The sequence below is a fragment of the Scyliorhinus torazame genome, chromosome 9 (genome assembly GCF_047496885.1).
Source record: "Scyliorhinus torazame isolate Kashiwa2021f chromosome 9, sScyTor2.1, whole genome shotgun sequence".
Classification (NCBI taxonomy): Eukaryota; Metazoa; Chordata; class Chondrichthyes; order Carcharhiniformes; family Scyliorhinidae; genus Scyliorhinus; species Scyliorhinus torazame.
Genome location: NC_092715.1, coordinates 181,907,527 through 182,171,437, shown reverse-complemented (window position 1 = coordinate 182,171,437; position 263,911 = coordinate 181,907,527). Strand labels below are relative to the sequence as shown.

Sequence of the window (263,911 nt, the reverse complement as noted above, 5' to 3'; positions counted from 1 at the left end):
CAGGCAATCCCAGGCTCACACCATCGGAGTATTCAGTTTCTCATTGAATGTTTTTGGTTTATTAACTATAAAAATATCTTGGGGAACAAGGTTGAACAATTATCCAATTGGGTAATGAATGTATTTCGAATGGCTGTGGGAAGGTGGTGCACTGAAAGTATTGGTGTTTTAGGCAACCAATAGTGCAGTTCAAGGGCCGGGGGGGGGGGGGGGGGGGGCGGAGAGGTGATGTGATATCTTCAGGAAAATGTACAATCGGAGTTGGCATCCAATGCAGCACATGTTTTCCCCAAGAACAGAGACAATTTCCCACTCCTGAGCCAAGAGGTACTGAGTTTAATCCTCAAAGGAGCCCCATTAAATAGATTCCAGCCCCGGGGTCCAGAACTCCAGCCATGTGCATCAGCCCAAATCTCAAGCAGCCTATATACCACCGTGACGTTTCGTTTTCATTTCCAACATCGGCCATCCCGTGGACTTCGACTGAAGTTGAATCTAGACTGTTTTATTTTGCGCCGTAGTGTACTGGGATTGTTTGGACTTATTTTACGGAAGGCTATTATAGCCAGTAAGCACTAGATTTCCGTGCTGGGCCAGTTTGTCCATTTTTTGCCAATGTTTTCCCCAAAAGATGGTCACTGACTTTCTGAAATACAGTTCCATGACTCTTTCAACCTCCCATAGGTGGCCATCATTCATTTACAAGAGCCCTGATGCTGGATTTGTGGGCTGTTTGACCACAGAAAGCAGGATTTTGGCTAATCTTCAGCCCCTAAACCCAGTGACACTGTGGCCAATCACAGCACAGCACAAATCGCAGCACAGTCCTGAGATCTGAGTTTGTACTCTGATTGCGGTTTCTAACCCTATTGAATTAAACAATAAGTGTAGGAATAAAATTACAAATGCATTGTTTTATCGGGATCCTGAGCTAAATCCGGAGATTTAACAAAGAATTATTTTGTAGGCCATGTGCTAGTTATAGCATTTAAAAACAAAATGCTGGAAAGGCTCAGCAGATGTTGCAGCAGTTGTGGAGAGAGACGAAGTTAATGTTTCAACCTGAATATGACTTCACAACTGATTCTCTGCTACATCATTGAACATAGGTGTGGGAATTGCTGAGATACTGGAAGCTTTAGTTTATTTCTGCAAGCTGCTGGTCCAAGTACTCAACTTCCTATAAAATGGATTCCCTCGGTGCTTCACTCCCGCAGAACTGTTTTACTGTGTTGTTTGGCCTGAATACTGTTGAGTGTATTTCTGCAAGGCTGGATGGTGTTTGACTTAGTGGTCAAGGGAAGAATTTTAAATTTTACAAGGGTTTACAGGCTGAGGGAAGCTGTACAATTCCCTGGTGGTCTTCCCACATGTCCTTGAGCTGTCTGCTTTTTATAAAGTGGGCCAGACAATGCCAAGGGCTACCCTCAGCCCAATTGAGGCCCTTGGCCAAGACCCACTTCCCGCCCAACAGCAGTTTTGAGACTAACGGGGGTTGGGGTAGGGGAAGAGTTCAGCAGGTCACCCTGCTCCAGCCCGGGTGGGAAGTGAAAGAGTTGACTCCCTCAGTGGCTCCTTTTCCACATCAGGAAACTACTCACCTCCCTGCTTGTTCTCGCTCCCCTCCTGGCCTCCCTATCCACGGCATCAGATTGGCCAGCAGCTCTCTGAGACAAATTTGCGCCTTCATCGAATGGCTGTGGGGCTGCTGATAGCGGCATGACTCATTCCCTGCTGACTCTTCGGATGGTGGGGGCAGAAAACCTCACCATCTGAAAAATCCTGTCCCAAGTGACATTCTGTTCTGAGCGAAGTCTTGATCTTCAGGCGTCAGTGGCGTTTGAGAATCACGAATGTGCTGAACGGTTTAATTCGATGTTTTCTGCGCAGTTTGACCACAATGTAGGTGAGACTATGTAAAGTTCTCCAAGATTTTGTTTTTTTGTGCTGTATAATTACCGTAGCGATTTTATTTGTATATATCAATGTTGAAATTAGACAGCTAAACTCAATTATAAAGAGACGAAAGTTAATTGAAATATTAAAGAGTGATGTTTTGGCACTCCCAGCATGTGTTTCTGACATGTACTGGGAGTTTCAAGGTCTCCTTAGCTTCCTACCATGTTGGTACTTCAGACAGGTTTGAGTACTTATCTTCCAACCAGTACATTGAGACTAAGAATCTAGAGCACTGCCAGTCACTTAGTTTCTGATCGCTAACTGACTGCGAGATGAAAGCAAGTGGTTTGGAATTAAGGTGAGTACATTCCCTATCCATTCTTCCACCAGTGTACATGCTCTCGGACACTTACCAATGCATCTCTACAACCAGTTATATGAATTACACATAAGCAGTCACGTGTCATAGACTGTGACTAATATGCCAGATACTGGCAAACTGCTTGGGACATATTTGTGCCTGCAAGTTTCTATAGGGATGCTTTGGATTTCTTTGCTTTTTTCATTGTAGAAAAGTGCCCCTCGACGATAGCTTGTGAAATGAAATGATGATCAGAGATGAGAATGAAAAGTATTTCAAATAGTATTGGAAGATTGCTGCTTCTAAACAATAGCACTGTTATTTATTCATGCCCTTTTGTGTTGGTGTTCTCAAATGCCTATTAAAAGCGGAAATGAGGTTTCATGTCTTTATTGAATGCAGCAGAGTAATTCATGCAGAATTTCAACTGAAGTAATGACCTTTCACTTCAGACAGGTTGAGTCCCAGGTTCAATTCCCGGCTAGGTCACTGTCTGTGCGGAGTCTACACGTTCTCCCCGTGTCTGGGTTTCCTCCCACTAACCCCGAAAGACGTGCTGTTAAGCAATTTGGACATTCTGAATTCTCCCTCTGTATACCCCATGTGGCGACTAGCGGCTTTTCACATTGCAATGTAAGCCTACTTGTGACAATAAAGATTATTATTATTATTAGTTGATTTCCAATTGGAAAGTTGAATCCAAGTCTGGAACACTGCCTGCCACTTAGATTTAAAACTTTTTTTTACCAGTCATGATCCGCATTGCCCATCGAGGTGTCTAAAAATTAGCTTTATTTGCATCACACTCCACTTATCTAAACCATTAATTGCATAACTCCGATAGAAAGCATGAAAAAATTCTTACAACTCCACGCTAAAAAAATTCCAGTAGGCTTCCTAAGTAACTTAAATCTTTAATGTTACCTTTCAATGCACCTTGTAAGGATGGGTGAAATGAAAAGATTGGTACTGTTGGTTGGATGTAGCTTTGCTGGTTGCAACTCTATAGAAGAGAGCACATACTAAGCTTCCTGACAACATAATGGGTAAACACACTTGCACCCACCAAAAGCTGCTAGGTTAGTTGCCTGTTGACACATTTTGAAATACTATTCTAGAATGCTTTGTGCTATGTAATCTTTGCTCTCCATAACATTTTTTTGCCCCTGCCTACATAATGTAAATACATGATGACAAAATCTAAAACATACAAGTTAGCCTTAGAATATCAAATTAATCTACAATTACTTTGCTTCATGTACATAAATACATTATGTGGAATGTTTAATTTGTTGGGTTAAAAGTGAATTGCAGAGGGCAGCACATTGGCGCAGTGGGTTAGCACTGCGGCCTCACGACGCCGAGGTCCCAGGTTCGATCCCGGCTCTGGGTCACTGTCCGTGTGGAGCTTGCACATTCTCTCTATGTTTGTGTGGGTTTCGTCCCTACAACTCAAAAGATGTGCAAGCTAGGTGGATTGGCCATGCTAAATTGGCCCTTAATTGGAAAAAAAATGAATTGGGTCCTTTAATTTTTTTTTTTTAAACATGAATTGCCAAGAAACATACAGCTTGCAATCAAAAAATTTCAAGAATGCCATCCAATGGGCGGCAGTGGTGCAGTGGATAGCGCTGCTACCTCAGGGCACCGAGGACCTGGGTTCGATCCCAGCTCAGGGCCACTGTCCGTATGGAGTTTGCATATTCTCCTCTTGTCTGCGTGGAACTCACCCCCACAACCCAAAGATGTGCAGGGTAGATGGATTGGCCATGCTAAATTGCCCCTTAATTGGAATTTCTATTTTTAAAGAATGTCATCCAACAATTTGTATCTTGCTTCAAAATTGAACCTCCGTTCTCTCATACAAAAGCAAAATGCTACAGACTCTGGAAATCTGGAATGAAATCAAAAATACTGGAAATGCTCATCAGATCAGCTTGCATCTGTCGAGAGAAACAGTTCACTTTTTTTTTAATTTAGTGTACCCAATTCATTTTTTCCAATTAAGGGACAATTTAGTGTGGCCAATCCACCTACCCTGCACAACTTTGGGTTGTGGGAGCGAAACCCACGCAAACACCAGAGCCGGGATCGAACCTGGGACCTTGGCGCCGTGAGGCAGCAATGCTAACCACTGTGTGCCACCGTGATGCCCAGAGTTCACTTTTTAAAAATAAATTTAAGAGTCCCCAATTAATTTTTTTCCAATCAAGGGACAATTTAGCATGGCCAATCCACCTAACCTGCACATCGTTGGGTTGTGGGAGTGAAACCCACGCAGACACGGGGAGAATGTCCAAACTCCACACGGACAGTGACCCAGGGCCGGGATTCGAACCCGGGTCCTCAGTGCCTTGGGCAGCAAAACTAACCACTGTGCCACGTGCCGCCACAGAGTTCACTGTTCTGATGAAAAGGCATATCGATATGAAACTCTAACCCTTGCCAAACCAGCTGAGGTTATTCATGAAGGTCCTGCTTTCTCAACCTTGCCCCTTGCCTGAGGTGTGATGATCCTCAGGTTAAATCATCACCAATCAGCTCTGCCCCTCAAAGGGGAAAGCAGCCGATGGTCATCTGGGACTATGGCGACTTTACCTTTACCAAAACAAATAATCTGTTGAATGGAAGTTAATTCTGTAGTTCACCTTTCGTGCACGCAGTTCACTTATTTTCATGTCAGCTTTTTTATAACCACATTTTGAATTATAATAGTTGTTATGGTGGCACAGTGGTTAGCACTGCTGGCTACGATGCTGAGGACCTGGGTTTGGTCCCCGCCCCAGGTCGCTGTCTGTGTGTAGTTTGCACATTCTCCCCATCTCTGCTTGAGTTTCAACCCAACAACCCAAAGATGTGCAGGGTAGGTGGATTGGCCACGTTAAATTGCACCTTAATTGGAAAAAAATAATTGGGTACTCTAAATTTATATTAAAAAAGAGAAAAAAATTGTCAAGACTTTTCACAATATTGATGTCTTGTCGGACCACAAGTAGAATTTCCAACCCAGATTCTACCCATCACCAAGATCACCTACATTCAACTGCATACTTTCATTGCCCCTTCTATTTCTAGGTTCACTAATGTCTCTCCCTCTTCAAGAACCTCAACACATCTTAGGCGAAGCTTTGATCACCATTATTAATAATTCCTCTGACCCACAACATTTTATTTGTCTTATTGCCTCTTGTGAAGTGGTACCTCTCTGGGATGTGTTCTACATTAAAGGTGCTATATAAATGCAAGTTATTTCTCAGCTGCATAGCCTTACCTGAGTTTTTATTTAGCAATCACACAGTCTCCGTCTCGCAGATAGCTGCCCACCCACCCCCCTGAAGATCAGAAATCGTACATTCACCAGATAAACACGTGGGAATGAAACAGTGCCATAGTTATGTATGGATTTAGAGTGCAGTGATTAAGGTGAAAGGAAATCCACATTTTTTTTGTGGACATATTAACAAAATAAAAGGGTTGTTCGAGGAATAGCGGGGACAATTAGAGGTTTAAATGGTAAACCAATGGTGGAAACAGGAGACATGACTGAGGCACTTTGTAAATGGAGACATCGAGTAGAAAAGCGAAATGTGCTCAATATATGAACACTAAATTTGGAGTATAATGTTCAATTCCGGGTACCAAGTTTTCGGAAGTATATTAAGACTTTGGTAAATGGAAAGGACATAGAATGGTTTAGGGATGAAGGATTACAGTTACACGGGCAGGAGAAACTGGGATTATTTTCCCTCGAGCAGAGAAGGCTAGGCAGAGGTCTGGTAGAGGTGTTTAAAACCTTGAATGGTTTAGACAGAGTAAATGCAGATAAAACTGTTCCCAAGAGTTGCTAACAAAACACCGCAGATTTATGAGGAAAGACTTTTAACACGAGGAGTAGTTAGGATTTGGAATGCTGAATCCGGTGGTGAACACTGACTCAATAGTACCTTGCAAAAGGGAATTCGGTAAGTACTTAGAAAGAGTAACGATTGCAGCAATATAGGGAAAGAATGGGGAGTGGGACGAACTGGAATTACCCTCTCGTAGACTTCAAGGGCCGATTCGCCTCCCCCTCTACCGTAGCATTTTGTGATGTTTAGAAGTTTATTTAATCCTGGAGACAGATGAAAGTAAGGAAGGTCTTCAGATTACCCGAGTCTGCACTGAGGGGAAACTTTTCATCGCAATGTTGTTCAGTGTGCATATATATATGCTTTCTCCATTTAGTTTGAAGGCAAGTGATTAAATAAGAATAACCAATACAATCTTATGAGATGTTGGAAAAATAATGCTCTTGGTATGGACAATGTGTGTTCTCTGATACCTTATCCAATTTAACTTGGTTGTAAAACTGGATGTCCCATCGTAGATTCCTGTGCGTTATTCCACGAGTGCAATGTCATGACATTATTGTGAATCATGGACATCCTCTATGGTAGGGATTGACTGGTGGTACATCTTACTTACAGAATGCATCCGATATTGGAAACAAATATGAGTGCAGGACACCGACTCTCTGAAGTATAGAAGCGGCGGTGTTTTGCCATTTCGTTGCAGATCTATCTTGCAAAAGAAATACTTGAAAGTCGGAGCTGAGGCTAATTATTTGATGTCTCGCGTCATCTGACTCACTCCAAATAAACCTCGTTATTAAGATGCACGACCACTGAATTTGAATCTAAATGAATCTGGTTTGAGTGCATAGATCTGCAAATATGCGCAGCTTTTAAACCTGTTCTCTGCGAGTTAGGACGTCTTCACGTTTGAGATGAGACTGTCTTGATCCGCTCTATTTCTAATATGTACTTGTAAAAAAGGGGTTTTCGTTTGTTCTGTCAGGGTAAGGTCCGGGGTAATTACGGCAGTACTGTTGGCACATTTAGTACACTGACATTAATTTTGAACGGTGCAGAACAGTCAACCTCGTTAAATATAATTATTATAATTTACATGTATTATTCTGTAGGTTAGATACCTATCTTCCTCGGTAAGTTATTAACCAGGTATTTCACATCACGATGGTTGCTTTGAATAACATCCTTGCAACGCTTGAACCAAATCAAGCTCTTGTGTGCAGTATTTTGCGATTGCAGTTATTATAGCTCCTGGGCCTCTTAATACGTTTGGCTAAGCCAATAAAGTTCATTTTTCAAAGCAGTCTGTTTTAATGTGCGAAGCGCTAATTTGCGGGCAGTATATTATTCCACAACAACAATTTAATCACCGGTTTTTCGAGGTCAGGACAAGGGGTGAACTCTCCCGATCTTCCAAGAGCGCCAGCGGATCGTTCACTTCTGGTTGAGTATACTTCAGGCTGAGCTAGGTTTTTAGATCGCTCACGGAATCAAGGGATTATACATGAGGGGCTAGTGAGAAAGAGGAATCGAGGCGAGGTCAGCCAATCACAGAATTGTTATGGCGCTGGAGACCATTTGGCCCCTTGTGTCTGCACCAGCTCTCCCCAAACTAGCAGTTCTACCTTATTCCCCGTACCCCTGAACATCGTTTCTATTCAAATAATCACCTAATGCCCTCTTGAATGCCTCGATTGCATCTGCCTCCACCACAATTTCAGGCAGTGCATTCCAGATCCCAGTCACTCCATTAGTGAAAAAGTTTCCTCCCATCACATGTGTTACTCTTGCAAATCACTAAATCTATGCCCTCTGGTTCTGGATCATTTTATGAGTGGGGTGCTTCTCCCTTTCTGTATAGGCCCCTCATGATGGTGAACGCCTCTATCTAATCGTTTCACTTCTCTACAAGGAGAACACTCCCAACCTCTCCATAACTGAAGTTTCTCATCTCTGGAACAATTCTTCATCTGCACTCTCTCCAATGCATTCACTAAATCCAAATCTAGGAGTTGAGTGGCGTCTCTCTGCCCCCATTTCTAAAGTTATGTTAGTTTTGGGAGCAGATGGGACCTTGGCTTAACATCCCTTCCCAAAGATGGTGCAGTGTTCGCTCAGTTCTGGACTTGTGCTCAAGTCTATGGAGTGCGTCTTTATCCCACAACCTAATGGCTCAAACGCGAGAGAGTGCACCAGATTAAGCGGAAGCTGAGAGACTCGTACAGAAATAATATATTCCTTTATTTACTTTAAAACGCACGGGCAGTATGGATACAATATAGAATCGTGGGTCGAAATTGGATAATTTTGACTAAAAATGCTACCAAGGTAAAATCAGCTGATACTGCATCATCAACGGTTAAATTGTTTTCAGGGTTGAAGTTGCAATAAAACCCCACCGATTTCAGAAAGGATGTCATAAAACACCAACCTAGAATTACATGAAACTGCAACACAAGCCTTTTGACCTATTGCACAGGAATAAGTTATTTCTGCAGTCGATTCTTAACAATCGTCAAATACATGAGCTGGAATTTTAAAAAATAAATAGTTCACCATAAACCACATTCTATTTACACGTACGCTATAGGTCACCGCGCCCACGGGAGTTCACGTTGAGGAAAGGGTGTCGAACCAGAAAGACATCTGTCTCTCCGTGTATAGGACTGAGGGATAGATGCCCCACTCCAAGATCTCCATTGGAAACCGTAACCCGTTTGGTGGCCCCGTAACTTAAAATTAAATAGTGTTGAAACATATTTCGGCTGCTGATCATTGAACGTGAGAAGAAGAGCCATCCCCACATAACCATTGTGAGGTTCCAGAGCATTATTAGACTGTCTGTCTATTCGAAGCTAATCATAACGATGACTTATTGTAAATGTGCACCATTGAGTTCTGTCCCCCACTGAATTGTGAAATGAAGACAGAAGCATTTTGAAAACACTCGGCAGGCCAGGAAGAAACGGTAAAAACATTTCAGACACTGCATTAGAAACGTTAACTCGGTTTCTCTCTCCACAGATGTTTCCGAAACCTGCTGCATTTTTCTGTTTTTATTTCCGACTTCCAGCATCCGCAGTATTTGACCAAAGACTCCTTCCTGTGAGTCTCATTGGGCAGCTCCTGTCCATCTCTCTGTCTCTCTCTCTATCTCACCCCTGCTCTGTGCACTTGTTCAGCTCGAGTGGAAATGAATCAACTCATTCGTTGTTAATGTGAAAGAAGATCAACAAGTCTGGGAAGGACGGATTGGCAATGATTCCAGTGCAACTTGAAGTTAGTGCCATGCCCAAGTCGGGACTCGATGTGTGTTTTAACAATGGGGAGCTGGAAGAGGGAGGTGGACACCAGGGCAGTGCAGATTTCCCATTTAGGGCGGGTAGCAGAGAGGGAGCTGCTGCCTGTTTGAGAGTGCCCCGGTCAAAGGGCTGTTCCCGGAGCTGTAGACGGTTCTTGTGGACATGTTTAACACGGTGGACAGCAGGCAAGGGGCTGAGTGGAGAAGGCGGCAGTAATCAGACTGGATGTGGGAGTTTGAACAGGCGGGGAACGCCCCCGAAGCCGCGCTCGAACTTCCGATGATGTTTTCGATGCTGAACGAAGTGCGGTTGAAGGCAGCGGCGCCGGGCTTGGGAGCGATGGTTTGGAGGTGGAGCTGCAGAGCTGTGCTGCCGGGCGGCGGGGGGTGAAGCTTCCTGCTGAGGCGCTGGTACGGCAGGCTGCGAGCTGGGCTGGGCAGCAGAGTGCCCTCGGGGATGGGCAGGTAGCTGAAGGCAGGCTGCGGCTGCAGCAGGTAGGGGCGGCTGTAACAGGTAAAGTTGTGGCACAGCAGGAAGCCCGCTGGCTCTTTGGCCGAGTCCGCCTCTCGCAGGGGCTGCCTCTTGAAGCGCTTTCTCCTGCGGAGGAAGCTGCCGTTGTCGAACATGTCCTGAGAGGCGGGGTCCAAGGACCAGTAGTTGCCCTTCCCCGGGTTGCCAGGTTCCCGCGGGATCTTGATGAAACAGTCGTTGAGGGACAGGTTGTGCCTGATGGAGTTCTGCCAGGCGGGGAATTTCTCTCGGTAATACGGGAAGCGGCCGCTGATGAACTCACAGATGCCGCTGAGGGTGAGCTTCTTGCGGGGACTCTGCAGGATGGCCATGGTGATCAGGGCGATGTAGGAATAAGGAGGCTTCACCAGGCCCACCTTGGCCTCGCCGCTTTCCCACTCCATGGAGGAGTCTGCCTCACATTGCTCAGCTTCCTGAGGGCCTAGGCTCCCCCCATCCCCTGTGGCACTGAGGAAATACAGCCCGGGCCTCTGCTTGGCCCCCTCCTCCTCCTGGCCACCCTCATCCCCAACAATGTCAATCTCTGCCTCCTCGGGCCCCACCATCCTCCGCTGGTCCCCAAGGCTCGGATCCTCACACAGAGTCCAGAGGATAACAATGTCCCAGCTCTTGCACCCCAGCCCAGCCTGATGCTTGTGGGCTCCAGATGTAGAGAGAGAGGGAAAGGGTTGAGCTTTCACACCTGTCCTCTGTTAGCTACTCCTGAGGATTCACTGACAACAGCAAAGCTTCACTTTAACCTGAGCAGAAGAGTTTTTCCATCTTCTCCTTATAACTGATGCGGATCTGCAAAGAACAAGAATGTGGGAAGCATTTATAGGATAGCTTGGCGCATGCGCCATGGCTTTGCAGAGGCAGCCCCCAGGTAACTGAGATCAGGAATTGGATGTGAGGGATCAGGCGATGCAGGGAACAGGACATTTAGGAGCTTGGGGAGAATGGGGGAGATTGAAAGATCTGGGGAATGGAGATGTTTTATATGGAGGAAGAAGGGGGACGTTATAAAATCTTTTGAAGATAGTCCAGGCAATGCACGATAACTAATGTTAATATGACTGATTGCCAAATAAATGCAATTGGAGTGTTTTGCAATTCATTTGTTGAGATTACAATAAAAGAAATAAGGTTACCTGCTGTTACCACACATGACATTGAACAAGGCCGCAAAGTAATGTTGGAAAGATTATTTGGCCCCATTTACAAACCCTCCTCCCCACAATTGGGTTTTGCTGCCAACGAATCGATGAAAATCGCAACCTGTTTGTGTCGCCTCACCATCCCGTGAATTCATTCCCGCCAATCTGAGCAATCTAAACCACAGAGCTGAACAGAAAGACAACCATCAGCGGTCACTCTGCGCGGACAGACATTCGTCCGGAGTCTTTAGCGGCAAAGGGATCGAGAAGAGAAGTTACAAAGTTCCTTCTGCTGGAAGGCTGCGGGATATCAGAGCAATAGAGTGTGTAACATTGTGTGTTCCGCATCTTCCATTCTGTGTCCAGGAGGGATAGCCAGAATTACTGTTCACAAGTGAGAGAATGTAAAGTATTGGAACTACCCGAGTCTAATCTTTCTACAAAGTCAGCGCCAGGTGATAGAAACAGTGACATGGAGGACTCATTTCTCTTTAGTTCCAGGACAATCTTGATGTTTTTGGTACATGTGGATGTAAATAAACACGGGGTCGCGGGTTGCAAAATGCGAGCATTGTGTGCTGTGTATAAAATCTCAGCAGGGCGCACTTACCCAAACGAAAAGCCTATTGTCTGCAGTGTGTCTGCAGTTTTGGAGGAGCCCAGCCGATGTCATTGTTAAAAGGTGTTTCTCTGGGGGAGGTGAGGTGAGTTTAGTCTGACGGCTGCCTGGGGGGTAGCAGAGGTGTTAAACCAGCCTCTAATCCCACCATTCCGCATATGAATCGGATTTAGGAAATGGCACAGTAGCAACCGCCTCATAGGATGTGCTTGCAATCATTGGGGGGGGAGGCAATGAAAGTCCTTATTTAACTTTGTTTAAACACCATTTTACTTTGACCTCGTGGAGAAACGAGGGATGGGAACTCACATGATATCTGTGAAGATGGGAATGCGGGGTACTAAATCTATTCTTGTGTTTGTATCACTTCTCCTCATTTATCTGAATGAGCGTTGTTTCCAAATCTGCAGTCTGAATCGCGCTCTCAATGGCATCAATATAGCCGCTCCAGTTATCCACACCGACCACAGCATTGGAATAACTGCTGAGCACTCCCGGGGCAGCTTGTGCACGGCCACATATTAGTGCTGCCACCTCGAAAATCACAATTGTTCAATTGTCTTAGGTTAGAAACCTAACGGGCAGCGGGTACAGCCCAATGATTGATGTCAACACATCTTCCAACTGCAACAGCAGATGTGAAGCAGCCAGCACACAATGTCACATGAGCAGACGGTGAAATCCTGTCCCCCTTTCAGAATGTGACAGGAAGGCAAGGTCTTCGGTGCAGATCGAACCAACGACACAAGAATTCGTTTCATGTGAGAGGTTTCTGGGAGTTTTCGATACATCAAGAAATGCAACCGGGTAATTCCCAACAATTCGATGTTATTTAAGCATCATTTCAAATGCGCCCTCACATTTGTGAGCCTCACTCACAAAGGTAACGCAAAGAGCAATTAAAATTGCACGCCTGTTGGCTATACCTATCAGAGGACAAGATGCATTGGACTGGCGCAGTGCCAGTTTGATGAGTTTGTGTTAGAGACATCGGAACTGTTTAATTTAAACCGCGCCCGCTTCTCTGATAAATATTAGCGGGATATCATTCAAATTTAAATGCTGGTATCTCTTATTGTCCACGAAGTAATTGTAACGCCAAACGGGCTTTAGTCGTCGGTTTAGATTATACTCTTCAAGCAAACGTTTGCAAGGATTGTGTGTTTTGATTGGGACACTGAGCAATGCTAACTCTAATTGAACAATTCAGCTCAACCAAGCTTGAGGTAAAGGTCAGGTAAAGTCACCATAGTCTCAGGTGACCATAGGCTGCTTTCCCCTTTGAGGGGACGAGCTGACTGGGATGATGTAACCTGCCCAGTTCCTGTATCATACCGACACTTTCTATGCTCAGGCATGAGTTTAATTCATGTTATTTCGTTTCCGGTTGTTTCATACTAGTATCACTCCTGCCAATTAAGCATCTCCTATTTTTCACTCAAGCGTTTCACTGGTCACCACACCTCAGGCGAAGGGCAAGATTCAGAAGGAGAACCTTCATGAATAACCTCCGCTTTGTACATTATTGCTTTCGATTAAACATTCGCGGTTCTCTGGTTTTAATGTTTAATTTTAATAACTGCGGACCTTCATTATAGCTTTCACGTATTTTGCCAGAATGAGTCAAAGGTTTGAAAGGGGGGAGGAGCTTGTATTTATATAGGGCCTTTCACGATTTCGCAACCGCCCATGGCGTTTTAGTCAATGGGTTATGGTTGGGAAAAGTGCCTTTGCTGAAGTTCTGTGGGACAACCTTTGATGGACAAGACAGGTTGAAATTGGGGACCCTTCATTGGCACACCACCCGGGTAGGCCAAATCCATCCTTGTGCCCCCATTTTATTTCTTATTCTAAGGCCTGCTTCTCGTCAGTTTTAGTCTCTTTCAATTTTTCTAGTCACATGCCCAGTTCCTGTATCATTCCTACATGATCTATGCTCAGGCATGTGTTTAATTCATTTTATTACGCTTCTGGATGTTTCACATTAGTATCACTCCTGCCAACTATTTTCACTCAAGCATTTCACTGGTCATCCTGTTCCCTCCGTGTGTATATATTTTACATTGATGCATGTAGTGTACTTTCCCCCACGTTTCTCTTATTCTGTTCCTTTTAAAATGCTGACCATCTAGTTCAGATGAACTGTCTTCATCTCAAATGTCAGCTTGCCTATTCTCTTTGCTGATAGGACTGAGTGTTACCAGCATTCTTTGTTTCAGCTGTCCATGATTTTCAGGTTTTTTTTAATGATTGAACTGTGTGAAGCAAGCTTGCTAGTGAAGTACAAATTAATCTTCATCCTGCCCACTTTGTCTTTATAGTTTCATAGTAACCTATAAGGCCATCCCATCTTCTCTGGTACTTACAACAACAAAATACCACACTGAACATGTTTTACATCAGGTGCCACATGAGGCATGTGCAATCCAGCAATATTTATGTTTTATTTCATGGAGGAAAACTATTAGCATTACTCAGTCACAAAACATTTATCTTGCCCACCTTAACAAGTAGAATTTTAGAATGATGCAGCTCAGCAGGTCATAGCCCAAAAGCTCTTGTTTTTTTTGGTAGAAATGTCTAACCAGTTCCTTTCCCCTGTTATTGCCCCATTTCTTACAAATGTTTACCCTTCAAGTATTTATCCCACATGAAAGTGCATTCCAGAAGACATCTGATTATGGGAAAGAAACGTTTCCTCGTGTTGCCTCTAGTTCTTTTGCCGATTACCTTAAATCTGGTTCCTCGGGCTACTGACTCGTCTGTCTCAGGAAGTAGTTTCTCTTTATCTTCTTTATCAAAAGCATTTATGAACCTGAATGCGTTTGCCAAATTTCCTCTACCATCTCTCTTCCAAGGAGACTAACCCAACCCTCTATACATAATGAAAGTCCCTCATCCCTTGTCATTCTGGTAAATCTCTTCTGCACTCTCTCTAAGTCCTTGACATTCTTCCTAAACCGTGGTGTTCAGGATTGAACATTATTCTCTAGCTAAGGTCTAACTCATACTCCATAACAGTTAAACATAATTTCCCTGTACTTTATGCTTCTACTAATAAAGCTGAGGACCCCAAAAACAAAAGCAGAAATTGAAACCCGAGATAAAAACAGGGAAAAAAAACAAGCACAAAAACAGGAAAGTTATGTAAAACCTTTATTGAAGACTGCTTAGGCACTGCTGTCTCACGGCGCTGAGGACTTGGGTTTATGTGGCGTTTGCACATTCTCCCCATGTCTGTGTGGGTCTCACCCCCACAACCCAAAACGATGTGCAGGGTAGGTGGATTGGCCACGTTAAATTGCCCCTTAATTGGAAAAAATAATTAGGTACTCTAAATTTATTTTAAAAAATAGAAGGTTGTTTAGGTCTTAGCTCGAGTATCAAGAGATCAAAAACTGAGAATGCCGGAAAACTTCAGCAGGTCTGGCAGCATCTGTAGAGTGAGGTTTCAATCAGACCGGCCACGATCTTATTAAATGGTGGAATAGGCTCAAGGGGCTGAATGGCCTGCTGCTCTTTGTTCGCATGTTTGTATGTAAAAAGTTAACATTTTAGGATGACAATCTGATTCAAGATCATTGACTGAAGATGGTCACTCTCTGTCTTGCTCCACAGATTGGCTGCCAGACTTTCAGAGCATTTCCAGCAGTTCTGTTTTTATTTCAAGTTCGCTTGTACTTTTTTGAACAGCCTCCTCAACTGCTTCTGCCACCATTTTAAGCATAAAATATAAACCTCTAGGTCTTTCTTTCTTGCACCCTTTTTAAAATTGTACCCTTAAGTTTATATTGACTCTCCTCATTCTGCCTTCCAAAATGAATTTAAATTTAATCTGCCATGTGTCTGGCCATTTCACCAGTCTGTCTTTGTCCCTCTGAAGTCTGTTACTATCTTGCTCATTGCGTAGACCATTTCCAAGTTCTGTGTCATTTGTGAACTTTGATATTATGCCATGGACAGTCCATTAATATATTTCAAAAATAGACATGATCTCAATACCCACCCAAGAGAAACACCACGGTACAAGTCCCACCAGTCTGAAAAACAACCAATCACCACTACTCTCTATTTTTTGTCACTTAGCCAACCTCATATCTATATTGTCACAGCCTCCTTAGTCATCTTGGCTTTACCTTTGTGAACAAGGCTGTTGTAGACTATTGTAATTCTTTGTAAATACTTTGAAATATAAAGATCAGGCATTGCATCTTCTTTATCTTATGAAATGCTTTTTTATTGTATTTTTATTCTATCATTAAAGAAGCTAAAACATTTGAAAGGTACTTGAGACTTCAAGTTGCTACTCTTTTCTCCATCCACAACCCCTTAATATGCATCAATGAAATATCTAGGTATTGCAAGACTTGCCAAAAAGAATAGGAAAATCTCAGCTGAGCCATCAAGTGAAGTTCTCGGAATTTTCAGTGCACTTGTTCACCAAATAATAAAATGGATTGGTACCAAATACCTCTTTTTTCTTTAATAAATTTAGAGTAGCCAATTCATTTTTTTTCCAATTAAGGGGCAATTTAGCATGGCCAATCCACCTAGACTGCACATCTTTGGGCTGTGGGGGCGAAACCCACACAAACACAGGAAGAATGTGCAAACTGGTACCAAATACTTTATGGTACTGTGACCTTGAACTGGAATTGTTGGCAATAGCTGCCAACAGTAATTTTGTTTTTGTCTTTTTATACAAATTTAGAGTACCCAATTCATTTTTTCTGATTAAGGGGCAATTTAGCGTGTTCAATCTACTTACCTTGCATTTTATCCTTGGTTTCTGCTTGTGGAGCAGTGTCAGGATCAGCTTACTGACAGACTGTCTCTGTGCTGTTCATGATTTGCTTTTACAGTGCAGTTCTTCAGGGTTCCAAAGCTACCATTGGCTTTTTTTATATTGTGCTTAACCCCACCCTACAAAGCAGCATACCACTTTTCAAGAGGTAAGTTCACACTAATCATATAAATAATTGCCGCATTCAAACAACTGAATAGTTTATTCAACAAAGAGTCATCCAGACTCAAATCGTTAGTCCCCTTTTCTCTCCACAGATGCTGTCAGACCTGCTGAGATTGTCCAGTATTTTCTGTTTTTGTTTGAGATTCCAGCATCTGCACTAATTTGCTTTTATCTTCGTGAATAGTTTATTATTTTTTTTCTCCAGCCAACTTTGCATAAAATACATAACGGCAGCTATGTATATGGACAGACATGAACTCCAAATCTGGATACTTTTCGTAATTTTATCACTGTGAGACAATAAGATGATAGTGTTTGGTTCCCTTTATGGGCAGTCCTATCGTGTCAATCAGAAGAAATTGGATGCTGCTGGACGGTGTTCTGCTCTGAGGGAGATAACAGTGGTCACTCAATTACAAAATTGTTACGGTGCATAAGGAGTCCATTTGGCCCATTGTGTCTGCAACAGCTCTGCAGATGAGCATCATGACTTAGTGCCATTCTCCTGCACATTCTTTCTATTCAAATTATCATTGAATGCTATCTTGAATGCCAAGTTGGAACCTACTTCTGCCATACTTCCAGGCAGTGCATTCCAGACCCAGACCACTCATTGTGTAATTTTTTTTCTGACATCACATTCTTTTCCATATCACTTTAAATCTTGTCCCCACTTGTTCTCGATCCTTTTAAGAATGGGAGCAGTTTCTCCCTCTGTACTCTGTCCAGCCCCCTTATGATTTTGAACACCACTATTAAATACCCTCTTCATCTTCTCTCCAAGGATAACAGTCCCAACCTCTCCAATTTATCTTCCTAACTGAAGTCTCTCATTCCTGGAACCATTCTTGGGAACCTCTACTGCTCTCTCTCCAATGTGTTCACATCATTCATGTAGTGTGGTGCCCAGAACTGTACACAATATTCCAGCTGTGATCTAATTTGTGTTTTGTATAAGTTCAGTATAACCTCCCTACTCTTGTATTCTATGCTCCTATTAATAAAGCCTAGGATACTGTCTGCCTTTTAACTGCTCTCTCTACTTGTCCTGCCACCTTTCATGATTTATGCACACAAACACCTAGGTTCCTGTTCTTGCATGCCCTTTAGAGTTGTTCCCCTTATTCCATATAATCTCTTTATGTTCTTACTACTGAAATGAATCACCTCACACTTCTCTGCATTGGACATTATCTGCTTACTCCACCAACTTATCTATGTGCTTTTGAAGTTCCACACTATCCTCCTCATAGTTTACAACTTCAAAGTTTTGTACCATCTGCAAACCTTGAAATTGTTCTTTTTCATCCTTTTTCATCCAGGGAGCTCTGGATTTGTATGCACTTCCTCTCCCTTTTGGCAGAATACACTGTGCCTGAACCTTTTCTTCTTTGAAGATAGCCCATTGTTCATCTACAATTTTTCCTGCCAACCTTTGGTTCCAGTCTATATCCAGCCTAGGCTGGTTTAGCTCAGTGGCTAGACAGCTGGTTTGTGATGCAGAACAAGGCCAGCAGCGCGGGTTCATTTCCCATAACAGGTGCCGGAATGTGGCGGCTAGGGGCTTTTCACAGTAACTTCATACTTGTGACAATCAAAGCTTATTATAGGGCTGGTTTAGCACAGTGGGCTAAACAGCTGGCTTGTAATGCAGAACAAGACCAGCAACGTAGGTTCAATTCCCCTACCGGCCTCCCCGAACAGGCGTTGAATGTGGCGACTAGGGCTTTTCACTAACTGCATTGAAGCCTACTTGTGACAATAAGCGATTATTATTATTATTATAGCCCAGTTCCTTCTTGCCCCATTGAAGTCGGCTCTCCCCCAATTAATTATTGTTACTCTGGATTGTCATTTCCCATTGTCATCCTAAACCTTATGATACAATAATCATGGCCTCCTAAACATTCCCCCACTGACACTTGATCTACTTGGCCCACTTCCTTTCCAGGAACCAGGTCTAGCAGTGCCTCCTTTCTTGTTGGATTCAACACGCACTGCTGCAGAAAATTGACCAGAACACACATTAGTAACTCTTGCCCCTCTCTGCCCTTAACACTACCATTATCCAAGTCTATATTTGGGTGATTGAAGTCCCCCATTATAGGTACCAGCCTTCCCGAACAGGCGCCGGAATGTGGCGACTAGGGGCTTTTCACAGTAACTTCATTGAAGCCTACTTGTGACAATAAGCGATTATTATTATGAACTACTCTGTAAGTTTGCACCTCTCTGTAATTTCCCTGAAGATTTGTTCCTCTACATCCTTTCCACTAGTTGGCTGTCTATAGACTATACTGAGCAGTGCAATTGCACTCTTTTTGTTCCTTAACTTTAACCAAATTGATTCTATCCTTGAACCCTCTGGGACATCCTCTTTATTCAGCACAGCATGTTTTCCTTAATACTGCCACCATTCCTCGTTTTCTTCCTGTTCTATCTTTTCCGAACAACATGAACCCAGGAATATTTTTTCAAATAAATTTAGAGTACCGTCTGAGGCCTGATATTTCTTTGGACTTGTGGTACCCAATACTCTTTTTTTTATAAATTTAGAGTATCCAATTTTTTTTTTTCCAATTATGGGGCAATCTACCTAACCTGCACATCTTTGGGTTGTGGGGGTGAAACCCACACAGACATGGGGAGAATGTGCCAACTCCACACGGACAGTGACCCAGGGCCAGGATTCGAACCTGGATCCTCAGCGCCGCAGTCCCAGTGCTAACCACTGCACCACATGGCGCCAAACCCAGGAATACTTAACACCCAGTCCTGCCCTACCTTGAGCCAGGTCACCTTGGTATTACACCCTACATCTTTGTTCCCACGCCCCTACCAAGTTCATTAAAAAAAAAATGTACTGCGGGATTCTCCGTCGGCGGGATCCTTCACTTCGCCAGCTGCGCACCCATGCCCACGGGTTTCCAGAGGGCTTAGGATGACCACAATGGGAAACCCCATTGGCCGGCTGCTGGAACGGACAATCCCACTGCTGGCGGGGGTGTGCCTCACCGGAAAACGGGGCTGGCGGTACAGAGAATCCAGCTCATATTTCTATTGAAGTTTTCAAGTTTTTTATTGTAATTGCATCAAACCAAAAGAGGAAGAGAAACAAAGCCATAGGTATCAATACAAAAAACAGCTACAGTACATAACATGACAACATAGGAACAAATAAGACCGAAGGACAAAATCCCCAAAACGTTCCTCCACGAACACAAGATCCGTCTACACCAAGCAGGATACAGTCAACAACACAGAGTTACGTCATACCCATAGCTTCAAAACAAAAATAACAGGAATAAAAAACCCAGAGAACCCCAGAGCTGTGAGGTAATTACACTGACACCCATAACACAATCAAACTTCCTTCCAGGCCCAGGACAGAGCAGGCAATCATCATATAACTGCAAGACGAGGATTGGGAGGGCAGCATGGTGGCACAGTGGGTTAGCACTGCAGCCTCACGATGCTGAGGTCCCAGGTTTGATCCTGGCTCTGGATCACTGTCTGTGTGGAATTTGCACATTCTCCCCATGTTTGCGTGGGTTTCGACTCCACAACCCAAAAGATGTGCAGGCTAGGTGGATTGGCCCTGCTAAATTGCCCCTTAATTGGAAAAATGAATTGGGTAGATAGATAGATAGTTAGATAGATACTCTAAATGTTTTTTAAAAAGAGGACTGGGTAAATAGATAGATAGACAGATAGATAGATACTCTAAATGTTTTTTTAAAAGAGGGCTGGGTAACACAAGCCCAAAGAAATCTCAGGCCTCAGACATCAAACCTTAAACCCTGAGTCTCTCAGAGAAAATTAAGAAAGAATAAAGAGTCAGAAAAAGCAGCATCGAGCAAACAGGACCTTAGTTACTAAACCCCATCTGCCGGGTCTCAGATCCAAGGGAGGAACAGGCCGTCGAACCATCAAACAACGACACGTCCCCTCGGGGGGCACCAAAGTAGCCATGAAGCATGTGGGAAAGAAGGGTATCAACAGATCCCAACTGCCCCAGGAAGGGGCACCCCCTGAAGGGGACAACCTGAGAGAGAGCGGGAGGGTCTGCCCAGCACCCCAGCACCAAAACACCCACCCCGACAATCAGGACCACTCAGGAAAAAGGGATAGGACTTCCACAAGACCACTTATCAAAAAACCCGCACATTTTTAAAAATAATATAAATTTGGAGTACCCAATTAATTTTTTCCACTTAAGGGGCAATTTAGCGTGGCAAATCCACCTACTCTGCACATCTTTGGGTTGTGGGGGTGAAACCCACGCAAACATGGGGAGAATGTGCAAACTCCACACGGACAGTGACCCAGAGCCGGGATCGAACCTGGGACCTTGGCGCCGTGAGGCAGTAAGGCTAACCCACTGTGCCACCGTGCTGCCCAAAGCCTGCTCATTTAACAATAACACCGGACCCTGCACCGTTAGCAGTACGAGGACCTCCGGGATACCATGGATATTAACGGCTGGCATATCATCTCAATGGTGGTCCGTGAAGTGGTGGACGGCATCCAGTAAACGTTCATCCATTTTGAGTGGGCGTCAACGAGTAATAAAAACATTAACCCTATGAAAGGCATTGCGAAGCTGGCGTGTAACCCCACCCCGGGCCCGCATGGTCACTCCCAGGGGTGAAGTGAGGATAATGGCGGGAGCTTTTGATGCTCTTGACATGTCGTAAACTGCTTTACCAACCTCTGTATGTCCCACCGAGGCCCTACCACCACATGTAACCTTTGGCGAATATCTTCATTTTGGACATCCCTGGATGTCCATTGTGCAGGTCCTGTAGTATGGCTTTCCCGCCTTGCCTCAGGACCCGTACACGGGCTTCCCACTGAAGAATGCTGTCTTCGACACTAAGCTCCTGTTGCTTAGTTGTGAAAACACGCAGTTCTTAAGGAAGTTTTCCCTGTACTCCCCCATGTAGGATGATGTGGCGCAACTTTGCCAATGTAGGATCTTGCTGCGACCACAGGCGAATTAGCTAGGCTGAGACTGGCAAGGTGTCCATAACGTTTTAGGTCAACATAACTTTGTCCGCTACTGGTTGGGATGGGGGGGCATGTTGGCAATGGTAGTTGGCTCAGGGCATCCATGTGTACAATCTGTGCGCCAACATCGCTGGATTCTGGCCGACTCCTCGGTGGTACTGCCTTGACTTCTTTGAAAAGGCCAAGTCTGTGATTATTGCCAAGTGCCGCCGATAAACATTTTGATGGAGCGTTTTGACCCTGAAGATCACAGCCAGTCCTTCCTTCTCAATCTGAGCATACCTGCGCTCCGCGTCGGCCAAGGTTTTTGGCACAAAGGCTATTGGCCTCTTCGTCCTGTTGACCATCTGATGGGACAACTCCGCCCCGATGCCATATGGAGAGGCATGATTAGATGTGGTCTGGAAGGGTCATAATGTGATAGCTGCTTACAGGACGACAGTTTTAGTTTTACATTGGCAAATGCCAATTTTTGTGGAGCCCTCCATGCCCATTTCTGATGTTTCTTTCAGAGTAGCGGTGCCAATATGGTTGCTAGATTCGGAATTAATTTTCTGTAATAGTTTATGAGCCCTCGGAATGACAGTATTCTCTGCGGTGGGGCCTGCTTGATAGCTCAAACTTTCTCCTCCACTGGGGACAAACCGCCCTTGTTTACCTGGTACACCAGGTATGTGACCTCCTCCACCCGGAAGACACATCTGCCCCATTTTCTGGCAGATGTCAGCCTCAAAGAAACGGCAGAGGACTTGCTCTAAATTATCTGGATGTTCTTTCTCAGTGTCTCCCGTAATCAAGACGTGCCCTAAGTAGACTGCCACCCTTGGGAGCCTTTGGAGGGTGTTCTCCATACCCCGCTGGAAGATCATGCAGGTGGACGAATATCTAAATGGAAACCTGGTGTATTCATACAGTGCCTTGTGGGTATTGATGGTCACATCTTTTCTGGAGATATGTGTGACTCATGTCCAACTTGGAGAAAGAATGACCCCCAGCGAACTTTGTATAAATAATAATGTTTATTAGTGTCATAAGTAGGCTTACATTAACACTGCAATGAAGTTACTGTGAAAATTCCCTTGTACACCGATGGAGAATTCAGAATGTCCAATTCACCTATCAAGCAGGTCTTTGAGGACTTGTGGGAAGAAACCAGAGAAAACCCCCGCAGACATGAGGAGAACATGCAGACTCTGCACAGCCAGTGATCCAAGCCAGGAATCGAACCAGGGTCCCTGGTGCTGTGAAGCAACAATGCTAACCACTGTGCCACACATACAGCATTGGGTACCCATCCAACCGGAAGCTTTGTTCACCGTGATTTTATAATCGCCACTCGGGTGGAAGGTCTTGTCTGGTTTCAGCACTGGGACTACAAGTGCTGCCCACTCAGTGAACTGAACTGGGCGAGTAATCCCTGTCATGTTATTCATCCTGGGGTAACACTGACTGCAACACGATGCAGATAAACTGTAAAGCATACGTCAAACGCAGGTGTTGGTTCAATACGATTTATTGAACTTCTATAACAATGCACACAGCTGGCTGTGGGTTGACTCTCTACTACTCTAAGTAAACTAACTCTAACTAACTAGACCAGGCTAGCTCTGATCCACGTGTAGAAGGTGCTGACTGATATATACACCCTGACTGTCCCTACAGTTGTCACCAGTCGAAAGAGGCGGAGTGCTGATGCCTCGTGTGTTTTATAGTTGGAAGCCCCCCTCTGGTGTTCTGTCTGGTGATTGGTTGTGTTCTGTCCTGTATGTTGATTGGCTCACCTGGGTGTCTGTCGCTGCCTGTTTTTACCTCATGATGTGCATGGGTGCATATTATGACAATCGCCAAGTAGGTGGCCATTTATCTGGATGGTGATCTTGATGGGGGCTACTTTTGTTGCCATAATGCAATTTAGTCGCATGCATCCATCCTCCTCGTGTTGTGCTAAGTGTAAAGCCCTGGCTCTGGGTAGACCTACCCCTGACCAAGGCGACGCACTCGCTGACAGTTCTGGCATCCTTGGCCCCCATGGTTCCTGTGAACACAGGTGCAACATCATTGTGAGTCGTGCTCCTGGAGCTCAGGAGAGATGTCTCACCGGGCTACACTGGCTCTTGGCTGATGGGTCTGACCATGACTTGCTCATGTGGCGATTGGGTACCATAGGCTCTACTCTTGGGTTACTCGTTGGAATGGGGGGTGCCCAATGCTATTTACTTCCATATCAAAAGAACCCTGGATGTTCCTGGTCTCCCGTTTCCATGTTTTCACGGGAGAGGGATAATTTCATGGCTTGAAACAACTCTGCCAACAACTTAGGAAGGGTCGTCCTGTTGTTTAGGCCATACACAAGGCAGTCCCGCAGCATCTCTGGAAGAGATGGCCCAAAGTAACAATGTTCGGCCATCTTGCGTAGGCACATCAGGACTTCCATGACTGTCTCCCAAAGGGTTCCCCCAGCCATGTTGAACTTGTACCTCTGTACTATCACTGACGTTTTGGGGTTGGAATGGTCTGCCACAAGCACTACCAGCTCATCAAAGGTGTTTGAATCTGGGGCTGCTGGGGTAGGTAAGTTTTTTGATCACATTAAGTCTGGGAATCCACAGGCAGTCAGGAGTATTACCTTTTGTTGGTCATCTCCTGTAATTTAAAGATACCACATCCTTTCAGCATACTGGGCCCATTTTCTATGCCTGCATCAAAAGCCTTCCCGGATGGACAGTGGCACAGTGGTTAGCACTGCTGCCTCAGAGCTCCAGGGTCCCGGGTTCAATTCCGGCCTCGGGTGACTGTGTGGAGTTGGCACTTTCTCCCCGTGTCTGCCTGGGTTTCCTTCGGGTGCTCTGGTTTCCTCCCACAGTCTGAAGATGTGCAGGAGAGGTGGATTGGCCATGCTAAATTGCCCTTAGTGTCCAAAAAGGTTAGATGGGGTTACTGGGTTACGGGGATAGGGTGGAGGTGTGGGCTTAAGTAGGGTGCTCTTTCCAAGGGCCGGTGCAAACACAATGGGCCAAATGGCCTCCTTCTGCACTGTAAATTCTATGAAAAGCTTAAAGTTTCCCCAAAAAACAACATTTTAAAACTTGCTCTGACCTTGCTCTTGTGCTGAGGAATTCAAACACAGTGCGGACGTCCAGAATCGCAGCTATGGTTTTTCATTGTCGCCAGTATAACCTTTTCAGGTGTCCCGAGAAGGTTAAGCAACAAAGGTTTATTTAGTCAAACACAGGTAAAGGCCATAACGTGACATACAGTACACAAGTCCCAGCCGGGACTACCGATCATGCCGATCCCAATCCTGGAGGCTTTTAAGCACCTGTTTCCCTAGCCCCAGCTGCTAGGCCTCCGTCCCTCAGCGGAGGAGCTCATATTCCATGAGCCCCATGGGGAGATCAATTGGGTCATCCCCGTGGGTCTCACGAGGGTTATTACAGGATGAAAGACAGCAACCATGTCCAATGACTGCACTGACACTGGGCCTTTTAACTTACACCTTCAATGTAGGCAGCAGAGTGAGGGCCCCATCCCCTCTCCTGGTGGAGCTGTTGACCTGACATCACCGTAGGTCTTGTTGGGCCGATAGTGGTAACTAAATAGTGAATGGGATGGGAGGGGCATAGGTGGTGTTAACAGGAGGCGAGATTAGGAAAGTTAAAAAGAAAGTCATGGCAATAGTGCAGGGTAAGATAGTGATGTGGGTACTGATAACCAGAGTGTGACAGCAGGGGATAGAGAGTACAAACATAAGAGGGACCTTCGTTCCAACATAAGGTAGATATGGGGATGTTCACTGATGACTGCATAATATTCAGCATAATTTGCGACTCCTCAGACACTGAAGTAGTCCATGTGCAAATGCAGCAAGACCTGGACAATATCCAGGGTTGGGCTGACAAGTGGCAAGTAACATTCGTGTCACACAATGCCAGGCAATGACCATCTCTAATAAGAGAGAATCAAACCATTGCCCATTGACATTCCATGGTGTTACAATCACCAAATCCTGCACAATCTACAAAATTATGAGGGGCATAGACAGAGTAAGAGGCTTTTCCCCAGGGCAGAGTGGTCAATTACTAGGGGGCATAGGTTTAAGGTGTGAGGGGCAATGTTTAGAGGAGATGTACAAGGCAAGTTTTTTTACACAGAGGGTAGTGGGTGCCTGGAACTCGCTTCCGGAGGAGTTGGTGGAAACAGGGACGATAGTGACATTTAAGGGGCATCTTGACAAATACATGAATAGGATGGGAATAGAGGGATACGGACCAGGAAGTGTAGAAGATTTTATTTTAGACGGGCAGCTTGGTCGGCACAGGCTTGGAGGGCCGAAGGGCCTGTTCCTGTGCTATACTTTTCTTTGTTCTTTGTTCCTCCACAATCAACATCCTGGGGGTTACCATTGACCAGATACTGAAGTGGATGAGCCATAGAAATACTATGGCTACAAGAGCAAATCAGAAGTAGGAATCCTGTGGCGACTAGGTTCGATTCCTGCTTGGGTCACTGTCTGTGCGGAGCCTGCACGTTCTCCCGGTGTCTGCATGGGTTTCCTCCGGGTGCTCCGGTTTCCTCCCACAAGTCCTGAAAGACGTGCTTGTTAGGTAAATTGGACATTCTGAATTGTCCCCCTGTATACCCGAACCGGCGATGGAGTGTGGCGACGAGGGGATTTTCACAGTAACTTCATTGCAGTGTTAATGTAAACCTACTGGGGCTAGGGAACCAGATGCATAAAAACCTCCAGGATTGGGATTGGCATGATTGATAGTCCCTGCTGGGACTTCGGTGCTGTATGTCATGTTGTGGCCTTTGCTTTTGTTTACCTAAATAAACCTTTGTTGTTTAATCTTCTCAGGACTCCCCAAAGCCTGTCCAGCAACTACAAGACTCCCCAAAGTCTGTCCACCAACTACAAGGCTCAAGTCAGGAATATGATGGAATACCCCCCCACTTTCCTGGATGAGTGCAGCTCCAAAAATACTCAAGAAGCTCAACACCATCCAGGACAAAGCAGCCTATTTGATTGCTACCCCTTCCACAAACATTCAGTCATTCACTACTGACAAGCAGTGACAGCCACGTGGACCATCTACAAGATGCACTGCAGGCACTTTGAAAGGCTCCTAATGCAGCATCTTCCAAACCCACTGTGGTAAACCACTGTATTGCATTGTGTTGTGTTGTGTTGTTACATGCCTGGGCGTGACCCGGCTGGCTCCGCCTGTGGCTCCTCCCCTCGGGATCATGTATAAAGATGGCTAGTCTCCACCTCTGACCCACTTCGGGACCAGAGGCCAGGAGGCTTGCTGTTTAGTGTATTAAAGTCTCAGGTACGTTCATCACTCATCGTGTGTTTATTGATGGCATATCATACACTAAACTTCTAAAATGAACTCATCACTCAAGCCTGATCGCCTGGAGCTGGACCCACAGGCAGCCGACGCCACGGAAACATTTGAGCACTGGCTAAGCTGCTTCGAAGAGTACCTCGGATCCTTCACCAAAGACTTCACAGACCTCCAGAAGAAGCAGATCCTCCACGCACGGGTGAGTCCAAGAGTCTTTCTTCTGATCAGGGATGCCCCCTCGTATGCAGAGGCAATAATGCTGCTGAAGGGACAATATGTGAAGTCCGTTAACGAGGTGTACGGTAAGCACCTCCTTGCCATGAGACGGCAACGCCCTGGGGAATCACTTGCAGAATTCCTGCGTGCTTTGCGTGTACTCTACCGGAACTGTGATTGCCGGGCAATATCGGCTACTCAGCACGCGGAGCTGCTGATCAAGGACGCTTATGTCGTGGGCATGAAATCAAACTATATCTGCCAGCGTTTACTAGAAGGGGGTAAACTCGGCCTCCCAGAGACAGTGCACCTCTCCAACTCGCTGGAGGTGGCCTCCCAGAACATGGAGGCCTACACCTCCGACCGCGTGGCACCCTCGTGGACCTCGTGGGCGCAGCCATCATCCGACCTGGGTGCGATGCAAGCCTGTGCCGCGCAGCGGCCCGCCAATGCCAGAGGCCCGAGGTGCTACTTTTCCGGCCAGGATAATCACCCGAGACAACGCTGCCCTGCATGGAACGCAACTTGCAATGGCTGTGGGAAGAAGGGCCACTTTGCAAAAGCCTGCCAGGCCCGATTTCACCCTAAAACTTCTAGGCCGAGCAGCCTGTTGGGGCTGCCCCCAGGCCGCGCCACCAGCCATGTGCGACTCATGGGCGACGGCATCTTCAATTTCGGCCGTCACGTGCGACCTATGGAGGCCGCCATCTTGGACACCATCGCCGCTGCCACCCGCCACGCACGACCCAGGGGGGCTGCCATCATGGACGCCATCACCGATGCCTCCCGCCACGCACGACTCATGGGGGCCGCCATCTTGGGACCACTCCGCAGCCTCCCAGGAGCCCAGCTCACCCGACTTTACGCTGGCCGCCGCTACATCTGACCGGCCTACCAACCGCCTTCCGAGCTCGCCTCCATCACGCTCGACCAGTCCCGGCCGCACCACCTCGCGAAGTCTACGATGACCGTCCGGATCAATGGGCACGAGACGGCCTGCCTCTTCGACTCTGGGAGCACAGACAACTTCATTCACGCAGATACGGTAAGGCGCTGCTCCCTCCCAATCTTTCCTGCGACCCAGAAAATCTCTCTGGCTTTCGGATCCCATGCAGTAGAAATCCAGGGGTACTGTGTTGTGACCCTTACTGTACAAGGCGTAGAGTACGCTAACTTCAAACTCTACGGCCTTCCCCATCTCTGCGCTGCCCTATTACTGGGGCTCGACTTCTCCAAAGCCTTACTTTAAAGTTTGGTGGACCCCTGCCCCCCCTCACCGTCTGTAGCCTCGCGACCCTTAAGGTCGCCCCACCCTCGCTCTTCGCAAATCTCACCCCGGACTGTAAGCCCGTCGCTAACAGGAGCAGACGATACAGTGCCCGGGACAGGGCCTTTATCAGGTCGGAGGTCCAGCGACTCCTGTGAGAGGGGGGTCATTGAGGCTCGTACCAGCCCCTGGAGATCCCAAGTGGTGGTCGTCAAGACTGGGGAGAAGCACCGGATGGTCATTGATTACAGTCAGACCATCAACAGGTACACGCAGCTCGATGAGTACCCACCCCCGCATATCTGACATGGTCAACCAGATTGCGCAGCATCGAGTCTTCTCCACAGTTGACTTGAAGTCAACTCCCTATCAGCCCGGAGGACCACCAATACACTACCTTCGAGGCAGATGGCCACCTCTACCACTTCCTCAAGGTCCCCTTCGGCGTCACCAATGGGTCTCGGTCTTCCAAAGTGAAATGGACCGGATGGTTGACCAGTACGGGCTGCGGGCCACGTTCCCGTACTTAGACAATGTCACCATCTGCGGCCATGACCAGCAGGACCATGACGAGAACCTCCGGCACTTACTACACACTGCTAAACTCCTGAACTTCACCTATAATAAACAAAAATACGTTTTCCGCACAACCCGCCAAGCCATTCTTGGCTACGTCGTGGAACACGATGTCCTAGGGCCCGACCCGGACCGCATGCGCCCCCTCCTGGAACTCCCCCTCCCCCACTGCCCCAAGACCCTGAAGAGATACCTGGGGTTCTTCTCATACTATGCCCAGTGGGTCCCCAATTATGCGGACAAGGCCCGTCCACTTATCAAATCCACAACTTTTACCCTGACGGCTGAGGCCCGACTGGCCTTCAATCGCATCAAGGCAGATATTGCCAAAGCCACTGTGGACGAGTTCATCCCATTCCAGGTGGAGAGTGATGTGTCGGACTTTGCTCTGGCTGCTACCCTCAACCAGACGGGCAGGCCCATGGCTTTCTTCTCCCGTACCCTCCATGCCTCCGAAATTCGACACTCCTCCGTCGAAAAGGAAGCCCAAGCCATCGTAGAAGCTGTGCGACATTAGAGGCATTACCTGGCCGGCAGGCGATTCACTCTCCTCACTGACCAACGGTCAGTTGCCTTCATGTTCAATAACACACAGCGGGGCAAGATCAAGAATGACAAGATTCTGAGGTGGAGGAGCGAGCTCTCCACCTACAACTACGATACCTTGTATCAACCTGGGAAGCTCAATGAGCCCCCAGATGCCCTATCCCGCGGTACATGTGCCAGCGCACAAGTAGACCGACTCCGGGCCCTCCACAATGACCTCGGTCACCCGGGGGTCACCCGTTTTTTTCACTTCATCAAGGCTCGCAACCTGCCTTACTCCATCGAGGAGGTAAGGACCGTGACCAGGGGCTGCCAGGTCTGCGCGGAGTGCAAGCCGCACTTCTATCGGCCAGACAGAGCACACCTGGTAAAGGCCTCTCGCCCCTTTGAGCGCCTCAGCATCCATTTCAAAGGGCCCCTCCCCTCAACTGACCGTAACGTGTACTTCCTCAACATTGTTGACGAGTACTCAAGTCATGACCTCTGCCACCGTCTTCAAGGCCCTGCACAGTCTTTTCACCCTGTTCGGGTTCCCCACCTACATCCATCGTGATCGGGGTTCCTCCTTCATGAGCGACGAGTTGCGTCAGTTCCTGCTCAGCAAGGGCATCGCCTCCAGCAGGACGACCAGCTACAACCCCCGGGGAAACGGACAGGTGGAGAGGGAGAACACGACGGTCTGGAAGGCCATCTTCCTGGCCCTACGGTCTAAACGTCCCCCAGTCTCCCGCTGGCAGGAGGTCCTCTCCGATGCACTCCACTCCATCTGATCACTCCTGTGTACAGCCGTCAATGAAACTCCTCACGAGCGTATGTTTGGCTTCCCCAGGAAATCCACCTCCGGGGTCTTGTTCCCGTCCTGGCTGGCAATCCCAGGGCCCGTCCTCCTCCGGAAGCATGCGACTAGCCATAAATCCGACCCCCTCGTCGAGAAGGTCCTGCTCCTCCATGCCAATCCACAATATGCCTACATGGCACATCAGGACGGGCGACAGGACACAGTCTCCCTTCGGGATTTGGCACCTGCAGGTTCCCCAGCGACCATCACCACCACCCCGACCCTACACCGTCTTCCCCCACTTCTACCCACCTACCTAAAGAACTGGCATCCACAGGCCCACCGGCGACAATCACCATCACATCCACCCATACACCACCCCCCCCCTTCACCGACTCAACAACTGGGTGAAGACGAGGACGACACACTCCCGGACGCGCAGGTCTCGACACCGGTGCCCACACCACAGCCGGGACTGAGGCGATAACGGCGGAAGGTCAAGGACCCTGACAGACTTGACCTTTAAGACCACTTCACCCCCGCCGGACTCTTTTTTTAAAACAGGGGGTGAATGTGGTAAACCACTGTATTGCATTGTGTTGTTTGTGTTGTGTTGTTACATGTCTGGGCTTGTCCCGGCTGGCTCCGCCTGTGGCTCCTCCCCTCGGGCACATGTATAAAGGTGGCTAGTCTCCGCCTCTGACCCAGTTCGGGACCAGAGGCCAGGAGGCTTCCTGTTTAGTGTATTAAAGTCTCAGTTACGTTCATCACTCGTCTTGTGTTTATTGATGGCATATCATCCACAACCACGACCATCTAGAAAGACAAGGGCAGCAGATACATGGGAACACCACCAGCACATCTTTCACATCTGTCCAGATTTTGAGACCTGTCTGACTTTCTTCCGGATGGAGAAAGAGGGCTCAAAATCACCCTCTATAGGTGGCCTCATGGCGCCGAGGTCCCAGGTTCGATCCCAGCTCTGGATCACTGTCTGTGTGGAGTTTGCACATTCTCCCCGTGTTTGCGTGGGTCTCGCCCCCACAACCCAAAGATGTGCATGCTAGGTGGATTGAACACACTAAATTGCTCCTTAATTGGAAAAAATGAATTGGGTACTCTAAATTTATTTATTTTTAAATCACCCTCTATATTAATGACTCGGATGAAGGGACCAACTGAATTATAGCCAAATTTGTTGATGATAAAAAATAGGTAGGAAAGCAAGTTCTAGGGTGATACAAAGAGTTTGCAAAGATTAAGGAAAGGGAACATATTTAGCAAATTGAGTTTTATATGGGAAAATGTGAGGTTGTCCATTTTGACAGGAAGAATAGAAAATCAGAATATCATATAAATGGAGAGAGATGGCAGAATTCTGAGACACAGAAGGATCTGGGTGTCCCTCTAATAATAATAATAACCTTTATTATTGTCACAAGTAGGCTTACGTTAACACTGCGATGAAGTTACACTTGGGAGAGGGATGCGTGGCAATCAAAGACCTTTGAGCACCACATTTGGTCTGGGTTATAACCATAGGAAAGCTGCATGAGTAAACAAAGCTTCATATTTCCTGTTAGAAATTAAATAAGCTGCTGTTGAGGCTTGTAAACCAACTAGTTGTCAATCTATACTGGTTGATGTTCACAAAATAGAAACTCAAGATTTATATACAAAATGTCTTCATTTTTAACAGCTTGTCTCCAGATTTATGAGGTGGTAGAATTGACATTACTGCATGGACAACATGATCTCAGAGAATGCATGAGGGGGGTGATAGGACAGAAAGAAAAGAAAATATAATGATTATTCTTCATTCATGAAAAAGTACCATTTATTTTACAGACTAGTGATTCTAGTCATTCGCAATATTGCTACTACGAACATAATTTAAGGATTGCAATCCCTTAATTGAGGTCTGCAATAATATCCCAGAAGAATACATTCTCAGTGTTAGGGCCTCAAGCAATAGGAAAGACTGGAAGAACCTGGGTTAATCAGCCTGGAAAGGAGATAACCAATCTTATGCAGGTATTTAAAATTGCTAATGGAAGGTTAATGACAAACATCGCTTTAAATGCCAGTATAGAGCGACAGTTCACCGGTTCAAACTTCATTGGGGATTGTATCAGAGAATTCTTCTTCAAAGTGAAATCAGTGTTCTGAATAAGTTTCCAGACAGAGTGCACAAAAACCTTGCATGAATTTAAGAAACAATAAATGCAACTGCAGGGAAGGAATACAGGGGGTGGGGGAGGTGCTTATGATTTGCTTGGATGTCTTTATAACGATGGTCTGAATGTTAATTTTTTCCCTGCAACGTGCCATGTCTGTGCATTGGTGCGAATGTGACAATGTAATAAACATGATAGGTTGTAAATTATGTTGATCCTAACGCTCTTGCGATTCTAGGTTTGCTAGAATCAGAATGATTCCTCACAGAAAATGAACAAATTGTTTATTTTATTCAAAAAAAACCACAGTTGAAATGCATAAAATAACAAGCAAAGTAAATAAATTCAAATACTTGTCATTGCCATTCTGAACATCCTGGCCACAAATATTTACTCATCGAGGCTGTCCATTCAAAGCCATTTGCTGTGTTTTTTAAATGTAACTTCCTTGCACTCTTTTGCGCTAACAAATGACTTTTTCCAACAAAAGTGATCTACATATCTATTCACCATACTTCATTTAAGTTAAAAGGTGTTATCAACTATTCACCCGTCCTGGGGCATCCATTAACATCTCCATCAACAATTACCTAAATGCTAAACTTCCCATCTCAAGGACTTCCATGACTTCCTGAATAAGAATGCAAGCCAATCTGCTTGTTTTAACATCAACAAGGCGGCACTGTGTTGCATTTTAATGTCTGATGTTGCAACAGAATAAACTTGGGATCACTTGCAGGTCTGAAACTGGCAGGACACAATAAAGCTCTAAATGTTACTAAAATTAATGTTTTAAACTACCGTTCCAAACAGGGTAAATTCATCGACTAAATGTTAAGCTGCATGTATTTTAAAACTAGCTATAGTTTAATATGGAGTTGATACAATCCAAGGGCACTAAGATGATACAGCACATTAGAGTAGACCTGTACACTGGCAGCACGGTGGCGCAGTAGTTAACAGTTGCAGAGTGTTGCAGACTGGCACATTCCAAGGTCCAGGACTACGTGCTGAGGGACGCACTCAAGCTTGGGGCAGTGGCCGCCAAGGCGCAATGGGGAAAGACCACTGTGTAAGCTCTTTCCAGCAAATGTACACCGAGGGACGGGTAACAGTGTAAACCCCCCTCGGTCTGGGCCACCAACACTCCAATGTATAAAACAAACATGACAATGTAAATATTTAAGAAGGAATTGTAATGTAAAGAGTGATATGTGTATAATATTATCAAAATTGAATGGAAGAAAGTCAAGGCAATGTGTAACTCTGACGGAAATGTACAGTCAAGACAATTCGAAATGCTCTGTAATGCTTATGATAAATTTTATGAATAAAGTATATTTTTTGAATAAAAAAAATAGTAGTTAACACTGCTACCTCACAGTGTCGAGGCCCTGAGTTCAATCCCGGCCCCGGGTCACTGTCTGTCTGGAGTTTGCACCTTCTCCCCGTGTTGTCATGGGTCTCACCCCCACAACCCAAAAAGATAAGCAGAGTAGGTGAATTGGCCACACTAAATTGTCCCTTAATTGGAAAAACAAATTTGGTACTCTAAATAAAAAAGCATAGACTTGTACTATCGTGATCTTATCTTAATGATTCATTCTTCTGAATCAAATTAAATGAAATGAAAGTTGGCATAGTCCCAGAGGACCATAGGCTGCTCTCCCCTTTGAGACAAAGCTGGTCGGTGAACAAAATTTCAAGATATTCAAGGAGCCACCCGAACAAGACAGTGTTTTTTCAAAATTGTAGCTTTTAACAAAGTGTGTTGAACTGAGCAACCAACTTTAGTGGCCCTCTCCTTCATCATCACTTGAATTTTTTTGTTGTTGCCCAAATGTACTTTATTCTTAAGATGTCCGAAAGAACATTACAAACATTCCAAAATGGCCATCACTAAAGTGCAATACTGTTCAGGTTTTCTACATACACCATGAGCGCAGTTCAGCAGACTGACGGTAAAGTCCGCTGAATGGCATGTTTAGCGGGGTGTTTCTGGGCAGCTGCAGCACCGAGAAATATCCCTTTATCCACTGGCCTTTGTTGTTTTTTTTGGCTTCGGGGAGCTTCTCTCCACCGAGGCTGCTTTCTCCCCACCAAGGCTGAACTTAGAGGGATTTCCTACTTGCGAGTTTGAAAGGCTCCTCACAGATCAGGGTGCCATTTTCTCTGGCAGACCTGGGGCGAAATTCTCCCCCAACGGCGGGATGCCCGCCGACTGGCGGCAAAGCCGGCGCCAATCAGACGGGCATCGCGCCGGCAAAAAGGTGCGGAAGTCTCCGCATCTTTGGCGGCCTAGCCCCAACATTGAGGGGCTAGGCCGACGCCGGAGGGATTTCCGCCCCGCCAGCTGGCGGAAATGGCGTTTGTTGCCCCGCCAGCTGGCGCGGAAATGCGGCGCATGCGCGGGAGCGTCAGCGGCCGCTGTCAGTTTCCCGCGCATGCGCAGTGGGGAGAGTCTCTTCCGCCTCCGCCATGGTGGAGGCCGTAGCGGAGGCGGAAGGGAAAGAGTGCCCCCACGGCACAGGCCCGCCCGCGGATCGGTGGGCCCCGATCGCGGGCCAGGCCACCGTGGGGGCACCCCCCGGGGTCAGATCACCCCGCGCCCCCCCCCCAGGACCCCGGAGCCCGCCCACGCCGCCTGGTCCCGCCGGTAAATACCAGGTTTGATTTACGTCGGCGGGACAGGCAATTCCTGGGCGGGACTTCGGCCCATCCGGGCCGGAGAATCCAGCGGGGGGTCCCGCCAACCGGCGCGGCCGGATTCCCGCCCCCGCCCAATCTCCGGGAGCGGAGACTTCGGCGGGGGCGGGATTCACGGCGGCCAACGGCCATTCTCCGACCCGGCGGGGGGTCGGAGAATGACGCCCCTGATCTTCCACCCCCTCCTTTCAAAGTAGGCTCCTAGGAACCTCCCCCCCCCACAGGACCCCCCCCCCTCCCCCCTTACAAGTGGCAAGGCCTCCTGGACGCAACCCCTGGCAGTGACAACCTGGCACCTGGGCACAATGGCACTGCCAGCTTGACACCCAGGCAATGCCAGAATGCCTGGGTGGCACTGTCAGGGTGCCAGGGTGACTGTGCTAAAGTGCCTGGGGGAGTGCCAGGGTGTCACCGTGCCCTGTCCCCAAACATCCGGTGGTTTCCAATGGCCTCAGAGACGCCCCAGGTGCCGTTACACCTGGTCCACGGTTGTGTGGACCAGTACTGAACGGCGCCCTGGAGAGGTCTCCCAGGTGTGGCCGATGAGTCCCACTGAAGGCAAGATTCAGATCTGGGCCATTTTATTTTTGCCAGATCTGGTCATCTGGTGTGTTCATCAGGGTGTAGATTAAAAAATCATCAGGTGGTTGGGATTTTAAACCCAACGGCCAAGACACAGTCAATGACTGTATCATTGTTTTTCAATATTCAAGTATATTAGATTAACAGTCACCATTCAGCACCCTCTTAAATAATCTTAATGTGACAATCTGCAGCAAAACAATTTCACAATGGAATAGTATTTGCCGCATGTACAAATCTTTATTACACAAATGGCAGAAAGATTGAAATTCTGTGTGATCAAAATATAAATGGTGCCAGTCTCAAATCAGAACCGAATGCAAAAGCAGGTCCATCAGCTCGGTAAAGGGGAAAAACAAGGTCAAGCGTCAGGGGTTGACACTTTTGGAAAAATTGAGGCAGCTTCAGCACTTTTATTTTTAATTCCTGTTACACAAAATAATGTTCTAAGTTTGAATACTAATTGCTGAATATTGGTGAAGTGTACCGCTGGAAGGTTTATATTAAGTAGCAGGAGTGAAGCATAAAGAACAATGCGGATCGGTTGAGCTGAGTGGCACACTTCTGTGCTGTAAACTCCGTGTCATTCCAAACAAATGGTCTATTAAAAGCACACTACTTGAAGAGAAAGAGGAGAGGGTGTGAGGGAATATGACATCAGGGGCTAAATTGAACAGATTATAAAACAGGTACTGTGACCACGCTACGTAATTTATCCATGTTCGTTCAGAATAATGCAGTCAGCACAGCAACTTTCAAATTATCCATTCATTTGAGTGAATACTGGGTGCCCCAGTAAGAATCATAACTTCCTACCACTAGTTGAAGCTAGTCTGAACTTCTTAACAGGGTGGTATATTATGGCTGGAGCAAGTGCTGGTAGACCTGGGAAATACTGAAGAGTAGCAGAACATGGGCGTGAGTGGACTCCAAAGCTTTTGGACTGGAGACCTGGTGGAGGAGCTGGGAAGCAGGAGAGATTTCCTGTATCCACTGGGACCCAGAGGCTCCCAAGATGCAAAATCACAAGATAGTGGGAGAAGATAGACATGGAGGCCAATGCCAGAAGTCAAATCCTGAGGATCTGGCTGCAGTTCTGGCAGCAATTTAGTGACCTCACATGAATGTTCAAGGCCAATGATTGCCAGATCCTACCAACTTTATTCAAGGGCAGGAGGTGGCATAGTGGTATTATCACTGGACTAGTAAACCAGAGACCCAGAGAAATGCTCTGGGGGATCCATGTTCAAGTCCTACCACTGCAGATGGTGAAATTTGAATTCAATAAAAATCTGGAATTATCAAAAAAAAAAAACATCTGGTTCACTGATGCCTTTTACGGATGGAAAACTGGCATCTTTACCTTGCCTACATGTGACTGCAGATCCACAGCTTAACTGCCTCCTCAAGGGCAATTAAGTATGGGCTATAAATACTGGCCCAGCCTGTGATGCCTATGTCCCATGAACGAATAGAAAAAAACTGCACTACTAACCTTAACTGCTGCCACCTGCGAACAATCTCTATCAACAAGGAATCATATTTCTCATTCATATCCTTCATTTCACCATCACACATTTAGACCTGCTGCAAGATAGACACCCTTGTATGCACTACCAGCTGTTCAACAATAACAGCACGGTAGCATAGTGGTTAGTGCAATTGCTTCACAGCTCCAGGGTCCCAGGTTCGATTCCTGGCTTGGGTCACTGTCTGTGTGGAGTCTGCATGTCCTCCCCATGTGTGCGTGGGTTTCCTCCGGGTGCTCTGGTTTCTTCCCACAGTCCAAAGATGTGCAGGTTAGGTGGATTGGCCATGCTAAATTGCCCTTATTGTCCTTAGTGTTGGGTGGAGGGTTACTGGGTTATGGGGATAGGGTGGAGGCTTGGGTAGGGTGCTCTTTCAAAGAGCCCGTACAGACTCGATGGGCCGAATGGCCTCCTTCTGCACTGTAAATTCTATGAAATCTATGAAACAGCTACTTAGCCAATCAAGTTGCACAACACTCACTGAAACATCTCCCCGTCTTTTTCAAGATAAGGTGGCACACAAGCAGGGCAGCAGGAGCTAACTGCAGGGGGACTGCCATATGTTTGCAAATCATAGCCCCTATGGAGAAGGTTGGCATTATTGAGACACCCATTGAGGCTGGGCTCAATGGGTTGGGGTGGGGCTAAATCCATAGAAGATTCCTTGGCTGCAATTTGGCGGCCACACTAGTCACGAGTACAAATCCTGTAATGGCCGCGAAATCGTGCAAGGTGCCAACAACAGGATTTGTGCCGGTGGGATTTCTGAATGCGATGTTCCCAGCTCTGCCTCCGATGACACAATCAGGTTCACACTCAGGAGGGGCGTGAGCCTGATTAGCATATACTACAATGCATTTTAATATCATTAGTGGGCTTAACAACCCAACTGCCATTATGTCACGCCTATGCGATTCACTACTGGTTTTCAAAAATGGAAATCAGTTGTGATAAACACACTGGGGGTGTACAGGTAATTTAGCCCCCAGGTGATGAGGGATATGTGCACTAGCCCCGGCACTGCTAACCTGGCATTATAAACCTCCAAGGATGGGCCCCTCGGGGAGTCCCATTGGGGAGATTCCCCTTGGAGGGGGGGGCATGCCTTGATGCCTGTGAGGGGGTGGGGTGCCCGAATGGGGGGACAGGGTGTGGGGCGCCCCGATGCTTGCGGAGTGAGGGGGGATGCCCCAATGCTTATATGGTGGGGGAACCCCAATACTTGTGGAGGGGGGCTACCCCATGTCTGTGGGGGCTGGGGAAAGTTTATTCTCAACATGGATCAGGTTGCCCTTTAAAGATGTCTGTACAGGAGCCAACCTTGCCAGCTCTATCAGGCCCCACCAGAGTGACGGCACAAATCAAGCCCCCCCCGATTCTCTGTGCACAGAGTGTCAGAAAATCTGGAGAGAATCCCGGCTGTTCAGCTGGAGGGACACATGCTGGTTTTCAGTCTGAACTGGACACTTTGACAAATGTTGAGTTTTTCACACATGTCTCATCCCACAATCTTTGAGAAGCTACACATGGTATATAATTGCACCCCTTACTTTCCTCCTCAAGATATCACAATCTAATCCTCTTTTACCATTCAGGTGCCTAAGAGGTCATACTTGGCCAAGCAGTGGAAGAACACATGAATACAATGATTTTTTAAAAATGTATTTTTATTAGAAGTTTCCAATTTTAACAATTTAACAGTTAGACATATAAAACATAATATTTACAGAATAAGATGTTCTTCTGTACAATTTACACGTACCGCTTTCATCGGCCCTCCTCCTTCCCTTGCTCCCTCTTCCCCCCCATTTCCCCCCTCCTCCCCCTGTTGTTAATCGGGCTCCATCTTGACCCCTTGACCCCTTCTTCTGTCCTGGGTGTTGTAATCTTTCTTTTGCCCGTATGGCTTTGCTGGCGGGAGCTTTCTGCCCCCCCTCACTCTTTTCCCATGTCCCTTCCCTGGGTTCCTTCCTTGCCCCCCTTGTCCCCCTTGATCTTATCTGTTCTGTGTGATCCGATGTGCCCTCTTTGGCCCACCCCTCCCCCGCCCCCCTTCCTATTCGCTATTGGCTTTGAACAGGTCTTGGAACAGGCTGATGAATTGCCTGGAATCCCTCGTCTGACCCTCAGATGGTGTATTTGATCTCCTCCAGGTGGAGAAATTCCGAACGGTCCGCCAGCCTGTCCGCAGGTGTGGGCGGTGCTGCTGATCGTCAGCCGAGCAGAATTTTCTGGCGTCGGATTAAGGAAGCAAAAGCAAGGGCATCGGCCCTCTTCCCCATATGTAGTTCTGGCTGGTGGGAACCCCGAAGACTCTCACTCTCGGGCCCGGTCCACCCTCACCCCCACAACCTTGAACCCTCGAAGAAGGCTGTCTTCTGGACAAGAATACAATGATAATGAAGGCACAGTGGTCATTGATTTCACACACAGCCGTCAGCTCGGATATTGACACACTTCACCTCCCTTGGAGGTCAGATTAGAGGCACATAGTGAGACACTGCACATGAATGGGCTTCTCTCAGGCAAGGGGGACAAGGATAGTGCAGGTGTCAGCTTGCTCAGGGGTGAACACACACATGGGGTCTGCTTCAGAGATTTCAGCTGAGCACTTTGATAGCCTTGAGTTGCCATTGAGGCCTACTCTCAAGGGATTCGCTCTTTATAATTGACCACCGTTCTGCTGCCTCACTCACCCTGACCTCTCAGATTTGTGCTTCCGCACACCAATGTTCTTAGGTATTGACCACTGAGATATGAAAATAGTAAAATGTTAACTAAAGGTAAATTATCCATCCATTTGGTGGATATGACTTTTCTCGCCACATTTAGCAGCCCTCTGTGCATCAGGCTGGTGGGATAGGGCCTAACAGAGTCACCTTTGCCAGCTCTGCAGAGATCACGGCGCCCTTTTTAAAGGATGCGATTTTAAAAATACATTCCCTCCCCATGGATAAGAGAAACCACCCCTCCCCCAAACATGCAAAAGGGCAACCCCCCCTCCTAACTATAGACCAGTGAGCCTTACTTCTGTTGTGAGCAAAATCTTGGAAAGGTTTATAAGAGATAGGGTGTATAATCATCTGGAAAGGAATAATTTGATTAGACAGAGTCAACACAGTTTTGTGAAGGGTAGGTCGTGCCTCACAAACCTTATAGAGTTCTTTGAGAAGGTGACCAAACAGGTGGATGAGGGTAAAGCAGTTGATGTGGTGTATATGGATTTCAGTAAAGCGTTTGATAAGGTTTCCCATGGTAGGCTACTGCAGAAAATACGGAAGCATGGGATTCAGGGAGATTTAGCAGTTTGGATCAGAAATTGGCTAGCTGGAAGAAGACAATGGGTGGTGGTTGATGGGAAGTGTTCAGACTGGAGTCCAGTTACTAGTGGTGTACCACAAGGATCTGTTTTGGGGCCACTGGTGTTTGTCATTTTTATAAATGACCTGGAGGAGGGCGTAGAAGGATGGGTGAGTAAATTTGCAGATGACACTAAAGTCGGTGGAGTTGTGGACAGTGCGGAAGGAAGTTACAAGTTACAGAGGGACATAGATAAGCTGCAGCGCTGGGCTGAGAGGTGGCAAATGGAGTTTAATGCAGAAAAGTGTGAGGTGATTCATTTTGGAAGGAATAACAGGAAGACAGACTACTGGGCTAATGGTAAGATTCTTGGCAGTGTGGATGAGCAGAGAGATCTCGGTGTCCATGTACATAGATCCCTGAAAGTTGCCACTCAGGTTGAGAGGGTTGTTAAGAAGGCGTACGGTGTGTTAGCTTTTATTGGTAGAGGGATTGAGTTTCGGAGCCATGAGGTCATGTTGCAGCTGTACAAAACTCTGGTGCGGCCGCATTTGGAGTATTGCGTGCAATTCTGGTCGCCGCATTATAGGAAGGATGTGGAAGCATTGGAAAGAGTGCAGAGGAGATTTACCAGAATGTTGCCTGGTATGGAGGGAAGATCTTATGAGGAAAGGCTGAGGGACTTGAGGCTGTTTTCGTTAGAGAGAAGAAGGTTAAGAGGTGACTTAATTGAGGCATACAAGGTGATCAGAGGATTGGATAGGGTGGACAGTGAGAGCCTTTTTCCTCGGATGGTGATGTCTAACATGAGGGGACATAGCTTTAAATTGAGGGGAGCTAGATATAACACAGATGTCAGAGGTAGGTTCTTTACTCAGAGAGTAGTAAGGGCGTGGAATGCCCTGCCTGCAACAGTAGTGGACTCGCCAACACTAAGGGTATTCAAATGGTCATTGGATAGACATATGGACGACAAGGGAATAGTGTAGATGGGCTTTAGAGTGGTTTCACAGGTCGGCGCAACATCGAGGGCCGCAGGGCCTGTACTGCGCTGTAATGTTCTATGTTCTATTCCCCCCCCCACCATGTGCCGGAGCAGTGCCAGGATGCCAGGGGACCCTGGCATATCCATCTCCCCCGGGGAAATACTTACATGTGCACCCCGCAGCAGGTTCCCTTTGCCTGGTCCACATTTTGCAAAAGCAGTTGTAAACCTAGCCAATGTGACGTCATGCTGGAAAGGGGAGAATTTCAAATGTAGGGGAAATATAAGGCAGGGAAGCCCTTTAATTATATATCAATTTATTGAAATGAGGTTCCCAACCTTTCTGGGCAGGAACCTCGTTATATTACTGGCGAGGGATGGGAAAAATTTGAAAACAAGTTCCTTGTTTTCTGAGTGTCACGATGTTTTGCACCCATGTCGCCATTTGCACTCAAGGTGTAAAATTGTGCCTATGTTTTGAGCTTGGCAAGCACAGGCTGGTTGGGTACAGCCTGTACTTTGCCCATTGCAAACAGCAGCTGTGAAATACGATTTGATCCGATCTGCCAGTTTTTGGGACGGATGCCGTACATGCCTAGCATCACACTGGCACAGAAATTCATATACCATATTTCACATTTGTGTGATAGACGTTACGTCTTTTTGACTTGACAGCAGCATCCTGTTAGTGGTGAATACCACTCTGTGTAGTTACTGTATAGTGGCAGTGTGAAGCAGCTGGCTTCACCTGTTCAAACTTTTGAGGTACCTTGCACTTCCAGGGTAACCTGAGGTAATCTGGCATTTTTCAGGGACAAAAGTGATGGCCTTAGGCTGATTCATGAGTTTGCATAACGTGCTTCATTAAATGATCCGAGGGTAGCCATTATCTCGCAGGATGTCTTTGATGCGCTCTACTTCAGGACCAAGATTGGCTTGTGAGTGAACGGCTTGGGCCCTATTTAAAAGGTTGCTGAGAAGAACAAGCTTACAATGTGTGGGACAGTAACAGTTCAAATTCACCTTTGAATGGAGAAGTCCAATGAACACCCCAGCCTTGACATAATAGTGGAGAAATCTGCCTGGGGGTTCTCGACCATGGTCTACTACAAGCCTACCTTCACTGGTCAATAGACGGGTTGGAATTCTTATAGTTCATTCTTTCATTCTTTACATCACTGATGTGACGCATTTGTGTGCAGCAGACTTCAACGGCGGGATTCTCCGCGAACAGGCAGGGTGGGCCACTCCTGCGCCGAGGAGTGGCGTGAACTACTCCGGCGTTGGGCCGCCCCGAAGGTGCGGAACCCTCTGCACCTTCAGGGGCTAGGCCGGCGCCGGAGTATTTGGCATTGCGCCAGCCGGCGCGGAAGGGCTTGGCGCCACAGCAACCGGCGCCGAAGGGCCTCCGCCAGCCGGCGCAAGTTGGCTCATGCGTGGGAGCGCCAGTGTGTGCTGGCGTCATCCCAGCGCATGCGCAGGGGGGTTCTTCTCCGCACTGGCCATGGTGGACTGTTACAGCGGCTGGCGCGGAGGAATAGAGTGCCCCCACGGAACAAGCCCGCCCGTGGATCGTTGGGCCCCGATCACGGGCCAGGCCACCGTGGGGACATCCCCTGGGGCCAGATCCCCCCGCACCCACCCGAGGACTCTGCATGCCGCTCGTGGAGCCAGGTCCCGCCGGTAAGGACCTGTTGTGATTTACGCCGGCAGGACAAACAAAGAACAACAAAGAACAAAGAAATGTACAGCACAGAAGCAGGCCCTTCGGCCCTCCAAGCCCGTGCCGACCATGCTGCCCGACTAAACTACAATCTTCTACACTTCCTGGGTCCGCATCCCTCTATTCCCATCCTATTCATGTATTTGTCAAGATGCCCCTTAAATGTCACTATCGTCCCTGCTTCCACCACCTCCTCCGGTAGCGAGTTCCAGGCACCCACTACCCTCTGCGTAAAAAACTTGCCTCCTACATCTACTCTAAACCTTGCCCCTCTCACCTTAAACCTATGCCCCCTAGTAATTGACCCCTCTACCCCGGGGAAAAGCCTCTGACTATCCAATGAAAATTCATTGTTATCTTGCCTTGCTTTCACCTTTTAGTCCGAGGGAACCTAGAAAACCCATGCATCACAGTTAAATTTGGAAATCACAGTGAAAATATTCGGCAGGACCTGCCGAAAATGGGCGGCCACTCGGCCCATCGCATGCCAGAGAATTGCCAGCAGCCGCCGACCGCGATTCCTGCCCCCACCAAACCCTGGAGCCGGAGAATTTTGCAGTCGGCGTGGGCGGGATTCACGCCGCCCCCCCCCCGGCGATTCTCCGACCCGCCGGGGGAACGGAGAAACCCGCCCCAGGATTCTGCAAATATCACCTCAGGCCCTTTGATGAAGAGGCAGCACAGTAGCACAGTGGTTAGCACAGTTGCTTCACAGCTCCAGGGTCCCAGGTTCGATTCCCGGCTTGGGTCACTGTCTGCGCGGAGTCTGCATGTTCTCCCTGTGTCTGCGTGGGTTTCCTCCGTGTGCCAAGGTTTCTTCCCACAGTCCAAAGATGTGTGGGTTAGGTGGATTGGCCATGCTAAATTGCTCTTAGTGTCCAAAAAGGTTAAGTGGGAGTTACTGGGTTATGGTGATAGGGTAGAGATGTGGGCTTGAGCTGATATTTGACAGAAGCGAAGTGTAAATCAGCTACTGAAAACTCTAAAGAGGTAGAAACCATCTCCAAAGTAGTGAAAATAATCTATAAGAACCAGTCCTGCAAGCAAAAGCCTTTCACTTAGGCAAGGAAGCAGGTGTGAGGTCTCACTACTTATGGGATTTTTTTGCCTGTCGTTTGCTCAGGCCCCTGAAAATTCATTGTTATCTTGCCTTGCTTTCACTTTTTAGTCCGAGGGAACCTAGAAGACCTATGCATCACAGTTAAATTTGGAAATCACAGTGAAAATAGATTTTTTAAAATGTAAATTTAGAATACCCAATTCTTTTTTCCAATTAAGGGGCAATTTAGCGTGGCCAATCCACCTACCCTGCATATCTTTGGGTTTTGGGGGTGAGACCTACGCAGACACGGCGAGAATGTGCAAACTCCACACGGATAGTGACCCGGGGCCGGGATTGAACCGTGAGACAACAGTGCTAACCACTCAGCCACCATGCAGCCCAAAAATAGATGTTAATGACCTCATAATATATTTGAATTGATAATCAACCTCTCCTGAGAGGGTTTCTCAAATGCAGTGTGATGCTCACGTGGTTATGCCTGAAAGCGTATGAAAAAGGGTGGACATTATCTTGCAAAAAGCAGAATGGGGAAAGGGCAATTTACCCTGATAGAAATTGGAGTCTAGGGAGCAAGGTGACTTTCCTCTTTTTCTGCAACTATACATGAAACTCTCCAAGGCTGGAAGTAGCCTGCCTGCCTGCTCGGGACATTAAAATGTAAAAAAAACTTTTTGGGATATTCGGTTGAAGAGCAATCAGAATGCAACCAATCTCTCTTGTGGATTTAACACTCACTATTGACTAAACAACTACAGAAACTGAGGTACAATGGGAATGCAAATTTAATGCTTGCAAATTGAAATTCAGCACAATGGATGTGAAGAAAAACCATTCGATCACAATGAGATGCAAATGGTTGAGATTCAAACTCCACTCCAGTGTATGCCCATGCTTACATCATCATTAACCAATTGTGCTGACAATGGGAACACCAATATTATGGTCACACGACAGAAACTGGCTTCCGGTAAGAAACTCCTTATTACTCACATATTGAGCAGCCCAGATCAGTCAGTATGGGAAACAGATACCAGAGAGGGAAGGAATTCCAACCAGTTAAAGAAAGGTCTCTGCCTAGCATAATATTACTGGAAGAGACAGTGGGGCTCCCCTTTATTCTGCTGAATTGCAGAACCAAACCAGAAACCGACTGTTTTCAGGAGTCAGCCATTGTGAATTAATTGCCAGAATTCTCCAACCTCCTTTTTCTTCAGCGAACGAAGAGAGAATCCTCATGCCTGCAGTGATTCTAGCTATTATCTTCAAAACTAAGAGTAAAAGTGACTTCATGGGCTCTTGAGAAAATCTAAGTGCATGATTTGTTATTGTTGGGGTTGTCTCGGAAGGCATTGGGTGTTTGACTCTCATAACAGATCTGGCTAAAGGCAAAGATCTTTCCTTAAAAATACTTTTATTTGCATAACTAATTATTTACAAGATTATAGAACATCAGAACAGAACTGCTGTTCCTCTCTTAGGTTCATCGTACTCCTCTCTGATATCTTTATGATGTGGAGATGCCGGCGTTGGACTAGGGTGAGCACAGTAAGAAGTCTTACAACACCAGGTTAAAGTCCAACAGGTTTGTTTCGATGTCACTAGCTTTTGGAGCGCTGCTCCTTCCTCAGGTGAATGAAGAGGTCTGTTCCAGAAACACATATATAGACAGATTCAAAGATGCCAGACAATGCTTGGAATGCGAGCATTAGCAGGTGATTAAATCTTTACAGATCCAGAGATGGGGTAACCCCAGGTTAAAGAGGTGTGAATTGTGACAAGCTAGGACAGTTGGTAGGATTTTGCAGGCCAGATGGTGGGGGACGAATGTAATGCGACATGAATCCCAGGTCCAGGTTGAGGCCGCACTCATGTGTGCGGAACTTGGCTATAAGTTTCTGCTCGGCGATTCTGCGTTGTTGCGCGTCCTGAAGGCCGCCTTGGAGAACGCTTACCCGGAGATCAGAGGCTGAATGCCCTTGACTGCTGAAGTGTTCCCCGACTGGAAGGGAACATTCCTGCCTGGTGATTGTCGCGCAATGTCCGTTCATTCATTGTCGCAGCGTCTGCATGGTCTCGCCAATGTACCACGCTTCGGGATATCCTTTCCTGCAGCGTATGAGGTAGACAACGTTGGCCGAGTCGCACGAGTATGTACCGCGTACCTGGTGGGTGATGTTCTCACGAGTAATGGTGGTATCCATGTCGATGATCTGGCACGTCTTGCAGAGATTGCCATGGCAGGGTTGGTGGTGTCGTGGTCACTGTTCTGAAGGCAATGGTGCTGCAAACAATGGTTTGTTTGAGGTTGCGTGGTTGTTTGAAGGCAAGTAGAGGGGGTGTGGGGATGACCTTGGCGAAATCCTACCAACTGTCCTGGCTTGACACAATTCACACCTCTTTAACCTGGGGTTACCCCATCTCTGGATCTTTAAAGACTTAGTCACCTGCTAATGCTCGCATTCCAAGCATTGTCTGGCATCTTTGAATCTGTCTATATTTTTGTTTCTGGAACATACCTCTTCATTCACCTGAGGAAGGAGCAGCGCTCCGAAAGCTAGTGACATCGAAACAAACTTGTTGGACTTTAACCTGATATCTTTATGACATAGTTCCTTACAAACATGCTCAGAAGCTATTAATAGAGTAGTGTTAGGGTTAACCCTTTCCTCTAAATCTCCCAAGTTTATATCCCCACATACTCTGTACACATGCTACTATGAAATGTAAATGTAAATGTTGCCACATACCCAGAGGACCATAAGCTGTTCTCCCATTTTGGGGGCTGACTGGTGGTGGTTTAACCTGAGGGTCACGTCACCTGAGGGGCAAAGTTGGGAGAGCGGGGCCTTCATGAATAATTGGAGGATCCTGACGGCAGTTTCACCGGTGGTTTCACCAATTTCGCTGGATGTGTGTGAAGTTCCTTGTGTGGATCTGTTCGCTCTGAGCTCATTCCCTGAGAGTTGACACTGCTTGTTTCCCTCATTAGTGGTTCTGAAGGCATAACGTCCTCCTGAGGATCAGGGGATGCAGCCCATCCTGCTAATGGTTTTCCAGTATGTGTGAATCTACATAAATTCTTTATTGCAACTTTGAGCCTCTCAACATCTTTGCAACGTCCATTCTGTTGCTGGCAAGTTTTGAGTGGTTAAGGTTGTGACGATCTGACTTCCTGAATGAAAGCTTCATCTGCTTGTTCTGGGTAATTAGTGGGTATCCATGACAGAGTATCAGTTGTATTTACCTGCACATAGTTTGTGGTAGTGTCTCATCGCATGAATCTCAATCTGAATCTTTGTATTCAGGGTGGCATCTTTACAATTTCCTTATTCAACAAAGTTACCGGTGGTTTATGATCAGTTTTGATCTTGAACTTTAGGCCCAAGACTTAATAGGAACATTTTCACTTACCTAAGTTGCTGTGAGGGCTTCTTTCTCTTTGACGGCATAACGATTTCAGTCTCATTTAAGGACCTTGATGCATAATAGTCAGATTTTCTTGTTCCATTCCTCTGGACCTGCAATAACACGCCTCCCAGTCCTGATGCTGGTGCACCTGCTGCTACAATGGATGGAAGTTTGGGGATCATCGTGAGGTGGGATCTCAAAAGATATCAGCATGGTTTTGATACATTCAACGGATTACTGTTGATGCTCAGTCCAGCACCACACTGGTCTTGTTGCAAAAGATGTCTTAGAGATGGGGCGGCATGGTGGCGCAGTGATTAGCACTATTGCCTCAGCAATGAGGACCAGGGTTCGATCCCGGACCCGGGTCACTCTCCGCGTGGAGTTTACACATTCTCCCCGTGTTTGCATGGGTCTCACTCCCACAACCCAAAGATGTGCAGAGTGGGTGAATTGGCCACGCTAAAGTGCCCCTTATTTGGAAAAAAATAATAATTGAATACTCTAAATTTAAAAAAAATACCTCGGAAATTAATTTACTTGTGTTAGCTGGTAGGAATTTTACCTATACCCATACCCATAAACTGTTGTAATTTACTAATATTGTTGGGTGGTTGGAATTCTCTTATGACTTTTGTCTTGTGCAGATCTGCGGAAGCCTCCTGTTGCCTGTATAATATAGCTCAGGGATTTTCTTGTGGGTTTGGAAAACTCATACTTCTTGTTTGGTGTTAAGTCAACATCTTGCAGTCTTTTAAATACTTCTCTTACTTTTCTGTTGTGTTCTTCCTTTGTTGAGCCATTGATGAAAATGTTGCCCATGTGGCATTTGACGCCTTGTGTACATTCTCATCTGCTGGACACAATGTAGTGCAATGCCAAAAGGCAGGCGGTTAAAATAGCAACATCCAAGTTAGGGAGGTTTTGGGTCCTGATCCAGCAGTAATTACCAGAATCCGCTGTTTGCGTTGATCTTGGCTAGATTCTCGTTTACCGATGTGGATGTGTTTCTCGCTCCACCGCCTTGTTCTGTTGCGTCAGGTCAATACAGTCTCAGATGGAATTATTTGGTTTTAAAAGTGAAGTATCGCCTCAATCTTACTCCTTACCCATTGTGTAAGTGGGTGTGGGACCTTCCCGGGTGTAAATAAACAAAAGGGTTTTGTATCTGTCTTGAGAGTGATGTGCTGCAGTTTTCAATTTTCAAAGCTCTCTGAAGAGTTTTGAAAATTTTCTTTTAAATTTGTTGTCTTGTTCTTATTTGTTGCCTTCACCGATTTTAAGGAATAGGTTCAGATCTATACAGATTTGTTTGCCCCACAAGAAAAATCCCTGGTTCTGAAGGACCTATAGTGTCTCAGAGATCTTTCTAGTTTGCATTTTAATGTTCTCTCAAGCTGACCTTTGACATTTAGCTTGATTCTTCCTGGACATTGGAGTTGCTCTGATGAATGTTGCAGAGTATTTTTTTGCAGCCACTGAACCACATCAGATAAAACTGAGAGCCCAGCTCATGTGTCCAATTATAATTCTGTTTGGTATCCTCCGCTAGTGCTCCAGTATTGGCTTTTGTTTTCTTTTATTTCACCTAGGAAGGTGAGTTCCTGGTAATCTTCTCTTTGTACAGAACTTTTTAGAAAAAATTTACTTTTGTTTTCCAAACACAGGCTTTTTTGAACCACATACGGTATTTAAACAAACAATTTTGCAACCTTGCCACACACATGTAATTGTGAGGTTAGGGTGGGATATTCTTTGTATCTGTGGAGACATCGGAAAATAGTGGTGGTTGCCCTCTCAGCACACTTCCCCGATTGTTACCGCTATGTACTTTGTGAAGGCTTCATCGGGCTATTCCTGTGGGACCTCTCTCTAACCCTTAAAAAGACTCAATTTTGCCTTCACTCTTCAATCCACTTATCCAGTTTTATAGCTTTACTTCGTGTCACATCTTCATGAGATTGTAGAAAGACTGAGCGGGTTTCTTCTAAAATATTGACCAATATTCTTTCTCTTTCAAGTCATCTTTTAATGTTCCATATTCACAATTGTCAGCCAAACGGTAGAAATCATTTCTGAAACAATTGATCCCTTCACCTGGTCTTTGGCTTTGTCGATTAAATTTTCCCCTCTCTGTTGTGATGTTTCGATGGAGACTAATGTATGAGACAAATAATGGATGACAATGGAGACAAATAAACTTTTAGGATGCTGTCTTCTCATTTACCCTCTTGCCCAGCCTGCGATGCTAGCAACAGGGCAACAAGGTTCTGATCTGGTCCTTGACACCGATTGAAGCATTTCCTCAGATTGATATTGATATCTGGGGCCCTCTCCATTCTGGAATAAATCTGGGAGAGGTAGGGTGGAAGTTATTGCTCACCTTAAATTGAGGTTCCTGTTTCCCACGCTGCTTTGGATTTTAATCACTGGATTGCCCTCATGGTCTCCCTCTCTGCTCTGACTACCAGGCTGGCCTTGAAATGCTTCACCTGTTGCTCTTTGCTGCTGCTGGGCTTCTCTCCTGGCTGTTTACCTGTTTTTTCATTGTTTCCCTTTGGCCTGCTACCCCCTATTATTTTTGACTTGACTTGGAAGTCATTGGGTGTCTTACTTTACTGAGCATGGAGGCAAAGATCTTTCCTTAAAAATACTTTTCTTTTGGAGCAGCATGGTGGCGCAGTGGTTAGCACTGCTGCTTCATGGCACTGAGGACCCGGGTTTGATCCCGGCCCCAGGCCACTGTCCATCTGGAGTTTGCACATTCTCCTCGTGCCTGCGTGGGTGTCACCCCACAACCCAAAGATTTAAAAAAATAAATTTAGAGCACCCAATTCTTTTTCTTTCCAATTACGGGACAATTACAGGGGCCTACCCTGCACATCTTTGGGTTGTGGGAGTGAGACCCACGCAAACATGGGGAAATTGTGCAAACTCCACATGGACAGTGATCTGGGGCCGGGGTTGAACCCCAGTCCTATCCATGACGCAGCAGTGCTAACCACTGCACCACCATGGTATCCCCCCATAGCCCAAAGATGTGTAGGTTCGGTGGATTGGCCGTGCTAAATTGCCCCTTAATTGAAAAAAAAGAATTTAAAAAGGAATTAATAAAAACTACTTTTCTTTACATAACTAGCTATATACAAGATTACAGAACATCAGGACATAACCGCTGATCCAACTTTGGTATTGTTCACTCCTCTCTATCTGAGTGATATCGTTATGACATAGTTCCTTACGCACATGGTCAAAAGATATTATTAGAGTGTCATTAGAATTAACCCTTTACATATGCTATCTCATTTTTGATCACCTTTACTTGTATTGGTGTGTGTATTGTGTGAATGAGTGAGTCGGTGCTGTTGCAATTACATTTCAGGTGCTGAGAAAAATGCATGTTTACTCTTTAAATTTAAACTTACAGGAAAGCATGTCCTGTGTTGATTCTTAAAAGTCAGAGCAGTTAAGGGGTTAAAATATGTCTTCTTTAAAAAAACACATCTTGTTGTGGTGAGTTCCGAGGTGGGGTAAATACACTCAGGTTAAAATTCACTCTCTCACTCCACAAAGCGCTCCTTGTCCTAAAGCTGGAACATTGGATCTTATATCTATGTCTTTTTGTTCTCGGTGAAAAGAAGAAACAGGTCAATTCTTCTAGTTGACTATGATGATGAGGAAGAGGATGATCCATGAACCTGAGCATGCTCCTGCCATATCTCCCTCTGTGTCAACCCCTTCTAACTCATTCACTGTGGGGCATACTTACTCTCAAGCACCAACTCAGATACTTTCATCTGGGGGTAAATAAATGTTGCTAGTGAAGAAGCTGCAGACGACGAGCGAACCAGAGGCCTGACAATGGGTGAAAATGTGCTGTCTGATGAGATGGTTTCTAATTACTTTGAAGTTGTGGAATTCAGAACTCAGGAGCAATCGCCTGAAGAGAATAATGTTTGAAGGCCTACCTATAGACTCTGAGCTAAATCTCTGATGACTTTTGGCAACAAACAGGAACAATTCTCGGTCATGGGCTCTCCTTTTTGGAACCATCTCAGAAGCTTTATTTTTTTGCATGCATGAATTGTATAAGGTTCATTGGATACTATATCAGATTTTCTGCTGAAAAGCAGTCAGGGGCCAGTCGGTGCCTCCAACTCCACAGAAGCACAGAGAGCAGCATTGCTGTTAATGCAAGAGAGAATAGTTGGCAGCCAGCCGAGAAGCTTCCAGGCCTCAATGTTTCAGGGCTTTAAGGATCTTATAACTGCTATTAGATCATTCATCCCGCTGATCATCGGGACTACAGATCCAGGGCCCAGGAGAGTGGTGACGGCTGAAGTTCAACTGCTTGGCTCTGTCTTCTTGTAGAACAGTGGCACATTGTCAAGTCTCTGTCTTTTTCTGCCCATGCAAAATGACAGTGGATCGTGGCAGGTGGCTGCCCAGGAGTGAGCTGCAGAGATGCAACCAGCAGCAGCTCCCTACTAGGAACAAACAACCGTGTTATGAGAGCCACTTCAGACCCATATGCTTCATGTAGTGCCAGAGGAGATACCCATTTGCCATAATCCTGGTGTTCAGTTGGCACTTTAAAGTAGCATAAAAGTAGATAAAACGAAAGACACGTGAAGGTGCCTGGGGTGGATGAGTGGGGGGAATGGTGTGGTGGGGAGGGGGGGGTCGGTTGAAGGGGGTGGGGGGGGGATCAAGTCATTCAGGAAAATATGCACGACTTTGGTCTGGATATCTTCATCCAATTAAGATCATTTCAATGATCATGTGGAGGCAAGGAGGGGTAATATATTGTCATGTTTCAAGATGGGTGGCGGATTGAGCGAATGTTCCTTTATTTAGTTTTGAGTTAGATGGAGGTAAGGTTGTGTTGTCATGTGAGAGTGCCTTTAAGAAATGGATGTTTACACAATGTACCTTTAAGAAATGCAGTGATGTCAGAGTGTGGGTGGAGCTGGGCTTTAGATCAGCCATTTTGCAGTTTTTTAGTTCGAGTTTGAAAAGAGCTGGGACGTGTCTGTGTTTGCAGTGAGCTGGATCTGCTGTGATCTCTGCCATGAAAGACTATCTCTAGATCATTTGGGTGATTTAAACTCATAAAAGTAATGCCTTTATCCTGATGTGTTTCTGTTTAAAGGTGTTAATCTCTTGGATGTTGAAAGGAATAACTGAAGGATTATTTAGTGTTGTATTATTTTCTGAGTTATCTTTGAAGTAAGGGGTGTTGAGTGATCCAATGTTTATTTAAAAGATTAAGTTGAGTTCAAGGAATAAACATTGTTTTGTGTTTAAAAACCCACGTGGCCATAATTGTAATCCCACTCCTGGAGAACAAGCCGTGTGCTCGGAAAAGCAACAATACATTAAAGGGGGAGGTTGGTTGAACTCCATGATACATTTTGGGGTTCTGAAAATGCCTGGCCCATAACAGTGTTGCCAAATGCCGACTACGTTACTGAGGTGCGTTCCTCGGGAATAAGATGTACTATGTCTCTTGCTGTAAATGTTGTCAGAATTTCTTTTACTCCAGCCGGTGCTTCTCCTCTTCCTCCTCCTCTTAATAATGGGAATGCTGCACATGTTATTGTCAAGCTCTCACCAGAGGGGAAGAAAATCTGTTGCTGGTTTGATTCTGTGAGAAGCAGCCAAAGCAAGGTCAGGTGTCTGTAGACCAAATGACAACAACACAATTTAAAAAGTGCTTCAGAGCTGCAAATGATTCAATATCTCACTTTTTCCGTTCCAGGAACTTTGATCAGCTGACCCTGGCAGCTACCGTGACTTACAAGGCTGAGCTTGTCCGCTCGTGTAAAACCTAGGGGTGAGCTGACCGATGAGGCTGGTTTAGCACAGTGGGCTAAACAGCTGGCTTGTAATGCAGAACAATAGCAGCAGCGAGGGTTCAATTCCCGTACTGGCCTCCCCGAACAGGCGCCGGAATGTGGCGACTAGGGGCTTTTCACAGTAACTTCATTGAAGCCTATTTGTGACAATAAGCGATTATATTATTATCTTAAACTTTTAAAAATTACTGTGGGGAAAAATGCGACATTAATTGCAGATAACAAACAATTGAAGGAAAACAATTTAACACAGAAAATCAACTTTTACGTATGAAAGAGGACTGTGCAAATGAAAAAAGAGAAATGATGAGAGCAACTGAGAATCAGTGAGAAAAAGTGGAACATTTAACTGAGGATTTGAACTGTCTGAAAGATTATCTTGATGAAGCAAACTTGGCAAATATCAAGCATCAGAAGTATTTTTGAAGTATCATGGAAAATGCCTTGGACAAGTGTTATGGGCCAGGGATTAGAGAACCCCAACGTGTATCATGGAGTTCACCTGACCCACAACTTTTAACAGATTGTGGTATGGGGACCACACGGCCCACTCCACAGGTGTGGTACAGCAGAAATGTAAAAGTATTTTTTTAAAGCAAAACAATGTTTATTCTATGAACTCAAGTTAACCTTTTTAAAACATACAGTGAACATCTTAGCAACCATCAATTCAAATATAACCCCCAAAGAATACAATACTAAGCAACCCTTTAAGCTTTCCTTTTAACATCAACAAGACTTTAAAAAAAAACTTTAAAACACAAAGATCAGGTCTAAATTCACTATTGAGAGCAGTTATTAGTTTTAAATCACCAAAGGATCGATTTACAGTCTTTAGATTACAAAGAGAGAGACTAATACACCTTCTGGCTGTGACTGCAGCTATCCAGATCTGAAAATGAAACTAAAACACACCCAGCAGCAAACAGCCTAAAACGTAAGTAAAAAGCCGACGGACAGCCCAACTCCACCCACACTCTGACATCACTGATAAACACCCATTTCTTAAAGGTACATTTCTTAAACACCCATTTCTTAAAGTTACTCTCACATGACACCGCCCCCCAAGAAAAAATAAATAAACCATCAACTTCAAGATGGTTTCATTTTTAACCTTTTCACTATCCTTTAAGAAATGCACACAGTAAATATACATTTTTGTTTCAAAAAACAACACACGTAAACAGGTATAATAATATAGTCAATTTTTGTTCTTCTTCCTCCAACCGGAATCCTTCTCACTTGACATCTCTTTGAACAAGAAGGCCTTTGCATGATCCATCCATTTCTCTACGCCTCGGCATGTCTCTTTAAAGTCAGATACTTTAGTTCAATCTGATCACAGAGTCCCTTGTAATTCTCCAACCCAAGAGCATTGGCTATCGCAGCTTTCAGGCAGTCAAGTGCCTGTTGAAAGTCTACTGTCCACTGAAATTTTTGACGTTTCTTCAGCATGTCCATCAGTGGAGCAACCATGCTGCAAAACATTTGCACAAATATTCGATCAAATCCACTCATGCCAAGAAATCGCATTATTTCCTTTCGTGTCGAGGGTATTGAAAACTCCTCAACTGTTGGTTTCACATCCTGGGCGAAATTCTCCTCCAACGGCGCGATGTCCGCCGACTGGCGCCAAAAATGGCGCCAATCAGACGGGCATCGCACCGGCCCAAAGGTGCGGAATGCTCCGCATCTTTGGGGGCCGAGCCCCAACATTGAGGGGCTAGGCCGGCGCCGGCGGGATTTCCGCACCGCCAGCTGGCGGAAATGGAGTTTGTTGCCCCGCCAGCTGGCGGAAATGGCGTTTGTTGCCCCGCCAGCTGGCGCGGAAATGCGGCGCATGCGCAGGAGCGTCAGTGGCCGCCGACAGTTTAACGCGCATGCGCAGTGGGGAGAGTCTCTTCCGCCTCCGCCATGGTGGAGGCCGTGGCGGAGGCGGAAGGGAAAGAGTGCCCCCACGGCACAGGCCCGCCCGCGGATCGGTGGGCCCCGATCGCGGGCCAGGCCACCATGGGGGCACGCCCCGGGGTCAGATCTCCCCGCGCCCCCCCCAGGACCCCGGAGCCTGCCTACACCGCCTGGTCCCACCGGTAAAAACCAGCTTTGATTTACGCCGGCGAGACAGGCAATTTCTGGGCGGGACTTCGGCCCATCCCGGCCGGAGAATTGAGCGGGGGGTCCCGCCAACCGGCGCGGCCCGATTCCCGCCCCCGCCCAATCTCCGGTACCGGAGACTTCGGCGGGGGCGGGGGCGGGATTCACGGCGGCCAACGGCCATTCTCCGACCCGGCGGGGGGGTCGGAGAATGACGCCCCCTGTGTGACCATTCAACCCTGTCTGATTGTATGGCCAAGGAAAGTGACTTGGGCTTTTCCAAATTCACTTTTGTCTAGGTTTATCACCAAACCCACCTCCTGAAGTCAATCAAATAACTCCATCAGATGTTTTAAATGTTCTTTCCATGTCTGGCTGAAAATGACCAGATTGTCGATGTATACCGCACAATTGGGTAATCCAGAAACAACTTTATTAGTTAACCGTTGAAATGTAGCTGGGGCGTTTTTCATGCCAAATGGCATAACTTTGAATTGGTATGTACCATCTGGAGTCACAAAAGCTGAAATCGCCTTCGCCCTTTCGGGTAAAGGTACCTACCAGTAACCTTTAAGTAAATCCAATTTTGAAATAAAAGCTGATTGTCCCACTTTCTCAATGCAATCCTCCAAACGTGGGATAAGATAAGAGTCCGTTCTTGTAACTGCATTAACCTTTCTATAGTCCACACACAACCGTAGGGTACCGTCTGGTTTTGGTACCATCACTATGGGTGAGCTCCATTGGCTGCAACCCACTTCAATTATGCCATTTTTAAGCATACTCTCAATCTCTTTGTTAACCTGTGCCAATTTTAAGGGGTTAAGTCTGTATGGATGTTGTTTGATTGGAACAGCATTTCCCACATCTACGTCACGTATGGCCATTTTAGTACTTCCCAATTTATCTCCACAAACTTGCCCATGTGATATCAATAACTCTTTCAGGACAGTTTGATTTTCCTCTGGAAGGTAAGTCAACAATTTATCCCAATTTTTAAGAACATCCTCGTTTTCCAATTTAATTTGAGGTATGTCAAATTCACAGTCATCTGGATTTGGTTCATCACTTTGAGTTAGAATCATTAAAACCTCCTATTTTTTCTCTCCTTCCCTTTCAAAGTACCTTTTAAGCATATTCACATGACACACTCGGTGAGTCTTCCTTCTAACTGGTGTTTTACCACATAATTCACCTCACTTAATTTCCTTTCAATCTGATAAGGTCCACAAAACTGAGCTTTTAAAGGTTCACCTACCATTGGTAACAACACTAAAACTCTATCTCCACTGGCAAAACTACGAACTTTGGATTTCTTGTCCGCTACCCATTTCATCACATTTTGGGCAACTTTTAAATGTTGTCTAGCCAATTCACCTGCTCTATTTAATTATTCCCTAAAATGTGACACGCAATCCAATAATATAATTTCCGATTTCTCACTCACCAATTTTTCCTTAATCAATTTAAGTGGTACTCTTACCTCATGACCAAAAATTAGTTCAAAAGGACTGAATTTGGTTGACTCATTTGGTGCATCCCTAATTGCAAACAGTTCAAATGGAATTCCTTTTTCCCAATCCTCTGGATAATCATGACAATAAGCCCTCAACATTGTCTTTAATGTCTGATGCCATCTTTCTAACGCTCCCTGCGATTCTGGATGGTACGCAGTTGATTTAAATTGTTTTATTCCTAAGCTATCCATAACTTCTTTGAATAACCTTTAAGTAAAATTTGATCCTTGATCTGATTGTATTTCTGTGGGTAGTCCAAATCTAGTAAAGAATTTAAGTAACTCCTCCACAATCTTTTTAGCTGTAATATTACGTACTGGAATGGCCTCTGGAAACCTAGTAGACACATCTATTATCGACAAAAGATATTGATTCCCACTTTTTGTTTTAGGAAGCGGTCCTACGCAATCAATTAGGACCCTTGTAAATGGTTCCTCAAATGCTGGAATGGGTATTAAGGGCACTGGTTTTATCACTGCTTGAGGTTTCCCTATCACTTGACATGAATGACATGATTGGCAAAATTTAACTACATCTTTATCTAGTCCAGGCCAATAAAAATGTTTCTGGATTTTAGCTTGAGTTTTCCTTATTCCCAAGTGACTTCCCACTGGTACCTCATGTGCAACTCGCAACACCTCCTTTCTATACCCTACCGGCAATACCACTTGATGAACTTCTGCCCACTTTTCATCCGCCTGCATATGTAAATGTCTCCATTTTCTCATCAAGACATTACTTTTACGAAAATAACACTCTGGTATACACGCAGATTCCTCTTCCGTGTATGCTTTCTGAAACATCTATTTTATTTCTATATCGTTTGGTTGTAACTCCACCAATTTTCCTGAACTAAAAATATCCGCCTCGTCCTCCACCTGTTCTTGTTCGTTTTCAACCATCTGATCAAAAATCTTTTCAGATAATTGCACTTCAACTTCATCTTCACTCTTTGATTTCTCCTCTTGTCTTAACCTGTGACTTTGTGACCTTGTTACTACACAATCCGGAAAAATCCCAGGATATTCGTCATTCAACACTTCAGTTGTCTGATTTTCCATTGGCTTATCAACCACAGTAGGCTTGACTCCCACCTGCGATCCAGCCATATCATTACCCAAGATAAACTGTATTCTTGGACAAGATAGTTTCTCTATTACTCCTACTACCACTTCACAACTCTTCACTGGACTTTCCAACCTTAACTTATATAATGGAACACTACTCCTCTCACCCTGAATTCCACATATGACCACCTTTTCTGGCAATATTCTTCCCAAATTACACAACTCCTCATCTCTTACCATTAAAGATTGACAAGCTCCCGTATCTCTTCAAATTGTGACTTCTTTACCTGGTCCTCCTGATACACATGAGTAAATTTTACCCACACAAGTAAATTCTTCAAAGACATCTGGCACCTTCTTATCAATCACCTCTTGATCAGGCTGTACAATCTTTTGCCCCTCTTTTGCTTCACTTGGGTTTTCCTTTACCACTTTAACAAACCCCACTGTCTTATCCTGTTTTACCACATCATCCTCCCCAGTGCTTTTCTTCAACCACCAACACTGTGCCTTTACATGGCCTAGTTTGTTACAGTGAAAACATTGGAAACTTTTCATGTCTCTTCCACCCTCCTGGATTTTTTTTTAAATCTGAGGTACACTCTCCTTATTATCTCCCATCAGATCACCTTCACCTTTACCACGTGAGTATTTCTCATGTCCCCAGTTTCTATCACGCACAGGCTGAAACTGATGTCGGAAACCAAGCTTTGATTTATGAACTAATTCATAATCATCTGCCATTTCTGCTGCTGATCTCGCAGTTTTAACCCTCTGCTCTTCCACATGAGTTCTCACTGCATCAGGAATTGAATTTTTAAACTCCTCCAAAAGCATAAATTCACTGAGGGCTTCATACGTTTGGTCTATTTGCAAAGCCCTTATCCGCCTATCAAAATTACTCTGTTTGATCCTTTCAATCTTCATGTATGTTTGACTAAATTCTTTCCTTACCTTTCTAAACCTTTGTCTGTGGGCTTCAGGCACTAGTTCATATGCACCTAAGATGGATTTTTTCACCTCCTCATACGTCCCAGATACCTCCTCCGGTAGTGATGCAAACACTTCACCAGCCCTAACTATCAGCTTTGTTTGAATCAGTAATACCCACATGTCCTGTGGCCATTTCATTTGTCTAGCTACCTTCTCAAATGAAATGACAAAGGCTTCCACCTCCTTCTTGTCAAACCTTGGCAATGCTTGGACATATTTAAATAGATCCCCACTAAGCCTTCTACTATGACACTCTTTCTCACTATCCCCATCACTATCCTCCAACTGTACGTTTCCCTTTACGTCTGCCAATTTTAACTGAATATTATGTTTCATAGCCATTTTCTGAAGTTCAAACTCTCTCTCTTTTTCCCTTTCATCTCTATCTCTTTCCTTTTGTTCTGCTAGGGCTATTCTTTCTTTGTTTCTTTCTTCTCTCTCCTTTTCTTTTTTCCCGATCTGTACCTCCCTTTCTCTTTCTTTTTATCTCATTGCACACTCAAGCTGCTTTAATTCTTTTTCATGTTCAAGCTGTTTAATCTGCAACTGGATCTTTGCCATTTCGGAGTCAAATTGTATCTCAGGCAACTTTAAATGCTCAGCTGTATAGAACCTTAGTTAGGCCACACTTGGAGTATAGTGTTCAATTCTGGTCGCCACACTACCAGAAGGATGTGGAGGCTTTAGAGAGGGTGCAGAAGAGATTTACCAGAATGTTGCCTGGTATGGAGGGCATAAGCTATGAGGAGCGATTGAATAAACTCGATTTGTTCTCACTGGAACGAAGGAGGTTGAGGGGCGACCTGATAGAGGTATACAAAATTATGAGGGGCATAGACAAAGTGGATAGTCAGAGGCTTTTCCCCAGGGTAGAGGGGTCAATTACTAGGGGGCATAGGTTTAAGGTGAGAGGGGCAAGGTTTAGAGTAGATGTACGAGGCAAGTTTTTTACGCAGAGGGTAGTGGGTGCCTGGAACTCACTACCGGAGGAGGTAGTGGAAGCAGGGACGATAGGGACATTTAAGGGGCATCTTGACAAATATATGAATAGGATGGGAATAGAAGGATACGGACCCAGGAAGTGCAGAAGATTGTAGTTTAGTCGGGCAGTATGGTCGGCACGGGCTTGGAGGGCCGAAGGGCCTGTTCCTGTGCTGTACATTTCTTTGTTCTTTGTTCGTTGTACCACGGTAAGTATCTCATCTTTTAGCATTTTGTCAGGTAATGTTAATTGCAATGTTTTTGCCAAATCTAAAATCTGTTTTTAGTCTCGGTCCATAAGGTACTGCGTGTGACCGTCTCCACCCCAAAAAATATCAGAGCCTCTGAAAGAGCCATTGTCCACAACACACTCCCCGCTTAAACTGAAATACCACACCTGAAAAGCACTCAGAATATGCTCACCCCTCACTGTCTTTAAGTTCACTAAGCCAATCCAATAGATAGATTTTTATCCCCCTCGAGCCCCAATTTGTTTTTGGCCAGGGATTAGAGAACCCCAAAGTGTTTCATGGAGTTCACCTTACCCACAACTTTTAATAGATTGTGGTATGGGAAGCACACGGCCCACTCTACAGGTGTGGTACAGCAGAAATGTAAAATTATTTTTTTAAAGCAAAACAATGTTTATTCTATGGACTCAAGTTAACCTTTTTAAAACATACAGTGAACATCTTAGCAACCATCAATTCAAATATGACTCCCAAAGAATACAACACTAAGTAATCCTTGAAGCTTTCCTTTTAACACCCATAAGTGTAAAAAAATCTTTCAAACACAAATATCAGGTTTAAATTCGCTATTGAGAGCAGTTATTAGTTTTAAATCACCAAAGGATCGATTTACAGACCATGCTGCCCAACTAAACTACAATTTTCTACACTTCCTGGGTCTGTATCCCTCTATTCCAATCCTATTCATGTATTTGTCAAGATGCCCCTTAAATGTCACTATCGTCCCTGCTTCCACCACCTCCTCCGGTAGCGAGTTCCAGGCACCCACTACACTCTGTGTAAAAAACTTGCCTTGTACATCTACTCTAAACCTTTCCCCTCTCACCTTAAACCTATGCCCCCTAGTAATTGACCCCTCTATCCTGGGGAAAAGCCTCTGACTATCCACTCTGTCAATGCCCCTCATAATTTTGTAGACCTCTATCAGGTCGCCCCTCAACCTCCGTCGTTCCAGTGAGAACAAACCGAGTTTATTCAACCGCTCCTCATAGCTAATGCCCTCCATACTAGGCAACATTCTGGTAAATCTCTTCTGCACCCTCTCTCAAGCCTCCACATCCTTCTGGTAGTGTGGCGACCAGAATTGAACACTATACTCCAAGTGTGGCCTAACTAAGGTTCTATGCAGCTGCAACATGACTTGCCAATTTTTATACTCAATGCCCCGGCCAATGAAGGCAAGCATGCCGTATGCCTTCTTGACTACCTTCTCCACCTGTGTTGCCCCTTTCAGTGACCTGTGGACCTGTACACCTAGCTCTCTCTGACTTTCAATACTCTTGAGGATTCTACCATTCACTGTATATTCCCTACCTGCATTAGACCTTCGAAAATGCATTACCTCACATTTGTCCGGATTAAACTCCATCTGCCATCTCTCCGCCCAAGTCTCCAAACAATCTAAATCCTGCTGTATCCTCTGACAGTCCTCATCGCTATCCGCAATTCCACTAACCTTTGTGTCGTCTGCAAACTTACTAATCAGACCAGTTACATTTTCCTCCAAATCATTTATATATACTACAAACAGCAAAGGTCCCAGCACTGATCCCTGCGGAACACCACTAGTCACACCCCTCAAATTAAAAAAGCATCGTTCCATTGCTACTCTCTGCCTTCTATGACCTAGCCAGTTCTGTATCCACCTTGCCAGCTCACCCCTGATCCCGTGTGACTTCACCTTTTGTACTAGTCTACCATGAGGGACCTTGTCAAAGGCCTTACTTAAGTCCATACAGACAACATCCACTGCCCTACCTGCATCAATCATCTTTGTGACCTCCTCGAAAAACTCTATCAAGTTAGTGAGACACGACCTCCCCTTCACAAAACCATGCTGCCTCTCACTAATGCGTCCATTTGCTTCCAAATTGGAGTAGATCCTGTCTCGAAGAATTCTCTCCAGTAATTCCCCTACCACTGAAGTAAGTCTCACCGGCCTGTAGTTCCCTGGATTATCCTTGCTACCCTTTTTAAACAGAGGAACAACATTGGCTATTCTCCAGTCCTCCGGGACATCAACTGAAGACAGTGAGGATCCAAAGATTTCTGTCAAGGCCTGAGCAATTTCCTCTCCAGCCTCCTTCAGTATTCTGGGGTAGATCCCATCAGGCCCTGGGGACTTACCTACCTTAATATTTTTTAAGACGCCCAACACCTCGTGTTTTTGGATCTCAATGTGACCCAGGCTATCTCCACACCCTTCTCCAGACTCAACATCTACCAATTCCTTCTCTTTGGTGAATACTGATGCAAAGTATTCATTTAGTACCTCGCCCCTTTCCTCTGGCTCCACACATAGATTCCCTTGCCTATCCTTCAGTGGGCCAACCCTTTCCCTGGCTACCCTCTTGCTTTTTATGTACATGTAAAAAGCCTTGGGATTTTCCTTAACCCTATTTGCCAATGACTTTTCGTGACCCCCTTCTAGCCCTCCTGACTCCTTGCTTAAGTTCCTTCCTACTTTCCTTATATTCCACGCAGGCTTCGTCTGTTCCCAGCCTTTTAGCCCTGACAAATGCCTCCTTTTTCTTTTTGACAAGGCCAACAATATCTCTCGTTAGCCAAGGTTCCCGAAAATTGCCGTATTTATCCTTCTTCCTCACAGGAACATGCCGGTCCTGAATTACTTTCAACTGACACTTGAAAGCCTCCCACATGTCAGATGTTGATTTGCCCTCAAACATCCGCCCCCAATCTAGGCCTTCCCCCAATTTAGCACATTCACCCTAGCACCACTCTTATCCTTGTCCACCAGCACTTTAAAACTTACTGAATTGTGGTCACTGTTCCCGAAATGCTCCCCTACTGAAACTTCTACCACCTGGCCGGGCTCATTCCCCAATACCAGGTCCAGTACCGCCCCTTCCCTAGTTGGACTGTCTACATATTGTTTTAAGAAGCCCTCCTGGATGCTCCTTACATACTCTGCCCTGTCTATGCCCCTGGCACTAAGTGAGTCCCAGTCAATATTGGGGAAGTTGAAGTCTCCCATCACCACAACCCTGTTGTTTTTACTCTTTTCCAAAATCTGTCTACCTATCTGCTCCTCTATCTCCCGCTGGCTGTTGGGAGGCCTGTAGTAAACCCCCAACATTGTGACTGCATCCTTCTTATTCCTGATCTCTACCCATATAGCCTCACTGCCCTCTGAGGTGTCCTCCCGTAGTACAGCTGTGATATCCTCCCTAACCAGTAGCGCAACTCCGCCACCCCTTTTACATCCCCCTCTATCCTGCCTGAAACATCTAAATCCTGGAACGTTTAGCTGCCAATCCCGCCCTTCCCTCAACCAGGTCTCTGTAATGGCAACAACATCATAGTTCCAAGTACTAATCCAAGCTCTAAGTTCATCTGCCTTACCCGTAATACTTCTTGCATTAAAACATATGCACTTCAGGCCACCAGACCCGCTGTGTTCAGCAACTCCTCCCTGTCTGCTCTGCCTCAGAGACACAATGTCCCTATTCCCTAGTTCTCCCTCAATGCTCTCAACTTCTGACCTATTGCTCCCGTGCCCACCCCCCTGCCATACTAGTTTAAACCCTCCCATGTGACACTAGCAAACCTCGCGGCCAGGATATTTATGCCTCTCCAGTTTAGATGCAACCCGTCCTTCTTATATAGGTCACACCTGCCCCGGAAGAGCTCCCAGTGGTCCAGATAACGGAAACCCTCCCTCCTATACCAGCTGTTTAGCCACATGTTTAGCTGCTCTATCTTCCTATTTCTAGCCTCACTGCCAAGTGGCACAGGGAGTAATCCCGAGATTACAACCCTAGAGGTCCTGCCTTTTAACTTTCTGCGTAGCTCCCTGAACTCCTGCTGCAGGACCTCATGCCCCTTCCTGCCAATATGTACATCGACCTCTGCCTGTTTGCCCTCCTCCTTCAGGATGCCCTCTACCTGTTCGGAGACATCCTGGACCCTGGCACCAGGGAGGCAACATACCATCCTGGAGTCTCTTTCACATCCACAGAAGCGCCTATCTGTGCCCCTGAATATAGAGTCCCCTATTACTATTGCTCATCTGCGCTTTGACCCACCCTTCAGAACATCAGAGCCAGCCGTGGTGCCACTGCTCTGGCTGCTGCTGTTTTCCCCTGATAGGCTATCCCCCCCCGACAGTATCCAAAGGGGTATACCTGTTCGAGAGGGGGACAACCACAGGGGATTCATGCACTGACTGCCTGCCCTTTCTGGTGGTCACCCATTTCTCTGCCTGCACCTTGGGTGTGACCACATTTATATAACTGCTATCTATGATGCTTTCCGCCACCTGCATGCTCCTAACTGCATCCAATTGCTGCTCCAACCGAACCATGCGGTCTGTGAGGAGATCCAGTTGGGTGCACTTTCTGCAGATGAAGCCATCCGGGACGCTGGAAGCCTCCCGGACCTGCCACATCTCACAGTCAGAGCACTGCACCCCACTAACTGACATAGCGTCAATTAATTAGTAAATTAAAGTTAACAGTTAAAATTTAAAAAAAAAAGTTACTGTTAACTATCTGTTACCTAGCACTAGATTTCTACTATAAATGTGAAAGCTAAATATAGTACTCTCCGATCTCTGGCTTAGATACCCCTCTAAATTATAATTAAGTAATTATGTTTAATTAGTTACCAATGCTTAATTTTTTAAATTTAGTGCTGATTCCCACCCAGCCACTCAGGTCACAGCTTTTCTGTGATGTCACTTCAGTTCCCCCCCCCCCCCCCCCCCCCCCGCGCGCCCCCCCCCCCCCCCCCCCACACACACACTCAATTTGAAAAGGAAATAAAAGTAAAAATGAGTAAAAATCACTTACTTACCCTCTGAGGGTCTCAGATGTTCTCAGGTTCTCTCCCCGTTGATGCGGGGGAGGGGGTTACGCATCGAGCTGCGTGTATCGGTTGATGGTCTGACTGTAGTCGATGACCATCCGGTGTTTCTCCCCAGTCTTTACTACCACCACTTGAGCTCTCCAGGGGCTGTTACTGGCCTCAATGACCCCCTCCCGCAGAAGCCGTTGGACTTCCGACCTGATAAAGGTCCTGTCCTGTGCACTGTACCGTCTGTTCCTCGTGGCGACGGGCTTACAGTCCGGGGTGAGGTTTACAAAAAGTGAGGGCAGATCGACCTTAAGGGTCGTGAGGCCACAGACGGTGAGGGGGGGCAGGCGTCCGCCGAACTTCAGAGTAAGGCTTTGGAGGTGGCACTGAAAATCGAGACCCAGTAACAGGGCAGCGCAGAGGTGGGGGAGGGCGTTGAGTCTGAAGTTGCTGTACGCCCTGTACGGAGAGGGTCGCGACGCAGTACCCCCGGATTTGTACGGAATGGGATCCGGAGGCCAGGGAGATCTTCTGGGTGACAGGGAGGACCGGGAGGGAGCAGCGCCTTACCGTAGCAGGATGGATGAAACTCTCTGTGCTCCCGGAGTCGAAGAAGCAGGTCGTCTCATGCCCGTTGATCCTTACAGGCGTCGTAGCGGTCGCGAGGTTGCGGAGCCGAGACTGATTGAGGGTGATGGAGGCGAGCTGCGGAAGATGTTGGGAGTTGTTGGGCTGATCGGCGGTGGCGGAGGTATCGGCGGGCCACGAACGGCCAGGTGAGCAAGGATCCTGAGGCGTGGTCCAAGATGGTGCCGAAGATGACGGACATGGCGGACGACATCCAAGATGGCCGTGCAGACGGGCCTCACGTGGCGGGCTGCGGCGAAGATGGCGGCGCCCCTGGATCGCACATGGGGGGTGTAGCGATGCTGGGCCTGGAAACGGCAGCGAGCGGTCGGGCCTGGCAAACGGAGACGAAGTGGCCCTTCTTGCCACACCCGTTGCAGGTCGCGCTCCGTGCTGGGCAGCGTTGTCTGGGGTGCTTGTTCTGGCCACAAAAATAGCATTTCGGGCCTCCGGAGTTGGCTGGCTGCCACGCGGCGCAGGCTTGCGGCGTACCCGGGTCGGAAGGTGGTGGGGCCCATGATGCCCACGAGGGTGCCGCACGGTCGCAGGTGTAGGACTCTATATTGCGGGAGGCCATTTCCAGGGAGTTAGCGTGCTGCACAGTCTCTGTAAGTTCGAGCGTACCCCCTTCCAAAAACCGCTGGCGAACGTAATTGGACTTAATGCCCGTAACATAGGCGTCTCTGATCAGCAGTTCTGTGTGTTGGACTGCCAACACTGCCTGGCAATTACAGTTTCTACCAAGTATCCGCAGAGCACGCAAGAAATTGTCTTGAGACTCCCCCGGGAGTTGCCGTCTCGTGGCCAGGAGGTGCCTGGCGAACACCTGATTCACTGTCCTGATGTACTGTCCTTTTAGTAGCGCCATCGCTTCCGTGTAGGTGGGCGTGTCCCGAATGAGGGGGAAAACTTGTGGGCTCACCCGTGAGTAGAGGATCTGGAGCTTCTGCGGGTCTGAGAGGGCTTCTGTGGATGCTCCAAGGTATCCTTCAAAGCAGGCTAGCCAGTGCTCGAAGGTAGATGTGGCATTGGCTGCATGAGGGTTCAGCTCCAGGCGATCAGGCTTGATTAAGACGTTCATCTCTAAAATTCTAGTGCAATAAATTGATGCACCATCAATGACCACGAGACGAAATGGTGAAACGATTGAGGCTTTATTGCACTAGATGTTGAGCCTCCTGCAGCTGGAACCAGAATGGAAGCAGTGCAGGAGAGCATACACTTTTATACAGCGCCTACTGGGAGGAGCCAGCAGTCTGGGATTTACTGTATTAACTGTAGTACAGTGGCAGTACCGTAATACACGTAGTGTGTGACCAATGGTGTTTACCACACAAACAAAGCAAGAGTATGATACTATTTTGAGTGAACAGAAGATGCATCTTAACAACATTCTTGAAACAACTAAATGAGATTTTGACAGGAGAATAAAAGAGATGTTAATGCACAAGAATGAAATTTTTTTAAAAATTAAAAATTTGAGTACTCAATTCATTTTTTCCAATTAAGGTGCAATTTAGCCTGATAAATCCACCTAACCGGCACATCTTCGGGTTGTAGGGGCAAAACCACGCAAACACGGGGAGAATATGCAAACCCCACACGAACAATGACCCAGAGCTGGGATCGAACCTGGGACCTCAGCGCCGTGAGGCAGCAGTGCTACTCACTGCGCCACCGTGCTGCCCTCAAGAATGGAATTTTGACTGTGTTAGGTTGAAATGCTAATTTACCACATGTGAATTTGGAAAGTAGGCTTGAGAATGGAACTGTGCGTACAAGTGAGGAAAAGGACAATTGCACTGTTGACTTTTAACAAAAATTCCAATTAAAGGGACATTTAGAGTGGCCAATCTACCTATCCTGCAGATCTTTGGATTGTGGGGGTGAGATCCATGCAGACATGGGTAGAATGTGCAAACGCCACATGGACAGTGAGCTGGGGTCGGGATCGAACCTCGGTCCTCTGTGCCGTGAGGGAACAGTACTAATCATTGTGCCATTCTGCCCGCTCCTGCACTGTAGACTTAAATGAAACATTCTTTTCTGAGTTGGTAGTAGGGATGTTGCTGGAGTTCGCATGGATTTACAAATCTGCCAGAATTCTTTGAAGATGTAACTAGCAGAGTTGACCAGGGAGAACTGATGGACGTGATGAGATTTATTTAGACTTTCAGAAGGCTTTCGACAAGGTCTCACATAGCAGATTAATATCATAAAATATAGAATGTACAGTGCAGAAGGAGACCATTCGGCCGCTCGAATCTGCACTGGCCTTTGGCAGACACGGGGAGGGAGTACAAACTCCACACAGATGGTCACCTGAGGCCAGAATTGAACCCGAGACCCTGGAGTTGTGAGATAGCTGTGCTCACCACTGTGCCACCGTGCCGTCCTATGTAAAGTTAAAGCACATGGGATTACAGGTGGTGTCTTGAGATGGATAAAAAGCTGGTTAGCAGATAGGAAGCAAAGAGTTGGAATAAATGGGTCTTTGTCTGACTGACAGGCAGTGACTAGTGGGGTACCACATGGACCTGTGCTAGGATCCCAACTGTTCACATTATATATTAATGATTTGGACGAGGGAACTAAATCTCCAGTTTTACAGTGATACAAAGTTGGTTGGGAGGGTGAGCTGTGAGGAGGGGCTTCTGCACTGTAAATTCGCCTGATTTGCGCCTCAGCTTCTTGCTGCTAACAAGGGGGGGCTGCTTTTAAACCTTCCCTCACCATTCACTCCCAGTCAACACACAAGCACAGCAGCGCGCAGACCTGCTCTTTGCTTTGGGGTGCCGACCTGGACAAACGTCTTGACGCTGTGAATGAGAGACGGGACTTCCTGTTCCGGCAAGGGTGTCGGACGAACAGCAGGAAGGTCACCAATACTGCCTGGGGCTGTGGCAGCAGCTGTCAGTGCGGGCAGCATGACAAGGGTGATCGGCGTCCAATGTAGGAAGTAGACCAACGACCTTCAGCGAGCTGCAAGGCTGCAGTTCTTTCTGCTGCCACCTTGGGCAACATTGCCTGGGTGGCAACTGCAGTGGAGGCCTTGGGGGCCAAGGTATCGGCCATGAGACAGGATGTCCAAGGCCTGGGCATTCTGGGCAGGCAGTGGCCGAGGCACAGGACGGGGCTGCCCTCTCACAGGCAGCCATGTACCAGGGCCACCTGGACATTGTAGTGGCACTCCAGAACTTGGCCCAGTCACAGCGGTTCACGGCTGGGGGAGTCGGCAGTATTGCCTGGGCACTGGCTGACCTGAGCAAGGCACAGAGGAAGGTGGCACAGTCACTGGGTGATGTGGCATAGTCCCAGAGGGAGGCGATCCACTCCCTGTGCTTCCTGGTCATGAGCATTGAGACCCTGGTTGAGATGGGAGAGGGTCTCCAGGACTGGCAGTGCCAGGTGGCGGGGGAGCCTCAGGGGTTAGCAAGCTCCCCGTCCCCCCATACCATGGAGTAGCGGGCCATCCGGCATTCCAAGTGAGGAGGAGATGATGAGGCCCGTGCCAGTGACTCCCACAGGGGTGGTGCCTGTCATGATATGCAGACATAATGATATACAGACAAGCAGCAAATGGACACAGAGAACAGCACATGACCAATAAACAGGCAGGACACTCAGGGGTGGGATCTGACTATAAAAGACACGAGGCACTCACACTCCGCCTCTTTCCACTGATGAACATCTAGAGAGTCAGTCAAGGGTGTTGTTACAATCTCAGACCTCCACCACGTGGCTAAGAGCTAGTCTGGTTCAGTCAGACAGAGTAACCACACTTAAGTTAGCAGAGAGTCGAACTCATAGAGAACTGTGCTAACTGTGTTATTAGTTCAATAAACCTGATTGAACTAACTTCAAGGTCTGGGGTATCTTTCTGATCTAAGCTGCATCCAGTTGCAGCCAGTGTTAGACCAGTGGACCGACAAAAACAGGGCTATGATGCTCATGCCACTGATTTGCCCGTTTTATCCCTGTCAGACTCTGTTCGGGTCAAGATCCCTGATGGAGGCTGGTCAGCTCCAGCTGTCGTTGTTCGACAGGCAGCCCCCCGCTCGTATGTTGTGCTTCTGGCTGATGGTTCTGTTGTGCGATGAAACAGACGGGCACCGCGCAAAGTTGCCTGCCCACAACCACATTCTTCTCCGATTCCTTCTGTTGTTTTGCCACCTCCTGATACCTCGACTCACGAGGCCACCAGTCAGGCTTCAGTCCCATCCATCAAGGCACTGTCGTCCCCACCACCACCTCTCCGGCGGTCGACCAGAATCAGATGCAAGTCAAAGAGACTGGACTTATGAACATTTGTCCTGTTTGCTATGTTCTGTGTTCTTGCATTAGACAGCTATTTTCACATGTACATATGTTCACATCCACTGCATGTGTGTATGTTAATATTGGCCTATTCTTGCTGTTGCAGTGTTTCCTTGGGCTGAGCTGGTTGAAATTTCTGGCATGTTGTGCAGTCGAGGATCGTGTTGGCACTGTCCTGGCTGATGCCAGGCCAGTAGACTGCCTGCCGAGCTCTGCGTCGACATTATTCGACCCCAAGGTGACCCTCATGGATCTGTCCGAGCACAGTGGCTTGCATGCTTTGGGGAATGACGATTCTATCTAGTTTAAGAAGGATCCCCTCGACAACCGTTAACTCATCCTTAACATTGAAGAACTGGGGGCACTGCCCCTTTTGCCAGCCATGGGCAAGGTGTTGCATCACGCGCTGCAGTAGAGGACCTTTGACAGTTTCTTCGCGTATCTGGACAACTTGTTCATCAGTGGGTGGGAGGTTGCTGGCATACAACTGCACCTGTGCCTCGATGTGGTGAATGAAGTCGCCCGGTTCACATGGCATGGTGATGGATCGGGATAGGGCATCCGCGATGATCAGCTCCTTGACCGGTGTGTAGACGAGTTCGAAGTCATATCGGCGGAGACAAAGAAGAATTTGCTGCAGCCGAGGTGTTATGTCATTTAAATCCTTCTGGATTATGTGGACTAAAGGCCTGTGGTCTGTTTCCACCGTGAACTTCGGCAGACTGTATACGTAGTCATGAAACTTGGCTATTCCTGTCAGGAGACCCAGACACTCCTTTATGATCTGGGCATACCGTTGTTCGGTCGGAGTCATGGCCCTGGAGGCATATGCCACTGGAGCCCAGGACGAGGAATCTTCTCGCTGGAGGAGCACCGCCCCAATGCCATCCTGGCTTGCGTCTGTGGATATCTTGGTATCCTTGGTTGGGTCAAAGAACGCCAGTACTGGGGCTGTGGTGAGCTTTGCCTTCAGCTCAAGCCACTCCGCTTGATGTGCGGGAAGCCACTGGAACACTGTCGACTTTTTAACAAATGCCGGAGGGCTGTGGTGTGGGATACCATGTTGGGAATGAATTTTCCGAGAATATTTACCATCCCGAGGAAGCGGAGGACCGCCTCTTTGTCCTCTGGTGTCTTCATCGCATTGATTGCCAGCACCTTGTCGGTGTCAGGTTGCACACCTTGCTGTGAAATGTGGTCACCCAAAAACTTGATAGCGGACCAACCAAATGAGCATTTGGCCCTGTTGAGCTGGAGGCCGTTTTCATGAATCCTCTGGAAAACCTGTTTAAGGCGAGCAATGTGATCCTCGGGTGTCGTGGACCAGATGATTACGTCGTCCACATAGACTCGCATCTCCTCGATGCTCCATCATTTGCTCTATTATGCGATGAAATACTTCGGGAGCTGAGATGATACCAAAAGGCATGCGGTTGTAGCAGTACCTGCCGAACGGAGTGTTACAAGTGCACAGCTTCCGACTGGACTCGTCCAGCTGAATTTGCCAGAAGCCACGGGAGGCGTCCAGCTTGGTAAAGAATTTGGCGTGAGCCATCTCACAGGTCATTTTTTAAGACTTCAGGATCGGGTAATGATCTTGCATGATGTTGCGATTCAGGTCTTTGGGATCAATGCAAATGCGGAGGTCGCCAGAGGGTTTCTTGATGCAGACCATGGAGCTGACCCAGTCTGTGGGTTCCGTGATCTTTGAGATGACGCCCTGGTCTTGGAGCTCTCGTAGCTGCGTTTTCAGACGATCCTTGAGAGGAGCCGGCACCCGGCGTGGTGCATGGTTGACTGGGGTGGCATTCGGCTTGAGCAATATCTTGTAGCGATATGGGAGCATGCCCATCCCATCAAACACACTGTGGTATTGTGTGAGAATGTCGTCTATCCCAGCCTGGAGATTCGCATTGGGCGAGGCCGTCGCCGGTGTTGAGGACATGGCATGAACATGCTGCATCAGATTTAGGAGTTTGCATGCACGAGCACCGAGCAGGGATGCCTTGTCAGGCCGGAAAATCTCGCATCTCAACGTCGCCTTGTTTGCCTTGTGAGAGACACCTAGCTGACAGCTGGCAGCTATGGCATTACCATTGTAGTCAAGGAGCTGGCAGGCTGGTGGAAGAATGCTAGGTTGGTGTCAGATTCTGTCGAGGTCCGACTGTGATATGAGGTTTGCAGAGGCGCCAGTGTCCAATTTAAATCGGATGCGAGACTGGTTGACCGTGATGACGGCGCACCACTCGTCATAAGGATCCACACTGAGGACCGAAAGGCGGTTGGCAGGCCCGGTAGAGACCAACTCGTGTGTGGTGATGATGCCCACCCAATACGGAGACTCGAGGCAGTCAGCATCGGGGTCCATTGGGCTGTCTGGATCAGAATCCTGCATACCTTGTTGTAAGCAGCGGACACGTCTGCGCTGCAGCTGGGATCGCTGGCTGTTGTTCGGTGGAGCGGACCTGCACAAGGCCGCGTAGTGGCCAGGCTTTCCACACTGTGGACATCGCCTGCCTTTGGCTGGACATTGCCACTTTAAATGGGCGGAGCCATAATTCAGACACGTCATGACGCGGATGTCAGCACGTTCTGTGCGTCATCGTGCATGCGCAGTGCAGTCGGCCGACGTTCGCGCATGCGCCTCAGGGTCTTCGGCCTCATCGTCCACCCGGTCGTGGCGCGCATGCGTGGGGACCCGAGAAAAGTGCGCAAAATGGCCATTCTCCTCGATGCTCAGGTCTTGCATTCTCGCTATGGCCTGCACCCTTTCTGCCTCGTGGGAGGCCAGTTTTGCAGTTTCTAACGCCCTGATGCGGGAGTAGCGATTTCTGGCATGCTCAGGGACAACGCACGTTTCAATGGCAACGGAGAGGGTCAACTGTTTGATTTTGAGGAGCTGCTCCCGCAGGGAGTCGGACTGGACCCCGATAATGATCTGATCCCGGATCATGGAATCAGTCGTCGAGTCATAATTACATGACTGCGCTAGGATGCGGAGATGGGTCAAGAAGGACTGAAAAGGTTCATCCTTACCCTGAAGCCTCTGTTGGAAGATGTACCATTCAAAGCTCTCATTCACCTCAATGTTGGAGTGGCTGTCAAATTTCAGCAGAACTGTCTTGAACTTTGTCTTGTCCCGCCATCGGCAAACGTAAGCGAGTTATAGATGTGGATGATGTGATCCCCCGCAATCGACAGGAACAGCGGGATCTTTCTGGCATCCGATGCTGCCTCGAGGTCGGAGGCCTTGATGTACAGGAGGAACTTTTGTTTGAAGACTTTCCAGTTGGCGCCGAGGTTGCCGGAGATCCGGAGTTGTGAAGGAGGCTGGGTCTTCTCCATGTCGCTGGATGGCTGCTTGCTGGTCGTTGCAGATGCACTCGAGGTCGGTTCATTAGGATTAATAGCACTCTGGTACCATGATGTGTTAAGTAAGTTGGTTCAATGTTGACTGCAACTGGACGCAGTGAAACTAGAAACAGGCTTCTGACACAGGAGATGGTCTAACACTGTTTTATGGAACTTCCTGATTGCTGTACATAGTCTGCTGTGAGTTGACACTCTATCAATCTAACTGATAACCTCCTACTGGCTTGACCAGACTAACTCTCTACCTCATGGTGATAGTGCTCACTGGCTTGTGCACTCTTACTATCTCAGTAGCTGTGTCCTGTAGAGAGAGAGAGAGTCTTAATGCCCTGTGTGCTTTATAGTGGTGGTGTCCTGTCTGGTGATTGGTTGTTATGTGTCGTGTGTGTTCATTGGTTATCCTGTGTGTCAATCATTGCCTGTCTGCATCTCACCATATACATGAGTGGATATTATGACATATATGTTCACTCTTTCACAATAAACAGCTGTTCACAATGTTTCAACCTGGCTCGGTGCTCTTCCAGAACAGTGCGAGGGATGGGCTGGGCTGGTTGCAGAAGGGGCACTGGGGGGAGGGGGACAGATGGGCAGATGTTGGGGGTGGGTTTGGGCCAGGGATCCCAGTTCAGTCAGTGCTTGCCGCTCCTATGTCCCACCCCATCCCTCTTCAACCCATGCCCGCAGGGAGGGTGTTCATGGGAAGAGGTGGGTGTGGGGGTGGGACCGGGTGTCGTGCCGCTGGCCAGGCCCCCTAGTCAGTGAACCTGGAGGTGATTAGAGTGTCCATTGCATGTCGGCCCTGGCTGCATCCTGTGCCTTCCCGAGTCCCATGTCCTGCCCATCCTTGTCCTGCCCCGCATCCTTTTCATCGGATGAGGCCTCCTCCTCCAGCACATTGTCACTCTGCTGCATGATGTTCTGGAGGATAATTCCTGTCGCCCAGGAGCCAACGTCTGAGCAGGGGGTGCGTCTCGAAGATGGTAGGAACCGCCGAGTGTGTCAGGATGAAGGCGACGTGCACACTGTCCTGGTATCGGATGCAGTCGTGCAGGATGCGCATCTCATGGCCACACACCAACTGCATGTTCAACGAGTGGAATCCCTTTCAGCTTGTGAAGTCCGGCCAGTCATGGGCCTGTGCTCGTAGGGCGAAATGCATCCCGCCGATCACCCCCTGGACCTGGGGCACCTTGCCGATAATAGCGAACCCCGCTATCTGGGCATTCTGGTGGGCTCAGTCCACAGTAAATTCTCCTTTTTCACATTTTCTCCCAAATTCACACCCAACAATAAATAATAATCAGTAACGAATGTAATGTCAATCCCCATATCAATAACAACAATCTCATCCTCCCACCAACCCTCCAAACATTAACCTGCCTGTTAACATAAACAAATGACAAAAAGGAATCAGGAATCACCCATAGTCACCATTAACACATACAGTCCCCCTCCCCCCAACTCTCCCAGCCCCCAACCCCCCTAATGTTCGATGTGATCCAATTCTCGAAAGTGGATAATGAATAACACCCATGAATTGTAGAATCCCTCCATCCTTCCCCTCAGCTCAAATTTGACCTTTTCAAGCATCTGGACTTCCAGCAGGTCCCCCCGCCACGCCAGGGCACAGGGTGGAGAGGTTGATCTCCACCCTAACAGGATCCGACTTCGGGCGATCAACGAGGCTACAACATCTGCTCCGCACCTGTTTCCAACCCCGGCTGGTCCGACACCCCGAATATGGCCTCCCGAGGGCCTGGGTCCAGTTTCACGTGCACCACTTTAGAGATTACCCTAAAAACCTCCTTCCAGTAATCCTCCAGCTTTGGACAGGACCAAAACATATGAACGTGGTTTGCGCCGCCCCCCCCCCCCCCCTCCAACGTTCACACACATCTTCTGCCCCCTCAAAGAACCGGCTCATCCTCACCCTTGTAAGGCGCGCTCTATACACCACCTTCAGCTGTATCAGCCCCAACCTCGCACACGAGGTGGAGGCATTCACCCTCCGAAGCACCTCACACCAGAACCCCTCCTCCATACCCTCTCCCACCTCTTCCTTCCATTTTGCCTTGATTCCTTCTAGCGGCGCCTTCTCCTCCAAAATAGCCCCGTAAACCGCCAATACTACCCCCTTCTCGAGTCCCCCTCTCGCCTGCACCTCCTCCAGCAATGTGGAAGACGGCTCTCCTGGGAAGCTCTGTATCTCCTTTCTGGCAAAGTGTCGAACTGCATATATCTAAATATTTACCCCTGCTCCAGCCCATACTTCGCTCCCAGCTCTTTCAATGCCGCAAAACGACCCCCAAGAAACAAATCTTTTTGTGTCCGAATTCCTTTCTCCTCTCATCTCCAGAAATCTCCATCCCACTTCCCTGGCTCAAATCTATGGTTCCCCCAAATTGGCATTTTCCTTGACCCTGCCCCCAACACGAAGTGCTGGCGAAACTGCCTCCAAATTCTGAACGAAGCTATTACTACCGGGCTCCCTGAGTGTTTCCCCGGGGCCATCGGGCGTGGCGCTGTCGCTCGCGCCTTCAATCCCAACCTCCTACACAAACTCTCCACCATTCTGACCACCCAAACTGTCCTCTATTCTGACCAGTCCACAGTAATTTTGATGTATTGTGCCGACTGGGTATATCGGGCCTGCATGAAGCACCTGCACACTGAGGCCTGTGAGATTCCGGACAGGTCCCCACTCAGTGCCTGGAACGATCCTGTGCTGTAAAGATTCAGGGCGACTGCCACCTTGACGGCCACCGGGAGTGGTGTCTTCCCCGTGGTGCCAGGTGCGCCATGATCCGGCAGATTTGCTGTATGGCCCCCCTGCTCAGCTGGAGTCTTCGACGGCATGCCTGGTCCAGCAGATCCTCGTCTGACAGGCGTGGCTGGTACACACGAGGCCTCCTCGGCCTGTTGGGCGGCATGCTCTTCGTCCTCACCGACTGGCTCCTCTTCCTCTGGGACAGGCTCTGCTCCTTCCCGAGCAGCTCTAGCTCTTCCTGCCTCATGCGCGATTTTCCGTCCAATCGCCTTTCCTGATTACGGCATTGGATTGGCCGATGGAGAATCTCGCCCAGGATGTTTCGAGGGAATTTGAGGAAAAGATTTTTCATCCAGAGGATGGTGGGAATCTGGAATGCACTGCCTGGGAGGGTAGTTGAAGCAGGAAAACCTCACAAGAACAATCAAGAAGTCCTTGGACGAGCACTTGAAATGCCATAATATTCAATGCTATGGGCCAACTGCTGGGAAGTGGGGTTAGTATAGATTAGTGTTTTTTATCAGTGTCGACTTGATGGACCAAAGGGCCTCTTCTGTACTGTATGATTCTATGATTCTATGAGATTTGCAAGCATGGCTCTGGTGGAGGAGTGGGACAGTTACCATGCTTTTGGCCCCTTTAGGGGATGTATATCTAAAAGAATGTCTTGTGGATAGGGCCTTGCAAGTAATCTCTCTGACTATTGCGTTATTCTTGGTATCATGAGCCACGGGCAGGACATATAAAGTAAGTCAATGTTACTGATTTCCAAAAATAAATTCTCTAATTTTTTTGAGTTGGTGAATCGGTAAAACCTGATTCCAGGATCTGTGATTTGCAAACTGCTCAATCACAAGATCCACTGTGCTGGGTGAAAGGCTGTGAATTGTGTCAGATCACCACTAGGTGGTAGAATATTACTGCTTTATTTTGTGATATCCTTCTGCAGATGTCAGGAATTGTGAATTTAACCACATCTCACATAGTAAAGTAAAGCATCTCCCAATCTCACGACAGATTAATGCAGTGGAATCTCATCCTGCTTTCTTCAATTTATATATATTTTTTTCTCATTTTATCTGATAACGAAACATTAGACTTAAGTTTACAAAGTGACCCGAGGGGTTACTCAATTCCAGCTATGTGAACATATGCTAATAATTTTAGACCTTGCGGTTAATTAGTAAAATGCCGACACAAATTTATTGAGTATGGTGAAATTTCAAAATATTTGAACTATACCTTTCTAGTTATTAGTTGAACTAATATTCTGATTTCTAAAACACTTGTGTGGCCTTTGCACAACCATTGGAGTTCTTTGAAATGTATTCATTGAAGCAATATTTTAAATCTGGCAAAGGTCCAGAGAACAATAAAATCACAGAACTTTGCAGCACCGGCCTAGGCTCTTCGACCCATTGTATCAGTGTCAATTCTCTGAAAGAGCTACCGAATTAGTTCCACTTCTCTGCTCTTTCCCCACAGCCCTACAATTCTCTCCCCTTCAAATATTTATCCAATTTTCTTTTGCAAATTATTCCTGTATGTACATTCATCGCCTTTTCAGGCACTGGTCGCCATGGGAGCGTTGTACAGACGTTTCACCCATGCGGTGAACCCTGCTCTAAGCCCAAACTGCTCCAGTATCCCCATGAGGTACTTCCAATCAACTCTGTTGAAGGCCTTTTCCTCGTCCAATGAGATGATCACTTCAGGTGTTCTCTCCCCGGATGGGGTCATTATCATATTCAGCAGGTGCCTGATGTTTGATGTTAGCTGCCTACCCTTAACAAAGCCTCTCTGGTACTCTGCGACCACCTCTGGTATGCAGTCGCCTAGCCAAGATCCTGGCCAGTATTTTTGTGTCTACATTGAGCAGCGAGATGGGTCTGTAGGACCCTCATTCGGTTGGGTCTTTGGCTTTCTTGGGTATCAGAGAGATTGAGGCTTGTGCTAGAGTTGTAGGCAGATTGTCCCTTGCTAGCAAGTCTGCGAACATCTCCCGCAAGTGCGGGGCCAGTGCCGCCGCAGATTTTTTGTCGACGTCCGCCGAGAATGGAATCCATCTGGTCCCGACTCTGTCCCTGCCTGCATGGAGTTCATGCTCTCCATGACTTCTCCCAGTTCTAATGATGCTTCCAGGCACTGTCTCCGATCTTCCCCCATGACTGGCATGACCAGTCCGTCATAGAACTGCTTCTTCCTCAATTCCCCCTTGGGGGCTCGGAGGTGTACAACCCCCGGGAGAAGACCTCAAAGGCTTTGTTGACCTTTTCTGGCTGGGCTACCAGTCTGCTGTTGTTGTCCCGATCTGTGCTATTTCCCTCGTGGTTGCCTGCTTTCTCAGCTGGAGAGCAACCAGGCGGCTGGCTTTATCTCTGTGTTCCTAAAGGGTCCCCCGTGCCTGACCGAGTTGATGCTCTGCCTTCCTAGTGGAGAGCGGATCACAGTCAATTTGTAGCTTTTTCCTCTCCGCCAAAAGCTCTATGATCGGAACCTCAGAGTATCTCCCATCCACCTCCAGTATGGAGTCGATGAATTGTTGCCTAGCCACTCTCTCCTGCCGGTCTCTGCATTCTTTCTAAGCGATAATCCCGTCCCTGGTCATATCCAGAGAGGACTGGGAAATCTTTAGGGGGCAACAGAAAGCTACTAAAAATGCTATAAAGAAGAGTAAGATAGATTATGAGAGTAAACTTGCTCAGAATATAAAAACAGATAGTAAAAGTTTCTACAAATACATAAAACAAAAAACAGTTTCTAAGGTAAATATTGGTCCTTTAGAGGATGAGAGGGGAGATTTAATAATGGGAGATGAGGAAATGGCTGAGGAACTGAACAGGTTTTTTGGGTCGGTCTTCACAGTGCAAGACACAAATAACATGCCAGTGACTGATGGAAATGAGGCTATGACAGGTGAGGACCTTGAGAGGATTGTTATCACCAAGGAGGTAGTGATGGGCAAGCTAATGGGGCTAAAGGTAGACAAGTTTCCTGGACCTGATGGAATGCATCCCAAAGTGCTAAAAGTGATGGCTAGGGAAATTGCAAATGCACTAGTGATAATTTACCAAAATTCACTAGACTCTGGGGTGGCCCCGGCGGATTGGAAATTAGCAAAGGTGACACCACTGTTTAAAAAAGGAGGTAGGCAGAAAGCGGGTAATTATAGGCCAGTGAGCTTAACTTCGGTAGTAGGGAAGATGCTGGAATCTATCATCAAGGAAGAAATAGCGAGGCATCTGGATGGAAATTGTCCCATTGGGCAGACGCAGCATGGGTTCATAAAGGGCAGGTCATGCATAACTAATTTAGTGGAATTTTTTGAGGACATTAACAGTGCGGTAGATAACGGGGAACCAATGGATGTGGTATATCTGGATTTCCAGAAAGCCTTTGACAAAAGGTTGCTGCATAAGATAAAGATGCATGGCATTAAGGGGAAAGTAGTAGCATGGATAGAGGATTGGTTAATTAATAGAAAGCAAAGAGTGGGGATTAATGGGTGTTTCTCTGGTTGGCAATCAGTAGCTAGTGGTGTCCCTCAGGGATCAGTGTTGGGCCCACAACTGTTCACAATTTACATAGATGATTTGGAGTTGGGGACCAAGGGCAATGTGTCCAAGTTTGCAGACGACACTAAGATAAGTGGTAAAGCAAAAAGTGCAGAGGATACTGGAAGTCTGCAGAGGGATTTGGATAGGCTAAGTGAATGGGCTAGGGTCTGGCAGATGGAATACAATGTTGACAAATGTGAGGTTATCCATTTTGGTAGGAATAACAGCAAAAGGGATTATTATTTAAATGATAAAATATTAAAACATGCTGCTGTGCAGAGAGACCTGGGTGTGCTCGTGCATGAGTCACAAAAAGTTGGTTTACAGGTGCAACAGGTGATTAAGAAGGCAAATGAAATTTTGTCCTTCCTTGCTAGAGGGATGGAGTTTAAGACTAGGGAGGTTCTGCTGCAATTGTATAAGGTGTTAGTGAGGCCACACCTGGAGTATTGTGTTCAGTTTTGATTTCCTTACTTGAGAAAGGACGTACTGGCACTGGAGGGTGTGCAGAGGAGGTTCACTAGGTTAATCCCAGAGCTGAAGGGGTTGGATTACGAGGAGTGGTTGAGTAGACTGGGACTGTACTCGTTGGGATTTAGAAGGATGAGGGGGGATCTTATAGATACATATAAGATTATGAAGGGAATAGACAGGATAGATGCGGGCAGGTTGTTTCCACTGGTGGGTGAAAGCAGAACTAGGGGGCATAGCCTCAAAATAAGGGGAAGTAGATTTAGGACTGAGTTTAGGAGAAACCTCTTCACCCAAAGGGTTGTGAATCGATGGAATTCCTTGCCCAGTGAAGCAGTAGAGGCTCGTTCATTAAATGTTTTTAAGATAAAGATAGATAGTTTTTTGAGGAATAAAGGGATTAAGGGTTATGGTGTTCGGGCGGGAAAATGGAGCTGAGTCCACAAAAGATCAGCCATGATCTCATTGAATGGTGGAGCAGGCTCGACGGGCCAGATGGCCTACTCCTGCTTCTACTTCTTATGTTATGTTCTTATGTTCCCAAATTGGGGTTTGATCTGTCCGTCAGTGGGTCCTGTACACCGTTAACGTTCTCCCACATGATCAGTCGGTGCATGTCTATGTCGGGGATTTCCGTGATGGTCCTCTATATGGATTCAGTGTTGTCCCAGTTGGGAGTGTTATGGGCCAGGGTTTAGGGAATCCCAAAGGGTATCATGGAGTTCGCCTGACCCATAACTTTGAATAGATTGTGGTTATGGGGAGCACACGGGCCTACCTTATAGGTGTGATGCAACAGAGATCTACAGTACTTTTAAATTAAAACAATGTTTATTTATGAAACCAGTTAACACTTTATCAACCCACAGTAAACATCTTAACAACTATCAACACCAATAAATCCCCCAAAGAATAGTGTACTCTATAAGTAACTCTTAATCTTTCCTTGCAACATCCATTAGACAGAAAAGAACCCTTTTTACAGAAATACATCAGGTTTAACTTCTCTACTGAGAGCAGTTACCACTTTGAAATCCCCAAATGAACATTCTTTAGCTTGCAGAGGTTCATACACATCTTGCTGTGACTGCAGCTTCTCCAAATCTAAAACGAAACTAAACAACCCTGTAGCAGACAGCCCAAAGCGAAAGTAAAAGCAGACAGACAGCCCAGCTCCACCCACACTTTGACATCACTGATAAACACCCATCTCTGAAAGGTACATCCACTACAGCTATTTTATAAGCACCCATTTCTTAAAGCTACTCTCACATGACAACACATGAACAAGGACCATTGGTGCCTCTTCCAGTACACTGCTGACCATGACGTACCATCCCCCTGGTGTGTAACCATCCTCCTCGCGGTAAATGTTGTCCTCTTATTCAGTGGTATGACAACCCTCTGGTTCTCGTCCCATAGTGAGTTTGGTACATCATTCCCACCCAGCACTTCCTTACCAGCAGTCAGTCCTTCTCCCTCAGGTGTGTCTCTTGGAGGAAGAATATGTCGACCTGCATACTTTTCAGGTGGGTGAGGACTCTGGATCTTTTCACTGGGCCGTTCCAGGTAACTATCCTGATGGGGGTTTCTGGACCCCGCACTCCTGCGGACTCAACCATACTTACCTGGTGGACGCGCCCCTGCACTCCGGGGTTTCCCTTTGTTAGGGGGCCGTCCAAAGTGGCCACGGTCACCGTTCTCACAATGAAGCCAGGCGCCTGCGCTCCGAGGTTTCTTTTTGTCTAGGAGCCACCCAACATGGCCACCAACTATGTGTATTCATGTGGGTAAGCCCCTGCATTCCGGGATTTCCATTTGTTCGGGAATCCACCAAAGTGGCTGACTGTGGTGCCATTTTGTTTCTTGCTGCCATGTGCGGCCTGTTGTAGACAGCTTAGAGCCCTTCCCCTCCTTGTCCCTTTGTTCCCCCTATGGCCTTTCTTCTCCCCCTCCCTGTTGTTGTCTCCCCCTGTTCTCTCCCCCCACTGTTTACCCCCACAACTATCCCCCCATTGGTGACATATACTGCCCCTGTCGCCAGGAGCTCCTTCCTGGTGGGTGATGCGCTGCGGTCCCCGCTCACCGTACCTCCTGGCACTAGCTTTCCCGCTAGAGTGGTGTCCCCTTCCTGGGGTCAGCCTAAGCCTACCTTTCGCCCACTACTTTTCTTCCTCCTCTTCCACCTCCTCACCCTGTCTACCCTCGCCCCTTCCTTTCTGTGTTTTAGCTCCCAGGTTCAGAGCGAGGAGGTACAGTCCAGCACTAATTATCTTTTTTAAAATAAATTGAGAGTACCCAATTATTTTTCTTTTCCAATTAAGGGGCAATTTAGCGTGGCCAATCCACCTAACCAGCACACCTTTGGGTTGTGGGGGTGAAACCCACGCAGACACGGGGAGAATGTGCAAACTCCACACGGACAGTGACCCAGGATCGGGATTTGAACCCGGGTCCTCAATGCCGTAATCCCAGTGCTAACCACTGCACCATGTGCCGCCCCCCCAGCACTAATTATCTTTTAGTGTTTTAGCCTCTCCAGGTGACCTTTTCACCGTTGCCTCTGTTGCTGCCTTCCCAGCCCGTTCACGTCCACAAGGGCCATGAATTTGTGCTCCCTGTCCTTGAAAGTGACCCATAATTTGCCTGGGTACAGCATCCCAAACTGCACCCCACTTTTGTACAGGACCGCCTTTCCTCTGCTGAACCCTGCCCAACACTTGACCAGGTCTGCCCCAATGTCCTGATATGTCCGAAACTGGTGTCCCTCCCAGTTGCAGGTCTGTGGGCTTTCTGCCTTCGGTTCCCTCCCGCAGGCTACTATTCTCAGATCTTGGTGTGTCTGTCCACAGGTCCCTGAAGATAGTCGGGCAGCTTCCAAAAAAAAATCATTTTTATTTATTCGTGGGATGTGGGTGTCACTGGTTGGGCAAGAATATACTGCCCTTCCCTCATTGCCCTTGAACTAAATTCCATTTCAGAGGGCACTTAAGAGTCAACCACATTGCTATGGATGTGGAATCACAGGTAGGCCAGACCAGGTAAGGACAGCAGATTTCTTTTCCTAAAGGACATTAGTGACCCAAATGGGCTTTTCTGACAATCAACAATGATTTTATGGTCATCTGCACTTGAAATTCCAGATTTTTATTGAATTCAAATTTCACCATTAACCATGGTGGGATTGGAACCCGGGTCCCCAAAGCATTACCTGGATTACTAGTCCAGTGACAATACCACTATGCCACCACCTCCCCAATAAGGCAGTGAAGAAGGCATAAGGTATTCCTTCCTTTATTGGCAAGGCAGGGACAGTAAGTGCTGGGAGGTTATGTTGAATCTGTATAAAACACTTGTTAAGCCACAGCTGGAGTACTGTGTACAGCTCTGGCTCCCATATTGAGTATGTGATTGCACTAGAGACAAAGCAGAGGAGATTTCCGGGGATGCTGTGAGGAATGAAAAATGTTAGCAATGACGAAAGATTGCACAGTCAGGGGTTGTTTACTTTTGAACAGAGAAATCTGAGGGGAGATTTAATTGAGATGTATAAAATTATGAAGATCCTAGACAGCACAAAGATGAAAAAGCACCCATTTCTTTTAGCTGAGCCATCAATAACCAGCAGGGAACAGATTTAAACGAATTAGTACAGTGGAAGAATTAGAGGAGAAACCTTTTTCACCCAGATGACGGAGGTCTCGAACTCATTGCCTGAAAGGGGTGGTAGAGGCAGAAACCCTCATCACACTGAAAAAGTAGTTGGATAGGCACTTGAAAGGCCATAATCACCATGGCAACAGATTAAGTGTTGGAAAGTGAGAATTCGCTGAATAGTCCTTGCTCAGCCATCATGGACAAGAGAGACTGAATGACCTCTCTCTGTGCTTTAAATTTCTATGATTCCATGATTCTATGAAATCCAGCCACAACTACTGGGTTTCCATGGTGAGCTATACACATGTGGATTCTGGAAACAGTGTCAGATTTACTCCATAATAATGGTGAACACTGATTGACTTCATCAATATTCTGAACACAAAATCCGGGCCAATGATGAGGCCAAACCAAAAATTTATAAAATTCTAGTGGGAAAAACATGTTACATTGGATGAGCTAAATAATTATTGATAAACACTCATTCGTTTTTGTGTACCACACAAGATAATCCTCATGCGACACACTAGTAACGAACAAATTCCCCTCATTAATATTTTGTATCAAGTCAATGAGGTTGGACAGCAAACTCAGTTCAAAATAACTGGCTTCATATCATTAGCACATCTCAGTAAGGTGAAACTTATGCTACATGTGCTTTGAGTACCAAGCAGTAGGAAGTTTCATAGCTCAGGGGTTTAATGCATTCAATATCAGTCAAACCCCCACAAGGATCACAGGGAAGCCACAATTGATCTCCCCGTGTGACCTGTGGAGTACGGGCTTCCCAGTAGGGGATGCAGGCCAACCACCTGGGGCTCATCATGAGCTAACATAAAAGCAGGACCAAAACATGGCCTGGTGTGTTTAATCCTCCCAGCGAAGATTGTACTGGGAGTGATGTGCTGTATTATGCAGACATTGTAAATAATTTAAATAAATCTATGTTCAGTTACCACCAGCCTCCTCTGAGTCATTAAACTGGCGATGAGGATTAAGGGAAACTCTTGACGCACTCAGAGATTTGCTTCCCCAGCAGAAGTTTGCTGTTTCGGGACGTCACGCCGTATCGGTTACGATGCTGTTATTCGGAAAGTTGGAAGCCTTCGACACAGGTCTGGAAGATTGGAACCAACATGCAGCAAGCCTTCCACAATTATGCAACGGTATTGGTTTAATATGGAGGTGCGCTCCCCTGGTGAATCTGTCACGGACTTCTTGACCCGCCTGCGGCACCTGGCTGAACAAAGTGCTTTTGGGCCATCCCTCCCTGAGATGTTGAGGGACTGGCTCATGTGTGGTATTATTAATGCAGTCACACAGAGGAAGCTTTGGCGGAAACCACTTAGATTTGAAACGGGTAGTTAACCTTTCCCTCTCTTGTGAACATGCAGAGCTGCAGGGTTCCATGGACTATGATATTCACAGTTTGGGATGCTTTCCAGAAAGGGACCCTTTCAAACTCTCTCTAGGTCATGCTGCTGATCTGGCCAGATATCCTCCGTAAATCAGTCCTTGAGGCACTTACGTAGTAAAGTTCGGATCTTGGGTGCTGCCATACCCGGTGGGATACTTCGCTCGAGGATGAAAGAGAGAGCTGGCTGTTTTGCCAGCTGTGTGGTCGAAGGACTCGTGAGGGTAAGGGTCGCCCTGTTTGACGCAGGAGGCGCCATCCTCAACAATCACTGAGGTCACCACGAACCAGGGCCTTGCACCTTTTAAAAAAAATAAATGTTTTATTAAAGTTTTTCCAATGAGCGTTTTTACATAACAAAAATAGAAATACAGATGGTAATAAAAAATAACAATAAACATATCCCAAAGCTTACAGCGAAACTACTTACACAACAGAATTTTTCTTTTTAAACAGAACAAGGTGGGTTTTGTCTCCATGCCCAACTCACATTGTATCAACAGTACCCCCACCTGACCCCCCCCCTCCCCCCGAGGATGCTGCTGCTGCTGACACTTACTGCTCCCCTAGAAAGTCAAGGAAAGGTTGCCACCGCCGGGAGAACCCCATCAAGGACCCTCTCAAGGCGAACTTTATTCGCTCCAGGCTGAGGAAGCCTGCCATATCGCTAACCTAGGTCTCCACACCCGGGGGTTTCGAGACCCTCCACATTAGCAAGATCTGTCTCCGGGTTACCAGGGAGGCAAAGGCCAGTACCTCGGCCTCTTTCGCTTCCTGCACTCCCGGATCCTCCGACACCCCAAATATCACTACTGTTGGACTCGCCTTCACCCGAGTGTCCAAATTCCTAGACATCACCCTCGCAAAACCCTGCCATAATTCTTTAAGCGCCGGGCATGCCCAAAACATTTGGCATGGTTAGGGGCCTTGCACCTTGACGCTAGAATGAGGACATTTGTTTAATGCAATTGAACTGTGTCTCAGCTCTGAGTTGCACTGATCCAGATCACCTTGCAGGTCAATGACCATCTAGTGCCAATGGAAATGGACATGCGGCCGCCATCTTCATTGTCGACCTCTGCACCTTTCGGCAGCTGCAGACAAGATCATACCTCCAGTATTGCATGACATCAAAGCGAGGTTGGTGAACTACATGGAGGAGCCCTTGAAGATCATGATGACAACAGTGACTCCGGTATCGTATGGGCAGCAGTTGGTCCACCATCCTTTGGTTGTGGTGCAGGGAGCATGTCCAAACTTGTTGGGGCAAGACTGGTTAAAACTCCTCCATTTCAACAGGCCTACTGGATGGGCACCGGGTATCTCTATGATGTGCTGAGTAAATATTCCGGTGTTTCAGGAGTGTCTGGGCAGGATAAAGGGGGGCCAAGGCCCATATCTACGTGGATCCTGCTGCTCAGCAGGGTGAGGCCTGTCCCTTATGCACTCCTTCCAAAAAGTCGACATGGAACTATGGTGCCTGCAGGATCTAGGGGTTGTACTCCCTGTTCAGTTTGTGGAATGGGCTGTGCCTGTGGTGTCGTTGATGAAGTTTGATAAAATTGTCCAACTCCTATGAGGGCGCCAGGCTGAAGTGCAGTAAGTGTGTCTTCCATGCTAGAGCAGTAACCTACCTTGGTTACAGGGTTGATCAGGATGTTCTGCTCTTAGTGGAGGATAAGGTTCGTGCTATAAAGGGGGCCCCAACCCCAAAGAATGCCGTCGAACTCTGGTCATTTTTGGGCCTAGTCAACTATATGGGAGGTTCATTGCCAACCTGGTCAGTCTGCTAGCTTTGCTCCATGTGCTCTTGAGGAAGGACGAGGAGCTTCTCAAGACAAGGCGTTTATTTCTGTTAAGGATTGGCCATCTTCAAAGCAGCTTCTTACGCATTTTGATCCGGTGAGTGCTCTAATTTTAACATGTGATGCCCCTATGGAATCGGGGCAGTGCTATCCCATGGCTAGGACAATGGCCCGGACTGCCTCATACGTTCGCTTCAAGCACCCTGGCGGATGTAGTGTGTCATTATGTGCAGATAGAGAAGGAGGGCTTGGCTGTGAATTTTGGAATAAAGGAATTCCATCAATATGTTTATGGGTGACATTTTTTTATTATAACGGACCACAAGCCTCTGCTCGGTCTCTTCAGGGAGGATAAAGGCATCCCGCCAATATTATCGGCTACGATCCAGCATTGGGCGCTCTTGTTCGCTGCGTATGAATATTCTTTCCAGCACCGCCTGGGTGAGAAGATTGTCGATGTGGGCACCCTCATGCCTGTCCGCACCACGCAAGACCGTACCGTGCATGCACGGTGGCGCAACAAACGCACTGACGTCATGACGTGTGGCAACTATGGCTCCGCCCACTTAAAGCGGCAATGTCCTGCAAAATCGCGACAGTGCCTATACTGCCTTTGCCTGTGAGTGCCCCGTCCCCACCAGTGGCAGATGAGGTGATTGCGACATTCAACTTCACGGACACCTTGCCGGTGACAGCTGCCCGGGTGTATGCGTGAACATAACGGGGCCGGATTTTGGTGAAGCCATGCCTCATAGAGGCAGGAAACAGGAGGCCCTTCTGGTGACACTTCGGTCTTTCGCCCAGTAGTTCTCTGAACTCAGTTTAGAGGATGGCTTTATATTGTGGGGAGCCCGTGTGGTCATCCCCCCACAAGGCCAGGAAGCCCTTCTGCAGGGCCTGCAGTGCCCATTCCGGGGCTTCTAAAATTAAAATGTTAGCCCGCAGTTATGTCTGGTGCCCCGGTATCGATGGCGACATCGAGAAGGTTGTGCAAAGCTGCCCGACGTGCCAGGAACTTCAGAGTGCCTCCTTTTACCCTTGGGAATGGCTGGGATGCATATGGGTTCGCCTCCATGTGGATTCTGCGGGACCGTTCATGGGGTCCATGTTCCTTGTGATCGTGGACACCCACTCCAAGTGGTTGGTGGTAGGCAAGGTGCCCTCCACAACATCCAGGGTCACGATTGAAAAGTTCCGGGGTACTTTCAGCACCCATGGGATCCCGGAGGTCCTAGTGACAGATAATGGGTCGCCGCTCACTAGCGAGGAATTTGCTGTGTTTACGTAACAAACAGCATTCGGCATCATTGAACTGTCCCGTATTATCTCTCCTCCAATGGACTAGCGGAAAGTGCAGTTCAAACCTTTGCGAGGGGCTTGAAAAAGCAATCGACGGGGTCCATGGAGACATAGTTGCACGGTTCCTTTTTTGTTATCGCACAATGCCGCATGTGACGACGAGAGTTGCCCCTATGGAGCTATTGATGGGCTGAAGGATAAGGACCCGGCTGAGTCTGAGTCTCAGCAACAGAGTAGCAAGGCAGCAGGAGATGCAGAAGAGACAACATGGCCTGGCGGGTGCTGGAGCAAGCATTTCAAGCCGGGAATGTTGTCTATGTTCACAGTTTTGGTGATGGAGCATTGTGACCCCTGGGTGTGATACTGGAACGTATGGGCCCAGTTTTGTATAAAGTCTGGGTTCAGGGAAGGGTTCAGAGAATGCACTTGGTCCACTTGACGAAGTATGAACCCGTGCTTCGGGGCATCTGGCAGCAGTGGTAGTGCCTTCACCACACCAGGAACCGCCTCTTTTTCTGAGGACTCAGCCGCCTGGGTCACCTCGCCCGGTCCAAAATAGGAGCATGAATCTGGATTTGAGATGGACGCAGAGGGGACCATGTAGGTAGGTGAGGGCATGTCTGGGGCCCGAGGTCCCACAGTAACTCTTCAGCGGTCAGCCAAGAAATGGCGATCGGCTAATTGAAACACGCCACCCGACCCATAGCCGCCTCAGGCAGAAACGCAGCTGCGGGAGAAATGATGCAGAAGTCTCCACCAGTGGCAGCTGCAGGAGGACTTTGGAATTTTGATGGGGAGGGATGTCATAACCTCCATGAGGTGGGTTAGCCATGCTGCCTCACGGCGCCGAGGTCCCAGGTTCGATCCCGGCTCTGGATCACTCTCCGTGTGGAGTTTGCACATTCTCCCCGTGTTTGCATGGGTTTCGCCCCCACAACTCAATAAGATGTGCAGGCAAGGTGGATTGGCCACGCTAAATTGCCCCTTAATTGGAAAAAATTAATTGGGTACTCTAAATTTAAAAAAACCCTCCATGAGGATCATGGGGAAGCCGTCATTAACTCCCTGTGGGATTCGCGGTGTACGAGCTTTCCACGTAGGATGCAGAGGCCAACCCCCCGTTATGAGCTAACATAAAATGGGTCTATCAGGGCTTGATGTGTTTAGTCTTCTCAGCTACGATTGTACAGGGAGCAATATGCTGTGTTATGCAGACATTGCAAATAATGTAAATAAATCTATGTTCGGTTACCACTCGCCCCCTCTGAGTCATTAAGGTACCGTTTTGAGTAATACTGACATTTGTTCCCTGATGCACGCCTAAAACTACTTTGTCTGTTGATCAAAGTAATAATACAAATGTACAGCCTTCATCATATTCAATACATATGTTATGGGTGAGGCGTTTTCAGAACCCCAAAATGTATCATGGAGTTCAACCAACCTCCCCTTTAATGGAGTTTTTGCTTTTCCTAGCACTCGGCTTGTTCCCTAGGTGTGGGATTACAATTATGGACACGTGGGTTTTTAAACACAAAACACTGTTTATTCCATGAACTCAACTTAACATCTTAAATAAACATTGGATCTCTTAACACCTCTTACTTCAAAGATAACTCAGAAAATATTGCAACAGTAAATAATTCCTCAAAATGTCCCTTCAAACTTCCAAGAGACTTAACACCTTTAAACAGAATCACAGCAGGTTAAAGGCTTTACTATTATGAGTTTAAATCACCCAAATGATCCAGAGATAGTCTTTCATGGCAGAGATCCAGCTCACTGCAAACACAGGCACTCCCCAAGCTCTTTTCCTCCAAACTGCAGCTCTCTGGAAACACACAGACACACACAAGCTCTTTTTCAAAACTGAAACTAAAAACTGCAAAATGGCTGATCTGAGCTCAGCCCCACCCACTCTCTGACATCACTGTTTTCTTAAAGGTACATTGCTTAAACATCCATGTCTTAAAGGTACTCTCATGACAAAGTGAATTGGGAGCCAATCAGGTCATCTAATATCTTGGCTAATAACCTATCACTACTCTGCAGCATTTGTAGCTGTGGTGTCACTGATCCAAAGATGTTAATAAGGAAAACTGACCCATTTTCACATCCCAGATGTGCCAGACCATTTGAGGTTTTATTTTTACAGGTAGTGGTAAACAACTAAAATGAACTCATATGCCTGAGGATTTTTTGTTACTCAACTAATACTAGATGGGGGCCCAGTAAGTTTGTCTCATTGTTTGAATTATTATAGATTGTGATGGTTTAATTGGAAATGATGCACTAGGCCACAATCATACATCTATTCCAGTGTGAGTGCTCATATTGATTTGTAATAAATGAGATCTGAAGTGATCAGCCTCTGGTCAATGTGATTTAGGTAACAGTTGTAGTGCATTATTGCAAATCAATTTTGGCTGCATGTCAATGTGAAAGTTGCAGGTTAACTTTGGTGTAAGGCTTTTATCTGAATCCAGAATGCCAAGCAGTGTGTGTCTCCTTCGAGAAGGACATCTGATTATGTTTAGGTTTGACCCTTTGTGGAGCATAAAATGCGTTTTCATATGGGTTTAGAAAGCAAAAACCCTGTCCATTACTTAACCGCACAGTCTTCTCTATGTACTGAGGAAGCAGATGTTCATATCTGGGGCGTGAATCCCGCTCCCGCTGGCCGCCGAATTCTCCGGCACCGGAGATTCGGCGGGGGGCGGGAATCGCGCCGTGCTGGTCGGTGGGCCCACCCCCGGCGATTCTCCGGCCTGCGATGGCCCGAAATCCCGCTGCTGTAATGCCGGTCCTGCCAGCATGAATTAAACCACCTCCCTTACCGGCGGGACCAGGTGGCGCGAGTGGGCTCCGGTGTCCTGGGGTGGGCGCGGGGCAATCTGGCCCCGGGAGATGCCCCCACGGTGGCATGGCCCATGATCGGGGCCCACCGATCTGCGGGCGGGCCTGTGCCATGAGGGCACTCTTTCACTACGCGTCGGCCGTGTAGGTTTCCGCGTGTAGGTGCCCCCCCTTGCACATGTGCGGGGACGACGTCAGCAGCCGCCGACGCTCCTGCACATGCGCAGACTCCCGCCGGCCAGCGGAGTCCCTTCGGCCCCGGCTGGCATGGCGCCAAAGGCCTTCCACGTCAGCCGGCGGGGCGCCAACCACTCCGGGGCGCGCCTGGCCCCTAAAGGTGCGGGCTTGGCCCCTAAAGGTGCGGAGGAATCCGCACCTTTGGGGCGACCCGTTGCCGGAGTGGTTCATGCCACTCCATCCCGCCGGGACCCCCCGCCCCGCCGGGTAGGGGAAAATCCTGCCCCAGAGCTCTCAAAAGTTAAACATTAGAAATAAGGGAAGTATTTTTCCTTTGTGTGATAGCGTAAATCAGGGATTAACTGCGTATGGTACTGTCGTGTTGGGTGTTCTGGTTCACAAACAAGCCAACAATGCTGGAAGTGGTGTAACGCTATTTTATTAACTGTTCAACTATCTAACATACTGTAAACGTGGGTATAAGCAACACCAGCTTAACTGTGGACCCTTTCCTATCACTAGCTTTGGTGAGACACTCAGCACATGGTGAATGTCTGTGATGCAGGCTGAGAGCTCTGTGCTCTGAGCTGGCTGCTGCTAGAATGAGCGGGAACTCTCCTGTCCCCTGTCTTTATAGTGCTTGTGCTCTCACTGGTGATTGGCTGCGGTGTTATGTATGCTGATTGGTCCTACTGCATGTCCATCAGTGTGTGTATGTGATTGCACCATAATGTACTGATGTATATTATGACATCCCCCTTTTTAAAAAAGAACATGTGCCTATGTGAGAATAAATAACGTGTAATAAGTGTATCTGACCATGTGTGTGCAGTATTTACATAACTATGTACATGAGGCTAGTCTATGTACACGGGATGGTGCCTAGTGCAGAGAAAAGAAAAATAAGGTGTTACACTAACAACAAAACTAATAACGAATGCTATAAACAAACTAGTGAAATGCTGAAACAGGATGAAAGAACAAAGGATTGAGTCCAACATTGTAAGGCTCATAAATCAAGTCTCTGAGGTGGGCGACGAATTCGGGTTGACCGCCTCAAGGGTGGGTCAGGAGCCACCGGCTGAGGATCGGGCCGGGCCACGGCCAAGTGAGGAGGATGCAGAGTATCCGGAAGCTCTACAAAGTCCAGGTCGGGGACAACAGGGGGCGTGGCACCGGTGGAGGATCGCGTAGCGTGCGTGGAACCAGATGAAGGGCACGCCGATTGCAACGGCGAATGGAGCCATCAGGCAGACGAACCAGGAATGAGCGGGGAGCCACCAGCCGAAGAACCACAGCAGTCGCAGACCAGCCACCCTCCGGAAGATGGATTTCGACATTGTCACCTGGCGCCAGAGCAGGAAGATCAGTCGCTCGAGCGTCATGCGCCGCCTTGTGCTGCACGCGAGACTGTTGCATCCGCTGAAGGACCGGAGCATGGTCGAGGTCTGGGACGTGAATGGACGGGACAGTGGTCCTGAGGGTGCGACCCATCAGCAGCTGGGCTGGTGACAGGCCCGTGGACAGTGGAGCCGAGCGATAGGCTAGCAAGGCGAGGCAGAAGTCGGATCCTGCATCAGCAGCCTTGCAGAGGAGCCACTTACGATGTGGACGCCCTTTTCTGCTTCGCCATTTGACTGGGGGTGCAGAGGACTGGATGTCATGTGTACAAAGTTGTGCCTACTGGCGAAGTCAGACCATTCCTGGCTCGCGAAGCAGGGGCCATTGTCCGATATCACAGTGAGTGGAATGCCATGACGAGCAAAGGTCTCTTTGCAGGCACGGATAACAGCCAATGACGTGATGGCGTGCAGGCGTACAACCTCGGGCTAGCTGGAAAAATAATCAGCTATGAGAACATAGTCCCTGCCGAGCGCATGGAACAGGTCCACGCCTACCTTAGACCAAGGGGACGCGACCAACTCATGGGGCTGAGGGGTCTCCCGTGGTTGGGCCGGCTGGAACCGCTGACAGGTGGGGCAATTGAGCACAGTGTTGGCAATGTCCTCATTTATGCCAGGCTAGTAGACAGCCTCTCGAGCCCTCCACGGCACTTCTCTACGCCGAGATGGCCCTCGTGCAGCTGCTCTAAAACCCGGTGATGCATGCTGTGTGGGATCACGATGCGGTCCAGCTTCAGGAGGATGCCATCAACGACTGCCAGATTGTCTCGAATATTATAGAACTGCGGGCATTGTCCCTTGAGCCATCCGTCAGTCATGTGGCGCATCACACGTTGTAGCAGGGGGTCAGCCGCAGTCTCACGGCGAATGTGGGTTAGGCGTTCATCCGTGGCCGGCAGATTGACAGCCGTGAAGGCCACATGGGCGCCAACTTGGCAAACAAACCCCTCTGGGTCGGATGGAGTGGTGACTGCCCTGGACAGAGCGTCGGCTATGATCAGGTCCTTACCTGGTGTGTACACGAGCTGGAAATTGTACCTCCGGAGCTTGAGCAGAATGCGTTGTAGGCCAGGGGTCACGTCATTGAAGTCTTTTTGAATAATGCCGACCAGCGGGCGATGGTCGGTCTCCACAGTGAACTGGTGAAGGCCATACACGTAGTCATGGAACTTGTCGACACCGGTCAACAGGCCTAGGCACTCCTTCTCGATTTGCGCATAGCGTTGCTCTGTGGGGGGTCATGGCCTGTGATGCATAGGCAACAGGGGCCCATAACGAGGCGTCATCTCGTGGCAGGAGCACCGCCCCTATGCCAGATTGGCTAGCGTCCGTTGATATTTTCGTCTCCCTTGCAGGATCGAAAAACGCCAATACCGGGGCGGTGGTCAGCTTGACCTTGAGCTCCTCCCATTCACGCTGGTGGGCGGGAAACCACTGGAAGTCCGTCGTCTTCCTAACTAAGTTGCAGAGAGCCGTGGTGTGGGAAGCGAGGTTAGGGATGAACTTTCCTAGGAAGTTGACCATTCCTAAGAACCGGAGCACCGCCTTCTTATCCGCCGGCTTCTGCATGGCCGTGATGGCTGCCACCTTGTCCGCATCCAGCCGCACACACAACCGGGAGATGTGGTCTCCTAAAAACTTGAGTTCGCTCTGGCCGAAAGAACATTTGGCTCTGTTAAGGTGCAGGCCTTGGTCCCGTATTCGCTTAAAAACACGTTGGAGGCGACTGATATGCTTCTGCGGGGTGGTGGACCAGATGATGATGTCGTCCACATAGACGCGCACACCCTCGATGCCCTCCATCATCTGCTCCATGATGCGGTGGAACACTTCAGATGCTGATATGATTCCAAATGGCATTCTATTGTAGCAGTACCTGCCAAATGGGGTGTTGAAAGTACACAGCTTTCTGCTGGACTTGTCCAATTGAGTCTGCCAGAAGCCCTTTGATGCATCCAGCTTGGTGAATATGTTGGCTCGAGCCATGTCGCACGTGATCTCCTCACGCTTGGGGATAGGAAATGCTCCCACATGATGTTACGATTTAAATCCTTCGGGTCGATACAGAGCCGGAGCTCGCCGGAAGGCTTCTTGACGCACACCATGGAACTGACCCAGTCGGTTGGTTCCGTCACTCTGGAAAGCACTCCTTGGTCCTGGAGGCCCAGTCGCTGCTGCTTGAGGCGGTCCTTGAGGGTTGCTGGGACTCTGCGAGGTGCGTGAACCACAGGCGTGGCATCCTGTTTCAGCAGGATTTTGTATGTGTAGGGAAGTGTGCCCATGCCTTCAAAGATATCTCGGAGTTGAGTGATGATGGCACTTAGTTGCGCCCTGAAATCCCCATCTTGGAAGTCAGACGTGTCCTCTGGAGAGACGGAATGTACACGCTGCACGAGGTTGAGGAGCTTGCACGCCTGTGCGCCTAGCAGGGAGTCCTTTGAGGAGCCCACAATCTCGAAGGGTAGGGTGACTTTTCGCGAGTTGTGCGTCACCTTGAGTTGGCATGACCCGGTGGCGGGGATGACGTTACCATTATAGTCAACCAGTTGGCAATTGGATGGAAGAATTGTTGGTTTGACCCCCAGGGTTTGAAATGCTGGCCATGCGAGGAGATTGGCGGAAGCGCCAGTGTCCAGACGGAATCTGATCTGGGATTGGTTGACCGTCAGGATGGCACGTCACTCGTTGTCCGGATCAATGCTGTGTACCAACAGCGGCTGTGCTTTTGATTCGGGGACAGCCTGTTCTTGGTTACGACAGCGACTCGAAAAGGCTCCCTGTCCTCGGTGTCACTGGTCTGCATGAAGTCAGGATCGGACTCGGTGAAGGTGGGTTGGATTGCCCGAACATTCCTGCGAGGCTGGTTAAATCGTTACGTGTTGGCAGGCTGGGCTGCTCGACAGCAGGCAGCCTAGTAGCCAAGCCTGCCACAGCGTAGGCATTGTCGCGATTTTGCAGGACATTGCCGCTTTAAGTGGGCGGAGCCACAGTTGCCACAAGTCGTAACGTCAGTGTGTTCGTTCCGCCACCATGCATGCACGGTACGGTCTTGCGTGGTGCGGACCTGCGCATCGCGTTCCTCCACGTCACCGTCCCCTCATTTGGCGCGTACAACAGCGGGAGGCCTCGGAAAGCGCGCAAAATGGCCGCCCTCCACCAGAGGCGGCCCGGGAGGTGTTCGATCGTTTGGGCCCGTTCCACCTCATGGGGCCCTTGTCGCGCCGTTTCAGCTGCCTGTATGTAGGAGTACCGGCTGGTGGCATTCTCATGCAGGACACAGGTCTCGATGGCAGTCGCTAGGGTTAGTTGCTTAACTTTAAGGAGCTGTTGATGCAGGGTGTCCGACATGATCCCCAAAACAATCTGGTCGCGTATCATGGAGTCGGAGGTGGGCCCGTAGTCGCAGGATTGCGCGAGGATGCGGAGGTGTGTTCAATAGGATTGGAAAGGCTCGTCCTTACCCTGCAAGCGCTGCTGGAACAGGTATCTTTCGAAGCTTTCATTGACTTCAACACTGAACTGTGTGTCGAATTTGAGGAACACCGTCTTGTACTTGGTCTTGTCCTCGTCGTCCGCGAATATCAGGGAGTTATAGATGTGGATGGCATGTTGCCCAGCCGTGGAGAGAAGAAGGGCTAACTTCCTGGTGTCCGATGCATTCTCCTTGTCCGTGGCCTTGAGGAAGAGTTGGGAGTTTTTTATAGGCCTCCTAATAGTTCTAGGGATGTAGAGGAAAGGATAGCGAAGATGATTCTGGATATGAGCGAAAGTAACAGGGTAGTTATTATGGGAGACTTTAACTTTCCAAATATTGACTGGAAAAGATATAGTTCGAGTACAATAGATGGGTCGTTTTTTGTACAGTGTGTGCAGGAGGGTTTCCTGAAACAATATGTTGACAGGCCAACAAGAGGCGAGGCCACGTTGGATTTGGTTTTGGGTAATGAACCAGGCCAGGTGTTGGATTTGGAGGTAGGAGAGCACTTTGGGGACAGTGACCACAATTCGGTGACGTTTACGTTAATGATGGAAAGGGATAAGTATACACCGCAGGGCAAGAGTTATAGCTGGGGGAAGGGCAATTATGATGCCATTAGACGTGACTTGGGGGGGGATAAGGTGGAGAAGTAGGCTGCAAGTGTTGGGCACACTGGATAAGTGGGGCTTGTTCAAGGATCAGCTACTGCGTGTTCTTGATAAGTATGTACCGGTCAGACAGGGAGGAAGGCGTCGAGCGAGGGAACCGTGGTTTACCAAGGAAGTGGAATCTCTTGTTAAGAGGAAGAAGGAGGCCTATGTGAAGATGAAGTGTGAAGTTTCGGTTGGGGCGATGGATAGTTACAAGGTAGCGAGGAAGGATCTAAAGAGAGAGCTAAGACGAGCAAGGAGGGGACATGAGAAGTATTTGGCAGGAAGGATCAAGGAAAACCCAAAAGCTTTCTATAGGTATGTCAGGAATAAGCGAATGACTAGGGAAAGAGTAGGACCAGTCAAGGACAGGGATGGGAAATTGTGTGTGGAGTCTGAAGAGATAGGCAAGATACTAAATGAATATTTTTCGTCAGTATTCACTCAGGAAAAAGATAATGTTGTGGAGGAGAATGCTGAGCCCCAGGCTAATAGAATAGATGGCATTGAGGTACGTAGGGAAGAGGTGTTGGCAATTCTGGACAGGCTGAAAATAGATAAGTCCCCGGGACCTGATGGGATTTATCCTAGGATTCTCTGGGAGGCCAGGGAAGAGATTGCTGGACCTTTGGCTTTGATTTTTATGTCATCATTGGCTACAGGAATAGTGCCAGAGGACTGGAGGACAGCAAATGTGGTCCCTTTGTTCAAAAAGGGGAGCAGAGACAACCCCGGCAACTATAGACCGGTGAGCCTCACGTCTGTAGTGGGTAAAGTCTTGGAGGGGATTATAAGAGACAAGATTTATAATCATCTAGATAGGAATAATATGATCAGGGATAGTCAGCATGGCTTTGTGAAGGGTAGGTCATGCCTCACAACCCTTATTGAGTTCTTTGAGAAGGTGACTGAACAGGTAGACGAGGGTAGAGCAGTTGATGTGGTGTATATGGATTTCAGCAAAGCGTTTGATAAGGTTCCCCACGGTAGGCTATTGCAAAAAATACGGAGGTTGGGGATTGAGGGTGATTTAGAGATGTGGATCAGAAATTGGCTAGCTGAAAGAAGACAGAGGGTGGTGGTTGATGGGAAATGTTCAGAATGGAGTACAGTCACAAGTGGAGTACCACAAGGATCTGTTCTGGGGCCGTTGCTGTTTGTCATTTTTATCAATGACCTAGAGGAAGGCGCAGAAGGGTGGGTGAGTAAATTTGCAGACGATACTAAAGTCGGTGGTGTTGTCGATAGTGTGGAAGGATGTAGCAAGTTACAGAGGGATATAGATAAGCTGCAGAGCTGGGCTGAGAGGTGGCAAATGGAGTTTAATGTAGAGAAGTGTGAGGTGATTCACTTTGGAAGGAATAACAGGAATGCGGAATATTTGGCTAATGGTAAAGTTCTTGAAAGTGTGGATGAGCAGAGGGATCTAGGTGTCCATGTACATAGATCCCTGAAAGTTGCCACCCAGGTTGATAGGGTTGTGAAGAAGGCCTATGGAGTGTTGGCCTTTATTGGTAGAGGGATTGAGTTCCGGAGTCAGGAGGTCATGTTGCAGCTGTACAGAACTCTGGTCCGGCCGCATTTGGAGTATTGCGTACAGTTCTGGTCACCGCATTATAGGAAGGACGTGGAGGCTTTGGAGCGGGTGCAGAGGAGATTTACCAGGATGTTGCCTGGTATGGAGGGAAAATCTTATGAGGAAAGGCTGATGGACTTGAGGTTGTTTTCGTTGGAGAGAAGGTTAAGAGGAGACTTAATAGAGGCATACAAAATGATCAGGGGGTTGGATAGGGTGGACAGTGAGAGCCTTCTCCCGCGGATGGATATGGCTGGCACGAGGGGACATAACTTTAAACTGAGGGGTAATAGATATAGGACAGAGGTCAGAGGTAGGTTCTTTACGCAAAGAGTAGTGAGGCCGTGGAATGCCCTACCTGCTACAGTAGTGAACTCGCCAACATTGAGGGCATTTAAAAGTTTATTGGATAAACATATGGATGATAATGGCATAGTGTAGGTTAGATGGCTTTTGTTTCGGTGCAACATCGTGGGCCGAAGGGCCTGTACTGTGCTGTATTGTTCTATGTTCTATGTTCTAAGAGCTGGAAGCGCTGTTTAAATATCTTCCAATTTACCCCGAGATTGCCAGCGATGCAGAGCGGCGGCGGCGGGTTGATGCTCTCCATGCTGTAGGATGCCGGAATGCTGAGAAGTTGCAGGTAGGTCTCACAAGTGCTAGATTGCGGCCACTCCTTGTACCATGTTGTGTTGGGTGTTCTGGTTCACAAACAAGCCAACAATGCTGGAAGTGGTGTACCGCTATTTTATTAACTGTTCAACTCTGCTAACATACTGTAAACGTGGGTATAAGCAATACCAGCTTAACTGTGGACCCTTTCCTATCACTAGCTTTCGTGAGGCACTCAGCACATGGTGAATGTCTGTGATGCAGGCTGTGAGCTCTGTGCTCTGAGCTGGCTGCTGCTAGAATGAGCGGGAACTCTCCTGTCCCCTGTCTTTATAGTGCTTGTGCTCTCACTGGTGATTGGCTGCGGTGCTATGTATGCTGGTTGGTCCTACTGCATGTCCATCAGTGTGTGTATGTGATTGCACCATAATGTACTGATGTATATTCTGACAGGTACTAATAATCTTTATTAATGTCACAAGTAGGCTTACATTAACACTGCAATGAAGTTACTATGAAAATTCCCCAGTTGCCACACTCAGGCGCCTGTTCAGGTACACAGAGGGAGAATTCCGAATGTCCAATTCACCTAACAAACACATCTTTCTGGACCTGTGGGAGGAAGCCAGAGCACCTGGAGGAAACCCACACAGACACGGGGAGAACGTGCAGACTCTGCACGGACAGTGACCCAGCGGGAATCGAACCTGGGACCCTGGCGCTGTGAAACAACAGTGCTAATATTTGTGTGTTTTAACATAATCCCTTGCTCTCTCTATATATATATACATGTATTAAAACATGTAAATGCACCTAAGAACACATTATAGCAAAGATTGTAACCTAGTTACGGTTTTTATGAATGAATATAGCCACAGAATTTCAATCTTTAAAACGGTGCTACTTATTCCATTTTGGTAAATTAATGGTCTTTCATTGGTTAACGCCACTATTTTAGAAAACAGCTTATCCTCCAACTCATCATGGGAGATCTGCTGGTCTTTAGAAAAAACTGTATTGCAACATGAAAACGTTCTATTGTCTGAAAAATGAATAAATTCCCCTTTTACTTAATTAAGGGTATTGAACGGAATATCTATGAAATCCTATGACAGCCATGTGGGGTGTGGGTTGGCTTTGCTGGCCGGTTCCACTTTAACTACTCCTCTTGAGTCACATTGTCTACAATGAGTATCTTACATCAGGCCTCTATGAGGGACTGACTGGCTTCATGGAGATTGAGAAGTGGGAAGAATCACGGAATTCGGGAAAGGGAGGGACTTATTGTAATCAATTTATGGGCATGTTAGTGACTATCATGTATCTGATGTCTTAAATTTAATTTTGGTGGTGTTTGGTAGGATGTGGGAGCATATGCCATGGTGATGGATCTCAAACAATTGTTTTTTGCTGGGATGTGAATGAAGAGGAAAGACACGGTAGCACAGTGGTTAGCACTGTTGCTTCATAGCTCCAGGGTCCCAGGTTCGATTCCCGGCTTGGGTCACTGTGCGGAGTTTGCACGTTCTCCCCGTGTCTGCGTGGCATTCCTCCGGGTGCTCTGGTTTCCTTCTGCTCTGTAAATTCTATGATTCTATGTTTAAAACAGAGGCTCAATCACTTAAACCAGACTGAACCCGAAGCAATAAAGAAGACAATTAATCAACCTTGTCTGGCAGCTAGCAGACTAAACAGATTTGACATACACACAAGACTCAAGAAATGTTATTAGCAACATTAAGAAAATTTCCTGATGAATTGAGAAAAGCACTAACTATAATGAAGTAAGATGTATTAAAAATGGAAAGTGAAAATATAAGAGGAATGCCTGAAAATAAATAAACCTGAGAAAATGAAATGTTTCCAGAATTAAAAGACAGCAGCAACTTTCCTCCCCAGAGATTGAACTGCAGTTCAACTTGATTAGTTCTATTAACAAATGCCAAACCACTTGAGCCACCAGAGGGTAGCACAAGTAAGTGTTGAGGCCAAAGTACCTTCATTCATCGTGATAAGGATTCCTGACATTCAAAATATATGTACTTCTTATGATCCAACCAGAATGTCCCTAATAACCAGGAATTATGTGCATCTTCTGAAAGAGGCACCACTGATAAATTGTAACAAAAAAACAAATCCTTTAAGGAAATATAGTTGATACTATATTTAGATTGAAGTGTAATTCGCAGGGGTGCATTCCAGGCCCCCAGTGCCCACAATCCCTGAAGCCCTGAAGTGTACCAGTGAACACTGCATGATCCCTCTCCAGAAACACCTGGACATGGACATAGCCATGGGAGAGAGACAGGCTGTTGGCCCAATAACTCCCTCGACTGCCCGCTGTCTGGACCTGTGGATGGCTACTGTGGCCAGGCCCATGAGGAGATCCACTGATCCATTCACTCCCGTCTATAGCATGTGGTCAAAGATCAGGAACGAGAGACTGAATTCACCAGAAATTGAGGAGCAGCAATGATTAGGGATGATGGGGCTGCAATCACTCGTACACATCGATGTGAAACATGGACTCCTCCAGGCAGTCAAGTATATAGGCGGTATAGGAGTCTGGGAATTGAATTAACAATTGATTGCACAAGATTGCTGTGTGCATGACCTCCACAAAAATCACTGGTGGACAAAGTAAGGACTGCCGCACAGAGAACCTTCCATCAGGGCCACCCTTCCTTCAGATGGCAAGATGGAATGCTACAGCATATCAGGATGGCTGTCGAGGATGAGCAAACTGAGAGCATACAAGAGCAGCCTGTACCAGAAACCTCTCCATGCAGAGTGAAAATTAAATGAAAGGAATGGAGAAAGCTTCCGAGGGATGGCTCAGATTGTGGTGCTGTGGCTCTCGATGGACGTTTCGGGTCCTGGCATCGCTGAGAACTAGATCCGAACTGTGTTCCGTAAAAAAAAATATAAAAGGAAGCACGCATATGATCTAGGCAACTAAAAACAGAAGCAGTTTTTGAAGAATACAGGGGAAGTAGGAGCAAACTCAAATGGGGAGTTAGGAGGGCTAAAAGAGATCATGAAATGTCATTGGCAGGCAAGGCCAAGGACATTCCCAGGGCCTTTTATACATATATAAGTGGCAAGAGGATAGCTAAGAAAGAGTAGGCCCACTGAAGGACAAAGGAAGGAAGTTATGTGTGGAGTCAGAGGAAGTGGGTGAGATGCTTAATGAGTACTTTGCATCGGTATTCACCAAGGAGAGAGACATGATGGATGTTGAGGTTAGGGACGGGTGTGTGAATATTCTCGGTAGTCAGCATAATGAAGGAGGAAGTGTTGGATGTCTTAAAATGCATTAAGGTAGTCATGTCTCCTGGGACGGATGGGATGTATCCCAGGTTGCTGTGGAAGGCAAGAGAGGAAATAGCTGGGGCCTTAACAGATATCTTTGCATTATCCTTTGACCATAGGTGATGTTCCAGAGGGCTGGAGACTAGCCAATGTTGTCCCTTGGTTAAAGAAGGGAAGCAGGGATTATCCAGGTAATTATAGGCCGGTGAGCCTGAGGTCAGTGGTGGGGAAGCTGTTGGAGAATGTACTGAGGGGCAGGATTTATTTACATTTGGAAGTGAATGGGCTTGTTAGTGACAGGCAACATGGTTTTGTGTGGGGAAGGCCATGATTTTTTAGAGTGTTTTAGGAGGTGACAACATTAGTTGATGAAGGAAAGGCTGTGGATGTCGTCTACATGGACTCTAGTAAGGCGTTTGACAAGGTTCCTCATGGCAGACTGGTACAAAAGGTAATTTTGCATGGGATTCTGGTGTGCTATCTAGATGGATAAAAAACTGGCTTGGCAACAAAAGACAGACTAACAGTGGAAGGGAGTTTTTCAGAATGGAGATCTGTAACTAGTGGTGTTCCAAAGGGATCAATGCTGGGACCACTGTTGTTTGTAACATATATAAATGATCTGGAGGAAAATGTAGATGGTCTGATTAGCAAGACACTAAGGTGGAGTTGCAGATCGTGAAGGGGACTGTCAGAGAATACAGCAGAATATAGATAGATTGGAAAGTAGGGCAGAGAAATGACAGATGGCGTTCAATCCGGGCAAACACGAGGTGATGCATTTTGGAAGATCAAATTCAGGTGTGAATTATACAGTAAATGGCAGAACCCTTAGGAGCATTGATACAGAGGGATCTGGGCATTCAGGTCCATAGTTCCATGAAAGTGGCAATGCAGGTGGATAAGGTGGTCAAGAAGGCATACAGCATTCTTGATTCATCGGCCGAGGCATTGAGTACAAGAGTTGGCAGGTCATGATACAGTTGTATAAAACTTTAGTAAGGCTGTATTTGGAATATTGCGTGCAGTTCTGAGGCTGGAATCTCCGTTTTTGGGACTATGTCCCCTCGCCGTCGTGAAAACTGTGGTCTTTTATGCCAGGAAAACTGGCGTCAAAAGGCCATAGATTCGCCGTCTTGCAGGGGGCTAGCAGGCAGCTGTCATGGAGCTCGCAACTCCAGATGCTGATATGGCCCTCTGCACTTCCGGGTAAGAGGCCGCGCATGCGCACGGCGGCAGCCTCCAGCGGCTGTGCCATGCTCCATGGCTTGGACCGGCCAAATAGTGCCCCGCATTGGCCGCTCGCCCGACCCGGACCGCCCCCAGCCTTGAATGAAGCCCACCCCGCCCTCTGATCGGCCATCCCCAGACTGTGCCGGCCGGGAACTGAGTCCGCAGACGCCCTGCGAGTCTCCCGAATGGCAAGACCAGTTTAGAACTGGAGAATCCAGCCCCTTGTCACCACACTACCAGAAGGACGTGGATGCTTTGCATGAGAGTGCAAAGAAGGTTTACCAGATTGTTGCCTGGTCTGGAGGGTGTTAGCTATGAAGAGAGGTTGAATAAACTCGTATTGTGTTCGTTGGAAAGATGGAGGCTGAGGGGAGTCCTGATTGAGGTCTAAAAAATTATGAGATGTATAGTCAGGGTGTATAGTCAGAAGCTTTTTCTCAGGGTGGAAGACTCAATTACAAGGGGGCACAGGTTCAAGGTGAGAGGGGAGATGTTTAGGGGAGATGTGTGGGGAAAGTTGTTTACGCAGAGGTTGGTGGGTGCCTTGGATGCATTGCCAGTGGAGATGGTGGAGGCAGACACGATAGTTTTAGATGTATCTTGATAGACACATGAATGGGGGGGAATGGAGGGTGCAGATCGTTTGGGCAATAAGTAGTAGGTCTAAATAAGGAATCTGGATCGACGCAGGCTTGGTGGGCCGGAGAGCCTGTTCCTGTGGTGTAATATTCTTTGTTCTTTGCTTGATCCCTGTTCAGACAGGAGTGCTCCACTCACCTGAGCTCCCTTGACACCTTGAGGCACTCGGGGGCCTAGCACCGCTTTCTTATAATTCTTCATGGCTTTGGCCGTGAGCTGGATACAATGCAAGGACACATGTTGTGCTCGCTCTCCTGAGAAATGTAGGCAACTTCCTGCCATGTAGTATGTCCGTGACTTTGGTCACTTTGGCAGCCAGAATCTTCTCCACCACCAACTATATGGACCCGCACTGATGGAGGAGCGGATTTCTGAGCAGCGACTCTGGGAGTACAGCCACCACACCTGATGGGCTAGAATGCAAATATATGAATGATATTCAGATCATGCTTCTGTTGAGAAGACTGTGACACCAGTAATGCGTACTGGAAATTTGGGTGTGTGCAGAGTAGTTTTCCAAATGTTTCTCTGAATGGCCGGTATCCACACAGAGCACCATGCTCATATTTCTCATAGTTGTTGCTGGAAGGAAAGGTGTCTGATCGGCAGTGTGAAATTAGTAAGTACTCCATATATCTAAACTGAGATGAGACAAAACTTGATAAAGCTTGAAAAATACATCCCCAGTTTTATTTGCTGCAGCATTGATTTGTTGCTGCACCTGTTTAGGCCGTAAGCTGTGAAATCCCCTCCCTAACCATCCCCCCACCACTCTATTTATTTTTACTTCCTTAATATCCCCCTGAAAACCCACTCCTTTGACCATTTACCCTGATATCCTCAAATGTGACTCGGTGAAGGGTTTGCTTTATAGCATTCCTGTGAAGCTCCTTGGGACATTTAATTACGTTAAAGATGTTATACCAATTATTATTAGCTGTTGTTGTTGCTGACGTTGTTTGGAGGGCCTTCATCGCCTAACAGGAAAGTAGAGGCCTGAATACTTGTCCCCGGGTCATGAGTACAAAGTTGGGACAATGCCAGGCTCCGCAAACCTGGGAAAAATAAGTTCAGCTTTTCAGCCTGGAGATTGGGGGTGGGTGGAAATGGATGATCCTGGAAAGCATTTGGAGGATGCCGGTGACAGAGATTGGCTGGGCGAAAGCCAACCTTGGTGCTTAGCACTTTCGCGAAGATATGAAAAAACAAATAAAACAACAAACAGCCCTCCAACCTTCATATCTTTGAACACTCCCAGACTCCCCAGGTTCCTCCATGCCATCCCATGCCACTCACTGACTCCCCATCGTCCCTCATACTCTTAATGCCAAGCTATGCCCCTCGACGTGTCCCAGCTCTTTATAGCTTTTTTGGCAAACTAGTGCAAACTCATGTCATCCCATACCCCCACCTACCACTCTTTTCCCTGACGTCTACCATGCCAACTTACTCAGTGTCTACCATGAGTGGACCTCAGGAACCATGCGGTTAAATATGTTTCTTAGGTGTCTATTCATGAATTCACTTAAAAAAAGCACTCATTGACTTTTAAATAAAACATTCACTATATTTAACTTATTTTCACCTCTTACAAAAACAAGCTTTCGTTTTCATTGTCACACTTCAACGACTTTATGAACGGTTGGCGCTGTAAATCAACGTGAGAACCTATAGGCCCCCCACTATGATAATGAATCGTTGTGAAATCAGTCATGCAGCACTAATCCTGTAATGGCAAACCTCAGGCTTATGTCAACAGGCAGAGTGAAATAGCAAGCACTGATATTTTTAAACAATGCAGACAGTTTTTTCAAAGGGCAGGAGATTAAATCCCCCAACAGCCTGACAGTTCTCTTGACATTTATCTTGACAACTCTCCTGAAAACTCTCTTGATAGTTGCAATGACCTTGATAGTTCAAATGAATTCATGCACTTTTTATACGAGTGCAAGTCTACTTCTTTAAAATAATTTTAGAGTGCCCAATTCTTTTTTTGTTCCAAATAAGGGGCAATTTAGCGTGGCCAATCCACCTACTGTGCCACCGTGCCACCCTAAGTTCAAGCCTACTTTTAACTATCTGAAAGGGCACATTACCTTTCCAAGAGGGCACTTAACCTCTCCCAAACTCAAAGGCCATTTCCAAAAGGATATCCTACCTCTCCATAAGAGTACCCGACCTCTCCAAAGAACTCCTGCAGCTTTAGGCCTTCTTGAAAATGCACAAGTGATGTTTTGGATATCTGGGGCGAAATTCTCCATCCCGCCGTGCCACATTTCTGCACTGACCGGCCGGCGGGAGTCTCCGTAACACCGGCCGGTCAATGGGGTTTCCCATTGTGGGGCAGCCCCACGCCGTCGGGAAACCCCCGGGCGCCGGCAAAACGGAGACTCCCGCCGGCGGCGAATGACGCCCCTGGTTAGCCAAAATTAGGGCCGGGGTTCTCCGGCTGTTGAGCTTTTCTGTTTCCGCCGGCAGGTTTCCTGGCTGCGTGGGATGGCTTCAATGGGAAATCCCATTGACAAGCAGTAGGCGTAGTGAATCCTGCTGCCAGTGAATGGTGTACTGCCGAGAAACACTCGACTGAGGGGCTGGAGAATCTAGCCCTAGATCTCACTGAGATAGTTGCTGTTTAACATATGCAATTGCCTCCGTGAACCAGCGATTTAGAAATTAGAACCCCTTGTCCACCCCAACTACCCCCCTGTGAAAAAGGCAGGGATGGAGTTGGGGGGCACGACTTCTGGATTTGTTCCTGTGCCACCATTGTTGCTAAGGTGGAGGGCCTTTCCATCTGACTGAAAATGAAGGCCAGAATCCCCATCCTCCTGTAAGCCTGGACCATAGCTTCCAGTGCTACGTCAGAGAACCTGGATGCTCTCTCTGGACCTCCTGCAGCTGTTTTCCTCCCTGGCATTTCCTACTGTCCACAGCCAGAATTCACATCCCATTTGAGGAGTTGATTTAACCTTAAGTCATGTCAGTGTGGGCAGCATGGTGGCACAGTGGTTAGCATTGCTGCCTCACGGCGCCGAGTCCCAGGTTCGATCCCGGCTCTGGGTCACTGTCCGTGTGGAGTTTGCATATTCTCCCTGTGTTTGCGTGGGTTTCGCCCCCACAACCCAAAGATGCGCAGGGTAGGTGGATTGGCCACACTAAATTGCTCCTTAATTGGAAAAAATAAATTGGGTACTCTAAATTTATTGTGTCAGTGAAGCCTCACTTCCTGCACCTTCAAGGGAATGCACAGCCAATGAAAGGCTCGAGCTGCATGCTTGACCTAAGATAATGAGCTGGCAGCTCTATTTGAATGTGGCCCCTATGACGTCATGAGCTTGTGGAGTACAGGCTCTATTCCTTGGGCGTGGTTGAATACCTGCGCTTTTATCATTCCTGCACATGTGCTTCTCTGGACTGCATGACAAATGTTGAATTCTTTACCCGTCAGTCTGGCCTCAATAAAACTCGAGATGGATTTGTAGGCATAGTATTATTTATTTTTAACCAACTTGCAAGTCTGACTCGCTTCACAAAAACCCAGAACACAAGCTGCCTCCTGGGGTCTTCCGAACTGAGTGCTATTGGAGACAAAGGAATCTCTACAAATACATTCAAATGGCATCAAGTTTCACATACACGATTCCCATAGGTCATCCTATACCCCTCCTGACCTGGCCATACATCCTAATTGGCTCACTTCTCATTCCTTAACCCTGGGCCTCTTGTTACCCAGCATCCTTTTCCCATCCTCTACCAGACACCCCTCCCCCCTTCCTTGCCATGCATTCTGAAATCCTTTGTGCTTTGTCTTTTGTGAACTCACTAGAATTAAACTGGCCTACATCTACATTACTGTAACTAATATTTAAACTAACTATTTTATATCACATTCGTCATGCACGCCTACATATAATGTGCTACATTTCCTTTTCAGTTCTTTTACTCCTGCACTTATACTGGAGCTAGTGTGAAATAGCCTCCTTGGTTCCATGTACTGCATGAAAATGTATTCCTTCTTCTTTAAAGCTTGTCATTTCACAGCCAAAATTTTAGAAATTTATGCTCCTGCATGGTGCTAAAATATAGATGGACCTTTTCCTCATCTGCAGCAACAACTGACAGTTGCTATTTCGGTCACTCAGCCATATCTTCACAGCATGTGGATTCTATCAATGATTGCAAAGAACGGTGGAAAGTATTGAATTCAAAGATTTATTATAAAATCCAAGAAGGATGAAGCAGCATGATCTGTCATGCCTAAAACCACTGAACACTCAAAGTCACGAATCCTCTTCCAGCTGCCATTTCCACAAGGAAAATTACTCCAAGCGCCTTGGACAATGATTTACGTCAGATTCCAGTCTAGAGGGTTCCAACTTCAGTTCCTGACACACACTGACTTAACTGGGTGGCAGTTTTAAAATAGCTTCAGTGTCCCTGTTTTAGGGGGAGGTAAAAAACAGGCAAAGATTTTAGTTCAGTTTGTTATCTGAGAACATTGCTTGAAAGTGGATGCAAGTTGAGGGCAAGGTTTATGGTATCTGCTATCATCAAACAGCCTCCTGACACACATTTCATAGACTTACCTGTGGATAATGGGGGCTGGGGCCAGAACTGGAACCCCCCTGTCCATACTCCCCGGGGAAACCGGTGATTATCACAGATTGGGGCCCAGACGATGAACCCACTGCTCCCACATGCCGCCTCCACTGGCCCCAAACTCTCAGGGCCGCCACCATCACTGGACTGGTGGAGTACCGTGCCGGCAGGAATAGCAGAGACGCAGTTACCAACGCCCCCAAACTGGTACCCTTACATGAAGCCGCCTCCATACACACCCATGCCGACCCCTCCCCCGCCACCCACTTCCTGATCATGGCTATATTAGCCGCCCAGTAATAGTTGCTAAAATATGGCAGCGTCAGCCCGCCCTCTCCCTGACTCCGCTCAAGCATTGTCTTCCTTACTCGCGGGGTCTTGCCCGCCCAGACAAAGCCCTTGATCACTCTGTTGACCCGCTTAAAAAAGGACCTCAGAATAAACATGGGGAGACACTGAAATATAAATAGGAATCTCAGGAGTACCGTCATCTTCACCGTTTGCACCCTCCCAGCCAGAGACAACGGAAGCGCGTCCCATCTCCGAAAATCGTCCTTCATTTGGTCCACCAGCCGGGCCAGATTCAATTTATGCAGCCGGTTCCATTCCCGCACCACTAGGATGCCTAAGTACCTAAAGCTTCCCTCTACTAACCTAAACGGCAGCTCTCCCAGTCGCCTCTCCTGTTCCCTCGCCTGGACCACAAACATCTCACTTTTCCCATATTAAGCTTATACCCGGAAACCGGCCAAATTCCCCAAGAGTCCTCATGATTTCTTCCATCCCCTCTATTGGGTCCGAAACGTACAGAAACAGGTCATCCGCATAGAGCGAAACCCTGTGCTTGCTCCACCCCCACCCAGACCAGTCCTCTCCAGCCCCTCGAGGCTCTCAGAGTATTTGCCAACGGCTCTATAGCGAGTGCAAACAACAGTGGGGAGACGGGGCATCCCTGTCTCATCCCCCGGTGCAGTCTAAAATAGTCTGCCCCCAAATTTTCAGAGTCGCCGCTACCACCGGACCCGTGGTGTACCTTGTCGGCCGGAGCGGCAGCTGTGCCGTCACCAGCGCTCTCAGACTCGTGCCCACACAGGACGCCATCTCCAGCCTCTTCCACGCCGCTCCTTCCCCCTCCATTATCCACTTACGGATCATCGCCACATTGGCAGCCCAGTAGTACCCACAAGATTGGGCAACGCTAGCCCTCCTCTGGCCCTGCTACGCTCCAGAAACACCCTTTTTACCCTCGGGGCCTTATTCGCCCACACAAATCCCATGATGCTCCTGCTGACCCGTTTATAAAAGGCCTTCGGGATCAGGATGGGAAGGCACTATAACACAAAGAGGAACCTCGGAAGGACCGTCATTTTCACCGAATGCACCCTACCCGCCAACGACAGTGGCAACATATCCCACCTTTTAAACTCCTCCTCCATCTGCTCCACCAGCCGCGTCAAAATGAGCTTGTGCAGGGCTCTTAGCCACCTGGATCCCCAGGTACCGAAAGCTCCTTTCCGCCCTCTTCAGCGGAAGCCCGTCTATCTCCCTTCCCTGGTCCCTTTGGGTGTATCACAAAGAGCTCAATCTTCCCTACGTTAAGCTTATGTCCGGAAAGTCCCTGGACACCCTGAGCATCCGCATAACCTCCGGCATCCCCTCCACTGGGTTCGCCACATACAATAACAGGTCATCGGCATACAGCGACACCCAGTGTTCCTCTCCCCCCCGAACCAGTCCCCTCCAGTTCCTGGACTCCCTCAGTGCCATGGCCAAAGACTCAATTGCCAATGTGAACAATAAGGGGGATAGGGGACATCCCTGCCTCGTCCCCCGGTACAGCGGAACGTATTCCGACCTCCGCCGGTTCGTGGCCACACTCGCCACCGCAGCTTCATAAAGTAGCCTAACCCAACTGATGAACCCTTCCCCAAACCCAAACCTCCTCAGCACTCCCCAAAGATACTCCCACTCCATCCTATCGAAGGCCTTCTCCGCGTCCATAGCCGCCACTACCTCCGCTTCCCCCTCCACTGCAGGCATCATAATTACGTTGAGGAGCCTCCGCACATTGGTGTTCAACAGCCTACCCTTCACAAATCCTGTCTGGTCCTCGTGAATCACCCCCGGGACACAATCCTCAATTCTGGTAGCCAGCACCTTCGCCAACAACTTCGCGTCGACGGTGAGGAGCGAGATCGGCCTGTACGACCCACACTATAATGGGTCCTTGTCCCGCTTCAGGATCAGCGAGACCAGTGCCCTGGACATTGTCGGGGGCAGGGCCACCCCTCCCTCACCTCATTGAAAGGATAAACTGGAACTGTAGATGTTACTCTGCCACCTACGGCATATTTCCGTAACATTTCATCGCCTGGGACTAAGGTACAGCACTGAGTCTTCACTATGCCATTGTTTGGTCGATTGGATGCAGGTGACCCCCACGGCTAAGTTGTGAAACAAGTACGCAGAACCTTTTTCGTGTCAACAACATAATCGAAAATTAGCGCCAGACTGTGATATTGTTAACGGCCTGTGGTGCGCACACTTTCGGCATAATTAGAGGACTCATACGTCTGGAACATCAGGTAGGGTAGCCTTTGACCAGCTCATCGTACTGGTGGGAAATGATTTCAACCCGACAGCATCTATCATTGTGCAATGGTACAGATTTCATACGGCGGAAAGGTTGAAAGGGGAATCATGCCAAATATGTTTCCTGGCTGTGGGAAATCGCAGAATATTGTAAATATAGGGCTGCGTTGGCGGATATACTGCGTGACCGCTTGGTTTGCAGTATTAACATTCCCGATATACAAGAAAGGCTTCTCGGATAAGCTTCCCCAACATTCCAGCAGGCATCGCAGATTTCTCTTTTGCAGGTGAGTGCCACTCAGGATGTATAGTAGCTCCAAGGTATGGAGTTCAATGCCATTCGTCACTTTCCCGCTCACCACCTTTCTCCAGCAAGACCGGATCGCCGTGATGCAGCTGGTCTGAGGTCTCGAGGACCTAGGCTGTGTTGCGTGCCCTCTCCATATTCGGGAGGGACCGACTCTGCCTCCTGTGAGAAATGCGATGTCAGGGTCGTCGAAGCCGCAGGCTGCATGATGGACTGTGCGCAGACAGCGGGCCTGGTCCATGGGATAAAGCATAATGACAACCCCCTCTGCAATGAGCACCATACCACTTGGCAATGCCTGCCTCCTGCCCACAGTGCCACTTTCCACCGTGCAGCTAGGTGATCCCTGCATGTGAGCTGGCCACTTCATCACACGGTCCCACTGAACCCTTGGGATGGAGGAGGTGGGGACGGGATGTGGGCGGAGGGGGGAAAGAGAGGGAAGGGGGTAGGAAACTTGAGTGGTGAGCGCTGGTTCAACTGGGGCCCCTGGGCCAAGCCCACCCCCAACATCCACCCTTCCTCCCCCCGCCCCCAGCAGCTGCCCTACGGCCAGCCCAGCCCAGCTCAGCCCATCCCTCACATCTTCAGACAGAGCACCGAGGCAGGTTGTAATGTCATGAATGTGTGTTTATTGTGAACAAGTGAACATATATATATAGATTTGTGCCCTAGCCCCTAACTATCCTATATGCTGCACCCATGCCAACTTAACTGGTGTCTACCTTTCTGGCCTTACGAGCCCTAACACTACGCATAGGTGGATCCCCAGGTCGTAGATCAGGAGTAGACCACTACTGGACTACCCGAATATTTCCTTGGGCAAATGGAAGCAGCGCCGTTGCCAGCACCCGCAACCCCAACCCTCTTCACAAACCTGCCTCCATCCTCACCCGCATTGCCTCCGGTTACCTATCCCACCCCCACACCTTCTCGATGTTCATCGCCCAATAATAATGCATCAAATTTAGCAGAATCAAACCCCCTGACTGTCTCCCTCTCTGAAGCACCATTTTCCCAATCTTCGCTACCTGACCTGCCCAGACAAAACAACAAAATCAATCATTCCACCCCGATAAAAAATGCTTTTAGCAAAAAGACCGGAAAACACTGGTATAAAAATAAAAACTGTGGCAAAACATTTATCTTTACCGCCTGCACCCGGCCTGCCAATGACAGGGCAAGGCTGTCCCACCTCAACAGAACCGCCTTGACATTGCTCACCAGGCTTGTAAAATTAAATTTTCGGAGCTAGGCCCAACCCTTAGCCACCTGCATGTCCAGATACCTGAAGTGAGTAGTCGCCACATGCTACGGCAATCTCCCCATCTGTGGGGAGACCAGAAAGCACTCTCTCTTTTCCAATTTCAATTTGTATCCTGAAAAAGTCCTAAATCTCTTACGCAGTCCCATTATATCCTTCACTGTGGGACCTGCATTAGAAATGTACAACACAGGCATTCAGCATACTGGGACACCCTATGCTCCCTACCCCCCACTCACTATCCTCCTCCACTTAGCAAGCTCCTCAATGCTATATCCAAGGTCTCTATTGCCAGCGCAAACGAAAGGGGAGACATGAGGCACCCCTGCTTCGTTCTCTTTACAGCTGAAAATATCCCGGGTTCACGTCATTCATACGAACGCTCACCTTCGATTCCTTATTCAACAATTTGACCCATGCCACAAACTTAGGCCCAATCCCAAACCACTCCAACACCGCAAACAAATAACTCCACTCAAATCGATCAAACGTCTTCTCCTCATCCAGCGCCAGCCACCTCCTGCCTACCGCCCCCTTCTGACAGGGAGATCACTATTTTTAACATTCGAGAACAACTGACTACCCTTAACAAACCCCGTATGATCCTCCCCAACCAGCTGCGGAAGGCACTCCTCCAACCTAAGTGGTAACACTTTAGCAAGAATCTCCACATGTAGCAGGGATATTGGCCGATACGACCCACGCTCCACCGGGTCCTTATTCTTTTTTAAAAACAGAGAAATAGGTACCTGTCCCAGCATCTCTGGAATGCCCCACTAGCTACCGCATCCTCAAACATCGGGCGGGATTCTCCCAGCCCTGGGCCAGTCCGGAGAAGACCCACGTCCGGGCCACGCCGACCCGTCGCCGGCACGCCATTCTCTGCAGAGCAGAGAATCGGCGCTATTGGCGTTGGCGTAGTTGGCGCGCCGCCGGCCGTGGGCCGCTGGATGCGGCCGGCCCGCCGATTCTCCAGCTCAGATGAGCCGAGTGGCTGTAAGAAAAAAAACGAGTCCCGCCGGTGCCGTTGTAACCTGCTCTGAGCCGGCGGGACCTCAGTGTTGAAGAGTCAGTGGGGGGTGGAGGGGGGCGCCGACCCCGAGGGGGGCCTCCGATGTGGCCTGGAACCTCGATTGGGGCCCATCGATCGGTGGGCCGGCCTCTCTGGCTGGGGGCCTCCTTTCCTACGTGCCGGCCCCTGTACCCCTGCGCCATGTTGCGTCGGGGCCAGCACGTTGAAGGAGGCCGTGTTGCGGCCGCTGCACATGTGCGGATCCCACGGCGCATAGTTCGCGCCGGGATCGGCAGCTGGAGCGGCGCGAACCGCTACAGCGCCGTGCTGGCCCCCTGTGAGATATCGGCGGCCAGCGGACGGCCAGGCGAGCAGGGGTCCTGGGGTGCGTTCCAAGATGGCGCCGAAGTTGGCGGCGCCCACGGGGCGCACATGGCGGACGACATCCAAGATGTTGTTGCCCACGGGTCGCACGTGGCGGGCTGCAGCGAAGATGGCGGCGCCCCTGGATCATCCATGTGGGGTGTAGCGATGCTGGGCCTGGAAACGACAGCGACCGATCGGGCTTGACAAATGGAGACAAAGTGGCCCTTCTTGCCACACTCGTTGGAGGTCGTGGTCCGTGCTGGGCAGCCTTGTCTGGGGTGCTTGTTGTGGCTACAAAAGTAGCATTTGGGGTCTCCGGAGTTAGCTGGCTGCCGCGCGACGCAGGCTTACGGTGCACCCGGGTCGGATGATGGTGGGGCCCATGACACCCACGAGGGTGTGGCGCGGTCGGAGGTGTAGGACTCCAGATTGCGGGAGGCCACTTCTAAGGAGTTAGCGAGCTGTACAGTCTCTGTAAGGCCGAGTGTACCCCCCTCTAATAATTGCTGGCGGACATAATTGGACTAGGGCCCGTAATCAGGGCCCACCGATTTGTGGACAGGCTTGTTCTGTGGGGGTACTTCTTCCTTCTGTGCCGGGCTAGGACCCTGTAGGGCTAGGCCATGACCGGCGCGGAGAAGAGAACCCCCCGCGCATGTGCCAAAATATGGCGGCCGGTCTGCGCATGCATGGAACCATGCCGGACATTCCACGCATGAGCGAGATCATGATGACCCTTCGGCTCATGCGCGGATTCGTTCCGGCCCTTTGGCGCCGGCTGGAGTGGCGCCAACCCCTCCGCCGTCCACCTAGCCCCCAGACAGGTGAGAATTCCTCATCTTGGGGGTCCGTTGATGCCGGAGTCATTGGCGCCGGTTTTCCCGTTGGCGTGGGCACTTATTCCCCAGAAGAGAGAATCCCGGCCCGCGTATGTAGAATGCATACATTAATTCATCCTTTGATGTGTAAATTCATCCATAAAACGTCAAACTTCAAAAAATATTATGGTTTTAATTTATTTTGGAAAATAAGGGCACAATAAGAGCATGAGAACTAGGAGCAGGAGTAGGCCACCTGGCCCTTCGAGCCTGCTCTGCCATTCAATGAGAACATGGCTGATCTTTTGTGGACTCAGCCCTTTATTCCTTTATTCCTCAAAAAACTATCTTTCTTTATCTTGATAACATTTAATGAAGGAGCCTCAACTGTTTCACTGGGCAGGGAATTCCATAGATTTTACAATCCTTTGGGTGAAGAAGTTCCTCCTGAGCTCAGTCCTAAATCTACACCCCTTTATTTTGAGGCTATGCCCCCTAGTTCTGCTTTCACCCGCCGGTGGAAACAACTTGCCCGCATCTATCCTATTATTCCCTTCATAATTTTATATGTTTCTATAAGATCCCCCGCATCCTTCTAAATTCCAATGAGTACAGTCCCAGTCTACTCAATCTCTCCTCATAATCCAACTCCCTCAACTCTGGGATTAACCGAGTGAATCTTCTCTGAACACCCTCCAGTGCCAGTACGTCCTTTCTCAGGAAAGGAGACCAAAACTGAACACAATACTCCAGGTGTGGCCTCACTAACAACTTATACAATTGCAGCATAACCCCCCTTGTCTTCAACTCCACCCCTCCAACAATGAAGGACAAAACTCCATTTGCCTTCTTAATCACCTGTTGCACCTGTAAACCAATGTCTTGCGACTCATGCACTAGCACACCCAGGTCCCTCTGCCCAGCAGCATGTTTTAAGGGATTTTTTTCATTTAGATAAAATCCCTTTTGCTGTTATTCCTACCAAAATGGATAACCTCACATTTGTCAACATTGCATTCCATCTGCCAGACCCTAGCCCATTCACTTAAACTATCCAAATCCCTCTGCAGACTTCCAGTATCCTCTGCACTTTTTGCTTTACCACTTATCTTAGTGTCGTCTGCAAACTTGGACACATTACCCTTGGTCCCCAACTCTAAATCATCTACGTAAATTATGAACAATTGTGGGCCCAACATTGATCCCGGAGGGTCACCACTAGCTACTGATTGCCAACCAGAGAAACACCCATTAATCCCCACTCTTTGCTTTCTATTGATTAACCAATCCTCTGTCCATGCTACTACTTTACCCTTAACACCATGCATCTTTATTTTATGCAGCAATCTTTTGTGTGGCACCTTGTCAAAAGCTTTCTGGAAATCCAGATATACCACATCCATTGACTCCCCATTGTCTACTGCACTTGTAATGTCCTCAAAAGATTCCACTCAGTTAGTTAGGCACGACCTGCCCTTTATGAACCCATGCTGCGTCTGCCCAATGGGACAATTTTCATCCAGATGCCTCACTATTTCTTCCTTGATGATAGATTCCAGCATCTTGCCCAGTAAAGCTAACTGGCCTATAATTACCCACTTTCTGCCTATTTCCTTTTTTAAACAGTGGTGTCACGTTTGTTAATTTCCAATCCGCCGGGACCATCCCAGTGTCTAGCGAATTTTGGTGAATTATCCGAGTGCATTTGAAATTTCCCGAGCCATCACTTTGAGCACTCTGGGATGCATTCCATCAGGGCCAGGAGACTTGTCTACCTTTAGCTCCATTAGCTTGCCTATCACTACCTCCTTAGTGATAACAATCGTCAATGGTTAGTACTGTTGCTTCACAGCTGCAGGGTCCAAGGTTCGATTCTCGACTTGGGTCATTGTCTGTGCGGAGTCTGCAAGTTGTCCCCATGTATCCGTGGGTTTCCTCTGGGTGCTCCAGTTTCTTCCCACAGTCCAAAGATGTGCAGGTTAGATGGATTGGCCATTCTAAATTGCAAAAACAAAGGTTAGGTGGGGTTTCTGCGTTACGGGGATAGGGTGGAGGTGTGGGCTTGAGTAGTGTGCTCTTTCCGAGGGCCAGTGCCAACGCGATGGGCCGAATGGCCTCCTTCTGCACTGTAAATATTATGATCTATGTAAGCTTGATCAAATTACAGGCCCAAAATATCTACACTAGCTGAAGGTGCTCAATAGGAACCTTGAAAGAATGTTGTATTACTAGGATATTTGAGGTAAAATGTGGGTTTTAGATTTGAACATGCTGAATGGTTAACATTGCCATTGGTTTTAAATAATGGACCATTAAATTGCAATACATTCAACTATATTAAAATGTAACAGGAAATGAGTACAAAATAATGATAGGTAAATAGCTCAGAAATTAAAAATGTACATATTAAATGCCTTTAACAACTAAAAGGATATGCAAAAGCTATTGATCATAAAATTTTGCAGCTTGGAAGAAGGCCATTTGGCCCATTCTCACGAGTGCAAAAGCTTTTAGCTTAGGCTATAACTTAATTTCTGAGCACTTGACAAGTACCAGGAATGCATAGTGCAAAACCTGAAAACCCAGCCTGAAACCTTCCAAACTAGTTTGCAATATGTGGTCCAGGTATATGCCAGGAGTGTAAATGAAAAAGATTCTGGGCGGGATTCTGTGTCTCGCCAGCCTTGCTTTCCGGCGCACCCCCGCCGGCAGCGAGATCCTTTGTTTCCACAGCCGGCCAATGGGGTTTCCATGTGCCGTTGGGAACCCCACGAGGTTGGCCACACTGCCGGCGAAGTGGAGCATCCTGCCAACGGAGAATCCTGCAGTCTAACCTTCGTCCCATTACCCTCCCTTATTCACTTACCACAGGAACTTCTTACAGATGCTTGCATTCACCTCCATGCCTTGATGCAGACTTTGCTGTTTTTCTTACTCCTCCTGCTTGTTCTTCATTAAAAAAAATTTTTTTTTAGAGTTCCTGATTATTTTTTTTCCAATTAAGGGGCAATTTAGCATGGCCAATCCACTGAACCTGCACATCTATGCGTTGTGGGGGCGAAACCCACACAGACACGAGGAGAATGTGCAAACTCCACACAGACAGTGACCCGGGGCCGGGATCGAACCCGGGTCCTCAGCGCCGAAGGCAGCAGTGCTAATCACTGTGCCACCGTGTTGCCTGTTTTTCATTTCTTGCACTAATCCCATTCTTCACTTGCTCTAAATTCCCTACTTTCAATGTAATTACTATATGGTTTAATTATGGCTGGAATTCTCTGTTTGCGAGACTATGGGTGTGATTCAGCAGCCGTGTCACTCCCAGCTTGGTGTCGGGACAAGGCTGATGAATCTCACGATTGGTCTCAAAAGTCTCACAGGATTCAACAGAATCTCGCGAGGCCTCGCAATCTGGATCTCGGCCACACTGGCCGTGATCCAGATCTCCATATTTAAATGAGCCACAGGGGTGCAAGGTCAGCACCAGCAGGAGTCAACCCCAAGGGGTTCATACCAGGTAGAGGGGAGGTGAGGAAGGGTTTCCGGAGGCCTGCACAAGGTTGGGGAGTTGGGGGGGGCGCGGTCAAAAATTCGGAAGGGAGGCGAAAGGGAGGAGGAGAAAGATCTCAGCAGCCACATAAAATGGTGAGCTGATCTGTCAGGATTCTTTCTTGCTGAATCAGGCCCTAAATATTTCCAGTGGGACTTAATAGACTGGGGCGCTATTTGGTAAGGGAGTCAGGACATGCAAATGAGCCAGCACTCCGCTGGTGCGAATTGGAAGCAATTCCCGGCCTAGCAGGCATTGTAATGTCTGGGGCTGGAATTAGCATCAAAGAGGCTGTCAGCTGGAGCTGTTTTTAAGTTCTCCACTTGCCACACACTCACTGCAGCCATGAAGATGGCTCAGAGGCGACTTGCCACCCGTGCCCTACTCGAGTTCAGTAGTCCGAGGTGGACCCACGGCTCCATGCCAGTGAGGAGAGGAGGGATACCATCTTCCCCAGGGTGGGCTACAGACGCAAGCCCACCTGCCTGAACAGTGGCTGGGAGGTGGTGGCAGAAACAGTCCGTGTTGCCAGCCTCACCAGGAGGAGACAGCTGGTGATTTTGAGGGGTGGGGGTCACTTGTGAGGCCTGGTTTGCCTGGTCCCGGTCCAAGCTGATACATGTGGGCCTTCGCAAATAGCACACCCGTGACCTCCCTTCTGTACTTGTGTGGGGCAGACTAGGAGATGCCGCATATGTCACCTGTGGACCGACTGTCATAGAAGTCAGAGCGGCATTGACTTTCAGGGCCACAGTCAATGGGTGACCGTCCAGACCATGTGGTGGCCTTCTGTGGCACTGAACCTCTGACAATTGGAGATAGGAAGTTCTGCAGCGGTAGACCCATGACCGTTAGTGTCGACTCTGAGGCTCCGCCATCTGTGGTGCTTCACCCGGTAGATCTGCGGACTCTGCCTCTCCCTCCCTTGCAGGGCGCTGGTCCTGGCCATGAGCAGCCACACATTGATGTCAGTGCTGATTTCATAGAATTTGCAGTGCAGAAGGAGGCCATTCGGCCCATCGAGTCTGCACCGGCTCTTGGAAAGAGCACCCTACCCAAGGTCCACACCGCCACGCTATCCCCATAACCCAGTACCCCCACCCAACACTAAAGGCAATTTTGGACACGAAGGGCAATTTATCGTGGCCAATCCACCTAACCTGCACATCTTTGGATTGTGGGAGGAAACCGGAGTACCCGGAGGAAACCCACGCACACACGGGGAGGATGTGCAGACTCCGCACAAACAGTGACCCAAGCCGGAATCGAACCTGGGACCCTGGAGCTGTGAAGCAATTGTGCTATCCACAATGCTACCGTGCTGCCCCCATGGAGCACTGGTGATGCTCAGCAGCTGTCAAAAGAACTGCCAATCGACTGGCTCCATGATTTTCTCAAATCAATAACTGAAAGGAAGCGAACATAAAAGCGAGTGATGAGGAGTCCTGACAATGCCCTGACCCACAGCCCTCTTAGGACCTGGGGCATCCACCCCCTATGTGAGTGCCTTTCCAATGAGCCTCATTCACCCCCCTCTCACACAGTAACCCATTTCCCACAGTAACCCCTCGCAACTCCCCCTGACAGAAGCACCTCAATCCTTGAGAGCTTCAGTGGCCCACCCCTTCCCTAAGAGGACTGAGGATGCTGCAAACTCACTGGAGAACGAGATGCTGCCACCCGCCATGTCCTGAACGGGGTGACTGAGGAGCGCTGCTACCATCGCACCCTGCATCTCTGTTATGGAGAGGTGAGTGTAAGCCTTGATGTTCAATGCTTGGGGGCTCAGCTCCCAAAGAGTTAGCCCCTGGGCATCAATAGGTGGCACACCCAAGCATTGCGGGACTGACTAAATTGGCACAAATGACTCGCCAAGGAAGGGTCAGGGAGCTGATTAGACAATGGGCGTCCCCTGTAGCAGGTGAGGCATACCTGAATAATATCAAGACAGAAATTTGCAGTCACCTACTTCCTCAGATGGCACCCCTACTGCCCCAGTAGGGTCTGCGGATTAAACAAGCCTCCCACCTTGAACAGCCAGGCATCCAGACTTTATTCCCTGATAGCCTGGCCTCCAAAACCAGTGACTTTCCCCTTCTAGACAGCTCATGCCCTGAGGATGCACTTTGCATCCTGAGGCTGGGTTCATTCTGACTGCACTCGTCCTCCCTCCCTGTGATGGTCTTCTGCCCTTATGTAGCTGGTCAGCACCCCATGTCAGAGTCCCCCACTGTGTGTGTATGTGAAGTTGCATACATTACTCCCTCTGCCCCCGCCCCCATCAGTCGGGTTTGAATGTGAAATAATTTTAATAAATGTTTTTTATTGGGTTTTTGAACAAAATATATTTACTGTTATGTACACAGAATAAGATATATATATATATACAGAAGAGAAGAGCACACACAAACATACCAAAAATAAATAAATAAAATAAAATAAAATAACTGGTAGGGTATTATGCACTAGCTCAACAGCAGCAACTCTGTGCAATTGGCAATATTATTTTTAGCACACAAGTAGGCATCTGTTTGTGGGTGGGGGGGAAACTGGGAGGTACATATATATTTGGGTGCCGGAGAAACAATTACAGAGGGCAATACGTGAATGGGTCTGGTGTTGGTGTTGTAACTTGCTTCTCCCGGACAGATTTCGCTGCGGTTGTCGTCTCGCGTTCACCTCCGCTTCAGCCGTTCTTTCGCCTGGATTTTCCTTGCTCTCTGTTCCCGTAGATGCCAAGTTTGTTATTGTTTCCCGTGCCCTCCTCCTGGCTATCATTCCCCTGCCTACCCCCCACCTCTCTGGTTCCCCTCTATTGTTCCCTGTCTCCTCACTCGCCGCCCCCCCCCCACCCCTTCTGCCCCCTTCCCCCTCCTGTGGTTCGCCTTTCCTTTCTCTTAGGTTTAGCTGTCCCCCCCCCCCCCCCCCCCCACCCCACCCCCCCGCTCCCACCCCCGGTCTATCTCTCCCTCTCATGCTTTGGCTCCTTTCCCCTGATTCTTGGCTGCCTGGCTATTCTTCTGCTTGTTCGTTGGCCACAAACAGGTCCGGAACAATTGGGTGAATGGCTCCCACGTTCTGTGGAAGCCGTCGTCTGACCCTCGGATGGCGAATTTGATTTTCTCCATTTGGACAGATTCCGAGAGGTCGGACAGCCAGTCTGCAGCTTTGGGTGGTGCTGCTGACCGCCAGCCGAACAGGATTCTATGGCGGGCGATCAGGGAGGCAAAGGCAAGGGCGTCCGCCCTCCTCCCCAGGAATAGATCTGGCTGGTCTGATGCCCCGAAGACCGCCACTTTCAGGCATGGCTCCACCCTCATCCCCACCACTTTGGATATTGCCTCGGAGAAGGATGTCCAGTACCCTGCAAGTCTGGGGCAAGACCAGAACATGTGGGCGTGTTTGGCCGGGCCACCTTGGCACCGGAATGTGAAATAAATTAACCTTCTGAATTAATCATAGAATTTGCTGCTCATCACTTATAAAATTAGACCAAGGCAGCACAGTGGCACAAGGTTAGCACTACTGCCTCACGGCACCGAAGTCCCAGGTTCAATCCCGGCTCTGGATCACTGTCTGTGTGCAGTTGTTAATTTTAAACCTGAGCTAGATCATTTTTTGTTAAGCAAAGGTATTAAGGGGTATGGGTCAAAGGCAGGTTATTGGAATTAGGCCACAGAACAGCCATGATCTAATTGAATGGTAGAGCAGGCTCGAGGGGCTGAATGGCCTACTTCTGTTCCTGTGTTCCTGTGATATTTTGCAGGTCTGCTTTGCTGTACCAACATTATACAGACATGCCAATCAAGACTTCAGAATACTTGAGTATTGATGAACAAGGACACTTTCTCAAAGCTTTTCATCATGGACTCATCAGGACAATCAAAGGATTACCAATGTCAGAGGAAACAATAACATTATACTGTATGAGAAGAGGGTGCTGATTGGTTGGCCAATGGACTCTGGTTTATAGAAGCATTGCTATGGAGAACACATTAATTGACAGTGACTGACAATTAACTGCCAAGCATTGTTTGAAATTGATATCAGGTAGCTTGACTCTGATTGTTCAAAGCATTGCCCTGTGAAATGAGCTGGCAAATGGTTGTCACTTATTTTGCTTAACTGAAACAGGCGCAATATATGAACAAGTTCTTTCTGTCTGTAAAGAACAGAGTTCTGTGTCCTTATCATTGGCACATCTGACCAGGACCACTTAAAATAACATGGACAAGGTACTCCATAGCCTGCAACGACAGGAGTTATACTCCTATCCGGAGTTTCTTGAAAGTGCCCCCTCAGCTGAGACCAATTCCATCAGTAATGCGTGGCCATTGACATGAGCCATGACATTAATGGGGGTGCCTTTGGATGCTGAGGTGAGGTTCAGTTGTAGACAATCGTCCGTGGGCTCCGGCACAAAGAAAATGTGGGAGCGGGGGGTGGGGTGTTAGGGTGCGGACAGGCCTGGTGGGGCGACGGTTGGTCAGACCATCCCACGGATGTCGCTCCCTGTGGCCATGCTGACCACACATCCCACAGTACCTGGGTCTGCCTCATTTGGATGGGGGAGAGGTCCATCCCGGTCATTATGGTCTGAGGACGCTGGTTTGAATTCCGGCAGGTTCCTGCCCAGGGCCGAGGACCTGAGTTGCCTGGTTGAGGGGGTGCTACTCTTTGGCGCGGGGTGCAACTTAAAACGAGGACCTCCATTCCCTGTAATTCTTGCATGCCTTGTTCTGCGCTTTCCTGTGATAAGGCGATTTCTACGGCTTGCTTGATGTCCAGCTGGGTTTCAGCGAGTAACCACCGCTGGGTTGCTGCGTTATGGACACTGCAAACCAATCTGTCCCACAATATCTTGGAGAGAGCGCCGCCATGTTCGCAGAACTCTCCGAGTTTCCAGAGGCGCACCAAAAATTCCGTTCTGGATTCCCCAGGGTCTGTTTAGCCATATTGAAACGGTAACGCTGGACTATGACCGATGGCTTAGGATTGAAAGTGACAAGGTGAAGGAATCTTGTAATTTATAGGATCTTAACCTGTCGAACTACACCAAGTTTGGGGGAAGCTTAGTTGATGAATCAAGTCCTGGCGCAATACGACAAGTTGTAAGATTTGTACTATTTGTAGACTGTGTTAAGTTGTTCGACTCCTTGTATTATTCGACTGTGTATAGTTGAAGGAATTTATATCATCTCTGCTATTCGGTTATCAGTAGCACTTTGCGAATACTGGAACTCAGCAGAAATTTGCAGTATAAACTCCTCAGGTGCCAAAAAGAATTGTTTTATTTGTAGTTGCTTGATTACAATTTGAAAGTCATTTAAAAGGCAATTCGTAGACAATTCGAAGCTTTCAGAGAATTACAGACATTATCTTTCTTTGCTTAGGCAGACAGCTCGAAAGTAACTTTTAAAAGGTCAAAGTCTGGCAATGAAACATGAAGAGAGAGAGAAAGCTAATCTTCAGCTAAACTCAAACTCAAAGTCAAAAGTGGACTAACATCACTGACACAGACTGTTAGGCTGACAGAACCCCCAAAGACAATTACCTAAAAACTAAACACTAAAACCAAAAAACAACTGGAGACTAGAATCAAAGGCAAAAACTGACTAAACTAACAGAAAGACAACACAAAGACATCTCCTCAACACACACCCCCAAAGACAATACACCTAAAAACTAAACTAAAATGGCGGGCAGAAACTTTTCAGTTATACACTTTCATATCTGTCTTAAGTCGTCTAATTACACCCCAATATAATCCTAATTGGTTTGTGTTAGACTCAAACACATTTGATTTGATGGCAAGCCGTCCATCTTCAATGTGCAACATTAGCTTTTTTTGACCTAGCTGTTATCTGCATTGTGAACAATGGTGCCTTCATGTTGCTATGTATTCAATCCCTTGGCCTTGACAATTAGCACAAGCAGTGTCAAATTATCTTGCAACTGTGCTGTTTTAATGTCACACTGACTCTGAAAATATGCATTTGCCAGAACAACGGACCTCAGTAAAAGTGAATTATGCTGTATAAATGGGTATTTAACTCAACATTTATGCTTAAACAGCTATCTTTTACCTATACTAGTTGTATTCGAAATACCTGGCTTCTACAGTCGGCCCTTTGATAAATCGAAAAATTGAGATATATCAGGAAAGATTAAAATACATCATTAATGCGATAGGATAGGTAAAAGCGCAAAGAATCATTGCAGTTTTAAACAATAAAATGGAATTAACATTGCAACAGGCATTTCAAAATAATTATTATAATTAATAAATTAATCAAATTTGATCACATTGGTAATTAATAATAACTTCATGTAAAATTATTATACAATAAAAGTTGAACATATGATCTAGTAATAAATGGTAAAATGATTATCAAAATGGACATCCTCTGGATTATGCACAAAAGCTTGTTGAAAGGGTTAATTTTCTTACAGAGACAAAAAGAGGCGTATAGCTTGGAATGATGCCATTCGCATCTTTAAACTTTTTTTTTGTCACTCAAATGGACTGGGAGTAAAAGTTGGATTGCTGCCAAATTCCCGTTATCAAATTTCTTTGAACAACCTGTTCTTTTGGCTTTTAATCAAAGATTGTTGTTTTTTTTTTTAAACCAGCTTCCACATTGTTTGAAGTTTTAATTTCCGGGCTAATTTTAAACATTTATTTTAAAATATCAAATACAATAACTTATTAAATATATAACTGAACCAATCTTGTGCTTTATCTTGATTTTCTGTAGATGAATTTGTCGATTCTGTTAAAGGAAACACAGCTAACAAGATATGTTAATTTCTTTAAATTAATAAAGCAACGTTCAGAATAATGACAGTTTTCTTAAGTTGACAGTTCTTGGCAACTTTTTAGCGATACATTGAGGTTTCTTTAGCTGCTTTGATGGCAGCCATTCTCTTCTGAGTAAGTTCCCTTTCTCGTTTGGAAATTTTCTGTCCCAAGTAAACATCTTTCTGGGCAGTTTGTGCTTTGTGAAAGCTAGCTTTGTGACTGTTAGTACTGAGGTGGTTCAAGAACACCCGTAAGTCTTTGTCATGATCATCTTTATTGATGGAGGTTATCAGAACATCATCTTCATATTGGATAATGGTGGAAGGCCGAACAGGCAGTTGCCTGAGATGATTCTGTAAAGCCATGTGGTAAACAGTTGGGCTATTATGATACTGTTGTTGATTAACTGTAAAAGCAAACCATGGTTGTAGTTGCTTAGCCAGTGTTGCTGACCAGAAGCCATACTGGGTGTGTCTTGTTGGTACGTGTTACATGGTTGACCACGAGGTGGAGATGTATTGTAGTGAACATTGTCTACTTCATTATCAACTCTTGAATCTATCCGTTGTTTTTGATAGCATTTTGCCATCCAGTGTCCTACTCTACCACAGGAAAGACATTGTGGTATTTTCTTACGTGATTTTAACGGAGCAAGGGTACATGTTTGTTCTAGCGCTGGTGGTGAAATTGTAGTTACTGTTGATATTCCTGCAGGTGCTGCAACAGCCGCCGCTGGGGCAGCAGGTAACATGGGCTGGATTTGAACATTTAACTGAACATTTAACTGCTGGAGTTCAGAGGTTTTATTTTGCAAATCTGTTCTAATTTCATCATAATGCTCAAGTTTGGATTTTGCATCTTGCAAATCTTCAAGAACTGCACTTAGTTGGTCTTTAGTGGACTGAAGCTGATGATCACTTTTATTTTTAACAATGATCTCTTGCTGACTGTGTATCTGTCCCGTAATTACCAGGGACCATTTTACATGTTCTGCACCGTGTAATCGTGTGCATTTTCCCCATGCTCTCTTGATATTATTGAAGGACCACTGTCCTCTGGGGATATCATACTTTGATTCAATTTTTTTTGAGGTTTCACATAGGTTAAAATGTCTACGAGTGAAAGATCTACAATCCCCCAACATATCTTCAACAGAAACATCTGGTATTCCAGCACCCCCCTTGGATGTAGTGGGGAGTAATTTTCTGTCTGCTAAAGGCTCTGAATCTACACTTTGATTTGGATCAGCCATAACTTTTCTTGATCGCTGACTGCCGTTTTATTTTAGTTACTGCAGTGACTAATCTTCCAGTCACGTCTGATAGTCTGAACGACTGGCACTTGATTTATTTAACACAGTCTATAAAAAATGTTCTTTTCAAGGGTCGAAGTACTGATTGATGCGGCTTTAAGACTTTTAATGGGTGAAAAGGATATTTCTTACCCCAGACTAGCCGTGGGTTCCGGCTGTCTTCTGGGCCTCCTCCGATTATCTCCGAAGCTTCCCGAAGGTTCCCGACCTCCTCCGATTATCTTCGAAGCTTTCCGTCGTCACCTGGGCCTCCGAAGGTCGTTCAGTACTCCCCCCTCCTGCCTGATTCGCCAAAATGAAGGAATCTTGTAATTTATAGGATCTTAACCTGTCGAACTACACCAAGTTTGGGGGAAGCTTAGTTGATGAATCAAGTCCTGGCGCAATACGACAAGTTGTAAGATTTGTACTATTTGTAGACTGTGTTAAGTTGTTCGACTCCTTGTATTATTCGACTGTGTATAGTTGAAGGAATTTATATCATCTCTGCTATTCGGTTATCAGTAGCACTTTGCGAATACTGGAACTCAGCAGAAATTTGCAGTATAAACTCCTCAGGTGCCAAAAAGAATTGTTTTATTTGTAGTTGCTTGATTACAATTTGAAAGTCATTTAAAAGGCAATTCGTAGACAATTCGAAGCTTTCAGAGAATTACAGACATTATCTTTCTTTGCTTAGGCAGACAGCTCGAAAGTAACTTTTAAAAGGTCAAAGTCTGGCAATGAAACATGAAGAGAGAGAGAAAGCTAATCTTCAGCTAAACTCAAACTCAAAGTCAAAAGTGGACTAACATCACTGACACCGACTGTTAGGCTGACAGAACCCCCAAAGACAATTACCTAAAAACTAAACACTAAAACCAAAAAACAACTGGAGACTAGAATCAAAGGCAAAAACTGACTAAACTAACAGAAAGACAACACAAAGACATCTCCTCAACACACACCCCCAAAGACAATACACCTAAAAACTAAACTAAAATGGCGGGCAGAAACTTTTCAGTTATACACTTTCATATCTGTCTTAAGTCGTCTAATTACACCCCAATATAATCCTAATTGGTTTGGGATAGACTCAAACACATTTGATTTGATGGCAAGCCGTCCATCTTCAATGTGCAACATTAGCTTTTTTTGACCTAGCTGTTATCTGCATTGTGAACAATGGTGCCTTCATGTTGCTGTGTATTCAATCCCTTGGCCTTGACAATTAGCACAAGCAGTGTCAAATTATCTTGCAACTGTGCTGTTTTAATGTCACACTGACTCTGAAAATATGCATTTGCCAGAACAACGGACCTCAGTAAAAGTGAATTATGCTGTATAAATGGGTATTTAACTCAACATTTATGCTTAAACAGCTATCTTTTACCTATACTAGTTGTATTCGAAATACCTGGCTTCTACACAAGGTTCACGAATGGCTTCGAGCTGAGGCGGCGGAGTATGTCAAATTGGGCGCATCACAGGCTGTTAAAAGTATCACGGTCTGGCGTTGATCCCCGACAATGGTGTTGGCCTGAAAAATAAATCGCATTCACTCAACATACTGCAACCAGTCTACAGTACTTACATCAACTTCTAGTTTCTCAAAATGCAGCATTTATGCAGCAGGCGAAATGAGCTTCAGAGGTCTTTAGAAAGATAGCTAAGCACTGCAAATATGGCGCTGTCTGAAACTCCATTTGATCCTCATCGCCAGTGTTGGGTTTGATTAGGCGAGCAAACAGGAGGATAAGGAAACAACAGGTTTATTGACATAGAACAAAGACTCTACGTACACTGGTCCCAGAAGCGACTACCTGCACCCAACCTACACTTAGGCCAGTGTTTTTATGTCCTGCTTTGCTCTCCCCCTGATGAAGGAGCTCTGCCCTCAGCGAGTAACATCATACTCCACGAGACTAACGGGGTGCCTAATTGGCCCGGCCCTGTGGATCACATGTAGGTTGCAACATGCACGAAGGCCCCTTTTACATTTCTGAGGCAAAAACCCTGGCCAACAGAGGCTGTCTGCAAGGGCAAAATGACCCTGGAACCTCTGGTAAACTTATTAATGGATGAAACATTTACCATGTCAGGAATCCAGACCAGGAATATACATTCTTTGCCCAAACCAAGGGGATGAAGTCGGAGTTGTGTCATATGACTCTTTCGCCAAGCTGCTTATACTTGTAATATTACCTTGTGAAGCTAAAGAGGGCAGTCTACCATCTTCCATCAACCAAACAACAGCAGAACTAGATTTAAATTGCTGGCCCTCATATACACTATTCCTACTGGAACATCTGGACGTCTGCAGCACTACCTACTACAAGTTTCCTCTATCTATACATGCTCTTCCCATCGTGAAGTCAGCGCTACTGGAAAAGTGGATTACCTGCGCCAGCCTCAGCCTGCTCACCTCTCTGAAGGAATGTACCACAGGACTATTGATTCTCGACTCATGTGAAACAATAATTCTTATTTTGGCTGTGGTCTGTGCCCGAGACCTTTTGCTGTCCCTTATCTCTCTTTCATTGTTTGAATGTACTGGAGGGCGATGGGGTTATTAATGGAGGACCGGATCACTCCAAATCCGAGGGGTTGGGGAAAACACTTGTAAAGGTGAAAATCAAAAATGATAAAAGCACCTTTCTGCTTGATGGGTGATGAGGGGAGAAATCAGGGTTGTTTTAAATGAAAGCCCCTCCTGTCCATAACACTCTTGATCCTGATCGATTTAACTATCCCCCCCCAACCTTATTTCACAGAATCACAGAATGGTTACGGTGCAGAAAGAGGCCATTCAGCTTATCGTATTTTCATTGGCTCTCCAAAACCATGATGACTTGGTGCCATTCTCCTAACTTTTCCCTGTACCCTTGCACATAATGCCCTTTTGAATGCCTCGATTGAACCCACCTTCACCACACTTCCAGGCAGTGCATTCCAAATCCGAACCATTCATAGAATTCCTACAGTGCAGAAGGAGATACATCAGGTTTGCACCGACCCTCCTAAAGAGCACTCCACCTAGACTCACTCTCTCACCCTATCTCCATAACCCACCTAACCTCTGGACACTAAGGGACAATTTAACATGGCCAATCCACCTAACATGCACATTTTTGGACTGTCGGAGGAAACCAGAGCACCCAGAGGAAACCCACGCTGACACGGGGGGAATGTGCAAACTCCACACAGACAGTCACCTGAGGTCAGAATTGAACCCGGGTCCCTCACGCTGTGAGACAGCAGTGCCACTGTGCCACCCCACGTGAAAAAGTGTCAAAAGGTTTCTCCCTATATACTCTGTCCATCCCCTCATGATTTTGAACACTTCTATGAAATCTCTTAGCCTTCTTCCCTCCAAGGAGAACTGACCCAATCTCTCCAATCTATCCTCATGACTGAAGTTTCTCATCCTTGGAACCACTCTTGTTTGGGTTGTTGTAAAAGGTATTGGGGCACTATTTCAAAGAAGGGAAGGGGAGTTATTCACTGTGTCTTGACCAATTATTTACGTCTCAATCAACATCACAAAGATCTGGTCGTTATTACATTACTGTATGTGGGACTTTACTGAGCACAAATTGGCTGCCAAATATCCTAGGTAATAGAGGAACATATTTCATTTGCATTAATATTCTTTACATTCATGTATATTATATTCTTACAAACTTTTAGGAGTGCAATTAGGAAATTCTTCTACATGGAAAGGGTGGTAGAAGTTTGGAACTCTCTTCCACAAATGACAATTGGTGCTAAAGAAAGAAAAGATACGAGCATTTATACAGTGCTTTCATGATCACCGGAAGTTTCAAAGTGTTTTACAGCCAATGAAATACATTACTATTGTAATGTAGGAAATTTGGCAGCCAAATTGTGCCCAATAATCTCCAACAAACAATGGCCAGACCATCTGTTTTTCTGATGTTGATTGAGAGATAAATATTGGCCAGGACACCGGGGCGAGCGCACCATTCTTTCTTTGAAATGGTGCCATAGGAGCTTTTACATCCATCTGAACAGGCAGATGACGCCTGAGTTTAATGTCTGAATTGAAAGATAGCCCCTCTGACAGCCCTGCACCAGAATTCCAGCCATGATTTTGGTTCTGCTAGGCCAATTGTTAATCATTTATCACGGCGCTGAGGACTTGGGTACTCTAAATTTATTTTTAAAATCAGTTCGTAGTGCATAGTACATAGAACATACAGTGCAGAAGGAGGCCATTCGGCCCATCGAGTCTGCACTGACCCACTTAAGCCCTCACTTCCACCCTATCCTCGTAACCCAATAACCCCCCCTAACCCTTTTGGTCACTAAGGGCAATTTATCATGGCCAATCCACCTAACCTGCACGTCTTTGGACTGTGGGAGGAGCACCCGGAGGGAACCCACGCAGACACGGGGAGAACGTGCAGACTCCGCACAGACAGTGACCCAGCGGGGAATCGAACCTCGGATCCTGGCGCTGTGAAGCCACAGTGCTATCCACTTGTGCCACCGTGCTGCCCTGTCTGAAATTGATAGATTATTATATAAGTTACAGTGCAGAAGGAGGCCATTCGGCCCATCGAGTCTACACCGGCCCCCAGAAAGAGCACCCTACCCAAGGTCAACACCTCCACCCTATCCCCATAACCCAGTAACCCCACCCAATACTAAGGGCAATTTTGGACACTAAGGGCAATTTATCATGACTAATCCACCTAACCTGCACTTCTTTGGACTGTGGGAGGAAACTGGAGCACCCGGAGGAAACCCACGCACACACAGGGAGGATGTGCAGACTCCGCACAGACAGTGACCCAAGCCAGAATCGAACCTGGGACCCTGGAGCTATGAAGCAATTGTGCTATCCACAATGCTACCGTGCTGCCCACTACATAGATTTTTGTTAATCAAAGGTATGAAGGAATGTGGAGAAATGGTGTAAATGTGGACTTAGGTCATATACATGAACAGTAGCATAATTCAATAGCAGATACATGGTTGAGGAACTAAATAACCCACTCCTGTTCCTTTGGCCAAAAGTTTACACTCCCCTTCTGGCAGGTTTTTAGGCGGTGGGGGAGAGCTTAAATTTGAAGAGACGGAATTCCCCCTGAGTTCCCATCCGCCCTGACCACACAGCGATTTGCAGTTGAGGTGGTCAAGGCCTTGAACTGGAAGCCAGCCCTGTCTCAATTGGGGCCCTTAAGTAGCCAATTATTAGACGCTTAAGGGATGTTTCCAACCCAGCCTCAATTTTTAGGCTGGCTGGTGGAATGAACTTATGTGGAAGAAAATGAAAATCAACCGACTTAGATCTCGGGGGCAAGTGGGGAAGGGGGGAGGGGGTGTTGGTGGGGAAGGGGGGGGGGTGTTGGTGGGGAAGGGGGGGATCTTGGTGGGGAAGGGGGGGCATTGGTGGGGCAGGGGGGGGCGCCTTCATCAGGAGCTCCCTTCTGAAATTGGGCAACCCCCGCCCTCTTAAAGTCCAGTACCCTTTCCTACCACCCCACCTCAATCGCTCCCTTCATGCCCCCCCATCCCCAGGACCTCCCTACCCTCCCCAACTGGCACCCCCTGAGTTTATTTGGGCCTCCAGTGCCCAGAATAAGTCTCAGGCATCCTCCTCTTCTTCTGCCTGACATCGCCCGAGAGAGTGGGGGGGAAATCCCACTTGCAACCACTCATCCAAGCATGAAATGGCTGCAGGGCAGCGGGAGTCGATGGGAATGTGTTCCCCGCTGGCTCTTCGGACGGCGGGAAGCGAGACACTGCGATCCGAAAAATACAGGTCTATGATCCGAGTTCCAGTGATAGCTCATGGAGTGATGTAAGTGACTCAGTGACTCATCTAGAATTTTATGCAGGTCTGCAAGGACTCAATGCTGTATTTGACAGCAGCCCAAATCATTAAATGTGCAATAACAGCAATGCTTGGTAAATCAAAGAGGAGTGCAGTGTTTGAAGTTCAAACATCAGCTCAAGTCTTTTTTTAATTTGAAAGCTTGAAGGTTTGCTCTCCTTTATCCCAAGGACAGACTTATGGTTGGATAAGCGGAGCCTGTTTCGTGAGCTGAGATGAAGATATGGGTGACAAGGGGCCATTTTCTTTCTTTTCCTTCTTTTGTCCTTTTAACTTGTCTGAATTCTGGCTTCCCTATCTCAGGAAATATGTAAGGGAGCCGGGCAAGATGTGACTCCCTCATTATAATGACAACACAGAGCTGAATGATCAATAACTTGCTGAAGGTCCATGGTAGGATTCCACAGGAAAGGCCTGTTGCCATAGTAACAGCTTGGCTTTGTGAGGAATGTATAGCGGTGTCTCACCTGTTGAAAAGGTCACTGGCTGGCACTGTCTAATTTTTTAATGCAGCTTCTTTAGCTGCTTTGTAGCTCCCTCACACATCTCCAAACAGCCAGCTGCATTTCAGCCAAGCGGAAAAAATTAAACGTAAAAGAAAACAAATCTTTGTAATTCTTTTGTAGCTTCTTCCGTTTCCTCTTCCTTCTCCTCAAAACATTGGGTTGGAATGTTTCTCATTGGGAAACCCCTATTGCCTATCCAATGCTGTCTTTTCTGTTAATCTGTCTAAATGTGACAAAAAAATGAGGATGCTCATAGCTCCTCCAAAGAAACAAACAACTAAAATGTAGACAAAGTAAGCCAAATCTTCCGCTCTTGAAAACAAAATGATGCCAATGCAGTTTTAATTTTGGAGCAATTAGGGGAAATTGTGTGAAAGCTGGCCACACCCACCTGTTAAAATGTGGGTCTGGACAGGCACTAAGTGAACATTGGAACTTTTCTAAGACACACATTTAGGGGCAGTTTTTTTTAGTGTTGAGGCAGTCGTCCTCAAGGTCCCATTTTATTATTTTTTTCAGCTCAAAAACCTCTGAAAATGGGCTGAGAATGGTGGAAGGCCCACCCCATGGCTTTTAGCCATGGATTTGGCTGTTTGATACTATTCTGCCAATGCTACCCAGTGTAATCCTGAAATTATGATTGATGAAGTTCTTTCATTTAATATAGTACCAAATTTCTGAAAATCAAATTGAAGGGCCTCAAATCTATTCTCGCCATTATAAATTATTCCTACTGTCATGTGAGAGTACCTTTAAGAAATGGATGTTTAAGCAATGTACCTTTAAGAAATGGAGCTGATCATGTTACTGAAGTGATGTCAGAGGTTGGGGGGAGCTGAGCTCACGTCTGCTATTGGTTTCAGTTTGAGGAGAGAGCTGGGAGTGTCTGTGTGTTTTGCTGAGAGCTGCAGGAAGAAAACACAGAGCTTGCTGAGAGCTGCAGGAAGAAACAGAGCTGGTCTGTTGATGTCTAAAAATCCAAAGACTATAAATATATTGAATGTAACCTCATGTCTGTTTTTGAAGGTTGAAGTCTTTTGGATGTTTAAAGGAACAGTTCGAAGGATTATTTAGTGTTGTAGTCTTTTGGGGTTATCTCTGAAGTAATGGGTGTTAAGATATTCAATGTTTGTTTTTTAAAGGTTAAATTGAGTTCATAGAATAAACATTGTTTTGTTTTAAAAACCATTTGTCCATAATTGCTGTATCACACCTGGAGAGTACGCCGTGTGCTTCCCACACCACAATCTATTAAAAGTTGTGGGTCGGTTGAACTCCATGAAACACTTTGGGGTTCTGTAAACCCAGACCCATAACAATTGGGGGCTCGAGGGGGATAAAAGTCTATCTATTGGATTGGCTTAGTGAACTTAAAGACAGTGAGGGGTGAGCATATTGTGGTTGCTTTACAGGTGTGCTATTTTAGTTTAACTGGAGAGTGTGTTGTGGACAATGGCTCTTTCAGAGGCTCAGAAGTTCTTGGGGGTGGAGGCGGTCACACGCAGTACCTTACGGACAGAGACTAAAAGCAGACTGTTAGATTTGGCAAAAACATTGCAGTTAACATTACCTGACAAAATGCGAAAAGTTGAGGTAATTATGGTGGTGGCTAAGCATTTAAAGTTGCCTGAGATACAGTCTGACTCATTAGAAATGGCAAAGATCCAGTTGCAGATTAAGCAACTTGAACATGAGAAAGAATTAAAGCAGCTTGAATATGAAAGAGAGAGAGTGGAAAAAGAAAGAGAGAGAGGAAAAAGAAAGAGAGAGAGAGGAAAAAGAAAAGGAGAGAGAAGAAAGGAGAAAAGAAAGATTAGCCCTAGCAGAACAAAAAGAAAAAGGAAGGGAGATCCAGATCAGGGAAAAAGATAAAGAGAGAGAGTTTGAACTTCAGAAAATGGCCATGAAACATGACAGTCAGTTAAAATTGGCAGATGTGAAGGGAAACGTACAGTTGGATGATAGTGATGAGGATAGTGAGAAAGAGTGTCATAGTCGAAGGCTTGGTGGGAATCTATTTAAATATGTCCAAGCATTGCCAAGGTTTGACGAGAAGGAAGTGGTAGCTTTTTTCATTTCATTTGAGAAGGTATCCCATTCTGGGATTTTCCTGTTCAGTTATAATATCAGCTGGATCATAACACTCATTATGACTCCATGATTTCTCTCTCTCCTCCTATAATTGCCCCAGAAGGTTATTTACTTCTGCCTCCCCATCACTGGCCTTCTTTTTTAGTTCTGCCTTTTTCAACTCCAGTTGCCTTAATCTTTCCACCTGATTCTGGAATTGAGTCATAAGCCATATGACATCCATTAATTATGGCTTTGTGAAAGAGTTCACCGCCCACTCCGGAGTAGTAGGATCTGGTTAATACAGGGTTAATGTGTCACTCTATATAGTACCAGTTACACAGTAATGTATGAAGGCACATGGCCGAGAGCCAGTGTAGTCAAGATGCGTAAGGACTTAGGATGGAGTCAGCTCCATACCTGTACCCCCTACTCTATATATGTACATAGTTTTGAGTTGTTCATAAAGACTTGTTAATGTACTCAAGACTCTGTAGCCTATTTCATGGTGTCTGAAGCAGGATTCTTCATATTGCACCAACTTCCCTACTGTGTTTTCACTCCCAGTTATTTTTGTTCTAAGGTTCTAAAGCCTTGATTTTCCCTGTTCCATACTGGCTGAGCAAATCCTCCATGGTCTTACCCTCAGATCTCCCTTTTCCTCTTTTGTCAATTGACTCAATCTTCTGGCTGGCTCACCAATTTGTAATGTTGGAGAGATTGAGAAATATAACCAACACAATTTTGCCACAAATCCAACAGCTTTATTGCCAAAAACTTCAACTTGAAAACAATACCGAGCGATTTAAAATATATGGGTTTTTTTTAACAAACATCTTATTAAGGCATTTATGGTTTTATAACAACAAAAGATAGAAATGTAAACATAATTCAGTGTGTAACGCCCCCCCCAAACCAACAACCATACCCCGCCAACATAGCTTATACAAAGAATTCCCAAGTCCCTCCATCTCCTCTCGCTGATCCCGCCTAAACTGAACTGAACTTACTTCCCTTGCCCCCTTATTCCATAACCCCTCCCCCCTTATTGTATCTGCTAGCAGTTTAGTTTTCCCCGAAGAAGTCGATAAACGGCTGCCACCTCCAGACGAACCCTAACATTGACCCTCTCAAGGCAAACTTAATTTTCTCAAGCCTGAGAAACCCGGCCATGTCACTAACCCATGCCCCCGATTTTGGGGGCTCCGAGTACCTCAGCGCTAATAAGATCCGTCTCCGGGCTACCAAGGAAGCAAAGGCCAAAACGTCAGCATCTCTCGCCCCCTGGACTCCCGGGTCTTCCAACACTCCAAAAATCGCCACCTCTGGACTCTTTGCCACCCTTGACTTTAATACCATGGACATGACATTGGCAAATCCCTGCCAATTCCCCTAAGCTTCGGACATGCCCAGACTATGTGTACATGATTTGCGGACCCTTCCGCAACCACCTGTCCTCCACCCCAAAGAACCTGCTCATCCGGGCCACCGCCACATATGCCTGGTGAACAACTTTGAAGTGTATCAGGCTGAGCCTGACTCATGGTGAGATGTGTTGACTCTGCTCAGAGCATCTTCCCACAGACCTGCCATTGAGCTCCTTACCCAACTCATCTTCCCACTTGCGCTTCACCTCTCCTATCTGGGTTCCCTCCCACTCCATTAGTTCTTTATAAATCTTTGAGAACGTCCCCCCCACCCCCCCCCCACCCGTTTTTGAAACTACCTTGTCCTGTATCCCGTGTGGCGGTAGAAGCGGAAAGGTCGAAACCTGCCTTCACACAAAGTTCCTCACCTGCAGGTAGCGAAACCCATTCCTTCCCGGCAGTTCAAACTCCTCCTCCAAATCCTCCAAACAAGGAAAGCTCCCATCAATAAACAGATCCTCAATACCTGCTCTCTGCCGCCTCTGAAACCCCCATCCAACCTCCCCGGGACAAACCGGTGACTGCCACAAATTGGAGCCCACACCGACGCTCCCTTCACTCCCATATGCTTCCGCTACTGCCCCCAAACTCTCAGAGCTGCCACCACCACAGGGCTCGTACAGTACCGAGCCAGCGAGAATGGCAGAGGGGCCGTCACCAGTTCTCCTAAACTTGCACACCTACATGATGCCAACCCCTCCCCCACTATCCACTTCCTGATCATGGCTATATTTGCCGCCCAGTAGTAATTCCTAAAGTTCGCAGAGCCAACCCTTCCCCCCTTGGCTCGGCTCAAACAGCACCTTCCTTACTCACGGGGTTTTACCCGTCCACACATTCACACAATCCCAGAGATCACCGCATTAACCTGCTTCAAAAAGGCCTTTGGTATAAAAATAGGGAAACACTGGAAAACAAACAAAAATATCAGGAGAACCGTCATCTTTACAGTCTGTGCCCTTCCCGCCAGTGACAACGGGAGCATGTCCGACTTCCGAAAGTCCTCCTTCATTTGTTCAACTAACCTGACCACATTTTATTCATGAACTACTCCCATCCCCGTGCCACCTGAATTCCCAAGTATCAGAAACTCCCACCACTTTAAATGGCAACTCCCCCGCCTCCTCTCCTGCCCCCTCGTCTGGATCACAAAAACCTCACTTTTTCCCATATTCAATTTATAACCCGAGAACCGGCCAAATTCCCCTAAAATCCGCATATTCTCTCCCATCCCCCCTAGCGGGTCAGAAATATACAGGAGTAGGTAGTCCACATTTAACGAGATCCAGAAAACCTCTTATAAAATTCCACTGTGTAACCGTCCATTCCCAGGGTCTTGCCCGACTGCATGACCTCCAATCCCCCTGCTACTTCTACAATCCTGATCAGGGCTCCCAACCCCTCCACCAACCCTTCCTCCACCTTCGGAAACTTCAAACCCTCCAAGAATTGCCTCAACTCCTCCACCCCAGCTGGCTCCAACTCATACAGCCGACAGTAAAATTCCTTGAACACCCCGTTCACCCCCGCTGGGTCCAAAATTGTGTTCCCCCCTCTATCCTTCACTCTTCCTATCTCCCTGGCTGCCTCCTTGTTCCTGAGCTGGTGTGCTAGCATCCTACTGGCCTTTTCCCCATACTCATATACCGCCCCTCTCGCCTTCCTCCACTGCCCCACCACCTTTCCTGTGGATATCAGACCAAACTCCATCTGCAGCTTCTGCCGCTCCTTCAACAACCCTGCCTCGGGGCTTCAAAGTATCTTCTATCCACCTGAAGGATCTTACTAACCAGCCTATCCATCTCTGCACACTCCACCTTCTCCCTATGACCCTGTACCGAAATCAGCTCCCCCTCCAAATACTACCTTCAGTGCCTCCAATACCATTCCTGCCGAAACCTCCCCTGTGTCATTTATCTCCAAATAATTCTGGATGGCCTCCCTCACCCGCCCGTACACCAACTCATCCGCTAACAGTCCTACATCCAATCTCCATTGCGGGCGCTGACCCCCCTCCTTGCTCACCCGTAAATCTACCCAGTGTGGGGCATGGCCCGACACACCAATCACCGAATATTCGGCATCCACCACCCCAGCCCCCAAAGCCCTGTTCAAAACGAAAAAATCAATCCGGGAGTACACTTTGTGTACATCATAATAATATAATAATAATTTTTTAATGTAACAAGTATGAAGTTACTGTGTGGCCTTGATCTGCATGGGAGAAAAAAGAAAACTCCTTCGCTCTTGGTCAATTGCACCTCCACGGATCTATCCCTCCCATCTGTTCCATAAACCCCTTTAGTTCCTTCGCCGCAGCTGGCACCCTCCCTGTCCTTGAACTCGACCGATCCAACCTCGGATCTATAACTGTGTTAAAGTCCCCCCTGCCGCGAGCAGCCTATGTGAGTCCAAGTCCGGGATCCTCCCTAACACCCGCCTGATAAACTCCGCATGATCCCAGTTTGGTGTATAGATATTCACTGATACTACCGGCATCCCCTCCAGTTTTCCCACTCACCATAACGTACCTACCCCCCCCCCAGTCCGCCACTATACTCCCTACCTCAAATCACACCCACTTATTGATCAAGATTGCTACCCCTCCCTAGTTTTAGAGTCTAGCCCCGAATGAAATACCTGCCCAATCCACCCTTTCCTCAGCCTAGTCTGATCCACCACCCTCAGGTGTGTCTCCTGTAGCATTGCCACTTCCGCCTTCAAACTCTTCAAATGCACGAACACGCGAGCCCTCTTGACCGGCCTATTCAGCCCTCTCAAGTTCCATGTGATCAGCCTGGTCGGGGGGGCACTCCGCAACCCCCACTCCCACCACGCCTGCCGATCAACCACCACCCTCCATAGGTCAACCTCCAGCCCGCGTCCCGCGTCTCCCCAGGCCCGCCCTTGGGCGCCCACTGTAATTGACCCCCGATTTGTCTCCTAGCGCCAGTCCCTCCCCTGTCAGCAGATCAAAACCACTCCCCTCCCCCCCATAACAAAATAACAATCCAAACCTCCCTCAACAAACTGATTACCTGCTCGCCACCCCACTGCGCATCTGTGAGCTAGCCCGCCCAGGTAGCCTGGTAACCCCTGCCCATGGTGCCAAGCATCCTTCGCCCCCCCCCTCTGATTTCCCTCCCCCCGCTGGAACATACATCGGCAAAACATCACAATCCCAGACAAACACAGAAGAAAATTCCACCCACCACCCCCCATCGGGCAGCACGGTAGCATTGTGGGTAGCAGAATTGCTTCACAGCTCCAGGGTCTCAGGTTCGATTCCGGCTTGGGTCACTGTCTGTGCGGAGTCTGCACATCCTCCCCGTGTGTGCGTGGGTTTACTCCGGGTGCTCCGGTTTCCTCCCACAGTCCAAAGATGTGCAGGCTAGGTGGATTCGCCATGATAAATTGCCCTTAGTGTCCAAAATTGCCCTTAGTGTTGTGTGGGGTGAATGGGTTATGGGGATAGGGTGGAGTTGTGGAACTTCCAAGGTGTTGCTCTTTCCAAGAGCCGGTGCAGACTCGATGGGTCGAATGGCCTCCTTCTGCACTGTAAATTCTATTAAGAACAAAGTTAACCCACAAACAAAACAAAGCAACGACCCAAAACTTAGTGCAAAACAATACATAAAAAACCCAAAGAGAAAAGAAATTTAGCAGCATAATAAGAACACAACTACTCGCCCCCAAGTTCAATGTCCTCCATCACCTGCCAGTCCTCTGTCCTTAAAGTTCATCGCCTCATCTAGAGATCCGAAGTAAAGTTTCTGGTCCTCATACGTGACCCACAAACAAGCTGGGTACAGCATGCCGAACTTCACCCCCTTCTTAAACAGGGCCAATTTCACCTTCTTGAAACCCGCCCTTCTTTTGGCCAGTTCCGCACCCAAGTGCTGGTAAATACACAGCCTCGTCGCCTTCCCATCGACAGCTCCTCGTCTGCCTGGCCCACCTCAAGATCTGTTCCTTGTCCAGGAACCGGTGCATTCGTTCCACCATCGCCCTCGGTGACTCATTCCTCAGCGGCTTTCTCATCAGCGCTCTGTCCGCCCAGTCCACCACCAAGGGTCGAGCAAATGCACTTTCCCCCAGCAGCTTCTCGAAAATACGCGCCACATATGTCCCTGCGTCCGATCCCTCTCTGCCCTCCGGAAGGCCAACAATCCTCAGGTTCTGGTTGTACAACCTGTTCTCCAAATTCTCCACTTTCTCTTGCAGCCTCCTCTGGTGGTCCTTCATCAGCCCATCTCCACCACCATCGTGGCTAGCTGCTCATCGTGCTCAGCAACCGCCTCTTCCACCTTCTGGATCGCCTGGCCCTGGGCTTCCAAGCTCTGCTGCACACAATCAATCCCCGTCTTAGTCAGATCCAGGTATTCCTTTCTTTGCTGAGCAAAGCTCTCCTGGAGAAAGACCACCAGTTGCTCGTTGAACACTGGGCTGGCGGTTTCGGTCCCTGACCCTCCGTCATACTTTTCTGTGCTGCAGACTCCACTCCCTTCTTCGACCAAAAATCTTTCCTTTTCAGACCACTTCTGGTCCACAAATCCATTCACTAGTGGGGAATCCTTCTCCTCTACTTCACCAGTCTCCTGATTTGTCAATCAAATCCACCGTAAATCGGGGAAAAAGGTCTCAAAGATCCACCACGATCGGGAGCTTCCAAATAAGCGACCACTCACTCCATGGCCACCACCGGAAGTTCTTAAAACATACAGTTAGTTACTCATAATTAGTCAGACTAAGTTGGCTGCAGGACCGATTTGCTCCCCTGAGGACTTCTTCCGTTGATGGTTTTGTACCCATGGTGCCATCACGATGATGATTTTTAAGCCCGATTTTATAATTTGGCTGCAGGGCAACTGCTCTCATGCTCAATCCCTCAGGGTCACACGTTTCACAGCCTCTGACCGTCTTCTGGAATGCAAGGCAACATGTTCTGAGAATTATCAGCTCATTTCCACAGCAAATTTACACAATTCCTAAAATGCATCCTTACATTGTGGGTTCAGGTCCTAGTCCAGAGACTTGAACACAGAAACTAGGCTGGCACTTCAATGTAATGCTGCGGGAGTGCAGCACTTTTGGAGGTGCTGTCTTTCAGGTTGACAGAAAAGAACCCATGACATTATTGAAAGAAGTGCATGGGTGTTCTCCTCCCTGTTTTCTTACAGCCAACATGGCTGGAACTTATTGTCTGGTCATTATCAAGTTGCTATTTTTGAGAGGTTGCTCTCTGAAAACTGGCTGCTGCCTTTCTGACATTACAAATGAGTCTACGCTTGAAGAATCTTGATAGGGTCTGAAGTGCATTGAGATGTCCTGAGGTTGTGGAAGTGATATCCAAGTGCAAGTCGTTAATTTCTTTTTCTATTTTTCAGGTTATCTTGTTAACAGCACTTAAGCTGGACTCTTGAATGGTAGGAGTGCAGAGTCCTTAAATACATGGAAATCGAAACATGACTCATATTTGTTGGACAACTACCCTGACTCACTCTGCATTCGAGTTTTATTAGTGCTTTAGTGACCACTTTCATCAACCATTTCCACCCTGCATCCAATATCAGAAACAATAGTCAGAAATTCACAATTAATTTAGTTCCCCAGTGAAAGGTGTTGCTCGTTTTAGCCTTAGTTTACTTATTCTTATTCTGTCACCTTTGCTCATGAGACCCAGGTATCTTTCTGAAACCACCACGTGGTTCAAGTCCGAGTAATGATTAATAATCCAACACACCGCTTAGTAAGAGTTAAATCAACACTCATTTATTATATACAGCAATTAATACTTATACAATAATTCTACTTCTAAACTACTACCTACCACTAACAGGCCAATACTTAACATTGGAAATGGCCCACCAGGTCAGGGAAATGAATGGCCTTTCGAATGGGTTCTGAGCCTGCGGGATTCAAAAGCTGTAACAGGTTGATAGTCTGGAGTGTCTATCTGGTAGCGATCGTTGGAGTAAAACTTATGTTTTTTTCATCAAGGGTCTCGAAGGGTGCGGAGCGGAGAGGAAGGGTCGATTTGAACTTGGCCCCTATTCTTATAGTCCCCAGGGGCTTCCCAGCTCTCAGGGCGGACCTTGTACCTGGTTCCAAGTGATTGGACTTGGTCCCAATCACTTGGTTCGATATTCTCCAATACTGGAGCGATTCCTTGATCAATGGGTGGTCGTTTACCTTTCTTTGTGTCAGCTCCTGCTGGTGCTGAAAGGTCTGGGTCAGCTTTGTGTTGCTAATTTGTAGCAATTGTTCCTGGGGATGGCTGCTTAGTAAGCAGATTGCTGGGGTGTTGTGATGTTGGTGGCTGCAGGTATCAGTTTGGTCTGGCTTCTCCAGAGGCGAATACACTGTTTTACCTGCAGCTGTCTGTTTGAGTCCTGTTGGCTGATTTTCCCATCAGCCTCTTCCGTTCGCCATTTTAAATCGTGGTTTGGCCATTCTAACCAGGAGTCAGGCATTTTACATGGCTACATGCCCACCTTGTGATCTTAACGCGAAGCGTGAAGGATCTGATCAATTTGTTACTTTCCATTCCCTGACTGGGGGGGACACCTCCTACATGGCCTCTGCACTGACCATAGCTACGCACAAATTTTTTTAACTAACAATTCTAAGGGCGCTATGTCAGACAGGGACATGCATTACAAAATAACAAACTTGGAACCTCTAATTTATCCTTAATATACTAACTACCCTCGCTAAACATTCCATTATTCTATCTTCCCTAATCATACAACAAAAATCACAACATTTCATATAATCTTTCCTGGCTTGGCAGTCAAGCTCAGGATCGCACAATTTTTTTGTTACATGAAAAGTTTTCTACATCTCTTTATTGACAGCAATAAACGCCAGTGAATGCACTTTATTATTTTATTATAGATCACGAGGGTCGGGGGTCTGGTCGTAATCGAATATAGGGGATCTGATCCTATATACCAGGGTTCGAGCGCGGTACGTTCTCCTTCTCCATTTACGTAGGCGCATAGTCTGCACTACACAGCAGAGTATCGCCAACGCTAACAGTGCTTCGATCACGTAGGACAGGGAGTACCAGGTTATGAACCTGGTACACCAGGAAGATGCAGTGTCGCTGGTCACTGGGCTCTGGGTACTGCGGGGCAGTGAAACATTAACGGCTGGGAGGTTTGAAGTCATGGAGCTCGTGTTCACGCGCAACCAAATGTCCAAAAAAAAAATGTTGATCACGATGAAGGAAGTCCTCATGGCTGTCCTCTTTCCTTTTCTTTCTTTGTGTTCTCTTTATTTTCTCCGATCCTGGAGCTTCTGGAGTTCTGTAAAAACAAGCATAGTATCTGTAATTATCTTTGTTTAATATCCGGTATGCTAGTGTGTCTGTCCTTCGGTGCCAATTATTCCCTTATAATTGGTCACTATGTGTGACTCCCTCATTTTTTTTTCAAAAACAAATTTTAGGACACGGCACCCTTCCCAATGACGGACCAGTGCTGATTTACCATCCAAATGTTCCAGGATGTAAATAGCAGATGGCGGGCAACCTAAAGGTTCCCTAAACAAACCAAAAACATTTTGAAATGAAAAATGTCAAATGAGGTGCGTATGGGCCGCGACGGGTAAGATTTGGATGGAGTCCCCAATGCCGTATTGGATGGATGGCTACCAATGCCGTATCTCCCCTACCCGAGCGTGATTGACCAACGGGGGGGTCCCCAGGCAGGGCGGGTCTCACACCGTTTCTCCACTGCCTTAGCAACCGACAAGAACGAGCAAAAATGTAGTCATCGTGGTGGGGCTGCCATAGTGGTTCTATCCCTTGAACCAGAAGAGCAGTTACGATCGGGCGTCTGATAGCCGAACAAGTATCAGCTGAAAAGCTAGTTCCACTGAACAAGCGTGTGGTCTGTTGACCAGGTATCTGCAGATAAGATGGTTCCGCTGAACAAGCGTCCGGCAGCGGTGGGTCTCTGAGGGCAAGTGCTCTGAAGTTTCAGGTGAATGGGCGTGAGGCAGTGAGAAAAAAATTCTCCTGTCGGACAAACAACATTAAACAAACTTACTAACAACATAAAACATTCTGCAGGTTCCATCAGGAAGGACAACACTTTTCCCAAGCGTTTCTTTTAAACATCATGTGGACACCTCAGTTCTCGGTTGCGAACAGGGTCGCAAAGGCGTTGGCGGTTTGGGAGTCAGACCCGAGGTCGTCACCTTCTCCCGGGTGCCAAACACTGGAGTGGATTAGGGCTGAAAGGGCTGCTTGGTGTGAGTTTGGGTTGCTCTCGTCGTTGTGGACGAGTCTGTAGGAGTTGTCGCGGTGCCAATAATTTGTGTCGAGTTGTGTGGGGACAAATTCGGGGGCGTCCGTGTGGTTCGGTGGTCGGTGGTGGGGTTTATTTAGAAATAATAATCACTTGGATCGAAGTCGGAATCGCTGGGTGTGGGCAAACTCCTCCGCTGCTTCCGCCGTTCCAAATTAAAGTCCCTGAGCTTGTAAGTCACCCTCAGCTTCGCTGGATATACAATGCTGCACCGCACCTTGCCAATGTACAGTGCCCTCTTCACCAGGTTGAAGGCAGCCCGCCTCCTCGCCAGCTCCACCGTAAAGTCCTGGTATACACGTATACCAGCTCCAGCCCACTACACCACCCGCTTCTGCTTGGCCCAGCTCAGGACCTTCTCCTTCACACTGTACCTACGGAAGCACAGAATAACTGCCCTTGGCGGCTCACTCGCCTTTGGTACAGGCCTCCATGACCGATGAGCCCGATCCAGTTTATATCGGGAGGGATCCTCCCCCTCCCCCAATAGTTTTGCCAGCATCGCGGCAAAACACTCAGTCGGCTTCGGTCCTTCAACTCCTTCGGGCAGCCCCACAATCCTCAAATTCTGTCGCCTGGATCTGTTTTCCAAGCCTTTCATTTTTCCTCGCAGATCCTTGTTAATGTCCATCACCTTCCGCATCTCCTTCCCCATCGAGGCGAGTTGATCACCGTGCTGCAATAACGACTCCTCCACTTCCTTCAGCGCCTCTCCTTGCGCTCGCACCTCCGCCACTGCACTCGCCACCTCCGTCCTCACCGGGGAAACCGTCTACTCCACCAGCACACTCAAAACCTCCCTCATCTCCTTCCTCACCGTCTCCATGCATTTCGCAATCTGCGCCAACTGCTTTTCTAATTCCGCCGCCATCCCCTTAGCTATTTCTTCAGCCGTAAGCAATGCGGCCTCCCCTGGTGCTCCAGCCTCCATTTTCCTTGGTGACCCCGCGGTGACCTTTCCACTCCCCGACGGACCTTCAGCTGTTTTTTTTTAACGACCGTTTTTTTGCTCACCCTCGATATTTTTCTTTTTTTTTCCTGTGCCTTCACTGTGCCTCCTCCGTGCCTTCTCCCTGCTTCTGGCGCCTCCGTGGACCCTGGGACCGGGCTTAAAGCCCCGAAAATGCCGTTCCCGAACGGGAGCCCTCCATTGTGCGGCCGCCTCCCGCCCGCCGTCACCGGAAGTCCCCTGAATGCCTGTTTTAACGAGTCCACATCATCCGTATGCTGCGGAACCCACTCCCAGGGTGCTCCTTTCTTTAGGAGGTCTGAGAGGGGCGCTGCCTTGCTGGCGAAACCGTCAATGTGGTTTCGGCAGTAACCAACCAGTCCTAAAAACGACCGGAGGGCTGAAACGTTCTGGGGAAGGGGCAATTTAGCGATCGAGTCAATTCTTTTATGCTCGATCTCGCGTTTACCGTGCGTGATAATTGTTCCCAAATATACCACTTTTTCTTCCAAAATCTGGGCCTTTTTGGGGTTGACTTTACAACCAATGGAATGTAACAATTCCAGGAGTTCGGACAGAAGCTCAATGTGCTCTTCCTTAGTGTCTGTCTGCAGTAGTAGATCATCTACATACTGTACCAGACATTCGGGGCGAGAGAATTTGGCTAAACCATTTGCCAGCTGTCGGTGGAAAATGGAGGGGGAGTTGTGGAATCCTTGTGGCAGGCATGTCCACGTGTACTGCTGTGCTTTAAAGGTGAAGGCAAATTTGTACTGGCATGCCTTTGCCAATGGAATGGACCAGAATCCATTACTGATGTCGAAAACCGTGAAGTAGCGGGAATTGAGTCCCTGCTTGAGCATGGTCTCGGGACTTGTTGCTACGGTGGGGGCTGCTGCGGGGGTAACTTTGTTGAGCTCCCGATAATCAATGGTCAATCGCCATGATCCATCGGGCTTTCTCACTGGCCAAATCGGGGCATTATTAGTGGAGGCTACTGATCTAAGTACGCCCTGCTCTAATAAGCTTTCTATAACTTTTAGGATTTCTGCCTCTGCCTCTAGGGGAAATCCGTACTGTTTCTGGGATCTAGGGTCAGGTCCTGTTACTTGTACGGAGTCAGTCATCCGTCCACAGTCGTGCTTGTGGGTCGCGAATGCTGCCCTGTTCTTTTGCAGGACTGCCCTAACCTGCTTGTCCGTGCTAAGCGTGGTCGGGTTGAACCAAAATTCGCCTACGGGGCTAATTTTGTTCATGTATTCCCCTATGTTGAGCGTTGCGGGGGCTATAGCGGATTTCGCCATCTTCCAGACACACTGGTTGGCTGGATCGAATGAAAGGTGGTGGGAATTCATGAAGTCAATTCCCAGAATGTGTTCTGCTGTGTGGGGCAGGTCTACTAAAACTACGGGGTGTTTGATGGTGATGGTTCTGATTTGAATGGGTACAGGGGCTGTGATGTGTCCCTGCTGTGAGTGGCCTGTAAAGGCGCTGAGGGTGATAGTGGCTATAGTGGGCCACGTGTCCTTTTGAAATAAGGTGGAGGAATTTATAGTGGTGCGGGACCTTCCTGTGTGCCAAAGAAATTCGATAGGCTGTCCCCGGATTTTCGCTACGGGTCGTCCTGACCTATCCCAAAGGGTGTCGCAGACCCAACTGGGGGAGCCCGTACACCGTCAGTCTGTTTCGGTCAAGTCCGTCTGATCCGAACGGGCGCTAACGCTATGGATGGGCTCTGTCTTTTTCTTAATCAGAGTGCCTGTCTGTTGGGCTCTCTGTGGCTTTTTGGGGTCATTGCACTCTTTTGTGAAATGTCCCAACTGTCCGCAGTTGTAACATTCTTGTGACTTGGGTGGGGGGCTGTTCTTTCCCTCATTTACCCAGGCGGGGTTGTGATGTGTTGCTTTTACTGCCTGCATGTCTGCGCCGGCCTGCTTTTCCTCAGTGGTTTTAGCTGTGAGTTTACTCTGAACAGGTTGCTCCCAAACACGGGACAATCTTTTAACTACCCACTTCTCGTTATGAGCCTCCTCTGACGGATCATAACTATTACAGGCATTCTGTCCTGCATCTGTGGCATGGGAGATAAGGGTGTGGGTCCATTTGGCCATGTTGGCTGGGGACAAATGGGCACGGTCTACGCCTGCAAAGACTGCTGCGCAGTGAATCCACAGGCGTCCTGCGAACGCTGTGGGGTGCTCAGATCTCTTCTGCCTACATTTATTTAGGCCATCTACGGGGTCACCCCGGTTATACCCGATCGCATCCAGGATCGCGGTATGCATTTCAGCAAGGGTGCCTCCACCTACGTTCTGTGGGTCGGGAAGGGCTGCTGCTACCGATGGATCTAAACTTAGAACCCTGAGCTTTACATGCTCTCTCTCATCCAGGCCGTACATGTTCGCCTGATGTTTAATTGTGGCAAAGAAATGGTGGGGGTCTGCGGCGGGGAGGAACGGTGTGATCTTTGCACACGCGTCCCGTAATTGGGTCACTGTTAAGGGGGTGGAATATAGATATTCCGCATCGTCCGATGTGGCCGTGCGGTGGGTGGTTACAGGGTTCATTGGAGCCTGAACTACCTGCTGTGTGGGGGGTTGGGGTGCTTTTCTCCTTTGGGGCTTTCCCTGCGCACATGTTCCCTGAACATATCTCTGCTCTGTTTCTTGTAACTCTTCCCAATCAGGGCCGTCTTCCTGGTCTAACTTTTCCCCAAAGGTTTCCTGAAAACCTTTCTGAACAGAAAGCAGTGACTGCAGCTCTGCAATCTGCTTCCGGTACTTTGCATGATCTATGCTGCTCTGTCTTTGTTCTGTGGTGGCAGCGTGGAATGCTCTCAAGGCTGCCTTGAGATCACTACATTGTTTCTGTAGCGTCTCCACCTGCTTTTCTGTCTCTTTCCTTACTAGGACTGCACGTTGCGTGTCCTGATAGGCCTTTTCGTACTGTGATTGGAAACTGCTTAAATGCGCCAGACAAGACTGGTGACCCCGTTTGGAGTCACCCACCTCTTCATCCTTTGCTGCCAATTTCCTTCTTAACTCTAAATTCTCTTTCTCAACTTTGCTTACATCGACTTTACTCGTCCGATGCAGGCCCTCAACTTCTTTGCGGAGCGTCTTGACGACTTCCTCTGTGCCTCGCAATTGTGCCAAACAGGACACGATTGCCATCGGCTTGCGAGCTTTCGCTAAGCTCTTTTATGTATCTCACTCATGTTCTCCCACCAAGTATGCCCTATACTTCCGGGACCTGATTCGTCATTATCGCAGAAATCATTCCACATGGGCCATCCTTTGCCCTTGAGATATTTCCGGATTTCCTCTTCCCAAATGGGACACTGTCCCACTCTACTGCTGCTGGTCGCTGCGACCGCAAATTCCTCAGGGTTCATGAGGCGCTGCATTGCCTGCAAGGCCATCTTTCCTATCCGCTTGCTTCCTTTAAATTTGGAACAGGGGGCTAAGGCGGTGTCGTAGATGCGGGTACGGCTTGCGCTAATTTCCGAAAATACAGACTTCCGACAGTTTTGACGCAACAAAAATCTATCAGTTCTACCTTATAACCCTGTTAGTTACGCATGCATACACACACTTCCGAATTATGACTATTAATCAGAACCGCTTGAACACTTGTGGTTTTCTGTTTCCAATTGGGTTTCTAATTCAAATTTCTTGGGTTCTCCCGGAGTGGTTTTCCACTTCTAGATCGGGTCCCGTCAGGATGTTGCCAAAATGTTGCTCGTTTTAGCCTTAGTTTACTTATTCTTATTCTGCCACCTTTGCTCGTGAGTCGCCAGGTATCTTTCTGATACCGCCACGTGGTTCAAGTCCAAGTAATGATTAATAATCCAACACACCACTTAGTAAGAGTTAAATCAACGCTCATTTATTATATACAGCAATTAATACTTATACAATAATTCTACTTCTAAACTACTACCTACCACTAACAGGCCAATACTTAACTTTGGAAATGGCCCACCAGGTCAGGGAAATGAATGGCCTTTCGAATGGGTTCTGAGCCTGCGGGATTCAAAAGCTGGTACAGGTCGATAGTCAGGAGTGTCTATCTGGTAGCGATCGTTGGAGTAAAACATACGGTTTCTTTCAGCAAGGGTCTCGAAGGGTGCGGAGCGGAGAAGAAGGGTCGATTTGAACTTGGCCCCTATTCTTATAGTCCCCAGGGGCTTCCCGCCTCTCGGGGCGGACCTTGTACCTGGTTCCAAGTGATTGGACTTGGTCCCAAACACTTGGTTCGATATTCTCCAATACTGGAGCGATTCCTTGATCGAGGGGTGGTCGTTTACCTTTCTTTGTGTCAGCTCCTGCTGGCGCTGGGTCGGCTTTGTGTTGCTAATTTGTAGCAATTGTTCCCGGGGATGGCTGCTTAGTATGCAGATTGCTGGGGTGTTGTGATGTTGATGGCTGCAGGTATCGGTTTGGTCTGGTTTCTCCAGAGGCGAATACACTGTTTTACCTGCAGCTGTCTGTTTGAGTCCTGTTGGTTGATTTTCCCATCAGCCTCTTCCGTTCGCCATATTAAATCGGGGTTTGGCCATTCTAATCGGGAGTCAGCCATTTTAGATGGCTACATAGGCTAAGTCAAATTGCTCGGCACTGCTATTTTCCTTCATTGTTTTAATGTATCCAAAATTTCCAATGTCTGAATGGTCCCTTCTTAAAACTGTTTGATCCGGGCAAAGTTCAAACATTTTGTTAATTAACCCAAAATGAGTCAAGTTCTGCTTTTGAAGGCGTCTCCAATTCATCACAAGGGATGGCACACTGAATTAGAATACGGCTCTTTACTCCCTGAGAATAGTGTTTGGATTCAGTGTGGATTGATGGAATGAAACTTCTTACTGACTACGAAAGGTAATAGACATGATTTTTTGGGTCCATTGGGGGGGAGAGACAAATACTGTAATGGCCGCTAAATCTACGACAGGGCCATAATGGGATTTATGTCAGTGAGATCTCGGTTTGAGATCTTCCCCGCCCATACTGGTCGCGTGACCAGGTATATGCCCAGAAAGGGTTAGAACCTGATTTCTATAAACTAACATTCATTAGGGACAGCACGATGTCGCAGTGGTTAGCACTGCTGCCGCACGGCGCTGAGGACCCGGGTTCAATCCAGGCTCCGGGTCACTGTATGTGTGGAGTTTGCACATTCTCCCCATGTCTGCCTGGGTCTCACCCCCACAACCCAGAGATGTGCAGCGTAGCTGAATTGGCCACACTTAATTGGAAAAAAAAAGAAGTGGATACTCTAAATTTATTTTAACAAAGTAACTTTCATTAAACTATAAATAAATGGTTTTAGGCCGTAGCATCAGGTACTGCGGAAAGCTTCCCCTGGTGGCGGGACGTCACGACTGGTTTTCGAAAATGAAAACTGGTCATGATGACCATGCTTGGGGTGCGAAGGTGACTGAAAGTGCCATTGCTGAGGGCTGAGGCTGAGGCTGGGCATAGCCCCTAGCATCCTGGTAGCACCCCTGGCACTGTCAGTGCCAGGGAGGAGTGCCGGGGGACAGTGCCAGGGGAAAGGCCGGAAGTCCCCTTATGTATGGTTGGAGGAGAGGGATGCGTGTGGATGAACGCACGAGGGGGGCAAGGAGAAGGGGGAGAATGCTCCCCAATACCTCTGTGGTGAAAGGGGTTACCCCAAAGCTTGTGGAGCGCGTGGGAGGTGTCCTCCATGGTGGTGGGAGGGCTGGGAGGGAGTTTATTTTTTTTCTCAGAGCAGGGCGACCTTTAAACATGACGCCCGATTTCTGTGGAGCAGGGTTTGCCAGCTCTATCAAGCCCCTCTGCGCCAGAGTGATGGCGCACAGCACGCCCCCCTTTTTTATTGACAGAGTGTTAGAAAGTCAGCTTACCGCGGCGCAGCTTGGCCAATAAAAGCCGGGGGACACAGCTCCCGGGATCTACCCAACTCGCAACGCATCGTGAGATCTAACGCGATCTTGTGAGACATTGTGATGTGATTCCCGCCCATTACAGGCACAATCACTTTTTGGAAAATCTACATATTAAAGCCAGACAGTTCGTTTCATTTTAATGTGTAGATTCCCGATGTACCTAAGCGCTGTTTGAACATAGAACATACAGTGCAGAAGGAGGTCATTTGGCCCATCGAGTCTGCACCGACTCACTTGAGCCCTCACGTCCACCATAACCTAATAACCCCTCCTAACCATTTTGGACACTAAGGGCAATTTAGTATGGCCAATCCACCTAACCTGCACGTCTTTGGACTGTGGAAGGAAACCCACGCAGACACGGGAAGAACGTGCAGACTCCTCACAGACAGTGACCCAGCGGGGAATCGAACCTGGGACCCTGGCGCTGTGAAGCCACAGTGCTATCCACTTGTGCTACCATGCTGCCCTTTGGTACTGGTCTGCACAACAGGGACTGGATGGAACGGCACTTGTTGGGGTCTCACAGGGGATCCGAGGCCCCCATCTGCATGCCCTTTGGGCAGGGTGGTGCCCTGGCACTGTTGGTGTCAGGCTGGCACTACCAAGGTGCCCAGGTGGCACTGCAAGCTGGCATGGGTGCTGCCAGGGTGCCAAGCTGACATTCGTTGTGTGCATGTGATCAGGTCAGGGGTGCCCTGTGTGGGGGGGCCTGGTCCCTCCTATAGTTTGGGCTCTGGGGGGAGTTGTGGGTCGCTTTGGGGGCCTTGGACATCGGACGCCATTTAAAAATGGTGCCCCAATCTCTCGCTACACTGGGGAGTTCTGGTGATCGGAGCTCCTCAGTGTACAAAACAGGGCTATGTTTTCTGCTGAGGGCCCTTATACAATGAGTGTCGCTTTGAGCACCGGGAAACATGCGGCTAAACGACTTTGTTCCTAATTAGTTGAATTGCGCCCATGGTCTAAAACAGTGTTTTTCAAACTTTTTTTCCGGGACACGGGGGCAGCACGGTAGCATTGTGGATAGCACAATTGCTTCACAGCTCCAGGGTCCCAGGTTCGATTCCGGCTTGGGTCACTGTCTGTGCGGAGTCTGCACAATCCTCCCCGTGTGTGCGTGGGTTTCCTCCGGGTGCTCCGGTTTCCTCCCACAGTCCAAAGATGTGCAAGTTAGGTGGATTGGTCATGATAAATTGCCCTTAGTGTCCAAAATTGCCCTTAGTGTTGGGTGGGGTTACTGGGTTATGGGGATAGGATGGAGGTGCTGAACTTCGGTAGGGTGCTCTTTCTAAGAGCCGGTGCAGACTCGCTGGGCCGAATGGCCTCCTTCTGCATTGTAAATTCTATGTTATGACACATTTTTACCAACCGGCCGACCTTCGCGACCCACGCCGGCTGACCTTCGCAACCCATGCCGACCGACCTTCGCGACCCATGCCGGCCGACCTTCGCGACTCACGCCAGCCGACCTGCGTGATCCACCATTTTCTCTTACCTAGTTTGTTGCTGACAAAAATGGAGGAATTGGTTTTGGGTCCCTTTGGCCCCAATGGTCCCTTTGTCTCCCGAACTTGGGCAAAAAAAGGCTGCAACCATATAAAAACAAATGCTGCCGCACTGTGCATGCGTGCCCAATCATCGGAGTGCATGCGCACTGATGATCGGACATGCACGCGCAGTGCGGCCGACTTTTTAAAATCTCTTCCTGGCCATTTTGAAGGCTGCTCGCTGCCGGCATTATCAAAAGCCGGCTGCTGCGGCTGTTGCGCACGGATTTGTGCGATCGTGAGCGCGGTGTCAGACGGCTCCACGACCCTCCCGACACCCGCCCGCCCCCGAGTTTGACAATGCCTGGTCTAAAAGGTTAACCGTGTTTCTGGGCAGACCAGTGTGTTTTCAATCAGAACCTGACACTGCTATTTTTTTGAAAATTCTGCGCAGTGAATTTGGACAGTGTCAACCTAACTTTCAGCACGCATATTTCAATAAGAAAATCTCTCACAGGGCGTCGATGAAGAGAGAGTGGGAAATGAAATCACCGAGACGAAGCAATTTTTTTCGTTTGAGATTGGTACATATGGAGCAAAGGAGCAAAATCAGAAGTAGGCACGACCTAGAACTAAAACGTATTAATATTGTCCTCAGCTGGATTGTGTCCTCTGACCATCCATCGTTCTGACACTTATAAAATGCATAATAAAGAGAAAGCCCAAAAGGAGCTGATGGAATGGGAGGGAGCCCTGATAGGAGAGGTGAAGAGAAAGTGGGAAGAAGAGCTGGGTGGGGAGTTGGAAGCTGCGTTATGGGAGGAAGCCCTGAGAAGTGTTAATGCGTCCTCGTCGTGCGCCAGGCTCAGTCTGATACAGTTTAAGGTGGTCCACATGACTGTGGCCCAGATGAGCAGGTTTTTTGAGGAGGTGGAGGATAGGTGTGGGCGCTGTGCGGGGGGTCCTGCAAACCATGTTCATATGTTTTGGGCATGTCTGAGACTGAGGGACCCCTGGCAAAGGTTTGCTGACGTCATGTCAGAAGTCTTACAAGTGAGGGTGGCGCCGAGTCCAGAGGCGACGATCTTTGGTGTGTCAGAAGACCCGGTAGCCCAGGGGCTGAGATAGGCCGATGTCTTGGCCTTTGCACTCGTTGCAGGAGTTTTCTCGGAGGGGGCAGCCGTTCATCGATTTCTTTGAGAAAAGTTAAGCTGTCAGCAGGGGGGTAAGGGGAGGCATGGGAGGGGCGAGTAAGGACAGGAGAACCAACGGAGGGCTGGCTGGGGAAGGTGGCACTATTTGTGTAAGCCATGTTGGCTGGGGTTTGTGCTCGGGAGGGTTTGTTGGTTATATTGTTGTGTTTTGTTTTTGTTGGCATTTGAGGTTGAAAATTGTTAAAATTATAAATGCTTCAATAAAATATTTTCTTAAAAGAAATAAAGAGAAAGCCCAAGTCCTTATTTATGTCTATATCTATTCATTCTTGATTATTTAAATCATTTTAATTATGAATTAATTATGAATCATACCTGTCCTTTTTAGCTCACAAATGTTTTGAGAGAAACAAGTTCCAGGTGTATAGAGTTTTTATTTTTGCAATGGAACTGTTTCTAAGATTTTCAGAAGTGAAGTGATAAAACTCAAAGAGTGATTTGCCTTTGTGACTTTTAACTCAACAGTTTGCATTTCCAACTGTCAACATAACTGAACATTGGTCTTAAGCTTAATAATGATTTTGTGAATTTTGACTGTCGACACCCTTGCTCCCCGCAGCATCATCAAATACTATAATAAATAGTTAAGTACAGTTTGTTCTAATTGGTACTCAAACAGTTACACTTTTGATTCAATATTTCAGAAGTGCCATTGCCCTTCAAAATAAATGAAGTTCTGTCTGTCGCAACATGAATATAAAATATAGTTGGGCAGCTTTTAGGCTTTCCAAAAATAAAATCGGAGCATAACTGTCATAAACCCCACGTCACTTAAGTGGCGAACAGTGTGCCTGATCTATCATCACCAAAGCTATAAATATGTCTGAATTATAACCAGTTCCATTAAAATAATTAGTTTTAAGGACAAATTAGAAAATTTGGGATCAAGTTTGAACCTGATATACATACCGCCAGACACCAGTTGATAATTTACATTAATTTCATGTGTTAAATCACCATCCATGGATTTCATTCATTCCCACATCAGTAGAGCATTACTCATGGAACCAACAAACCATTTGGTCCATTATTTCTGTGCTGGTTGTTTGAGTCAAACGTTTTACCCTTTCCTCATACTTCAGCACATTGTACCTATTCAATTATGCCACTATTTCTCTTATGGAAGTTACTTGTGATTTCATCATTCGATCACGTCATGGATTCCAGATTATAACATTCTCCCAATTTCCCAGGATTTTTTTCTTTTCGTTCACCTAAAATCTGCCTTTTGGATACTGTTATGTTGAGATATTATTCTAAAGTGATTTAGGAACTATATTGTCATGCCTAGGTATGCATGAATATCCAGATTACAACATCTCCACTACTGCGTTGCCTATGCCATCTGGCAGTACCAACTGGGTAGTTGCCAAGCTGCCACAGTGCCATCAGCAATGCCAAGGCACCTCCCTGCCCAAAGAGCATGCTGTGGAGATGCCGGCATTGGACTGGGGTGTGTAGTGATCTTTACATGGGTATGTACAGAAGGGGCTGATGGGAAATGGAAAGACCACTAGGGGGCAGCACTGGTGGGTATAAAGTGGGAAACAAGAAGCCCTCAAGCTCTTTGGGCTGGGAAGACTGTGAGGAGAACAAAGGCAGAGATTTAGCCCAGGCTGCTAGTGGGGTCAGGCCTAGTGGTAGTGTATAGAAAAGTTTACATAGATTACATAGAACATACAGTGCAGAAGGAGGCCATTCGGCCCATCGAGTCTGCACCGACCACTTAAGCCCTCACTTCCACCCTATCCCCGTAACCCAATAACTCCTCCTAACCTTTATGGACACTACGGGTAATTTAGCATGGCCAATCCACCTAACCTGCACGTCTTTGGACTGTGGGAGGAAACCGGAGCACCCGGAGGAAACCCACGCGGACACGGGGAGAACGTGCAAACTCCGCACAGACAGTGACCCAGCGGGGAATCGAACCTGGGACCCTGGCGCTGTGAAGCCACAGTGATAATCACTTGTGCTACCGTGCTGCCCATGAAGCTGCTGTTTATACATTGTTGTAACCTTTCTACTAGTACAGTTCTTAAAGTAAGAGCTCACGCAGTTACTTGAGTTGTGTTACTCAATAAACTTTATGTAAAACTTCTGGATGACTTTGAGCCTTCTTCCGAAAGCCTTTGCTGTAACTGAATTGAGTAGCACATGTTACCTGCCATACAGGTAACAAAACATGGTACCAGATTGGCTTTAATCGAACAGTACTAGATAGATTAGGTTAGAGAACAGAAAGAACCAAAATAAGCAGAAAAAGTAATGGGCCGGTCATTCGACTGTGGAAGACTTTGCAGCATTTGGATTCCAGACAACCAACCGAAGCGATGGACCACACGCCACTTCCAGAGTTGCGAAAAACTACCGGTAATTTAAATAGTAACTGGAAAATGTATAAACAGCAGCTTCAAATATACATGGCAGCTACTGCCTTAAATGCAGCCCCCGACGAGAGAAAGATTGGGATATTACTATCTACGGTAGGCTGGCAAGCTGTAGACATTTACAACTCTTTTACGTAAGGTGGCAATGAAGATAAAAATAGCTTTCAAGTGGTAATTGCAAAATTTGATGAACACTGTAAATCACAGTCAAATGAAATCATGGAACGCTTCAATCTGCGTAACAGATTCCAACGAAATGGGGAGACTATCTTTAATTTTGTCACAGATCTCCGATTGCTAGCACAAGGTTGTAACTATGCTGATGTAGCTGACTCCATCATCAGGGATCAATTAATCTGTGGTCTCTCAGATGAAAATTTCAGGGAATCATTAATGCAGCAAAATGATTTAACTTTAAAAACTACCATAGCAAAATGCTTACAGGAAGAACAGAAAAAACAGCAGTATCTAGAGTTTCTAGAAAAAAACCGCGGAGAAAATCCTCCATGAGGTGGAAGTCGTTAAAATGGTGGCCTCTACTCACAGGCATTCTTTTCCGGCCACCGGCGCCCATTCCAGCATGTCTGCGCATGTGCAGTATGTAAAGTTCCGAATGGAACACACCCCCATCCCCAAGCGAGAGGAGATAATGAGTGAAATGGCGAAGGCTCGCATATTCACCAATCTTGATGCCTCACAAGGCTTCTGGCAGATGCAGCTCGATGATTCCAGCCGACTGTTGTGTACCTTCAACACACCGTTTGAACGATACTGCTATAATCGTATCCCTTTCGGGATTATCTCTGCATCCGGAATATTCACAGAATTATGGAGCAGATGACAGAGGGCATTGACGGCGTCCGAGTATATGTTGATTACATCATAATATGGTCAACGACAGAGGAAGACAACATTGCTCGGTTAAAGCAAGTCATCAAAAGAATCCACCAATTTGGGCTGAAGCTTAACCACTCCAAGTGCACCTTCGCACGTTCATCTCTGACCTTCCTGGGTGACATGATATCAGAGCACGGGGTGAAGCCGGACACTGAGAAGATCACGGCAATTCAGAACATGCAGTGGCCACGTGACAAGAACGCAGTGCTCAGGTTTCTTGGATTCATCAAATTCCTAGGCAAGTTCATACCGAACCTAGCAACACGGACGACAGCATTACGAAATGTGATAAGGGAGGACATGGAGTTTGACTGGACTCCACGCCACCAAGACGAGTGGGTGGATCTGAAGCACCAATTGATGGCAGCTCCAACGCTGGCATTCTTAGAACATAGAACATAGAACATTACAGCGCAGTACAGGCCCTTCGGCCCTCGATGTTGCGCCGACCTGTGAAACCACTCTAAAGCTCATCTACACTATTCCCTTATCGTCCATATGTCTATCCAATGACCATTTGAATGCCCTTAATGTTGGCAAGTCCACTACTGTTGCATAAGAACATAAGAACTAGGAGCAGGAGTAGGCCATCTGGCCCCTCGAGCCTGCTCCGCCATTCAATGAGATCATGGCTGATCTTTTGTGGACTCAGCTCCACTTTCCGGCCCAAACACCATAACCCTTAATCCCTTTATTCTTCAAAAAACTATCTATCTTTATCTTAAAAACATTTAATGAAGGAGCCTCTACTGCTTCACTGGGCAAGGAATTCCATAGATTCACAGCCCTTTGGGTGAAGAAGTTCCTCCTAAATCTACTTCCCCTTATTTTGAGGCTATGCCCCCTAGTTCTGCTTTCACCCGCCAGTGGAAACAACCTGCCCGCATCTATCCTGTCTATTCCCTTCATAATTTTATATGTTTCTATAAGATCCCCCCTCATCCTTCTAAATTCCAACGAGTACAGTCCAGGTCAACTCAACCTCTCCTCGTAATCCAACCCCTTCAGCTCTGGGATTAACCTAGTGAATCTCCTCTGCACACCCTCCAGTGCCAGTACGTCCTTTCTCAAGTAAGGAGACCAAAACTGAACACAATACTCCAGGTGTGGCCTCACTAACACCTTATACAATTGCAGCAGAACCTTCCTAGTCTTAAACTCCATCCCTCTAGCAATGAAGGACAACATTCCATTTGCCTTCTTAATCACCTGTTGCACCTGTAAACCAACTTTTTGCGACTCATGCACTAGCACACCCAGGTCTCTCTGCACAGCAGCATGTTTTAATATTTTATCATTTAAATAATAATCCCTTTTGCTGTTATTCCTACCAAAATGGATAACCTCACATTTGTCAACATTGTATTCCATCTGCCAGACCCTAGCCCATTCACTTAGCCTATCCAAATCCCTCTGCAGACTTCCAGTATCCTCTGCACTTTTTGCTTTACCACTTATCTTAGTGTTGTCTGCAAACTTGGACACATTGCCCTTGGTCCCCAACTCCAAATCATCTATGTAAATTGTGAACAGTTGTGGGCCCAACACTGATCCCTGAGGGACACCACTAGCTACTGATTGCCAACCAGAGGAACACCCATTAATCCCCACTCTTTGCTTTCTATTAATTAACCAATCCTCTATCCATGCTACTACTTTCCCCTTAATGCCATGCATCTTTATCTTATGCAGCAACCTTTTGTGTGGCACCTTGTCAAAGGCTTTCTGGAAATTCAGATATACCACATCCATTGGCTCCCCGTTATCTACCGCACTGTTAATGTCCTCAAAACATTCCACTAAATTACTTAGGCGTGACCTGCCCTTTATGAACCCATGCTGCATCTGCCCAATGGGACAATTTCCATCCAGATGCCTCGCTATTTCTTCCTTGATGATAGGTTCCAGCATCTTCCCTACTACCGAAGTTAAGCTCACTGGCCTATAATTACCCGCTTTCTGCCTACCTCCTTTTTTAAACAGTGGTGTCATGTTTGCTAATTTCCAATCCGCCGGGACCACCCCAGAGTCTAGTGAATTTTGGTAAATTATCACTAGTGCATTTGCAATTTCCCTAGCCATCTCTTTTAGCACTCTGGGATGCATTCCATCATTTCACGCCCTTACTACTCTCTGAGTAAAGAATCTACCTCTGACATCTGTCCTATATCTATCGCCCTTCAATTTAAAGCTATGTCCCCTCATGCTAGACATCACCATCTGAGGAAAAAGGCTCTCACTGTCCACCCTATCTAATCCTCTGATCATCTTGTATGCCTCAATTAAGTCACCTCTTAACCTTCTTCTCTCGAACGAAAACAGCCTCAAGTCCCTAAGTCTTCCCTCATAAGATCTTCCCTCCATACCAGGCAACATTCTGGTAAATCTCCTCTGCACCCTTTCCAATGCTTCCACATCCTTCCTATAATGCGGCGACCAGAATTGCATGCAATACTCCAAATGCGGCCGCACCAGAGTTTTGTACAGCTGCAACATGACCTCATGGCTCCGAAACTCAATCCCTCTACCAATAAAAGCTAACACACCGTACGCCTTCTTAACAACCCTCTCAACCTGGGTGGCAACTTTCAGGGATCTATGTACATGGACACCGAGATCTCTCTGCTCATCCACACTGCCAAGAATCTTACCATTAGCCCAGAACTTTGTCTTCCTGTTATTCCTTCCAAAATGAATCACCCCACACTTTTCTGCATTAAACTCCATTTGCCACCTCTCAGCCCAGCTCTGCAGCTTATCTATGTCCCTCTGTACCTTGTAACATCCTTCTGCATTGTCCACAACTCCACCGACTTTAGTGTCATCTGCAAATTTACTCACCCATCCTTCTACACCCTCCTCCAGGTCATTTATAAAAATGACAAACAGCAGTGGCCCCAAAACAGTTCTTTGTGGTACACCACTAGTAACTGGACTCCAGTCTGAACGTTTCCCATCAACCACCACCCTTTGTCTTCTTCCAGCTAGCCAATTTCTGATCCAAACTGCTAAATCTCCCTGAATCCCATGCTTCCGTATTTTCTGCAGTAGCCTACCATGGGGAACCTTATCAAACGCTTTGCTGAAATCCATATACACCACATCAACTGCTTTACCCTCATTCACCTGTTTGGTCACCTTCTCAAAGAACTCAATGAGGTTTGTGAGGCAGGACCTACCCTTCACAAAACCGTGTTGACTATCTCTAATCTAATTATTCCTTTCCAGATGATTATATATCCTATCTCTTATAAACCTTTCCAAGATTTTGCCCACAACAGAAGTAAGGCTCATTGTTCTATAGTTACCGGGGTTGTCTCTCCTCCCCTTCTTGAACAAGGGGACAACATTTGCTATCCTCCAGTCTTCTGGCACTATTCCTGTCGACAAAGATGACTTAAAGATCAAAGCCAAAGGCTCAGCAATTTCCTCCCTAGCTTCCCAGAGAATCCTAGGATAAATCCCATCTGGCCCAGGGGACTTATCTATTTTCACACTTTCCAGAATTGCTAACACCTCCTCCTTATGAATCTCAAGCCCTTCTAGTCTAGTAGCCTTAATCTCAGTATTCTCCTCGACATCATTGTCTTTTTCCTGTGTGAAAACTGATGAAAAATATTCACTTAGCACCTCTCCTATCTCCTCGGACTCCAAGCACAACTTCCCGCTACTGTCCTTGACTGGCCCTACTCATACCCTAGTCATTCATTTATTCCTTACATATCTATAGAAAGCTTTAGGGTTATCCTTGATCCTACCTGCCAAAGACTTCCCCTGTCCCCTCCTGGCTCTTCTTAGCTCTTTCTTTAGGTCCTTCCTAGTTAACTTATAACTCTCGAGTGCCCTAACTGAACCTTCATGTCTCATCTTTACATAAGCCTCCTTCTCCCTCTTGACAAGTGTTTTGACTGCTTTAGTACACCACGGTTCCCTTGCTCGACCACTTCCTCCCTGCCAGACAGGTACATACTTAGCAAGGACACGCAGTAGCTGTTCCTTGAACAAGCTCCACATTTCCATTGTGTCCATCCCCTGCAGTTTTCCTCTCCATCCGATGCATCCTAAGGCTTGCCTCATCGCATCATAATTGCCTTTCCCCCAGATATAACTCTTGCCCTGCGGTATATACCTATCCCTTTCCATCACTAAAGTAAACGCAATGGAATTGTGGTCACTATCACCAAAGTGCTCACCTACCTCCAAATCTAACACCTGTCCTGGTTAATTACCCAGTACCAAATCCAATATGGCCTCGCCTCTCGTTGGCCTATCTACATACTGTGTCAGGTAACCCTTCTGCACACATTGGACAAAAACAGACCCATCTAAAATACTCAAACTATAGCGTTTCCAGTCAATATTTGGAAAGTTAAAGTCCCCCATAACAACTACCCTGTTGCTTTCGCACCTATCCAGAATCATCTTTGCAATCCTTTCCTCTACATCTCTGGAACTTTTCGGAGGCCTATAGAAAACCCCTAACAGGGTGACCTCTCCTTTCCTGTTTCTAACCTCAGCCCATTCTACCTCAGTAGACGAGTCCTCATCAAACGTCCTTTCTGCCACCGTAATACTGTTCTTGACTAACAATGCCACCCCTCCCCCTCTTTTACCACCTTCCCTGAGCTTACTGAAATATCTAAACCCCGGCACCTGCACAACCATTCCTGTCCCTGCTCTATCCATGTCTCCGAAATGGACACAACATCGAAGTCCCAGGTACCAACCCGTAAGTTCACTCACCTTATTCCAGATGCTCCTGGCATTGAAGAAGACACACTTTAAACCACCTTCCTGCCTGCCGGTACACTCCTGCAACTTTGAAACCTTACTCATGACCTCACTACTCTCAACCTCCTGTATACTGGAGCTACAATTCAGGTTCCCAAGCCCCTGCTGAACTAGTTTAAACCCTCCAAAAAAGAGCATTAGCAAATTTCCCCCCCAGGATATTGGTACCCCTCTGGTCCAGGTGTAGACCATCCCGTTTGTAGAGGTCCCACCGACCCCAGAATGAGCCCCAATTATCCAGTATTCTGAAACCCTCCCTCCTGCACCATCCCTGTAGCCACGTGTTCAACTCCTCTCTCTCCTTATTCCTCGTCTCGCTATCACGTGGCACGGGTAACAACCCAGAGATAATAACTCTGTTTGTCCTAGATCTAAGTTTCCACCCTAACTCCCTGAATTCCTGCCTTACATCCCTATCCCTTTTCCTACCTATGTCATTGGTACCTATGTGGACCACGACTTGGGGCTGCTCGCCCTCCCCCTTAAGGATCCCGAAAACACAATCCGAGACATCGTGCACCCTGGCACCTGGGAGGCAACATACCAACCGCGAGTCTCTCTCGTTCCCACAGAATCTCCTATCTATCCCCCTAACTATGGAGTCTCCAATGACTAATGCTCTACTCCTCTCCCCCCTTCCCTTCTGAGCAACAGGGCCAGACTCCGTGCCAGAGACCTGTACCCCATGACTTACCCCTGGTAAGTCCCCCCCCAACAGTATCCAAAGCGGTATACTTGTTACTAAGGGGAACGACCACAGGGGATCCCTGTACTGATTGCTTCCTCCCAGCCCCTCTCACTGTCACCCATCTATCTTTATTCTTCGGAGTAACTACATCCCTGAAGCTTCTATCTATGACCACCTCTGCCTCCCGAATGATCCGAAGTCCATCCAGCTCCAGCTCCAGTTCCCTAACGGGGTTTCTGAGGAGCTGGAGATGGGTGGACTTCCCACAGATGAAATCAGCAGGGACACTGACGGCGTCCCTCACCTCAAACATTCTGCAGAAGGAACATTGCACTATGTTCCCTGCCATCCCCTCTGGATAAAAAAAGAAAAAGAGCGAAAGAGCTTACCTGTTATTCACTCCCCTTCTCAGCAAGCACTCACTCAGCAATCTCTGCGCCCCGCACGATAATACCAGCCAATGAACTTATTGTTTTGCTGTGATGTCACTCCTGAATTGTTTTTTAATTTCAGCCTGCTGTCCAGAGGTGTCTCTCTCAGCTCCCGCTCTTTTTAAATCTCCGCGACTCTCAGCTCCAGCTCTTTTTAAATCTCCGCTCCGACTCGCAGCTCCTGCTCTTTTTAAATCTCCGCTCTGACTCTCAGCTCCTGCTCTTTTTAAATTTCCGCGACTCTCAGCTCCCGCTCTTTTTGAATCTCCGCTCTGACTCTCAGCTCCCGCGCTTTTTAAATCTCCGCTCTGACTCTCAGCTCCCGCGCTTTTTAAATCTCCGCTCCGACTCGCAACTTCTGCTCTTTTTAAATCTCTGTGACTCTCAGCTCCCGCTCTTTTTAAATCTCTGCTCTGACTCGCAGCTCCCGCTCTTTTCAAATCTCTGCTCCGACTCGCAGCTCCTGCTCTTTGTAAATCTCCGCGACTCTCAGCTCCTGCTCTTTTCAAATCTCCACTCTGACTCTCAGCTCCCGCTCTTTTCAAATCTCCGCTCTGACTCTCAGCTCCCGCGCTTTTTAAATCTCTGCTCGGTCTCACAGCTCCTGCTCTTTTCAAATCTCCGCTCCGACTTGCAGCTCCTGCTCTTTTCAAACCCCGCTCCGACTCGCAGCTCCTGCTCTTTTCAAATCCCGCTCCGACTCGCAGCTCCTGCTCTTTTCAAATCTCTGCTCCGACTCGCAGCTCCCGTGCTTTTTAAATCTCTGCTCGGTCTCGCAGCTCCTGCTCTTTTCAAATCTCCGCTCCGACTCGCAGCTCCTGCTCTTTTCAAATCTCCGCTCCGACTCGCAGCTCCTGCTCTTTTCAAATCCCGCTCCGACTCGCAGCTCCTGCTCTTTTCAAATCCCGCTCCGACTCGCAGCTCCTGCTCTTTTTAAATCTCTGCTCCGACTCGCAGCTCCCGTGCTTTTCAATTCACCGCTCCGACTTGCAGCTCCCGTGCTTTTTAAATCTCCGCTCTGACTCGCAGCTCCTGCGCTTTTTAAATCTCTGCCCTAAATTTCTTAGACCCCACAAAACCTACAAAGATCTCCACCGACGCCAGTCAACATGGAATTGGTGCGCTGCTACTTCAACACAATGACCAATTGGACTGGGTCCCAGTAGCATACGCTTCTAGAGCGATGACCGCCACAGAGTGCAGGTATGCACAGATAGAGAAGGAGTGCCTGGGATTGATCACGTGTGTTACAAAATTCCACCTCTATGTGTATGGTCTTCCCACATTTATAGTGGAGACTGATCATAGGCCACTGGTCAACATTATCAACAAAAATCTCAATGACATGACGCCGTGCCTACAACGCATGACGAGGAAGTTGAGGAGGTATGACTTCACGCTGGTCTAAAATCCAGGGACGTGCCTAATAATCGCTGACACCTTGTCACGAGCCATTGATGCTAACAGTACACCTCCGGCATCCATTAACGATGTAGAAGCTCATGCACAGTTGTGCGGAGAGACACTCCCGACAAACGGACGAGAGGCTGCAGCAAATTCGTCAGGCAACATGAGACGATGCGACCCTGCTCCAGGTCATGCACAACCTTCAGCATGGCTGGCCAAGAGGGCGGTGCCCATAGTTCCAAAACGTCAAAACTGAATGTCCGTGGTGGATGGCATCGTACTGCGAAATGACAGAATCGTCATTCGTCTGGCGCTTTGGGCGGACATGCTCCGCAGGATTCATGAGGGGCACCTTGATGTCGAGAAGTGCAAAAGAAGAGCACGGCAATCCGTGTACTGGCCTGGGATAAACGAGGACATAACAAACATGGTGCTCACATGTGACACGTGACAAAAACATCGGCTGGCACAATGCAAGGAGCCACTCCGACAACATGAGATGGCTACGTCACCGTGGACAAAGTTGGTATTGACTTGTTTCATTCCATGGGTCGACACTTTGTTCTTCTCATCGATTATTACTCCAACTTTCCGGAAGTAATGAAACTCCTGGATCTCACATCGGCGTCAGTTATCAAAGCCTGCAGGGAAACGTTCTCAAGGCATGGCATCCCACAAACGGTCATGTCCGACAAACGGTCCTTGCTTTGTAAGCGGGGAGTGGATGGAATTCTCAAAAAAATACAACTTCAAGCACGTGACATCGAGTCCACACTTTCCTCAATCGAACGGCAGGGTGGAGAAAGGTGTACACATTATTAAGCAACTGCTCAGCAAGGCTGCTGACGCGAATTCCGACATACACTTGGCTCTATTATCATATCTTTCATCACCATTGAGCTCAGGGCTGTCACTGGCTCAAATGCTCTACAATCGAGATGTGAGGACAAGGGCAGCACGGTGGCGCAGTGGTTAGCATTGCTGCCTCACGGCGCCGAGGTCCCAGGTTCGATCCCAGCTCTGGGTCACTGTCCGTGTGGAGTTTGCACATTCTCCCCGTGTTGCGTGGGTTTCGCCCCCACAATCCAAAAGATGTGCAGGGTAGGTGGATTGGCCATGCTAAATTGGCCCTTAAAATTAAAAAAAAAAAAAAAATCGAGATGTGAGGACAATACTACCGACGTTACACTTCACCGATCCAGATCACTCGCAAGTGCTGGACAAGCTGCGTCACCAACGTCACATACAAAAGCAGCACTATGACCGACATGCGAAAGTGCTGCATCCGTTAGCGATCAACGACATGGTTAGACTGCGACACCCTGGTGGAGGATGGCCTAACGTGGCAATGGTGCTCCGACAGGTATCGCCACGATTGTACCTTGTGAAGTCTGATGATAGTATGCTGTTTTGACGCAATCGACGAGACCTGCTGAAAGTTCCACCTCATCACCTGTATTTCCGACATTGGATCTGCAGGACGCTATCATGCGACATCCTGGGACACCAGCAGCTGGTGCCCAGCTGGAAGTAAAAACCTCAGAGTTTCCATGCCCACTCAGGAGGTCTACCCGAATCAGACGTGCACCCAACCGTCTGAACTTGTGAACATGGGACTGATACAATTATTGCTCTCTGTTCTGTATGTGTGCATAAAACTAACTGTGTTTGTACCATTGCAGTTACAGTTCTGCAACTAAAGAAAAAGTGAAAAAGGGGGATGTAGTGATCTTTACGTGGGTATGTACAGAAGGGGCTGATGGGAAATGGAAAGACCACTAGGGGGCAGCACTGGCAGGAATAAGGGGGGAAGCAAGCAGCCCTCAAGCTCTTTGGGCTGAGAAAACTGTGAGGAGAACAAAGGCAGAGTTTTAGCTCAGGGCTGCTAGTGTGGTCAGGACTAGTGGTACTGTATAGAAAAGTTGTAACCTTTCTACTAGTACAGTTCTTAAAGTAAGAGCTCACGCAGTTATTTAAGTTGTGTTACTCAATAAACTTTATATAAAAATTCTGGACAACTTCGAGCCTTCTTTCGAAAGTCTTTGCTGTAACTGAATTGAGTAGCACGTGTTACCTGCCATACAGGTAACAAAACAGGGTGAGCACAGTAAGAAGTCTTACAACACCAGGTTAAAGTCCAACAGGTTTGTTTCAAATCACTAGCTTTCGGAGCACTGCTCCTTCCTTAGGTCAAGAGTATGCAGCTGTGGGTATCCAATCCCCTGAGAGACCTGCATTTGTGAGGACCAGTGCCGAACAATGCCTCCAAGACAAAGGGGATGAATCCCAAAGTCTCAGGTACCTCGGGAATCTGCACACTAGTGAGACTAGCTGTCTGGCTCTAATATGCAAATTTGCCAAAAAAGTGATCCCGCCCACAATGAGCAGGATTTACATCGCAACGTCTCGCAAGATCTTGTTGGAGCTCGTGAGGTATTGCGAGCTGGGTAGATCCTGGGAGTGCAGTCTCCCAGCTTTTATCGGCCACGCTATGCCACGGTGAGCTGCTTTTCAGGTGCAGCGTGGCCATTGGATTGCACCCTGTGTAACCTCCAGTATTTGTACTGAAAAGTGTGATTATTTTGAACTTCTGGGAACCACAAGGCATAACATGGTCGCAGAGGGTATTTGTGATTAAAACCCAAAGATAAGAAATTAAACAAATTTTGAATTAGATTTAGAGAAATCAACCTGGATTAGTACCAGAGAGAGAACAATAACAGAGTGAATTGTGCAAACATTAAATGGCCGCCGCCACAGAAATTAACATGCAGCTTCAGCCCATAATAAATTTGGGTGGTGACTGGTGATGTCCAGGCATTTGAGAAGTTTAGACAAAATTGACATTCCTTTTTAAAATAAATTAAAAATAAATAAATTTAATGTACCCAATTCATTTTTTCCAATTAAGGGTCAATTTAGCGTGGCCAATCCACCTACCCTGCACATCTTTGGGTTGTGGGGGCAAAACCCACACAAACATGGGGAGAATGTGCAAACTCCACACGGATAGTGACCCAGAGCCGGGATAGAACCTGAGAGTTCGGCGTCGTGAGGCAGCAGTGCTAACCACTGCACCACCGTCCTGTCCACATTCAGTAGTTTTCTAAAATGCATTAGTGAAGAGGAAAGGGTTAGCTCCATCTTTTCCTGGCAGTAGAGGCAGGTGTAGTTCCTTTCAATAGCTGGGAAATGAATGAGGTTAACAGTAAAAAAGCAGACAAAACTTTTGAGACATTTAGCGTACATCTCCAGCCAACATCAAACCATCAGACCCACTGATATAAATTTCAGAGCCTGAGGCAGGAACCAGGTGAGCCTGTTGACAATTTCGGAATGAGATTGAGAAATGTAGTCGGCAAGTGTGAATTCAAGGAAACAGAAGAAAGACTGGTAGATCTGCCCATTTGGGGCTCTGTTTACCGTGAAGTACAAAAAAACTTTGATTGGAAAGGTCTAGCTTACAATATTAAAGATTGTTGACACTGCCAAAGCACATGAAGCCATGAGTAGAATGACAACTATCTAAACAAAAAGCTTTCAGTTAAGTCAAGGAAAAGGCATTGGGGCTGATGCAATGGAACAGCAAAAAAGGAATGTGCGCCAGACAGAGGAAAAGATGAGCAAGAGCTGTGGACTATTATATTATTAGGATATTGTCAGTCTGCCCTGTGCTCCCTTTTGTTAGACGTTTTAGTTGCTGTGATATGAAGAGTCTAAAGTTCTTGTTCCTTTTCACCAAACACCATTTATTTCACTTCCACAGCCTCTGCACAAAACTCTTAACAACACACCACCTGACAGAGACCACCTGAAGCCCCTTTACATATCAGTGTCAATTAATGGATACTTTACATAAATAAGACAACTAATTGCAATGTCGCTTAACCCATTACTTAACAGTCTCCACTTCCTTGGAGAAAAAAATAATAATTAGGTGAAAACAAAATTTCAAGCAACTTAAAAACACACACATGATTTCCCCCCTTTTTTTTGTTTGGACGAGAAAGGAAAAAAAAACAGTCACAGAAACAAGCGCCCTTCATTAACAATATCCAAAAGTTTCTGTGAACTCGCCCCTCTTTTCGTAAAACAGTCTGACAGTTTATAGCTCCTGTCGACCCATTTAATTTTTGTTATTTCCCCTCTGTCCAACATCTGCTTCAAACTTGCGATGTCTATCCGTAACCTCTTTTCATTGACACTTTTTGTAGAGTGCACATTTTCCCACAGGGATTTATTGTCAATGTGACAGTCAATAGGTATATTACCCAAATCCCCTAATCCCAAAATTTCTGTCAATATCATACTTATATAAAAGGCCATATCCACCGCCTCTACAAGGCTAACGTCTCAGCAGCCAAAGTGCTTTTTACCACTCTTCTTATTTTCTTTGTTTCCCACACAAGCGGGCAACATTTACCATTGTTCCACAAAAGGAAAATTATAAAACCTCCTGCGCTTGGGACGCATCAGTATAAACTATGAGTTTCAAGTGCCTAAGGTCACCTAAAAATGGGAACTTCAAAACATACACCTGCATTTTTAGTTTGCCCAATGCTTTATTTGCTCTTATTATGTCTTCCACTTTGGGATCATTCATTTTTGTACTCAACTCTAAGACATCAAAACTCACGTCCGGTCTAGTCTGTCTACCTAACCAGTTCAGTTGCCCAATTAAACTTCGCAGTTGCACTTTTTCCATCTTTGAAACCATTGCGTCGTTTTGTGAAACTCAGCCATGACTAATTGCTATTGGGCTGATGCTTTCCAAATAAGATTACTAACATAAAGTTGCCCCTAACTTAGTCTCTCCAATTTCCAGTCCAATATATTTAAATGCACCGGAAGCCTGACTTCCAACCCTGAATTCTTTCCTCAAACCAAAGATTACAATAGCTTCAAAATCACTAGTCCCACCCAATAAACAAATCATTGACATGCATCTAAATTTATTTTTAAAATTAAATAAATAAATTGTAGTCTTTGGACACTGGGAGAAAGAACAGTGTTCTGATGGGCAGCTCCCAAAATAAATACCCTTTAGGTTCTGTGGCAGAACCTGTGATGTTGTTTGATCAACTTGGCAAACAGCCAATCGATGTAGGTGGAAATTTGCAGCCTTGGCCTATCAGGGCCTGTGGTTGGTGAAGCCAGTCAGAACTGTTCAGGAAAGAAGGGGGTCTTCTGGAGAGGGCCATCTTTTGGTGAGTTCTGTGAGGACAGCCAGTGAGCAAAGACCCTGAAGTCTCTCTCTCCTCCTCTCTCTGCTGGACGATTTCTAGCCAAATCTGTGAAGACTTTTTTGTTTAAAGGGGCCCAGACAGCTCTCTGAGCTAGGAAAGAAATCTTGAATGTGAACGCGTAAGTCGTTTCTCCAAAGGTCAGTAACCTTCGAACCGTGTGTGTCAAGAGCTGGGAAGAGCAGAAGAATTGAAGTTTAAGGGGGGGGGGGAATCTGTGATAAAACCACCATAGTCTTGTACAGGAATTGGGCCAGTGTAAACTGCTAATTCCAGGATCAGAGCTGTATTGTTCACAGAGGGAGGTGAAAGCTCCCTCTGGTGGTAGAAAGGCAGAAGCGCACTGACCTGAACATCCTGTGTACAGCACCATCTTGTTCCCGCTCCGAAAGCTAGTGACATCGAAACAAACCTGTTGGACTTTAACCTGGTGTTGTAAGACTTTGTGTTGTTGCCGGCGACAACTACACTGAGCTGAACACCCAGAACCTAGCTCTGTATGGTGGCCGGAGAGCGGAATTGAACCGAACTGGAATTCTTTGCTCCATCTGGTGGTTGAAGGATGGAAATGTGCCAACCTGAACCTCTTGAGTCAATCTACTTCCTAGTGGTTGCAACCACAGCAGTGAAGACTCATCTCACATATGTCCTTTAATCCCCATTTTCTTTTTATCCCTGCTGACCCTTACCTTGTGTCTGTCTTCTGTGTGTCTGGGTAGAAGGTGGGACAGGTGTTATGGGTCAGGGTTTAGAGAACGCCAAAGTGTATCATAGAGTTCACCTGACCCACAACGTTTAATAGATTGTGGTTATGTGGAGCACACGGCCCACTCTGCGGGTGTGATGCAACAGGAATCAACAGTACTTTTAAATTAAAACAATGTTTATTTATGAAACCAGTTAACACTTTATAAACCCACAGTAAACATAGAACATAGAACAATACAGCGCAGTACAGGCCCTTCGGCCCACGATGTTGCACCGAAACAAAAGCCATCTAACCTACACTATGCCATTATCATCCATATGTTTATCCAATAAACTTTTAAATGCCCTCATCTTAACAACTATCAACACCAATCCTCCCCACAGATACAATATTCTATAAGTAAACCGTAATCTTTCCTTATTAACAACCATAAGGCAAAAGACCCTTTTTAACACAGAGATCAGGTTTAAATTCACCACTGAGAGCAGTCAGCACTTTGAAATCACCCAATTGATCTGGAGACAGTCTTTTGTTTGCAGAGAGAGATCTTTATACAGCTCCTTGCTTTTCCTGCAGCTATCCAGCTCTCAAACGAAACTAAACACACCGAGCTGCAAGTCAAAAGCGAAAGTAAAAGCAGACAGACAGCCCAGCTCCACCCACTCTCTGACATCACTGCAGCTATCTAATAAGCACCCATTTCTTAAAGGTACACCCACTACAGCTATGTGATAAAAACACCCATTTCTTAAAGGTACTCTCACATGACACAGGGTCTAGGGAATAGGTAGTCTGGTAGACCATTATCCTGTTACTTCTTTATATGTTCATCTTTTCTTCTTTTCATTAATAAACAGTTTGTTTATGTTTTCCTTATAAATCTGGGGCGCGATTCTCCGTCCCCCCACCCGGTCGGAGAATAGCCGGGGGCCAGTGTGAATCCCGCCCCCGCTGTGTCATGAATTCTCCACCACCGGAGATTCAGCGGGGGCGGGAATCACGCCGCGCCGGTCAGCGGTAATCTCCCGGCGATTCTCCGGTCCGCGATGGGCCGAAGTCCCGCCGCTGTCAACCCACGCCAGCAGGGATGGCAGGACACGGCAGTGCGGGCGGGCTCCGGGGTCCTGGGGGGGGGCACGGGGCGATCTGTCCCCGGGGGGTGCCCCCACGGTGGCCTGGACGCGATCGGGGCCCACCGATCCGCGGGCGGGCCTGTGCCATGGGGGCACTCTTTTCCTTCCGCCTTCACCACCGTCTCCACCATGGCGGAGGCGGAAGAGACTCCCTCCACCGCGCATGCGCGGGGATGCCGTGAGTGTCCGCTGCCGCTCCCGCGCATGCGCCGCACGGCAAAGTCAGTTTTGCGCCAGCTGGCGGGGCACCAAAGGCCTTTCCCGCCAGCTGGCAGGGCGGAAATCAGTCCGGCACGGGCCTAGCCCCTCAAGCTGAGGGCACGGCCCCTCAAGATGCGGAGAATTCCGCACCTATGGGGTGGCGCGATGCCGGACTGATTCGCGCCGTTTTTGGCGCCGGTCGGCGGACATCGCGCCGATTGCGGAGAATCCCGCCCCTGGTGTCTCAACTCATTGGAGCAGTCAAGGGTCAAAGATCTTTGGAAAACACAAATTATTGGTTCATTCACTTATGTGACTCCGGAGTCTGTGGGGCTGGAATTAAACTCGCCCAGGGTGTTGTAACAATATGAGTACACAGATAAAGGAAAATATCCAAATACAGATCAAACAATGGAGTTTGTGGATAGCCAAAGAAAGAAGATGGAAAAAAAGGCCGAGGGACAGGATGATGTAAAATAAAGGAAACCAACTCATCCATACCCTGGAAGATGCAGATGATGATTATGAGGTAACTGTTGACATAGGAACCGTACACCTGCAGGAAATGTCTGGGCACAGCATTTCCCGGAGTTAATAAATTCACTCAACCATTCCGATCAGCAAAAAGGTGAGAAATAAGCCTACAACATACATCTGAGGCTGAAGCTTGATGTGGGAGCACAGAGTAACATAATCCCTCAGGCTACACCAGAAGATTTTTTCCTGAACATTTGAAAGAAAATGGCTACCCAAAGAAAGAACAAAGAAAACGAACAATCTCAGGCTAATGACATATGGAGGAACTGATTTTTGAAGTTGGGAATAATCCAAATCAGAGGGACACACAAAAGCAAAGGCAATGGCCAGAGGTTCTGATCCGAGGCGAAGTTACACGCACTGAGGCTGACTGTGGAGATCAAGACGTGATACCTGTTTGTGCAGTTTTAGACAGCACCTTCGATCATGGCTGGAAGAACAAAGCTTTGTGCAGCAATCCAGGAAAGGACTGGCAAAGAGAAGCAGTATAGAGGACACTTTTATGACATCAACTGCTGTATACTGGTAAGTCTTTCAAGGTCTCAAGACTTTCAGTGATTGACTGGGTCAATGGGTGGAGTGAGTGGATGGATGTGAGATGAGCGGATGGGCGTGGCAGCGAGCAGGCGTAGGTGTGAGCAGACAGGCATGAGAGTGAGTGGTTAGGTGTGACATTGAGTGAGTGGGCATGACAGTAAGTGGGTGTGCATGAGGGTGAGTGGGTGGCTGCTAGAGTGTGTGGGTGGGTGCAAGTGTTGCTGGCAGCTTTCCAGTCACTTCAAGTACAGCGCTGCAGAGGGAGCTGCCTGGCACAAGGGCAGGGAGCGTAGTAATCACCTGTGAGTGGGACAATCGGCGTTTCATGACCAGTGTTTGTGTGTTATAGTCGGAGTTGTGGAGGACCTAATTCTCTTGAATAAATTATTTAATTTTAAATCTACCATTGTTGTAGTCTCATCTTTCTTTCACTGCCCGCTCTGGTTGAGTCACAATAATTGACAGAACGCAATTCCGCAGTCGAGGACCCAAAGGGAATCCGAGCGCTTCAAACACGCTCACTCAAGAGAGGCTACTGGTTAGGAATAAACAGTGGTCCCTCTTTCTCTCTCTCTCTTGTGAAGTTGCACTAGTGGGGCGCTTCCGGGTGACATTTCACCATGAACAGGAGAGAGACTCACATAGGCTTCAAAGGTCGGGCATCCTCAGTCAGAAGGACGGTTGTAATGAAGGCTCACCCCCTTCCCATCTGAGATCTAACTATCGTTATTTATGAGTATTCCCTCTTGGGTTGACACCTGCCTGCCAGCCTAAAAATTGAAGCTGGGCGGCAAACGGCCTTTAAGTGGCCATGCGCCTTAATTGAGACAATGGCGTCTTTCTGTCTGAGGCCCCGTTTGCCCCAGCATAAAATCACTGCCAGGTCAGGGCAGCAGAAATCTGGAGGAAATCATGTCCATGTAATTTCACACGTCCCCCCGTCAGAACCTGGCAGTGTGGGGGGTCGGGGGTGTGCAGATTTGTGGCTGAGGCCTGATGATAAAAGACAAAAGGTCATGTACAACATCAGCATAATTAAAATGCCTCTCCCAATTTTGCTAAATGCACAATTTCACATATTTTGCATTAAAATCCATTTGCCATGTGTCTGACCACTTCACCAGTCCGTCAATCTCCTGGAATCTTTACTATCCTCCCTACTGATTGATACATTGTCGAGCTTGGTGTTATCTGCAACCTTTGAAATCATGTCCATTATACCCAAGTCCAGGTCATTAATATATATCAAAAAACCAATGGCCCTGATAATAACCCCTCAGGGACACCACCTAATATATTGCTGCGGTCTGATAAATAACTCTTCACAACGGCGGTCTGCTTTCAATCAATTTCGTATTCACGAAAGCACTGCTCCTTTAATGAGATTCAACTTTGTGAATAAATCTTTCACGGTATATAGCACTCAAGATTTTTTTTTAAGCCAACAGTCAGATATTGTGGTGCTGAAATAAAATGCATTATTTGATTTCCTTTGCTCTTGTGACATAAAGATTTAGCACCTCCCCTGTCTGTTGTAGTTCACAGTTATATTTAAATGCATTTGTTTGCAGCGCAACAAGCTGTTCCAACATCATTTTTGTAAAATAAACACGACATGTATCCTTTTGCTAGCGTGCAGTCATAAACCACGATTGTTCCTGTTCAGTTTTGATGTATTAACAGAGTGCAGAATGATACTACCATCAATTTGGCTGTTGTACTGGGTAGAAACAGTAGAAAGGAATTAGAATGAGGTCCTGTTAATTTTTCAGCATCTCTGCCTCTCCCGCTTGCCAGATTTCCCTCATGCTATAGTACGCACCCTTCTTGTCTATCCTTAGTCTTCGGAACTGAGTTTCAGGTGAAAATGCAGAGGGTGCGGAGCAAGGCACAATGAGTCAATTGCTCGAGTCCCAAATTGGCCTCCGCGCAGGGCGCCAGGCCAATCGCAAGTTACTCGACTCACTTCACAGGGCGTAATCTGGACCTCGCCCTCACTGGGCGATATCCCTATCTGCATATTTGAAATAGCCTAATGGATCTTTTAAATACCCGGATGCTGGATTCACTGAGCCCGAGACTCAACGGCCAAGCCTGTGAGACCACGCCAGGGTGCCGTTTAGTACTGGTCCACACCTGGGGAGTCTCTCAGGCCATTGGAGACTCCAGGTGGTGGGGACAGGGCAGGGTGGCCCCCTGGCACTCCCTCTGAACCCTGGGCACCTTGGCAGTGCCACCCGGGCACCCTGGCAGTACCACCGAATCTCCCTGAGGCCAAAAGAAATGGTAAAGTGACGTTGGATAGGTGGGTGTTTCTCAACGCTGCAGCTGCCAAGAAAGACCCTGCTAAGTGCGCTGTTCAGTGGAGTTTAACTTCAGTCCACTGAATGGTGCCCAGAGAGAGGGATTTAAAAAAACTGATCTATGCTGTTTTGTTGCTGTTACACAGAGGTAGTATAGAATGATGTATTGTTGCTGTAATACATGACATAAACTTTGTCGTGATTTGGCAATATGGAACTGATAGACAAGAGAGAATCTAACCATCTCCCTTGATATTCAGTGGCATTTTCATTGCTGAATCCCCGACTGTCAACATCCTGGGTTACCATTGACCAGAAACTTAACGAGACTATTGTAAGTTACCGCAACTCATCAGCGGAACAAAAATGAACTGGCCAAAGTTGGAAAAGGACATATTCCATTTTAAAAGGACAAGCTGCTGCACAGACCATCTGCAGGCAGACAACAGGATATGCATCTCAAAACAAGCAGGGCTATGAGTCATGACAGAACCAACAGGAAAATGATGCAGGAAGATTAAACGGCCCAAACTTATTCCAAGAGTGACAATTGGGATGCAAATCATTTGCTGCCCTGGCCAGACAAAATCACAATACCTTAATGGAAAAACGATTAAAGTTGACCCCAGTAACCATTTTGAAGAGACCAGCAGTCTCCAGAGACATTATGAACCTTTTGTGAGGATACTGATCAAATCAAGTTACATTATGGAACCTTTTGTTGGGACACTGATCACATCAATGTCATCCTGTCAGCAACCAGCAGGCCTTTGACCTGGAACTTACCTGTGAGAGGGGTCAGTCAGCTCCATTCAGGTTTTTGCCCTTACAAATACGGGACCAATTCAGGTTTCCTGGTTGACCACGAAGACCGGAGGGACACCAGGCTCACGGCACAGCAGCCACATGGACCAGCCAGTTTGGAGGAAGAACCAGAGACATCTGTGCCGGTTTTTAACTATCCTTCCTGGGAACGGTGAGCATACTCCCTCAACCCACAGAAATTCCCAATTAGTGTAGATTGTTGAGGTTTGGGGTGGGTGAGTGGATTTTTCTACGTATTTATGTTTGCGGGCGTTAAAATAAATTTGTGTAACAGTAAGAACTTTTGATATGCTGTTTAGCCTCTTGTTTTTATACATAGTATTTCATTACCGGTGTTTGTGTGTTATAGTCGGAGTTGTGGAGGACCTAATTCTCTTGAATAAATGATTTAATTTTAAATCTACCATTGTTGTAGTCTCATCTTTCTTTCACTGCCCACTCTGGTTGAGTCACAATAATTGCCAGAACGCAATTCCGCAGTCGAGGACCCACAGGGAATCCGAGCGCTTCAAACACGCTCACTCAAGAGAGGCTACTGGTTAGGAATAAACAGTGGTCCCTCTTTCTCTCTCTCTTGTGAAGTTGCACGAGTGGGGCGCTTCCGGGTGACATTTCACCATCAACAGGAGAGAGACTCACATAGGTGTAGGTGGCAGTCAAGGTACCTGGTGTGGCATAAGGACAAACCCACTGGTTAGATATAAACAGTGAGACTTGTCCCCTCTCGCTAGCGAAGCTGTCCCAGTGCGACACATCCGGGTTGTGGTTTCAATACCTGCAGAGAGAGACACCCGCAGTTACCTGTGACACCCAATACCAGCCTGTTGCGGAGTAAAGGAAACTCTTTTCATATCACTATCTATACAATGCTGTGGCCACAAGAGCAGGTTGGAGGCTGGGAATTCTGTGGCGAGTAACTCACCTCTTGACTCCCCAAAGCCTGTCCACCATCTTCAAAGCTCAGGTCAGCAGCGTAATGGAATACTCTCAACTTGCCTGAATGAGTGCAGTTCCAACAAGATTCAAGAAATTTGCTCCCACTGTAAACATTCACTGGCTCCACACAGTGGCAGCAGTGTGTACCATCTACAAGATATACTGCAGAAACTCACTGTTATAACGTCCACGACACCCATGGGGATGACCCAATCAATCTCCCTGTGAGCCTCCTGGAGTATGAGCTACTCTGTTAAGGGCCAGAGGCCCGTCGGTGGGCTCGTTAATTCATTGACATAAAAGCCGGCCCAGGTAGGAGCTGCGCTGCAGAGTAGTCCCGACTGGGACTGGGACTGTTACTGTAAATACTTTCCTTTTGGAAATAAACCATCCTTTGACTTTCCTTTCTGCCTCCTCCATGGCTACTAAATTGGTGATGAGGATAATGCAGAACTACAGTCGGTGCTGCTAACCATCTCTTCACGAAGGAATAAGGTTGCACCATTTTGAAAATGCTGTTCTTTGGTAGACTTGATGCATTCGATGCAGGTGTAGAGGACTGGACTCAGTGTGCTCTATTGTTTTAAAGGCAAATGCTATGTTGGAGATGGTGCTTCTTCTGACCGCCTTTGGGGCCCCCACGTTCATGTCATAAAGAGCCTAACATCCCCACATCCCCAGTCTACAAGACATTCGAAGAGCTAGTGACGCTTGTGACAAACCGTGTGACCACTCCAAGCCATAAGACATAGAAGCAGAATTCGGCCACTCGGCCCATCGAGTCCACGCCGCCATTGAATCATGGCTGATATTTTTCTCACCTCCATTCTCCTGCTTTCTCCCCATAACCCCTGATCCCCTTATTAATCAAGAACCTATCTTTCTCTGTCTTAAACGCACTCAGTGATTTGGCCTCTACAGCCTTCTGAGGCAAAGAGTTCCATAGATTCACCACCCTCTGGCTGAAGAAATTCCTCTTCATCTCTGTTTTAAAGGATCATCCCTTTAGTCTGCGATTGTGTCCTCTGGTTCTAGTTTTTCCGACAAGTGGAAACATCCACTCCATGTCCACTCTATCCAGGCCTCGCAGTATTCTGTAAGTTTCAATAAGATCCCCCCCTCATCCTTCTGAACTCCAACGAGTACAGACCCAGAGTCCTCAACCGTTCCTCATACGACAAGCTCTTCATTCCAGGGATCATTCTTGTGAACCTCCTCTGGACCCTTTCCAAGGTCAGCACGTCTTTCCTTAGATACGGGGCCCAAAACTGCTCACAATAATCCAAATGGGGTCTGACCAGAGCCTTATACAGCCTCAGAAATACATCCCTGGTCTTGTATTCTAGCCCTCTTAACATGAATGCTAACATTTCATTTGCCTTCCTAACTGTCGACTGAACCTGCACGTTAACCTTAAAAGAATCGTGAACAAGGACTCCCAAGTCCCTTTGTGCTTCAAATTTCCTAAGCATTTCCCCATTTAGAAAATAGTCTGTGCCTCCATTCCCCCTTCCAAGGTGCATAACCTCACACTTTTCCACATTGTATTCCATCTGCCACTTCTTTGCCCACTCTCCGAGCCTGTCCAAATTCTGCAGCCCCCCTGTTTCCTCAATATTACCTGTTCCTCTACAGATCTTTGTACCACCTGCAAACTTAGCAACAGTGCCTTCAGTTCCTTCTTCCAGATCATTAATGTATATTGTAAAAAATTGTGGTCCCAGCACAGACCCCTGAGGCACACCACTAGTCACCGGCTGCCATCCTGAAAAAGACCCATTTATCCCCACTCTGCCTTCTGCCAGTCAGCCAATCCTCTATCCATGCCAGGATCTTACCCTTAACACCATGGGCTCTTAAATTATTTAACAATCTCCTATGTGGCACCTTGTCAAAGGTCTTCTCGAAATCTAAATAAATCACGTCCACTGGCTCTCCTTTGTCTAACTTCCTTGTTACCTCCTCAAAGAACTCTAACAGATTTGTCAGACATGACCTCCCTTTGACAATGCTGACTTAGTCTATTTTATCATGCACTTCCAGATATTCCGTAATCTCATCTTTAATAATGGACTCTAAAATCTTACCAATGACCAAAGTCACTAACTGGCCTATAATTTCCCATCTTCTACTTCCCTCCCTTCTTAAACAGTGGTGTTACATTAGCCACTTTCCAGTCCTCTGGGACCATTCCTGCCTCCAGTGATTCCTGAAAGATTACTACCAATGCCCCCACAATCTCCTCAGTTGTATCTTTTAGACCCAGGAGTGTATTCCATCCTGTCCAGGTGATTTATCTACTTTCAGACCTTTCAGTTTCGCCAGAACCTTCCCCTTAGTGATGGCCATTGCACTCACCTCTGCCCCCTGATTCTCCTGGAGCTCTGGCATCCCACTGGTGTCTTTCTCCATGAAGACTGATGCAAAGTAACTAGTCAGTTCCTCTGCCATTTCTTTGTTTCCTATTATTACTTCTCCAGCCACATTTTCCAGTGGTCCAATGTCTATTTTTGCCTCTCACTTACCTTTCATATATTGAAAAACTCTTCCAATCTTCTTCTATATTACTAGCTAGCTTGCACTCATATTTAATCTTCTCCCCCCCCCCCCCCCCTCCTTATTGGTTTTTTAGTTGTCCTCCGCTTGCAGGCAAAGGCATCCCAATCCTCTGGCTTCCCACTAATCCTCGCCACTTTGTATGCTTTTTCTTTTGCTTTCATGCTGTCCTTGACTACCCTCATCAGCTATGGATGCCTTGTCCTCCCCTTAGCATGTTTCCTCCTCCTCGGGATGAATTTTTGTTGTGCCTCTCGAATAACCCCCAAAACCCCTGCCATTGCTGTTCCACTGTCTTCCCTGCTAGGTTATGGTACAGAAGTGCCAATTTAACATGGCCGAGAGGACCCCAGGGGAGTACATTCCCGAGTTTTTGGCATGATTGTACAAACTGACAGGGTATTGTGACTATGGAACATCCTTACCTGAGATGCAACAGGACTGCCTTGCATGCAGAGTATATAATATAACAACCCAATGGATATTGCTGGCCGATCCGTTGCTGGACCTAAAATAGGCTGTTGAGATCTTCTTCTCATGGGAGAGCACAGACATGGGAGTTCAAGAACACCAGGGATGTCAGGGATGGAGGTAAACAATGTAGGATGCCCCCAATTCTGACGAACAGCGGCTCCTAGGACTGGGATCCCCGGATGCCCACCCTGGCTTGAATGCCGTCAGGACTGGGTCCATTGGCTACAGACAGGCGGGACACATCCCCAGAATCAGTGGAGGATGATCCATGGTGGTGTGACACTTGTGGCCAGTGGAACTGCAGGGATAGAAAATCATAGGTCAGCCAGCAAACCCGCCACCCTGCCCAAGCCCAGAGCCTGCACACTCCACTTAGGACAACCTGATGACGAGGAGTGTATGCACTTGCAATTGTGTTGTCATGCCAAGAGGTGCTCCCATCAGGATTACTATCCAGAAGAACGGCTACCCATTAGAGATGGAGTTGGACATGGGATCACAGTTTGGTAACTGAGAGGCAGACCTTTGAGAGAATCAGGACTAGAGTTCAACAGTTGGGTTTATGGGACACTGAGGCAAGACTAGCAACCTATACAGGGGAACCCCGAGCCATAGCGGGCATGACGAAGAGCCCGGTTACTTATGGGCAACAGTCCGTTAGTCTGCCATTAATAATAGTGAAGAGTCTCAGATCAATTCTGTTGGGCCGTGATTGGCTTCAACGCCTCCGGCTGGACTGGCAACCGATCTTCAGGATGGTCACCAGAGGACTTTGCAGAGTCTTGAAGGACTTTGAAGAGTTTGGGGAAGTACCCAGAAGTCTTACAGGAGGGCCTGGGCAAAATTAAAGGAGCCATGGTCAAGATATATGTGGACCCTGAGGCCCAGTCAAAGTATTTCCGGGCTCGCCTGATCCCCTATGCGCTGCTGGCAAAAGCTGACAATGAACACAGCCATTTGGAAGGCCTGTATCATCCAGCTGGTATGGTTTGCTGATTGGGCAGTGCCTGTAGTCCCAGTACTAAAACCTGACAAAACTGTAAACCTGTGCGAAATTATAAATTGGCCGTAAACAGAGCCTCCCATCTGGACATGTACCAAATGCTACGGATAAAAGAACTAGATGTGGAGCTGGCTGGGAGTCATTCCTTTTCCAATCTTGACATCAGTCAGTCATATCTCCAGCTGGAGCTGGATGCCGATTTCAGGCATTACATAACCATCAATACCGAATTTCGGGCTTGCGCAAATTTTCAGCACATTTTGAAGAACATCCTGAGAGGACCACTGTGTGTGACGGTCTCCTTGCATGACGTCCTGGTCGCCAGAGCAACAGAAAGGAAACACCAGAGCAACCTGGAGGAAGTCCTCCATGGGTTTTCTGAGACAGCTTCCACCTCAAGAGGGAAGGTGTGTATTTTACGCCCAGAAAGTTACATACTTGGGGTAGCGTGTGGATCGGTACAGACTTACCTTGGTTGAGGAGAAGGTGCAGGTTATAAAGCACACCCACACACCAAAAAATGCGACAGAGTTACGGTCATTCTTGGGTCTCGTAAACTATTACAGGGAATTTATTCCTGGCCTAGCAATCATTCTCGCTCCACTACACACATTGCTGAAGAAACACCGAGAATGGGCATGGAAAGCATCTCAGGAGGAGATCTTTGCCAGGGTGAAGCAGCAGCTAAGAGTCCTAGGGAAAACTGATGTACAGAGAGATCTGGGAGTTCAGGTCCATTGTACCCTGAAGGTGGCAACGCAGTTCGATAGAGTGGTCAAGAAGGCATACAGCATGCTTGCCTTCATCGGACGGGGTATTGAGGACAAGAGCCAGCAGGTCATGTTACAGTTGTATAGGACTTTGGTTATGCCACATTTGGAATACTGCGTGCAGTTCTGGTCGCCACATTACCAGAAGGATGTGGATACTTTAGAGAGGGTGCAGAGGAGGTTCACCAGGATGTTGCCTGGTATGGAGGGTGCCAGCTATGAAGAAAGGTTGAGTAGATCAGGACTGTTTTCGTTGGAAAGAGGGAGGGTGAGGGGGGACCTGATTGAGGTCTACAGAATGAGAGGTATGGACAAGGTGGATAGCAACAAGCTTTTTCCAAGAGTGGGGGTGTCAATTACAAGGGGTCACAATTTCAAGGTGAGAGGGGGAAGGTTTAAGGGAGATGTGCGTGGAAAGTTTTTTACGCAGAGGATGGTGGGTGCCTGGGACGCTTTGCCAGCGGAGGTGGTAGAGGCGGGCACGATAGCATCATTTAAGATGCATCTAGACAGATATACGAACGGGTGGGGAACAGAGGGAAGTAGATCCTTGGAAAATAGAAGACAGGTTTAGATAAAGGATCTGGATCGGCGCAGGCTGGGAGAGCTGAAGGGCCTGTTCCTGTGCTGTAATTTTCTTTGTTCTTTGTTTGTTCTTTGTCATCAGGCTTATTGACACATTATGACTCCTCCAAGCCCCTTTGGTGACATGCCACGCCTCACCTTACGGAATCGGAGCTGTGTTGTTGCACTGCATGTCTGATGGCAGGGAAAGGCTACAGAGCGCAATTATGCCCACATTGAGAATGAAGGGCTGGCTGTAGTATTTGCGATGAAGGAATTTAATCAGTATCTGTATGGGCACGATTTACCATTGTGACGGACCACAAGCCATTGCGAGGGCTTTTTAAAGAGGACAATGCAATCTCGCGAATAGTCTCTGCCTGGATACAGCGATTGGCTCTGTTACTAGCAGCGTATGGGTACGTCTTTGAGCATCACCCAGGCACACAGATTGCGAATGCGGACACGCGGACACGCTGAGCAGGCTCCCGCTGCCGACATGCCTCCCCCAACCCCACCAAGGGCTGACAAGTCATTTTGATGCTTACCTTCATGGACACCTTGCCACTTACCGCCATCCAGATACGCGACTGGACACAAAGGTATTGGCGAAAGTATGCCACATTGTCTCACACGGGGCCAGTATGGGAAGCTGCCCACAGAACTACGAGCCAGCCCTTCATTCTCAATGTGGGCATAATTGCCCACATTGCCAGGGTGAAGCAGCAGCTAAGAGTAACAGGATCCAGGGTGTTGAAAATTAAGATGCTGGCCAGAAGCTATGTGTCGTGGTCAGGACTGGATGGCACGATCGAATGACTGGCCTAATAATGTATCACATGCCAGGAGCAGCAAAAGCTCCCACCAGCTGCCCTGTTGCACCCATGGGAATGGCCAGACTGGCTTTAGATGCGCCTGCATGCCTATTTTGCCACACCTTTCCAAGGATCAATGCTTTTAATCATTGTAGGCTCCCATTCCAATTGACTGTAAATCCAGTGGATGTCATCCACCATATCGAAGTGTCATGTGAGAGTACCTTTAAGAAATGGATGTTTAAGAAATGTACTTTTAAGAAATGGGTGTTTATCAGTGATGTCAGAGTGTGGGTGGAGCTGGGCTGTCTGTCAGTTTTTACTTTTGTTTTAGGCTGTTTGCTGCAGGGTGTGTTTTAGTTTTGTTTTCAGTGTTGGAGCTGAAGCCAGACAGAGCAGGTGTACTGTTGATCTCTCTGCCAATAAAAACTATCTCTTGATCATTTGGTGAATTCAGAATTATAAATGTTTTCAGTATTAAATGTAAACATGATGTGCTTCTGTTAAAAGGTGTTTCTTCTGTCTTCTGGATGTTGTTTGGGAAGTTATTAAGGATTACTTAGTGCTGTATTCTTTGGGGGTTGTATTTGAATTGATGGTTGCTAATATGTTCACTGTATATTTCAAAAAGGTTAACTTGAGTTCATAGAATAAACATTGTTTTAAAAAATACTTTCCATTTCAGCTGTACCACACCTGTAGAGTGGGCCCTGTGCTCCCCATACCACAATCTATTAAAAGTTGTGGGTCAGGTGAACTCCATGATACACTTTGGGGTTCTCTAATCCCTGGCCCATAACAGAAGGCTACGGTTGAGAAGCTACGTCTCTCCTTCAGCACCCACAACATTGTGGAGTTGCTCGTCACAGACAATGGCTCCCCGTTCACCAGTGACGAGTTTGAAAACTTTGTGAAGGCAAACAGGGTGCGGCACCTCCACACGGCTCCATATCACCTTTCCTTGAATGGGCTGGCTGAGCGAGCAGTGCAGACCTTCAAGAGAGGGATGAAGAAACAGACCACAGGGTGCATGGAGTCGAGATTAGCAAGATTTTTGTTTACCTACCAGACCACGCCACATGTCGTGACTGGCATAGCACCAGTGGAAATGTTGATGGGCTGGACGTTCAGGACCTGTCTCAGTCTCACGTTCCCTGATATTGGCGGGAGAATGCAACGTGGTCAGCACCAGTAGAGGTGAGTCCAGAGTAGGTGAGGCGGACCCGGAGTATTTACTGAGGGACGAGGTGTACACCAAACTTTGTGGACGGTGCCCGTTTGATTTGAAGGACAGTGGTACAACAGACCAGACCAGTTTCGCACAAAGTGAAGACCCATGAATGGACAATGAAAAAGCACCTTGATCACCTCAAGAGAAGGAGGCCAGTGTTAGGACACACCCCACCAGAAGAACCTTCTTCTAGCCACACCACCCGGCACATGGGGGCCTGGGGGCGTCATTCCCCAACACCGAGATGGGAGAGGTGGTTGACACCGACTGCGAGATGGAGACCCAGGCATCTGAGGCTTCCAGCGGCGACCTTGCCAGGGATCAGTCACCTGCGATACACCGCAGAGGGTCATCGCGAAAATGGTGTTCCCTGACACGCTACACGCTCCCCACCCGGCCCCGCAGCCACGTGCAAAAAGGAGCAGACATCCTCCTGCACTCCCTTCTTCAGAGGGACTCATGGACTTTGGGGGGAAAGGAAGTTATATTCCCCACGAGACCCACGGGATGACCGATCAATCTCCCTATGGAGATCGAGATACACTGCTGAGGGGCGGAGGCCAACAGCAGCCTCGTTAATACATTGCCATGAAAACCAACCCAACACCTTGAAAAGCACCTTTCAAACCAATGACCTCTACCAGCTAGAAGGCCAAGGGCAGCAGATGCATGGGGACACCATCATTTGAAAATCCCCCTCCAAGCCACAAACCATGCTGACTTGTAAATATATCACTGTTTCCTCACTGTCACTGGGTCAAAGTCCGGGAACTCCCTCCTAACACCATTGTTCATGTACCTACACCACTGATGCACTAAGCGTCAAGAACCACAAAGACACGTGAGACTTTAACTAAGGCTTTAATACACTACATATGAAGCTTACCTGACACAGACGACCCCAGACAAAATGGGTCCTGGTCACCGAAGTTGGTCTTATACTGAAGTCCCGGGGGAGTGGCTAAGGCGGAGCTCTCCGTGGCCAGGTCAGGTTACATACAGGTGACCGAACCTCTACAGAGCTACAGTACAATACACAGTACCATACACAGGATTACAGGGCCACGTTACACACAACTATTATACAACTATGTACAATGCTAGGGAAGTACAGTGGTGTATCACCACATTCACCCCTTGTTTAGAAGGAAGTCCGGGGTGAAAATATGGAGTAACAAACACAGTGAACAAACAGTCCATCAGGAGGTTCCGTGTCGTCAGAGGTCGAGACGAACGATGGGTTGATCTCTTTGAACGTCGGAGCTGCGGCACTGAGGTAGTGTCCGGCGGTATCCGTGCGGTCGGTGGTGCTGGGTCGCGAGGCGGCATGACGTCCCCCACTGCTTCGGCTGGCTCAAGGCGAAACTGCGGGATGACAGCGGCTGGCACGGAGTAGTAACAGGCCGAGGGATCGACGGGAGCAGAGAGGGAGCGGGGTGGAGGTTGCGGGGCGGGGGCGGCGGGGGCCCCAGAGGGGGCCAGGTCCTTGATGGAGACGGTCTCCTCACGCCCGTCGGGGTACGCTATGTACGCGTACTGTGGGTTGGCGTGGAGGAGACGGACTCTCTCCACCAGGGGCTCCGCCTTAGAGGTCCGCACCTGCTTGCGGAGCAGGACGTCTCCCGGGGACAGGAGCCAGGACGGAAGCGATGTCATGGATGCCGATCTCCTGGAGACGTGAAACGTCCGCTCATGAGGGGTAGCATTCGTTGCAGTACACAAAAGGGACCGGATGGAGTGGAGTGCGGCAGGGAGGGCCTCCTGCCAACGCGAGACTGGTAGGCCTTTGGACTTGAGGGCTAGCAGCACGGCCTTCCAAACAGTCGCGTTCTCCCTCTCCACCTGTCCGTTCCCCCGGGGGTTGTAACTGGTCATCCTGCTGGAGGCAACGCCCCTGGCGAGCAGGTACCGACTCAGCTCCTCACTCATGAAGGAGGAGCCCCGGTCACTGTGAATGTAATTGGGATAACCGAACAGCATGAAGAGGTCGTGCAACGCTTTGATGACGGTGGCGGAGGTCGTGTCGGGGCAGGGAATGGCGAAGGGGAACCGCGAGTACTCGTCAATGACGTTGAGGAAGTACGTGTTGCGGTTGTGGGTGGGGAGGGGCCCTTTGACGTCAAAGCTGAGACGTTCAAAGGGGCGGGTAGCCTTGATTAGGTGCGCCTTGTCTGGCTTGTAGAATTGCGGCTTGCACTCCGCACAGACTTGGCAGTCCCTAGTCATGGCCTTGACCTCCTCGACTGAGAAGGGCAGATTGTGGCCCTTAATGTAGTGGTAGGACCGCCTGACGCCCGGGTGACAGAGGTCATTATGTAGTGCCCGCAGTCGGTCATCCTGTGCGTTGGCACAAGTACTACGGGGCAGGGCATCAGGAGGATCATTGAGCTTACCTGGCCGGTATAAGATAGGAGAATTGTAGGTGGAGAGTTCGATCCTCCACCGTAATATCTTATCATTTTTGATTTTACCTCGTTGTTTGTTGTCGAACATGAACGCAACTGATCGTTCGTCAGTAGCGAGGGTAAATGGTTTTCCGGCCAGGTAGTGCCTCCAGTGCCGGACGGCTTCCACTATGGCCTGTGCCTCCTTCCCAACAGAGGAGTGGCGGACCTCGGGGCCTTGGAGTGTGCGGGAAAAAAAGGCGATGGGCCTGCCCGCCTGGTTGAGGGTGGCACCCAGGGCAAAGTTGGAGGCATCGCTCTCGACTTGGAATGGTGCAGACCCATCTACCGCATGCATGGCGGCTTTGGCGATAGCGGTTTTTAGGAGGTGGAAGGCCTGGCAGGCCTCGGGCCGGAGGGGGAATGAGGGGGAACGGAGGAGGGGTCGGGCCTTGTCAGCGTACTCGGGCACCCACTGGGCATAGTAGGCAAAGAACCCGAGGCATCGCCTCAGTTCTTTGGGGCAGGTGGGAATGGGGAGTTCGAGAAGGGGGCGCAGACGGTCGGGGTCGGGGCGGAGGACACCGTTCTCCACCACGTAGCCGAGTATGGCGAGGCGGGTGGTGCCGAAAACACATTTTGCCTCGTTGTACGTGAGATTGAGGTGTTTGGCAGTTTGGAGGAATTTAGTGAGGTTGATGTCATGGTCATGCTGGTTGTGGCCACAGATGGTGACGTTGTCCAGATACGGGAAGGTAGCCCGCAGTCTGTTCTGGTCCACCATTCGGTCCATCTCCCGTTGGAAGACCGAGACTCCATTGGTGACGCCAAAGGGTACCCTAAGAAAGTGGTAGAGGCGGCCGTCCGCCTCGAAGGTCGTGAAGTTACGGTCCTCCGGGCGGATAGGGAGCTGGTGGTAGGCGGATTTCACGTCTATGGTGGAGAACACCCGGTACTGTGCAATCCGGTTGACCATGTCAGATATGCGGGGGAGGGGATACGCATCAAGCAGCGTGTACCGGTTGATGGTCTGACTGTAGTCAATGACCATGTGGTGTTTCTCGCTAGACTTGACTACCACCACTTGGGCTCGCCAGGGGCTGGTGCTGTGAGCAATGATCTTTTCAGAGAGAAGGCGCTTAATCTCCGCTCGAATGAATTGGCGGTCCCCGAAACTGTAACGCCGACTTTTAGTAGCCATGGGCTTGCAGTCGGGGGTGAGATTAGCAAACAGTGAAGGGGGGGGGATCCTGAGCGTGGAGAGACTACAGGTGGTACCCGGGGGGGGGATTAGGGAAGAACTGGGGGTTGGAGACCGTGAGGGGGGGAAGGGGGCCGTTAAAATGCAAGATGAGGCTGCGCATGTAGCATTGGAAGTCCAGGCCGAGGATCGCGGCTGCGCAGAGGTGAGGGAGGACCATGAATTTGAAATCCTGGAACACCGCGCCGTTCACTGAGAGGGTGACGACGCAGTAGCCTGAAACCTCGGCCGACTGGGAGTTGGAGGCCATGGAAATATGCCTGCGCGTGGGTAGTACCTTGAGGGAGCAGCGGCGCACGGTGTCCGGGTGGAGGAAGCTCTCCGTGCTGCCGCTGTCGAAGAGGCAGGTAACAGTGAAACGATTTACCTGAACCTCCATGGTGGATCTGGCGAGCTGATGCGGTCGGTCCTGGTCGAGGACGATGGATGCGATGGTGGAGCTGTTGGAGAAGGGTGCCGGATCCGGGGAGCGGCCTGCGGGAGAAGGTGGTGGCGCCCAGGCGTCGGAGGCTGCTGTTGGAGGCCAGGTTGCTGTTGCTGGCTGCATCTCCGTTGTTTGCAGCATTTTGGTCGAGTGCGCAGGACGGGAAGTGACGATCGGCGGTGGACCGGAAGTGACGTAAGTCGGTGTTCCAGGCGGCGCCCATGCAGACCACGTGGAGAGGGGGCCAGAGGTCGAGTGCCCAGGACCGGAAGTGACGATCGGCGGTGGGGCGGACCCGGAAGCGACGATCGGCGGCGGACCGGAAGTGACGTTCGGCGAACCGGATGTGACGTGCGGCGGACCGGAAGTGAAGGGAGCCGGGCCAGGGATGATCAAAGATGGCGGCGCCCCTGCGTCGCACATGTCGAACAGTGAGCCGGGAACGGAAGATGGCGGCACCCCGGAGTAGCAGGCCGCGGCGTTGGACCCCGAGGCAGCGGTGGAGCGGCAGACGATTGCAAAATGGCCTTTCTTGCCACAGGCTGAACAGTTAGCATCTCTAGCAGGGCAGCGTTTCCTGGGGTGTTTTGCCTGGCCACAAAAGTAACACTGGGGCCCAGGCATTATTTTTACTGCTGGTGTGGCTGGGTGGGCCGTGACTTTCCGGGGTTGTTGCTGGGAGGTAGCGGCCACGTAGGGAACGTGGGCAGGCGTATAGGAAGTTTGTGCAGGCGTGTAGGACGCATTATTGTCATAGGCTGCCTGTTGGGCCTCTGCCATAGTGACTGCCGTGTCCAGAGTCAGTGTAGTTTGTGCCAGTAGGAGTTGGCGAATTGGGACAGAAGCAATGCCGGCTACAAAGGCATCAAGCGCCAGGGCCTCAGTGTTCTGCTCAGCGGAGACTGCTGGCGCGTTGCAGGTGAGCGCGAGGGCACGGAGGTCCCGAACGAACACGGATAGGGGTTCACCCGGCTGCTGGTGCCGGGAGGCGAGGCGCTGGCGGGCGTAAATAGAATTAACAGTTCGTGCATACCGGCTTTTGAGCTTCACGATGGCGTCGGCGTAGGTAGTAGTTCCCGTGATGAGGTCGAAAAGGTCGTAGTTGAGCCGTAAGCACAGGAGGTTGAGTCGGTCAGCGTCCGTTTTGGCGAAGGCGGAGGATGCTTCCAGGTAGGCCTCGAAACACCGGAGCCAGCAGGTGAAAAGGTGATCCGCGCGTGGAGCGTGGGGGTCGAGTGAGAGCTTGTCGGGTTTCAGAGCAGCCTCCATTATAACTGTAGTGTATTAAATTGATGCACTAAGCGTCAAGAACCACAAAGACATGTGAGACTTTAACTAAGGCTTTAATACACTACATAGGAAGCTTACCTGACACAGACGACCCCAGACAAAATGGGTCCTGGTCACCGAAGTTGGTCTTATACTGAACTCCCGGGGGAGTGGCTAAGGCGGAGCTCTCCGTGGCCAGGTCAGGTTACATACAGGTGACCGAACCTTTACAGAGCTACAGTACAATACACAGTACCATACACAGGATTACAGGGCCACGTTACACACAACTATTATACAACTATGTACAATGCTAGGGAAGTACAGTGGTGTATCACCACAACCACACAGGCCACCGACACCACCATGGGTCACAGTAGTTAAAGAATGAGCTGACCACCACCTAATGCTTGCCTAACTAGTGACCCCCACATCCCATGAAAGAATCAATTAACAAAATCTGCAAATGTGTATGGCCCCTTCATTTGATTGATTTCATTTAGATTTATTGTCACATGTACCGAGGTACAGTGAAAAGTATTGTTCTGTGCACAGTCCAGGTATTTCATTGCATACATGAAAAACAAAGGACATACAATAAATACACAATGTAATTGCATAGACATAGATAGGTGAAGCATACAGAGTGTAATACTACTCAGTAGAAATGCCTGGAAATATCTGTTCAGTCCACCAGAGAGTCATTCCCCGTAGCAGCGGGAAATTAACTGTTTTTGAATTTGTTAGCGCGTGTTCTCAGACTTTTGTATTTCCTGCCCAATGGAAGAGGTGGAAGAGAGGCTAACCTGGGTGGGAGGGGTCCTTGATTATGCTGCCCGCTTTCCCAAGGCAGTGGGAGGTGTAGACAGAGTCAGTGGATGGGAGGTGGGTTCATGTGATGGATTGGGCTGTGTTCACGACTCTGTAGTTTCTTACCGTCTTGGGACAAGCAGTTGCCATACCAGGCTGTGGTACAGCCAGATGGTTTCTATGGTGCATCTGTAAAAATTGGTAAGAGTCCTTCCTTCCTTCACCACCTCCTGTTTCTCCTCTTGTGTTGCTTCCTGAATCTCTGGTGACTTATTGGCTGGAATTTCCTGGCCGGTGGGATCTTCTAGTCCAACCAACGGCTAGCCCCCACTGCAGGTTTCCTGGCATGGGGTGGGGTTGCTTCGAATGGGAAACATGTTGACAACAGCGGGATCAGAAAATTCTGTCGGTGGCCAATGGCGGGCTGCATCCATTTCTGCGAAAGACGCTGCGGGAAGAAGGAAAATCCCACCATTATGGCCAGGTTGTGAAGGATGCAGCAAACCTGCACAGACCAAGTCTCCTCCAGAGCAGTCATGGCAACAGGAACCTATTAATCTGCTCGATGATGTTCCATGTGGCACTCATTAGTTACAGACAATGGGCCGGATTCTCCATCCAGTGACGCTGGAACCAGGAAATGCAAACGGGCGGAGAATCGGGCGTCATCCGAAAATCAAGCTCGGTGCCAAGCACCCGATGGAATGCCATGCTCCCATGCCTCGAGAGCAGCGTGAACGCGTTCCTCGCCACAAGCCGGCATGGGCATGCAAAGGGGCTGGTTTAGCACAGGGCTAAATCGCTGGCTTTTAAAGCAGACCAAGGCAGGCCAGCAGCACAGTTCAATTCCCGTACCAGCCTCCCCGAACAGGCGCCGGAATGTGGCGACTAGGGGCTTTTCACAGTAACTTCATTTGAAGCCTACTTGTGACAATAAGCGATTTTCATTTCATTTTTCATTTCAAATTGTACAGTAAGCGCCACTGGCATATCATTAACTGGCCTGGCCCAGCAATCTCTGGGCCCCATGCAATGCTCCACCTCCGCCAGAAGGGATTACCGATGGCGAGGTTCACTTGTGGTATTTAAAATTGAGAAACAGGTGCCATGGTTGCTGAGGGAGAGAGAGGGGGGTCGAAAAGTGTCCAACATTGGTATAGTGTGCTGAAAGCTATGCTGCTGGCCTGTGGGCTTCTGCTAGGGCTGGGGGGTGGTGGTGGGGGGGGGGGTGATTAGCAGTGGTGGCCTGGAGGTAGGCCGTGGGGTCGTGGTGGATGGGCCGGGACCACCATTTCCACAGCCTGCAAGGCAGCCATGTGGCTGCAAATCCTGCTGACTGCCCATTGTGAACTTAGCACCATGGATCATATAGGTGCCTCCCCTGGCCACCCCACTAGGTACCTTCTGGCCCCAGCCCACCCATCAATGGGACGGGTTGCTCCCGTGCAACCAGTGCCATCTTCTTGGCTGGGCTGAGGGTGTGTTGGGAGTGGGGTGCCTATATGCAGCTCTTGCTTGTCAGGCTCTCCAGTGCCGATCCCGACCCCAGCAAATCCACATGGCAGCAATCGTTGGAATTTCGCTAGTCGCACGTGGCGCCTGTTCTAGCTCATTAGGATGTCCTGATTTGTTCCGGGACCGGCGCCGCTTTTGGGGCTGTAGAACACACGTGATTCAATCCCAGCGTCAGCACATAGTCTTTGAAACAGAGAATCTGGCCCACTATCTAATTGCACACAGCATTCGCAATAAAGTCAAAGAAATTTTAAAAATTCATCCACAGGGTTTGGGCATCGTCGAATGGCGGGACTCTCCGTTTCCCGACACTGATTTTGCAATCGGCGATCAATCGGGCGGAGAATCCATTTTTATGACCGGATCGGGGCCACGCCTGTTTTACGCAAGTTGCGCATGCTCCGCCCCCTCTGAAACAGCGTCATCGCGGTGCGTACCGCACGTTACAAAGAACAGGCCCTCCAAGCCTGTGCCGACCGTGCTGCCCGTCTAAACTAAAATCTTCTACACTTCCGGGGTCCATATCCCTCGGATACGTTGTTGGGACTGCCTCAGGACATCATCTGAAGGCCCTCCCCCAATGCTCCGCTCGCGATGGGCCGAGTTCACGACGGCGCAGGGGACGTGTGGTCCCAGCCATGCGGGGTCCCGGCGTGGTGGCTGCAGACTGTATCCAGCGCCACCACAGCCGGGTGGGAGCCGTGCTGCTGGCCGGGGGGCTTCCGCGAGGGCTGGGGGATTGGTGGGGGTGGCCAGGGGGCACTATCTGGCAGGTCGGGTCCATGCACGGCCGGCGCCATTTGAATGGCGCGACCGCTGCAGGTCGTACCATGTGCATGCATGGCCACGGACCCGGCAATTCTCCAACCGTTTATTTCGTGGAGGCTGGGCATTTACGTGGCGCGGCTGCTAGCCCTTCACTGGTTGGAGGATCGGTGCTGGGGCGGCACCAATTTTTCCCACGTAAAATGTCACAGAGAATTTAGCTCGATGTGTTTCAGGAACACCCACAGTGCTGTTCAGAAGAGAGCTCCAAGGTTTTGACCCAACGACAGTGAAGGAATAGCAATTTATATCCAAGTCAGGACAGTGTGTTGTGGATGATCCCTTAAATAGTGCTGGTGGGACTCCTTGGTGTCGCTGAATGCATGTTCAGCTGTACTTGATGAAGAGAGGCTGTTAACTAGCGTGATGAGGTACAAATAGCAGTGCTGATGTCAAATCATTATTTGAATCATGCTCTGCTTGTACATCACAGAACATTTTCAGTATAGAAGAAGGCCTGTATCTGCATCTGTTCTCTGGATGAATAATTCATCTAGTGCCATTCCTGCACCTTCTTCCCATAACCAGGCACATTCTTCTATTTCAGAAAAAGTCCTTTTGGATGCCCCGATGGCATTACAGATCTCAACCACTCACGGCATGAACGTTATTCCTCATGTTGCTTTTGCTTCTTTTGCCAATTATTTTCGATCAGTGCCCTCTCATTTATGATACTTTCATCAATGAGAACAGGTTCTCCCAAGGTACTCTGCCCTGATCCCTCATGATTTACAGTATCCCTATTAAATCCCCTCTCTGCCTTCTTTTCTCCAAGAGAAACAGTCCCAACTTCTGCAACCAACATTCATAACGGTAAATCTCTTTTGCTCTCTCACACCTTCACACCTTTACCAAGGTGCGATGCCCATGTGGTAAACCACTGTTACACCTGTATTAGGTGATGTAAGGTATGACCTGTACTACAGGTTCGCCGGTAGCCCCTGCCTGCTGGCTCCGCCCAGTAGGAGGAGTATAAATATGCGTGTCCTCTATTCAGCAGCCATTTCGCTAGCTGCTGTGGGAGGCCACACATCTTACTGCAATAAAGCCACAGTTGTATCCAACCTGAGTCTTTGTACAATTGATCGCGCATCAATTTATTGCAGTAAGATTTTCTAGAAGGTGGACCTCCTAATCAAACCAGAACGCCTGCAGCTGGATCCGCAGTCTAGCGACGCCAGAAAGGACTTTAATCACTGGCTAGCCTGCTTCGAGGCCTATATCAACTCAGCGACCACCCCTCTGACGGAGGCTCAGAAGATACAGATCCTGTACTCAAGGTTGAGCTCCAGGGTGTTTCCGCTGATCCAGGACGCCCTGAACTACGCGGACGCCATGGCGTTCCTCAAAGAAAACTACGCACAGAGGACTGTGACTGTCAGGCCGTTACGGCCACCGAACACTCTAACTTTCTTATGCGCGATGCTTTTGTAACGGGGATTGGGTCGGACCTCATTCACCAAAGGCTGCTTGAAGGGGCCACACTCGACCTAGCGGGAACTAAGAAGCTAGCACTCTCCATGATGGTCGCCTCACGTAATGCTCAGGCCTACTCCTCTGGCCACGCGGCCCACCCTTCCTATCCCTCGTGGACCCCACAAACGACCGCCCCAGCCGGGGCTTTACCCAGCCAATACGCCTGCGCCACACGCCAATCCGCGCACACTGGGGGTCCCCAATGTTACTGCTGCGGCCAGCAGAAGCACTATCGCCAATGCTGCCTGGCCCGCGCTACCATTTGCAAGGCTTGCAGCAGAAAGGGCCACTTCGCCGCGGTGTGCCAGGCCCGCGCAGTCGTCGCTATCGCCCCCTCCACCCTGACCCACACACAATGGGCGCTGCCATCTTCGTCCTGGACCACGCACGGCCAGTGGGCGCCGCCATCTTCACCTCCCGGGGCCACACGCGGCCAGTGGGCGCCACCATCCTCACCTCCCACGGCCGCGAGCGGCCATCTTCCCCCCCGCAGTCCACGTGCGGCCCATAGGCGCTGCCATCTTGCCCAGCCCCCGCAATGTGCGGCCCATGGGCGCCGCCATTTTGTCCCCCGCAGGATCTTCAGGCGCCGCCATCTTGTCTTCCCTATGGGGCATGGACGCCGACAACATTCCACGACCAGGGCCCCCCACGCTCTCCATCTTCGGATGCCAGCGACGACCAACCCCAGCTCGCCTCAATGACACTCGACCAGTTTCGTCCACACAACCTGCCCACCTCCTCGACTACGGTGAAAATCAACGGCCACGTGACCTCTTGCCTGCTGGACTCTGGGAGCACCGAAAGCTTCATCCACCCAGATACGGTAAGGCGCTGCCCCCTCGCGGTCCACCCCACCAATCAAAGAATCTCCCTGGCCTCCGTTCCCATTCCGTCCCGATCCCGGGCTTCTGCACGGTCACTCTCACGTTCCAGGGCGTAGAATTCAGCGGCTTCCACCTCTATGTCCTTCCTAATCTCTGCGCTGCATTACTACTGTGGATAGTTCTCCACCACCCCTGCCGGACTCATTTTTAACAGGGAGTGAATGTGGTAAACCACTGTTACACCTGTATTAGGTGATGTAAGGTAGGACCTGTACTACAGGTTCGCCGGTAGCCCCTGCCTGCTGGCTCCACCCAGTAGGAGGAGTATAAATATGTGTGTCCTCTATTCAGCAGCCATTTCGCGAGCTGCTGTGGGAGGCCACACATCTTACTGCAATAAAGCCACAGTTGTATCCAACCTGAGTCTTTGTACAATTGACCGTGCATCAGCCCAGAACAGGATGCAATACTCCTGCAGAGGCGGAACTAGTGTCTCATACAAGTTTAACAAAACTTCCTTGCTCTTGTACTATTAGTAAAGTTTAGGATATTGTACGCTTTATCAACCGCTCATTCCTCTTCGAAAAACTCCAGCAAGTTAGGTGGATATGATTTTGCCTCAAGAAATTCTTGTCAGCTTTCCTTAATTAACCCACATGTGTCCATATGGCTCTTAATTTTTGTCCTGAATTTTTGTTACCAGATGTTTTTCTCACTACAGAAGCGAAATTGACTGGCCTGTAGTTTCTGGGCTTTTCGGTATGCTCATTTAAAGTAAGGGAGTAATGTTTGAAATTCTCCTGTCCTCTAACACCACCCGAATCTAAGGAGGACTGAAAAATCATGGCCAGTGCCAATAGTTTAAGAGTATGCTCCAAATGGCTGCACTAATGTTTTCACCAAAATGACATGAGGCACAGATCACATTGCAAGTGTCCACACATAGTACGGATTCCAATTTAGTAACAAAAGAGCACCCATAACCTTGAAACTCTGGACACCAAGGTGCCCAGTTTTGTGGGCAGCAACTCTAAGAAGGTTCACTATTCTGAGGTCTCACACAGTCCTCCAAGAAGAAAAGCAAGTCGTTCATATCTGCCAGGTCATAAGGATAAGGTCATAAAAGTTCTAAAAACATTGCATATAGATTTAAATCTATTCTATAGATTGGCTATCTAACACTATTAACGTGTCAGCTGTCTAAAGAACTTAATCTTAAATTGATCTTTCCAATTTATATCAATCTCGGACACTGCTTTAAAGAATGCGTTCAAAATCAGCAATTAAAGCTGAATTACTGTGAATAACAGAACTTTCTATGTAACTTCTCATCAATTAACCCTATCTGCTAATTATTTGCATAGGCCTGCTTTATCAAAAGGCCGTTGGGTCAGGAGCCGATGTGCGTGGGCGTGACAAATCACGTTTTGTCTCGAGATCCCGACGTCTCCAGCAGAGTTTTGAATTTTGAAAGGATTCCTGGGGGGAGGGTAGGATGGAGAGCGCGGGAAACCTGGTTGCCGCCAATTCATGGCTCCTTAAGCACATTAATTTACTGTTTAAGGGACCTGCCACCTTCGGATTAGAATTTTGATCTTTCTTTTCGCGGGTGAGCTCAAGCAATCTTAGGCACATTTGTGTTCAGCTGTTGGGTTCACCCTGGACTCTGGTAAGTGAATTTAAATTTACTTTGTGGGTCCAATGATGGCCACCATGAACACAGCCTCTTCCCTTCTTGTCCATGGCGGCTTTCCAACATGGCTCACCTTGAGCAGCTGCTGCCTGCTCTAATTGGCAAGGCAGCAGCCAGCTCCTACCTGCTGGAGGCACTCTGCTCCTCAAATTGTGGCTAAACTCCTCTCCTGGTCAATTAGGCCATTTGCATTTAAAAATAGCATTACGTGAGCCATGAGGTTTGGGTGCAGGGTTCATCCAGATGTTGGGTTCCTGCCCCAGTATTGAAAATCCGGCCCTCAATGTTTAGGTTTGCGCACCGCTAATTATAATTTTTACTTTGTTGTCTGAATTCTATGATGCTTGGCAAGATAGTTAATTAACAGATTGCAAAGTATTTTACTCAGTAACTAAAAAGTAGCCTGTGGTCAGATATATGATGGCCTGATAAAAATGATATGCCATAAAGAAATAAACTGGAAATTATTTTAACATTATAGCTTCAGAAATACCTCCCCATTGAGTGTTTCATGATTTTCAAAACTCAACACTTTACAGTGTATTAAGAGATTGCAACTGATCTCCTGCCCTTACACAACTAGCAAGCTGCTGTGGTCTGCCTATATGTCTCGTCCCAGCTTGCTGGCTGCATTCAAATGCAGCCCATACCCCAAAATGGTTCCATCCTCCAATTATTTGCTTTCGGTGGGGGGTGCAGTTATGTTTTTGGTTCTGTGCCCTGTGGCATAAAACGTCCCAGTTCAAACTAGCATTTAAAAATGAGGTTTTTTTTTGCTACTGCAGACAGGTGCTGTTTGCATCGATATTTTAAAAATGATGATAAACATTCACAATGCTTGGTGAACGTGACAGGCAATTGGATCAGGTGGATTGCGAACAATGAAACCTTTGAGGAAAGTCTTGTTTCTGATTACAGATGGAATTTTGAAACAGTTTCTGCAACATTTTTCCTTTGAACTTCCTTTTTATACGCTCTGGGCTTAGCAATAATGAGAGGATGTTCACAATTCCTTATGAATTAAAATTTCAGAGCATCTTTTTAAATATTTTATTAGGAAGAAGCTGAAAAGCTTCAGAGCCTCAGCAGGTCCACTGGCAGAATGAAAAGACTTTTGTAGTATACCCCAAACCATGGATCAGAAATGAGGTGGATGTGAATCTTACATAGAACTGAAGTGACACCAAAGAGCCAGAAATTTACATGGGGGGTGCACTCTGGGTAATGCACAGCATGAAACATAGGAACTTAGGAATTAGAAACAGAAATAGGCAATTCAGCCCTTCGAGCTTGCTCCGCCATTCAATCAGATCATGGCTGATTTCTTCCTGGTCTCACATCCACCTTCCCATCTGTTCCCAATATCCCTTTAACCCTTTATTTTAAAAAAAATCTTATTGGTGTTATAACCTGCCTGCTTACCATTGGCTGGGGACTAATGATAATCCCACAGTCCTGTGGGAGTATGACCTTCCCCAATGAGGGGGGCGGAGAAACAATTAGTAAACTCCATGAAAAATAAAGCTGGCCAGTTTGGAACCAGCAGGAAGGAGTGTGCAGCAAGGGAAGTTGCTGCTGCTGTTATATATATATATATATATATATATATATATGTTATTGTAAATAAATGTTATTACTTTGTATCCTTAAAACGCGTGCTGGATTCTTCGTGGCCCTTACAAAACTGGCGACGAGGGTTAAAGTGAATAGCTGTCTACACTGCTGAAGCCACCTCCCTGGATTTTTGTTGGATACAGGTTGGAAGTTGTTTTCTATTACCATGCCTCTGTACGGACGTTTGGATGTTTTTGATGCTGCGCTGGAAAGCTGGAACCAGTACGCACAACGGATGCGTTACTATTTCCGGGCAAACAATATCACCGAAAACGAGCGGCAGGTGGTCATATTGCTCACCGCCTGCGGCCCGCATACGTTTGGGGTGATTAGGAGCCTTACGTACCCAGCTGCGCTGGACACCAAAATGTTTGATGAACTTGTGAATATAGTGGGGCAACATTTTAACCCAACCCCGTCCACGATAGTCCAGCGTTACCGGTTGAATAGCGCTGAGAGGACCCCAGGAGAATCCCTTGCCGACTTTCTATCCAGGCTACGCAGGATTGCGGAGTACTGTGACTATGGTGAGACCTTGTCAGAAATGTTATGCATCCGTTTGGTTTGCGGTATTAACAATGCGGCCACCCAGAGAAAGTGGTTAGCTGAGCCAACATTGACTTTTCAACAGGCCATTCAAATAGTATTGTCCCGAGAGAGCGCAGAACGAGGAGTGCAGGAGCTACAGGGAATGAAAGTGCATGCCTTGGGGCGCAACCCCTTCCATCCGAAAACGTCCCTCCGCACTCCTGCGGTACCTTGGGCGAGACGACGTCCGGCCCGACGCCAGTGGCCGTCGGACATTCCTCCCCGAAGGGAGCCTTCTCCAGAAGCAATGGATGAGGAGCCATGTCCGTGTCAGAGTTGTAGGCGCCGACCCCGTCACGGACACCGGTCCTGGGGGAGCCAGAGGCGCCGTCGTTCCGACCGAAACTGGGACCAGCCCAGGGGCCGTACATTCCATGTGGATGAACCTGCGGCGACTACTCCTGAGGACGTGGAGACGGAGGACGACTGCCTGCAGCTGCATTGTGTGGCAGCTCCCCGTGTGGCCCCAATTAAGGTGACAGTACGGGTCAATGTTCACCTGCTTGAGATGGAGTTGGACACTGGCACAGCGGTCTCCGTGATCGCCCAGAGGACATTCGACCGCATCAAGCAGGGTATACAGACCCTTACATTAACCGACTCACAGGCCAGGTTGGCCACCTACACGGGGGAACCACTGGACATTGCAGGAACTACAATGACCCCTGTTGTTTATGGATGCCAGGAGGGGCGTTTCCCACTTATCGTGATGCGCGGCCAGGGGCCCAGCCTGTTGGGTCGGGACTGGTTGCGCCATTTACGGTTGCAATGGGAGCACATTCTCCAAACAGTTTCTGGAGGGTTGACTGAGGTGCTAGGACGATACCCAGATATATTCCAGCCTGGTTTGGGGAAAATAAAAGGGGCCGTAGCCCGTATCCAAGTCGAACCAGGAGCCACGCCGCGCTATTTCCGGGCGTGCCCGGTGCCTTCCTCCTTGCTCGAGAAGGTAGAAGGGGAGCTCACTCGTTTGGAGAGTTTGGGTATTATCAGGCTGGTCCGTTTTGCTGACTGGGCAGCACCAATTGTACCTGTAATGAAGCCAGATGCCACAGTTCGCTTGTGTGGCGACTATAAAAACTTACAGTGAATACGGCTTCCCGATTCGACCGATATCCAATGCCTCACATAGAGGATCTCTACGCGAAGCTTGCAGGCGGACTCTCGTTCACAAAATTAGATATGAGTCACGCCTACCTACAGTTGGTGCTGGACCTTGCATCCCGACCATATGTAACGATTACTACACACCGGGGCCTGTATGAATATACACAGTTGCCCTTTGGAGTATCCTCTGCCTGTGCTATTTTTCAACGTGTTATGGAGGGCATTTTGAGAGGTTTCCCACGTGTCGCTGTCTACTTAGATGACGTTTTGATTGCAGGGACGTCAGAGCAGGAACATTTGGAAAATCTGGAGGCTGTCCTTAGACACTTTTCGGAGGCTGGAGTCCGTTTACGTCGCACAACGTACGTATTTCAGGCAAAGGAAATAGTCTACCTAGGTTATCGGGTGGACCGCGAAGGTTTGCACCCCGTCGCAGAGAAGGTGCGTGCGATTCAACAGGCCCCCGCCCCGACTGACACTTCGCATCTTCGTTCTTTTCTCAGTCTCGTAAACTATTACGGGAAGTTCCTCCACAATCTGGAAACAACGCTGGCCCCGTTGCACCTTCTGCTAAAGAAAAATCACACCTGGGTTTGGGGTCAGCCGCAAGAAACCGCTTTCCGGCGGGTAAAGCAACAATTGTCGTCGTCTGGGTTACTAACCCACTATGATCCTGGAAAGCCTTTGCTCGTCACATGTGATGCATCCCCGTATGGTATTGGGGCCGTCCTGTCCCACAAGATGGAGAACGGGGCCGAGCGACTGATAGCTTTCGCCTCCCGCACATTGACTGCAGCGGAGAAAAAGTACGCGCAGATCAAGAAGGAGTGCCTGGCAGTGGTTTTTGTGGTGAAACGCTTCCACCAGTACGCGTATGGCCGCCATTTCACTATCGTGACTGATCATAAGCCTCTGTTGGGACTTTTCCGAGAGGATAAGCCAATACCGCCCATTGCTTCTGCACGGATCCAGCGCTGGGCTTTGTTGCTTGCTGCGTACGGGTATTCTCTGGAGCACAAACCAGGAACGCAGATAGCAAATGCCGACACACTGAGCCGATTGCCTTTATCGACCGGCCCCATGTCGACCCCCATGACCGGTGAGGTGGTTGCAACCCGAAATTTTATGGACACCTTGCCTGTCACGGCATCACAGATCCGTGAGTGGACCCAGAAGGAGCCAGTCCTGTCAAAGGTTCGGCACATAGTCCTGTATGGTGGGCAGCATAGATAGCTCCCAGGCGAGATGCGGGCATTTTCCTCCAAGCTGTCAGAATTCAGCGTGGAAGACTGCATCCTCTTGTGGGGGACACGTGTGATTGTCCCGGAAAAAGGACAGGAGCTGATACTAAGAGACTTGCACAATGGGCATCCAGGTGTGACCAAAATGAAAATGTTGGCCCGGAGTTATGTCTGGTGGCCAGGCCTCGACACCGACATTGAGAAGGTGGCCCAAAACTGCTCCATTTGCCAGGCCGTGCCCCAACATCACTGGGAATGGCCAGGGCGACCTTGGGCGCGCTCGCATGCAGATTTCGCAGGCCCTTTTCAAGGATCCATGTTCCTTCTATTAATCGACGCCCAGTCCAAATGGCTAGAGGTGCATAAGATGCAGGGGACAACGTCCTGCGCAACAATTGAAAAGATGCGGTTGTCTTTTAGTACGCATGGCCACCCCGAGGTGCTGGTCACGGATAACGGCACTCCATTCACGAGTGAGGAGTTTGCGAGGTTCATAAAGATGAACGGCATCCGCCATATCCGCACTGCCCCTTACCACCCGGCTTCAAATTGGTTGGCAGAGCGCGCAGTGCAGACATTCAAAAGAGGCCTAAAGAAACAGTCTTCCGGATCAATGGACACGAGACTGGCTCGCTTTTTGTTTACGTATAGGACCACCCCCCATGCGGTGACTGGGGTAGCTCCCGCAGAACTCCTAATGGGCCGGAGACTTCGCACCCGCCTTAGTATGGTTTTCCCGGACATTGGCGCAAAAGTACGCCGCACACAAGAACGGCAGGGACAGGGATTTTCTTGGCATCGGCCGATTCGGCAGTTTGCACCCGGTGACCCAGTGTTCGTTCGGAATTTTGCTGGTGGTGCCTAGTGGGTTCCTGGCGTAATCTTTCGCCAAACGGGCCCTATATCTTACCAGGTGCAAGCCCAGGGTCGTCTCCAGCGCAAACATGTAGATCACGTTCGGTTCAGAGGACTATCCCCTCCAAAGATTCCCCGCCCCCGGAGCTCATTTCTACAGCCGCAGAGACCAGAGACAAGGGAAGGTAGTCCTCACAATCTTCCACTGGTGCCTCACTCAAAACCTGCGCAGGTCGTTACAGAACCGAATGGAGATAGAGACGCTGACATGACGGAGGCAGCAGACTCTGACTCCGAGATGGAGACACAGGACGCATCAGAGGGGGAATCCTCGGGTCCACGGGCCGTGGATGTACAACCGTTACGCCGTTCATCACGGAAGCGCCGGTCTCCATCTCGTTACACGCTGCCTGATCCAGCGCCGCGTGCAAATGGTGTCCGGCCTGCGGCAAAACGAGTCCGACGCCCTCCTTCACCAGGGTCTTCGGTGGATTCCTTGGACTTTGGGGTGGGAGGGATGTTATAACCTGCCTGCTTACCATTGGCTGGGGACTAATGACAATCCCACAATCCTGTGGGAGTATGAGCTTCCCCAATGAGGGGGGCGGAGAAACCATTAGTAAACTCCATGTATAAATAAAGCTGGCCAGTTTGGAACCAGCAGGAAGGAGTGTGCAGCAAGGGAAGTTGCTGCTGCTGTTATATATATATATATGTTATTGTAAATAAATGTTATTACTTTGTATCCTTAAAACTCGTGCTGGATTCTTCGCGGCCCTTACAAAAATTGGCATTTTAACTTTATGTACATTGAAATTCATGTTTATTTATTGTACAGCGTAACTCAAAAAGGCTCTTATCTTACTTTGCTTTATTTACAGATTGCTGCTGTCTAGTTCAGTGTGTCCTCCTAACCCTTCCCCGTCTCCCTCCGCCCACCCCCCTTCCTACCCCCCCTGGTCGATACGGGGATGCGCTCCCCCTTATCCTTGCTCCCTCTCCTTCTCTTCTCCCTTTGTTGGTTGAGTGGGGGGTGGGGAGGACACCCCTCCCCTCGTGTTGTCCCTCTTTGCCCGTCTCAGGCACTCTGCACCCTTCCCCCCCCCTCCCTGCTGGGTTGTGCGTCCCTGGTGTTGCTCCTTGTCTGTTTTTTCCCCTACTCCAATCCTTCCAGTTCTCCCTCTACTGGCTGTTGTTGGCCTCAAACAGGTTGTAGCGCATAAAGACTCCGTGAGATGAATAGAGTGAAGTTGATGAGGCTTTATTAAGCGTGTCTGTTCCCCCGCAGCTCAATAGTAAACTGGCCTGCGGGGGAAGACTCCGGCTTCTTACACTCCGCCTTCAGGGCGGAGCTAGAGGTCAATGGCCAACCAGGACCCGGGATCTGTCAGCCAATGACATTAGGGCTTCCAGTCCCACATGACCCCCAATACATACTACCACATTCACCCCTTGTCAAAAATGAACCCCGGCGGGGTGATGCTTCGTATGGTGGTAAGGGTTTACAGGGCTGGTCCTGGGAGGAAAAAAAACATTCACATGGTAATACAGTATTGTACAATTTTGTCCTGTTGCAACTATTTACAGAGGGTATAGGAAGAAAAGCAAAATATTCTTGTGAAAAGTCCATATTTAGTTTTAGATCGACGCCACAAGTCGGTCGGGTGGTCTGGTCGTCCGTGTCGATCGCCTCGGCCCCGGTGGTGGTGGTGCTTGTACCGGTGTTGTCGCCTCCAGGAGCCTTACGGTTTCAGCTTGGGCTTTATTCTTTGTCGGTGCTGAGGGGAGGGGAACCGATCCTCCTGGGAAGGGGGCGGTCGCAGGGTGCGGCGGTGGCAGGAAGGGGGGGGTTGGGTTGATGGTGTCGGGGGGGTGTGCGTGTTGCCGGCGGGCGCCAGATCCTGCAGGGAGACCGTGTCCTGTCGGCCGTCGGGGTACTCCACGTAGGCGTACTGGGGGTTCGCGTGGAGGAGGTGAACCCTTTCGACAAACAGGCCTTATGTGCCCGCACATGCTTTCGGAGCAGGATGGGTCCTGGGGCCGCCAGCCAGGTCGGCAGCGACGTTCCAGAGGAGGACCTCCTAGGGAAAACAAGGAGACGCTCATGAGGCGTTTGATTAGTGCTCGTACATAATAACGACCGGATGGAGTGGAGAGCGTCCGGGAGGACCTCCTGCCACCGTGAAACTGGGAGGTCCCTGGACCGTAGGGCCAGTAGGACGGCCTTCCAGACCGTGCCGTTCTCCCTCTCTACTTGCCCGTTCCCCCGGGGGTTGTAGCTGGTCGTCCTGCTTGAGGCTATGCCCTTGCTGAGCAGGAACTGGCGCAGCTCGTCACTCATGAAAGAGGAGCCCCTGTCGCTGTGGACGTAAGTGGGGTAACCGAACAGTGTGAAGATGCTGTTCAGGGCTTTAATGACTGTGGCCGCGGTCATGTCAGAACAGGGAATGGCAAAAGGGAAGCGGGAGTATTCGTCCACCACATTAAGAAAATATGCGTTGCGGTCGGTGGAGGGGAGGGGCCCTTTGAAATCGAGACTGAGGCGTTCAAAGGGGCGGGAAGCCTTAATCAGGTGCGCTCCATCCGGCCTGAAAAAATGCAGCTTGCATTCCGCGCAGATGTGGCAGTCCCTTGTGACTGTACGGACCTCCTCTAAAGAGTATGGGAGATTGCGGGACTTGATGAAGTGGTAAAACCGAGTGACCCCCGGGTGGCAGAGGTCCTCGTGGAGGGTTTGGAGGCGGTTAATTTGTGCGTTGGCACATGTGCCGTGGGATAGGGCATCGGACGGCTCGTTCAGCTTTCCGGGACGATACAAAATCTCATAGTTGAAGGTGGAGAGCTCGATCCTCCACCTTAAGATCTTGTCGTTTTTGATTTTGCCCCGCTGTGCATTATCGAACATTAAGGCTACCGAGCATTGGTCAGTGAGGAGAGTGAATCTCCTGCCGGCCAGGTAATGCCTCCAATGTCGCACAGCTTCCACTATGGCTTGGGCTTCCTTTTCTACTGAAGAGTGGCGGATTTCTGAGGCGTGGAGGGTCCGGGAGAACAAGGCCACGGGTCTGCCCGCTTGGTTAAGGGTGGCCGCTAGAGCTACGTCGGAGGCGTCGCTCTCGACCTGGAAGGGGAGGGACTCGTCGATGGCGCGCATCGTGGCCTTTGCGATATCCGCTTTGATGCGGCTGAAGGCCTGGCAAGCCTCTGTCGACAGAGGGAAGGTCGTGGTCTGTATTAGGGGGCGGGCCTTGTCTGCGTACTGGGGGACCCACTGGGCGTAGTATGAAAAGAACCCCAGGCAGCGTTTCAGGGCTTTTGGGCAGTGCGGGAGGGGAAATTCATTGAGTGCGCGCATACGTTCGGGGTCGGGGCCTATTATCCCATTGCGCACTACGTAGCCCAGAATGGCTAGCCGATCGGTGCTAAAAACGCACTTGTCCTCGTTGTACGTGAGGTTCAAGGCTTTGGCGGTCTGGAGGAATTTTTGGAGTTTGGCGTCGTGGTCCTGCTGATCATGGCCGCAGATGGTTACATTGTCGAGATACGGGAACGTGGCCCGCAACCCATGTTGATCAGCCATTCGGTCCATCTCCCGTTGGAAGACCGAGACCCCGTTTGTGACGCCAAAAGGGACCCGCAGGAAATGGTATAATCGCCCGTCTGCCTCGAAGGCTGTGTACTTGCGGTCACTTGGGCGGATGGGGAGCTGATGGTAGGCGGACTTGAGGTCCACGGTGGAGAAGACTTTATATTGGGCAATCCGGTTGACCATGTCGGATATGCGGGGGAGAGGGTGTACCTGTTGATGGTCTGGCTATAGTCAATGACCATCCTTTGTTTCTCCCCTGTCTTCACTACTACCACCTGCGCTCTCCAGGGACTATTGCTGGCCTGGATTATGCCCTCCTTTAGTAGCCGCTGGACTTCGGACCGAATGAAGGTCCGGTCCTGGGTGCTGTACCGTCTGCTCCTAGTGGCGACGGGTTTGCAATCCGGGGTGAGGTTCGCAAACAAGGACGGGGTTGCACCTTGAGGGTTGCGAGGCCGCATATAGTGAGTGGGGGTATTGGGCCGCCGAATTTGAACGTAAGGCTCTGTAGATTGCATTGGAAATCTAATCCCAGCAAGGTGGGGGCACAGAGTTGGGGAAGGACGTTTAGTTTGTAGTTTTTGAACTCCCTTCCCTGCACCGTTAGGGTAACTATGCAGAATCCCTGGATCTGTACGGAGTGGGATCCTGCAGCTAGGGAAATCTTTTGTGCGCTGGGATAGGTGGTCAAGGAACAGCGTCTTACCGTGTCGAGGTGTATAAAGCTCTCCGTGCTCCCGGAGTCGACTAGGCATGGCGTCTCGTGGCCGTTTATTAGCACCATTGTCGTCGTCGTTGGATTGTCCGGGGCCGAGCTTGATCGAGCGTAATTGAAGCGAGACGTGGTTGTAGTAGTGGAGTGGGGTCCGTTGTTGCCGTCCAAGATGGCGTCGGGGATGGACAAAATGGCCGCCCCCATACATCGCACGTGGCTGGGGGGTCACAAGATGGCGGCGGGGGTGGACAAAATGGCCACCCCCACGCGTCGTACAGGTCTGGGGCGGTCCAAGATGGCGGCGCCCCTCCTCCCCTCGTGGTGGCCGGGACCCAAAATGGCGGCGTCTGTGGGTCGCACATGGTGCGCTGGGGGGGCTGGGGAGCACTAGGACCGCGAGCGCTAGGACCGTGAGCGCTAGGACCGCGCGGAGCTCCCTCACCGGGGACAGCGGTGGTCGGGGCCCAAGTAGGTGGCGCCGGCGGGTCAGGCGTGGGGCGCGGGGTGGGGGTTAGGGACGCGCAAAACTCCCTCCTCTTCGTGGAGAGTGTTGGCCGGGACCCAAAGCGGTAGCGCCGGCGGTGGGTCATACATGGGCTGCGGGGAGGGGGGTTGGGGAGCGTAAGCGGCGTGCAGGGCTCCCTGTTCTCCCGGGACCGCGGTGGTCGAGACCCAGAGCGGCTGCGCCTGCGGGTCGTAAATGGCGTGCTGGGGGGGTTGGGGCGCGTAAACGGCTTGTTCTCCTGGGACAGCGGCGACCTCGCGGGACCGGCACACAACCGCATAATGGCCCTTTTTCCCGCAGCTTTTGCAGATAGCTGCGCGGGCCGGGCAGCGCTGTCGGGGGTGTTTCGCCTGGCCGCAGAAATAACAGCGGGCGCCCCCGGTGCGACTCGGCGTTTGGACCGCGCAAGCCTGTGGGGTGTAGGGGGTTTGCCGCGACGGGTACGTACGGGGCCCAATGGGCTGCCGCGCGGTCGGGGCCGTAGGCGCGGGTATTACGCGCGGCCACGTCTAGGGAGGCTGCTAGGGCCCGTGCCTCTGAGAGTCCTAGCGACTCTTTTTCTAGAAGTCTTTGGCGGATTTGGGAGGATTGCATACCTGCCGCAAAAGCATCGCGCATTAACATGTCCGTGTGTTCGTTTGCGTTTACCGACGGGCAGCTGCAGGCTCATCCCAAAATCAGCAGCGCGGCGTAGAATTCGTCCATCGATTCTCCGGGAGCTAGCCGTCTCATCGCGAGCTGGTAGCGAGCGTAGATTTGGTTAACTGGGCGGACATAGAGACTTTTCAGTGCTGCGAACGCCGTCTGGAAATCCTCCGCGTCTTCGAGTGCAGGACCTGCAGTTTTTGGTCTTCTGTGACCCGGCCGGTGGTCGTTCTGAGGTAGGCCTCGAAGCAAGTCTGCCAGTGCTTGAAGGCTGCTGCCGCGTTCACTGCGTGGGGGCTGATCCTCAGGCATTCCGGAATGATCCTGAGCTCCATAGTCCTTTTTAGGCACGCTTAATAAATTGTAGCGCACAAAGACTCCGTGAGACGAATAGAGTGAAGTCGATGAGGCTTTATTAAGCGTGTCTGTTCCCCTGCAGCTCGATAGTAAACTGGCCTGCGGGGGAAGACTCCGGCTTCTTATACTCCGCCTTCAGGGCGGAGCTAGAGGTCAACGGCCAACCAGGACCCGGGATCTGTCAGCCAATGACATTAGGGCTTCCAGTCCCACATGACCCCCAATACATACTACCACACAGGTTTTGGAACTGGCCGACAAATTGCCCCCATGCAGTAAGGAAGCCTTCCTCTGTCCCTCGGTTGGTGTGTTTTATCTTCTCCTGATTGAGAAATTCCAAAAGGCCAGCGAGCCAGTCTGCAGCTGTGGGTGGTGCTGCTGACCCTTTTTTCAAATCAGAAATATACCCACCTCCTTCTTGAAACTATTTAATGACTCTGATTCCACCACACTATGCGAATTCCATTTGCAAAACCTAGTTCCGCCTTATCTCAGTTCTCAGTTCTAAATCTAGTGCCTCTCAACCTATATCTGTAACCTCTTATTCTAGATTGCCCCACATGGGGGATCATTTGGTCTACGTTTCCTTTATCAATCCCTTTTAGCATTTTATGCACTTCAGTCAGATACCCTCTCATCCTTCTAAATTCCAGTGAGTACAGCCGTAACAGCCTCCCCGAACAGGCGCCGGAATGTGGCGACTAGGGGCTTTTCACAGTAACTTCATTGAAGCCTACTTGTGACAATAAGCGATTTTCATTTTCATTTCATTACAAGCCCAAACTTTTTAATCTCTCCTCATACGTCAACCCTTTCATCACCGGAATCAATCTGGTGAACGTCCTCTGAACTGCCTCCAATGCCACCACATCCTTCCTCAAATAAGGAGACCAAAACTGTACACAATACTCAGATGTGGTCTCACCAACACCCTTGCAACAACACTTCTCTACTTTTATATTCCAGTCCTTTTGCAATAAATGCTAACGTTCCATTTGCCTTTTTAATTGCATCACCGACTTTCAAGCGATTCATGAACAAAGACACTTGGATCCCTCTGCCCAGGTGCATTTTGAATCTGCTTTCCATTTAGATAATAACTTGCCTTTCTATTTTTTCGGCCAAAATGGATAACCTTGCACTTATCCACATTAAACTCCATCTGTAAATTTTGGCCCAGTCTCCTAGCCTATCTGTAAATGTTTTTATCTCCTCTTCACTGCCTGCTTTCCCACCCATTTTAGTGTCATCTTCAAATTTTGCTATGTTACACTCTGTTCCTGCTTGCAAATCATTTATATAGATTGTAAACAGGAAGTTGATGGTGAGGAATTCATCAATAGTAATATGTTTGAATGTCAAGGGAAGGTGGTTAGACTCTCTCCTTTTGTTGGTGATAGTCAGTTCCTGCCATTTGGATGGCATGTAACATTCATTCCACAGGGGAGGGAGCGCGGTGCGGAGTGGGGTTGGCATCAATGGGGCCTTCAGGGACTTCTACGAGGAATTGTACCGATCCGAGCCCCCACGGGAGGAGGGAGGGATGGGCCGTTTCCTGGGCCAATTGAAGTTTCCAAAGGTGGAAGAGGGACTGGGGACCCCGATTGGGCTGGAGGAGCTGATCAAAGGGATAGGAAGCATGCAGGCGGGGAAGGCACCGGGGCCGGACGGTTTCCCGGTCAAGTTCTATAAAAAATATGTGGACCTGTTGGGCCCGCTGTTAGTTAGGACCTTTAATGAGGCAAGGGAGGGGGGGCTTTACCCCTGATGATTTCCCGGGCACTGATCTCCTTGATCCTGAAGCAGGACAAGGATCCCCTGCAATGTGGGTCTTACAGGCCGATTTCCTTGCTAAATGTAGATGCCAAGGTGCTGGCGAAGGTCTTAGCCATGAGGATTGAAGATTGTGTGCCGCAGATCATCCATGAAGACCAGGCGGGGTTTGTGAAGGGGAGACAGTTGAACACGAATGTGCGGAGGCTTTTGAACGTTATCATGATGCCGCCGAGGGAGGGGAAGGTGGAGATAGTTGTGGCGATGGACGCTGAAAAAGCCTTCGATAGGGTAGAGTGGGGGTACCTGTGGGAGGTGCTGAAGAGGTTTGGGTTTGGGGAGGGGTTTGTCAGGTGGGTTAGGCTGTTGTATGAGGTCCCGATGGCGAGTGTGGCCACAAATAGGAGGAGGTCCGAGTACCTTCGGTTGCACCGAGGGACGAGACAGGGGTGTCCCCTGTCCCCCCTGCTCTTCGCACTGGCGATTGAACTCCTGGCTATGGCACTGAGAGTCGAGGAACTGGAGGGGGTTGGTGCGAGGTGGGGAGGAGCATAGGGTGTCGCTTTATGCGGACGACCTGCTGCTGTATGTGGCGGACCCGGTGGGAGGAATGCCAGAGGTAATGAGGATCCTTAGTGAATTCGGGGACTTTTCGGGGTACAAGCTCAACATGGGGAAGAGCGAGCTGTTCGTAGTTCCGCTAGGGGACCAGGAGAGGGGGATTGGCGAGCTCCCACTAAAAAGGGCAGAGAGGAGTTTCAGATATTTGGGGGTCCAGGTGGCCAGGAGCTGGGGGGTCCTGCATTGGCTTAACTTTACAAGGCTGGTGGAGCAAATGGAGGAGGAGTTCAAGAGGTGGGACGTGTTGCCGCTGTCCTTGGCAGGTAGGGTGCAGTCAATCAAAATGACTGTGCTCCCAAGGTTTTTGTTCCTGTTCCAGTGCCTCCCCGTGTTTATCCCGAAGGCTTTTTTCAGGTGGGTTAACAGGAGTATAATAGGGTTTGTGTGGGCGCGAGGGACTCCGAGGGTGAGAAGGGTGTTCCTGGAGTGGAGTAGAGATAGGGGGGGCTGGCGCTGCCCAACCTCTGTGGGTACTGCTGGGCTGCCAATGTGACGATGGTGCGCAAGTGGGTGATGGAGGGGGAGGGGGCTGCATGGAAGAGGCTGGAGACGGCGTCCTGTGTGGGTACGAGTCTGGGGGCGCTGGCAACGGCGCCGCTGCCGCTCCCTCCAAGGAGGTATACCATGAGCCCAGTGGTGGTGGCGGCCCTCAAAATTTGGGGGCAGTGGAGACGGCATAGGGGGGAGGTTGGGGCCTCAGCGTGGGCCCCATTACGGGGGAACCACCGGTTCGCCCCAGGAAGAACAGGTGGAGTGTTTTCGGGGTGGCACAGGGCAGGGATACGAAAGTTGGGGGACCTGTTTGTGGATGGGAGGTTCGCGAGCTTGGGTGAGCTGGAGGAGAAGTACGGGCTCCCCCCCGGGGAACACCTTCAGGTACTTACAGGTAAGGACGTTTGCCAGGCGGCAGGTGGTGGAATTCCCGCGGCTACTGCCGCACACAGTGCAGGACAGGGTGCTCTCGGGGGGGTGGGTGGGAGTGGGGAAGATCTCGGAAACTTACCAGGTGATGCAGGAGGAGGAGGAGGCCTCGGTGGTGGAGTTGAAAGGTAAGTGGGAGGAGGAGTTGGGAGAGGAGATCGAAGAGGGGACGTGGGCAGATGAATTCTCTTCGTGCGCGAGGCTCAGCCTCATACAGTTTAAGGTGCTGCACAGGGCACACATGACCGGGACAAGGATGATCCGGTTCTTTGAGGGTGAGGACAGGTGTGTTAGGTGCTCGGAGCCCAGCAAATCACACCCATATGTTCTGGGCATGCCCAGCGCTGGAGGAATTTTGGAAGGGCGTAGCGAGGACGGTGTCGAGGGTGGTAGGATCCAGGGTCAGACCGGGCTGGGAGCTCGCAATATTTGGGGTGGCAGAGGAGCCGGGAGTGCAGGAGGTGAAAGAGGCTGGAATTCTGGCCTTTGCGTCCCTGGTAGCCCGGCGAAGGATTCTCCTTCAGTGGAAAGATGCGAGGCTCCCAAGCGTGGAATCCTGGATCAGCGATATGGCAGGGTTCATTAAAATTGGAGAGGGTGAAATTTGCCTTGAGAGGGTCGGTACAAGGGTTCTTTAGGCGGTGGCAACCGTTCTTAGACTTTCTGGCAGAACGATAGACATTGGTCAATGGCAGCAGCAGCTCGGGGGGGGTTTACTTTATTTTTGTTTATGTTATTTACACTGGAGGGTCTGAGGGGGTGTATCCTCCTGTTGTGTTAAGTCGGGGTGTTAATGTTAATTTATTATTTATGTACAGGGGGGAGGTGTTTGGGGGGTTGCTGTTTTAAATTGTGTTTTGTACTTAACCCTGTTGGGTTCTTTTTTCTCATTTTGTTATTGATATTTTATGAAAACCTTTAATAAAAATTATTTAAAAAAAACAATAATTCATTCCACACATCAGTTCAAGTCAGGTTTTGCTGCATGCAGGCAGAGACTGCTTTGTTATCTAATAGTGGCAAATGGAACTGAAGATTGTGCAATCATTGGCAAACATTCGCACTTCTGACCAGATGATGGCGCAAAGGACATTAATGAAGCAACTGAAGAAGGTTGGTCCGTGGACCCTCCCCCGAAGAGCTCCTGCAGTGATGCTTTGACTGGACATAACATGCTATTTGAGTATACAAAATATTCCAACAAGTGAAGATTGACAACCAGTCACTGCTCAATTTCAGGAACAAGGGAGAGTCCAAGTTCTCAGTGGACAAAAAGAAATTCAGTTTTCAAAATTTGTCACTAATATCAGAAATGCATTGCTATTTCACAAACAAGATATTTCTGAAATTAATTTATACATTTCCAAATGTATTGGCACATTTCCAAAATGTACCAATTTTTGAATATCACAAATACATCTTTTAAGTCACACAGCACTAAACACCATGGGCGGGATTCTCCGTTCCTGAGACGAAGGACGGGATTTTCTGATTGCCGACACCGAAATCCTGTTCAGCGATTGGCTGGAGAATCCGTTTTGACCCCGAAATCGGGGGTGGTGCCGTTTCTCCGATGCTCCACCCCGTCAAAAACGGCTGAAGCATTGAGTACGCCGCATGTCATTGGGACGGCCTCAGGATGTCATCCGAGGCCCTCTCCCAATGTTCCGTCCCCAATGGGTCGACTTCCCGACAGCGTCAGCCGCGTGTGCTCACAATTTACAGACTGCGGACTGTGTCCAGCGCCACCACAGTTGGTTGGGGTGGAGGGGGGGGGGGGGGCGTTCCACTGGCTGGGGTGCTTGTGCAGGGGCTGGGGGGACTGGTGCGGGGGGGTCCAGAGGTGGCATAGGGGGTTAGAGGGGGGCACTATCTGGCAGGCCGGGTCTGCACGTGACCGACGTCATGTTGTATGGTGCCGCCGCCGCAGGTCACCGCCGTGCACATTGCGTGGCCACTGATCCGGCAATTCTCCATCCGTATTTGTAGGTAAAACTGCTTGCCCCACACCGTGCGGAGCATTGGTGTGGGGGCGCCGTCGACATTTTGGGCGTAAGACCAGACACATGCTCCGAGTGTCAAAATCAGATAATCCTACCCTCAGTGTTGATGTCGTTGCAGGATTCGTGGAGTTTCACAACAGCAAAACTGGCAACACACCTGGACCGATTCAGCGACGTTAAGGGGCTCGCACCAGCGCCATGTGGAACACAATCGATTCCAATGAGAAACGGTGCCGGATGCACTGGATTCATGATTGACACTCAGAAGACTGACCGGCTGCAGCAGCATAGACACACTGCACTCCCCATACACACCATCCCAGCCAACAAGATGGCAGACAGACGCGCGGCCCCACGACTTACGGATGGCGAGCTGGAGACCTGTTGGACACGGTGGAGGAGAGGTGGGCCACCCTGTATCCTGGTTCGGGCTGGAGACTGCTAGCCTCCACCATTCACCATGCCTGGGTGCAGGTGACAGAGGCGGTCAGCCCCACCAACAACACCATCCAGACCGGCCAGCAGTGCCGTAAAAAAATGCATGATCTCCACAGGGCGGCCAGGGTGAGTAGGCAACACTGCCCCTAGCACCAACCCCCGTCCCACACACCCATATCCCTGCCTCCCCCCTTCAGGAGGGGGACGAACCCCCACTCTGAACCACAAGTCGGCACCCATGCTGGCCGCAATGGCCAGGTGCGCTGGCCACTGTGGACACCAGCTACCCACGCCCTGGTTGCATGCGTTGGACAGTCTAACACTGAGCGGGAGAAAACTGGAGGGGGACCGCTGGACGTGCAGCCCATCTGTGGCTGAGCAGACTGCCCTGAACATGGTGGGTGGCCCAGAGGTCGCTGGGGTGGAGATCGGCCACGGGCGAGGATGTGAGACCCCGCTGAGTTGTGGTTCGCCGTGACATGTGTCAACGCCCCCCACCCCCACACAACCCTGGCCCGTGGTCTAATCATAAATCTTGTCTTGTGTCTTGCAGGTACTGCTGGTGATGGGGTGGGTCCTTCTGGTATCCCCTGCCCCCAGCCAATGCCACAGCCAGAGCTCTCCCCCGCCATCCCGTGTGCAGAGCAGTGATGAGGAGAGTAGCACAGACGGCAGCCATATTCCTGTGATCCAAGACACCCCGGAGCTCAAGTCCATGGATGACACTGATTTCCCGTCACAGCTGTCTCCAACACCCTCCACCATCCCAGAGACAATCACCTCGGTTGGGCATTTTAGTGACGAGGCTCCTGGAACCCTATCTGATGCGCACCACACAGCTGATCAGGTACATTTGCTGGAGGTAGGAACACCTGAGGGGGCGGATGTTCGGAGGGAGGACCGACCCCAGGGACTAGCTGCCTTCCCGACGTGTTCCGGGTTTCTGGAACAGACAGTCCCATCAATCGTTGAAACACAGTCACAGAGCCAGGGACTGCATGAGGGGTTGTCGGTGAACATCCAGCACCTTCAGGTGCAGTTGGAGGAGTCTAGTCACATGCAGCAGAAGGAGATAAAGCCAACAATGCGTGCCAGCCAGGCCAACACCACATGCGTGGCGTCCGTGGTGGAGGCATTGCCTGTAATAAATAACGCTCAAGCGTTTCATTAATTTACGATTCAGTGTCTGTCACAAATTTGTATGATAATATTAGAATTCTTCATATCACCGTTATTCTTTAAGTGGATTGAGTAATGCAATTCTAATGCTTGCGGTCCAGCCATGGTTAAGAACAGTGCAATCTTTCGCTGATCTCTGCCCGCTTCGAAGTCTGAGGTTGAGAGGTACAATTCAAACTGTTGTTTGAAGTTCCTCCAGTTCACATCTACTTTACCCGAGGTCCTGAACTGCTTTGGAGTCTGCAACCTCTCCATGAAGCTTCGACTGGGTTCTGCTGTTCGATGCAACTGGCTTCCACTATGTCATTGTGATCGGAGCCTGGATAAGATTTTTTCTTCAATTTTTTTTTTTCCTGAGATTTTTTCTTTCTCTCTCTAAATCTAACTACACTATCTTGGTGATTAATCCTGGTACCATGTGATGTTTTCTGTTGTGTCTATCAGGATGTCCTGAGAATGTAGTGTGGATGAAGAACATCAAGCTAAATAAATGAACAAAGCTGATTTATTTACACTACTTAAATAGGATTCGAACAAGTCACAAGGTATAAGTTATTAAATTAAACTATACGGTATCTCTAACGACAGAACTCTACACTGTGCAACTAATCGATCTCATGCCTCAGCACCTTCTCCCAGAATAGGAGTCACATGATATTTATATGACTGCTCCTTATGTCCATCTGGTGGTGAGAAGTATTAACATCAAATTGTTAACTCTTTCTATTCCTTACAATATACATATTGTTATAGGAATGACCAGCTCGCATGCAGGAATCATGCAGGTAGATGGTGCAAAGTGCTACTGTGGGCAGGAGTCAGACTTTGCCAAACAATGCGGTGCATCAGAGCTCATCGCAGAGCGGGTTGTCATCATCTTCCATCGCATGGACCAGACCTGGTGTTACTGCCACCCCAGGGCCCATATGCTGTAGTGCGGCAGGTTAGTATCACTGAGGGGCTTGCAGGTCATGGGGTGGGATGGCTGTGGGGGGAGAGAGATTGTGGGGTGAGATGCAGTGTCCGTGCCCTTGGCCAGATTCCCCTCCACCCTAGCCAGTGAACCTGGAGGCGATCAGAGCATCCTGTGTCTTGGCCCCAGCGCACACATTGTGTGGCCTCCCATGCCTGCCTGGGCTCCATGTCTGCCCATCCTCACCCTTCCCTGCATATTCTCGTCGGACGAGGACTGACGTTCCTCCTCCTCCTCCAGCATGTCGCCCCACTGCTGCGCGATGTTGTGAAGGATGCAACATGCTGCCACAATGCGCGCAACCCACTCAGCGTCACACCGGAGGGCCCCTCCAGAGTGGTCCAGGCACCTGAACCGCACCTTCAGGAGACTGAAGCACTGCTCGATCATGCCCCTTGTCACTGTGTGGGTATCGTTGTAGTGGGTCTTGGCGTTGGTCTGTGGCCTCCGGATAAGTGTCATCAGCCACCACCGCTGCAGATAACCCATGTCGCCAGGAGCCAACCCCCCAACTGGGGGAGGGGAGTTGCATTTCCAACATGTCAGGAATCATCGAGCGTGCCAGGATGAAGGCATCCATGCATCGAGCGCAGCCGAGCATGATGCACATCTGATGGTCACATATAAGCTGCAGATTCATCGAGTGGAACCCCTTTAAGCTGGTGCAGAGTGGCCTGTCATCAGCTGGTGCTAGCAGGGAAACGTGCATCCTGTCGATCACCCCCTGGACCCGAGGCATTCCCTCGATGGCAGAGAACCCAGCTGCTCGGGCATCCTGGTGGGCTCAGTCCACATTGAAATGAATGTATTGTGACAACTGGGCATATAGGGCCTCCGTGACATCAGGATGCCCGGGCAGCAGGGTTCTCTGCCATCGAGTCAATGCCCCAGGTCCAGGGGGTGATCAACGGGATGCATGTTGCCCTACTAGCACCAGCTGATGACAGGCACTGGTGCACCAAACTCTGAGATCCTGGACAGGTCTCCACTCGCCGCCTGGAAGGACCCCGCTGCGCAAAGGTTCCAGGTGACCGTCACCTTGACAGTCACCAGGAGCGGGTGTCCTCCCCATTCCCCCGTGGTGCCAGGTGTGCCATGCTGGTTTCGCACACTGGGCTAAATCGCTGGCTTTTAAAGCAGACCAAGCAGGCCAGCAGCACGGTTCAATTCTCGTACCAGCCTCCCCGAACAGGCGCCGGAATGTGGCGACTAGGGGCTTTTCACAGTAACTTCATTGAAGCCTACTTGTGACAATAAGCAATTTTCATTTCATTTTCATCTGGCGGACATGTCGTACTGTCTGCCTACTCAGCCGGAGTCTTTGGCGGCATGCCCGGTCCGGCAGGTCCTCGAATGACAGGCGCTGTACACACGAGGCCTCATGCAGTGCCTCCTTTGCACCTCCTCCTCCTCGGCCTGCTGGGTGGCCAGCTCTCCATCCTGGGCAGCTGCCTCCTGTTCCTCTGGGGCACGCTCCGCTGCTGCAGCTTCCTCCTCCTCGAGCAGTACCAGCCCGTACAGCCGCAGGGCATCCCCCAAGGCTTCGGCGACAAGCAGAAAGGCCAACAATGCTGGTTGAATTCCAATATCCAGGGGGTGAAAGGCTGACATGTTAGCATGATGCATTCCACCGTGCCCAACCAGGTCCACTGGGCTACATGGTGGCCTCGGTTGGCACTGTGGGCTCTGCCGCCTATCTCCGCACCCCTGGCCCCATCAGTGCCTGGCACCTTGGGGGCCTCTGCCCTGGCACACGTCGGCTGGTGCTTCCCTTGCCAGCGGATGCTCCACAGCACCCCGCCCAGTGCCCCCGTAGGGGCTACAGTGTGTGTTGCCCTGAGTGGGCTGCCTGATGCACCGCCATGCACCGATGGGTGTTGGGGGGTATGGCGGAGGGTGGGGTGCATGGGTGGGGGGGGAATGGGGCCTCCCATATGGCCGGTGTCACTTTGCAAAACCAGGGGCTAAGGTGATGGGGTGGTCAGCGGGTGCGCAGCAAGATGGTAGCCCTGCAGGCCGCGGCAATGCCGGTCCATGCCTGCACACCACCCCAGCCATGTGGGGGTCACCCTAGCCCCATGTTCCTTCCCACCTCATCACCCCTTCCCGGCCCTAGCTGGGCCCCCCCCAACCGCAGCTTGCTTGACAGTGTCCGGCCCAGCAGCCCACCGTTGCGTCGCTGTGTCCTGCCTCCTCTCTCTCCCTCATCATGCCTCGACGACGGTTTCACGAGTTTTAAAAGCACTTGTGAACAGTGCCTGTGGGTATTCGGCTCATAGGAGGTGCCAGAGAATACTGGTCGGGCCCGCTAATGATATGCAAATGCCGTTTACTCTACGTGGGTTCAGGAATGCATTGACGCCGCCGTTGAGACGACAGAGAATTGCGATTTGGCTCGCCATGGTTTTGCTGTAGGAACTGATTCTCCGACCAATCACGTTTCCTGATTTTGGCATTGGCCAACTGGGAATCCTGTCCTACATGTACAGTGATTCAAGAAAGCGGTTCACCATCACCTTCTCAAGGGCAGGTACGGAAGGGCAACAAATGCTGGCCTAGCCAGTGACGTCCACATCCTCTGAAAGAATCTAAAAAAGCATAAAGGTGATTAAATAGTCGCCTTGGACTCTGCTTGCACTGCACCAGGCAATTAAGAGAAGGAGTCAAATTAAAGGACTCATTGTGGGTTTGTCCTTCAAGTGAACCTTCTCAGTTCCTTATTATAGTACAGGCAGTAATCCATTATTAGTTAAATATTTTATACGCAAGGTAGTTTGTCTTTTGATTTAAAAAAAGAGTCAGACAGGTATATTGGTCTAGTAACAAAGAAACATCACTGCTGACTTCACAACGAGATAGTCACAGGTGGAGTCCCACAGCTGCCCATCATTTAAATCCCTGGTGTAACTTAAATCATTTCTTTGCCATTTCTCATCCTAACAGAAGCATTGCTCAGTGAAAGCTGTACGTTCCACCTGGGTAGGAATTAATGGAGGAAGACAAATGACATTGGCTATCTCATCCAGCTGCACGGAGGGGGTATCACTCTATAAGTGCTCCAATGCTCGTATTGTTGGAGACGTTTATTGGCGTGTGTGGTATACTCCCTCCCATCCCCCCACTCGCATGTTTAGCAGTGGATAATGTGGTGGAGAGAAGTTGACTGAACGCCAATAAAGAACAGTAAGAAGTCTTTCAACACCAGGTTAAAGCCCAACAGGTTTGTTTCAAACACTAGCTTTCGGGGCACTGCTCCTTCCTCAGGTGTAGGTAGGATGATCGGGTTAATCCTTTCCCACACACAGAGCAGGTGAATGGCCTCTCCCCAGTGTGAGTACGTTCATGTTCAATGAGTGTCTGTGATCGTATGAACCGCTTCGCACAGTGAGAGCAACTGAATTGTCTCTCGGTGGGAACACTGAGGAAGGAGCAGTGCTCCGAAAGCTAGTGTTTGAAACAAACCTGTTGGACTTTAACCTGGTGTTGTAAGACGTCTTACTGTGCTCACCCCAGTCCAATGCCGGCATCTCCACATCATGACAATAAAGAAAATAACAAATTTCTTTGCTGTGTATGTTGTGGGAAAATATTCAGCATTGTGTGATTTTTCAAGCTGCATGAGTTCATTGTTGTGAATACCTAAAGGAACATTTTTAGCTTTCCGATTCCGAGTATTATAAATAAGATTTATGGAAATATATGATCCAAACAATGGTGTCGAGTTTCAGCTGCAACAAGGGCAAGGTGACCATTATTCCGATGATATTAGCAGGAGGCCCGATCCAATTTGATGATTGACGAGCTGGCAGTTATAATCATGCTGCCCTCAAATGTGAGGGAGGCTGGGACTTTTGGCAGTGAGGAGAATGCAATGATCCTTACAGCAGCATTTTAAGAATAGGTGGGGGACCGACAGAATCATGTGGACTAACAGAGCAACTGAGTGAAGTGATTGTGAAATCTAAAGAGCGCACCCAGTTGCAAGAAGTTTGAACTGATGGTTGTTCCTAAGGTTTCAAAGTCCCAGAAACAATGAAAAACGACTGCCAGATTTTCTGCCAGCTCTACACCATAGCAACTTAGGATCCCTTTAAATAGCACAACAAATGCTACTAGCCTTGACTGACTGTGCTTTGTGGGCAGTTTAATAAGGACACGGGGTTTCCAAACTGAGTAAAATAAAGAACTTTGATTTATTCACAATAACGGTATATGCATTTCCCGGTCGATTTCTAATTTGTCTCTCTCTGGTCTGTGCCTTACTGGCTAACCGGAGTTCCCCCTCCCCTCAGTGGGGGAGCTCGTACTGCGCAAGGACCACGGGGAACATAATCATTCCCACCCTGTAAGTCCGTGTGGGATATTACTGGTGGGTCGAGGAGATTGCAATGGCAATGCTGAATGACACATGCAACTTCCCAACAACATCATCGAAGCCTTGTTTTAATATATTAATTAGGTTCTTGCTGGTTTCAGGTGAGAGCACTGCCCATTTAAATTGAAGCCCTTCTGAAAATTGCAATCAATAGTCTCTGATGTGAAGGTGAAATATTTTTTCTTAACTATTTTTGCTTCTCTGCTGTCCCATTAATGCCAAAAGAAGAACAGTAGGCAGATGGAAAATGGCACCAATGTTTCTGAATTTAGTCTCCTCAAAGCTGTCTACAATTATTGAATGTTAATTATTGATCTGAAAAGGATCAGGGGATGCGTTATAATGCTCAATTGCTGAGCCCACTATTGCACACATGAGGCCACTTTTGGAAGCATAATGGTTCATGGTACAGACTGAAAACTGCAGTCAGTAATTATTTTATTATGCCCTTGGATTTGAATTACTTTTGAAAAATACACTATGAAGACCAAAAACCGATTCGTGAACAGTGTAGCAATTTTCAGAGACGGATGTTTCTCTTTCAATGTTCCATGTTAAAATGCCTCGGGAACCTTCCCAACTGTTTTGTGTCAGTCTGTACTTTGTGATATCAGTGAGCATATCTTTTTGTCACTGCAGACTTTTGCCTGCTGGGGTTTATCAGCTGATAGTTTGTGAAAGCTATCTTCTCAAAGATGATTCTTTAGCTAAACAGATTGCTCTCTCCAAGGATGTTATAAACGTATGCATTAAAGTTTCAGTATATACAGTATTTTGTTATTATTTTGCATTCATCATTTGGCATTTAAAATGACTACTCTCTACTTTAAGTTAATTTGGAGTTCATCAAAGCAAAGGATGCTGATGTGGAAGAATGTAACAATTTTCTAATTTTAGATACCCAACACAGAATCCATGGAATCCCTACAATGCAGAAGGGGGCCATGTTACATTCTGGTGCTTGGCCAGTAGGAATCATGCACAAAAGAACATCTAGTTCTTGACTAGTTAACTGTTTATTATTAAATAAATGCATGGGTTAGATAACTATGAGAAATATTTCAAAAACGACTAACTATAATAAATTATCCAAGAGCTGTTACAAATATGACTATCCCCTATGCCGACTATCTCCAGACTCCTCGAGGTAACAGAGTCACGTGGTTGTTCTCTACTGCCACCTGCTGGTTGGAGATCATATACATTATTATTTACATGATTGCTTATGCACATCATAACAGGCCATTTGGCCCATCAAGTCTGCACCGACCCTCTGAAAGAGCACTGTACCTAGGCTCACTCCCCCTGCACTATCTTCAAAACGCTGTAACCCCATTCAAACTTTGGACACTAAGGGTAATTTAGCATTGCCTATCTACCTAACTGGCACATCTTTGGACACCTGTACCTTGTTATGGGCCAGAGTTTAGAAAACTCCAAAATATATCATGGAGTTCACCTGACCTACAGCTGTTTATTGAATTTGGCGAGGATGAGCACAACAGCCTGCCTTTCAGGTGTTATTCAACAGAGTTCTTAGGCACTTTTAATAAAAAAACAAGCTTTATTCTACGAATTTAGTTAACATTTGTATAAACACACAGTAAGAATTATCAACTACAAACATAAAGACCCCACACAGCTACAGGAATCTATGTGTAACCCTTAATGAATTCCCCCTTAACTGTTCCAATTCAATAACAAAATCCAAGTAAACCAGAAACCCCTTTTCAAAGGCGTGGCTCAGCACACAACATTCTTACTGGTATAAGACTTGTTAGTGACACTCTGTTCCCCATTTTTCAAACAGCAGGTTTGAATTCCTTCCAGAAAGCTATTATCTTTTTAAAGTTATCAAGCAGTCTGGAAACATCTTTTAAAATGAAGATAGAGAGATACGTCTTTCAACCTGTGCAGTTCAAAACCAGTCCAAAACTCAAAGCAAAAGTAAAAGCTCACAGAGCCACAGACCAGCTCCACCCACACAATGACACCACTGAAGTCATGTGATAAGACAAAAACATTCCTTAAAGGGACAGTCCCATGACAACCTTTAGATATAATAGAGGCCCTTTAGTAAATTAGAACAATAAGCTTTAACCCTAAACCCAGAAGTGAACTCCTTTCAACAACATTTTTATTTGTTTGCATACTATGGTCGTGATTCTCCGGAAAGATTTCTAAGTATGGTAGCAAGCGGGAACTGCCGCGAGCTTCCCGGCATTCGGCCCAACGAGGCAGGCAATGCAATACAACATTACTTGGTCCACATAACGGGGCCCCACGGGCTTCACACTGCAAATGAAGGCTCGCCAGCCAATGACCACTTGCTGGGGAGGCGGCTGGATCGTGGGTGGCTGTTGGATATGGGGTGGCACCCGTTAGTTGTATGGAAACAGATGGTGATTATTGGTTTCTTGCCATGCTACGGCAGGATCCCGATTTCACCTATTGAACGAATAAAATAAAATTCTGGAGCTCTCACATCAGCTGCCCTGCCAGTCTCAATGAATTTTAATTAACTACTTAATTATTTTATTCAATTAATTCTTTTTCAAATATATTTTATTAAACTTATCAGTAGTTTGCATTGTTTTTAAACCTTAGGAATAGAATAGACATTAACCACTTACCAGATACTCATCGGATACTCTTCAAAACAGCTAGCTTCATCCCTGTACTAGATGAAGAACCAATTCCTACGGGGTGAAAAAGTTAGAAAGAGCAAAAGAACACCTCCTTCGCCTCACTCAGCAACTCCAAGCACTCTTGTTCAAAGCTGCACTGAGAGGCTTGTATTTATCTGCTCTGAAACTACAGACTTATCTCAGACCCAGGTACAGATGTTAGGATACTGGACCAGACCCAGACATTTGTTGGGATAATGGACAAGCATCCCAAACATTTTTTTTAAAAATTTGTAAAATTGTGAGGAATGGATACTTCACCCCAGGAGTGATGACACTGACTCATAAATGTCTTTTATGTCAAAACAAACTTTAATTAATCACAGAATTAACATATTAACTTCAAAGAAAACAGCTTTCCAATTATCAGTTAAATAGTTTGTCAACACAAGGAAATTCTTAAACTTACTATCTATACCTGATACTACCTCCAATTAAGCAATCCAATACAGCTCAAATGCCACTTATAAATGAAGTTAACAAACAGTTTACTTGGCTAATTTGTGGAGATTTTGGAAAGAGAGACCCTTTCAGGAGCAGAACCACTACACTCAGGCTCAAACTAACAGCATTTGGCAAAACTGCTATACCACCTAAAATACTTCTGTCATGTGGTAGACAGGCTTTTGGGAATCAGGAGGTAAGTTACTTGTTGCAGGATTCCTAGCCTCTGACTTGCCCTTGTAGCCACGGTATTTATATGGCTAAGATGTAGATGCATTGGAAGGAGTTCCGAGAAGGTTGACTGGACTAACTCCAGGATGGGGTGGGTTGTCTAATGTGTAACGGTTGGGGAGGTTAGGTTTGTATCCACTAGGGTTTAAAAGAGTAAGAGGTGACTCAATCGAAACGTAGATCTTTAGGGGTATTGACAGGGTGGATGTGGAGAGGATGTTTCCTCTTGTGGGAGAATCTAGAACTAGATGTCACTGTTTAAAAATATGGGGCAAGATTCTCTGATCCCCCTGCCGGGCCGGTGAATCCCCGGGGGCGGCGTGAATCCTGCCCCGACGCCGGCTGGCGAATTCTCCGGCGCGTTTTTTTGGCGGGGGCGGGATTCGCGTTGCTCCGGTCGGGAGCCGTTGGCAGTGGCCTGCTCCGCGATGGGCCGAGTGGCCGCCCGTTTTCGGCCTGTCCTGCCGGCGTAAATTACACGAGGTTGTTACCGGCAGGACCTGGCTCTGCGGGCGGCCTACTGAGTCCTCGGGGGGGGGGGGGGTCGGATCTGGCTCTGGGTGGGGCCTCCACGGTGGCCTGGCCCGCGATCGGGGCCCACCGATCTGTGGGCGGGCCTGTGCCGTGGAGGCACTCTTTCCCTCCATGCCGGCTGCTGTAAAGCTCCGCCATGGCCGGCGCAGAGGAAAAACCCCCTGTGCATGCGCTGGGATCACGCTGGATCCTCCTGGCGCTCATGCGCATGTGCCAACTCGTGCCAGCCGGCGGAGGCGCTTTGGCGCGGCGGCACCAACCCCGCCGGCGCCGGCCTAGCCCCTGAAGGTGCGGATTCCGCACCTCCCAGGCTGCCCGATGCCGGAGTGGTTCACGCCACTCTTTGGCGCCGGTACGGCCCGCCCGCCGGACACCGGAGAATCCCGGCCATGGGCTGGGATTCTGCGATATCGCGGCCAAGTGTTGACTCCGGAGTCAAAACCGACACATGCGACGCCAGCATTAACGGTCCTCCAGGCCCAGTAATTCTCTTGTTCTTCGCGGGTGAGAATGGCGCCTGAGTGCTGTGCGCTGCTCCGGCACCGAAGGCCGGCCCTGAATATTCGGCGTGGGTCTGCGCATGCACGAGACGGCTGTTTCCGCGACGGTGCATGCGCGTGCTTGCCGACTCCGCACCGGTCCCCGCGCAACATGGCGGAGCACTACAGGGGCCTGGCGCAGAGGAACATAGGCCTCCCAAGGATTAAGCGCGCCCGCCGATCGGTAGCCCCCGATCACGGGCCTGGTCACCGGAGTCGGATCCCCCCGACCCCCACCAGGATGGCCCCCACAGCCAGAATGTCGAGGCCCTGCCGGCTGGGGCCATATGTAAACCGTGCCGGCAGGACTCGACGGTACTTGGCAGGCACTCGGCCCGTCAAGTGCGGAGAATCGCCGCGGGGGCCGCTTTCAAGGGCCATCAACCGGTGCCTAGGCGACCGTGCGGCCGTGATTGGCAACAATTCTCCGGTTTCCGGAGAATTGGCGACACGGCGTCAGAGCGGCGTGACGGGATTCTCGCGACCCCTGGCAATTCTCCGACCCGGCGCGGGATTGGAGAATCCCGGCCATGGGGCTGATCATTTAAGACAAGAGGTCAGGAGAAATTATTTCTCTGAGGGTTGTGACTGTCTGCAACTCTTCCTCAAAAGGCAGAAGCAGAATCTTTGAGTATTTTTAAGGCAGAGTGAGATACATTCTGAATTAACAAGAGGGTGAAAGATTATCGGGGTAGGCAGGAATTTGGGGTTGTAACGGTTTGGGTTTGACTGTAACGTCAAATCAGCCATGATCTTATGTAAAAAAAATATATTTTTATTGAAGTATTTCCAAAATTTTTAGAACAATAACAAACAAAATAATAATAACATAAACATCAACATGGTAAGCTGGACATTTCCCACCCAACACCTTCTGTTCATCCCTTAAAGATATTGCACCTACCCGCTCGCCCCCCCTTCAGAATGCTGCTTCTGCTGACATTTTAATTTTCCCCAAGAAAGTCGACGAACGGCTGTTAAGTAATGGGTTAAGAGACATTGCAATTAGTTGTCTCATTTATGTTAAGTATCCATTAATTGGCACTGATATGTAAAAGGGGCTTCAGGTGGCCTCTGTCAGGTGATGTATAGTGAGAGTTTTGTGCAAAGGCTGTTGGAAGGAAGTAAATGTGTATTTGTGAAAAAGGAACAGAACTTTAGACGCTTCATATCACAGCAACTAAAAGAGGATGATTGCTGTGTAAATGTGAAGGGTAGAAAGATACAACTTTTCCAGATCAAACCAAGGAGTGAGTGAGAAAAGAAAAAAAAAAGGGATATATGGCTGAACCGAGGATAAAGATGGCTGGATATGACTATCCTCCCTTATTTTCTGAAAGGGAATCGTACGACCAATGGAGAAGTGCAGTAGTTATGTGGACTAAGGTAACTGCTTTGGGAAAGAGAAAACAAGGTATGGCTTTGGCTCTTTCTCTACCTTATGACAGTAAAATCTGAAGCAAAGTGTTTTCTGAGCTGGAATTGGAAGAGTTAGACTCAGAAGAAGGTCTGGAGACTTTATTACATTATATGGATAAGATTTATAAGAAAGATGACTTGTTAAGTGCGTATGAAGCATGGTCGGATTTTGATAAGTACTGGAAAATGGAGGATATCTCCACGGAAGACAAGATAATGGAATTTGGCAGACTATATAAAAGGCTGCAGAAAAACAATCTGGAATTTCCAGTCTGTGTTGGCCTTTAAATTACTTGACTATCCTAGAGTGAGCAATATGGATAGGCTCCTGGTTTTGACAGGAGTTCAGCTTACTGATAAGGATACCTTATTCGAACAGGTGACAAAAGCTTTGCAAAAGTTTCTGGGGAAACATTCGATTCTGATGGCTCTGATGAGCCAAATAGGTCAGCCTGCAATAAGGCAGAATATGGAAGATACACTAGTAACAGGATGGCGAAATCGTATGGTTACGAACACGGCCCAAGACTATAGACGAAGACCGAGACAAGGAAATTATGAAGACAGAAACCCAGCTAGAACCTACAATAGGAAGATGAACCCCAGAAATGCACGGGGCATGATAAATCGATGTTTTCGATGTGACTCTCAAAACCATTATGCTTTCAACTGTCCAACTCGTTATGATAGAGTGTTTGAAGCGACACATGACACGGAAGAGTCAGAAGATGAAAAAGATGGTGACCAGAAAGAAGGCATTGTCCTATTGGCAAGCAGTTTTATACCGGTAATGAGGGTGTTGGTTGCAGAATCCTTCAACTGTGCCGTATTGGACAATGGCTGCACATCTACTGTGTGTGGAATTGACTGGTTAAAATGCTACCTGGACTCTTTGAATGCTGAAAATCGTAACAAAGTTAAGGAATTTGAAAGTTCCACAAGTTTCAGGTTTGGGGATGATAATACTCTGAAGTCGCTGAAAAGAGTGGTGATCCCTTGCAATATTGCCGGAGTGAATCATTTCATTAGCACAGATGTTGTATCAAGTGAGATACCTTTGCTTCTGAGCAGACCATTGATGAAAAATGATCAACATAAAACTGGATATGGAACAGGATAAGGCAACAGTTTTTGGAAAGACGGTGTACTTACAATTTACACAGTCGGGACACTATTGTATTCCATTACTGACAAATAATTTTTCAAGTAGAGTGGTTAAGGATGTGTTAATGGCAGTTGAAAATGGGACTTTAGCTGATAAAAAGCTTGTGGTATTAAAACTGCATAGGCAATTTGCACATCCATCTCCTCGGTGGCTGAAAAAGTTATTAAAGGATGCAGGGGTAAGGGATGACGACTATACTAAACTGATAGAACAGGTTAGTGACCGCTGTGAAGTTTGTAGGAAGTACAGAAGGACACCAGCACGACCGATAGTAACTCTACCTTTGGCCAGGGATTTTAACAACATTGTGGCCATGGACCTTAAGATCTGGGATAAAGTAAATAATATAATTATTTTGCATTTTGTAGATTTAGCAACCAGATTTAGTCAATCAACGATTGTATGAAGTAAAGAAAAGAGAGTAATTCTGGATCAAATCGTGGAAAAATGGATAGGGACAGGAATGGGTCCACCGGCAAAATTCCTTACGGACAATGGGGGAAAATTTGCTCATGATGAGTTTAGGGATATGTGTGAAAACATGAATATCAGAGTTATGAATACGGCTGCAGAAAGCCCATTTAGTAGTGGTGTCTGTGAAAGAAATCATGCTGTCATCGATGACATGCTTCGGAAAATTTTGGCAGATCGATCAAATTGCAGGCTAAATTCAGCTTTAGCATGGGCAGTACATGCAAAGAATTCATTGCAGATTGTTGGGGGCTATCGCCCTTATCAATTAGTGTTTAGTAGAAATCCTAAAATTCCGTCCATTTTGGATGACCAGCCTCCAGCTTGGGAGGGGACTACAATTAGCTCTGGTTTTGCTGAACATTTAAATGCATTCCATAGCAGTAGAAAAACTTTTTTGGAAGCAGAAGTCTCTGAAAGAATTCGCAGAGCTTTAAGACATAACGTACGGCCATCGGATGCCGTTTTTCAGCAAGGAGGCATGGTATACTATAAGAAAGACAATTCTAATGAATGGAAAGGCCCAGAGAAGATCATAGGCATAGATGGCAAAACTATTATTTTGCAACATGGTAATCAAACTGTTAGGGTACATTCATCAAGGATAGTGGGTACAGATTACAAATTTTCAAATTTAGACAGAGCAGACAGACATGACTAGGAACCAGAGTCATCTGGTACGCATATGTTACAGAACTATGAAGACCAATTAACTGATATAGACAGGGTTTCTGTGGAGGAACACAACACTTCTGGTGAATTAGAACAGGCCATTTTTCCGAAAGGGCACTGCCAAAAGTTGGTCCAAAAGTGACATACTTGCCTGAAGGGTCCAGTCAATGGAAGGATGCAACTGTTATTAGTAGAGCAAGGAAGGCCACTGGAAAGTATAAACATTGGTTGAATGTACAGCATTCAGGGGAAGGAGTCAATACAATGGATTGTGAAAACGAAGTTCACAAATGGAGGGCACAGAAACGCAGTGCTAGTTCAGCTAGTACATCGGATAGTGAACAGGTCCGCAGGAAAAGGTTGGGAACTATCGAAAGGACATCCCACAGCAGAAGGGAAAGATCAAGCAGTAGCAGTACAGAACGAGATACCAGGCGGGAGAGGGGATGTAGTTTGTCAAGATCTCGGGACATGAGTAAGACTACAAATACTAATAGGAGTAGAAGTCCACATGCACGTGAGATTTTGGTGGCTTCAAATAAATTAGATGAAAAAGTTATTAAAGAAGCTAAACAGCAAGAATTGCATAGTTGGAGTGAATTTGGGGTATACCGGATAGGGGACAAAGAGCTCTATCCCACAGATGGATTTGCACGGAAAAGGTTCTTCCGGATGGAACTTATAAGGCAAAGGCCAGGCTTGTGGCAAGGGGATTTGAAGAAAACTTAGAAGATCAGGATTTAAGGGTAGACACACCTACAGCAGGAAAGGTTATATTAAAGATCGTCTTGGCTCTATTAGCCACAAAGGCATGAGAATGCAAATCTATAGATATAAAAGCTGCCTTTTTGCAGGGGCATCATCTCCAGAGAGACATTTTTCTCAGTCCTCCTAAAGAAGCAGATAACACAGAAGGGGTACTCTGGAAGTTGTACAAATGTGTATATGGATTAAATGATGCATCTAGAGTCTGGTATTTTTCGATAAGGTCAGTTTTGTTAAAGTTAGGCTGTTGCCAGTTGAAAGCAGATCTTGCAATGTTTTACTGGCACTATAAAGGAAATCTTTCTGTCATTTTTATGATGCATGTCGATGATTTTTTGTGGGGTGGGACTAGTGATTTTGAAGCTATTGTAATCTCTGGTTTGAGGAAAGAATTCAGGGTTGGAAGTCAAGCTTCCGGTGCATTTAAATATATTGGACTGGAAATTGGACAGACTAAGTTAGGGGCAACTTTACGGCAGCAATCTTATTTGGAAAGCATCAGCCCAATAGCAATTAGTCATGGCCGAGTTTCACAAAAAGACGCAATGGTTTCAAAGATAGAAAAAAAGCAACTGCGAAGTTTAATTGGGCAACTGAACTGGTTAGGTAGACAGACTAGACCGGACGTGAGTTTTGATGTCTTAGAGTTGAATACAAAAATGAATGATCCCAAAGTGGAAGACATAATAAGAGCAAATAAAGCGTTGGCCAAACTAAAAATGTAGGAGTGTGTTTTGAAGTTCCCGGTTTTAGGTGACCTTCAGCACTTGAAACTCATAGTTTATAGTGATGCGTCCTACGCAAATTTATGTGATGGGGTTTCAAGCGCAGGAGGTTTTATAATTTTCCTTTTGGGGAACAATGGTAAATGTTGCCCGCTTGTGTGGGAAACAAAGAAAATAAGGAGAGTGGTAAAAAGCACTTTGGCTGCTGAGACGTTAGCCTTGTAGAGGCGGTGGATATGGCCTTTTATATAAGTATGATATTGACAGAAATTTTGGGATTAGGGGATTTGGGTAATATACCTATTGACTGTCACATTGACAATAAATCCCTGTGGGAAAATGTGCCTCTACAAAAAGTGACAATGAAAAGAGGTTACGGATAGACATCGCAAGTTTGAAGCAGATGTTGGACAGAGGGGAAATAACAAAAATTAAATGGGTCGACAGGAGCTATAAACTGTCAGACTGTTTTACGAAAAGAGGGGCGAGTTCACAGAAACTTTTGGATATTGTTAATGAAGGGCGCTTGTTTCTGTGACTGTTTTTTTTCCCTTTCTCGTCCAAACAAAAAAAAAGGGGGGGAAATCATGTGTGTGTTTTTAAGTTTCTTGAAATTTTGTTTTCACCTAATTATTATTTTTTTCTCCAAGGAAGTGGAGACTGTTAAGTAATTGGTTAAGAGACATTGCAATTAGTTGTCTTATTTATGTAAAGTATCCATTAATTGACACTGATATGTAAAGGGGCTTCAGGTGGTCTCTGTCAGGTGGTGCGTTTTGTGCAGAGGCTGTGGAAGTGAAATAAATGGTGTTTGGTGAAAAGGAACAAGAACTTTAGACTCTTCATATCACAGCAACTAAAACGGCTAACAATGGCTGCCAACTCCGAGAGAACCCCAGCATTGACACCCTCAAGGCAAACTTTATTTTATCCAGCTTGAGAAACCCAGCCATGTCACTGACCCAAGTCTCCACATCTCGGGGGCTTCGGGTCCCTCCACATTAACAGGATCTGTCTCCAGGCTACCAGGGAGGCAAGGGCCAAAACGTCGGCCTCTTTCACTCCCTGAGCTCCCGGGTCTTCTGACACTCCAAAGATGCCATCTCTGGACTCGGCACCACCCGCGTACCTAGCACCTTGGACATTGCCTTGGCAAACCCCTGCCAGAATCCTCCAAGCTTTGGGCATGCCCAAAACATGTGGACATGGATTGCTGGGCAAGCCATGAACTTATTGAATAGAACATAGAGCATACAATGCTGAAGGAGGCCATTCGGCCCATCGTGTCTGTACCGACCCACTTAAGCCCTCACTTCCACCCTATCCCCGTAACCCATTAACCCCTCCGAACCTTTTTGGTCACTCAGGGCAATTCATCATGACCAATCCATCTAACCTGCACGTCTTTGGACTGTGGGAGGAAACCAGAGCACCCGGAGGAAACCCACGCAGACACTGGGAGAACGTGCAGACTCCGCACAGACAGTGACCCAGTGGGGAATTGATCCTGGGACCCTGACGCTGTGAAGCCACAGTGCTATCCACTTGTGCTACTGCCCTAACAATCGCTTGTTGTCACAAATCGGCTTCAATGAAGTTACTGTGAAAAGCACCTCGTCGCCACATTCCGGCGCCTGTTCGGGGAGGCTGGAACGGGAATTGAACGCGCGCTGCTGGTCTTGTCCTGCATTGCAAGCCAGCTGTCTTATCCCACTGTGCTAAACCAGCCCGAGTGGGCTATTCCTGCTCCAAATTTGTGTGTCTATGTGAGCATGAAACCGTTGCTGTAAAAACCCATCTGGTTCACTAATGTCCTTCAGAGAAGGAAATCTGCCATCCTTACCTGGTCTGACCTACATGTGATTCCAGGTCCACAGCAATGTGGTTGACTCATATCTGCTCTCTGCAATGGCCTAGCAAGCCACTCAGTTCAAGGACAATTAGGGGTGTGCAACAAATGCTGGCCCAGCCAGTGACACCCACATCACATGAAAGAATAAAATAAATTAATCCTCCTTATTCCAAGAGAAGGAGCCGCAGAATATCTGGAATAATAGTGTGGGCATCACGGTAGCACAAGTGGATAGCACTATGGCTTCACAGCGCCAGGGTCACAGGTTCGATTCCCCGCTGGGTTACTGTCTGTGCGGAGTCTGCACATTCTCCCCGTGTCTGCGTGGGTTTTCTCCGGGCGCTCCAGTTTCCTCCCACAGTCCAAAGATGTGCAGGTTAGGTGGATTGGTGATGATAAATTGCCCTTAATGACCAAAAAGGTTAGGAGGGGTTATTGGGTTACGGGGATAGGGTGGAAGTGAGGGCTTAATTTGGTCGGTGCAGACTCGGTGGGCCGAATGGCCTCCTTCTGCGCTGTATGTTCTATATTCTAATAATAATAATAATCGCTTATTGTCACAAGTAGGCTTCAATGAAGTTACTGTGAAAAGCCCCTAGTCGCCACATTCCTGCGCCTGCTCGGGGAGGCCGGTACAGGAATTGAACCCGCGCTGCTGGCATTGTTCTGCATTACAAGCCAGCTGTTTAGCCCCAGCCCCTAGCTTTCGTTCCTATTTTCTAGGGCAGAACATGTTGCAGCTTTTGTTTAATTCTTCCAGCCACCAATAGCAAAGCTGACATTTCTCACTCATCCCTCGTTGGCCAGTGAAGTTAGCAGTGGACATTCCTGAACTGAAAGTTTTAGAACAGCAGTGTGGTTTGGCTGATGAAATTGGAGAGTAGTTAATGTGAAGCCAGGTAAAACAGCAGGTTACCTTCTCTGAGGCTTCCGTCATGACCTAGTTGGATTTCTTCCATGATAACCACATGGTCACTTTTCACTGGTGCCAACTTTTTAATTCTTGAATTTTCAAACAAATTAGCTCAAATTCTCAAGCTGCCGCAGTGCCGTGTAAACTCACGTTCTCTGGATTGTTAGGTCAACCCACTGGATTACTGACTGAGGAACAATAACAAACGTATTCACAATAAAACATCTCAAGATGATTCACAAGATCAATTTGACATTGAGCCACATAATATTAGGTCTCATGAAAGAGGTGGCTTTAGGGAGCATGGTAAAGGAGGAGAGAGAAAGAGCGGTAGAGTCAAAGAGGTTTAGGGAGAAAATATAGCAAATAAAGACCAGGGAGCCAGAGTCATGGCCACCACGGTGGAGCATTTAAAATCATACAGCCCCCAGAGGCCAGTTTAATGGAGTGCAGATAATTCGGAGGGTTGTGAAGCTGGAGGAGGTTACAGAGATGGTGAGAGGCGAGGCCACGGAGGGATTTGAAAATCGGGCTATTGCTCAACAGGGAGCCAATCCAGAAAATATAGGGGACTGATCTTGGGGGTTAGAATGTTGGAGACTAGCCAAGAGTGAAATCGAATAGTCACATCCAGAGGTAACAAAGGCAGCCAAAGAGAGAGTCAGCTCTTCGTGATAGCATTACGGCAGTGTCCCATGAATGAGGTAATCTCAATCCTCTTCAATCTCTATGGCAAGAGTCATTCTCAGGCATTGATCAGTTTTCAAAGGGAGAATTCATTCATAATAAATGACTCAAATGTGCCAGTTAATTCCTGGAATGCCATGACTTGTTGACCTTGTTTAACTTTAAATATTCATTTGTTTAAATTCATTCCTGCGACGTGACTGTTGCTAGGTTGGACAGCATTCATTGCCCATCCCTAGTTGCCCTTGAGAAGGTGGTGGTGAGCTGCCTTCTTGAATTGCTACAGTCCATGTGGTGTAGGTACACCCACAGTGCTGTTAGGGAGGAAGTTCCTGGATTTTGACCCAGTGACAGTGAAGGAATGGTGATATAATTCCATGGCAGGATGGCGAGTGACTTGGAGAGGAACTTCCAAGTGGTGGTGTTCCGAACATTTTTTTTTACCCACAAACTCTGGCAATGGAAAGCACATTCAAATTTTAAATGGAAATTAAAACCACCCAATAATGGTTTTGTTCCATCTGTTCTTCAAGATATTCAGCGAAACCATCTAAATTATATTTATATGTGTTTCTGCGATAGTAGTAATCATCAGGGTAAAACTCGATAAAGCACTATTGAGAATATTTCAAATCTGGAAAAATTTATTAGCTCCATAATAATTTATTACTGCCTCCTCCAATGAGGGTCAGTTTGATAATGCAATATCAAATGCATCCCATATCTTGAGCATTGAATAATAGCTTTTCTGAGTCAATATCCAATATCACGCTACAAATTAATTACCAGATTAATTTAAATAACGACTAATTCAAATTAATATCAATATTTGCCTGCAGCACCTACACACTACTTGGTGTGGAAATGCACCAAATGTAAAAGGAGAATTACCATTGTCCATAACACATGAAGGAGGGTCAGTAATGGGCTGTTTTAACCTTCGTTGGGGCTAAATTGGCCAGTAGTAGATTGATCATCCATTATACACTTTTCCATGGCTTCAATGGAATGAAAAACCAAGCATGATGTATACTGGTTGCTTGATCCACTGCCATTGTGTACTGTATGTGCAGGATAAAAGAAATGAAATGCTGAAGCATGTGGATTGAATCAATAGAGGTTTATTAGATGGTTGGTAACTGTACAACGGCTAAGTCTAGACTGACTCCAAGCCCGCGAAGTACCCAAAGACATCACAGGCTATTATGTGACTTTACTCTTAAAGGATTCATGCAACAGCACAACAATATCAACCCACAGATATAACATTCCTCCTGCTGTATTTCTAAAGTCCAAGGCAACAAATAACTGTAGTATTTTCACAGTCGTTTACATTTAAGAACAGGCATTCACTTATTACACAGTTAATAGGAAAGACAATCTAGTGGGTGTCTATCCGCATTGGTCGTCTGTGCACTTCAGGCCATTCCCATGCATACAATTGGCACAATGGCAGTGCGTTCCTTACCCATGCACATGACTGGCACAGTCCAGCTCTGCACTCTATCTGGGCTTCGATTCCTGGCTACTGAAAGTAATTTTGTGCGAGTTCCTTCATTGGAACTATGCCTGGGTGTCCTTCATGTAATTGTTCTAATACTCTTTGTCGCAGATTTGATGGAATTATTACTCTCATCCCATACAACAGGGATCTGCCTTGTACTGTCAAGTCAAGTTTCCTGGAAATATACAGCTTTAATTCAGGATGCATTCCCGCTATTCTGCTCTTTAGCACCATTTCAAGCATCTGCCCCATCATTGAATCAATTCTGATATGTCGTTGGATCTAAGCTGCAGTCACTGTAATGTGTTCTGGCACAATGGCACAGTGGTTAGCACGGCTGCCTCACAGTGCCGGGGACCCGGGTTCGATTCTGACCTCAGGTAACTGTCTGCGTGGAGTTTGCACTTTCTCCTCATGTCTGCGTGGGTTTCCTCCGGGTGCTCCGGTTTCCTGCCACAGTCCAAAGATGTGCAGGTTTGATAGATTGGCCAGCTAAATTGGCCCTAGGTGGAGTTATGGGGGTAATGTTGGGTTTGGGCCTATGTAGGGTGCATTTTCAGAGGATTGGTGTGCGCTGATATGTGAACTATCATCTGTGTATATAATATAGCAACCAAATTGCACATAAACATTCGAGCCTGTATGTATAGATCACAATTCTAGATCCGGCGACAGGAGAACATCATGTATGTATGGATCACAATTCTATCATCTGACCACAGGTGGCGCGGCGACAGGAGAATGTTACTGGAACACAGACGCATGTGAGGCAGAATGTGGACAGCAGGTGTAGATCCAGTCGCATATCGAGTAGCTCCTTAGTTAATAGTAATTAATACTAGTTAATCATAGTTATTTGTATTTAGCCAGAGTATCCAACTGTAATCAGAGTAGACATCATAGAAACCATTTAGTGTTTTACTTAGTTAATGAACAGTTTTTTTCCTTTACAAAGCTGTATGTTCTTGAATCACTTCAAATGCAAAGACATCGCCATCCGTGCATACACGGTGTAGACTCGATTGACCGAATGTCCTCCTTTAGGGGCTGCACGGTGACACAGTGGTTAGCACTGATGCCTCACAGCTCCAGGGACCTGTGTTCAATTTTGGCCTTGGATGAATTTCTGTGCGGAGTTTTCACTTTCTCCACATGTCTGTGTGAGTTTCCTCTAGGTGCTCCGGTTTCCTCCCACAGTGTAACGATGTGCAAGTTAGGCAGATTGTCCATGCAGGTATGCCTGTTATCCCTGCTGCTGTTCACCCTAGCAATCAAACTATTAGCGATCGCGCTCAGGGCGGCAAAAAATTGGAAAGGGATCCGCAGAGGAGGCAGAGAGCACAGAATCTAGCTCTATGCAGGTGACCTGCTCCTCTATATCTCTGACCCTTGAAGCAGCATGGAAGGAATCATAGTGCTCTTGAAAGAGTTTGGAACCTTCTCGGGCTGCAAACTTGAGCAAAAGTGAGATCGTCCCGATGAACCTGCAAGGGGAGGGAGGGGCAGAGCTGGAGGAACTGCCGTTCAAACAGGCCCGGCACAAACTCCGCCACCTGGGGATCGAATTCGCCCATGACTGGACACGGATCCACAAGTGGAACCTGACCAGCCTGATGGTGGAAGTTAAAAAGGACCTGCAGAGATGGAATACGCTCCCACTCTCCCTGGCAGGGAGAGTGCAGACGCTCAAAATGAATGTATGGCCCAGGTTCCTTTTCCTGTTTAGATCCAAGCCGATCTACATCCCCAAGGCCTTTTTCAATTCACTGGACAAAGTGATTATGGTGTTTGTATGGGGGGTTGGGGGGGGGGGGGGTGTGGGGGGGAGGAGAATGGAAGGATCCCAAAGAGAGTACTGCAGAGAACGAGATCCATGGGTGACCTAGCCCTCCCAAACCTGCAATATTACCACTAGGCAGCGACCGCAGAGAAAGTTAATGGGTGGATAAAGGAGCCAGAAGCTGAGTGGGTGCTGATGGAGGTGGGCGCCTGCAGAGGGACCGCCCTCCAGGCCCTGGACACAGAGGCACTCCCATCTCCACCTAATAAATATTCAACAAGCCCAGTGGTAGTAGCAACACTCTGATCATGGGACCAACTGCGACAGCATTTTGGGCTAACTGAGATGTCCGACAATCACAGGTTCATGCCGGCGACCATGGGCGCCTCCTTGAAAAGGTGGAGACAGGACGAGGGGGGGACGCTGATAATTAGGGACTTTTACACCAATAGCAGGTTAACAACGTTCGAAGTGCTGACAGAAAGATTCCAGGTGAGGGGGGCGGGGTAACAAACATAGGTACCTACAACTTAAAAACTCAAAAAAATGAAGGGAAACAAGGATGCACCCACGACCACCACAACAATCACTGCTAGAGAGGCTGGTTTAGCACACTGGGCTAAATCGCTGGCTTTTAAAGCAGACCAAGGCAGGCTAGCAGCACGGTTCAATTCCCGTACCAGCCTCCCTGAACAGGCCCCGGAATGTGGCAACAAGGGACTTTTCACAGTAACTTCATTTGAAGCCTACTTGTGACAATAAGCGATTTTCATTTCATTTTTTCATAGACGACTTGCTGGATGACATCTTAGGGAAAGGAAACTGTGGTGACATGTACGGGTGACTGCTAAGGCGGGGCCAACACCCAACTGGATAAGACAAGGGCGAAGGGGGAGGAGGACTTGGAGTTTGAAAAAGGGTGGGGACTCTGGAGCGAAGCACTGCACAGGGTCAACTCCATCTCCACATGCGCAAGGCTAAGCCAAATTCAGCTAAAAGTAGTTCACAGGGCCCACTTAACAAGAACCCGAATGAGTAGGTTCTTTCTGGAGGTTCAGATACGGATGGTGCCAAGGAGGCCCAGCCAACCACACCCACGTGTTCTGGTCTTGCCCCAGACTTGCTGGGTTCTGGACAGCCTTCTTTGAGGCAAGTCCAAAGTGGTGGGGATGAGGGTGGAGCCAAGCCTGAGAGTGGCAGTCTTCGGGGTATCAGGAACATCCAGATCTCTTCATAGGGAGAGGGGGGGGGGGCGGCAACGCCCTTGCCTTTGCCTCCCTAATCGCCTGCCAGAGTATCCTACTCGGCTGGTGGTCAGCGCACCACCCAAAGCTGCAGACTGACTATCCTACCTGTTGGAATTTCTTCAAATGGAGAAAATTAAATTCACTATCCAAGGGTCGGAAGAACTCTTCCACAAAACGTGGGAGCCATTCACTTGGTTGTTCCAAGATCTGTTTGTAGCCAACAAGTAGGAAGCCAAAGATTAGGAGGGGGTAGCCATGACACAATAAGGAAGGGGGGGGGGGGGCGGGGGGTGGAGATGGGTCAGGGTAACAAGGAACTCAACCAAGACCATCAAAAGAACCAGGAGATACGGGGGGAGGGAGGGGCAGGGGCAACAACAACCTGAACCAAAGGAAGAAAAGCAAAGGGAAAACCGGTGGGAAGTGAAATGCAGGAGACCACAATCACCACAGCAAACACTGTAAGGAAGGAATAAAAGAAAAGGGGAAACTGTTATGCATTTATGTAAATCGTCAAAACCGATCTATGTGTAAATAGTTCTAATTTCACTCCTCATATTCTCTTGTTTAACTCCTATTGTTAGTTCATATTCATATTGGTTTTGTATGCTTAAAAACTCATTAAAACATTTATTCAAAAAACAAGTTCTGAGCGATCAGTACCTTGACGGGCACCGGGAGCGGTTGTCCTCCCTCATATCCCTGCGGTGCCAGGTGTGCCATCATCTGGCAGATATGTTGTACTATCTCCCTGCTGAGCCAGACTCTTCGGCAGCATGCTCGGTCCAGCAGATCCTTGAATGACAGGCGGTGCCAGTGGACACAAGGCAACATGCACCGCCTCCTTGGCACCTCCTCGGCCTATTGGGCGGCCGGCTCTCCATTCTGGGCGGCTGCCACCTGTTCCTTTGCGGCACGCCTCGCTGCTGCACACTCCACTGCTTCAGCTTCCTCCTCCTCGAGGAGCGCCAGCCCTTAAAGTCGCAGGGCATCCCCCAGGGCTGCAGCGACTAGCAGGAAGGCCACCATTGCTGGTTGAATTCCAATATCCATTCTCTGCAGGGGTTGAAAGGCCGACATGTTTGCATGGTGCCCACTCCCATGCCCAACCAGGTCCAACGGGCTACATGGTGGCCCCAGTAAGCACTGCGGGCTCTGCCCCCACATGTCCCCTCCCCATCCCCGCATCCTTGGCCCCGTCAATGGCTGGCACCATGAGGGCCTCTGACCCTGGCGCCTGCTCCTGATACCAGGGGCACAATCGGCTGGCACTGCTCTTGTCAGGGGTATGCTCCACAGCCCCTGCCCGGTAAGAGCTAATGTGGGTGTTGCCCTGGGTGGGCTGCCGCCAGGTGGCGGCCGGGTTGAGGGGGGATCGCGGAGGGTGGAGTGGGGTCACTCATATGGCTGGTGTCAGTCTGCAAAACCAGGGTCCAAGGTGGGTGGTCAGTGGGTGCGCAGCAAGGTGGCTGCCTTGCAGACCCCGGTAATGGCAGTCCGTGAATGTGCACCATCTCAGTCACGTAGGGGGGGGGTCACCCGGCCACTCAACCTGTTCCCCAGTCAATCTCCCCCCGACCCCAGCCTGTGTGATGGAGAATTGCAATTTGGTGTCAAATCGGCTCCTGCCGCGATTTTGATGTCGGAACCTTTTCTCCGCCCAATCACATTACCCGATTCCAGCATCGGCCAATGGAGAATCCTGCCCCTGGTCTTTCTTCCCTTGATGGTAGTATATGTGACACCACCGTTCTAACACTGTACGGTGAAGTAGCAAATGCAATTTGTAATGGTAACAGGGTTCAAATATAGCAACACTTCAATTTCTTCAGTGCTTGTTGAGCTGACTGGTGTGGTTTTTCGCATTCTGATGCCTATTGTCAAGTTTGTTTCATGCACAATAAGGTTTGTATCAGTTTGAGTAGGGTTGCTAAATTTGGGCCCAATTTCCCACAGTCGGTTAAATGACCCGAGGAATGATCTTATCTGTGTCACATTTGTTTATCGTGGAGCCTCCATTATAGCTCCCATCTTCTTTGGTGCCTTGTGTAACCCCCTTACTATCAATTATAAGGCCCAGATATTGGACTGATGTTTGAAAGAAATCGCACTTATCTTTCCTCACACAAAGACCATGGGCAGGATTCTCCGGTCCCACAGCCATATTTTCCGACATGGCCCCGTTGGCAGCGGGATTCTCCATTCTTGTTTGTCATTGTGGCCACCTAATGCCGTCGGGAAACCTACGGGCATGCGTATGCTGCCGACAGACCCAAAGATCTCACCAATGGAGAATTCCGCTGCATGCACCTCAAGGTGTTTCAGTGTGTCTTCTAAGTTAAATTAGTGTTCTTGTTCATTGCTACCAGCAATTACTATATCATCAAGGTAACACTGTTGCCCCTGTAAACCACTAAGGATCTTGTCCATTGACTATGAAGGTGCTGACATTATTCCGAAAGATAACCTCTTGTAATGGAAAAGGCCTTTATGTGTATTAATGGTGAACAGGTGTTGAGATTCAGCTGCAACATTCATTTGCAGCTAGACCTATGATAGGTCGATCTTGTTGAACGTCTGTCCACCAGCTAGGCCAGCAAACAAATCCTTTATCAATGGTAGCGGGGATTGATCCATGCATAGAACTGGACTGATGGCCATTTTAAAATCTCCGCAGATGCGAATTGTTCCACCTTGCTTCATTTCAGGCACCATAAGGATTTGACCATTCACTGGTAGCGATGGGTTCTCAGACTCATGTATCCACAAATCTTATTAATTTAGATTCTACGTTTGGATGTTTAGCGTAGGGTACAGCTCAAGCCAGGAGACACTGCGGCTATATATTTTTCTTCATCTTTAACAACACTTGTACTCCTTTTATTGACCCCAGTGTGTCCTCGAATACACTGCTGTATTTTTCTGGGATGGTCTGTACACCTGTCTTTGAATTAACTAGGCTATTTACTGCACTCTAGTTTAATTTTATCCTTTCCAGCCAAGAACACCCAAAGAGAGTTGGAAAACTTCCTCAGACCACATGAAGTGGCAGCTCTGCAGTTCGCCCACTCTACCTTGACTGTGATGCATCTTCTTAGAGGGACTATTTCCTCAGTGTAGATCCTCACAATGGCATCTGTTGGCTTCAATGGTAGGCAAATCAGTTTCTGTTCATCGACCTTCATTTTTACAGGTTGTCCATTGTGTTTCTGAATTGCCCAGAACCCATGTGATTCATCTTGTACAGATACTACATTGGCTCAGTTCCTCACCAGAACCATGTGATGTATTTTTTATTGTTGTTATTCTTATTTTTTTCGGCATTCTAACATTGGTCTGTTTTTGCACAGCAATGACATAACTGTTTCTATGTACACATTTTCTGGACGAGCATCCAATATATGGATCCTTGTGCCTGCTCCGAGCTGGGAAATGTCTTGAGCAGCAAGAACCATTGCAATGGCAATACCTAATGCTCTTTTTAAACTTAGATTTTGTTCCATTATTAACTTTCTTTGAATGGCCTCCTCTCTCAACCCACAAACTAAGCGACCTCTAACGGTGTCATCAAGTGAGTCACCAAATTCACAAAACCTTACGAGGCACTTGAGGGTCGCAGCGAACTGTGCAATGCTTTCCCCCTCTAACTGATTCCTTCAGTGAAATCAAAACTTATTTGTGGTAATTAATGTCTTTGATGCCTAAAGTTCTTCTAATATTCTTGAGAACTAATCTTGATATGTTTTGGACCAACTGTCTGAGCAAATTAAAAGATTTGCTTCCAATTGTACTAAGAAAAACAGGGGCCTGAATATTTGCTAAAAGTTTATTGACCAGGATATAATAGTGGAATCTCTGTGCATATGATTTCCAGTTTCCCTCCATTTTTCAGCGATATAGGATTGCTCTCACAACTTTCTTTATATCAATTTATCAGCTAGCAATGCCCAATTTTTTTTCTTTGCCCCTTCTACCTGTGTCCTACTCTATTGCATGTGGTGAGTTCCGCAGCCTGGACTCTCAGGTGCCGGTTTAAATTCAGAAAAAGAACTTCCCTTTGAATTTGCACCCAAAACATTACCGGTTCCGTGCTAGTTGCAGGGTTTTATGTGTGAAGTGCAATCGCTGACCCACTGTTGATCTGCCTCAACGCTGACTGTTGACGAATTCAATTTTCTTTTCACTTCAAAATTTGTTTTTTTCTGTAATCTTTTCCTCGTCACCAGTTTAATTATACTTGCTGAGTATTGTACTTGCATTATACAAGAGAGGAAATGCTGAAATATGTGTGCTGAATGCAATAATCAACAGAGGTTTATTCGATGGTTGTTCATTATACAAAAGGATAGGTCAAGACTGATTCTAAGGGTGGCATGTGGCACAGTGGATAGCATTGGACTGCGGGGCTGAGGACCCGGGTTCGAATCCCGGCCCTGGGTCACTGTCCGTGTGGAGTTTGCATATTCTCCCCCTGTCCGCGTGGATCTCAACCCCACAACCCAAAGTGTGCAGGGTAGGTGGATTGGCCACACTAAATTGCCCCTTAATTGCAAAAAAAATAATTGGGTACTCTCAATTAAAAAAAAAAACTGACTCTAATCCCGTGAAGTAGCCGATGACATCACGGACTGTCACGTGACTCAATTCTTAAAGGGACCATGCAACACCACAACAACATCAACCCATATATGTAACCACCATTCGATGGCACAATGGAAAGTTAAAATCATCGTCCTGGTATTGAAAAGTGGGATGCAGTGAGTTCTTGTGGAATTGAGTCCTGGCAACAGATCGTGAGGAAGGAAAAAGAGGAAATATTTCTATTACTGCAAACTGCATTATTCAAACATGTCAGCTGCTTCCCTCCAATGGCCTAAGTAATGTAAATTCAGTATTCTGTAGATTGTTTGATTACACAAATCTACCTACCTGTGGAATACATTTTACAGTTATCATTGAAACCTAATGAATAGAAAGATGTGTGAGCTGTGCAGTGGGAGTATTAATTTCAGTGCTTGAATTCCTGAAATGTGCTCCTGTTTTATCAAGCAATAAGGGTCCTGAATCATACCATTTATCCCATCCTCTGTTCTTGAATTGTGCCTATAAATAGCTAAATTTATAATTCAATTTTAAAAGGTTTGAAAGGTACAACAGGAACATATTTTTCTGAAAACCCATTTCACCGACAACTGTTCTTTGAGGATCACTCTAAAATCTGGTCTTGCCTGGCCTCATTCCTTCTATTCGGATTAATTTGGATGGTTATTTAATTTAACCATATTTTGCTATTTTAGCATGTTAGCACATTATTAGAAAAGGATTAATGTCCCATAAAATACTGAAAACATAGTTTTATGTGAATTGCTGAATCATATGGTGAGATTAGGCGATTCAGAGGACAAATGTTTAAGTCCGCTTTTGGGTGCAGTTGGTGGGGTGTTCCTTGGCGGCTGCAGCACCGAGAATCACCCCGTTATTCAATGACACTTTTGCCATTTTTCGGGCCTCGGAGACTTTTTCCCGCCAAGGCCACAGAGGTATCCTGCTCACGCGTTCGGCCCACCAGCAGGAACGGCTGTTTCCAGATTGGGGTGCTAGTTTGTCCAGCAGCCCCAATCTTCCACCCCACCCCCTTTCAGGACCCCACCCCCACATTCTGGCAACACCCCCTTACCCCAACCTTGTTGAAGCCCCTGGGAACCCCCTCTCCAATTGGCAAGCCACACACACACCCACCACCACTCCGTGCCTAACCCCTGGCTGTGCCAACCGGGAACCTTGGCACTGCCAGTCTGGCAGCCCGGCAGTACCCCTGGCGCCCTGGACATGTCAGAGTGGCACTGCAAGGGTACCAGGTTGGCAGTGCGAAAGTGCCCGGATGCTGGGGGCATGCAAGATTACCACCCTACCCTGCCTGTGGCTACCTAGGGGTTTCTAGTGCCATGCGAGACCCCTGGGGTTGAAGTTTGTGTAGACCAGTGCTAAACGGCACCCTGACATGGTCTCGTGACATTGACTCCTGGGTGAATCTGGCATCCGGGTATGTAAACAGATCTGGATCACGGCCAGTGGGGCTCTCTCGGGATTCACCTGCCATGGTCGCTGAATCGCGCCCAGAATCTCGAGATTATATATGTTTGTCTCCTGCAGAACTGGAACGAGGAATTCTCCCCACAGCTCTTTAATATTTTCCTCTGCCATCAGATTGAATGAAATCATCTTTCAACCTTTCTTGCAAAGAGCCTTGTCATAAGATTTTAAAGTCATTTCGCTGTCAGTTGCTCTCTGATTTTTAACTAATCTGCTTGCCTTCTCTCAGGTGCAACTATAAATAAACAGACCTTTCACTTCTCTGTCTTCATTGACCTTTGAAATTTGGGGACACAAAAGCCTCTTCAGGGAATCTGAACATACCACCAAATTTAATATACAATGAGTACATGAAGTAAAGACATTTTTGGAAATGACTGGCTTAACAGTCACTTGAATAAATGTGAATTAGTTAAGGAAAGCAAATCATGTAAATTTTTCAGGGAAAATCATGCTTAACTAACTTGATTGAGTTTTTTGATGAGGTAACAAAGAGGGTTGATGAGGGTAATGTGATTGATTTGGTGTACATGGGTTTTCAAAAGGCTTTGAATAAAGTGCCACAATATGGGCTTACCAACAAAGTTCACGAAAGAAAGGAAACAGTGGCAGCATGGACATTAAGTTGGTTGAGTGACAGGAGACAGTAGTGGTGAATCATTATTTTTCAGACTGTAGGAACGGGTGCTATGGCAGTGTTTTTCAAACTCGGGGGCGTGACCCGCGGGTGGGTCGCAGGCGGGTGTCGATAGGGTCGCGGAGCCGTCGTTCGCAGCGCTCCCGATAGCGCAAATCCCCACGCAGCAGCCGACTTTTAAAAACGCCGGCTGCAAGCGGCCTTTAAAATGGCCGCGAACATGTAAAAAAAATTTGGCCGCATTGTGCATGCACACACGATCATCGGCGCGCATGCGCAGTGCGGCCGCTATTTTTTTAAATGGTCGCAGCTTTTTGTTTTACAAGTTTGGGTTTTTTAAATTCATTTTATTCATTTATTTTATTCATTTAATTTTTATTTTTTTCATTTATTTTATTCATTTTTTTTTAACAAGTTCGGGGGGGGTTTATTCATTTATTTTATATTTTTTTCATTTATTTTATTCATTTTTTTTTACAAGTTCAGGGAGGGTTTTATTCATTTATTTTATTCATTTAATTTTTTTTTTTTTTTTACAAATTCGGGGGCGGGGGGGGGGTTATTTCATCAAATGTTATGGAAAAAAATGCAGAACTTTGGACAGATGGAGACTCCATACTTTCCGACACCGGAAGGCTTCACCTTCATCCAACAGGTTCCATTGGAGGAACATGTACGAGGGCCAAAGGGACCCAAAACCATTTCCTCCATTTTTATCAGCAGCAAACAAGGTAAGAGAAAATGGTGGGTCGCTCAGGTCAGCCGGCGTGGGTCGCAAAGGTCAGCCGGCGTGGGTCGCGAAGGTTGGCCGGCGTGGGTCGCAAAGGTTGGCCGGGTTGGATCCCGAAGTTTGGCCGGCTGGTAAAAATGGGTCCCCGGAAAAAAAGTTTGAATAACACTGTGCTATGGGGTTCTCAAAAATCAATAGACGTGATTTAACAAAAAGGTTTCTAAGTGTGCACAGTAAGAAGTCTTACAACACCAGGTTAAAGTCCAACGGGTTTGTTTTGAATCACTAGCTTTCGGAACGCTGCTCCTTCCTCAGGTGAATGAAGAAGTGGGTTCCACAAACACAAGTTCTGCACGCATGAGTACGGCCTCAACCGGGACCTTGGATTCATGTCTCATTACATTCACCCCCCACCATCTGGCCTGAGCTTGCGAAATCCTACTAACAATCCTGGCTGAGCCAATTCACACCCCTTTAACCTGCGATTATCCCTCTCTAGTTGCACCATCTGGACCTGGAAAGACTTAATTACCTGCAAAGACTTGCATTCAAAGTTTCATCTTGCATCATTGGCTTTGTTTATATATGTGTTTGTGGAACGTACCTCTTCATTCACCTGAAGAAGGAGATGTGCTCCAAAAGCTAGTGATTCAAAACAAACCTGTTGGAGTTTAAACTGGTGGTGTAAGACTTCTTACTGTGCCTACCCCACTCCAACGCCGGCCGGCATCTCCACATCATGGCTACTTTTTACATGTCAATGCCCTTTTTGCAATATCACTATCTTAAGGGAAGTGGTCAGCCAATCATGACTACATGAATTATATCACAACTGCTAACCACAGTTTTATAAAACCATCATGTTTAAGGAATCTTCAGCCACTTAAATACCTTCTTATTTTCTTTATGCTTTAGGCATCATCAGCGATCAGCTTCTTCTCACATTAGTTATTCTTTTTATACTGGTGACAGTTTTTGGATCAGTCAACAAGGAAGTTTTTCTATGTGGGGGCGGAATATCTGCCAGAAGAAAATGCAGACATGTAATCAAATCATCTCAAAAGTACTGCAATTAAAATACTGAGTTAAGTACAGCAATTGTATAAATTGTGATTTCCCTCTTTAGCTCTTATTTGAATAATGCAATGCCTCTTTCATCAGTGAACACAAAAAGCATTTTGTCAGTTTAACACTAACCTCAGAAAATTGGCTGACAACTGACAAGGTTATGGATTGGCTTCCTTAAGGGCTTCAACCTATGAACAGAGAAATGCAGCGCTCGCTGTAATTACATTGCTGGAGTCTAATAAAGGAGCATTAACATTTTATTCTGTATCAATAATTATTTTATCTCTTCAAAAGACTTAGTACTGATGCTCCAGAACATACCCTGGCGCTGAAAAATAAACTCACTTAATGTCGATGCAGGGACAAAGGCCGTGCACGTTGCTTCAGGAGTGCTGAATCTGAAGTCCTTGTCACTGCCTGAAAGTGCTGAATGGCAGTCCGCTGCAGCATCGTGCTGTGCAGCTGAAAATTGATTTTGATCATGCTGAGAATTGACAGACAGCTCCATTTCCCAAAGATTGTGCCAGCAGTCATTGTCGGTAAAATGTATTTCATGTTTCTTATATTGTTTCAACTGGAGATGTTGTGGCTGTAACAGGAAATACATTTCTATCTCTTGTCAGAACTGCCTGAGCACAGTTGGTTTACACTAACTTCTGCTATTTTCCATCATGTTCAGGTGTCTGATGTGGCACACCTCAGAGCCAATCGGACTTGAGTACAAAAGTTAAGTCAGACACTCCTGGCCAGTACTGAGGGAATGGCTGCATTGTTAGCAAGGGCTCTCATTCCAGTGAAATATTAAACTAAGGCCCCATCTGCTCCCTCACCTGGATAATAAAAGATCATGGTGGCAGTATTTTGAAAAAGAGGAAATGGGTGGCACAGTGGTTAGCACAGCTGCCTCACAGCGCCAGGGACCTGGGTTCAATTCTGGCCTTGGGTGACTGTGTGGAATTTGCATGATCTCCCCGTGTGTGCGTGGGTTTCCTCCGGCTGCTCCGGTTTCCCCCCCACAGTCCAAAGATGTGCAGGTTAGGTGAATTGGACATGCTAAATTGTCTCTTAGTGTCAAGGGATGTGCAGATTAGTTGGGGTTATGGGGCACAGGGTGGGGGAATGGCCTCGGTAGGATGCTCTTTCAGAGGGTCGGTGGTGACTTGATGGGCCGAATGGCCTCCTTCTGCAGTGTAGCGATTTTATGATACCCCAGGTCAAGAATTTTATGCGTGACGTGGACACAAGGTGGGTGGGACTGGAAATGGCCACGTTTTCCAACTTTCCCTGAGATCAATCAAAGAACACAATATTACGCTGGCTGGCCACTTAAATGCCGGCCGGCATGAAACACGTTGGACTAGGGTCTGCAATGCCAGCACAAACGTTGCGAGTGCTGAGTCCAATGGCAGCCTGGCGGGAGGTTTAAGGCGGCTGCTGGAGACCACTGAAGACATCAGAGCAGGCAGAGGGAGGTCTGCAGTATGGCGATAGCAGCTCCAGGACGTCACTCCAGGCGAGAGGGCACTTCAGGTGGCGAGCAAGCACCCAGATTTTGAGCTGAGTATCTGTGAGTCCCAGTGGAGGCGGTGACTTCCAGGAGGGACATTTAGATGCTGGGGAATGGAAAGAGGAGGCCACCCCCCGTCACCAAATACGCTTGGGCAGAGCTGGCACCTGACATCAGTGGGCACAATCTGGTCCGGTGCACGTGGACGCAAAGCTGGAAAACGTTCACTGACCTGCGCTCAGCAAGGGTGAGTTCTGATTGGTATTGTCCAGTGTGGGGAACTGAGGAAGGGTACCAGTGGGCAGAAGTGGGACAGGCGAAGAGTGAAAAGAATGCATGGGTGTCTAATCCCTTATAAAGACTTCTGAGAAAACGTGTCCAGTGATTCCACTGTGGTGGCACTAATTTCACTCGCACCCAGCCACATGTAATGGACGTTGAACCTGTGTGATATCACCAATTGTACTGACCTATTGTTTCTTTTTTAAATTTAGAGTACCCAGTTCTTTGTTTTTCCAATGAAGGGGCAATTTTGTGTGGCCAACCCGCACATTTTTTTGGGTTGTGGGGGTGAGCTCCACACAGACATGGAGAGAATGTGCAAACTCCACACAGTGAGAGACCCGGGTCGGGATGCCTTCTTGAACCGTTGCAGTGCATATGGTGTAGGTAAACCCACTGTGCTATTAAGGAGGGAGTTGCAGGATTTTGACCCAGCGACAGTGAAGGAGCGGTGATATATTTTTAAGTCAGGATGGTGAACGATTTGGAGGGGAACTTCCAGGCAGTGATGTTCCCAGGTAGCTGCTGCCCTTGTCCTTCTAGACGGTAGTGATCGTGGGTTTGGAAGGTACTGCTAAAGGATAGTTGGTGAGTTTCTGCTGTGAATCTTGTAGATGGTACACATGGCTGCTACTGTGTGCCAGTGGTGGAGGGAGTGAATGCTTGTGGAAGGAGGAGCAATAAAGCTGGATGCTTTGACTTGGATGGTGCCGAGCTTGTTGAGACTTATTGGAGCTGCACTCATCCAGAGAAGTGGGGAGCATTCCATCACACTCCTGACTTTTGCCTTCTAAGTGGTGGACAGGCTTTGGGAAGTCTGGAGTGAGTTACTAGCTTCTGAACTGCTCATGTAGCCATATTATTTACATGGCTAGTTCAGTACAATTTCTGGTCAATGGTGACCCCCAGGATATTGATAGTGGGGATTCATGATGGTAAAGTAATTCAGTGTCATGGGGCGATAGTTTCTCTCTTATTGGAGAAGATCGTTGCCTGGTACTGTGGTGCGAATGTAACTTGCCACTTGTCAGTCCAAGCCGAGATATTGTCCAGGTCTTGTGCATTTGCAAGTGGACTACTTCAGTGTCTGAGGAGTTGGGAATGATGCTGAACATTGTGCAATCATCAGCGAATATCCCCATAATGTGACCTTATGTTGGAAGGAAGATCAATGATGAAGCAGCTGACGATGATTGGGCCTAAAACACTACACAGAAGAACTCCTGCAGTGATGTCCTGGGACTGAGATTTAAAAAAAAAAAACATTTCCAGGGGCAGCATGGTGGCGCAGTGGGTTAGCCCTGCTGCCTCATGGTGCCGAGGTCCCAGGTTCGATCCCGGCTCTGGGTCACTGTCCGTGTGGAGTTTGCACATTCTCCCTGTGTTTGCGTGGGTTTCGCCCCCACAATCCAAAAATGTGCAGGTCAGGTGGATTGGCCATGCTAAAATTGCCCCTTAATTGGAAAAAATGAATTAGGTACTCTAAATTTATTTAAAAAAAACATTTCTAATTAAGGAGCAATTTAACGTGTTCTATCCAGTTACCCTGCACATCTTTGGGTTGCGGGGGCGAGACCCACGCAGACACGGGGCGAATGTGCAAACTCCACAGGGACAGTGACCAAGGGCCAGGATCAAACCTGTGTCCTCGGCGCCATGAGGCAGCACTGCTAACCATTGCACCACCAAGCCACCCCCTCCCGGGACTGAGATGACTGACCTCCGACAACCACAACCATCTTCCTTTGTGCTAGTTATAATACCAACAAGTGGAGAGTTTTCCCTCCTGATTCCCATTGACTCCAGTTTTAGCTAGAGCTCCTTGATGTCATACTCGATCAAATGCTGCCTCATCTCTGGAGTTCAGCTCCTTTGTCCATGTTTGAGTCAAGGCTGTAATGAGGTCAGGAGCTGAGTGACCTTGACGGAACTCAAACTGAGTGTCAGTGAGCAGATTATTGCGAAGTAAATGAGATGATTGCGAATGCTTCAGCCTTGTCTTTTTCACAGGAGTACTGGGCTCCTCCATCATAGAGGATGGGGATATTTGTGGAGCCTCCTAGTGAGTTGTTTAATTGTCCACCACCATTTGTGGCTGGATGGGGCAGGACTGCAAAACTTAGATTTGATTCGTTAGTTATGGGATCACTTAGCTCTGTATGTCACATGTTGCTTACATTGTTTGGCATATAGATAGTCCTGTGTCGTAGCTTCACCAGGTTCCCACCTCATTTTGGGGTATGCCTGGTGCTGATTCAGGCATGGCCATCTGCACTTTTCATTGAACCAAGGTTGATCCCCTGGCTTGGTGTTAATGGTGGAGTGGGAGATATGCTGGGTTATGAGGTTACAATTATGGTTGAGTACAATTCTGCTGCTGCTGATGGCCCACAGCACCTCATGGATGCCCAGTCTTGAATTTCTAGATCTGTTCTGAACAGCATTTCCCACATCTACATCATGTAGAGCCATTTTAGTACTTCCCAATTTATCTCTACAAACTTGCCCATGTGATATCAATAACTCTTTCAGGTCAGTCCGTTTTTCATCTGGAAGGCAACTCAACAATTTGTCCCAATTTTTAAGAACATCCTCATTTTCCAATTTAATTTGAGGTATGTCAAATTCCCAGTCGTCTGGATTTGGTTCGTCACTTTGAGTTAGAATCATTAAAACCTCCTCCTTTTTCTCTCCTTCCCTTTCAAAGTACCTTTTAAACATATTCACATGACACACCCGGTGAGTCTTCCTTCTATCTGGTGTTTTTACCACATAATTCATCTGACTTAATTTCCTTTCGATTTGATAAGGTCCACAAACCTTGCTTTTAAAGGTTCACCTACCACTGGTAACAATACTAAAACTTTATCCCCACTGGCAAAACTACGAACTTTGGATTTCTTGTCCGCTACCTGTTTCATCATATTTTGTGCAACTTTCAAATGTTGTCCAGCCAATTCACCTGCTCTATTTAATCGTTCCCTAAAATTTGACATGAAATCCAATAATGTAATTTCCGATTTCTCACTCAGCAATTTTTCCTTAATCAATTTAAGTGGTCCTCTTACCTCATGACCAAAAATTAGTTCAAAAAGACTGAATTTGGTTGACTCTTTAGGTGCATCCCTACTTGCAAACAATACAAATGGAATTCCTTTATTCCAATTCTCTGGATAATCATGACAATAAGCCCTCAACATTGTCTTTAATGTCTGATGCCACCTTTCTAACGCTCCCTGCGATTCTGGATGGTACGCAGTTGTCGTGGAAATCTTAATAAAGACAAATTCCTCGAGGTTCGATTTAAGGAAATTTATTGACACAAATATATTTGTGGAGAGAGAGTGTTCCAGCTGCATAAGCTAGCGCACTGCACTCTGAGTTATGCAGTCGAAAACCATTATATTTATAGTGTGAAATAAACAACTTTGAAGAGATAAAGCTTGGGAACATATGCAAGAGGAAATATGAATGTTTTGCCCTTGGTTTAAAATCAATTTGAGTATGCATTTTGTTGTCCTTCGGAAGAACAACTTAATATCATAATAAGGCCGAATAAAACATACTAAGCAGTATTTAGTTTACATTACTTGACCTACTTATTTTTGCTCAAAAGCAGTGTTAAAATATAGTCAATATTCCCAGCATGCTTCTAAATTGGTAACTCATTAACTTCCCTTCCACAGCAGTTGATTTAAATAGTTTTATTCCTAAGCTATCCATAACTTCTTTGAATAACCTTGAGGTAAAATTTGATCCTTGATCCGATTGTATTTCTGTGGGTAGTCCATATCTAATAAAACATTTAAGTAACTCCTCCACAATCTTTTTAGCTGTAATATTACATACTGGAATGGCCTCTGGAAACCTAGTAGACCCATCCCATTATTGTCAAAAGATATTGATTCCCACGTTTTGTTTTAGGAAGCGGTCCTACGCAATCAATTAGGACCCTTGTAAAAAGTTCCTCAAATGCTGGAATGGGTATTAAGGACGCTGGTTTTATCACTGCTTGAGGTTTCCCTATCACTTGACATGTGTGACATGATTGACAAAATTTAACTACATCTTTATGTAGACTAGGCCAATAAAAATGTTTCTGTATTTTAGCTTGAGTTTTCCTGATTCCCAAATGACCTCCCACTGGTACCTCATGTGCAACTCCCAACACCTCCTTTCTATACCCTACCGACAATACTACTTGATGAACTTCTGCCCACTTTTCATCAGCCTGCATATGTAAAGGTCTCCATTTTCTCATCAAGACATCACTTCTATGGTAATAACACTCTGGTATACATTCAGATTCCTCTTCCGTATATGTTTTCTGATACATCCGTTTTATTTCTACATCTTTTTGTTGTCACCATCTTTTTCAACCATCTGATCAAAAATCGTTTCTGATAATTGAACTTCAACTTCATTTTCACTCTTTGATTTCTCCTCTTGTCTTAACTGTGACTTTGCGACCTTGTTACTACATAATTCTATGATAATCCGGAAAAATCCCAGGATATTTGTCCTTCAACACTTCAGTTGTCTGATTGTCCACTGGCTTATCAACCACAGTAGGCATCACTCCCACCTGCGATCCAGCTATATCATTACCCAAGATAAACTGTATTCCTGGACAAGATAGTTTCTCTATTACTCTTACTATCACTTCACCACTCTTCACTGGACTTTCCAACCTTACCTTATATAATGGAACACTACTCCTGTCACCCTGAATTCCACATATTGCCACCTTTTCTGGCAATATTCTTCCCAATCTACATAGCCTCATCTCTTACCATTAAAGATTGACTAGCTCCCGTATCTCTTAAAATTGTGACTTCTTTATCTGCTTCTCCTGATACACATGAGTAAACTTTACCCACACAAGTAAATTCTGTAGAGGGATCTGGCACCTTATTATCAATCACCTCTTGATCAGGCTGTACAATCTTTTGCACCTCCTTCGCTTCACTTGGGCTTTCCTTTACCACTTTAACAAACCCCACTGGCTTATGCTGTTTCATCACATCAGCCTTCCCAGTGCTTTCCTTCAACCACCAACACTGTGACTTTACATGGCCTAGTTTATTACAGTGAAAACATTTGAAACTTTTCATGCCTCTTCCACCATCCTGGATTTGTTTTTTAGTCTGAGGTACACTCCCCTTATTATTTCCCATTAGATCACCTTTGCCTCTACCACTTTAGTATTTCTCATGTCTCCAGTTTCTATCCCTAGAAACCTAAGATGGATTTTTTCACCTCCTCATACGTCCCAGATACCTCCTCCAATAGTGATGCAAACACTTCACTAGCCCTACCTACCAGCTTTGTTTGAATCAGTAATACCCACATGTCCTGTGGCCATTTCATTTGAATAGCCACCTTGTCAAATGAAATGAAAAAGGCTTCTACCTCCTTCTCGTCAAACTTTGGCAATGCTTGTACATGTTTAAATAGATCCCCAACAAGCCTTCGACTTTGACGCTCTTTCTCACTATCCTCATCACTATCCTCAAACTGTACATTTCCTTTTAAATCCGCCAATTTTAACTGACTGTCATGTTTCATGGCCATTTTCCGAAGTTCAAACTCTCTCCCACTTTCTTTTTCCTCTCTCTCTTTTTCTCTCTCTCTTTCTTTTTCCTCTCTCTCTCTCTCTCTTTCTCTCTCTGTTTCTTTTTCCCTGAACTGTATCTCCCTTTCTCTTTCTTTTTGTTCTGCTAGGGCTATTCCTTCTGTTTTCATTTCTTCTCTCTTTTTTTCTTTTTCCTCTCTATCTCTTTTGTAATCAAGCTGCTTTAATTCTTTCTCATGTTCCATTTGTTTAATTTGTAACTGAATTTTTGCCATTTCCAAAGAGTCAAACAGCATCTCAGGCAACTTTAAATGCTTAGCCACCGCCATAATTACCTCAACTTTTCGCATTTTATCAGGTAATGTTAACTGCAATGTTTTTGCCAAATCTAACAGTCTGCTTTTAGTCTCTGTCCGTAAGGTGCTGCGTGTGACCGTCTCCACCCCCAAAAACTTCATAGAACATAGAACATAGAACAATACAGCGCAGTACAGGCCCTTCGGCCCACGATGTTGCACCGAAACAAAAGCCATCTAACCTACACTATGCCATTATCATCCATATGTTTATCCAATAAACTTTTAAATGCCCTCAATGTTGGCGAGTTCACTACTGTAGCAGGTAGGGCATTCCACGGCCTCACTACTCTTTGCGTAAAGAACCTACCTCTGACCTTTGTCCTATATCTATTACCCCTCAGTTTAAAGTTATGTCCCCTCGTGCCAGCCATATCCATCCGCGGGAGAAGGCTCTCACTGTCCACCCTATCCAACCCCCTGATCATTTTGTATGCCTCTATTAAGTCTCCTCTTAACCTTCTTCTCTCCAACGAAAACAACCTCAAGTCCATCAGCCTTTCCTCATAAGATTTTCGCTCCATACCAGGCAACATCCTGGTAAATCTCCTCTGCACCCGCTCCAAAGCCTCCACGTCCTTCCTATAATGCGGTGACCAGAACTGTACGCAATACTCCAAATGCGTCCGTACCAGAGTTCTGTACAGCTGCAACATGACCTCCCGACTCCGGAACTCAATCCCTCTACCAATAAAGGCCAACACTCCATAGGCCTTCTTCACAACCCTATCAACCTGGGTGGCAACTTTCAGGGATCTATGTACATGGACACCTAGATCCCTCTGCTCATCCACACTTTCAAGAACTTTACCATTAGCCAAATATTCCGCATTCCTGTTATTCCTTCCAAAGTGAATCACCTCACACTTCTCTACATTAAGCTCCATTTGCCACCTCTCAGCCCAGCTCTGCAGCTTATCTATATCCCTCTGTAACCTGCTACATCCTTCCACACTATCGACAACACCACCGACTTTAGTATCGTCTGCAAATTTACTCACCCACCCTTCTGCGCCTTCCTCTAGGTCATTGATAAAAATGACAAACAGCAACGGCCCCAGAACAGATCCTTGTGGTACTCCACTTGTGACTGTACTCCATTCTGAACATTTCCCATCAACCACCACCCTCTGTCTTCTTTCAGCTAGCCAATTTCTGATCCACATCTCTAAATCACCCTCAATCCCCAGCCTCCGTATTTTTTGCAATAGCCTACCGTGGGGAACCTTATCAAACGCTTTGCTGAAATCCATATACGCCACATCAACTGCTCTACCCTCATCTACCTGTTCAGTCACCTTCTCAAAGAACTCAATAAGGTTTGTGAGGCATGACCTACCCTTCACAAAGCCATGCTGACTATCCCTGATCATATTATTCCTATCTAGATGATGATAAATCTTGTCTCTTATAATCCCCTCCAAGACTTTACCCACTACAGACGTGAGGCTCACCGGTCTATAGTTGCCGGGGTTGTCTCTGCTCCCCTTTTTGAACAAAGGGACCACATTTGCTGTCCTCCAGTCCTCTGGCACTATTCCTGTAGCCAATGATGACATATAAATCAAAGCCAAACGTCCAGCAATCTCTTCCCTGGCCTCCCAGAGAATCCTAGGATAAATCCCATCAGGTCCCGGGGACTTATCTATTTTCAGCCTGTCCAGAATTGCCAACACCTCTTCCCTACGTTCCTTAATGCCATCTATTCTATTAGCCTGGGGCTCAGCATTCTCCTCCACAACATTATCTTTTTCCTGAGTGAATACTGACGAAAAATATTCATTTAATATCTCGCCTATCTCTTCAGACTCCACACACAATTTCCCATCCCTGTCCTTGACTGGTCCTACTCTTTCCCTAGTCATTCGCTTATTCCTGACATACCTATAGAAAGCTTTTGGGTTTTCCTTGATCCTACCTGCCAAATACTTCTCATGTCCCCTCCTTGCTCGTCTTAGCTCTCTCTTTAGATCCTTCCTCACTACCTTATAACTATCCATCGCCCCAACTGAAACTTCACACCTCATCTTCACATAGGCCTCCTTCTTCCTCTTAACAAGAGATTCCACTTCTTTGGTAAACCACGGTTCCCTCGCTCTACGCCTTCCTCCCTGCCTGACCGGTACATACATATCAAGAACACGCAGTAGCTGATCCTTGAACAAGCTCCACTTATCCAGTGTGCCCAACACTTGCAGCCTACTTCTCCACCTTATCCCCCCCAAGTCACGTCTAATGGCATCATAATTGCCCTTCCCCCAGCTATAACTCTTGCCCTGCGGTGTATACTTATCCCTTTCCATCATTAACGTAAACGTCACCGAATTGTGGTCACTGTCCCCAAAGTGCTCTCCTACCTCCAAATCCAACACCTGGTCTGGTTCATTACCCAAAACCAAATCCAACGTGGCCTCGCCTCTTGTTGGCCTGTCAGCATATTGTTTCAGGAAACCCTCCTGCACACACTGTACAAAAAACGACCCATCTATTGTACTCGAACTATATCTTTTCCAGTCAATATTTGGAAAGTTAAAGTCTCCCATAATAACTACCCTGTTACTTTCGCTCATATCCAGAATCATCTTCGCCATCCTTTCCTCTACATCCCTAGAACTATTAGGAGGCCTATAAAAAACTCCCAACAGGGTGACCTCTCCTTTCCTGTTTCTAACTTCAGCCCATACTACCTCGGAAGAAGAGTCCCCATCTAGCATCCTCTCCGCCACCGTAATACTGCTCTTGACTAGCAGCGCCACACCTCCCCCTCTTTTGCCTCCTTCTCTGAGCTTACTAAAACACCTAAACCCCGGAACCTGCAACATCCATTCCTGTCCCTGCTCTATCCATGTCTCCGAAATGGCCACAACATCGAAGTCCCAGGTACCAACCCATGCTGCCAGTTCCCCTACCTTGTTTCGTATACTCCTGGCATTGAAGTAGACACACTTCAAACCACCTACCTGAACACTGGCCCCCTCCTGCGACGTCAAATCTGTGCTCCTGACCTCTATACTCTCATTCTCCCTTACCCTAAAACTACAATCCAGGTTCCCATGCCCCTGCTGCATTAGTTTAAGCCCCCCCAAAGAGCACTAACAAATCTCCCCCCCCAGGATATTTGTGCCCCTCAGGTTCAGAGCCTCTGAAAGAGCCATTGTCCACAACACACTCCCTACTTAAACTGAAATACCACACCTGAAAAGCAACTACAACATGCTCACCCCTCACTGCCTTTAAGTTCACTAAGCCAATCCAATGGATAGACTTTTATCCCCCTTGAGCCCCCAATTTGTTATGGTCCAGGGTTTAGAGATCACCAAAGTGTATCATGGAGTTCACCTGACCCACAACTATTAATAGATTGTGGTATGGGGAGCACATGGCCCACTCTACAGGTGTGGTACAGCAGAAATTGAAAAGTATTTTTTAAAGCAAAACAATGTTTATTCTATGAACTCAAATTGACCTTTTTAAAACATACAGTGAACATCTTAGCAACCATCAATTCAAATACAACCCCCAAAAAATACAACATTAAGTAATCCTTACTAAATTCCCAAACAACATTCAGAAGAAAAAAGACCCTTTTAACACAAAGATCAAGTTTAAATTCACTTTGAGAACAGTTACCACGTTGAAATCAGCAAATGAACATTCATAAGTATGCAGAGATTCATACACATCCTGCTGTGATTTCAGCATCTCCAAAACTAAAATGAAACCAAACTCACCCTGCAGCAAAAAAGCCTAAAGCAAAAGTAAAAAGCTGACAGACAGCCCAGCTCCACCCACTCTCTGACATCACTGCAGTAATAAACAACCATTTCTTAAAGGTACTCTCACTACAGATATTAATATACACACCGATTTCTAAACACCTATTTCTTAAAGGTACTTCACATGACAGCACGGGCCGGGTCGTAGAATCGCCCGTGGGGGGGGGGGGGGGGTGCATGACCGGAAAATCGGCGCCATTGGCACTGGCGCGGCGGTGGTCGGACGCCGCTCTATGCGGCCCCCACGGCGATTCTCTGCGCGCGATGGACCGAATGCCCGCTGAGATAGGCCGTGTCCCGCTGGCGCCGTTCACGTGTGGTCCTACCCAGCGGGACCTCGGCGTACATGTTGTGGGAGGAGGCCTGGTGGGGGGTAGGGAGGATCCGACCACGTTGGCCTGGCCCGCGATCGGGGCCTACCGATCGGCGGGCCGGCTTCTCCTGGTGGGGGCCTATGTTCCTCCGCACCGGGCCCCTGTAGCTCTCCGCCATGTTGCGTCAGGGACGGCGCAGAGACGGCAACCATTCGCATGCGCAAATTCGCACCGGCCGTAGCGCACATACGCAGACCCGTGGTGCCCGTTCTGAGGCCGGTATCAGCAGCTGGAGGTGTGTGAGTCGCTCCTCGGGGCCTGTTGGCGCCGTCGGAAAATGCCTCAGGATCAGAGAATTCCGCCCTACTTCTGCGCTCACGAGCCCTGAGTATCCCGTGTGTTTGATGGGCTTTGCCTCATCAGTGCCTGGTGAAAGACGTTTGGGGTAGCAAAAATTTATTACTGAGGCAGTGATGTGACATTGGGTTCATAGCATGGGTATGTGTGAATTGTTTGGGAAGGAGGTGGTGCCTCAGTCTCAGACAGAAGGCAAACCTTGGCAGCCTAGCTGGAGGAACACTGAATCAAGGCCTCGATCGTGTCCCTGCCTCCCTGAAGCGTCACCTTTCCCATTGCTACCTCAGCAGTAATTGTTCTTAAAAGTATAGCTTCTCGAAATTGGGTGGTCATATCCATGACTGTTAGAATATACTGATTGGGCGTTACGGTGGCGCAGTGGTTAGCACTGCTGCCTCATGGTGTCGAGGGCCGAGGTTCGATCCCGGCTGCGGGTCACTGTCCTTGTGGAGTTTGCATAATCTTCCTGTGTCTGCGTGGATCTCACCCCCACAACCCAAATGTTGCAGCGCAGGTGGATTGGTCTGCTGCGCAATCAATTGCACAAAGACGCAGATTGGGTACAACTGTGGATTTATTGCAGTCAGATGCGTGGCCTCCTGCTGCAGCTGGCGAAATGGCAGGGCAATGGAGGTCATGCATATTTATACAGATCTTAGTGGGCGGAGCCAGCCAGCAGGGGCTACCGGCGAACCTGTAGTGCAGGTCCTCCCTTACCTCCCCTAATACAGTGGTTCACCACATTCACACCCTGTTAAAAATGAGTCCGGCAGGGGTGATGTGAAACTATATACAATTAGTGCAATTATGTACAGTGTGAAGAAGAAAAAAAGAAAAGTCGATGTTGACAGTCTGGAGTCCATCAAAGGTTCATCCGATCCCGTGCTTTGGTGCTTCGTTGGGAGCGGCGCAATGGTGGCGGTGAAGTTAGTGGTGGAGGTGGCACCGATGGCGGTGGTGGCGGTGCTGATCCTGGCCAGTCATCGGGGAACTCCAGAAGCATGCCAAAATCCTCTTTGTCCTCTTGTGCGGAAAGGGGGGGGGTGTGGTCAATGTTGGCAGCACGGTGGGAGGGGGGTGACATGGGTGGGGGAGTGTGTTGGGGTGGAACCTGACATGCCAGGTCCCTGAGTGAGACAGTATCTTGGCGGCCGTCAGGGAACTCCACGTAGACATATTGAGGGTTGGCGTGGAGCAGGTGAACCCTGTCCACCAAGGCGTCCGCCTTGTGGAGTCGGACGTGCCGACGGAGAAGGACCGGTCCTGGAGCTGCGAGCCAAGTCGGGAGCGACACCCCGGATGTGGACTTCCTGGGGAAGGTAAAAACACGTTCATGGGGTGTGGTATTAGTGGCGGTGCACAATAGTGACCGGATGGAGTGTAGAGCGTCAGGGAGGACCTCCTGCCAGCGAGAGGCTGGGAGGTTCCTGGACCGTAGGGCCAGCTATACGGCCCTCCAAACCATCCCATTCTCCTGTTCTACTTGCCACTTTCCCCGGGGGTTGTAGCTGGTCGTCCTGCTGGAGGCTATACCCCTGCTGAGCAGGAACTGACGCAGCTCATTGCTCATGAATGAGGATCCCCTGTCACTGTCGATGTAAGCGGGGAAACTGAACAGAGCGAAGATGGTTTTGAGGGCCTTGATGACGGTGGCAGACGTCATATCGGGGCATGAGATGGGGAATGGGAATCTGGAGTACTCATTGACCACACTGAGAATGTACGTGTTACGTTCGGTGGAGGAGAGGGGCCCTCCACGCTGAGGCGTTCAAAGTGGCGGGAAGCCTTCACCAGGCACGCACGGTCTGGCCAGTCGAAGTGCGGCTTGCACTTCGCACACACCTGGCAGTCCCTGGTGACTGTCGTTACTTCCTCGACGGAGTAGGGCAGATTGCGAGCTTTGGCCAGATGGTACAATCGAGTGACCCCCGGATGACAAAGGCTGTCGTGAAGGGCCCGGAGTTGGTCCACTTGTGCGCTGGCACATGTACCTCGGGAGAGGGCGTCTGGGGGCTCGTTGAGTTTACCGGGGCGATATAAAATCTCGTAATTATAGGTGGAGAGCTCGATTCTCCACCGCAAGATTTTATCATTTTTGATCTTACCCCGCTGTGTGTTATTGAACATGAAGGCTACCGACCATTGGTCAGTGAGGAGAGTGAATCTCTTACCGGCCAGGTAATGCCTCCAATGCCGCACAGCTTCAACGATAGCTTGGGCCGCCTTTTCGGTGGATGAGTGTCGAATTTCAGAGGCATGAAGGGTGCGGGAAAAGAATGCCACGGGTCTGCCTGCCTGGTTTCGAGTGACGGCAAGGGCGACGTCTGAAGCGTCGCTTTCTACTTGGAAATGCAGTGACTCGTCCACTGCGCGCATCCTGGCCTTGGCGATGTCTCCTCTGATGCTGGCGAAAACGTGTTGTGCCTCGGCCGCGAGAGGGAATTGGGTGGACTGAATGAGTGGGCGAGCCTTGTCCGCATAGTTTGGGACCCACTGAGCGTAGTAGGAAAAGAACCCCAGGCAGTGTTTGAGGGCCTTGGGGCAGTGGGGGAGGGGAAGTTCCATGAGGGGGTGCATGCGGTCGGGGTCAGGCCCGAGAAGTCCGTTTTGTTCTACGTAGCCGAGAATGGCTAACCGGGTTGTGCTGAACGCATACTTCTCTTTGTTATAGGTCAGGTTGAGAAGAGTGGCAGTGCGGAGGAATTTATCGAGGTTGGCATCATGGTCCTGCTGGTCATGGATGCAGATGTTGACATTATCTAAGTATGGAAAGGTGGCCCGCAAACCGTACTGGTCGACCATTCGGTCCATCTCTCTTTGGAAGACCAAGACCCTGTTTGTAATGCCGAAAGGGACCCGAAGGAAGTGATAGAGGTGACCGTCCGCCTCAAAGGCGTTGTATCGACGGTCCGACTTCCGGATGGGGAGCTGGTGGTAGGCGGATTTCAGGTCAATTGTTGAGAAGACCCGGTACTGCGCAATCTGGGGTACGCGTTGAGCTGCGTGTACCGTTTGATGGTCTGGCTGTAGTCCACGACCATCCTGTGTTTCTCCCCAGTTTTAACCACTACCACTTGGGCTCTCCAGGGGCTGTTGCTGGCCTCGATAATACCCTCCTTCAGCAGCCACTGGACTTCGGACCTGGTGAAGGTCTTGTCCTAGGTGCTGTACCGTCTGTTCCTGGTGGCAACGGGCTTGCAATCCGCAGTTAGATTGGCAAAAAGGGAGGGGGGATCGACCTTTAGGGTCGCGAGGCTGCAAACGGTAAGGGGGGGGGGTAGGGGCCAAACCAAATTTGAGGGTGAGGCTCTGGAGATTGCACTGGAAGTCCAGGCCCAACAGGAGTGCCGTGCAGAGATTAGGAAGGACATGGGGCGGAAGTTACTAAATTCTACGCCCTGGACAGTGAGGGTGACTGTACAGAAGCTCCGGATCGGGACGGAGTGGGATCCGGAGGCTAGGGAGATCCTTTGATTGGAAGGATGGACCGTGAGAGAGAAGCGCCTTACCGTATCTGGGTGTACGAAGCTTTCGGTGCTCCCGGAGTCCAGCAGGCACGAGGTTGCGTGGCCGTTGATTTTCACCGTCGTTGACGCGGTGACCAGGTTGTGTGGGCGAGGTTGGTCCAGCGTCATTGAAGTGAGCTGCGGGTAGTCGTCGGATGCTTCGGATGGCGAGCATGTATGGTTCCGATCTCGGGATGTCCAAAGACCCTGTGGGGAACAAGAAGGCGGCGCCCATGGTGCACACATTGCGGGGTCGGGACAAGATGGCGGCACCCATGGGGCGCATGTGGCCGAAGGGGAACAAGATGGCGGCGCCCATTGGTTGCACATGGCCCCGGGAGGAGAAGATGGCGGCTCACATTGTGCGTTTGGTGTGGGGGAGGGGGTGATAGCGGGCGTGATCGCAGCGACTGCGCGGGCCTGGCACACAGCCGCGAAGTGGCCCTTCTTACTGCAGGATTTACAAACGGCAGTGCGGGCCGGGCAGTGTTGGCGGGGTGCTTCTGCTGACCGCAGAAGTAGCAGCGGGGACCCCCGGGGTGCGCAGATCGGCGTGCGGTGCAGACATATTGGGAAGGCAGGGCCCCAGCTGAGGAGGGTG

At 48.0% G+C, this 263,911-nt stretch overlaps 1 protein-coding gene and 1 long non-coding RNA gene across 2 annotated transcripts; both read right to left on the bottom strand.

The window, feature by feature from the left end:
* Positions 1-8,333: 8,333 nt before the first annotated feature.
* On the bottom strand, positions 8,334-10,671 carry LOC140430049 (forkhead box protein D5-B-like). Its single transcript, XM_072517594.1, has one exon. It carries the CDS (start codon positions 10,487-10,489, stop codon positions 9,485-9,487), a length of 1,005 nt encoding a protein of 334 aa, XP_072373695.1. The 5' UTR covers positions 10,490-10,671; the 3' UTR covers positions 8,334-9,484.
* Positions 10,672-126,796: 116,125 nt separating this feature from the next.
* LOC140430048 (uncharacterized) lies at positions 126,797-248,047 on the bottom strand. Its single transcript, XR_011949298.1, has 5 exons — positions 247,983-248,047; positions 247,767-247,825; positions 247,461-247,589; positions 128,705-128,827; positions 126,797-127,590 (listed from the first exon to the last, which is right to left on the bottom strand). It is a non-coding gene; the product is annotated as an uncharacterized lncRNA (long non-coding RNA).
* Between the last annotated feature and the right edge of the window lie 15,864 nt (positions 248,048-263,911).

Coding starts and splice junctions, on each gene's coding strand:
- LOC140430049 (XM_072517594.1), bottom strand. CDS start 10,489: ATGGTGGGGCCCGAGGAGGCAGAGATTGACATTGTTGGGGATGAGGGT.